The sequence below is a fragment of the Triturus cristatus genome, chromosome 2_1 (genome assembly GCF_964204655.1).
Source record: "Triturus cristatus chromosome 2_1, aTriCri1.1, whole genome shotgun sequence".
In the NCBI taxonomy this organism is placed as follows: domain Eukaryota; kingdom Metazoa; phylum Chordata; class Amphibia; order Caudata; family Salamandridae; genus Triturus; species Triturus cristatus.
In genome coordinates this window covers 633,719,129-634,007,486 of record NC_140581.1, presented here as the reverse complement: position 1 = coordinate 634,007,486, position 288,358 = coordinate 633,719,129, and the positions used below count along the sequence as shown (strand labels likewise).

Genomic DNA, 288,358 nt, shown 5'->3' with positions numbered 1-288,358 from the left:
TGAGACCCCGCAAACATATCCAATCTAAACGGGGAGGTGCTCGTAGTAGTCATAAAAAAATAGGTTCTGTGTCTTTAACTGGGGACACCATGAGGGAAGACCCATCTAACAATCTAAAGACAAAGATAGATTCTGATCAATTAGATTGTCGGGTAGGTATCTTGGAGACTAAAATTCTAAAGATAGTTGAACCCTTAGTAATCAAAATTGAAGAACTATCGGCGGAAATTGAAAGTCTACGAAACCTTTTAGGCCCTCGTAGTAATCCACCTGTGATAGCTAGTATTGCAGCCGGGGGTCCACGCGGACTTGTTGAGCCACATAAGTCCCTTAAGGAAGTCTCAAATCCTGTTGAACCCTCAGCTGCTGCATCTATGATAGCAGGGAATAAAACTACATCCCTAGGCAGTTGCCCAAAGAGCAAGAGGAAAACCAGGATCACATGTACAGCAGGTGCACGACCAGATCTACCCCCTGAATGTGCCCCTTTTGTGGCAGTGTTGACAAATGTTCCTCCCCTGATGGATGGTAATCAGATTAATACATTAGAATCCCATGAATCTCTTAAGAATAAATCTGTTTCATGGTTAAACAAACAGTGTGGGTTTCCTGTGCAATTATCACACCAGATATTAACCACTAGAAGAGTTTCATGGATAGGGCATTCTCGTAAGGATACTAAGGGGGACTGTGTTATAATAAACTTTAGCAATCCTTCTCTAGTTAGTAATGCCCTACTAAAAGCCACCCTGCTCCCTCAAAATGATCAGGGCATCCCTCTCCGTCCACTGGGATATTTTTATAGGCATCATACAAATCAACCCATTAGTGACCTGTTGAAGAGTAGAGCATTTAGCCATGAAGGACAGTTTTTTCACAGTGTTGTTACATCTAACCGTTTCCAACCTTTGAGTGATTTAGACTCAAATGATTGACTTCATCGTGATTGGGTTCTTCCTATCTCCATCAGGGAAGCTTCTACATCAACTGTGGAGGAGGATCAGGGGATAGCAGAAATTCAGTTAAACAAGGGGGTGGAGGGTATCCCTAATGTCATGCCAATAGAGAGGAATGTTAAAGATGGTAATGTGGATAGCTCAGCTAATGTCCTACCCCAGCCTGTAGGTACAAGGGTCCTTAGCTGGAATATAGCCGGCCTTAACAGTAAAGCGGATGATCCCTTGTGGAGGGATTGTCTATTAGGCTGTGAAATTATTGGGCTACAAGAGACCTGGGACACGGAAAGTACCTTTTTGCTGGATGGGTATTCTGCTTTTTGGTCACCCGCGGTGGTTTCCTGTAGGGGGAGGGCAAAAGGTGGACTTTTAACCCTCATCTCATTGACACTTGAGGGTTTTTATAGTAAAGTGGAGACAGGTTTGCCTTATTGCCTTGCAGTGGAAATTCAAACCAATACAAACGGGAAATGGCTTATTGTCAATTTTTATAATTCTTTTACTAAGAGTACGCCAAATGAACATTTAGTCAGTCTATATGATTTTTTGCAAATGTATGATGATAAAAATAAGAATCCCTATTCGGTTATACTGCTTGGTGATTTTAACGTTCATCGTTGTTCAAGCAACTGTTTTGTATTGGACAGTTTAGGTCCTTCAAACCAAGGAAATATTCACTTTGAACATACACCGCAGGGTATGTTCCTAGATGAGCTCCTCGCTGGAAATGCTTTGGTTCATCCTGCTATCCATTCGGATGATATTCCAACTTATAAAGGAAGTGGCCTGGGCTCCACCATTGATTATATTTTTGTAAGCACAACCCTAGTAGATAATGTAAGTCAGTATAAGGTCAACTGGTCTATTCATGGCGACCATAATTCTATCCAGATGACCTTGTCTAACGACCTAAGGAAAATAGACTCTGATAACTTTACTGTTGGAACTCTGGATATAAGGCCAACTGACCAAACACATCGACTAAAATGGTGCAGTGTAGTACCAAAGGACTTTAATGAAAATTTGTTGGGAAAGGTTGGGGATGAAATGTTTACGTGTTTGCAAGATGGAATCATTGGTGAAGTGGTCCTGACAGCTTATGGTAAAATCTGTTCACAGGTAAATAGTGACCTTAAAAAAGCATATAAGGCCAAATCCATGGATGGGGAGAAATGGTTTGATCATAGTTGCTCATTAGCCCAAAGGAAGTTAATGAGAGCATTGAAAGCTGTCCCACCTGACAAAGCAGAAATCGCTGTACTCAGGAAAGCCTATAAAAAGGCCCAGAGTAAGCGTAAAAATGAAATTAGGGAAGAAGCTTGGAATGAACTTTTATCTATAGATGTCATTAAAAATAGTGCCAAATTTTGGTCCGTGGTAAACAAGCCCTTTTTTAATGCTAAAAGTAATAATGAGCTTGATTGCGGTATACAAGAAGAAAAATGGTTTAGTCACTTTAAACAGGTGTATGATGGAGACGGTTCCTGGGTGGCACCTACAGTAAACCTGGAGAATTATACTCTGACTTTTACTGAATTAGAGGTCACACATGCTATCACGCAAATGACCAGTAATAAGGCTCCGGGACCTGATGGAGTCCCGGCAGACCTTTTTAAATCAGATATAAAAACTTGGTCTAAAATTTTATTCAACGTTTTTGTTAATGCATGTCAACTGGGTCTGCCTCCGACTTGGGCGAAATCTGTTATAATACCTATATATAAAAAAGGCGACAGAGGTGATCCGAGCTGTTATCGCCCAATATCTTTAATAGATTCCTCTGTGAAAGTACTGGGGAGGGTCGTCCTTGCCCAATTGACTGGTTGGTTAGAGGAGACAGGAACACTCTCTAAGGCCCAGTACGGATTCAGAAAAGGGATGGGCACCATAGATCAATGCCTAAATGTACAACTATTAATAGGAAAATATACGGTGGCCAAAAAAGGAGTCCTATTGGCAGCCTTTATGGACCTGTCATCGGCTTTTGACCGTGTAAATAGGTCAAAACTGTGGTACCTGCTCTTATCCCATGGAGTAGACAATAACATCGTCTACTTCTTAGCTGACCTACACAGGGATTTAACGGCTACGGTACGGTATGACCAATTGGGCAATTGTACAAAAGACATACCCATATCTAATGGAGTTAGACAGGGGTGCATTTTGGCACCCCTGCTTTTTACGCTTTATATAAATGAATTAGATAATGCTTTAATCACCTCTTGTAATGATATCCCCCGTGCAGGGAAATGTTTAATTCCCGCACTTTTATACGCCGATGATGCCGCCCTACTCGCAAGAACGGGAGTGGGCCTTCAGTTACTACTAGATTCATTTGCGGGTTTCATGAAGGCGTTGGATCTAACTGTTAATTTTGCAAAATCGCATGTTATGGCTTTTGGTCCGAAATCTACAAAGATTAAAACTTTTAAATGTGGTGGCCACCCATTATCCAGGGTATCATCATTCCCTTACTTGGGCGTTCTTTTTGATGACCAAGGTTCTTGGGTAACACAAATAACTGCAAAAAAGATTGTTTTATCTAGAGCGACTGTGGCTGTTCTAGGTTTCGCTAGAAAGTTAGGTGCCAGGCCAATGAAGGCCCTTATTCAAGTCTATAGAGCCAAGTGCTTCTCTTTGGCAATGTATGGAGCTGAGGTATGGGGTATTAAAAATGTAAAAAGTATACAGATTGTCGAGGATAGGTTTTTAAAAAACCTCCTCTCAGTCCCGATCTCGACTGCCAATTATAATGTCCATCAGGAGCTTGGAATTGGTTTTGTAGAAGACTCCATTGCCCTGGCCCCATTACTGAAACGGATCAGCATCTGGTTAAACCCGGACTTACAGCTCAATCGCATGATCATGAAAGATTGCATATCATTGGATTATGGGTCACGCATACCCTGGCTGAAATATATTCAGAACCTGGCAATAAAGCTAGGTAGACCTGAATTATATCAGTCACCAGAAGCCCTAGTAAAGGGAGATATAAAATGGTGTAAAGAAATCTTTATGCATATAGTCACCATGGATAGGGAAGGGAATGAGCTGGTAAAGGGTACCGTTAGGGCTCACCAACTATGTAAAACAACACCATCCATGGAATCATACCTAGGATATGTCACAAATGTAAATCACTGTTTCTTATTGACTAGATTTAGATTAAATCAATTACATCTACTGTATGGAGAAAAGAAAGGTTGGATAGGGTTGAGGATCTTGGCCCGTGTTCTTGTGATAATTTTTCATTACAGGACATGACACACTTTCTTTTCTTCTGTGAGCACTTTATTGATATCAGGAAACGCTTTTCATTCCCTATATTAAAAAACAAAGGCTTTGTGCAGGTGAGACCTGCTCTTCTTTACCTTCAAATGTTAAATGATATTTGGGAAACCTATAATATTGCGAATTTTTTATCTGTTGTAATTAGATTTTTGAGGCAATGAATTGTATCCTCTTTTAAATGTTTTCTAAATGGAATTATTACTCTTTTTAGCCTTAGTGACTATTTAAATTGAAATCTGTATCTTTTTAAGTGTTTTTATAGTAGTATGCTTTTATGGTTTGCAATTTAACCGAATAAAGACTTTTGACTGACTGACTAGGGCGGTCAGGCCACCTTGGGACTTCAGCAATCTTCACAACCGCCCGGTAACTGCCAATCTCTGGGGGTTATACTGCGATTCTCAGGCCGCAATATGCGTGGTGGGACCACCACGGTCCCGCCAAGCTAATTACAAGTTTCCTCTCAGCTACGTTTTTCATGGCAGTGAGCTCACCATCAAAACTCTGGTGGAGAGGAAACAAAAGGCTGTGCTTCATGCCATGTTTATGCACAAGGGGGCACAACATGCGCCACCCAGTGCCTGCACCCCAGTACCTGCATGGCATGGACTGCAGCAGTCCATGCCGTGCAGATACTGCCGTTAATATTCTCATTGCGGTACATATTTCATAGGCACCTCACTGGGAAAGCCAAAGAACCACCCATCAGACCAGGAGAAAACTCAAGATCTAGCGGGCGGTTCCTACACAGGTTTGGCAGGTCCCACACTGCCAAACTCATAGGCCTTAGTTCTTTTAGTAATATCAAATGTTACTCCAAAGGGGTCTTAAACTCTGTTACTCACCACCAAAGCTTTTACATCTGAAACTCCGCGACATGAAACCAAACACAAGGCCACTAATTCCATAGTCAGCCATTTCAAATCGAAATACCTATTAATAAAGCCAAGAGATTAACAAAGATAGAACCATAGTCACAACCCATAAAACCTCATATCTTTCCATAAGAGGTCTTTGTAATCTTATCATTTTCAGTACACTGCAAACCAACACATTTTTTCTCACACTTCTACCATCAACATGACTGTGTCCAGCAGACACTGCTGATCTTTAACAATTTATACTTCTATAACTAAGTCCTTTCTCAAACTGTTCCACTAGAAAATTAACCACTTCTACAACAGAAGCCTCCATGGGATCCAAACACATTTCCAAGCACCAACTTAGCCATACATTCAAAATTCCCTTATACCATCATCGAGTACCTGGTGCCCAAAATTCCTCAAGTAATTCCTCTACCTTTCTCAAATGTCCTGACACACCTGCAGATCACCTGATACCTTCCAGACAAGAAGGTTCAAAACACATACAAATATTGCTCACCCATTCCAAGCATCTAGATTTGCCAGTCACCAAGTTAACTCCACTCTCACCTCCTGATCCAGGATTATTTTGTCTCGATACCTTAAGCCTGCACGTAAGGTTCTTACCTTTACCATTTGCAATGCTCGATAATGAAGAGGACCTGGGAAGACTGCAGAGGTTAATGAAGATATAGACCTATTTGTCTTGCTAATTTTCTTGAGGTCAAAACATCCTGTCTCAATACATAATACATTTCCTTCTTTATCTTGCTCACCTTCAGCTTACAAAAATGTTTTGCAAAAACAGAAGCAAACAACCAATCAGCTCCTCTCATAATATCCTCCAAACTCCCACCCTCCCAAAGAGTAAAACTACATTGACCGTGTCAATTTGGAAACTCAGAGACTCCGAGGAACTAACACTGATTTTTCCTTGTTCACAATAAAGCCCAAACTCTCCAGCAAATTCCTCACCAACTCCTGTAGAGGTTGGTTCAAACATTGAGACATAATCAAGATGTGGTCTAGGTAAAAAATCAACCCAACCCCTCTCTCTCTCTCATGAATGCCACTACTGCCCTCATTACCTTAGTACAAGGTGCTGAAGACAGACCAAATGGAAGGCAACAGAACTGATATATTTGATCTTTTCTAATGAACCAAAAAAGGGTTGATAGTCCTTTGCCATTGGTATTGTAAAGTAAGCATACTTAAGATCCAACTTTACCAACCAATCGTTTATCAATAACATGTCCCTTAACAAATGAATACCCTCCATCTTGATATGTTTGTCCACCAGAACCTTGTTCAACTCTCTTAAGTTTATAGCAATGTTCCATCATTTGTTTGATTTTTTCTACCAGGAAAAGAGTACTAATAAAAACTTTGCTCTCCTTGCTCACTTCTACAATTGCATTTTTCTCCAACATACTCTATATTTCTTTCTCTATCACCTTTTGTTGGTCTGAGTTCTATACCAATTTCCTTGGATGGTCATATTGAAAAGTTATCTCTATAAAATCTGTCTTGAATCAATGGAGAGAGGTAGAGGATGTGGCCCAACGGCTCAGGTGGTCGACCTCAAATCTCAGGAACCGGTTTCTTGTCTCCGCAACGACCCTCAAAATCCTGTGATTCTATGCAAATCACTTAATCTCCTCGTGCTTAACAAAAAAAAATGAATGTGTTCTTATGTAATCCAACTGGTGCTCATGTAAAGCACTCTTATACCTGATACCTTTGGGTCAAGTTTGCGCTACTTAAAACACCCAAAAAATAATAAAATGAATTGTATCCAATAACTATGGACCGTGGGTTATTTTCTCTCATTGTTTTGTAAAATACTTTAGACCTACTTTTCCTTGGAAAGAAGAAACCACTGTACTCCCCTGGAAACCAGACGGTCCCTAACAGTGGGACTTATTTCATCTCCCACGTTGAAAGCGACCACTCTGTGGGAAGAATGAGTATCCTACACTGCGTGGTAACCTCTTCCAAATGCCTCTTTGTCCAAAACTGCCATAGGGGGACCTTTGGAAATCACAGCCTGCCAAAATGTCCCCTTTTGCCGGCCTGGCCAAAAGCACTCCCCCTAAGAACTCTGCATATTATTCTGTGCCATGTCTAAGACAGTGAAAGTTGCCTCATATTTCCCCAAACTCTTAACCATATCCTCACCAAACAATAATCTTTTGCATGTTCGCTATTTTGTTGCCAAGTCACCTAATTAGGGGTTGATCTTCATTAACACTGCCTTCCTCCTTTCTGAATTTAGGCCTGCATTTGCGTTGCCCAGCAAAACTAGAGCTATTTGGCTCCAGCCCCTCAATAAGTCTAAGTACAAAGAAAGTCCCTTAATACAAGCTTCCTCTGCCATATCAATTATCCGAGCTAACAGACCAATTACATCCAGGAGACGATCCTTGCACTGCCTTAAGGACCTTTCAAGTCCTTTCCTTTGATCCCTGCACATTATGAACAAAAAAGTGATCATTTCAGGATCAAAATTAGGAGTAACTAACTTTGTCATCAATCACTGGCCTTGAACATTGCACCTTCAACACAGTCCTCACCTCTTTATCAAGAGGATTTTGTAACAATTTGTTTTTATAAAATTACCCACATGTTCCAGAGGCCACCTTTCCACACTTCTTGGGTGCTTAATACTAGGGGTTCTTTATAACATCCCTTGATTTTGAGCGAGACACCTCCTCTCCAAAGAGCTCATCACCCTCACTGTCATCCTGTTAGAGATCTAACACATACTCATCAAACTCAACTTCCCCTTTTAAATAGTCAACGTCAGAAAACGTATTATCTTGAGTCTACATATTATGCAAGCCGCCAAGGACAACTCTCCCGTCTGTGCCACATTGGAACACCTTTCTTTTTTGATTTTGTGTCGCTAGGGACACCCTTCTCTTTAAAGGGGCTCTGACGAACAATTCCTTTTACAGGTTACATCCCTGTTCAATGTGTTCGGTTTTCCTTTTCTTCTTATCCCCTTTTAACCACTATCAGAATCACCTTCTGATAAAGTCCAATATTCATTGTCTGAACCTTTTTTCTTTTTCCTATTCTCCATTACCTTATTAACGGTCTCCTGAATACAGGATCTCAATTCAGGTTTTATCAATATTTTATTAATTTCCTCATTAACATTCCCCTCAGGGATTTCTGGTGCTTCCTTTCTTTTCTCCATCATATAAATGACTTAATCCTTACACAAGATTAAGCAAAACAGTGTAAAAATACCACCAAATGCCTACTCCTTTCTCCTTATTCACTTAAACCAGCTCCTCACCTGACATCCACCTCTCATTGTCTTTTCAGCTCGCAAATTGACACCAGAACTGTCACTAGGCAGATTACGAGCCAGAGAGACATTAAAATGGCAGTGCAGAATGTATCTGTTATATTTGGACAAGCCCAATTCAAAATGGCACCAAAATCTTGCAAGAGATAAGCTCATGCATCTGCCAACATCTATTCTTTAATAAGGATGCGTGAGCTGCAGCGTTCCTGAACAGTTATCCATTTCCCATCCGTCCCAATCTGCCTGACGCTCAGTCTGCAGTCATAGAATCATGCGAAAGCAGGTGCACACAGTCGGAGGCCTCCAGACTCAGCAGCTCTCAATGGCATGTGCATCCCTGCGCAAGGTGAGCTCTGCGAAATGCGGGTAGCGTGTGCAGGTTCTCTATTTAAAGAGCAAGTGTGGCCTGACAAGTGGTCTGAGAAACCGCTGAACCACGGGTCACAAATGAATCAACCTGTAAACTTGAAATACGGGCCCCAAATTCATTGAGTATAAACTCAAAAAGCACTGCACTGGACCCTAACTCTAATAACTCATTAAACCTCAGTCTGAACTCACTGTTCCATAAATTATAAACTTTTAAGACAACTAGAAACCAAATCAACCCAATATCATCAACATCACTTACAAATGATATACTGTATAATATTTTACTACATATAGGGGCTGATTCTAGCCGCAAATCAAACTGTGAGAATGCCCCGGACATTACCCTAGCCACACCCATCCCCCGCACCCGCAAGCAGACCTTACCCGGGGAGACCGGCCTTGAACATTCCTGCAGCCGGGTTACACCTTTACGGACACTGGGTCCGCCCCCTCACACTCAGGCCTGGCCGGGTTGTGGCACCGCCAGGAGGAACCCGGAAGGGGGAGGGACTAAACCCGGATGTCATTCTCCACCACAGGTGAAGAGAGCCGCCGAGATAGAGGAAGGGCGCACTTGTGCCGGAGAGGCGAAGGAGAAAGGCGGAGCGGAGAAAGACGAGCAGAAGAAAAAAAGCATCGAAGGGAAGGAGGAACAGCGGGACGAGGAACCGAAGAGGAGCAGAACGGAACCGAAGCAACGCGGAGCGAGCACGGAGCGGCGGAGCCCGGACGAAGAAGAGGAAGTCCAGGACGAGACATGGTGCGAGGACTGGTGGACCCCACAGGAGGAGGCTGGAGAGCGGCCGCAACCCGGGAGAGTTGCGGCGGGGCCGGTGAGTGGCTAAACCACGAGGAAAACAGGACCGGGAGGTGGGTGGTAGAAGAAGATGAAGGGGAGGCGGGTGGTTACGGGGACAGCGTTTCTTTTCCTTTCTCCAATCTTTGCATATTTAGCTTCTTTGTGGTGGTGGCCCCTTCCGTCCCTTCACAAACCCCTGAAAGGGCACACTCGGCACACAGAAGGGGAGAGTTCCGGGGGTTGGGGTCTATACTTGTGGAAATTTAGCTTGTAACTGAACATTATCTGCGCCATCTTGCCTCTCCCCAGCGCCACGCACAGCGAACGCACGGCCGCCATTTTAGGCACCCCACTCTCTCCCCGCTCATTCTCGATCGCCAGCGCTTTCCCCTGGCACTGCGAGCATCCCCCGCGCGCCGGCCACCCCCGCTCTCTCATACACGGGCCATAAACCCCCTCATTCTGCGCGACCCTGCCATGGAACCACATCCCACGCCTGACCGACATCCCATACATGGTCATGCCTCTCTTTGATAACCCCCTTCCTCTGCGCCCCATTGTCCGAACCGATCCCAGGCCATCACCTAGCCCTGCGGATGCAGTTTATTGCCCCACTGTAAGGGAAACACCCCACATCAAAGGGATTACAGTGGATCAAAGCCCCTACCCCCTGAGACCCGGCCGGTTGCACACACCCCCGGGAATTGGCGGAATGTCCAGCTGCGTGATAGCCATCTCCTACTGTAGATGGGGTGGGGACTTCCACTGTAGATATGTGTGGGAACGAGTTCGAAGTGGGGATTCCGAAGACGTTCTTTTATACATCAAAGTAATCTCAAGAATGTGCCATGTACAATAAACCTGCAATAAAGTCATAAACCTGTGTATAAGAGGCCAGGCCTCAGAGATGCAGTTAGAGCACCTCGTGACGATACCTTGCTGTCTGATCTGATGTGTTCTGCTCCGACGGAATAAAACTTTGTTTCCTGCCTTCCAGTCTCCGGCGCCTGCCTCTTTCATTGGTAAATTATCGAATGGTATGAGAGGCGATTACCGCCGGGCAATACTTGAAAGGTTATCGACTGAAACTGCCGCTACCATTTAACAATTGGCGTCCCAAACGTGGGGCCCATCAGAGACACGTGGATCCAGTGGGAGAGGTCCTGACGACAGAGTGAACGACTGCAACGATCGGGAGAGCTCCTGCCCAATAGACCCTCGTCTGGCAGCCGATCATCCGAACTTCACTGGTTCCGAGCAGACCTCTCTCGAGTGATCTACGGTCCTGACTGGGAACCATCAGGAGTGCCGCGGCAAATACGGAGAGTAGAGGAGGAAGACGAGAAACTGTCCATGCGGTCCGGGTAAGGTCGTGATACACGACAAATTGCGAAATAATTGATTGATTGTTTGAAGTTTTGAAAATACTAGTATTGCTCATTGATTGTTCTCTTTGAGATATTCGCTGTCTACAAACGGGGAGGAGTAGAAATACTCTCTCTCTCTCCCTTTGCAGATAGTGAAGGGTAGGTAACGCAGACTTTTGTCCCCGTTGTAACCCGTCGTGCCTATCTTTATCTCCCCACTGATTGATTGTCCGAACATTGATTGTTTTGAAGAATAGTGCTCTTTGAGATATTCTCTGTTTGCAAATAACGTAGAATAGAAATATTCTGTCTAGTCTTTGCAAATAGTGAAGGGTAGGTAACGCAGACTTTTGTCCCCGTTGTAACCCGTCGTGCCTATCTTTATCTCCCCATTGATTGATTGATTGATTGTCCGAACACTAGTTGTTCGATATTGGTTCTTTGGAGGTATTCTCTGCTTACAAATAACGAGGAATAGAGATATTCTGTCTAGTCTTTGCAAGCAGTGAAAAGATAGGTAGTGCTGACTTTTGTCCCCATTGAAACCCGTCATGCCTATCTTCTCCCCACTGATTGGTAGTTGGTTCTGCCCGGACCGCTTATTAGAGGTGGACCATCCGGCTCCACTGGAAGGCACCCCTAATAAGGACATGTTCACTAAATATGGACTAGTCGCCGTAGCTTATAGCAAGCTATGGCATAAATATACAAGGAAGGACCCCGAGAGTCAGTGGCCACTGATGGGATCCTTCGACGACCATAAGATAGAAGTGCTAGAAATGGCTCTGCGTAGCAATAAGACGACGCCTACTATGCTTGACAGTATCGGCATGTGGCGCAAAGAAGCAACGCAACGGAAAAAGAGGGAAGAAGTAAAGGCAGAAAAGGAATTACGAAAGGCAGCGCACCTTGCCGCTAGAAAGTTAGAAGAAGAAATAAAGGAGAGAAGGGAAACTAAACTAAGACAGGAGCCCGAAACCTCAGGCCAGTACGCTGTTAGGACCCCCCCTATGCTCTACCCTGAGTTGTCCTCTAAGCAACGAACGAATGACGAATTACTATTAGGTCCCCCAATCATTTACATGCCCCCTCCATACGCACCCTCCCAATCGGTAGTGCAACACCCACAACCCCCAAACACGAGCGAAAGCAGTACAGGGGCCTCGTTCCTCACGGCCTCCGCGCCGGCCGAGCCTCTTGTACTGAACACAACGTCGGCAATGACGTTGGATGACCCTCAGATAAGAAAGAAGGATTCCACCAGAATGAATCGACTAACAAAGGATGAACGAGCAGGAATCGACAAGATAGTAGGGACTCTGGTGGAGCGAAAGGAAAGTGAGGAGTATATAACAGATGTGTATAACTCGTATGCCGACAGCCGCAGATGACACTTTGTCATACGACTTTGTTACCACGCTCTGAATGCATATAAGGATAGGTACCGCGATAAAGGTCCCGAAGGCTTAGCGGCCCTATATAGGAAGGTAGACATTGGGGAAGAAGGAGAGGGCGATGTGACGAACCTCTTCACTCGTACACTCGAGGTCTATCGACATCTTAAAGAACACAGGCAGACAACCAAAACAGAAACCCCCATAGCGGCTAAGCCCCAGGAAGGAAGGACTGATACCATGATGCCCATCAAAGAGGCCGCTCCCTACTGGGTCCCCCCACGAGGTCAGGGAACACATGACGACATCAACCACCAAGATGCGAAGGGGAGGGTTGTATATAATTGGGTCTACCAGCCATGGGATCGACAAGATATTTTGACCTTTAGAAAAACTCTACCCGACTTAAGAAAGAACCCGACTGCCTTCTACACCGAACTAGGTACAGCCTTAGGCTCAACAATAATGACTTTAGCAGATATCGACTTGTTCTTCGGATTATGTCTGCCGGCTGATGTGTGAAAACAAATCCGGAAAGTTGACCACGCTGAGCCGTTTGGATATACCTGGGTACAACTCGATACCATAGATAAACAGCGAGAACCAGGACAGAAACCCCCGAAAGCCATATTGGAGCTCCCAGACAAGATTGTACATAAGTTGAAGACTCTAATCCCAGAAAGAAAGGTAGATTGGTCGATAGTGACGGCTTGTCGCCAGAAACCCCAGGAGGATGTGTCTGAATACTTCTCTCGGTTCGAGACTGTGTTTTCCGATTATAGTGGCCAGGACATGACCACTGCAACCGGACATCACCTCTTTGTCCAGAATTATGTGAAGGGTCTGTCACAAGAAGTTTCCCAGAAGCTGCAGACCAGCGAGAGTAGTTGGGCAGCCTCCAAACCCGCAGCTATCCTCCAGATGGCCCAATACTACGAAAACCAAAAGAATGAGAACGATAGGGCGTCAGAAAGGAAGAAAAAGGAACTGAAGGAGAGGGTAATGATAGCACAGTTGCAAGGGGTGACCATAGGAAGAGAACCCCCAAAAGGGAATTACCAACCAACCGCCCCTAGAAAGCTACCCCCTAGAGACCATACCCCTGCACCCTACAACGGACGGAGAGACTTAGATGGGAATCAATGTGCGTTCTGTAGAGGGTTCGGACACTGGAAATCCCAGTGCCCGGTCCTTCTGGAAATGAACAAAAATAGGGACCCCAGAGACACAGCATATGACCCCAGAAATAGAGGACAGGGACGAGGGTACACGAACGACGCCATCAACGACAGGCCAGGCAGACCAAACACCTTTGATCGCCCCCGACAAAACCAGTGTCAACAGTCCGACTATGAAAGCACCCATGACTTCGCATAGGACCGCCAGGGGCAAGGGAGGGATCCAGTCGAACTCCGTGTTGACCAGCAAGGTCCTTACGTCACTGCTAAGGTCTTGGGCACAAAATCTCCATTCCTGGTAGACACTTGGGCGACACGTAGTGTGTTATCTAAACGACTGATTCCTAGGGCACCCTTGTCTGGCTCACATGTAACCTCAATAGGCTTCGATGGAACGCCCTCCACTAACCCCTTATCAGCACCAATCTCCTTTGACTTAGAAGATAACACCACTGACACAACCTTTCTGCTCTCCTCCAACACCCCCGATGCTATTATGGGACTTGATTTGCTAAAACATTTTCGAGCTACCATCAGATGCTCCCCAGACGGAGTTCGAGTCATCCTACACGATAACCCAGATCTGTCCAGACCCTGTCACACACAGCGTATGCTCTCTATAACCGATGCTGACATGTCCCTACTCGACACATTACCTTCACATCTATGGGCTAAAACCGACTCAGATGTAGGGCGCATGGTGATCGACCCGGTACACATAACCGTCCGACCGGACGCAGTGCTCCCAAAGCTTCCACAGTATCGGATATCACCCGAAGGCGAGAAGGCATTGGTGGAAATCATCGAGTCCCTAGTCGAGGCAGGAGTGGTAGAAGAAGTAGTCAGAAATGTTTGCAACAGCCCTATCCTACCCATTGTAAAGAAGCAAGGCGAGGGAGATGAGAAAGCCTACCGTTTCATTGTTGATTTGCGAGAGGTTAACAAAGTAGTCATACCCCAGTAACCCGTGGTCTCAGACATCACCACCATCCTCACCCTGATTCCATCCACTGCCACCACCTTTACTGTTATTGATCTCAAGAACGCATTCTTTTCCATCCCCATCCACCCAGACAGCCGCTACCTGTTCGGCTTCACTTTAAAAGCCCGTTCGTACAGATTCTGCAGGGCACCCCAAGGCTACACTGAGAGTCCCAGTATTTATAGCCAAGCCCTCAAGAGGCAACTAGATGCAGTCCAACTACCCGATGGAGTGGTGTTGATACAGTACGTCGATGACATTCTTTTGGCGGCCGACACCACTCCACTTGCCGTCACAGCCACCATTCACCTCCTCCGCTTCCTCGCGGAGAACGGTCACAAGGTCTCCAGGAAGAAATTGCAATTCTGCCAACCACAAGTAACATATCTAGGCCACCTACTATCCAAAGACGGGAGAAAACTTACCCCTGACCGAATTCAGACCATCCTAGAAACCCCTGTTCCCAAGACTCAGAAGCAAGTACGGTCCCTAGTAGGCCTCACCTCCTTTTGTCGACAATGGTTGCCAAATCTCAGTCTTATCATAAAACCTCTGCTTTCCCTGCTGGCTAAAGATGTCCCCTTCCCCCTCCCCTGGACACCCGAATGTCAATCCTCCTTCAAAGAATTACGAGACGCCCTCTGCTCGGCCCCAGTCCTAGGAACCCCAGACTACACTAAACCTTTCTCCCTCTACACCCACGAAAGGGAGGGATGTGCATTGTCTGTCCTAACCCAGTCCATAGGCCCTAAGCAACGCCCTTGTGCCTACTTCTCTGCCACTCTTGACCCTGTAGCCAGAGCTTTGCCCGCCTGCCTTCGAGCAGTAGCCGCCGCTGCTATCTCTATCCGGCAAAGCGAGGGGATCGTGCTCTCGAACCCCCTCACAGTATTGGTACCCCATGCGGTTGACACCCTCCTGAACCAAACCAAGACTCAACACCTGACTAGCGCACGACTGACTGGTTACGAACTGACTCTGCTTGCACCCCACATCACATTGAAACGATGCACCACTCTGAATCCAGCTACTCTACTGCCTCTCCCTGACGCTGACCCCAATGCGTCCCCTATACATGATTGCGTGACCCTCACCGACAAACAAACCAAGAGTAGGGTTGACCTCCGGGATACTGCCTTCCCGGACCCTGACGGAGAACTGTGGGTGGATGGCTCATGCATCAAGCTCCCCGATGGCACCACCTCAGCTGCCTATGCAGTCACCACAGCCCGAACAGTTGTTGAGACAGCCCGCATCACACAGCGATCCGCACAGGCGGCGGAACTAATTGCTCTCACACGAGCCTGCATCCTGGCAGCAGGGACAACCGCAAACATTTACACAGACAGTCAGTACGCCTTCGGGGTAGTTCACCACTTTGGGCTCTTATGGAAAGAGAGGGGATTCTTGACTTCTCATGGCACACCCATCCTGCATGGAGATCTAGTCTCTGCCCTGACCGAAGCAGTCCTCCTCCCCACACGGTTAGCTGTGATCAAATGCCAGGCACACAAGAAGGTGACAGACATTATAGGACAGGGAAATGCACTGGCTGACATTACTGCCCGAACCACAGCCGAGAATAGGTCCACGACCCGTATGTACGTGACCAGGTCACAAACTGAGAAATGGAAGGATGCTAGGGAAACGATTAGGGATATCCAACTAGCCAGCACACCACACGAATTAACTGAATGGGCCCGGGTGGGATTGAAGGACGATGACAGTTGCTGGCGAACTAAAGACTTGAACAAATGGTTGCTACCAGACTCATACTTGATCCCCATGCTGACCATGGCACACTCCCCCGCACACATAGGGTCTGCCCCCATGATCGAACTCATCTCCAAAGTCTGACACAACGACAAAATCCCAGACTCAGCCAAACGTCTGGTCCAACAATGCCTAGTATGCCTCCAACACAACCCTGGGAAAGGAACTGCTGTACCCCGGGGAGGGTTTGGGGTCCCCAATCACCCCTTTGAAGTCCTACAAATGGACTATGTCCAGTTAGAAAGGTGCCAAGGTTTGAAGTACGTACTTGTCGTTGTGTGTGCCTTCAGCAAGTGGGTGGAAGCCTACCCAACCCATGACAACACCGCTATGACTACCGCAAAAGTACTACTGAAGGAATTCTTTCCCCGATACGGCCTTTGTCGAATTTTGTGGAGCGACAACGGCCCCCACTTCGTAGCCGAAGTTATCCAACTCATCTTAAAAGGGTTGGGTGTAAAACAGAAATTCCATGCGGTCTTCCATCCCCAATCTGCAGGCTTGGTTGAGCGACACAACGCCACATTGAAGCTTAAGATAGCAAAAATAGTCGCCACCACAGGACTGAGATGGCCAGACGCTCTCCCGCTAGCATTGCTATCAATGCGTTCCACCCCCACTAAACACCACTTAACCCCCTACGAGGTCGTTTTCGGGCGGCCCATGAACCTTTGGGCTGCTCCAAAGCCAACATCCATCCACGACGTCCCAGACGTCCTCATGTCTGACTATTTGTATAACCTAACTAAAACGTTGTCTGTTATCCATCAGCAGGTGCTGCACGCCATTCCCGATGTTTCCAGGGGCCCCGGACACGACATCCAACCCGGTGACTTCGTCTTAGTGCGTAACTTCCAGCGCACCAAGAGTCTGGAGCCCCGGTGGACGGGCCCCCTGCAAGTCCTGATCACCACCCGAACAGCTCTTCGAGTGGAGGGGAAACGCAATTGGCTGCATGCACACCACTGCAAGAAGGTATCACCGACCCTGGCAACCACGGACAACATCACCGCCCAAGAAGAACTTCTGGACAAAGACCGACCATCCCTGAGCCGCTGCCCAGATACAGAGACACTTGAGTTAGTAAGATATCCCGATCCCACCGTGCCATCCAAGGAAGGGTATAACTTGCGATGAAAGGAGAGAACTTCGGCTAAGCAGACCACAGGCTAAGTGGAAATCTCAGAGCGGTAGCCTAGTCACCTCAAAGGCCACCAGGAGAGAAACTAAACAAAGTCTGTGGTTCTGCCCGCTACCGAGTCTCTTGAAGGTGATGGAAGCGCCCGACATGAAGATGATGGAAGCAACCGGACGTCCGAAGATCCACTACAAAAACCCAAAGACTGACCGAATGCACAGCTCAAAGACTATTGCACTTTTCATTACCCTTCTCTTTTGCCTTCTCCTCGTGGTCACCTTCTGGATCATGGAGGAGAGCACACCCGCTCATAAGACATTACTGACCACCGTTCAACCTACCACCATGAAAGAACACCATCTGATCTCACTTTCACCCCAACTCCGAGAGAGGCGTAAGGAGTTCTGGAATAACTCTTTTGTGCAGTTGCTCCACCAACACAATCTTGCTGCCAACGCCACTAATTGCTGGATCTGTGGATTGCTACCACATGCCACTGGACACTCTATCCCTTTCATCCCTTCACCTTTTTCTGTCCATGGCTCCTGCCTCGCCTGGTTAATCCTCCTGCAGGAAAGCTACAAGGACAATGCCACTTCCAGCAGAACCATGTCACACTTTTACCATGGGTTCTGGCTGAAAAAAACTGGAAGAACTTCTGCCCCCTTCTGTCCTCTGAGATCAAACACTTCCTTTCACATGGACATCCCTGCCAAAGAACGAGTTGAAATGCAAGTGTTCAACAACCCAGCCAGACCCACCTTCTCTTACCTCCGGAAACGAACGGCCGCCACCCTGACAGTGGCCCTATCCGTCGTCAACATCACTGGATTTGTATGCCTCGAAGGCCTGGGGGCGCAGCTGGTGGGCCACAGCTCCTGCCTCATCACCCGAACATTGGACTCAGTTGATCCGCCTTCCTTTGTTGCCTCCCCGAATATGTACTTCGTCTGTGGTACTAAGGCCTACACCTGGCTTCCGAAAGGTTGGGGAGGCACCTGCTACATCGCCTTTGTCCTTACTCCGACATATGTGGCTCCAGCAAACCATCACCGGCAGAAACGGGCCAAAGACATTGTGCAAGCCGACTCCGCCGGAGCGCAGTTCATGGACGCAGTAAAAGGCCTTGTTCCACTCTGGGGTCCAATGGCAAACAGCCGTGCCATCCGCCACTTAACCCAGGCAGTTGAAACGGCGATGAACATTACAGCCGGCATCCTCGCCAACAACACCGCCGAGCTCCAGGCCGTCTGCCTAGTGGCTCTTCAGAACCGCCTCGTTCTAGATGTGGTTCTGGCTGATCGTGGAGGAGCATGCCGCATCATTGGGTCCTGCTGTTGTACCTACGTACCGGATAACTCACCCTCAGTCTACAAAGCAATTGAACACCTCCACAGACTATCCGCAGAGGTCCATCAAGAGCAAGAAGAATGGTCACTGGGGAGTTGGTTTTGGGACACTATTAAAAGTTGGGGATGGAGGCTGTTTTCATTTATCCTAATACCGATTGTGATACTATGTGGATGTTGCTTGGGGATTCAGTGTCTGCCACCTTTATGTTCGCTTTTTATGAACTGCATCTGCCCTAAGACTTTGGACTTTGAAACAGAGCGAATGAAAGCTCTGTATGAGGTGGAAATTTGTAGTATTATGGGGATAGATCCGAACTAGACAAGCTGGCGAGATATGTTAAAAGGGAGGACTGTGGAAATTTAGCTTGTAACTGAACATTATCTGCGCCATCTTGCCTCTCCCCAGCGCCACGCACAGCGAACGCACGGCCGCCATTTTAGGCACCCCACTCTCTCCCCGCTCATTCTCGATCGCCAGCGCTTTCCCCTGGCGCTGCGAGCATCCCCCGCGCGCCGGCCACCCCCGCTCTCTCATACACGGGCCATAAACCCCCTCATTCTGCGCGACCCTGCCATGGAACCACATCCCACGCCTGACCGACATCCCATACATGGTCATGCCTCTCTTTGATAACCCCCTTCCTCTGCGCCCCATTGTCCGAACCGATCCCAGGCCATCACCTAGCCCTGCGGATGCAGTTTATTGCCCCTACTGTAAGGGAAACACCCCGCATCAAAGGGATTACAGTGGATCAAAGCCCCTACCCCCTGAGACCCGGCCGGTTGCACACACCCCCGGGAATTGGCGGAATGTCCAGCTGCGTGATAGCCATCTCCTACTGTAGATGGGGTGGGGACTTCCACTGTAGATATGTGTGGGAACGAGTTCGAAGTGGGGATTCCGAAGACATTCTTTTATACATCAAAGTAATCTCAAGAATGTGCCATGTACAATAAACCTGCAATAAAGTCATAAACCTGTGTATAAGAGGCCAGGCCTCAGAGATGCAGTTAGAGCACCTCGTGACGATACCTTGCTGTCTGATCTGATGTGTTCTGCTCCGACGGAATAAAACTTTGTTTCCTGCCTTCCAGTCTCCGGCGCCTGCCTCTTTCATTGGTAAATTATCGAATGGTATGAGAGGCGATTACCGCCGGGCAATACTTGAAAGGTTATCGAATGAAACTGCCGCTACCATTTAACATACTTGGTCTGAAGACTCCTATACCCTCACTTACCTCAAAAGCCCTGCACTTCCCCTGAAACCACTACCGGGTGCGGTGACGGAACACTGTTTACCATTAGTAAAGACAGGACAAAGTCCCTGACGGCCTCTTCTTTGTTTTCTTGTCCCTCTCATGAGCCTCCCTGGGGAAACCACCGCGACCATCCCAGGACAACCCGACAAAGAAGAAGAGGACAGTCTAGACCCAACCGAACACGACGAGACCCGAAGACCAAGCCAGGATACCCTGAGATCCGCCCAGACAGCCACCCCTCCTGCTTTATCAATAAAGAAATACCCACTGGCTCATTACATTCAGCCTCCGCGTCTGTTTATCCGGCCCGCGCTCCCACAAGTGGTGTCAGAAGTGGGATCAGCCGGAGACATGGAGGCTGTAATCGCCTGAATGGCGGAGAACCAAGAAAGCCTGGGGAAAGCCATGGAAAAGTTCCTCACCATTGTAGAGGAAGATCAGGGAAAGCTGCAACAGGCCCTCTCGGACCAAGGACAGACCCATGATGCCGCGATGGGGAAAATCGCGGACGTTCTGGGACAACAAAGGGGTCCGAGTACTCTTCCATCAGTAATATTGCAGAAATATGTTGCCGGAGAAGATCCCGAATACTTCTTCAATAACTTTGAATGCATGGCCTTGGCCGCAGCATGGCCAGCAGATAAGTGGGGGCAATATTTGGGACCACTATTATCGGGAGAACTACAAGCATCCTATCAAGCAGCCAACATCCTGGGTATGACCCCCATGCTGACATAAAGCAGTGCATTATGGAACGCTTAGATGTAGATGACGTGACCTATAGGATGCGACTCCGTCAAATAAAGGAAGGACCCCAAGAAACACCTAGGGCCTTATACTTCCGCGTACGAGACACGGCTGATCGCTGGTTGAAGCCCGCTAACGCCACCAAGGAGGACATCATGGCCAAAGTATACTTGGAGCAGTATCTGGCTTCCCTCCACCCACCCATCCAGAGATGGGTAAAACAGCATGCGCACCTGACACTAGATACTGCCGTGGAAATCGCAAGTGCCTACAGTAGAGCACAAGAAGTCCAAAAGGGACGAGAGGAGACCCCCTGGAAGTCCGGCCCGAGCGGGACCCATCGCTCTCGCCAACCGTTACTCGTCCGAAAACCAGATCCCGTTACGGTGATCCCTGGACCCCCTGTCTTCCGAACACCGGCTCCCCCCCCTGATGAGATCCCCTACCCCCGGGCCACAATTTTACGGGTGTGGAGGCCTTGGACACATAGCCCGGTTTTGCCCACAGAAGGAGGAACCAATGGATATTGGCATGACGAGGAACTTTTATTGCCTTCCCCCGACACAGACACCCCCTCCTTATCGTTGTGAAGTGGCTGTCAACGGACAACGGATGACAGCCCTTGCGGATACTGGTTGTAGACAGAGCGTGGTACGGCCACAAGATTTGGGGACCCAGATCGGACCAATGGAAGGAACTGTAAATATCCAATGCGTTCATGGGGATACCAAAACCTATCCCACTACCCATGTACGCGTACAAACTTCCACAGATCCCGGGTCAGCGTTGAAAGTGGGTCTCCCGGAGCAGAACATCTTGGGGAACGACTATGCCCATTTACCGGCCTTGCTGCAAGAAGCCCCGAACCTTGACCGTGAATGGTTGAACACAGCCCCCTTTGCCCAGGAAGAGAACCCCGATTGGCCCCCTTTCAAACCCAGGAGATCTAGAAATCAAAAAAGAAAGGAGACAGGGAAACCCTTACACGCCTTCCCCGCTACCCCACTCGAAAACCCGTGGGAACATGATCACCATTTCCATACGACCCAACGGGAAGACCCGGTACTACAGGAAGCCTGGAGTAAAGCCCTGAACCAGGAAGACCCATCACACGTATGTCCTTATTTCTTTGTCAAAAACAGTCTGCTCTATCGGAAGGCAGACCCCAACAGCAACCCCCAGTTACTGATCCCTTCCCTTTTTCAGGATAAAGTCCTCTATCTCGCCCATAGTCATCTCCTGGGTTGGCATTTCGGGGAGGAAAAAACGGAACAGTTGATAACTAGACAGTTCTACTGGCCGGGCATTTATAAAAAAGTGAAGGTATATTGTCGTGAATGCCCGGTTTGCCAAAAAAACAGCAGATACAGACCTCCCCACGCTCCCTTACATCCCCTACCCATTCTCGAAGAACCCTTCTACAGGATAGGAATGGAATGGACATCATAGGTCCCCTCCTCCCCTCCCGAAGCGGGTGTCGGTATGTGCTGGTCCTCGTGGATTATGCTACGCAGTTCCCGGAGGCCATCGCTTTACGACACCCGAACGCCACTGCCATAGCAAAAGCCATGATTACAGTGTTTTCTCGGGTGGGTTTCCCAAAAGAGGTCCTGACGGATCAAGGGACCCCGTTTATGTCGAAAGTCATGAAGCAGGTGTGTACACAGCTAGGGATCAAACAAATAAGGACGGCGGCCTATCACCCTCAAACGGATGGTCTGGTTGAGCGTTACAACGCCACGCTGAAGACTACCCTAAAAAAACTCCTTGACCTCGAAACTAAACGGTGGGAGGATCTATTACCCCTGGCTTTATACGTCATCCGATGCCAAACCCAAAAAAGCACCGGGTTCTCCCCCTTTGAATTATTATATGGACATCAACCCCGCTCCTTGTTAGACATGGCTCGCGAGGCCTGGGAAACTGAACCTAACTGTAATACGCCCCTGATTGAATACGCTATGAATCTGAGAACCCACCTGGGGCAGATACGAACCATCGTTCGTAATAATCTGGAAAAAGCCCAGGAGGCACAAAAGTCCCAATACGACAAACGAACGAAGGATAGGTCCTTCGCGGTCGGGGATGCAGTACTCCTAATGATGCCGTCGTCTGATCACAAACGATTGGGCCAGTGGCAGGGACCCTATGTGATACTGGAGAAAGTCACCCCCGTCACCTATAAAGTCGAGCTGGATAAACAAAGAGGCACTTCACAGGTGTATCACGTTAATTTACTAAAGAAATGGGAGGGACCCCTTCCCGTTTTAAACATTACGGAAAGAAACCAAACCCCTTTATACTGCCAGTGTATCGACGGCGAATTACCCGTCAACAGCACTGCCGCACTGATTAAGTCACTACTACCTTTGCAGGACGTATTTTCCACCACTCCGGGAAAGACCTCCGTGGTGGAACATGCCATCAAAACATGTCCCGGTAGTGCGTTTGCGACCCTATCGCATTCCAGAGGCCCGCAGACAGGTTATACGAAACGAAGTCCATCAAATGTTACAAATGGGTGTCATAGAACCCTCAGTAAGCGAATGGAATTCGCCAATCGTCCTTGTGCCGAAACCTGACGGGTCGGTACGATTTTGCATTGACTTCCAGGAGGTCAATAAAGTATCCGAATTCGACACCTACCCCTTACCACGGGTGCACGAAATGATAGAGAGGATAGGGAGAGCCAAGTACATCAGCACCCTTGATTTATGCAAAGGGTACTGGCAAATCCCCTTAAGAGAACAAGACCGAGAGAAAACGGCGTTTTCGACTCCAGACGGCCTCTACCAGTTTGTGTTGTTACCTTTCGGTCCCCATGGAGCCCCCGCCACCTTTCAACGGGCCATGAACCTCATCCTACGACCTCATGAGGGCTATGCGGGGGCATATATCGATGACATCATTGTCTACAGTGAGACATGGGACCAGCATGTGTCCCATCTTTTTAACGTGGTCCACACCTTGGGTAGACATGGCTTAAAGATCAATCCGGCAAAAAGTCACTTGGCTGCCCAAACAGTAAAATACCTGGGCTACCTACTAGGAGAGGGCATGATACGACCTCAGAATAACAAATTGGCCGCCATATCCCAAATACCCTTTCCTCTGTCAGCCAAAGCCCTTAGAGCATTCCTGGGATTGCTCGGGTATTACAGGAGATTCATACCCCAGTTCTCCCAATTAGCAGCCCCTCTCACCGACCTATTGCGGAAGTCTGTGAAAACAGAGGCCAGATTAAGGGATCCCAGCCCCGACGTGGTGCAGTCCTTCAATGCTTTAAAGGCGTCCCTGACCTCAGACACAGTGTTAGCCAGTCCCTACTATGCCTTACCATTTATTCTCCAGACCGATGCTTCGGATCAAGGTCTGGGGGCAGTATTGTCACAAAAGAACAACCAGGGGGAGGAGAAGCCTATTTTATACATCAGTAGAAAACTATACCCCCGGGAACGAAACTACGCCACGATCGAGAAAGAGGCCCTAGCCATAAAATGGGCAATCGACTCCTTAAAATATTATCTCGAGGGTCAGGAATTCACACTCTATACCGACCACGCCCCATTAGAATGGTTAGCCCGCAATAAAGGGAACAATGAAAGAATATTGCGTTGGTTCGGGTCTTTGAAACCCTATAGATTCCACACCCAACATAGGAAGGGAATAGAACAAACCAACGTAGACTTCCTTTCCCGTTATCCCAGGGACACCCCCCCCTCTAGAAAGACAGCAAGGGAAAAGGGATGTGAGAATGCCCCGGACATTACCCTAGCCACACCCCTCCCCCGCACCCGCAAGCAGACCTTACCCGGGGAGACCCGCCTTGAACATTCCCGCAGCCGGGTTACACCTTTACGGACACTGGGTCCGCCCCCTCACACTCAGGCCTGGCCGGGTTGTGGCACCGCCAGGAGGAACCCAGAAGGGGGAGGGACTAAACCCGGATGTCATTCTCCACCACAGGTGAAGAGAGCCGCCGAGATAGAGGAAGGGCGCACTTGTGCCGGAGAGGCGAAGGAGAAAGGCGAAGCGGAGAAAGACGAGCAGAAGAAAGAAAGCATTGAAGGGAAGGAGGAACAGCGGGAGGAGGAACCGTAGAGGAGCAGAACGGAACCGGAGCAACGCGGAGCGAGCACAGAGCGGCGGAGCCCGGACGAAGAAGAGGAAGTCCAGGACGAGACGTGGTGCGAGGACTGGTGGACCCCACAGGAGGAGGAGGCTGGAGAGCGGCCGCAACCCGGGAGAGTTGCGGCGGGGGCGGGGCTGGTGAGTGGCTAAATCACGGGGAAAACGGGACCGGGAGGTGGGTGGTAGAAGAAGGTGAAGGGGAGGCGGGTGGTTACGGGGACAGCGTTTCTTTTCCTTTCTCCAATCTTTGCATATTTATCTTCTTTGTGGTGGTGGCCCCTTCCGTCCCTTCACAAACCCCTGAGAGGGCACACTCGGCGCACAGAAGGGGAGAGTTCCGGGGGTTGGGGTCTATACTCGGTCTGAAGACTCCTATACCCTCACTTACCTCAAAAGCCCCGCACTTCCCCTGAAACCACTACCGGGTGCGGTGACGGAACACTGTTTACCATTAGTAAAGACAGGACAAAGTCCCTGACGGCCTCTTCTTTGTTTTCTTGTCCCTCTCATGAGCCTCCCTGGGGAAACCACCGCGACCATCTCAGGACAACCCGACAAAGAAGAAGAGGACAGTCTAGACCCAACCGAACACGACGAGACCCGAAGACCAAGCCAGGATACCCTGAGATCCGCCCAGACAGCCACCCCTCCTGCTTTATCAATAAAGAAATACCCACTGGCTCATTACATTCAGCCTCCGCGTCTGTTTATCCAGCCCGCGCTCCCACACATACCGACCGACACGGACCCGGGCTGGACACCGACCGACACGGACCAGCGCCGTACGACCCGTGCAGTACGATGCAACGCATGTGAATTACAACCGACACGTACGGAATACAAGCCGTATGACCGAACCGTAGGGAAAATAGTGATCCGGCCGGAAAACCAACGTGAGTTTCACCGACCGACACGAACCCGGAATGAACCCGACCGACACGTACCCGCGATGTTCGACCCGCGCAGTACGATGCAATGCGTGTAAAACCAGACCGACTGGCACGGAGACCAAGCCGCACGACCGACACGCACAGAAAACCGGACCCACAAGTAATAGAGATCTCCGCGACCGATGCGTATGAAACACAGAAGATAGTCAGCGTGAACGAGGCGGAGAAGCCCGCATGAGCCAACATCAGCGTCCGTTTCTGTCAGAAGAACGTCTCCTTCATGCCTACAAAACCCAAAGGAAAAAAGACAAAAAAAGCACCAAACAAGCAATGACAAAGCCAATAAATATCAAATAAAAAAAAACTGGGACAAAGACACACCCACAACTCCAACTATATAAAGGACGTCAATCACTACCATGATCCTTTGCAAATAGGAGACACAGCCAGCAGCAAACACCATCACACAGCAACCACAGACACGCTCACAACTCACCCATCACACAACTCACACACCATCAGCACCTCACCAAAAGCACACACACATACAGCTAGCAAAACCAACACTAACTCACTTGCACCCTCACACACACATCACTCACCACCACCACCCATCACCATGCCCCCAAAGAAGAATCCAAAGTTAACAGATAGTGAGTTAGAAGTGCTGGTAGATGAGATCATCAGAGTAGAGCCACATTTGTTTGGTACATTGGTCCAAAGGACCCCCATGTAACAGAAAACCAAGATGTGGGCGAGGATTGTGGACAAGGTGAACGCACAGGCACCAGCAAGTCGCACAAAGGATGATATCTAGAACAGGTGGTATGACGTGCGCAGGAGGGTCAAGAAACTCATTGAAAAAGATCATGCCCTGAGTCAGTGCACCGGCGGTGAACCTCCTGCCAAACCACTCTACTTCAGGACCTGGGAGGAGAAGATGCGGGACATCCTACCACCAGAGAGCGTCCGTGGTCTAACAGTCATACCAGAGCCTGGTGAGTACACAAACAACATACCAAATATTGTGTGGCAAGGGGACAGTAAAACTATGCACGGCAAGGTAACCAATAGATAATCATCCCAAGATGTGTATGCTAGTCAGACAAACACAATACCTGCCATCTCATAGTGACTTGGAACTGTGTCATGACATGTACCAACCTACAAACAAATAGAGCAAGGCAGTGGCACAAAGCAAAATAAACACTGCCAGACAGTTTGCCACCACAAACACACTACCTCACAGTGCAGCTGACTGACAGGAAGGAATAGTGGGGATGCAGGTGAAGTGAGTGTATCCAAAAGCATGATGGGGTTGTAGTCACAGATAATTCTCCCCCTCCTGATTGGCCCATCAAGACCTCTCTGAACCATGACCACATCACAGGGAGTGGAAAATGACTGAGAAGATGGCTGACACTGGGTCCTGCTGTGGGGAGCACAAGGCCCTGGTAGGGGTTGTGTGCAAATCAGAAGCAGGACACCACTGACTGACATCCTGAAAGACAACTTGCACGCCCTCCAATGGAAGCACGTTTCATGGTGGGATGTCTGACCGGGTGGGAAGGAGGACTGACAGCTCTGACCATACTTACCAGCAAGCAGAGATACCCCCCCTCAACACAAACTCAACACAACTCATCGGGTAGAATGCATTGACCCACACCTCAGTGAAAAATCAGCAAAACATACCCCGTACTGGGTGCTGCTGTGTGAAGCACAGGGGCTCTCTTTGGACTTGTAGCCAAACAAACACCAGGATTTCACAGTCAGCCATTTTGCAATTGCTGTCACACTCCCTCACAGGGAAGCAGAGTCAAAAGGAAGGAAGTATGGGCAAGCTGGGAAGGGGGTGTAGCCAAGAGTATGATGGGAGTTACAGTCACAGACAATCCACACCCACCCACATGTCCCAGCAAGCTCACACTGAACCATGCTCGCCTCACAGGGAGTGGGAAGGGACTGACAAGATGTCTGACACTGGGCTCTGTTGTGGGGAGCACAAGGCCCTGCTGGGAACTTGGCAACAACAAACACCAGGACTTCACAGTCAGCCATCTTGCCATTGCTGTCACACCCCCTCACAGGGAAGCAGAGTCAAGAGGGAGGAAGTATGGGCATGCTGGGAAGGGGGGTGTAGCCAAGACCATGATTGGAGTTGCAGTCACAGACAATCCACACCCACCCACATGGCCCAGCAAGCGCACACTGAACCATGCTCGCCTCACAGGGAGTGGGAAGGGACTGACAAGATGTCTGACACTGGGCTCTGTTGTGGGGAGCACAAGGCCCTGCTGGAAACTGGGCAACAACAAACACCAGGACTTCACAGTCAGCCATCTTGCCATTGCTGTCACACCCCCTCACAGGGAAGCAGAGTCAAGTGGGAGGAAGTATGGGCATGCTGGGAAGGGGGGTGTAGCCAAAAGCATGGTGGGAGTTGCAGTCACAGACAATCCACACCCACCCACATGGTCCACCAAGCTCACACTGAACATGCTCACCTCACAGGGAGTGGAAATGGACTGTCAAGATGTCTGACACTGGGCCTGACAAATGATGTGGCTGACAATCACACATATGCACTGACCAAACAAAACCCGGTCGCACACACAGCCATTGCAACCATATGTTCTAAATTATTGTCTGGGGATGCTGTGTCCAGGGGTGCCCCTGGCAGTGCAGGGGAGGTGAGACTTGCGGATGACCAATGTAGACAGCAATATATATGGTACAAAACACACAGAAATTCACATATACCTCATTGACAGGGGACATCTGACAGTGAATGGAATGGACTCACCAATATAGCCGACACCATAGCATGGTCACATTCACACTCGGTGCTGTTGGGAGCTGCATTCCACCCCTACATCGTGCTGAAACTTAGGCATCCATCACACAACACACCACTCACTGACATAGACACTGTAGACACAAGGTTAAACATGGACAGCATTGGAGGACACATGCTACTCACAGCAGCCAAACTGCAACACACACACCACCGGCCCTCACTGTCATGAACATTGAAAAGCCAGAGTGCTACCTTGCCCAATCCATGTCAACATGTGGGACACTGACAAGTCAAATCACATATGCTCGTACAAAACTCAGCACCAGAATCATTAACGATGGTGACATTATCACTTGTATGAAATGAGATGGGAACTAGGAACACTGGAAGAAAACACCTCCTCCAAATAGATCACAGTCATACCGGACTGTGACCATGTCGTACCAATACACCAATGTGGCACACAAAGACTAGCAAACTCTGCTACTACACATGCCCCAATAGTACAATATATCCCCAGTGGAATAGCACGTATGTCCTTGTTAAAGCTCACATGTGTACAGGGATGACATACCTGTGTCAGAAACGTGATGGCCCTTGAGTAGCAATGGTCATGTACAGACAAATCTATCCATGAGCTGGGCATGCACACACTTCGACATGCACATTGAAATGTTTCTTCATGGCTGGGCAATGTGCAACAACAATATCAAACTCTGTCCGTGACAAGCCGGAAAAAAGCAGTGTACAGGCAGGCATCCGTTCGTACAGTAGAATATGTCATGTTTGTGAACCATTGATGCCTGTAGAAACATAACTTACATTGTGTGTCTCTTCCAAACACAGGTGGTGCTGGGGTACCAGCACCAAATGAAAAGGGTTGCCAGTCCCAGACTCTGGTGGACACTGAGCTCTCTGGTTTTACTCTGTCTCTGTCCTCTTCGGATGACGACGACCAACCTGGCCCCTCCAGTGTGAGTCATCATGCAGCACCAGCAGCATCAACATCTGCACCCCCTGTATGCACGCCTCCAGCATCTGGAAACCGGCAGGGCACGCCCGCCAACAAGGACAGACCAAGGCCACTGAACACCCACATCACAGGGACACAAGACCCCCCGGAAGCTACAGCAAACACCACCAGCAACACCACCCAAGAGGTCCCAGTGTCACCTGTGCGTCCCGCCGCTGGTCCTGCCCATGTGGATAGGGGTGCTGGGAGGGGTGGGAGGCAGAGGGCGCGCCTTGCAGAGGGGTCTGGACTGCATGATGACCCCCAACTGGCACACATCATAGATGCGTACCAGGATAGCACCAGAGGATTTGGCCAGGTAGTGGGGATCCTCAAGGACATACAACAGGAGCAGGCTGCCCACCATACCCACATGGAGGCAAAGTGGGATGCCCTTACTGCGGTGCATCGGGACATACTCCAATGCCTCCGCCAGATCAGCACAAACCTGTCCACACCTCCCTGTGTGGCCATAACATCTGTTGCAACATCATCTGCCAGTGCCACAGGGAGGAAGGAGGACTCTGGCGGAGAGTCCCCTGCACCGCAGAGGTCCGCACCTGAGGATCCCCCCCACTCAAGAAGAAGAGGGGTCACCCGAAGAAGGACATGTGGGAGGCAGATGTCCCAGCAAATCACCCAGGGCCTCTAAACCTGTTCTGGACAATGTTCTTTGTGCGCAACCCGTTCACCTTGTTCACTCGCACACAACTCGCCCACATGACATGGAGGGTTCATGTTGATTCAATGTAGCAGATGACTGTGGACTTTACTCTGGACATTTCATCTACCAGCACTTCCAACTCTTATGTGAACTTTGGATTCCAAACCCAATGTACAGCACCCACCATGCTGTGCACTTTCCACACACATGTTCGAAAATAAACTCACCAGTACACCATACTTGCCTCTGTTGTGATTCCAACTTGTCATGTGTCATGGAGATGTCGATCTGCTAAACAACACAGTGCATTCCAAATACTGCAACAATGTGACCAACGTTAGGTGAGTCATGGTGATGTGACACATGTGAGGGAGACACATCACTATGGCAACACAATACATACTCACCATGGCCATGTTACTCATCCCACAAAATGATGTTGACCTGAAACACATAGGTATGCACAGACACAACACCTATCCACAGTCAGTGGTAACAAGTCCACAGGTGAGGTAAGCAAATGTCACTCAGATGTGGGAAGACAGACAACACACCTAACAAAGCATAGCACAGGTTCATTACACATCAGCAACATGTTTATTCTAAAATAGTTGCAAGGCAATTGTACGTTAACGTGGACACACGGTCACAGAGTGTCTGAGAATTGTAGCCCAGGGGTGTGTGGCACATCACTTGATGGCAATTGACTTCTCCCCACTGGTGTCGGATTCTGGGTGTTGGGGGTCAGTGTTGACCAAACAACAGGCAAATTACCCTGGGAAGGACAGACACAAGACACAGTCAAAAGCACAGCAGAACAGGAGAGAAATGCAATACACATGCACAAAACATGTCACAAGAAACCTACACAGACACAAGTTAGCAGTACTACCCTATTGTGGAGAACACACCACCTGAATGGACACATCACTGCACGCATCTAGTCACATGGCACACAGACACACTCAGACAGCAACAGAGCAGCCACAACACATTCCAGGCTAACTCCATACATTGACATAACAACCCTGTAAACTCACATTCAGGGGAATAAGTTGTTGATGAGCTGTGAGCGGACGTCACCCTCGTCCTCATCATCACTTGCATCTTGGCCCAGGCCAGGATCCTCCACAGGTGGCGGAGGTTGGTCATCGTCATACTATATGAGAGGCACCTACTTCCGCACTGCCATGTTGTGTAGCATGCAGCATACAAGGATAATTTTGCACACCTTTGCAGGCTCATATGGGCCTCTACGGTCTTGTCCAGGCAGTGAAATCGGCTTTTCAGAAGGCCAAATGTCTGCTCATTCACCCTCCTGCTCCGACCATGTGCCTCATTGTAGCGCATCTCGGCTGGTGTCACAGGGTTCCTGAGGGGTGTCAGCAACCACGGCATGTTGGGGTATCCGGAGTCACCTACACACAAAAAAATGAACAAGTAGCTGAGTTTTGTAGGAGTGCGGAATACAACATTGCCAAACACACACAATGATAAACAGTCTGTACACACCGACAAGCCAGGCACGCTGATCTGGCATCTGTGACATCAGCATTGCAATGTGACTACTCCTCATTATGTAGGCATCATACGAAGAACCAGGGAACCGTGCACACACATGTGTGATACACATGTCTGCAAGACATACCACCAGAGCATTGATCGAGTGGAAATGTTTCCTGTTCCGGTATGCCTGCTCATGTGCCTGTGGTGGTATCAGGGCCATATGTGTACCATCAATAGATCCGATGGCGTTCGGCATCCTCCCCAGTGCATAAAAGGCATCCTTTATTTCAGAGAGTTCAGCTGGGCTAAGGAACTTGATGTACAGGTCAAGGACATGCAACATCCCCTCCAAGACATCGCGTAGCACACGGCTAAACATAGTTTGCGACATCCCACCTGCTGTAGCCACAGTGTACTGGAAGGTACCAGTAGCAAAGAAGTGCAGGGCTGCCATCACCTTCACCTCTGGGGTCAGTGCTGTAGGGTATGTCCGGCCAGGTAGCAGATGTGGCGCCAACTGCTCCGCCAACTCCTCAATCAGTGGCCTGGTGAAGCAGTACCGTCGGATGCAGTCGCGTTCCTGCACGGTTTGAAGGTCTGGGAACGGTCGATGGACAGCTGGTGCCCTGCAGAACAGAGATGAACAAAGGAAGATTGTCGGTTCATCCCCCCATGTGGCCATGACCAGGCTCAATATCACATGATACATCATGACATTACACAATGTACTGAGGTGTGTGCTGTTGGGCACGGACACATATGTCACCTACATGACCATCACCTCACATCTCAATTCCACATGTCCACATAAGTCCCATGTAGTGCAATGGCCAATCATTGGGCCATTTCACCCGACCTATGTACTGCTGTGACGTTACAAACACACACCACAGTTGTAGAAGTGGACCTCAGCTAGGCCTACTAGTGCAAGGGGTTCGCCCTTCTCTGCACAGAGTCCTCAGACCAATAGGAAGAAGATGGCACAGAAACTGGAATAGAAAATACAAAGTTTAATAAACCTCATGAGGTGGAACTACATTCACACAGCACCCTTCGGTATTGAGTGAAGTAGCACACTGAACAGAAAGAGCATGGTCCTTTTATACCCACACAGGGGCTGAAAAAAGGCGGTACAAGTACACATGAGAAGAGTTATGCACATAGATGGTCATACAGAAACTGCACAGTCGACAAGTAGGAGGAGTTAACAGTTTGCCAATGCTAGTAAACACATCCTGACAGTTACATACTACTAACAGCTGTAAACTCAACTGGGCATGTCCGAAGGTAGAAGATACTAAATATAGTTTGTTTCTAGGCAGATTACAAGAGCAGTTAACACTTAAGGAGGACAAAGCACATGGTGAGCACATGGCAAACAAAATGGCTGCCAGAAATACAAAATGGATTCCAGAAAATGGACAAGATAGCCTCTAAATACCAGATGGATTCCGCTAATGCTAATCCAATCGCAGCCAATTTACAACACAGTGACAAGTGAGGCCTGATGTCTCCCAGGCATCACAGATCTTTGCCATGCAGATACCCAGGGTCCCTGTATTGCCACATCGACACTGGCATGGACATGGCGTATCATGTACACACCACAAGGCAAGCGTGAGTCCCACAGGTAGTGGCCACTGTTGTCCCTGCAGGCCCTACATGTACGTCTCTTAGACACACACACACCATCAAGGTTGCTGCATATACCACATGGATGTGGAGACTGTCTCCCATTGGGCACATTTGATCATCCACATCTGAGACACAACATGCACACAGACTGTGGGTGCACATCTGAATTGTGGCTACAGGTCTCACTGTGACGTACATGCCATCACCCCTAGGACTCAGGGTGTATGTGTGTCACGTTGGCCGGAAAATTCTCTCCTCAGGATGACGCTGAAGATAATGGGGTCCACCTCCCATCCGTCCCCAGTCCGGAGAACGTGTAACACACACGGACTATGGAGACAGGTGGGCGAGGGAAGGAAGGGAAGGAACAGCTGGGAGAGGGATCTGGAACAAAACAAGCACACCGTCAGACACCCGTCAAATAGTGACCCACGTGTTGCCTCCCCCCTCCCGCTTTGCAGTGGTTTCTCACCTGTCACCTTCCCACCCGGGGTTTTGAGGGTTCTCTGGCCTGGCCTGCGTGTCGTTCAGTTGAGGTTCGCACTGACGAGTCACCGCAGAGCCAGGGCGGATTCGTGGGATCGAATCCGGAAGGGCAGAGGGACGCTGCCCACTGGGAGCAAAGGCCAGCACTTGAAGGTCAGTGCTTGATGCCCCCCAGAGCGCGTCCTGGATCAGGGTCACTCCTAAAAGAACGAGGAAATCGCCTCCCTGAAGGCTAAAGGAAAGAACAGGAACGGGCGCTGCTACTCTAAGCCCGGAACTCCATGGGCCGAGGAGCGCCCCAGTTCGCGCTTCCACTCTGAACCCGGTTCTCCGTGGGCAGAGGAGCGCAACAGTCCGCGCTACAACTCTGTACCCGGAACTCCGTGGGCAGAGGAGCGCGTGGAATGGATGAGGGAAGAAAACAGGAACGTGGAAGCGTCGGGGCTCCCCGACGAGGTTTTCACCTTCGCGCTACCACTCTGGACCCGGTATCCTTGGGCAGAGGAGCGCTGATGTAGTGTTTCCTGGAGACTGGATACAAGGACTAGGGCAAGGCCGAGGATGCAGGGCTGGAACGTTGTTTCTGGAACAAGAGTACGAACAGGACTGGCTGGAATCATCGGCCCCGCTTGGTGTTTGTTGGCGGTTTTAACCGCTGTCGCGCTCGGCGCCGAACACGTGGGGCGTGTTCTGCCGGGCGTTCTGGGAAACGTAGTTCCCCCACATGGCGGGGATGCGAGCGGTGTACTACTGGTTCTCGCCACCTGACAGTACACCCCCCTCCCCACCGAGTCAAGCGCCGCGAGGAGACCCAGGCTTCCCGGGGCAGCGGCGGTGGAAGGCAGCCACCAGGCGGGGGGCGTGGATCGCCGACGCCGGCTCCCAGGAATGTTCCTCCGGCCCATACCCCTTCCACGCCAGGAGGTACCACACCCTGCCCCGCACCAGCTTGGAGTCCAGCACCTTCTCCACCACGTACTCCCGCTCATGCTGCACCCACACTGGAGGAGGGACACGTTTCACAGGACACAAAGAGGGTTTGAGCAACGAGACGTGGAACACGGGGTGTATGCGCATGTGAGGTGGGAGACGGAGCTGTACGGCCACGGGGTTGACGTGGCGAACTACCGCATAGGGGCCTATAAACTTGGGATTGAACACACTGGGTTTCTTGAAGGAAATGTGTTTAGTGGACAACCATACTTTATCCCCCTTTCGGTACACGGGATTGGGCCGACGGTGCTTGTCGGCCTGCGCCTTGTACCTGTTCTTTGCTATGCGGAGGTTTTCGTGGGCCGTTGTGAGGGTCGAGCGTATCAGCGCGAGTCGGTGTTGGAGATCGGGCAGAGTGACGCCAGAACGTGGGAGCAAAAAAGGGGTGAAACGAGGGTGATACCCAGAGGAGAGGTAGAAGGGAGTGTGTTTTGTGGATGCATGAACGGTGCTATTATAAGCTATCTCCGCCACCCATAACCACTCCACCCAGGCTTCTGAGGCTTTGTCCACATAGCAACGGAGGTACTGCTTCAGGGTTTGGTTGAGGCGCTCGGTTTGACCATCGGATTGGGGATGGAAGCTGGTGGACAGGGATGATTGAATCCCCAGCTCGGTGCACCAGACCTTCCAGAAGCGGGCTGTGAATTGGGACCCCCTATCAGACACGATCTCCAACGGAAGGCCGTGGAGCCGTACGATGTCCTTCAACATGAGTTTCGCCAAGGTCCCCGCCGTGGGTACCTGCCTGCACGGGATGAAATGCCCCATCTTGGTGAGGTAATCGATGACGACCACAATAGCCGTGCAGTTCTGATCTTTCGGCAGTCCCACTATGAAATCGACGGAGATCTTTTCCCACGGAGTCATAGGGGTCGGTAGTGGACGCAGGAGGCCTTGTTGCTTGCAGTGGTCCGTTTTCATCTGGGCGCAGATGGTGCATTGCTTGACCCATCTTAGGACATCCGGTCGAACCGACGGCCACCAGAATTGTCGCAGTACTTTTTCCAGGGTCTTGGAGCCACCCATGTGACCGGCGCAGGGGGCGTCGTGGCACCAGCTGAACACGAGCTTTCGGAGGCGGAGTGTAGGAACCAGGACTCGGGAGCCACACAAGGGGATGCCTTGCAACAAACGCCACTCCTTGTGGCTGCGCAACCAGGACGACCAGGCGAACGATTTGATACCCCGTTTCACTCCGTCGAGGAACGATCCGGTTTCCACTCTCCCCACCACGTTGTCGGGGGTAATGATGGCTCGTTCGGCATCTGCTAAGGGGAGACAGGTCATACCCTGGCGGGATAAGGTATCCGCCTTTTGGTTCTGGGTTCCTGGTCGGAACGTGACGAGGAAGTGGTACTCCGCGAAGAAGAGCATCCACCGTTGTTGTCTGGGGGTGAGATGCCTAGCAGACCGCAAAAACTGGAGGTTGCGATGGTCGGTATAGACCGTGACCTGGTGTTGTGCCCCCTTCAGCCAGTGTCTCCATTCCAGGAAGGCTTCCCGAATCGCTAGCAGCTCCTTCTCGGCGATCGTGTAGTTCTTTTCGGCGGGGTTGAGTTTCCTGGACAAGTAGGCCACTGGATGGAGGTGGCCGGTGTCTGGATGCCGCTGTGACAGAACCGCCCCAACTGCGATGTCCGAAGCGTCCGCCTCCACTATGAACGGGAGTTCAGGTTTGGCATGGCGTAGGACCGGAGCGGTGGTGAAAGCGGTCTTGAGCTGCTCGAACGCCCTCTGTGTTTCGGGTTGCCAGGAAAACGGAACGCCTTTGCGAGTTAGTTTCGTAAGAGGTGCCACCAGTTGGGAGAAATGATGGATAAAGCGCCGGTAGAAATTGGAGAAGCCGAGGAAGCTTTGCACTTCCTTGACAGTCGTAGGAGGCGGCCACTTCACCACGGCTTGCACCTTCCGATCCGACATGACTTGTCCGGCGGGAGTCAGGAGAACACCCAGGAATTCCACTGTCGTCACGTGGAATTCGCACTTCGTGAGCTTGCAGTATAAACGGTGCGCGCGGAGGGCTTGTAAGACCTGTCTCACGTGGACGACGTGCTCCTTCGCGTTGGCCGAATAGATCAGGATGTCGTCGATGTAGACTATAACGGACTTATCCAGGTAATCCCTTAAGGCCTCGTTGAGGAAGAACTGGAAGGCGGCAGGGGCGTTGCAGAGCCCAAAGGGCATCACGAGGTACTCGAATAACCCATACCGCGTCTTGAACGCCGTCTTCCATTCGTCCCCTTCTCTCATTCGAACCAGGTGGTATGCCCCACGGAGGTCCAGCTTGGTGTACAGGGCTGCCTCCCGGACCTGCTCGAGCAGCACGGGGATCAATGGCAAGGGGTATTGGTTCTTTACTGTCACTGCGTTGAGCGCGCGATAGTCAATGCAGCAACGCAACTCGCCGTTGGCCTTTGGGATGAAGAAGAGCGGAGAGGCTGCGGGCGATCGAGAGGGGCGAATGAAGCCCAATGCGAGGTATGTGTCCAGATACTCTCGGAGGTGACTCGTTTCGGGTCCTGTGAGAGCATAGACACGGCAACAGGGGATGACAGCCCCAGGTTCCAGGTCGATGCGGCAGTCATATGTCCGATGGGGTGGCAGCTCTTCGGCCTTCCGTTTGTCGAAGACGTCCGCATAGGCGCTATACCAAGCCGGGAGCACTACGTCTTTCTCCGCCGCCGTGGCGATATGTTGCTGAGAGACCAACGGAGGGGGTGGAGGTGAGTCAGGCACCGTACAGTGTTGACGGCAAAAGGTGGAGCAAAAGGAAATGGTGTTCGCGGACCACTCTATGGTTGGTTCGTGTTTCCTTAACCAGGGTAGCCCCAGAATGAGTTTGCACCGGGGAGCTTTGATGATGTTTAAGGCCAACCATTCGCCGTGGGTCTTCCCGATGGTCATCCAGAGGGCTGGGGTGACATAACGGATGGGCCCCGAGTCCAACTCCTTCCCATCTACCGCATAGACGAGTTCAGGTGTATGTTTGGGGAGGAGAGTGACCCCCAGCTTCTGGGCTTCGGTCTCGTCCAGAAAGCATCCTGTGGCCCCAGAATCAATCATGGCCCGAATGGTCCGAGTGGTATGGTCTATCACGACTTGAAGCGTGAGGAAGAAGTGGTCCGGCTCTGCCTCAGCATCGGCTTCTACCGAAGGGATAGAGTGGTAGCTTGAAGGCTTCCCTTCGAGGTCCTTCAAGCCTGGGCGTTTCCCGCCTCCCCTTCTCCCGTCACTGCCGCGGCTTGGCCTGCGCGAGGCCTCCCGACCTTAGGACGGACGGGACATTCTCTGAGGTAATGGCCTTTCTTGCCGCAGTACAGACAGAGGCCCTGCTTCCGGCGGTAATCCTTCTCACTCGAGGTTAGGGACGCTCTCACTGCCCCTATCTCCATGGGTTCGGGCCGGGCCGGTCCGTGATCGGGTGCTCGTGCCAGATCCGAGGACGGAGGGGGTCTTTCCTTTTTTCTATGGTCTCCTTTCCTTTCTCGGAGGCGGTATTCCAACCGCGAGGCAAGTTCCATCATCGCGACACAGGAGCGTGGTTGGGGATCTATTTGTGCTATGACGTCTTTCAAATCTTCCGTCAGCCCCCGGTAAAATATGGCTGACTGCTTTGCTTCAGGCCAGTCAGTTTCCGCTACCAGCCTCCTGAAACTGTTGAGGTATCCGAGAAAATCGGAACTGCTCTGTTTGAGGTCGAGGAGATCGCGATCCGCGGAGAAGGTATCGGCTCTTCGGTCGAAGGTTTTCTCGAACTCTTCGCGGAACGTATCCCAATCATAGAGCAGGGCGTCGTCTCTCCTGACGATAGGCACCGCCCATTGGGCTGCGTCTCCTGACAGGTACGAGATGAGGAAAGCTACCCTAGCCTGGTTAGTAGCGAACAGCTTGGGTTTACAATGGAAGTTGAGGAGGACCTGAGTCATGAAGACCTGTACTTTCTGCATATCCCCATGGAATCGTTCAGGAGGGGCCAGGGGAACATGCGCGGGCATCTCTACCACTACCTGGGGCGTGGAGGCTGGGCCAATACTCCCGGCATCAAAGGGATTCCGTTGGATACGGTCCATCCGGGAGTGGAGGGCAGCGGTTTCTTGACGTGAGGCGGCTAGTTCCCCCTGGACAAGAGCCAGGGCTGCCACCACGTCCTCTAAGGAGGTCATTCCCTATGACAGCGTGATCGGGAGGAGCGATAATTCGTGGGCCGATGATTCTGTCACGTTGGCCGGAAAATTCTCTCCTCAGGATGACGCTGAAGATAATGGGGTCCACCTCCCATCCGTCCCCAGTCCGGAGAACGTGTAACACACACGGACTATGGAGACAGGTGGGCGAGGGAAGGAAGGGAAGGAACAGCTGGGAGAGGGATCTGGAACGAAACAAGCACACCGTCAGACACCCGTCAAATAGTGACCCACGTGTTGCCTCCCCCCTCCCGCTTTGCAGTGGTTTCTCACCTGTCACCTTGCCACCCGGGGTTTTGAGGGTTCTCTGGCCTGGCCTGCGTGTCATTCAGTTGAGGTTCGCACTGACGAGTCACCGCAGAGCCAGGGCGGATTCGTGGGATCGAATCCGGAAGGGCAGAGGGACGCTGCCCACTGGGAGCAAAGGCCAGCACTTGCAGGTCAGTGCTTGATGCCCCCCAGAGCGCGTCCTGGATCAGGGTCACTCCTAAAAGAACGAGGAAATCGCCTCCCTGAAGGCTAAAGGAAAGAACAGGAACGGGCGCTGCTACTCTAAGCCCGGAACTCCATGGGCCGAGGAGCGCCCCAGTTCGCGCTTCCACTCTGAACCCGGTTCTCCGTGGGCAGAGGAGCGCAACAGTCCGCGCTACAACTCTGTACCCGGAACTCCGTGGGCAGAGGAGCGCGTGGAATGGATGAGGGAAGAAAACAGGAACGTGGAAGCGTCGGGGCTCCCCGACGAGGTTTTCACCTTCGCGCTACCACTCTGGACCCGGTATCCTTGGGCAGAGGAGCGCTGATGTAGTGTTTCCTGGAGACTGGATACAAGGACTAGGGCAAGGCCGAGGATGCAGGGCTGGAACGTTGTTTCTGGAACAAGAGTACGAACAGGACTGGCTGGAATCATCGGCCCCGCTTGGTGTTTGTTGGCGGTTTTAACCGCTGTCGCGCTCGGCGCCGAACACGTGGGGCGTGTTCTGCCGGGCGTTCTGGGAAACGTAGTTCCCCCACATGGCGGGGGATGCGAGCGGTGTACTACTGGTTCTCGCCACCTGACAATGTGACATGCCCTAAACATATCCATCCTGCAACTGTGTCCGTGACTCATGCCCATTATTGTACATTTGGACATCACAGTGGCAATGTGCACAACACACAAAGGATTCTGCCCCCATGATCACGTGCACAGCCTGGGAGTGGCTGAACAAAAGTGACACAGAACAAACCAAATGTTGCCCCCCCACACACAGGAAATGCAACCTCACATGCCATGGGACACTGTGTGGGAGGTGTGCACATGTGTCCCTGGCAAGTAATTGTGTGTTGAATCCGTCAAATAGTCACACCAATGAGGTCAGACGCGGGTGTCGATGCATACACATTGCACGGTTCATTATGGAGCCGTGCGTACGCTTTGACATTGACTGCAATGAGGTCCGACGCGGGTGACAATGCGTACGCATTGCACGGTTCATGACCGAGCTATGCATACGCTTTGCCATTGACTGCAATGAGGTCCGACACGGGTGACAATGAGTATGCATTGCACGGTTCATGACCGAGCCGTGCGTATGCTTTGCCACTGACTGCAATGAGGTCCAACGCGGGTGTCAATGCGTACGCATTGCACGGTTCATGACCGAGCCGTGCGTACGCTTTGCCATTGACTGCAATGAGGTCCGACGCGGGTGACAATGCATACACATTGCACGGTTCATGACCGAGCCGTGCGTACGCTTTGCCATTGACTGCAATGAGGTCCGATGCGGGTGACTATCATGCATGCGTGTCGGGCAGGCATGGTCCAAGACAGGCGTACGCCTTGGCCATTGAATCGTATGGCGACGGGTGCATGTGTATTTTCAAAATACGCGTTGTACAGTCAGTTGACCGAGTCGGGGACGCACCCATTGGCTCTGGACTGTCATAGAGACTGATGCGGATTCAAAACTTGTACGAGTTGTGCGCTGGAAATTCAGTTGGATGCCTACAACAATGTTGCAATTCCTAGGGATTTATGAAGGTGAAGATTTGAACGATGAGTAAGACGTGTACAAGTCATACATTTCCATGGATTGGCCAAATTCATAGAATGCAACCGTGTTGGACCTATCACTGGGGACACATGGCACAGAGTCTGCCTCTGCAGCACAGATATAAGGCTGGCTGGCCCCAGGGAGCTCACTTGCCTGCACTACATGCTACTGGACCACATCCCTGCTACCACTGCTGCTGTCTCTGCATCCTCTGGCTCCTGCTATGGCACGTACTCTGGAGAGGGCCACAGCCTTCACTGAGGAGGAGAACCAGGCCCTGCTGGACGGGCTCCTTCCACAGTACAGCAAGCTGTATGGGAAACCAGGGGAGCAGGTGTGTGTGCAGTCCACTGCCTTCCTAATTATGCATGTTGTCTGACTAGCAGTACTAGCAGTGTGTACACCAGTGGCAAGCATTCTCACTGAGTACTTTCATCCCCCAAAGTGTGTAGGTACATGTAATGAACAGGTGTTGTGCTGCTAAAGTGCATTTGTGCAAGCTTAAACTTCCCAGGCATTGTTAACAAGTCAGACATGCAGGTTATTTGTCCTTTCCCATGGTTGCACTACCTGTGTAACTCATTTTCCTTTGTGATGATGACATGTATATCCAAATGTGTGCAGCACAAATATGGGGCATGTGTGTTAATGTACTTTTAACTTTGTCATTCTCACAGGTTGATGCCCACCAGAAGCAGGAGATATGGCTGACCATCACCCGGGCAGTTCGTTCGGTGGGGGTCTACAAGCATCGGATCCGTAACTTCCAGAAGAGGTGGCAGGACCTTCGGGGCTGGACCTGGAGGATCGCAAGAGTCCTGCTGAAGCTGTCACCTCCTCGCAGGAGGGGCAGACACCGGACCCTGACCCCCCCACATGCTCTGGATCCTGGCGGTGGTCTTCCCGGACCTGGATAGGCAGCTGAAGGCCAGACAGCAGCAAGGAGGGGGTAAGTCCATGCCTAATCTGTGTAATATGTCTGACATGCTAATTGCAGTCTTTTGGCCTGGTCACACTTCCACATTACATAGGTCTTGTAGTCCAATACTCAGGTCCCTCAATTGTGTGATGCACCCTCCTCATCTGTTCCGCAGGTGTGGCCCCTACAGTATGTTGCTTGTGTCACTAGGACACTGTGTCCCTGCAGTCAGCTATGCTCCAGCTTCCAGACAGCATCAGTTCCTGTGACTCTGTTGTGTGTTTCATGGATGATTCAATTGTTTACCCAATGCCTGGGATCTGACATGTGATCTGTGTGTGCCCTTGATATGTGTTACAATTGCTGGTCTGACTCGCCACATGTGGCTGGGATATTTCAAACAAAACCATGCAGCAGGGGACTCCAATTTGTGGGCCGCAGGAGTATGTATATAAAGTATGTCACACTTGCTTAGCCACATGACTACTGTCCAGGGCCAAACAGTGTTTCACGTAGACCTGGGCAGTCATGCCTCCTCAAGGGCATTTAGAAACACTCTGTAATCCCACTCCTTTGTATCAACTTATAGGTTGTGCTTAGTGACATGTGCCTTCAGGTGTCTGCCTCTGTGTCATTATAGTGTGGCTTCCTGTTACGTACAACTGGGGTGTCCGTGATTTTGAGGGCCAACAGGACATCTGAGATGTGACTGTGAGAGACAAGACCTGTGTGACATATAGGTTTGTGATCATCTGACAGCGCACTATGGTGTATGCAACTGTGTACTTCAGGCAGCTGGGTTACATGCACGGCAGACTGTGATGTGCTAATGTACAGGGAGTTGTGTTTGCAGAGACAAATATGTCTGATTTGCATGATGTGGGGTCTTCTGGGTCCTGGATATGTTGTTTGCAGGGGATGGGCAAGTGCACTTGCCATCTGCAGAGTTAGCTTTACCCCTGAGCTATGATTGTGACACAGTGCATGCTGTTGTTGTCTGGATGCCCTGCCCCTGTGACAGGAGACAGTGTTGACTGACTTTCCAGGCATGCCAGTGCCATGGCATTTAACTTGCTATGAGTAAACCTGCATTGTGTTCAAGTGTGCACCATGCACCCCATTTTGGCATTGACTATCAGGACATGAGAACATCATAGTGTGTGTTGCTGGCATGCATCACAAGCATGTGAAATGAGTCTCTGCCCATTCCTTCATCCGGACACCTGTACTGAGTCAGTGGCAAGAGATGTGCTGTGTGTATTGTGACATACTCCTACATGTTCACTTGCATGTCCAACTAATGTGTGGGTGGTGCATGCTGGGACATTGGGTTATTAGCATCCAACATGCAACAGACATATGGGTGCAAGTCAAGGAGGGATATGTGTGCCATGGTTGATGTTGAGAATGACAATTGGCTTATTCTAAACAGTGTTGACACTTTGAGCTGTGTTCAGCTGATGATGCCAGGGCTTGCCCTGTGATGTGATGTACTCACTGTGGTGTGTGCAGTCAGTGCAGGTGACTGATGTTGTTCTCTTTCTTCCTATTCCTATCCAGATACATCCACGGCCACAGGAGGAGACAGCTCCATGGACCAGTGTTTTACTCAGCTCCTGAACAGCTGATTTACGATCTCCTCCCTCCCAGCACACATTCTTTTGGCATGCTTTTGGCATCTGGTCAAAGGCGAAAGCCTTTGACCAGATGCCAAAAGAATGTGTGCAGGGAGGGAGGAGATCGTAAATCAGCTGTTCAGGAGCTGAGTAAAACAAAACATAGAGATGTCCCGATCCCTCCGCTGTCAGTAATAGAAGTTCTGAAAACGCCAGATCTTTACCGAGTGAGAATGCCCGATTGGCCAGCCAGCTCCCGGAAGTGATTTATAACGCGTGTGTACCTTCCAGTTAACTACTCCTTACTCGAGGATGGCGTTTTCATACGGAGTCACCGAGTCGTCAGACGAATGCGTTTGAAATCTATCTATATATCTAGATACCGAATCGTGCCCTGAGTTGAATATTCATATTCAGTCTCCATCGCTGACCCACCAAACTATTCGAGATTACCTTAAGCACGATCATGTCCGCCTTCTGGACCCTCTTGATTCTTCCCTTTTTTTCGGGATATAAATATAGCGGAACTCGATAGCTCCCCTGATTTTGCTCATTAGAATCATCTAAAGGCAAATTCTTCGTTCCTGAAGTCACCACCAGTCCTGAGTGGCATTTGCCATTTCTTGATCATCCTAAAAGAATCCTACTATCAGGTGTGCTTGTCCCACACTATTGATCCATCCTCGCCCTGATGAAGGTGTAGCCCCGGCTGGGGCTTGACACCGAAACGTGCGTTGGCGTTTTTTAAAGGCTACCGGGCAGCTGAAACTTCACTACCCATTCATTGTGGATGCCTACTGCCACTGTGTTATTCAATCAATATATGGCAGATTCATGTTGTTGATGTCTTTTTACCTCATGAATATAATTTGTATGTTTTTGATATATAGAATGATGTTGCTGAGGAATGTATGATAGGATGATTGTTGTCTTTGAATGAGATGTGTGGGACAGAAATATTACACTCAGTTGAATTATGGAATGATATTTTGCAATATACCGATGTATACATGATATAATGGGTTGGAAAATACAGAAAAATAAATGTACTGATCAGTTTGATTGAATCTCACCTGTATTGGACTCTTGTTTTTCTCAATCCTTGTTGTTGGTCTGCCACTCTGGGTGGCCATTATTATTAGGACTCTTATTAGGGCCTTTCCTCTATTACTTTGGCAGGTATCGTGTTTGTTGGTTAAGACAACCTTAAGACAGACTTAAGACAGATTTAAGTTAGGATTTTGTCTTAAGTTTGTCTTAAGTCTGTCTTAAGTCTGTCTTAAGTTTGCCGTAAGTCTGACCTAAAGTCTGTCTTAAGTCTGTCTTAACTCTGTCTTAAGTTTTTCTTAAGTTTTTCTTAAGTCAAACTTAAGACAAAATCCTGACTTTTTACTACTACTAAATGCCTTCTGTGAATACCAAAAGTAGTAAGTTTAGGATTTTGTCTTAAGTTAGTTCTGTGAATTGGCCCTACGATTCCTAGCAGCCTACCTGTCCCAAGCACACACACATCCTGCACATTCTCACAAAGCCACAGACACAGGCACCACACAAACACCCAAACCAAGGGCTAGACGTGCACACAAGCAAGTGCAGGGGACTAATAACACACTCACAGGAGATGGTTTGCAGACACACACACAGTCATCCACAACCACTCCGCAGTCCTCCGAAACCTCTCCCTCCCAGCCCCCTTCCCTTGCCTCACCTGCAACCCCATCTCCACAGAAGCTCTTCCTCTGTGACCTTGGCCTCTTCCCCACCGACCCAGCAGATCCAGATTACAAGGGGAAGAGGAAGTCCCCACACACGAGGGGAGTGCCCCTCACACCCCCGGGCACCCTCCCCCATGTGCAGTCAGACTGAGGCCCCCACCCGCCAGTCTCCCCGGAGCCGAAAGAGCAAGACCCCACCGCCGACACGCCGCTCCAAGGCAAAATCTCCGTCCTCCATCCCCCAGGCCGCCACTCCAGAGGTTCCCCCGTCACACCCTGCCCCAGGTTCCCCCACCCATAGATACACCATCCTCAAAATGCTGAGGCTCTCCCCCCTACTTCTTGCTCCTCCACACCCGGTCAGACGAGTTAGTGACACTGATGTGGGGACCGTGTCCCCCCCTCTGTCCTGCCGACCTCACCTGCACCCCGTTTCGATCACATGGATTTAGGCACTGCAGTGGAGTCCACGACCACCCTGTCTGACTTGGGCACTGCAGTGGAGACCCAATCCACTCCATCTGACCTGCCCAGTGAAGTTGTGCCGGCACCCACCCCATCTGACTTGTGCCCCACAGTTGTGACACCACCCACCACTTCAGTCAGCTCCACTGCAGTTTCAAGTGACTCTCCTGCATCCACCACCCCTTCACTGCCTCCTTCTGCTGCACCCTGATCCTGTCCCTGCGGTGCCTGGCCTGCCCCCATGTATGCCCCTCCGAGGGGATGTCCCCTGTCTTTACCAGTGCAGGCAAGCAACGTGTGACAGTTGTTACTCAAGTTCACTCCTTGTCATTTGATAATGGACTGGCCATTGGCCTTTTGATTGAACGGACGTTTAAATTTTCATATGCTGAATAAAGCTTTTTTCTTTATCATTGTGAACTTGATTTAGCTGTACATTAGGTTGATGATGTTTAGCATGCCCTTGCACCTGTAATGCTTGGTTTCCAATGTTGAATACTGAGGTGTTGATGTGAGGTACTCCATGTGGTCCATGAGATATGTATCCTATTCTGGTCGGTATCCATGTCATCCTTTGCAGCTAACTGGTTGTGTCATGATCAACATTTTGTGGACAGCTCTGTGAACATTTCATTTGCATGGTCACATCTGTGGCTTGCACCCATGCACATATGATGTGCTTCTCATTGTCCAATTTGTCTATTTTCCTGACTTTGTGCGCATCACCACTGGACCTACAGGTGTGGGCATCAGTGGTATAGGAGCAACTGGGTCCTCTGTGCAACTTGCTGTACATATGTGTTGAGTATGTGCAGATGACTTAGGGGAGACTTCCGTACCCAGGCTGTTGTGACCAGAGTGTGGTAACTTATGGCTGACTGACCAAGTGTTCTGCTGACATGAGTGAGACGTACTGTGAATATGTTTGGCACAGCTGGGCTTCCACAGGAGTTGGGTCCGCTCAAGTAAGTGTGTTGTTCCGTGACATAGCCTGGGCCCATGGTGTGTGTTGTGTGAGCATGTGTGTGTCCACATCCCTTTTCATACACAGGCAGTGTTCCATTGATATGTTCCTATTGTTTATGTTTGCTGGGTGGTACTGTGTTTCTCCCACAATTTTGCCATGGGCTACCAGATGTGTGGGTGCATGACACACTACTGTTAATTGGTGTTTCATCATTGGGATTTGTCAGTTCTGAGTTGTGATGATGTTGTCAGACGCAGATGGGACACAGTCAGGGGTCCCCAAGGCACTTGTTAGTTCGCAATATCATGTAGTTGTCCCTAGGTGATACCTTTCAGTGATTGAGACATGTGTATGTGTGTGTGACTGCTCCCACTTGGCCGGTTCAGGGCTGCAATGTTTGCAGGTGTCAGCATGTGTGCCTTGTGGTTCTCCTTGGCTTCTGCATTGTCCTGGGACTGTGGGAGGTATTCTGAAGGTTACATGAGCTTTGCCATCATGGCCAGGTACCACATACCGTGAAGTATGTCTGTCATTCACCAGGGTTGTAAACTGTCCTTGTGTGATGAGTCTGTGCACCTTAGTTCTTCCCAACATTCCTGTGTTTGTCATGGGTGTATGTGCAATGTCACCTGTCCATGTGGGCTTCACAGATGCACATTGTTGCAGTTAAGGGTGTGTGGTGTTGAGGGTGGACTGATGTAAATGTTTGCATAGATGGGCCCCTAGCTCCTGTTTGTCCATGGATGACGGGCCATGCTGAGTGATTTGTGTTTGTGTAGATGTGATGTACGTTTGTGGCACAGGACACATGTCTGGTTTTCACAGTTTGTAAGACATCTACCTTTGTCATCACAGTGGAGGTGTCATGCATGCTTGTGTCACCCCAATGTCTGGTCCCTGGGGGTAGTGTTGTTGTGTGTCATTCTCTTGCTGTGTTAGTTTGTGTTCATTCCAGCTTGTGTCACATGTCTTTTGTGCTCCCCCTCATCTCACAATGCCTGATTGCCCACTTAGGGGGTCCCAATGATGGGTTACTTTTGTATGGCACTGTGTCCACATCTGTGTCACTGTGGTTCAGCCCCCCTCATGTGTTGTGTAGTTGCCTGGGGATACTGAGACACACACACACACAATGTTGTGTCAGATGTGCACTGTGAGGTTGCCCGTTTGTGTTTGTGCATCTGCATCAGTGCATTGGTATTGCTGTTGTGGGCCATTGTCTGGATGCTGTTTCTGTGATTTTCCCTGCTGTCCCTATGAGTCATATCACATCATTCTGCACATTCATCCTGGTTATTAGGTGCCATTGAGGGTGGAATGGGAGTTTGTGACCTGACACCTACAGTCTACACAGGTTGTTTTGATTAGTGTGTCTATTTTCGAGATGTGTGTATGCTTTGTGATGGTCACTTCTGCTTTTGTGTCATTGTACACTGTATGCATTGTCAGCCCCCATGGGTGGTGCTTGTCTGCACATGGCGGGGAGTATGTTAGGTTATCACAGCACTGTTAGCCTCACCACATCTCTGTGGGTATGGGACACAACCACTACTTTGGCCCAAAAGTGTTTCATGTGTTGGGACCAGGAATCATACATGCTGTTTGGCATTTGCAGCTTTGTACATGATGACACTTACCTTTTGGTCACTGTGATGAGGGGGGTTTTAGACCCCATCACCACAATGCTCAACATCTGGTGCAGTTTGGAACCCTACACTTAACTTTTGTTCTACACAGTGAGGGGGTATTATTTTTACATTGCCACAGTGCTAGTGATGCTTGCCTTGTGTAGGCCACACTCATTTTTTGGTCACACATGTGATGGTAGTTACATTGTATGTTCGAAGTCATGAACACTGTTGTGGGCATTTGTCACAGACTACACACTGTAGTCATGATGTTAGGGGGGATGTATTTTGCTGACTTACATGATGTTGGTGTATGATGGATGTGTGGCACATCACACATCCTATGAGTGGGGGTGGCATTAGTGATGGGCAACATAGTCCCTATGGGTGGGGGTGGCAGGAGTAATGGGCAACATAAGCCCTATGGGTGGGGGTGGCAGGAGTGATGGGCAACATCAGCCCTATGGGTGGGGGTAGCAGTAGTGATGGGCAACAGGTCCCCTATGGGTGGGGGTGGCAGGAGTGCTGGGCAACATAGTCTCTATGGGTGCGGGTGGCAGGAGTGCTGTGCAACATAAGCCCTATGAGTGAGGGTGGCAGTAGTGCTGGGCAACAGGTCCCGTATGGGTGGGGGTGGCAGGAGTGTTGGGCAACATCAGCCCTATGGGTGGGGGTGGCAGTAGTGATGTGCAACAGGGTCCCTATGGGTGAGGGTGGCAGGAGTGCTGGGCAACATCAGCCCTATGGGTGGGAGTGGCAGTAGTGATCGGCAACAGGTCCCCTATGGGTGGGGGTGGCAGGAGTGCTGGGCAACATAGTCCCTATGGGTGGGGGTGGCAGGAGTGCTGGGCAACATAAGCCCTATGGGTGGGGGTGGCAGTAGTGCTGGGCAACATGAGCCCTATGGGGGGGTGGCAGTAGTGATGGGCAACAGGTCCCCTATGGGTGGGGGTGGCAGTAGTGCTGGGCAACAGGTCCCCTATGGGTGGGGGTGGCAGGAGTGCTGGGCAACAGGTCACCTATGGGTGGGGGTGGCAGGAGTGCTGGGCAACATAAGCCCTATGGGTGGGGGTAGCAGGAGTGCTAGGCAACATCAGCCCTATGGGTGGGGGTGGCAGTAATGATGGGCAACAGGTACCCTATGGGTGGGGGTGGCAGGAGTGCTGGGCAACATAGTCCCTATGGGTGGGGGTGGCAGGAGTGCTGGGCAACATAAGCCCTATGGGTGGGGGTGGCAGTAGTGCTGGGCAACATGAGCCCTATGGGTGGGGGTGGCAGGAGTGATGGGCAACAGGTCCCCTATGGGTGGGGGTGGCAGTAGTGCTGGGCAACAGGTCCCGTATGGGTGGGGGTGGCAGGAGTGCTGGGCAACAGGTCCCCTATGGGTGGGGGTGGCAGGGGTGCTGGGCAACATAAAAGCCCTATGGGTGGGGGTAGCAGGAGTGCTAGGCAACATCAGCCCTATGGGTGGGGGTGGCAGTAATGATGGGCAACAGGTCCCCTATGGGTGGGGGTGGCAGGAGTGCTGGACAACATAGTCCCTATGGGTGGGGGTGGCAGGAGTGCTGGGCAACATAAGCCCTATGGGTGGGGGTGGCAGTAGTGCTGGGCAACATGAGCCCTATGGGTGGGGGTGGCAGGAGTGATGGGCAACAGGTCCCCTATGGGTGGGGGTGGCAGTAGTGCTGGGCAACAGGTCCCGTATGGGTGGGGGTGGCAGGAGTGCTGGGCAACAGGTCCCCTATGGGTGGGGGTGGCAGGGGTGCTGGGCAACATAAAAGCCCTATGGGTGGGGTGGCAGGAGTGCTGGGCAACATAAGCCATATGGGTGGGTGTGGCAGTAGTGATGGGCAACAGGTCCCTTATGGGTGGGGGGGGCAGGAGTGGTGGGCAACATAGTCCCTATGGGTGGGGGTGGCAGGAGTGCTGGGCAACATAAGCCCTATGGGTGGGGGTGGCAGAAGTGCTGAGCAACAGGTCCCCTATGGGTGGGGGTGGCAGGAGAGCTGGGCAACAGGTCCCCTATGGGTGGGGGTGGCAGGAGTGCTGGGCAACATAGTCCCTATGGGTGGGGGTGGCAGGAGTGCTGGGCAACATAAGCCCTATGGGTGGGGGTGGCAGTAGTGCTGGGCAACATGAGCCCTATGGGTGGGGGTGGCAGGATTGATGGGCAACAGGTCCCCTATGGGTGGGGGTGGCAGTAGTGCTGGGCAACATAGTCCCTATGGGTGGGAGTGGCAGGAGTGCTGGGCAACATAAGCCCTATGGGTGGGGGTGGCAGTAGTGCTGGGCAACATGAGCCCTATGGGTGGGGGTGGCAGGAGTGATGGGCAACAGGTCCCCTATGGGTGGGGGTGGCAGTAGTGCTGGGCAACAGGTCCCGTATGGGTGGGGGTGGCAGGAGTGCTTGGCAACAGGTCCCCTATGGGTGGGGGTGGCAGGGGTGCTGGGCAACATAAAAGCCCTATGGGTGGGGTGGCAGGAGTGCTGGGCAACATCAGCCCTATGGGTGGGTGTGGCAGTAGTGATGGGCAACAGGTCCCTTATGGGAGGGGGTGGCAGGAGTGGTGGGCAACATAGTCCCTATGGGTGGGGGTGGCAGTAGTGCTGGGCAACAGGTCCCCTATGGGTGGGGGTGGCAGGAGTGCTGGGCAACAGGTCCCCTATGGGTAGGGGTGGCAGGAGTGCTGGACAACATAAGCCCTATGGGTGGGGGTGGCAGTGGTGATGGGCAACAGGTCCCCAATGGGTGAGGGTGGCAGGAGTGCTGGGCAACATCAGCCCTATGGGTGGGGTGGCAAGCGTGATGGGCAACAGGTCCCCTATGGGTGGGGTGGCAGGAGTGCTGGACAACAGGTCCCCTATGGGTGGGGGTGGCAGGAGTGCTGGGCAACAGGTCCCCTATGGGTGGGGGTGGCAGTAGTGATGGGCAACAGGTCCCCTAAGGGTGGGGGTGGCAGGAGTGCTGGGCAACATAGTCCCTATGGGTGGGGGTGGCAGGAGTGCTGGGCAACAGGTCCCCTATGGGTGGGGGTGGCAGTAGTGATGAGCAACATGAGCCGTATGGGTGGGGGTGGTAGTGGTGCTGGCCATACAACCCCTATGGTGGCCTGTTGTTGGTGGCCAGGATATGGATCCCCTGTGTGTGTGTGCCATTTTGCGGGTACATGTCGTTTGTTTGTGTGGTAGGTGTCTGACTTACCGTCTGCGCCGTCCACGTCTGTTCCTGATCCGGTCACAGATGTAGAGTACTGGTATGACCTGCGCGATGGGATTCATGATGTGTTCGTCTCGTACACGCTGCTTGTTGCTCCGTCTCGTACCCATTGCAAGCTGGTCCGTCTCGTAGCCGTGGATTGAGTTGTATGTTATTATATTATTATTTTAAGTAACAAGAGCAACCATTATGTCCTTGTGAACCGGGTAAGTACACAGTACAGAAAAGAATATTCACAAGGAACTCATTTATAAACATTGGTCTCTCATGTGCAACATCAGTCGTTGCTTTTGAATTAATCACAAAAAATATCAAAAAATGACCTAGTAAGCAATAACATATAATAATATTCACAATGAGCCCACACAAAACCTTTTTCCTTTCAGAATCTGCCAAACCTCAGCTGAGGTGGGTTTATTTAATATACAATGTCTATGTTGCGGACTTATTATCCATATACAAAAAGATACAAATATTCCTAACATTAACAGTGATTTGTGACCCTAAGTGAAAGAACCATAACCACTTATTATGTGACTAATTGAAAGACTTAAAAAGGTTATTGGAAAATTATCCCCTTCAGTGCCACGCCCTTTCCCCGCCCTGTGCCGGGCGTTACATTAGCGGACGGGGTTCATGACGAGATAGTCTCGTCATGGGCACAGCGCAACCGTGCTCCATGACGAGACTATCTCGTCATGGGCACTGAAGAGGTTATAAGGACAGACTTTATACAATTTTTACAATAATTCAATCAAAGCTGTCTCTATATATATTGTCGACGGCGTTTCGACCCGTTCTAGATACTGGGTCTCATCAGGACTGTGTTTCTGGGGACAGTTTAGCTCATACATGCGTCCATGTAGGATCCAGTATGGTATTGATATGATGGATGAATGAATCTGACCAGACTTTCGTTTATCTTTATCCAAAATTGTCAGTTTGGGATATAAATCTTCTTGTTATAAAGGAATCTGACGGAATATAGATTCCTAAGGTTTAAATCACTCCTGTGTCAAAATTTTGTCTGGCCTTTTGATAAGGAAGGCAGAATCTTCTATGATAGCGAGATTTAGTCAGCTACCAACACACGGAAACAATTGAATTGTAGACCAGGCGACTGTTACCAACGGGTCAGCGCCTCGTAGAGGGTTACTATTGAAGTAACAACTAAAGTTAGAAGATTCTGCCTTCCTTATCAAAAGGCCAGACAAAATTTTGACACAGGAGTGATTTAAACCTTAGGAATCTATATTCCGTCAGATTCCTTTATAACAAGAAGATTTATATCCCAAACTGACAATTTTGGATAAAGATAAACGAAAGTCTGGTCAGATTCATTCATCCATCATATCAATACCATACTGGATCCTACATGGACGCATGTATGAGCTAAACTGTCCCCAAAAACACAGTCCTGATGAGACCCAGTATCTAGAACGGGTCGAAACGCCGTCGACAATATATATAGAGACAGCTTTGATTGAATTATTGTAAAAATTGTATAAAGTCTGTCCTTATAATTTTCCAATAACCTTTTTAAGTCTTTCACGTTGTCACATAATAAGTGGTTATGGTTCTTTCACTTGGGGTCACAAATCACTGTTAATGTTAGGAATATTTGTATCTTTTTGTATATGGATAATAAGTCCGCGACATAGACATTGTATATTAAATAAACCCACCTCAGCTGAGGTTTGGCAGATTCTGAAAGGAAAAAGGTTTTGTGTGGGCTCATTGTGAATATTATTATATGTTATTGCTTACTAGGTCATTTGTGGATTGAGTTGTGGCGCGAATTGTAGCTGATATGCTTCTTTTCCGGATGCTGTGACATGCCGTACGTGGCGACCCGTCCGGCACGTAGGAAGTACGCATCGTACTTGTCAGGGCGGAAACTGCTATGGATACTGCTTCCGGGCGACTCGGTTCGGCGTTAGGAGTTACGGCTCGGACGGAGAATGAAGCTTGAATCACAGCCTATGTGTCGGTCGGGTTTTTGGCAGTTATGCGCATCGTGCTTCATCAACAGGACGGACCGGCTACGGGTACGTGTCGGTCGCAAGGTAAGGCTACAAACAGCTCTCCGAGAGCTGTCCGACCCGGATCGGAATCGACCCCTTATTATAACTTTTGTCTGCTTCTGTCTGTTAATCCTTGCAGCATGTATTTTCTATACAATAATCACCACAGTTCAATAAATATTGAAAACGTCCCTTAGTGTATTCTTTGTATATTTCTCTGAGCGAAAGAGAGCATGAGTGAATGAGCGAAAAGTTACTGGTCTGTCACCATAATTCCTGAGGGGACAGGGTAGTCATGTTTAGTAGTTGCCAGAACTGTTCGCTCCCTGTCTAAGCTTAGGAGGGGGCTAAAGGTGGAACTGTGAGCAAGCTGGTCCAAGGGACAACATATCTTGCTGGGTGCATTGGAACAGTCTGGCACCATCCTAAGTTTATGTTGTCCGCAAACGCACAATTCCAACTGATTAGTGGAAACTACATGACAACCAAATGCCAAAAAGATTAGAAAACTTTCAACAGTTGTTGACAAATTGGCAACCAGTACTGCTGGAGCTTTAGTCATTGTAAATGCAGAATTAGTGGATATTGGATCCATGGTTTTACAAAAACGCCTAACATTAGGCATTTTACTCCTAGAAAAAGGCGGTGTCTGCAAGATGCTGAAAGAAGAGCATTGCTGTGTATACATACCAGGTGAAAGTAAGAACATTTTAGAATTTGCAAAGAACATTTCTGACCTGAAACCTGAATTACAACCATTAGAGACACTAAGGAGCTCATTACGATGGCGGGCGGATTGTAGTGGTGTTTGGGACCGCCCGCCAGACAAGCGGCGGTCCCACCACTGTGATTAGGATGAGCCCACCATACTGGTGGGCGCATCCAGGGCTTTTAATATTGCGCGTGGTGCTGCTGGCTGTAGCACTGTACGCAATGTTAAAAGTGCTTGCACTGCATTTCCCTGCACTAAGTGGCAGGCACCACATGGTGCCTGCCACTTGGTGCATGGAAAAGCAGGGGGGTACCCCCCAAAGCAGCAACACCCCCCCAATCAACACTGCCATGGAAAGGCGTTTCCTATACCCACATCCTAATTTGGTGGAAGGTGCCTGCTAGGCACTGCCACAATTTTAAGGGCCCTGCACCATCCACCGCCATCCTAATTTGGCAGTGGGTAATACGCTTGGTGATGGCGGAAGGACCGTCACCGCCAGCCCGGCGGTCCTTCCGCCATCATAATGACCCCCTAAGGGCCTGAGTCGGAAAAGACCTATGCACTCATGCTGAGGCCTCACAGTAGTAGAGGAGTCTCTGCACTCGGGCAGAATCTCCGCAATGGGAATTTTCTTTACAGCGATTCCGCCCTAGTTCGGGGACTTCCCCGCGACTGCTGGGCCTTCACCACAAGTGTGGAGACCATTTGTGAATCAGGCCCCTAGTGTTTTAGAAAATTTAGGCAAATGAGTTTCAGTTATTGGTCATTTGTTTGCAACAGCTGGAAAAGGGATTATTAGAGCAATAGTTGCCCCAGCATTAACTGGAGAAATTGGCATACTGGCTTTGTTTGCAATTTATAAGCTTTGTAAATTGTGCATTCAAAGAAGTAAAATAAGAGAGAGAGAGACAGAATAATGAAAAGGGATTTAGCATTAAATGATTGCATTTGTGATGAATACAGAAAGGCAAAACAATATGAGAATTTGAAGAGAAAGAGAAAAGACTCAACTGAAAGTGAGAATGAACTCTAAGGAAAATATGATGGTTAATATAAACATTAGATGGGGGATTGTAGAGACAGTTTTAAAATTAACAAGAAATAACGCTGGTTTTTAATTACAAGTGCAGAGCTAACGTGCAATTGTGACAAAAAACAATTTATTTGAATGCACAAAATTGTAGGCTGTTTTCATGTATTCTTACTAGGCCTCAAAACGTATTACTGCTTGAGAACTACTTGAAAGCTAGCTTGAATAGAAAATGTTAAACACACATAAAATGTTTGTATCTTGATCTCTCCATGATCATGTTTTTGTAATAATAAATAGGATTGCTTATTTAGTTTCAAGTATTTACGGAATATGTTTCTATTTACACAAAGATTACTGTTAACACATGATTCATTTTGTCATTTAATAGGGTAATGAAGAGTTCATACATTGAAACACAGAGCTTAAAATGTGGATTTGACTTTCTAACCTACTTGTTTTTCCCCTTCAATGATGAAATTGCAAACTGTTTTCTTTTGCATTAATATAGATGTTTTGACTTCTGCCTGGACTATTGTCTAAAGAGTTGATATTAGAAGGTTAAAGATGTAGAGTATATGTGGGAAAGTAAGCCTAAGCAAAGCAACCACACGTAAATCCATAGTTATTATAAAATAGTTGCAAATGTAGAGTTGTCGTCTGAAGACTATTGTATTCATGTGAGAAGATGAGGAGTGATCCTGTTCCCAGGAGAACTTCGGGCGCTGATTAGCTGACGGGAGAAGAGAAAAGCAACATGTTGCAAAAGGCTTTGCAAAATGTATAGTCTAAAATAGTGTATTTTCCTAGAGTAGGCTCAGACACTTTTCCAGACCACCACTCCTTTTGCCCACTTTCTGATCTAGACTTATGACAATTTGCTTTGAGATATTACTGAGTTTTCTTGGACCTCTCTTTATGGGAAGTTCTTTGCTTCGATATTTTTGATCTACTGAGCTGATTTAGAACCTGAAGCTTTATGCTTTTTCTCACTCTCTTGGACTAGAGCTATTTATAGGTTCTGACTAACGCAGTTTTCTTCGATTCTTAGAACAGGGATTCTTTCCTTTATGGAACGACCTTTTTGATAAATTCATTATATGAATTGATTAACCAATATTAATTTTACATTTCTGTCTTTGATTGACTATTGCGATTAATCCAAATTAACTTGTGATTTGCAATAATGATGATCTACTAAAAGATTTGATTAATAAAACCCTTTAAACCTTTACCAATCCTGGTTGACTACAAATTAGATTAATGATTGTGATAATAATTTATACAATGCATTGCTTTTGTGTTCTCTAAAACAATTGCAAAGATCCACGGGTTAGAAACGTTGGAGGCAGGAGTTAGCCCTGATGCTTGTAAACCGTGTCTTCTTAAGTCCTCTGTTTTCTGCTTTAACATACTTAAAAAGGACTTTTTATTGTAATTTAATTAATTTGTAATATGACTTTTCTGTCTTTTTCCTTTAATTATACGTCAGGAATAACTAAGGCAGCTCTAGAACACGTTTTTATATACTTTCTTCTTATACTTACTGTGAAGAATGTATTGGCATAGCTGGCAAGTTTCCCAGGCCCATGCGTGATGTGCTACTCCGGTCCTGATTTTTCCTTTGAATTATGGGACTTGTAGTCCTGCTTTATAATAGATTAAACAAGACTACAAGTCACAGAATGCAAAGAAAAAAACCTGGACTGAAAAGGCAAATCGTGTATGGACCTGGGAAACCTAGCAACTATGTGCTGGTAAGTCGGTAAAATACCGGCGTTAGGTGATTTACCCAATTTTTGTACTAGTCTTGTATTGTGTATGTCAGAGATAGGAGGACCCCTCTGGTCCGTGATGGAATCAGTAGAAAAGTGATGTAAGGGATTGAGTTTGGTTATGAAAATTCATGATGTAATACGGGCAGTTAATGGTTACATGAAGAATAAAGATGTGTAATACCGAGCTCCATGTGTGGCATGATGATTTATATGTATCCAGGCTAAGGAGGACGCTACAACTGGTGATGAGGGCGGGATTACTTAAACCCAGCAACCCGAAGAATCAAGAGTGCTTTCCCAGAGAGTTTGCCATGGTCCAGAAAACTGCTTGTGCGTGCCACATGTGCCTCAGTAGTGGAAAACTGATGGTTGGTGTATGTGGAGTCAAAGCGTCACCCATGCCTGTGCAAGGCCAGTAAAGAAGTTGAAAGCCTTACAGAAAGTTTTTTTGTCATCAACTAGAAATTTGCTGGTAAAGTTGAAACGAGATACTGCACCACAGCCTAACACAGAGCCATCAAGTATACAGTACGACAATGCTAAAGGCAGCGACAACCAGGTACAGAGAAGCACCAAAAGCATGATTGCTAGGTGCAAGGAGGTGCTAAAAGCAAAACCCTTCTGATACAAAGAAATGCAAAAGTCAGTGATAACCAGGTACAGAAAGTGAAATGAGCGCCGACAGCCTGGTGCAAGAGACCGCTGTGACCAGAAGCAGATAAACACATAGAAACATCAGAGGCAGCGATAACCAGAGGTATAGAAAATATACTTACCAGAAACAGAGTAAAAAGAACCATCCGACCTCAGCACCAGGCACCACAACCCAAGCAGAAGCACAGGGGTTGTGCTGACGATGCTGGTGAATCACGTCTGGCTGACTGAAAGGCCGTGGGCATCGGTTGGAATTGTGAAGTTTTTCAAAGGTTGATGAAAAAAGTGCAAAATATGGTGCAGCCACCTTCTTAAAACCACCACCTCCCTTCGATACCGCCAAAAAGCAGAATATTGGTGACCAATGGCTTACCTGGATCGAATCCTTCGATGATTTCATTGATGCACTGGAAAAAGCAAATGCCAAAAAGATCCTAAAATATCTAAAGAATTTGGTGGTTGAGGGAGTATAAGAAGTGAGAAAGAAAATACAACACAGGGATAAAGTGACGTACCTTCAAATCAAAGAGTCATTGAGCACCAAGTTCAATCCAATGTTGAATGTCGACTGGGAAAGGTACATTTTCAGTCAAGAAAGGCAGAAAGCTGGTGAAATGATGGATGAGTTTGTAGAACGACTTGATTTACTCATCAAGCATTGCAAGTTCAATGAGTTCAACGATGAAGAGCCCAGGCATTTCAGAGTAATAGATGGTTGTTTCTACGATTTATTCAGATGACGAATGCTGAAAGAGACACTCAACTTGGAGCCAGTTCTCATGGCTGGTAGAGTGGAAGAGAGAGCTGACAGACAGGCCGCTAACATGGAGACCGGAATGACCCACAGTGAATCAGCAGTGAGTTTGAAAAGTAAGCTGAAACACAAGGTAGACAAAGTAATGTCTCCTATGAAAAAGAAGTTGTGTTTTCGATGTGGATTTTCTTTTCCACATGAAGGTAAATGTCCCGCCAGTGGACAGATATGCAAAGGCTGCGGGAAAGAGAACCAGTTTGTAACGGTTTCCAAAGTGAAGGAAAGATTAAGTGTGTCACGTTGAGAAACAAAATTGATGGCAGAAAGTTCCAGAGACGTTCCAACCACACCCACCAGGCCAAGCAGCAACATCAGATGAGGCAAGTAGAAACTGAACGACCTTGATTGTCGTCAATTTCCTTGTCTAAAAGTTTGTCATTGTCAAGCAACATTGAAGAAGATGGGTGTGGAATGTCAATGTCGACCACTGGCCAAAGTGTGCATGTAGGATTAGCTTCGTGCAAGGAAGAATGCCAGTTGCAGCAAGATTGACAAGTCAAAGTGCGAAATTCATTTGGACACTATCCCAAATTCACACTGAAAGTTCAATGGGTGCTCCATACCTTTTATCATAGATAGTGGTATGTCGATAAACATCATGCCAACTGAAAAGTACAATGAACTGCCTCCAGTGCCCCGTTTAACCCAGTTGAAAACCAAAGTGTATACGTGGGCTGCTTCGCCGCCACTTCAAAGCCAAGGTTCATTTATAGCAACTGTGAGGCATAAAAAGACGAAAGTCCGTGCAACTATTTACGTCCTGCCAGGCACTTCATCAAGTACATGTTTACTCAGTTTAAGCACTGCTGCTGACATAGGGCTCGTTTTTGTAAACTACAACGACAATGCCTATCATGAGATAGCAAATCAGTTTCCATTTTTGTTTCCTGGACTAGGAAGCCGTAAGACAATGAAAGTGCAACTTCACATAAATGAGGATATCCATCCTGTTGCTCAATAACATCGTCAAATTGCTTTTCATTTACAAGAGGCTGTTGAGAAAGAACTTGAGATGCTATTAAACATGACATTATTGAGAGATCCACTGATCTGATGCCATGAGTGTCACCGATAGTGGTAGTGCTTAAGAAGAATAGTGGAGGAGCCATGCACATCTGTGTTGATATGTGCCAAGCTAACAAGGCAATTGAAAGAGAACGAAATCCAGGTACACATATTGTTGACATGAATATGCAGATGAATGGAGCCAAAGTCTTTTACGGCCTGCGTTTGAAGAAAGAGTATCACCAACTCGAACTGGAAGAAAATTGCAGGTACATTACTACTTTTTTGACTCATGTTGGTTTATTTAGATATAAAAGACTATGTTTCGGAGTGTCATCAGGTTTAGAACTCGTTCAGGGTGTCATTCATCACATAATACAAGTGTGTAGTATACTTGTGGATGCGGGTCTCACTTTAAATGCAGCAAAGTGTGAGCTTCATGAAATAAAGCTCCAGTTCTTTGGTCATTTTTTTTTCAGATGGGGGAATGACTCCAGATCCTAATAAAGTATAAGCTTTGTCATCCACTTCTTACCCACAAGATGTAACTATGCTGCGATCCTTCCTTGGTATGGCCAGTTACTGTAAGTACACCATTAAGAGACCTAACGAAATGAAATCTTCCATTTCAATGGTCACATGAATGTGAATGTAACATAGGTTCAGGAAAATCACACATGCGATTGAGAAAGTCACTGAAATGGCATACTTTGATCCAAAACTGTAAACGTAGATTGTTGTTGATGCCTGCCCAGGGGGGTTAGGTTCCATACTTGTCCAGCACAATGAACATCGTAATGCACCAAGATAACTTGTGGCATATACTAGCAAGAGTTTGCCACCAATGGAACATGCTTATTCACAACCTTAAAAAGAAAGCTTCGCTGTGGTGTGGGCTTGAGAACATTTTCATGTGCTCCTGTATGGGAAGAACTTCACGATTGTCACTAATCATCAAGCATTGCTCACCATTTTTGGCAATCCTATAGCCAAGATGCCTCCTCGCATTGAGAGGTGGGAGTTGCGACTTCAGGAGTATCATTATACGACTGTGCATTGTCCAAGAAAAGATCAAAACCCTGCTGACTACTTCTCTCATGTACTAATACAGTGTTGTGGCACCACTTCTAAAGCGGCTGATCCTTATGTTCACTCCATCGTAAAATCCAGTACCCCTGCTGCTATATCAGTGGAACAAATCATTGCTGCCACAAGCACTGATAAAGATTTGCTAATACTCAAATACTTTATTACACATCAATCTTGAAGAAAACATACTCGACTGCTTCATGATGACCTTGAATACCAGAAATTCAAAAATGTGCAGGAAGAAATCTTGGTTACCCCAGAAGGAATCATATTACGAGGATCGAGAATTGTTATACCTGAGAGTCTGATACAACAAGTCATTGAACTGGTACATCATGGAATTGTTGCCATAAACGAGCTCTAAGGGACCGAGTGTGGTTCCCTCGTCTTGATGAAAGAGTTAAAAAGGAATTAAGGGCATGTCATTTGTGAAACTGCTTGTCATCCAAACAACTCTGAAACCGTTAAACATGTCTGATCTTTCAAAGCATGCATGGGAGACAATTGCAATATATTTATTTGGACCCCTTGACAATGGTCATCATACTCTAGTAGTTGTAAATGAATATTCCTGTTTTCCCCTTGTGGAAGATCTGTTGTCAACCACTCACAAAAGAATGATTGAGAGACTATAACGTATTTTTGCAACCTGGGGTTTCCCTTGGATTTTGAAAAAGGACAATGGCCCGCCTTTCGATAGTCGAGAATTTAAAGATAGTCTCACTCACCTAAATGTCAAGCATCAGTAAAGCACCCCTCTGAGGCCTGAGGCAAATAGTGTCGTTGAGCGATTTATGACCACCCTCAAGAAAACCATTCAGCATGGTGCATTGGAAAGACTTGAACTCAAATCAGTTCTTCATTCTACTCTTCGTGTGTATAGGTCAACTGCCCATTCTGACAAAGGTGAGAGCCCTGCCACCTTCATGTTTGGAAGAGTCAATGGAACCAAATTACCACAATGGACCACTAAAAGACCTAATAACATTGCTAAACTTCGCACTACTGGATCGTCTCACAGACTCGAAATGAAGACCTATGCAATAGACGCTGCTGTGCTCAGAGTACTGCGTTCAAAAGAGGAGACCAAGTCATTGCGAGGCAGAAATGGAAACGCAAGTCTGATGCTCCTTTTGATGCAGACACACTGAGAGTTGTGACTAGTAAAGGACACATGGTGACTGCTCATCGTCATGGAAAGTCCACCACAAGAGATTCTCCTTATTTCAAACCCCAACGTCAAGGTTCATTGACTCCAGACGTTCAGAGTGAGACCCTTCAATCTGTGAGTCAGGAGAGCCCAAAGACTGACCCTGGGCCTGTTTCACCTGTGCCTGCCGCAGATGCTTCTCCTATGTCTGGTGTTTACATCCCCTCCCACAGGATGACCTGCTGATTAGCACTCCAAGGCAGGGGAGCTTCAAAGAAGGGACCGTCTTTGAAATGTGAGTCTGGCTCCCCTCATAGCAGAGGAAGCCGACCCCCTTTGTCCAGAGCCCTTTGGCACCTGGACAGGCAGGAAAATTACCTAGTCAGGTAGGCGTGCCACCCCCAGGCTAGTACCACCAATAAGGTGGCCTAATCTGAGGTGGACACAGCTTTTCAGAAGTATCCATCTTTGTGATGGCAAGCTTAGGAATTCTGGGGCAGGGTTATGCCCACTTCCCACGGAAAGTGGTCATATAGGGGGCGTAGCGACTCCAAGGGTCAGTAGCCCACTGGCTTCTACCCTACACTCCCCTAACACCCCTAACTTCAGTATTTAGAGGAGATTCTGGCACAAGAATATCAGATCCTGCCAACCTGAAAGAAGGAGACAGACAGAAAGAGTCGCAGCTGCAAGTAAAGAATACACAGCAACTAACTTGGAGCCAACCCTGCTGGCCTGCCTGCTGACTTTGACAATTGTGCCAAAAGATGACTTGTCCCGCAGCTGCTGAGGCCCCCAAAGCCCGGGAAACTTACCAGCACTTCACCCAGGAGCCAAGACCTCCTGAGAAGTAGCGACCTGCTTCCCTGCATCCTGCAGGCATCCAAGACTACTGAGAGAACTTCTTGACCACAGAAACCCAACACCTCAGGACACCACTGCACCCGTTGTCCCAAGCCCGAGTTGAAGTGAGCCAATGGTGCCACTGTAATCCCCCAGCCCTCTGGAGACCGAGTCCACTGTGGTTTCGCCCCCAGTGAACTCTCCGACGTAGCCTGAAGCCTCTGCACGCAGGCCCCCTCTTTAACGACTGCTCCAGGTAAGAAAAATCTGACGACTAAGAACAGCTCTGCAGCCAGCGACCCTGGGCCCTGGAGAAGAGGACCAAAGGTGTCCCCTCGTACCTGAGCATCATGAGGCCTGAGCACCCCTGTTGGTTCAGCCCGATTGGCCTCCCAGCCAAAGCCAAAGCCTCTTTTCCCAAAGACCGATCTCCATTAAGAAATACTGGACACCCAGCGCTGTTTTGCACCTCTGCACCCAGCCGCCATATTGCCGCTGGTGGCGTTCTGTTGGTGCTCCCATGGACCTTGCCCACCACTCACCTTAACTCCTGGAGATTGGTCCCATAAGTTGCTGTACTGTACCAGAATTGCGCACTTGCTTTTCCTCCCATAGGATAACACAGCAGCTTCTAAAAGAATTGCACTGTCAACTTTTTGAACTGCAAAGTATTTGTATTGAAAAATGTACTTACCTGAACTAATTGATTATGGTTCTTAAACATATATATGACACCTGTTATTTTAATAAATTGGTGTGGATCTCCTTATTGAGTCATGTGTATCATTTATTGATTATTGTGTGTATTTCTAGAAGCCTTGCACTCCTCTCTGATAAGCCTAAGGCTGCTCGACCTCACTACCCACTAAAAGAGCACCTTGGGATTGCTAGAGCACACCCCTGTCCACTTATAAGGGAACTGTAGGAAAGGACCACTTTGTGCATGATTACCCCCCACTTTTTTCCTGGCACCTGATGCAACCTGACTTGATGTGCCCTGGTTCCAAGACAATCAGGTTCCCAGGGCCTGTGTTCTTTCCCAAAACTATACCTTTGCACACACAATTGGCACATCTCTGGCCACAAGTAAGTCCCTTGTAAAAGGTACCATGGGTACCAAGGGTACTGTGACCAGGGAAGACCTCTAAGGACTGCAGCACCTATTGCGCCACCCCTAGAGGCCCTGTACCCCACACACTGCCATTGCAGGCTGCGTGTTCTGGTGTAGAGAAAAGTGAAGAGTCGACATGGCACACATCCCTGTGTGCCATGCCTACAACTACTGCCTGAGACCTCAGTAAGCCACCCCTCAGGCAGGGTGAACTAGCCCCCAGGTCAGGGTACAGAGGCATGAGCCCTGTACCCCTACAGTGACTAAGTCCATTCTTCAATCAATCAATCAATCAATCAGGGAATTTGTATAGCGCACTACTTACCCGTGAAGGTCTCAAGGCGCTGAAGGGAGGGGGGAACCGCTACTGCTCGAACAGCTAGGTCTTGAGATGTCTTCTGAAGGTGAGCAGGTCCTGGGTCTGCCGTAGGTGGGTGGGGAGGGTGTTCCATTTGGCGGCGAGGTAGGAGAATGATCTGCTGCCGGTGGTCTTTCGTTGGATGCGGGGGATAGCAGCGAGGGCGAGGTTTGCTGAGTGGAGCTGGCGGGTGGGGGTGTAGAAGTTGAGTCTGTCGTTCAGGTAGGCTGGTCCGGTGTTGTGGAGTGCTTTGTGTGCGTGGGTGAGGAGTTTGAAGGTGATCCTCTTGTCGACGGGGAGCCAGTGCAGGTCTTTCAGGTGGGGGGGATGTGGCTGCGTCGGGGTACGTCGAGGATCAGACATGCAGAGGCGTTTTGGATGCGTTGTAGTCGATGCAGGTGTTTGGCTGAGATTCCTGCGTAGCGTGCATTGCCGTAGTCCAGCCTGCTGCTGACAAGGGCCTGTTTAACAGTTCTCCTTGTTTCGGACGGGATCCACTTGTAGATCCTGCGGAGCATGCGGAGGGTGTTGTAGCAGGAGGAGGAGACGGCGTTGATCTGCTTCGACATGGAGAGGGAGGAGTCGAGGACGAATCCGAGGATGCGTGCGTGGTCGGTAGGTGTGGGTGCCGTTCCCAGCGTTGTAGGCCACCACGAGTCGTCCCAGGCCGAGGGGGTGAAACCGAGGATGAGGACCTCCGTCTTGTCCGAGTTCAGTTTCAGACAGCTGCTCTGCATCCATTCGGCGATGGCCTTCATTCCCTCTTGGAGGTTAGTTTTGGCGGTGTGCGGGTCCTTGGTGAGGGAGAGGATGAGCTGGGTGTCGTCGGCGTAGGAGATGATGTTGAGGTTGTGCTGGCGGGTTACTTGTGCGAGGGGGGGCATGTAGATGTTGAACAGCGTTGGGCTGAGTGACGATCCCTGGGGTACGCCGCAGATGATGTTGGTGGCTTCGGATAGGAAGGGTGGGAGTCGGACTCTCTGGGTTCTGTCGGAGAGGAAGGATGTGGTCCAGCTGAGGGCTTTCTCATGGATCCCGGCTTCTTGAAGGCGTGTTTTTAGGGTGCGATGGCAGACCGCGTCGAAGCCGGCCAAAAGGTCAAGGAGGATGAGGGCTGAAGTTTTGCCGTTGTCACCTAATGTCATCTGTGGCGGCGATGAGGGCTGTTTCCGTGCTGTGGTTTCGTCTGAACCCGGACTGGGACGGGTCCAGGATGTTGTTGTCTTCGAGGTGGCGGGTTAGTTGCGCGTTGACGATTTTCTCAATGACCTTCGTCGGGAACGGGAGGAGGGAGATGGGTCGGAAGTTCCTGAGGTCCTTGGGGTCTGTCTTGGGCTTCTTGAGGAGGGCGTTGATTTCGGTGTGCTTCCAGCTGTCCGGGAATGTGGCTGTCTCGAAGGAGGCGTTGATGACCTTCCGTAGTTGGGGTGTGATGGTTGCGTCGGCTTTGTTGAACATGTGGTGAGGGCAAGGGTCTGACGGTGATCCAGAGTGGATGGAGTTCATGACCTTGCGTGTTTCTTTGTCGTTGACGTTGGTCCAGGAGGTCAGGTGGTTGGTCCAGGTGGTGTTCGCGGGGGAGGAGTCTGGCGTGGTCAGGTTGTTCGGGATGTTGAAGCTGTGGTGGATGTCTGCTATCTTCTGGTGGAAGAAGGTTGCCAGAGCGTTGCACAGTTCTTGTGAAGGCGGGACGTCGTTGGCGTTGGAGAGTTCCTTCACGATGCTGAAGAGCTCTTTGCTGTCGTGTGCGTTGTTGTCCAGTCTGTTTTTGAAGGAGGATCTTTTGGCCATTCTGATGAGGTGGTGGTGTCTACGAGTGGCATCCTTGTGGGCTGCGTGACTGTCAGGTGTGCGATTGGGGAGCCATTTCTTCTCCAGTTTCCAGCAGGCGCGTTTGGAGGTCTGTAGCTCGTCGGTGAACCAGGTGGCTTTCTTGCTGGCATGGTTGATGGGGGGTTTCCTGAGTGGTGCGAGGGTGTTGGCGCAGTCTTCAATCTACTGTCTGAGATTGCGGGCTGCTGTGTCTGGGTCGGTGGAGGCCTCCGGTGGGTTCTGGGCGAGGGTGGAGGTCAGTTGGTCTTCGGTGACTTTGCTCCAGCAGCGGCGTGGGAGTTGTTGGGTGCGGTGGTGCGTGGTTGGCTTCTTGAAGGTGAAGTGGATGCAGCGGTGGTCGGTCCAGTGGAGTTCGGTGGTGTGGTTGAAGGCGACGTGGTTGCCTGTGGAGAAGATGGGGTCCAGCGTGTGGCCGGCGGCGTGGGTGGGTGCGGTGACGAGCTGTCTGAGGCCGAGGTTTGCCAGGTTGTCGATCAGGGTGGCAGAGTTGGCATTGTTGTTGTTCTCGAGGTGGAAGTTCAGGTCCCCGAGGAGGATGTAGTTTGTGGAGGCGAGTGCATGGGGGCTGGCGTGGTCGGCGATGGAGCCGCTAAACGGCGCCCTGGGTCCCGGGGGTCTGTAGATGAGCGTTCCTCTGAGGGTGGTGTTGGGGTCGGTGTGGATTTGGAAGTGCAGGTGTTCGGCGGTCTTGAGGGTGTCCTCTGCATGGGTGGAAACCTTGAGGGTGGACTTGTGGACGATGGCTATTCCTACTCCGATTCCGTTGGTGCGGTCTCTGCGGGTGATCTTGTAGCCGTCCGGGATGGCTATGGCGATGTTGGGCGCCGAGGAGTCGTTCCACCAGGTCTCGGTCAGGAAGGCCACGTCGGGGGCGGCGGTGTCGAGCAGGTCCCAGAGCTCGACGGCGTGTTTGCGTGCGGAGCGGGTGATGAGGAAAATGCAGCGGAGGTGGTCGGGTCTGGTCTTTGAAGGTTTGGTAGCTCTGTCGCAGGTGAAGCTGCAGCTGCGGCAGGAGAAAGGCCCGTGGGTGCATTTCGGGGCGGGCTGGAAGCAGCTGTGGTTTCGGCCGGTGTTGAGTGCGTGGAGGGTGCTGGCGTCGTAGCGGAGTCTGGCGTAGTGGCGCATTATGAGGGGGGACGAGGGAGGGAGGAGCAGCTGGGAGGGGGGAGCGGGACGAATCAGGGCACAGGGGGGGCCGGGCCGCAGGGGAGGCGGCGGCGGGAAACACGGGCGGCGGGAGGGGGGAATCGCAGTAAACAAGCGGACGGGGCACAGGGGGCAGAGAGAGCAGGCTAACAGAGCAAGAGGGGGCACAGGGGCAACAAAGGGGGTACAGTGAGCAGAATAACATTGTAACATTGTAAGTGTAGTAAAGCCATAAAGAGTATATGGTCTGGGAGTTGGTCATTGTAAACTCCACAGCTCCATAATGGCTTTACTGAAACCTGGGAAGTTTGGTAGCAAACTTCTCAGCACATTAAACCCACACTGATGCCAGAGTGGGATTTAATGTAAAAAGCACTACTGAGATGCCCCCTGAAAAACGAACAGCCCTGGTGTGTTTCCTAAATGACTGGGTAGAGAGCTTCTGCTCTCTGGGTCCAGAAACAAAAGCCTATCCTGGGCAGAGGTGTCATGCCTCCTCCCCAGGATGGGCTGGGTCCATGAAGGGCAAGCGTCAAAGGCCTGCCGCCTTTGGAAGCTGTACCTGCCTTTTGCTGCCCCCAGCAACTGGCTCCCACCGGTTCTGCCCCCCACTTTGGGTGGGAGAATCGGGGGGAAACCAAGCTAGGAAGAGAGATGTGCCCACCTTCGCCAACCCCAGCCCTCAGGTGGGGGAAGCGAGGTGAAGCACACATCTCAGTCCTCTCCATCTTGAAGATGAAGGGGCTCAGCCAATTAGGGAGAGGCTCATGCCACCTTACAATAGAGGGTGGTATAATAGGGGCTGTAGCCACCCCGAGGAAGGGACCCATTGATCCCGACCTGCACACCCCTTTTAACGCCCCTAAATCTAGCGGAGACCCTCTACCCAGGGTAATCAGTCCTTGAGTGAGTGAATACAATAAATGCCTAACACACCCTCTGGATAAGCCTAACTGCTCACCCACACTAAACCAAAGAGAACTGTTAGTACTTACCTAATTTAATCTCTACTATACCTCTGGGGACTCCCTGGACTCTGTGCACACTATACCTTACTTTGGTATAGTATATACTGAGCCAGCTTCCTACAGGAACCCCTGGCTTCTTTACATGATATACCTCATTTTGATATTTCACATAAAGACCAGCTTCCTACAATTACGTAGCACGGGCAGTGAGAGGTTACACTCTGAAGAATAATGACGTGTAACACCGAGCTCCATGTGTGGTGTGATCATTTATATGTACCTAGGTTGGGGAGGCCTCTACAACAAGGACATAAAAATATTGTCAATGCCAGTAGAAAACCGGCCAGGTGGCAACCCTAAATTAAAACATTGGTCATTCAGGGATCCGGCCCGGGAGGGTATGGATTGTACACCAGAATTTTATTTTGAATTTGCAACATCTTTGTACAAAGCATGGTGCCACCTCATGTAAGGAATGGGTACAACCAGGGCTTTAAGTGAGCCAGCTGCTGCCGGTGCTCAGCACTGGAAGTTCTAAAAACCAGGTGCTGAGACAGGTTCATATCGAGCCCTCTGTTTTTGTCCTCACCCTCAGTATGAACAAAATCTAGCCTTGGTAGCCGTACCACTTATTTCCGACCTTAGAAGTAAATTCAAAGAGACTGCCTTGTTATGTCTGCTCCCACGAGCAGCAGCAAATTGGAATATATGATCACCTGATAGTGATCTGAAAGTGCCACGTAATCCGCAGGGGGACAAGACGGGTGGTTGTGGTAAGTAGAACTCAGACTCTAAAGGGGACATGTATACAATGATTAGCAGTTGAAGGCTGATAATAAAGCATTGCTATAAAACACTTGCTTCTCTGCAGTTATTGGGATAGAGAGTACACTGAACCTGATGCAAAATTCTGTTGAGTGTTTTTTTTTTCTTCTAGTTAATGGCACTCTCACTCTGATAAGCCTTTTGCTTTATCATCATGCTTTAGTGAAACATAGCTGCCAAGGTTTCAGATTGCTTATATGTGACATTTTCATAATTTCAGTGTAATTTGAGTGACATTCAACGACTATGGGTGACACATTCCTGAGCGCAAAATCAAGCATGTAGACGAGGGAAACATATAAATATCCGAAATTAAACCCATTTGAGAATCGAGAAACTCTATATTAGCATTAGCAACTTAACTAGCTTAGGAGATACCTGACACTCAGGCACTTGCTTCTTGCGAGCCGGCGGCAACAGGTGGGCCGTGGCCGCAACGACTTGTGGACTCCCGTGGCAACGCTGCATGATTCTGGCTCAGCTGCATGTGCACTGGGCTGCTGAGGAACACTCCAGCAGCCATCACGGTCCACTGGTTCACTCTGCTGCCAGCACCGGTGTGGTCGGGTCCGGTCGCGGGATCATTTCCCACGGTGCGAGCAGCTGCACTGCCATTGTCAGAACTAGGTTCAAGTCAGCAGCTGCCGCCGGTTGGGTCGGGTCCGGTCACAGGACGGATCTCACCATTAACCAGGGATTTAAGTGGGCCGGGTCTGTCCGGGTCTGAGCACCGGCAGTTTTTTGGGGGGGCCCTCGAAACGGGTCTCTATCGGGCTCTATTTTCGTGGCTACTAAAGGTAGTCCGTTCTTTATTTATTTTTTTCGGACCCGTTTTGAGGGCCCAAAAAAAAAATGCCGGTGCTCAGACTCTGTAAGCGCATAAGACCTTACATCGTGTGCCGCCAGAGACCAAAGTTAATATGCAACCCGTAACAGGCGCGCAACACCCATTGGACTCACAGGGCTTCAGCCCCCCCCCCCCCCCCCCCGTCGTGTGTGGCAGCCCGGGATGAGACACCTTCCCGGGCAAAAAAGCAGCCGCACCCGAGCACTTCACAGGTCTTTAAAAGACCATTTGCATGTTAATGAGGCCTTGCTGTTGTTTCACCCCTTCTAAGAGCCCCTGCAGCTCCACTCTGCCTATTGCTTAAAGTTCAGCCCCCCCCCCCCGAAACTTTTGCTCAGCCCCCCCCCGAAATTTGGCTCTAGTTGCGCCTCTGACCCGTAATCGCCCTAGTTGCATCACACATTGTTTGTTTCCAGACGATCCGACGACACTGGGCGCCTCTGCCCTTAGAGTGGCAGCACCGAATACTAGCATTCTGTATTGCTGGGGCTTGCGGTAGACAAGAAAAGGCATATCCCTCTGCAAACACGACCTTACCTTCCAAAAGATGCACGTAGGAGCTCTGTGCGGCCCACTCATGCATCAGACTGACAGACCAGTCACTCCAAGCCTGAAGTCTGCACAGTTGGCTAAGAAAAAACGCCCAGGAGAACCTAACTCCGATCAATACAATGCAACATCTCTATCACTGTCTGTGCACCCTCAGACGGACATTGCCTTCCATTCCTCCATAACGAGTGGAAGTACTTGGACTCAGGCCTTTAAGTTGGACGGGTCCTCTCGGTCTCATACCCATTAGTAATAAAAAACTGACTTGAAGCCGTTCCCTACCGGACCCCATATTCGTGTCCTTACATTTACAGGCAACCACACGCCTTGCTTATTCACCAATAACTGTAAAAACCCAAAGGTAATCCATATCAATATTGCAGTCTCTGATTACATTTCACATATATTAGTTCATCTCTCTTTTCGTAAGTGTTTGTTTTTGCTGATGCTGTGTTTCTGTAGTTTTTGTCATGCAGCTCTTGTATAGAGCACAGTGAACTGAGTTGCCTCCATATGTCTGGGTGTGAATTCATGTTGTAGTTGGGTCTTTATGGCAGGCCACTATTGAGAGCTATGTAGTAGGAGTTGAGTGCAATGCGAGCTGCTCACGGTGACCATCAGTGACTCATGTAAAAGTGTTCAGAAAACATGCACATCTGATCCTTTACCTATTTGCAGAGCACAAAGAGTGACAGTCACTTATGCACCAGTTGCCCCGGTACTCAATGGGAGAACACGGAGAAGTGCCAGTACTCATGATTTTCTTAAGCACACAGTGCTAGTTATTTTGATTTAGACCACGCCCCTACTCGGATAGGCCACGCCCCTTCAAGACATTAACCACGCCCCTTTTAGAGCACCCCCAGTTTTTTTTTCCCACTTAAAGCACTGCCATTAACCACTGTGGTGTGAGCAGAGACAAGCTGCACTGCCATTGCTAGCAGCAGCCAAAACTTTATTCAATGATCTCATGAACTGCTATCCGCTCACGCTACGGGTGGAAGGACGAACCTGCCTATTAAAGTGTGTCTCACATGTCCTCTCCTCAACTTGCACTGTCTCGGTAGTTGCGTGATTTTGCATTTCATTGCGGTGATGCGGCCCACCACACTGAAATGCGTTAGTCTAATGCCTGATGCATGGCATTTGGCAAGGCTGGTGGAATCCAGAGCAACTGGACTTTTTCAGCAAACCTGCATGAACAGTCCCATTCCTAGCCTCACACATTCTGCTCTCTTTCTCTGGCTGCTGAGCAGGCTGGTCGTTGTCATTTGCTCGTCCCTCGTGGAGTTTTTTAGCAGTTCATACAGTATCACTGTAAGGTGTCAGTTATATATAGGGAGCATTAAAAAATCATTTTCTGGCCTACTACTTCTATTGGCACAGAAACATGTTTATGTATAAATTTAGATGTATTGTTGCTTGCGGTTTTCAGTTTATGGTTTTGTGAAAGAAGTGTTTTTTATTTTTTTATTTATACAGTTCAGGATTGTAGTTCCCTCTATTAGGCCACACCCTTCGCTACATAGGCCACGCCCCTTTTGAGCCTACCCCCTTCCCTCTGTGTATCCTAGTTAAAGCACTGGGGACAATTCTCTTGTCTTCTTGAACACGGCGCTACCATGACACCTACCTGCTGTGCAAATTTATCTGGTAGATTCTTTGTGAAAATAAACCCGTTGAGAGTCCTCTCTCTGTTTCCTTCGATTTAGATTCAATTAACTTCCGGGTTACTCTTGCTCTTAGAACCTCCTCTAAAGCCTCACGTGATATGAGGGAGCATTAAGTCCAATTGACAAGAGTTTAGGCTCTGTAAACATTGCCTGTCATTACTGCTGCAGCTAGAGATCCATAACCGGCACCTTTTGTACTGGCTACAAAGCTGCTTAGAATTTGTATGCACTGTAATCTGGACTTTACTTGTTGCTTGCACATTACGAAGTGTACAATTCAAGGTAATGTCTCTTAAACGTTGATTTTAAAAAGTATACGCAGTGACTCGCCCGTGATTTGTTAAATGTGTTATATAATAGTCACAAGTAACACGAGTTCAGTTTCTGTGCTTACTTCAAAGTGACACGTTTTCTGCCCTCGTGTTTATAAATGCAATGCAACATATTTATTCTGTGGATTTGCGGCTACACCTGCCGCACGGCATTCTAGCAGCCTCTTTCAGTTTAAAGGTCATCGGGACGATATTGAGATGTTTTCAGTGTATGCCATATTTTTCTTTCTCTATCTTGTCTAGTCCAATTTAACGAGGCGACTAATTACGCCTTTACTGTTTCTGCTGTATTGTAACACCACGTTTTCTTTTCTTTTCTTTTGGTTGGACAGTTGTTTTTATCCACGATGAAAAAAAACCTCCAGCAGTTCAGTAGATTTTTCTGAAAAGATCTCACTTTAGGTCACATTTCTATCGTTACAGGTTTAAAATAATTCGTTACCCCTTTCTCCGACTGACTTCGCTGGCCCTGACTCATTGCTTCAATACCGTTTTTTCACAGCAGTTTTTAGTTTGCATGTGCCCCCCCTTCCCCCCCCCCCCCCCCATCTCCCTATCTGCCTGCTGAAGCTGTGTTCTGTGTGACGATTTGAACCATTTGTATTCTCGGACTTGTAGTTTCTGTTTCCTCACTAGCAGTAGGGTTTACAACTGTTGGCAATTTAAACAAGCATTAGCATAGCCAGTAGGTCTCGCTTTTGGGACCTTATAAGTATTTAGTTATGCAGCATAATATCCTTGGTGCAACAACATTAACTGTTGCATAGTTAAACACTTATAAGGTCCCAAAGGCGAGACCTATTGGCTATGCCAGTGCTTGGTCCCTGGCATGTATTGTGTTACAGATTAAGCACTGACCAAGATTATGCTCTATTAATATTCAAATAAGTATCCATTCAATCGAACTCCTTAAGGCAGCTCTAACAATTCTAAAATGTTGAATCACCCACATGTTAATAAAATTCCATCTAGTTTACCCTATTGTCGGGCCACTGTAATTGAATTTTTGTGGCTGTAGTGTTTTCTGCATGATTTTGGATTTGCCGCATTTGCCACATAATCCTGAATCTGCAGCATAATCTGTAGATTTCAGCAAAAAAACATTGGGGGAGGTGTCAAACAGATCACAAGTTAAGTGTGTTGCCACAAAGTAGTCGGCCCTTCGCAAAGGTTGATTGGTCAACTTTCTGTTGCTTACAACTGCACGTGGGTGTTAAAGTAGTACTAATGAGGTGCCCAAAAAGTGTTAATGAGTAAAAATGCCAAAATACTTGGTAATACTAACACAAAAAGTGCTGCTTTACGCAGCATAAATTGCCTCTTCTTGGCCGCATAATTATGTCCTCCCCTGCAGTTCTAAGGCCCTGCCTATAGTTATCATTAACCGGTTTTAAATTAAATCTTTCCCTGTGAAGGGTTCATCAGTAAGTCCTTTTGGGGTACTTATGATGCTCCGGTGATAAGGCTTACCATGTTGTTGCTACCCAGAAAGCTTGTGGCCAAAGGCTAAATAGGCGTACGTGTGGTCAATTCAATTATCAGAACTCCACATTTCTAGTTATACTCAGTGCTTAATTTCTAAAAGAAGTGCCAGGGCCCTGTCAGGAGGCCACTGCAGCTTGCACCAGCCATTGCCCCTGCCATCCCTGCAAATGACACTACCAACACAACTACTGACCATCACACTCCTATAAGTGTGACGATTCGTACTATTCAGGGCCCCCAAAGCTATGAAGATGGCCTTGGCAGCCGGTATTTGTCCTCTTAAATGTTTGTTTAATTAATAAACAACTGTTATGTGCTCATCTTTACTTTAGACAAACAGTGCCATCATGTGGCGGATTGTCATAAGTACCGTGATGACAATTAAGTGCCGGTGAAGACCGGAAATCACCGGCTCAAATTAAGCACTCGTTACACTTTATCTGAGACTGATGAAGGGGGAGGTGTGTTGCCGCAAATAATTTTTGAAGTACACCAGAAACCTGGCGCAGCTGAGAGATTTTTTAAAGGGTGTTTGACAGCATTCACCCATTTTGTGAAAATGCATGTTAAAACACGGTGCTGCACTTCAACTCGTATATTCCATGTGTTTCCTAATGTTCACAATAGCAGTGTCCAAACAGGTTCGTTTTTAACTTTAATCATGTAAGCGGCTGTTTATTGTTCGCATTATCTCCCAATTGCGGGCACAATCAAAAGGTAATGGTTTATAAAATTGCAGTGTTTTCATAGTATTTATTGCTGTAAAATAAGGTAAGTAGGTGATCAGTGGGAATGAGCTCTGTGTATCAGGTTGACAGGTCATTTTAAGGTGTACCTACCTGTGAGAGAGAAAGGGGGAAATCTAAGCGGAAACTGGAGTCGAGAGAATAGAGCACACACATGCTTCATTCAATGAGTTAAACAAACAGACCCTGACAGGAGAGATTTGCAAATAGTATATGGTTTGAGGCAAAAGGTCAGACGTAAAAGTGAAGATATAAAAGAGGCAAAAGCGAGGCCTTGCCACAGGTATATAATTCCGCTTAACCAGGCAAATAACATAACATAACGTGTACGTTCACTTCGGCCGTGAAAGCAAAAGTGATGGCAGGGATGCGCTCTGTGGTGAGGGAGGGGCAGAGCAAGGCGCTTGGGAGAGCAGGGCTTAATGAGCCATTAAAGCCACATGGCTGCACGCGTGCACGCGCTCGTGAACGCAAGCTTGAGGCCAGGAAAAGATTGTGGTAGCACTTTGAAAAGCCACTAACTAAATGTCTTGCAGAGCAGCGCATGCGTAGGCTCAGCGAGACTTAAAAAACAAAGCTGGTTAATAATTACACAACTAGCATTGCTTGTAGGGCGACCTCGTCACTCCGTGGCTTTATTGACTTTTGTTCCCAGCCTAAAGTTTCACTTACAGGGCAGAATGCGAGGGTACACGCGGGTAGACGGCATCTACCCACTCCTCACAAAGTGGATGTCGTCTACCCTGCCAAAGGCTGGGTCCCACAAAAGATATGGTAAACTTGTACCTGTGTATTTTTCAGACACCGGGACACATTCAGCAGCAATGTGCAGGCGTGAAGGTGCTTATCAGATTCCAGCTGGGCACATAACAAAAGCCGAAGTTGAGGGGCCGCCAGTCCTCCTTTTGGTGGAGCATCTTGACTGGGACATATGGGGAACCACACACCTAGAAGAAATGGGTGGAAACAAATGCACACACAGCTTATCACTTCACCGTTACTTAAGAGAAGCATGCTTCTTGTATATAAGCGATATGCATGCATGCATTGTAAGGTTAATTTAAATACCACTATATTTTTTTCTTTTATAGTGCTATTCATCCCATTGAAGGGTATCAGAGCACTTTACATCACACATGTACATTGACAATACATCATATGTGTTAATCAATGTACAGGATGTGCTACACAATACAGTGAGGGTTACAAGGTGTAGGTGCCACATTTATTACTTATCTCACTGTGCTATATTAAAAGGATTACAATTTGTGAACTGCAAGTAACAAAAGGATCTGTGTGTAAAAGCAGTAACCCACTTACCCATTTACATAAAATAAACATTTGTTATCTGTGTGTTGCATAATGTGCTAGCAGGAGACATATTAACCCTCTATTCTACTTTGATTCAAAATTGTGACTAGACAAAACACAGATCTCTCCAGTAAATACGTTACCTCCAGAGTTATTTTACCATTATCATTATTGCCTGAGATTTATTTCACACTCGAAGATCTCTGCAGCCTCTGCCTTAACCCCATAAGACATTTTATAATGGAGACTTTGCAACAAATTAAGCAGAACAGATTTACTGCCATGTTTCTTCTTGTTGCCAATTTCTTTGTGGCAGGGTTTTAAAAAATACATGTATAATTTGAGGGTCATATTTAGTGTCTGGGTTGCATAACTTTTTTGGCACAACCCCAACACAAAATTTCACTTGTTAAATATTGTAAGGCACTCAAATGTACTCATGATAGACCTGCTAACCATATGTGTGAGGTTTTAAAATCTGGTGTCACTTCCTGTGAGGTTAAGGGATGTGATGCCACTTCCTATGATGCCACGTGTGATATCTCGCACTGTGATGTCACGTGCCATGATGTCATTTGCATATTGCCTAACTTAGTTAGTTGCCCCCCACTTCTTGTTTTAGAACTTGTGCCCTGCTTACAAATCATTGTTTTCATCTAGTTAGTTCAATGGTAGCAAAACAAGATACTACCCAGAATATATTAGGCTGTCAAATGAAACTCGAAAACTGGAAAATAAATGTATAAGGACCTGGATAGAAGTGGCCACCCTAAATGCACAAGGACACTTTGTATAGATGAGGCTGCTTAGCAGCTGTGACAAATACGTGTGCACATTACTTTACTTTTCACCCTTCAAAAAATATGCAGTTTAAGGAAATGCATTCCACTATACATTGACAATTCTGTGTGTATGTTACAGCACACAAACTCAAAGGGGTAAAGCTTGTGTATTCTGTCCAGAAACCAATGACAACTTGGGAACTGTGGTTCAAGGAGTACATTTCTAGGAAGTCTATGGTGAGAGGCCATAGACTGAATTCTGAAAGGGAACATACACTGAAACAATTCTTCATGAGATTGGTTGACTTTCAAATAACAATTTCTTTAAAATGAACAGGTTGCATTGCAGCCAAATGACCATATGCCGTTTATGACTTCATCAGCCAGTCCTAATGAAACACAAAGTTCCCTTTTAAAATGGAAGAAGAGAAGTCCTGTAGTATATAGAAGCATGGCTGAGAGTTGTGCTGTTGCCACTAAACCATGAATATTGAACTCAGTATAAATAACTAGAAATAACTGTATCGTATTGTTCCTTGTGTAGATATATCACAATTCTCCCAGATAGTTACAGTGTTGGTGTATCAGACCATGAACAACGGTATATAAAGAAGTAATATAGACTAAGATGAAATAAATGCTTTTAGTTTGCATGCTCTAGCTCTAGGTATTGATTAGGGAATAGGTTAATTGAGCCCTTTAACGCTCCACTTGATCAGGAACTGGCTTGTTGGACTGTGTTCCACAGTCCTTTTCATGTAAGTTAACTGGTTTTCCTAAAAGTTCTTGATTCACGTTTAGTGTTTTAGTTGAAGCTGTTAGGCAATCCACGGAAAAATGTGTGCATTGTTATGTATGAGAGCCCAAGGATAGGATCATTGGATAAAATGTCACAGGAAATAGGAATTGGATTAAAGTAGTGGAGATAACTAGATAATTGGCAATGAAAGCGCACAAAGGTCCCTTAACCAAAAGGATTTGACTGCATCAGTGAGATTCCATCACTTATTGACAGCAGGTTTTGATAAGAATGCTTCAGACCTACATGGAGTGCTTGAAAGAGTGAGTATAGACCCTTACTTTTGGCGATGTATGTAACTCCTCTATAGTCAACCAATGGCAAGGGTAAAAGTAAATGGTACTCTTATCGGACCCCTACTGGCTGGAGAGGGGCACAAGGCAGTGCTGTCTGTTATCCTCAAAGTTATTTACGTTGTCGCTGGAGCCCCTGGCCTGCTGGATATGGGAAGGCGCATTGACTTGGGGACAGGGTGAAGAAGAAGACTGGGAGGATAGAATATCGCTATATGCATGATATCCACTTGTATGTGTATTGCCTTATGAAACCATCCCTAGGCTCCTACAAATTTTCGGCTTGCTCTCGGGATACACTATTTACTGGAAAAGAATTGTTATTTTACCCACTGACGGGTTGGCCCTGGGAGTTGCGGTACAGAGAGAACATACCGATAGCTCTAGATGGCTTTAAATATTTAGGGATATACGTGACAGACAACAAGGACGTCTTTCTATCGACAAATATACATCCTATATTGAACAGTTTTAGGACCGAGGTTCGGCATTTGTGTACTGTGCCCCTGACTATGCCATGTCTCAACGTTCAAAAATTATCACTCTGTCCAAACTCCTATATGCGTTCCAAAACACCCTTTATAGGATCCCGCCTGAATTCTTTAGAACACTGGAGGCCGAAATGAGATTGCTCCTGTGAGATATGTGTGGGGGTGTGTAGTGGGGGGTGCAGATAGCATTTCTCAAACACACGAGGGGAACCCACAATTGTGGGATCGCACTACCAGACAGCTGAAAATACTACTGGGCATCACAATTGGTGGTCATTAATGCATGGACCTTTGCACCACAAGATGAGCCATCCCTGAGAGCAGATGGATTGGCTATGGGAGAGCGGGTCTACCCAGCTGCTCTGTATGGACTAGGGGCAAGGGCAGACCTACCTACACACACAGAGCTACTAGATTCCTGGGATGGAAGAAACATTAACAAATCAAACCCCTCTCTGGAACAGCGCAGTATTGGCCGAAGTGGAAAAGAAGCAGAGATCAAGGAGATGGGTCTGGATCGGCATTAGTAATTTGGGTGACTGATCCAGGGGGAGTAGCAGGTGGCAGGGACTGAGGTCTTTACCTACCTCCAGATTCGCCATGCTCCATCGATTCATGTAGTGGTGGGAGAGGGATAGCAGAAGTGTCCCTGCTAGAAGACTACCTGTTATCGGAATCCCTGACTAAGGCCATCTCGATGACCTATAGGAAACTACTCAGCAACTCTCTGAATGTCCTGAAAAAGTTAGAGTGACTGGGAACGGGATCTAAGGAACATTGATGAGGGGAAGTGGGAGGAGGCACGCTGCAGCCACCGAGATATAGCGATATTTGTTGCCTTTTCGCTCAGTCTAGCTGTGCATTCTGCATAGATCTTACTATACAAAATCTAGGTTGTTCAAGATGGGTAAAACAGGCTCGGCTCTCTGTGCCAAATGATGCATCCGACCAGGACCTTTAATCCAACCTGGTGGGACTGCCTGGTGTTATTTGGCTACTGGGGGGGGGGGGGAAGGGAGGGTAGCATGGGTGTACCAGAGACGCGTAACACACTCCTGCACATAAAACCTCCCCTCACAGTGGGGCTGATAGTTGAAAACGGAACGTGGTCTAGTAATGGGCATCTGAATCTGATACTGCTCTTGACTTGATCTCATGGAAAAATGACATAGTATGGTGTATGTTTGCAGAAAAGTAGGTATACAAGGGGAAGGGTCTGCCCTAAAAAGTGAAATCTACACGAGTCTGTAATAGTCTGGCCTGTGTCCAGGATGGGAAGAGGCAGACCACTAAGAGGGAAAAACAAATTAAGGCTGGTACAAACCTAGGGGGTGGGGCATTTTATCATTGATGTCCGGAAGTGCAACCTGGGCAAACACAGAAAAGAGATGGGAGGAATGCTTGCAAACAATCTAAACCACTAGCAGTTGTTCTGGGTAGCATTCTAATCCACTGTTTGTGCCTTCTGTGTCACTCTAGACAGAGGCCCACCTAATGCAATTCAGTACAGATGACCCTGAATCTTATGAGAACAATCCAACTCAAACTGCCTGTCGGGGCCCCCTCCAGAAGGTAACAGTGTGCAAAAAATGGTGTGGTAAGTCACACCACAATATCAGCTTGCTCCCACATCTCTCTTGTGTAGGTGGAAATGAAATCAGTTCCTGTGTCAGAAGTTAGTCTTGGGAAATTTGATTTCTGAAAAGCTGTTTAGGAGGGCTCTCTCAACTACCTGAGCAGTTGTACTCCTCATAAGTATCTCTTCTGAGAACCTAGTGGCATGCCCATCACACCCAAGATGTCTGATGCTGAGGCAGAGGTCAAATGGACAAACTACAGGTAATAGCAACAATGGCATTGTGGTCTTGAAACCAGTTTTACAACTCAGCTAGCAGGTTGAACAGGTCCTCTCTATGCTCTAGCGCATCTCTGGCTAGTAAAATAAAAGTCCATCCTGTCCTGCTCTTTTGTATTTCCAGCTCTCCTGCTTACGAAATGTTGTGAGCCAGTGACAGCAGGAAATTCCTGTACACTAGATAAACCTCCAGCCTCTTGACTCACTATAGAGCAGTCTATCTTACCAGCCAACATAATATTTCAATCTAACTCGCAAACCTGTCCCTTGGCTTTAATCTGAACTAGGTACACTACTTTTGTTCGGAGAACTCCTCCTGATTCAGTCCTCAGCACCTAACAAACTCTGCACTCTTGTTGCGACCTAGACTCCAACATGTGGCTCGATTGGGGTGCCTCTTCCTCCTCTCCATCCCTCGAAGGGACAATAGTCACCACTGCTACTGTGGGGTGATGAGCCTCGTTCTAAGACTGACTTGCAGTTTGTGCTCTGGTCGTCACAGTTGACGCTGCCCAAGCCATTTGTTGGACCTGGCCCTTTTTGCAGGGTTCTACCCAAACGTTTGGCCTTCTTCTTCCTATTTTCTGACCTTCTTTTTGTTGGCTTTTGGACTCTGGGCACTTTACCACTGCTAACCAGTGCTAAAATGCATATGCTCTCTCTATACAACACGGTATGATTGTTTTCTCCACGATTGGTCTATTTGATTTACTAGTAAGTCTCTAGCACAGTGCACTGTGTGTGCCCAGGGCCTGTAAATCAAATGCTACTAGTGGACCTGCAGCACTGATTGTGCCTCCCACATGAGTAACTTTGCAAACATATCTCGGACTTGCCACTGCAGTGTCTGTGTGTGCAGTTTTAAACTGCCATTTCGAACTGGCAAGTGCACCCACTTGCCACGCCCACACCCTCCTTTTTTTTACATATAAGTAACCCCTAAGCTAAGCCGTAGGCAGCCCCATGGGCAGGGTGCTGTGCATTTAGACAATGGGGCATGTACTGTTGTGTTTTATGTGTCCTAGTAGTGAAATAGTGCTAATTTTGTTTTTCACTACAGCAAGGCCTATCTCTCCCATAGGTTAGTATGGGAGCTGCCTTGTAAAATCTTACAAGTGTATCATCTAATTGGGAGCTGATTGAAAATTAGAGTTTGGGGTCTCTGGACTCACAATTTAAAAATACATCTTTTTGTGAAGTTGGTTTTTAAATTGGCGGTCTGAAAATGGCCCTTTTAGAAAGTTGCAAAAGTTACAATTGATGGACAGAATGTAGAACAATGTCATACTTTTAGAAAATTGACATTTTCTTACTTTTCCATTCTGTACCTTTGTCTGTCTCTGAATACATGTCTGGGCTAGGATGACAGTTGGGCTGTTTGTGCATTCACTCTAGATAGGCACACAAAGGGAGCTGTGTCCTGCATATCTGATGGACCATCACCAGGCTGAATGGTCTTCCTGAGTAGAGTGGTGGGAGGAGTTGACACTGACACCTGAATAGAGCTGTGCCTGTCCCCCCCACAAAGCTGTCTCCACCCCCTCTAGTGTGACTGGATCCAGGGCAGGGAAAACCAGGGTCTTGTGTACTACAAAGACTGTCCTTTGAAGTTTGCATACTTCAAAGGCTAAAATTGGTATACGCTCTGGACCTGTGACCCATATACTCAGAACACGTCTGGGTTGAAGACATTCTACCAGGAAGAAGAGCTGGATAAGCTGCCAGGAGAGACTGCAACTTTGCTTTGCTGGCCTGCTGCTTCTGTCCTGGGAGTAAAAGAACTGGAGTTTGCTTTCTACATCCTGCTTCCAAGGTTCTCCAAGGTCTTAACTTGAGCTTGCTTCCTGTTAAGAAGTCTCAGGGCCATGAAAGACTTTACCTACCAGACCTGAACTCTTCTGCTGAAAGTCCTGACTTGCTAAGTGGTGCTAAATCCAGTTCCTGCTCCCTTGGAAGTGAATTCTTGTGATTTCAAGTAGAAAATCCACGCATCGACTCCCAGCATCATTCTGAAATGATGCATCACTGTAAAAACGTGACGCATCGCTGCTGCCTGCACCGGAGCATGGTTCCCACTTGATGCATCGATCGTGGCTTACAAAGCAGGCCCCAGCTTTCCGTCGCAGCACGTCAGAAGAACCGCCACTGCATGAGTTTTAAGCACTGCATCACTTAAGTCCGTGAAGCACCGCTCTGATTCCTACGCAGCGCCTGCTTCGTCGCTGTGGAATCAACACAGCGCGACTGGTTTTTTGACGCATTGTCCCTTGGTGCTAGTTTCTTCATTGACACCACACAGCAGTAAGGAACCGAAGCATCGTTTCTGCAAATAGCGCATCCCCTCCCCTGTAACAGTAAGGAACAGATGCATCACCTTCCCTGCTTAACAGTAAGGAACCACAGCCTCACTTCCCCTGTAGTAGTACAGAACTGACACGTCATCTGCTTTTTCAATGATTTACCTGCACCTTGCATCGTCTTTGATTTTTGATGCATCTAAGATACTTTGTCCTAAACAAGCGCATCCATTGATTTCTGTGAACGAACTCTGCTTACCCTTTTAAAAGTGATATTTTGACTTGAGCATGTTGGAATTTTTCATTTTGGTCTTGTTTTATTCAGATAAATATTGGCTATTTTTCGTAAGTGTGTGTGTGTGTACACTTGTATGTGTGTGTGTGTACGTACATTTTACGCATTGCCTCCAGGATAAGCCTGACTGCTCTGTGACAACCTACCAAGGGAGTGAGCAGGGATTATTTTAGCTGTGTGACTCCTTTACCTTGACTAGAATGAAGGGTTCCTACTTGGACAGGGTGCAAACCACTGCCAACTAGAGACCCAATTTCTAACACCATGTAGACGTCTGGCCATGATACTAACCTGGGCGCAATGGGATTATTGCCCGAAAGACAGCCAACTGATATTTTCTCTCTTATACCAATACTTACCATAGCTGTCTTGTCTCTGCTTACCCTTTTAAAAGTGATATTTTTACTTGAGCATGTTGGAATTTTTCATTTTGGTCTTACCAATGCTTACCATAGCTGTCTTGCTGTTGACCTTGACTACAGCTCTGGCAATGGGTTACTTTGTATTGTCTCTACAGGCAGCTAGGCCTGTGCCATGGCATCAGGGAGGATTTTCTCAGGCTTGAGATACGTCCTCTGAACCATTCTTCTGTACGTGCCAATTTCTCTCAGAGCAGGAGTTCTCCTCCCATTGATATCCACCTCTAATACTAACTCCATGTTGTTTGGGCAGATGTTTTTTTGGGCAGATGTTTTTTAGGGCATCTGGGTGCCTCTCCCAGATGTCCATCATTACTAAGTTAAGTGCCACAGAGCCCTCTTGGGTCCCCTTTCCTACAGATACCACTCTGTCAGAGGAGTTGCTGGTACTTGATCTTTAAAATGACAGACTCTTTTGTAATACTCTTCTCTGTGGCACTTACACCGAGTCACCACCTTGCGCATAGCAGAATACATTATCCCCACTTTTTCCTTGTGCTGTACACTAGGCACCCAGCTCCTTTCTGTCTGTGTCCAGCCCTGGGCGCTTAGTAACTTCTCTGATCCTTCCTTTGGGTTGCAACTAGTCTGCTGTGAGATCCTGTCCCAGTTTTTTCTTAGAACCAGCTGTTCCTGCCTCTTTTCAACCCTGTCAGCTAAACACTTGCCTGCTTACACTGCAGGCTTCTCTGAGAACTTTTCAAGTAAATCAAACAAGTATTGCCTGAGTAGGGTAGAACTCTCCTCACTGGGTTGCTCGATCAACATCACGTGGTTACATGCCTGAGTCAGTCCTATGCTTCCATCATTCTCATCCACTTAATGTGCTCAAGCAACCGCTCATAAATCCAGACCTCAAACAGAACGTCACCTACAATCTTGCTCATGTTAAATCTCTCAAGGTTTTGTGCTAGCTTCAACCCAAACTGTCTAATCAGATTTTCCTTCTTTCAAACTTCAGGTTATCAGCTACCTTCCTTGTCCCAGTGATAGCCATTTCTTCAACTGAGAAAAACTTTGTTAATGGTAAGTTATGGTTTCTTCTGCTCATAAGGTTTGTTTAAATGTTTGTTTTAAGACACATCTTAAAATGACATTAAAAGCACAATTAAAGTGAAGTTCTTCTTACTAAACACAACCCTAAAAACTCCTGAAATTGGGCATTGATGGTTAGCTGAGCGAACCACAAATGCATATAAAAAATATGTTTATTTAATATGTATTCATCCCACTTTCATCCCCCCATCACAATGTTCTATGTGATACCTCAATATCTAGAAAATATATAATTTTCAATATAGACTGGTTTCTAAAGACCCAGAGACCACTTCAGTATGTTAAAAAGTACTCCTGTCATTTTTTAGTAGGCACTCTAATATGCATTTGTAAATCTGCCTCAAAACATCTGAAATAGAAATAAAATAAAAAAGATTTGGGTCCTACTCCTATGCAATTAGTAAATAAAGAAAGTGTAGTGCCCACTTCACAAGTGCTTGTGAAAATACTTAAAGTAATCTACTACTACTAATTCCTATACTTATACATTTCCAAAAACGACTGGCCACACACAGTAGAATAACTGCTAATATTGTTTCTCTACCATGTTCAGTCCATTATTGTCTAATTAATCTTTGTAGATGTCGAAATAGAAGACAGGCTCTTTCTCTTGTTCGGTTGCAGGAGCAGCAAAGAGAGGCTGAGATAAAGTAGGGCCTTGGAATAAATCCAGCCACACAGTTTGCAAGAAAGCAGGAACACAAATGTCTTCTGGCCGACCGTTGATAAACTGGCAGACAGGCGTGACGGCAATAACAAATATAATTATGCCCGCCTCACCCCTCAAAACAATGGTATTTGTTCACAAACAGCCTGGTTTTTTTTCAAGATGGCAATTCCACCCTTTTTACATGTCGCTGCAAGTTGAGATGTGCAGTGCAGGCGTAGCCCTTTTTTGGAAGGCTGTGTGTTACCCAGGGTCGTTTCTACCATTAGGCAGGACTAAGCAGCCGCCTAGGGCGGCAAAAGGGGGAGGGCGGCAAAATACAAGTTCTTTTATATCTAAAGAGGGGCTGCTATAATGCACCAGTTACAGCTGCAGTGGCAGTGCGGTCCTCCTGACAGGCTTGGGGCTCTGGCTCAGCTGCTAGAGCTCGGCCTGCAAAGTGGTACTAAGTAATTAATAGACGTCACAGTCAGAGTTGTTGGGTGGGTTGCCGTGGCAGGTCTTCAAGAAGTGCAGCTCAGGGGCAGATCTCAGGCCTCACAAACAGAGACTGCCAGCCAGAGCTCAGTTTGAGCAGTGACGCGTTAGCGCACTTTAATGTAGTGTAACTGAGTCGGAGTAGGGTGTCTGTGCGGGTTGACTAGGGCTGCTTGCAATTCGCCTAGTTATAGTGCCGTGGGCGGCGCCACACGCTAGACAAAACAACGATATCTCCTGCACCGGCCGTCCTGCCCAGCTTAACAGTATGATCAAGTTACAGCAATGCCCTTAAATTTCTGGTACTTTGCAAAAGTTTTAAGATCCTCTTAGAGTTTCTCGTTGCTCTTATGGGTTTAATTTCTGATATTTATGTTTCTCTCGTCTTTATTGCTTTATTTTGCTCGCGAGAATGTGTCACACATAGTCGTTAAAATGTCACTCATAATTAGCCTGAAATTATGAAAATGTCACACATGGCAATCTGAAACCTTGCCAGCTTTGCCCGGCGCTTGACAGCTGAGGCACTATAAGACGTGACTTTGCATTTCAGTGCGGTGATGCGGACCACCACACTGAAATGTGTTAGTCTAACGCCTGATGCGTGATTCTTGACATTGCTGAATGCATTAATTCTTCTAGCCTGAATGACATGGGGAGAGAGTGATCAGGCCTGAGAGTGATGGTAGTAAAAGGAAGGGGGCGGCATTTTTCAATTCTCGCCTAGGGCGGCAAAACACCTAGAAACGGCCCTGGTGTTACCTCTTTTCGAGCAGCAAAATAAAACGTTGAATGAGCCGTGGCTGGCGAGTTCTAAACTGACTCCCCATGCAAGACTAAGAGCTCCCAATATGCTCTTGCGCTTAAAAAAAAGAAACTAGCATTGGCAATAATTCAGAGTTTAATTCGCTAACACTTGCAAGCTAAGCACCTACGTCGGAAAGGTGGACAGGATTTTCTTATTTTTTACAAAGTTTTATACAGCGCGAACTTGACACGAAGGTATCGGGTATCAGAGCGCTTTACACGAGCACCAGTTGCGTTACATGAGGACGCATTCATGTTTGTTAGGCCCAGGAAGATTAAGTGATTTGCCCAGAATCGCAGGATGTTGCGCGTCCTTGCCGAGACTGGAACCCGGTTCCCCAGATTTGAGATTGACAGCCCTAGCCGTTAGGCCAACTCCTCTCCCAATTGAATTCTCCCTTGTCTTCAGTACAGTCCTGGTTTTGTTTCTACTTCAAATAAAAAATGTTATAGTTGAAAAGCAGTTCCTCATGAATTTCAGTGCAAGCACTCGAGTGAAAGCAGAAAGATAAACCTGATCAGCCAATACACTTTTTTTTTTTTTTTTTTTTTTTTAGGAGGGATGACTGCACCTCTGGGCTAAAACAGAACGTGACTGGCAAAACATTAAGCCAATTGCTTGAAAGAGGCTTTGCAAAAAAGGCCAGTGGCTGGAAGGTATAGGCTCAGAGCCCACTATAGTTGTATTGTTAGCAGTATTTTTGTTTCATAGCTGTGCTATCTTAACCCAGACCTAAAAAAGTCTTGCAATTGCGAGTTGCCAAGGGCAGTATGCAAGTCTTCTTCTAATACATTACAGGTTCCCCTGCAGATGCTTTAGCACTGTGACCCAAGTATGAGCAGGGAAATAATCTTAAATCTAGTGTGATCAAGAAAAAAACTCTTTATAAGGACCTCATAAAGAAGACTTGTGTAGAGAATAAATCTTATTTAAGTAGAGCAGTGGTAAATGAACTAATTACTTTCCGGTGATCTTCATTACCCTTAGGAAAGTCCTCCTTGTCATAGTTCAAAAATGTGAGGCCGTTGTGCCACCAGTCAGATCCGCTTCGTCAAGTTTTATTTATTCATTTTTTTTACTTCATGCCTCCCCTCCCGCTCCACTTCCTGCAGTTTCCATGCACATAGGATTGTATCTCAGAAGGGAGGGAGGGTGGGAACCTCATATGACTAGGATTACTTTCTTAAGGGTAATGAAGATCAGCGGTAAGTAATTAGTTCATTACCCCCACGGAAGTCCTCCTCGTCATAGTTCTAACATATGAGGATGTACCCAAGTGAAAAAAAACACTAATGACACAATGCACATGAATCAGAAATATATTTGCAACAAATAATTCATTGCTGTTTGTAACGTCAATTTACCAAAATTGTCTGCATCTTGTCAGAACAGATCCAGCTTGTAATTTGACAAAGTATAGGAACTGGCCCATTGAGCTGCCCTGCAGATCTCTTGTAGGAAAATCCCACCTGCCTCAACCCAATAGCAGTTACTGCTCTGGTAGACCTGGCCACAATACTCCCTATTAAATCCACCACCATAGAAATATAGGCCTGAGCAATTGCTTCCCTAACCCATCTACTGATAGTCGTATAAGAAGCTTCATTACCTCCTAAATGCAGTACCATGAGAGACAAAAAGGGACCTAAGAGAATCTAAAGGGCTTTTTACGATCTAAGTACACCACCAAAAGAGCTGGGTGTACATTTAAGGAGGATGAAATGTAGTCAGCAGACTGAAAAACTGGTAGGATTATTTCCTGAGAGCAATGAAAAGATGATTAGACCTTTGGATGGAACCTAGGCTCTCATGACAACTCTGTCCGGGAAAAACTTCAAGTAAGGTAATAATCAAGGAGGATAACTCTCCTATTCTTCTTGCTGAACTAATGGCCATTAGGAATGCCACTTTAGAAGAAAGCCAGGCTAAGCTCACCTGCTCTAAAGGTTCGAATGGCGCTTTCTGCAGTCCCTCCAGAACTACCAACGAGTCACAGGAGAGAATCGGACAAGAAGGAACAGGCTTCCTCAACCAAAAACCCCTCAGTCATTGTTTTCGCCAAAGGAAGGCCCACCAAAAGATCAACCTGGGCTCCCTGCATGATCTAATGGCCACCCACTGAGAAGCTAAAGTAGAAGGCGCCAACCCTTTGAGAAGCAATCCCACAAAATCTCCAAAATGAGAAATCGATCCCTAGAGACTGGATCACATGATTTCTTAGAGCACCAAATACAAACGTTTTGGCAGTGTTTAGAATATGCTTTGAATGTGGAATCCTTCTTCAGTGACTGGATGTCACAAGCAACCTCCTGTGAACATCCTAACTGCTGCAACCCAGGCCTCTCAATTTCCAGGCTGTCAATCTCAACAGAGTGATGTGTTTGACAAAGAGATCCGGGAACCGGAGACGGCTGTGAGAGAAGTGAAACTGAAGAAGATCGTTATTAAATCCAAAGGATCCAGGAATTCTTTAAATATGAAGCTTTATTCCAGCACGGCTACATGCATCCATATTAGTTGAAGGACAGATACAACTGCCTCAACCAAGTGGAATGATACATCAAGAAAGTTCTGAAAGAACTTAGAACCCCAAGCAAAGATATACATGTCGCATGCATTTAAAGACACAAAACCTAAATGTCAAAACAGCATTTAAACTATAACACGGAATGTAACACATCCCCCATATTAAAGAAAGCAATAAACAGAATTATACAAAATCATCACGCCAAGCAGGAGCATTTCTGATACGTGTATCAGACTTAACCCTTGATGCCACAGATTCATAAGTGCGTCCATTTATTTGATCATCATACCTATGGACACCATCCTTATGTGTGACTTCACCAGAAGATAATTGGACAGGACATTTAGCAACTCTCCTAGTATTCCAAACTTTCCCATCTTGCGTCAATACGCTATTTTTGAAGATTTTCTTTATTTTTATTGGCCTGCCATATTTGTTTACACCTTTACCTAAAATGCCCGGCCTCAATATTCTTACCCAATCTCCAGGTCTGAAAGAATGTTCCCTGGTTTTCCATTTGTTATCATACCACAACTTTGTTTTGTTTTGCTTACATTCTACTCTCTTTGCAGTAACATGCACACCTTCATCACTTTCAAACAAATTTTTACACTTTCCTCTGAACCACCAAGGACAAACACTCGAAGCAGGATTTCTTCCCTTCAGTAGTTTGAACGGACTGATTTCCGTCGTAGAGTGTGGCGTGATGCGGTAAACCCACAACTGTTCTCTAACCACACTTAACCAATCACCTTTTTGTTTTACAGCCTCCATGACAAAACCCTTTAGAACACGGTTAAAACGTTCAACTTGGCCATTTTCATGTGGTTCATACAATGAGGTCAGCTTGTGAGTTATATTACAAGCCTTAAGAAAACTCTCCATTTCATTCGAAATAAGTTGCACCCCATTGTCCGAAATCAAAGTAGAAGGACACCCTTCTCTTGAAAAAATCTCCTTGAAGAAATTTATAACCGCATTGGTATTCGCTTGTGGGACAAATTTTACTTCAGGCCACTTAGAATGGTAATCAATAATAACCAACGCAAAACGGGAATTTTCAGGTAACATATTAAAAGGACCTGAAATATCAAAGGCCACCTTTTGCCACGGTTCAGTAGGCCAATCTACCATTTTTAGAGGTGGTACCTGTGTTCTTAGCATTTTATCACTGGAACAACAGTCCTGACGTTCCCTAACAATCCGATCAATAAATCTGTCCATTCCAGGCCACCAAAAGTATGTTCTAATTAACCTTTTCATAGATGAAATGCCGGGATGTGTCTTATGTGCCAATTTGAGAATCAGTTCCTGCATCCCTTTTGGCGGAATACACTTACCCGCTTTGAATACAAACTCTCCCTCACAGAACTTACTGTAGTATTCACACATACCTGAAAATGATAATAATTGATCTCTGTTTGTGGGAGCAGGGGCATTTAAAATGGCTTCCACATTTGATTTTTTAGGTATTAAACCCTCACCTGATAAGGTATGCCCCAAATACTCAACCGACGATTTGAATAGATTGCACTTATGCGCCTTAAGAGTAAAACCATTACTCTCAAGTCTTTTGCACACCTCATTGAGATGTACATCATGCTCTACTACATTTTTAGAGAAAATCAATATGTCATCCTGAAAACATTTGACATATGTATCAATGTCTCTGAAAATCTGGAACATTACCCTTTGAAAAACAGAGGCCGCTGACGCTAAACCAAAAGGCATTCTCCTATATTGGTACAGCCCTACTGGAGTAATGAAAGCAGTCAGCTTTTTAGACTCCTCTGCAAGCTCAATTTGGTGGTAAGCCGACCTCAAATCCAACGTAGAAAATACTTGTGCACCATCAAATAGTGAAACTAACTCATTAATGTTAGGTAGAGGGTGGCAATCTATGACAATATTAGAGTTTAATGCTCTTAAATCAACGCACACACGCAACTTTTGGTCAGGTTTCCGCACCAAAACTATGGGAGAAACCCACTCAGACGATTCAATCGGTTCAATAATGTTTTCATCCAACAAATCTTTAAGCATTTCTTTGAGTTCGTCTCTAATATTGATAGGAACACCCCTTAATTTTTGCTTAACGGGCAGGGCGTTGTCTTTCAACACTATTTTATGTGTGAAGTTCCTCAGTTTACCTAACCTATCACAGAATACTTTGTCATATTTTTTTACCAATCTTTTTTCCCTATCTAAATTTTCCATGTCAACGTTAAGTGTGGCTACTTTACCCATTAGAGAATCGTCACACAGTGAAACTGGATTTTCAGCACGTGGGTTAAGGGTTACACCCAACTTCCACTGGTCACGCCATCCAAGGACATTAACCCCTTTTATAGCAATATACAATTTGATAACTGAACTTCTTCCCCCAAAGTGCAGTGGAACCCTGATAAAACCTTCCATCTCAATTTTTGATCCATCAAAACTTTCAGCATATACATCAGATTGTTGTAATTCATTGTAATCACATACATTTTGCAACCTTTCATTGAAATATTGTGCAGTTATGATAGTCCATGGCGAACCTGAGTCCACCATGAGATCTACATCCACTCCACAAATTTGAAACAGACATTTAGGAGAACTCATGTTTTCCTTCCCTGTACCATACTGTAATATAGACACCACATGCCCTCTGTTGGAATCTTGAATATCATTTACACTAGTAACTTTGTAATTGTCTGAGCTGCTGGAAGTCGAGGTGCGTGTGTAATTATTATAACGTCTGTCTCTGCACACATTGCTGAAATGTCCTTTCCTACCACAAATTTTACATTCCCTAAATATCGCAGGACATCCTTGGAAAGAAGCAATATGAGCTCTGCTTCCACATCTATAACATGCAATGACATTAGTCGATGGTTCATATTTTTTACTGACACCAAATTTAGATTGAGATTTCCCTTGCTGCGTATCAAGTTTAGGTTCATTCTTTGGTTTGACCACACAAATGTCCTCTTCTGTAGACTGTTTGTTGGGATTAGAACTAACCACCACCATCCATTTTTCTGAAAGCTCAGTGGATTTCGCTACAGCGATCGCTTCATCCAAACTGGGATTACCCATGACCCATAACTTCTCCTGAGTTTTTTTGTTCTTGACATGGACAATAATCTGATCGCGAATCATTTCATCCGTCATATTTCCAAAGTTACAATGTAAACTCAAAGACCTCAAGGAAGTTAAAAAATCATCAAAAGATTCGACATCCTTTTGAGACCTTGTATAAAATTTAAATCAGTTTACCGCGATATTTGAAGTAGGTTTAAATCTTTTCTCAAGTCTAGTTAGAGCTTCCACATATGTATTCATATTGTCACCTTCACCCAATTGTGGTACTATCTGGGGTAGCGCCCTAAAAATTTCTTGTCCTTCAGATCCCAAACAGTGCAGCAAAATGCTCTTTTTCCTCTCTGCACCCATACGCTCCCCATCAATAGCCTTCATGTATGTAAAGAACTCCTCTTTCCATCTCGGCCAGGGAATAGGAGGGTCACCTTTTTTTTGTAAAAATTTATCTGGTGCTTCAAATTGCATGTTGTCTTAAGTAAAATGGTAATGTGATGTTGACACAATTAATCAACCCAACTGGCTTAGAAGAGAACAGGTTTCAAGTACAAATTTAGTTACCGAAGCATATGATCACTCACATTTTACGTTTTTGAAAGCATTTTGCATTATAAAAATTGTCAAATACCAATTGTAACTTGTGCCTGATGACCTCCGATGTAATTGCTCCGTTGCGCGTAAGAAATTCTAGACGCGTTCTTGTTGTACAAGTGTTTCCGTAAGCAAACTGATGGTTGCTATGCCAACCACCCAAAATGGCCGCTGTGCGTTACACGTAATCACGTTAGCGCGATGATGTCAAGCGCTAAAGTCGACAATGCTCATTCCCGTCGTAGGAAGGATTCCAAGCAGTCGAAGGTTGAATTACGAGAGTTCTTTAAACAGGTGAGAGTGTGTTAGCGGAGAATTTCAAAAAATGCCAATACTATGTAGAGTCTAAACTCACCGCTACCACCTTGGTTGACTTCCGAAAAGTGCAAAATTTTGGACACGTCACACACCGCACAAATGCGACCAGATCACGTTCATCAAAATAGACGAGGCTCCGCTTTTAATCCTTAAGATGAAAATAGCATCTCCGGTACAAAATACTTCTCGTGGGTTACACTCCGCTCCCGTGCTGCTTGAAGGCAGGAGTAATAGTCGTCGCCAATATTAAATCCAAAGGATCCAGGAATTCTTTAAATATGAAGCTTTATTCCAGCACGGCTACATGCATCCATATTAGTTGAAGGACAGATACAACTGCCTCAACCAAGTGGAATGATACATCAAGAAAGTTCTGAAAGAACTTAGAACCCCAAGCAAAGATATACATGTCGCATGCATTTAAAGACACAAAACCTAAATGTCAAAACAGCATTTAAACTATAACACGGAATGTAACAATCGTCTGTCGCCAGGAGATTCAACAATGGAAACCATGATCCCCTAGGCCAGAAAGGTGCCACCAGAGTCACTGTCACTCCTTCCCTCTGAATCCTCTGAAGCACACTAAGGAGAAGAGAAATCAGAGGAACGGCATACAAGAGGTCCAGAGGCCATGGAACTGCCACGGCATCTATCCCCCATGCTCTTGGACATACCTTTTCTGTGCAGAACTGAGGCAACAGAACATTTGTTGGGGATTTGAAAAGATTCACAGTACTGGCTGTATGAATTGACCCCTTTTCAGGAGATGCGAAGGAGACGGCCACCACTGGAGACTGAACTATTGTGCAAGACACCGGAATGGGTAAATTGTAATTCCAGAAAGCTGGAGACCAATGGGTCAGAACTTGCTAGACCAGCAGCTGTAAATGGAGACGGGCCCAAGGCACTACTGCTGAACAACCCGACCTGAAGCCTGAACCTTCAACTATTGATGAGCTGGAGTTGACTGAGAATGCAAAAAAAGGGTCTGGATATGTTGCTATAGAGTTATCATCCAATCCTCTGGTAGAAAGACTTTTGCCTCCTCCGTATCGAAGAGGGCTCCAATGAACTTTTTCTGGTGGGTGAGATGCAGCTGTGATTTGGCTTCATTCAAGATAAACCCCAGGGACTGGAACGTCGCTTACTCTGGACACATCTTTCACTGCCTTGGAGAGAGAGAGGAAGCCACAATTAGCCAGTCATCTAAGAAGGGAAAGACTTGTACCCCAAGTAAGTGTAAATGTGCCAATACCAGTGCCTTTGTGAAGATCTGAGGTGCGGAGGAAAGGCCGAAAGTTAACACCCCGACTGGAAATAGTCTGCCCCCACAGCAAACTAAAGGAATCTCTGTGAATGAACGTGAACTGGCATATGGAAGTATGCGTCTTGCAAGTCTAGAGTCATGAGAAAATCCCCCTGAGAAACCACTGGAATTATCCTCTGGAGAGTCACCATCTTGAACGTACACCTTTTCACAAATCTGTTGAGGGCCTTTAGTTCCCCGTTCTGATTTGGGAACTAACCGTATTACTTTCTTCTGTAGAAGCAACTGAATACATGTCAGCCCTCTCACTTAATACTTGGCCATCGAAGTTTGCACAAAGAAGGGGCATGGTGGCAGCGCCTGGAACTCTGTCTGATACCCATGATCCACCACTGTCAAAAACCATCTGTCGCAAACTATTTCTCGCCATCGATCAGAAAAGAAGCTTACTCTTCCTCCCACCAAATGAGAGTATTTGTCATTGTTTTGTCTGAGACTAATGCAGACCCTGGTGTTGCTGTGGTCTGGATTTTCCAGCTGCCGTGGCTCCCGCACCTTGAGCCCGGCCTTGAAAGGGCTACTTATTGTCAAGAGCCGGATTAAAATGCGTATTCAAAAACTAGCCCTTATTCATACTGGGTTGAATGGTTGTAGCAACTTCTTTTCATATGCAGTTTTTTTCACCAGCTCATCTAATTGAGCAGTCAAGACTTTATCACCTGTAAAGGGAAGCCGCAAAAAGAAGATTTTTGGGCCTGCTCCAACTTCCACATCTTTTAATTATAACAGACGCTGAGCTGCAAAATTCCTGCCGATGTAGAAGATGACCAAAGAAAATAAAATGAAACATCTGAAAGAAACTGAGCCAGAAGCTGCATATTGGCCAAGATCTGAGTGGGGTTCTTCTGTTCTTGCAAGCAATAAGAATAAGCCATTACCAAATGCTGCTGAACCAAACTACCTCCTAACTAAACACAACGTTACTTTACTTACTGATTCGTTATAACTTTTTCCTAGACATTTGAAATACTGAAATCAACATAGGGTTGATCTTGTTAAAGTGATTGTTTATTCTTTTTTTAAGGAACTTGGCAATAATGGGGAAAATGATAAAGGAAAGAATGATGCTTTGTCACTATGCAATTTATGGCATCCCACCCAATCTGCTATCAGCCAGAATCTTGTCAGAAATGATAACTGCTGTTATGAACAAAACATAATTTTTCTATCCACATTTTATCTTCTCAATATAGAAGTATGGTGTTTCTGTTTTTTATATTTGCTTTCAATGCCCTGATAGTGGTCAAACTACTCTCAGCTCAACACCAAACTACTTGAGGGGCAACAGGTACAAACTGATATCTCGCAGTTTTAACTTTCTACGAGAGGGGATAATCAAAAGATTTTTGAGTCTACTCACCCTTAACCTATCAAGGCATGCTTCATCATTTGACGAGCTCTCACACAGGGGTAGGAACAGTGCCACTTCAGCGGACTCAAACGAGGGCAGATAATCTTGACCCTGGGAGTTTTTAGACATCTGTTGTCAGGACAATGTCTTGGGTCCTGTTATTTAGACAAGAAGGGAACTCCTAATTAAAAATACCCATTGGGTACCTCTGGTGTGGTTAAAATACTCAGATATCGGTCATAATGTGTTATCAATGAAACACTTGACCTTTAGGAACCGTAATTACCAGCGTGTTTTGATCCTTAAAGTAGCCTAAAACGGTCTTTGGTCTTCTTCGGGGTAATCTAAAACTCAAATGTGGTTTATTAACACACCATGTGAAAAACAGAAAAGAAAATGAAGGGTAACTACTGAAACCCTACCAGTCCCATGTATTCATTGTACCACATAAAATACAAGCAAAAAATAGAAGTGAAATAAAGTGGGGCAATGTTAGATGTTGAAAATTAACTGCAGTGGTAGGGTAAACTTGTACCTAACCTCCCACCAGTACAATAACTATAAAGTGCTTAATTGAAATAAGTATTATTAACTCTCAGCACCGTACTCTTTTCTGATACTGTTATTATTGGCATAGTCTAATGGTATGGCTGGAGGAAAACTGTTGGCACATTTAAATTCTCCAGCATATGGATAATCACTGGTAGCATTTAAAAAAAAAAAAAAAAAAAAAAAAAAAAAAATTATCTAAAGGTATACACCTTCATTCATATCACTGTGAGGAGGATCCAGGCCGTAAACCCCACCTTCTTAGCGATCATTCATCTGTCTTTCCATACAACAATGCATGCAAGAAATATTTGTTTCATTCTTCACTTAAAGTTAAAGTATATTATGAGCATATTTAGTCAGATGTGGGGGGGGTCACCTTCGTTGTCACACACTGATAGAATAAGTTTCACATACAGTGCCAAATGGCCATCATCTCCCAATAACGATGTAGCATTCTTTTATAGTTACCACGTAAATATCAAGACACTCTTCTATTTCAATGTGGGTAAAACAGACGAGCAAACGACCTTTTTTTAGGTCTCGCCTAGGCAACGCATGCGCTGTCTCTATGAGACATGCAGAATCTACTCCGTGAGGTTAGAGCAAGCACACCATTTCTTATTGGTCCTTTTTTTTTTTGCCCTTCAGAAATCCTTGCTTTTCTGTGGTCAGTGGCTTACATTTGTCCCGCCTCTTGGTGTGCTGTTACAGCCCATGGCTACTGACTTTATCACTTGTAGGTTTTCACTTCTGCTAATTTATGCTGGCTTCGGCCCACTACTTTATTCTTTTGCCTCGCTTGTGTCATAGGAATGTCAGCGTCTTCGCATGTTTCCTCCTCCCTCCTGGCTTCAGCTACAAGGCTATCAGCTGCTTTCCGTCAGTGTCGCCAGCGTCTTTGATGTTTGCCGTACTCCACAAATTTATTTGTTGTAACCTCGCCTGTATTTTAGAATTGTTGGCATCTTTAATAATGTTTCTCGTCCTCGCATGTTCCCTCCTCGGCCTTCCTGGCTTCAGCTACAGGGCTATCAGCTGCTTTACTCCAGTGTCTTTGTTGTTTTCCGTACTCACAAGTTTATTTGTTGTAAAATGTTTCACTCACACGCCAGAAATCCTGCAATGGTGAGAAACAAAGATTAACTTTGGTAAACTCTGTTATTCCTTCGTTTATTTTAATCTTTGCCCTTTAGTTATTATTTGTGATGTATAATCAACTTCATCAGTTAGTGTGCAGGGTGCACTCTCTGGCTAACGAGACAAGCTCACCCAGCCTCGTAGTATGCATCTAGTTTACTTCAGGCATGGGGAAGAGATGACGCAGAGACTCGAACCCGGGTCCCCCGTTCCAAAATTGCCAGCTCTGGATGTTATACCACACCCACAACAAAGTTATATCAAAGAAACTGCTTTGTGAAATACTGTTTCACGCACTGCTTATTCCAACATTTTTAAGGGGCAGCACTTTGCTTAATATAAAAAATAAACTTACCCCTGTACCTATTAGTTCCTTAGTAGCAGGTATCAAAGTCCTTCCCTGCAACGTTAATAAACTGGCTCCTATTTTGGCTGAAACAATACATTTTTCATTCCGCTCCACGTAGTGTTTAAAACCAACGGGTGAGTGCACTTTAGTTTAGTTTCGTTTTGGTTCGGCATGGTCTCTCTGTTTTTTTTAATGCAAATTGCAGTGTGTGCCATGGAGGCCCGCTGCCCCGCTTAGCAGCACATAGCAGAGACATTGGCGCCAGGTGGTCACTCTGTTTATCTGACTGCGACTTATCAAGCTAATCGCTGCCTGGGCCGGCTTCCAACCCCCAGGGCTAAAATAAACAGCTTGCCTGCAAACAGTGCCCCTCTTATCACAGCCTCCTGTCGTGCTCTCTCAAACCTCTGCCTCGGCCCTTCTTTCTTTTTGGGTCTCACCTACGCAGTGCGCATGCACTGCATAGAAGGTCCTTTAGCCGTCGCTCTGCTCATTTTCAAGCACACACTCGTGCTTGTGGCAGCATCCACCTTGCGGGAGCGAGCAGTGGCGCGCATGCTAATTGGCTGTTGGTCGCTCCCGCAAGGCGGATGGCGCTGCAAGCACGAGTGTGTGCTTGAAAACAGCTGCTGCTTGTTTTTTCATGCACTTGGGCTGCTGTGTCCTCTTCGGTGGCCAATGCTTGTTTTTAAAGGAAAAACATCCTTGAGGCCACTATCGCTTTTCCTCCCCAAAAACACAGGGGGGGTTGCTCCACACGGCCCAGTTCATTTGCCAACTGGGAACACAACAACTTTATCCCCGAGTAGAAGACAGGCTGTGTTTAGATGTATTTTTGGGTGTTTCATTTCTCGTTTGTGTTTTCTAGTTCTCGGCTCTGGGAGGTCAGCTCCTGGAGTCAGGCGGGGGGGAGGGGTCTCTCTTTATTCCAGTTTGGGAGGTGGGAAGGGGGCGGGGGTCAGTGAAAGAAAGAGACTTCACAAGTGCGCCCGCCTCCCCCTCAGCACTCTGCCGCAGTGTTGATTGATTAATATCAGACTGCTTTCGTGAATGAATGAATTGATGGGTGGATTTAAAGAAAGCTGCTGCTCAAACAGTATCTCCTCAAGGCGCCCTTTGGCTTGGAGAAAGAGTTGCAAAGAGAAGTATAAACTGGATTTTGACTGTTTTTTCTGATGGCGATGGGGAACAGGTCTCAGATGGGCTTGCATAAGTAAAACCTCATATAGCGCTGTGATGTCACTTAGCGCTTTACAATAAATAAATACAGAGAAGATGTTATTTTTCTCCTTTGATTTTCTATCAATTTCTTTCTTCTAGCTTTCTTACGTTATATACTGCTCATTCTCTCTCCTTTTTTCTCCTATGTCATCTTATTACTTTTGTATTCAGTTTATTTTGTGTACAGCCTCTGCTGTTTTCCAGCGACCTCCATGTTTTAAACCTCATGCATACAAACACACATTCCTTACTGACTATATCTTTTGTTTTATTCGTGTGTAGTGAGAAGAATCACCTTCTCGCAGACAAGGGCACTCAGTAAACCATGAAACTGATAAAGTTTCTTCAACAATTTATTTACTTCATAGATTGAGTTTCGACAATTAAGTCTCTCGTTGAAATATCATTTCCAAATGTAATCATACATAACAAAGAATTGTTCTTCTTGAGCACATTAGACATCCACCCAATGCATTTCGGGTCAATAATCTGACCCTTCTTCAGGGGTCTACAAATGAAATGAAACAGGACCATTAAGTTCACTATCCCAAACAAATGAAATAACTCTGGACAGTTAAATCAATGCATAAAAAAATCACGTGTATAGACTAAAATACATAAACTGTGATGAAGACAAACCAAATGAAAGAAAATTAACGAAACGAGCGGTAAATACATATTTAAACTAGAGAGCAGAAAATGAACGGAAGTGAATAATACATGCGGGAAATAAATGTGTAATTGAAAAAATAATAACGAACGTGTACTAAGAAGAGATGCAGATAACCCAGGGCCAAAATTCAGTAAAAAAGAAACGCGCCAGCATAAAACGAGTGAAAGAAAGTACCAAAAGGTCCCTTTAAATCCCAGAAAGAGCGTATTTAACATGAACTTACTGGAAACCAAACGGTTTTCACATGTCTAAGGCTCTGCGGACGGCGTGAAAGTTCAACGTCGAACTTGATGACAAATCTAAATCACCCTGTGATAGGTTAATATATATAAGCTAAAGTGACGTGATGTGGGAATGGACAGTATAAGCCAATCGGTTACATGTTAACGTAATCACAACGAATGGGCATCAAGCTGACAGAAATGTAGACGCAAACGGCCTATGAAGCGGCCAGACAAGTAGAAACCCCAAAGAAAAGACCAACATTTCAATAAAGTTAATGAAGAAAAAAAAAAAAAAGGTTTGAGAAAGGAAAATGTACATAGAAGTGGAAAATAATAAGTGAAAAATATAGACAAAATCTGAATATATTAATAAACATCATCATCCCGTAACATAATTCATGAATTATAAACAGTGAATTACGGGACCGGATAACACGATTTACCAATGTAACTGTATTCAGCAGACTAGAGAAAACAAGCATATTCTATGCGGTCATTCAACCCAATGGGATGGGAACAATTTAGCTTTTTAATCCAAAAATATTCAGTCCTTAGTCTTTGTTTTACAGGATCCATGTCTCGACGTTGTGTGATCTTTTCAAGTATTGTAAAACGCAGTTGAGAGATTTGGTGACCAGCTTCAATCCAATGTGATGCCACAGATGATTTTAAATTATTTGTTCTGATGTTACTCTTGTGTTCTGAGATACGAATTTTTACTTTCCTCTCAGTTTGACCTACGTATATTTTTCCGCAGGGGCATTTAATGGCATATATACAATTAGTTGTATCGCAAGTGCTTGTGTGATGTAAAGCTATGGAGTAACCTTTTGTCGGGTGATTGAATTTGTTGCCGATCATTACATTACCACAGTGGGTGCAGTTTTGACATTGAAGCATACCTCGCCATGGTTTAGTCCATTTCTTGGGTGTATTCAAGATTTCTTTGATGTTTTTAGAACGTTGAAAAGCGAATGTGATTTTATTGTCAAAAAGATCGACAAGATCTGGTTCCATGGAGATAATTCGCCAATGTCTGTTTATAATTTTCTTGATTTGTGATGATTCAGTGGAATATTTCAACACACATACAGTTTTATTTTTGTCTTTTTTATCTGTGGTTTTTTCTTGAAGAAGGTTAACTCTAGGTACCAATGATACCTTATCTGCAGATGTTTTCAACACACTTTCTGGGTAGACCCTTTGTCGATACTTAATCAATTGTTGTTCAATAGACTTAGTTAAATCTTCATTGTTGGATAAAGAAAAAACCACAGATAAAAAAGACAAAAATAAAACTGTATGTGTGTTGAAATATTCCACTGAATCATCACAAATCAAGAAAATTATAAACAGACATTGGCGAATTATCTCCATGGAACCAGATCTTGTCGATCTTTTTGACAATAAAATCACATTCGCTTTTCAACGTTCTAAAAACATCAAAGAAATCTTGAATACACCCAAGAAATTGACTAAACCATGGCGAGGTATGCTTCAATGTCAAAACTGCACCCACTGTGGTAATGTAATGATCGGCAACAAATTCAATCACCCGACAAAAGGTTACTCCATAGCTTTACATCACACAAGCACTTGCGATACAACTAATTGTATATATGCCATTAAATGCCCCTGCGGAAAAATATACGTAGGTCAAACTGAGAGGAAAGTAAAAATTCGTATCTCAGAACACAAGAGTAACATCAGAACAAATAATTTAAAATCATCTGTGGCATCACATTGGATTGAAGCTGGTCACCAAATCTCTCAACTGCGTTTTACAATACTTGAAAAGGTCACACAACGTCGAGACATGGATCCTGTAAAACAAAGACTAAGGACTGAATATTTTTGGATTAAAAAGCTAAATTGTTCCCATCCCATTGGGTTGAATGACCGCATAGAATATGCTTGTTTTCTCTAGTCTGCTGAATACAGTTACATTGGTAAATCGTGTTATCCGGTCCCGTAATTCACTGTTTATAATTCATGAATTATGTTACGGGATGATGATGTTTATTAATATATTCAGATTTTGTCTATATTTTTCACTTATTATTTTCCACTTCTATGTACATTTTCCTTTCTCAAACCTTTTTTTTTTTTTTTTTTTTTTCTTCATTAACTTTTTTTCTTCATTAACTTTATTGAAATGTTGGTCTTTTCTTTGGGGTTTCTACTTGTCTGGCCGCTTCATAGGCCGTTTGCGTCTACATTTCTGTCAGCTTGATGCCCATTCGTTGTGATTACGTTAACACGTAACCGATTGGCTTATACTGTCCATTCCCACATCTCGTCACTTTAGCTTATATATATTAACCTATCACAGGGTGATTTAGATTTGTCATCAAGTTCGACGTTGAACTTTCACGCCGTCCGCAGAGCCTTAGACATGTGAAAACCGTTTGGTTTCCAGTAAGTTCATGTTAAATACGCTCTTTCTGGGATTTAAAGGGACCTTTTGGTACTTTCTTTCACTCGTTTTATGCTGGCGCGTTTCTTTTTTACTGAATTTTGGCCCTGGGTTATCTGCATCTCTTCTTAGTACACGCTTCGTTATTATTTTTTCAATTACACATTTATTTCCCGCATGTATTATTCACTTCCGTTCATTTTCTGCTCTCTAGTTTAAATATTTATTTACCGCTCGTTTCGTTAATTTTCTTTCATTTGGTTTGTCTTCATCACAGTTTATGTATTTTAGTCTATACACGTGATTTTTTTATGCATTAATTTAACTGTCCAGAGTTATTTCATTTGTTTGGGATAGTGAACTTAATGGTCCTGTTTCATTTCATTTGTAGACCCCTGAAGAAGGGTCAGATTATTGACCCGAAATGCATTGGGTGGATGTCTAATGTGCTCAAGAAGAACAATTCTTTGTTATGTATGATTACATTTGGAAATGATATTTCAACGAGAGACTTAATTGTCGAAACTCAATCTATGAAGTAAATAAATTGTTGAAGAAACTTTATCAGTTTCATGGTTTACTGAGTGCCCTTGTCTGCGAGAAGGTGATTCTTCTCACTACACACGAATAATTCTTTTAAAGACACGGGAGGACTCCGCGTGACACAAGGAGCACCAACATAAATTCTTTGAACTTTGTACTTTGTCTAATCGTCTAGAGTGCACAGGGATAACACAGTGGTTTTTATATCTTTTGTTTGCCTTGTTTTTCTATCTTTGCTTTATCTTTATCATGCCTGCCTCTTTTCTTTACCCTTCACTCTTTTCATTGTTAATTTCTATTTCTCTATGAGTTGCCTTTCAATAATTTGTTCTAACATCGTGTCAACAAATCTAGGAGCAGTCAACCTAAAAACACAAACTGACACACTCCTACATATGTCTTATACTATATACCCTGGGCCAATGGCATTATGTGGCAGGGGAGCACCAAATTATGCAGCAGGGTTGACTAAATTATCCAGCAGGAAATGATACATTAGGCGGCACACTTTTTGAGAGGAATAATTCATTATTTTGACATTTTTACACACGTAATAATATCTGGGCAGAAACTTCACCTTATTAGTACCAGTTTAGCGATCAAATACAGAAATAGGTATCTGAAAGATGACCATTACATCTTTGTGACGGGCCTTCCACTGTGCACAAATACATTTCTCCATGTTTTTTAGTAACTTTTGATGTCTTTGTGCTAGAATTTATTTTTGTTAACATCTTCAGATTATGCTGATGATGATGAATTTTGTGGAAAATGCGCCAAAACCATAACCATGCAAAAAGTGCTGCAGAATCACATAATTCCAGTGGCCCTGCATATACATTAGAAAGGGAACGCACAAACACATCTGCAGAGAATTCCTAAAGGGCTTCTTTCACCGAATAATAACCCCCACCCCCTGGTTGGTGCTGCTGCAGGTCTCACTATTTGTCGGCCATTTTTGTATAATATTTCTATGCTTGTGGGGAGATGTCTTAAAATGACACTTATGCTGTCAGAGTCAGTCCGATAACAGCACTTACTGGGCAGTGGTTCTGTGGGAAAAGGCCACAGAAATGCTTAGAGACTTCTCTCCTTCTCATTTTATTTCCCATATTTTTATCTTGACATATGGTTTACTTATTGTTTGCGTATCTTTCTATGCAGCATAGGTTAAAAAGGTTATTTACATTTATTAAACTATATATATATATATATATATAAGTTCAGAGTGTGCAAGGGAGGAGGTTTGCGCTTTACTGAGTTGATAAAGTAACCTTTAGCTGAGGTGTTCACTCTGCAGGCCCTGACACTCTCTGGCTCAATGGTTATAACTTCTGTTCCTAGCTCTCTATGCAGGGCCACTGGTAATGTATGATTGTGCAGCAGTGGTGTATTTCACATAATTATAGATTTGCCACATTTGCCTCATAATTCATCATCTGCTGCATAATTTGCTGATTTTAACACAAAGAGAATGGTACTAAAAATGCAGAGACACGATGCTGCACATTTGCATTTTGTTGCACCTTGATGGCACTTGTTGCACTTTAATTAGCAGAATTTGCACTCACAATTTGTGTATTTGCACAACCAACCATTGCACCTTAAACCTTTGCATACCGCCATGCATTTACAAGGTCGGGATATTTCCATCAACTAAGAAAGGTATTCAAAAGCTGGAATTTCTAATGATACAACTTGATAATATCTCAGACCCATGCTGTTATAAGTACTAATGGATATGTATTTGTTATATGTTTTTCATCACTAAAAAATTATCTTTAGACCAATGTATTTTTTCCATGTCTATGGACACAAGCATCACGAGATTACAGAGTGCTTTTGAACTATAAAAACAAAATGAATCAGCAGTTACTTCATGTGATCAAGGCCATCTGGTGGCCGAAACGCGTAATGGCGTGCTGTGTGGGTGCTGATTGACATTAAATACCTGTGAAGCACGAGTTGGTGTCCGTGTGCTTCTTCCTCGCCGGTCGGAGGTGGGAGACAGCTTGTTGGATTTTCATATATATATATATATATATATATATATATAAGTTCAGAGTGTGCAAGGGAGGAGGTTTGCGCTTTACTGAGTTGATAAAGGAACCTTTAGCTGAGGTGTTCACTCTGCAGGCCCTGACACTCTCTGGCTCAAGGGTTATAACTGCTGTTCCTAGCTCTCTATGCAGGGCCACTGGTAATGTATGATTGTGCAGCAGTGGTGTATTTCACATAATTATAGATTTGCCACATTTGCCTCATAATTCATCATCTGCTGCATAATTTGCTGATTTTAACACAAAGAGAATGGTACTAAAAATGCAGAGACACGATGCTGCTCATTAAAAGGTGCTTTGCAAAGGTTCACTGGTCACCTTTCTTTTGCTTTTTGCTATATTTGTGTGTTAAACTAGTACTATATGTAGTGAAGTGCAACCAATGCCCAGGTAGTGTTAACAAGTGTAACAAGCATTTGCAATGCAATAGGTCTTGCATTTACGCGAGTTTTAGCTATTGAAATTGCAAATGACATTGCCTTTTATATTTGTTTTCGTTTTTAAAACGTAAATAAAAGGCATTGTCATTTACAATGCCAATAGCTTAAACTCGCGTAAATGCGATACCTATTGCATGGCAAATGCTTGTTTTCCTCTCTTTCTAGAGTCCCCTCCTCCTCCTGAATAGAGATACCCCATGAACATTTTAAAACAACTGGTGAGTGCACTTTATTTTCATTTTTTTCGGCATAAGATCTATTTTCATTCACGTTTGCCTTAATACGAAGTCTCTGCTGGAAAAATAAATGTAACTTTCCAAACTTTTTTTACTATTGCTTTTAATTTATAAGGATCTTGTTTATTTTTTGCTGTATTTTTTCCGTGAGTAATAAACATTTTAGGTTATGAATATTGCAGAAAACGTGTATAGCGCACTCTCGTCTTGTTTGCAATGAAAACATCAGCTCATGCTTTCAAACCACACACAAGAGGGTGACTAGGATGAGGCTATGCAATGACCCCAGGCCTTTTCTTTGCGTTTGGGTTCATTTCATATTTCTGAGCAATACATGCTCCTTTATAAAGACGGATCTTGTAGGATGTGGCCGCCTTTATTTAAACTAGAGTTTTTAGTGTTTTTTTCAGCATGAGGACTATGTAGCTTTCACTGCTCACATTACATTTGACAGCCGGCTGCCGCACAAAAACGAGACTTTAAAAAGAGAAGTACACTTTATATAATAAAAGCTCACTCTGGAAAAATGTGACCTGCCCCTCTACATAGCAGGACGTTATGAGCAGCTAGTTAGCTTTATAGCACTTATTGCCACCTTGGATCTCTGCAAAACAGGTTGCTGTTGTGCCATCCTCACACAATTTTTCTTTTTGTTTCATAAAACGTGTTGTTGCGGTCTTATTAGTTAATAATTACTTTTGTGTTTATTTTCCCATTCTTATATATACAGTTTTTAAACCTAGATCCAGCTCTATGGTTCTTTTTGTCAGCTTGCAGGTACTGCAGTGTCCACAGGGCACATGTCCTGTTAGGGCTGGTGCGTCCCATAATGTTGGTATATTGCTTTGTATCCTACCCGGTTTTGGGCGGGTATCAACAAGTTTATCCTTGATATATTTACCCCATTTGAAAGAGAACATAGGTTTCTCGTACTTCAGAGAGCCAGATGTTAAGATGTTCCAATGTTTGTTTACTATTTTTTTTTAACTCTTGTTCGGTGTACGCTGAATGTTGTCATGCCGATCGGCCGTTCTGGTGCTGTTTACGGAGAGGTAGCCAATAGGGCTTTCCTTGGAGAATTTGATGCTCTTTTGCATGTTTTTATTATAATCTATTTCTGATACTTTTTCCCTCTCAACTTTTCCTTGAGGAGATCTGCATGTTTCTAGAAATACTATTTATCTGTGCAATTTCTTCTCAACCTGAGGAATTGTCCCACTGGCAGGTTGTCCTGTAAGGTTTTAGGATGGCTGCTGTTGTATTGAAGTAGATAGTTCTTATCAGTGGGCTTGTAATATACTTCACTGCGTAAGATGTTACCATGTGGGGTATTGTTTAAGTCCAGGAATCCTATCTCGTTTATGCTCAGTCATTATTAATCTCAGGAACTAGTTAGTGCTGTTAATCCAGGTTGAAAAATCATTTGGTGAGTCCATTGTCCCTGACCAAATTGTCTTCTATGTAACTCTTCCGATATATATATATTACCTACTGGCGGTCGCCAGTAGGTAGATATAGTTAGAACCTATTTTCCATAGGAAATCCGCAACATTCTAGTTGGAATAACTTTGGCGCTGATTGACGAATCTTCACGAAATTTTCAAAAATTTTGGCCAGCTCCGGTGCGCTCCTATCCTGAAAGTTTCACGGTGATTCGTCAAGCGGGGGCCGAGAAAAAAGGAGGGTCCCAAAACGTGTTTTCCCCATGCATTTTCCCATAGGACCTTTAGCCGCAGCTACAGCCCGAACTGCTGAACGGAATTACACCAAATTTGGCAAAGAGGTAGTCCTTAGTTCAGACTTGTGCCTTTTGCTTAAATGGTGTAAATTCGTTCAGTAGTTCCTGAGAAAATGACATTTAAAAGTACATATATATCTATGGCCTCGGAGTATCCGCGTACCCTAAGCGCAGCCTAAGCGCACCCTGCCGTGCACAAGCTGTATTCTAATTGCCTGTCAACACTCCAAATCAGGAAGTGTTGGCAGCCATCTTGTGCCTTGGTAGAAACGAGGCACAAGAAATCAGCAAAAGAAACGCGACAAACGCAAAAAGGGGGCAGGGTAGAAACACCCTGACCCCCCCAGGGCCTAAAAAAGCATTTTTTTTTTTTTAAACGGCGAGATTCGGTCACCCAGCACGAATTTCGGCCGAAAAAATGAAGCGCGGACTCCCGGTAATTGGCCAAATCCCGGGGGCATTTTCAAAAAATAGTGTGGGGGGGGGTCCCAATCCACCCCCACACTGCCCCGGGGACCACCACCCCCGGGGCTTATTAATATTGGGTGGGGGGACTCCCAGGCCCCCCCAGCACCGGGGACTGCCCCACCCCCCGGGGCTTATTAAAATTGGGTGGGGGGCTCTCAGGCCCCCCCAGCCCCGGGGACCGCCACCCCCAGGGCTTCTTCAAAATGTGGGGGGGGGCCGCGCAGCCCCCTTGATGGAGCCTTGTCTAGGCCCTGGGGACCGCCACACCCCAGGGCCGGCTCCTGCAGTGTCCCGGGGTGCCCACCCCTGGGACACTGTAGTTTGCAATGACAGGGCGGGAGCCTCGCGGCTCCCACCCTGTCATTGCAAACTGCTTTCCTATTGTCAGCAGGCACCCCGGATGCTTACTAACCTTATAAGCTGGATACAGCAGGAGCGATTCACGACGCTAGAGTCCTCTCTCCCCAAGAACGGTATTACCTACGAGGACTCTTAGAAACCCTCTATAAGCAACACCACCCCAGGGGAAAAGGAGGGAAGAAGGATACCAGGGGAAGGGCTGCGGCGACTACACGGAACCTGCACTCAGGACACCCACTCCTGTTGAGAGAGAAGGGACAGGTTGAGTCACCGGAACCCACACCTCAGGGAGTAACACAAGTACAGAGGGGGTGATATCCCCAGCACACTCACTCAGACGGTTGTCTGTATCGCCCAAGCAGTCTCACACAGTACAGAGGTACTCACGACTCAGCTGTTACCGGAGAGGAGGTGGAAGGAGTCCTTCCCAGTCGTAGTCAACAAGTAAATGGAGGCGGGGCCGCTCTCCGAGCCTTTCAAGCGGCTCCAAGCGCAGGAACAGCACACAGGATGGGCTCACGGCTGCAGCGTTGTCCGGGCGCTCTCCGAGCCATTCAGTCGGCTCCAAGCGGGGGGAGAAGGGTCTTGAGGGAGATATGCAGCTCCCGAGGTGGGGAGAGACTCAGGCCAGGTCTCTAGTCACTGCGGGGCCACGGGAAGGACGCGCTTCAGTGATTCCCGGAATGAAGCGCCGCTAAGTGTCACACTGTGTCACGGGTCCAGGCAGAGCGCTCTGGAGCGCTAAGGCCGTCCGTGCCGGAATCAGCGGGGTAGAGCCAGGTCCTGGCTCATGAAGCAAGGAAACACGGGAGATAGGGTACGCGTGGTCCGTTACCTCGCCGAACGCCAGGTGGGACTTGATTGACAAGCCACTGGCCTTCCGTGTACGAGGCTTTTGTACTGCCTCCAGAAGTGCGCTCGCGCGTTCGCTAGGGGTGATGGGTATTGTAGTTTCATACCCATCACCTCCCTAGCGACGCTTGGAGCGTCGCAGTCTCGACAATCGTCAGCTCAACGTCGAAGTCTGACACCTATTTGGAGAGAGAGCAGGAAACCTGCTCTCTCTTCCAAATAGGAAAGCAGATTGCTTTTCCACAGGGGGGGCAGCATGTTAGCTGCTCCCCATGTGGAAAAGCATTGCCGGCTCCCGCAGGACGCAGGGAGCCGGCTGGGACCGTGGGGGGATTGGGGACCCCCCCACGGCCCGCAACGAATAGGGCCAGCCCCCGGGGGATTGGGTCCCTGGGGCTAGTAGTGGCCCGGGAGGCCCCCCTTCTCAAAGAAAAAAGAAAAAGAAACGGCCCGGGGGGTGGGGTCCCCGGGGCGATAAGTGGCCACAGGCACCCCCACTCCCAAAAAAAAAAAAGGGGTAATTTCCCCGATTTTATTTATTTATTTTTTAGATTTAAAAAAAAAAAATTGGGGGCAGGCCCTGGGGGATGGGGTCCCCAGGGCCAATAATTTAGAAAAAGAAGGGGGGCTACACAGCCCCCCTTCTTAAAAAAAAAAAAAAAAAAACTGGATGGGGCTAAAGGCCACGCCCCCTCCTTGGTGCGTTTTAAGTTGGGAAATTCATTCCTCTGCAATCCAGAGCTCCCCTTAGGGCCAACTAGCCCATCAGGTACCTCCACTAAGCGCCACGGAGCTGTGTTGCAGAGTGTTGTAAACGGGTAATGGCCTCTGAACACCTCTCTGCAACGCAGCTCCCTGGCGCATACTGGAGGTACCTGGTGGGCTAGTTGGCCCCATAGGGACCGCAGGATTGAAGAGTAATTAATTCCCCAACTTAAAACGCGCCACAGGGCGTGTTTGCACATGTCACCTCAGGCCCTGCCCCCTTCCTTCACCATTGTACAAATATTCCTCTAAAATCAGCTGGACTACGAATTCCGATTTACTCACCTGTTATCAGGAGAGAGCCCAGTGCTGCATCTTTTAGCCCAGCACTGACCCTGAAAAGTAATTCTAAGCGTACTTACCAGTAACTTGTATTTCCTTCCATAGGAATCCATTGTGTGGTTTTCGGCAGAAAAGTGTGTGTCAATTTTTGAAACGTACAAATATTCCTCTATAATCAGCCGAACTACGAATTCCGGTTTACTCACCTGTTATCAGGAGAGAACCCAGTGCTGCATCTTTTAGCCCAGCACTGACCCTGAAAAGTAATTCTAAGCGTACTTACCAGTAAGTTGTATTTCCTTCCATTGGAATCCATTGTGTGGTTTTCAGCTGAAAAGTTTCTAAGTGTCTATTTTCACAAACTAAAAATATTCTTAAAAAATCGTCTGTATGACTTAAATACATTCTTTCAACTGTTTACAGGAGATGCACCAGTGCTGGATCCAGGATCCACCACTGAGTAAGAAAAACTAACGATAAAACTACTTACCTGCTAAGTGAATTTTCTGCTATAGGATAACATTGGTGATTCTATGTGAAAAAATTTCGAAGTGTCAACTTTTAAAATACAATAATATTCCTTAAAAGTCACTACAGTAACCAAAACGCTTTTACTCAACTATTTACAGGAGATGTCCAAGGACTGAATCTAGGATCCAGTCCTATGGTTAGAAAAGTAATCCATAAAGTAACTAATTGCATTTGACTAGAAATTCACATTGAGCTCAATGTTGCATTGTGGTTGAAATTGTGTTGCCCATTGCAACAACTGTAACTACTGTACTTAAAACTCTATTGCCTATTTGCAAAGTATTTAAACTAAAGTAATTCATTCTGAGAAAGTATATTTTGTATTGTAATGTATAATGTAATTATAATGTAATTAAAAAAATATCAGTATAACAATTAATACATTAAAAATTGTCATTTGCAAAACCTTTGAAATTCACTGAAAAAACCATAGGTTTCAGGCCTGATATAGTTAGGAATTAGCATTTAAAAAACCTTTGAAATTCACTGAAAAAACCGTAGGTTTCAGGCTTGATATAGTTAGGAATTAGCATTTATAAAGCCTTTGAAATTCACTGAAAAAACCATAGGTTTCAGGCCTGATATAGTTAGGAATTAGCATTTTAAAAACCTTAGAAATTCACTGAAAAAATCGTAGGTTTTAGGGGTGTTATAGTTTGCTGGACATTTCACTCGTACAAAACCATTGAAATTCCTCCGATATAGTTAGTTGTACTAACTACATCTCGCGCGGCCGCAATCCACTGCTGATGATGTCACATATTACATCATTCATGACATGGTCAGTGACATCATTGATAACATCTCAAATGACATCACTGATGACATCATCCAGTGAATGTGGTTTGGCTCATTATTTAAATATGTCTTTTGGGGCCCCGAAAGCAAGATGGCGGCTAGGTAATAGCCGTAGCATAGGAGCGGTGATGGCTCGGTTGTGCGAGGTCGACTTCAAATAGAGTGTGTGGATCTGTTTCCCTGGATCAAAGAAGCCCGACTACAATTCATATTTTGGGATGCCTAATATTGACTTGCCTGACCTTCCGCAGCTCCGTGAGGCAGATTACCCGGGCGTTGGCGTTCGCAGCTCTCGCATCTGACCATCGCGCCGGGTGCACAGGAGGGCGGAGCTCGGGTTCAAGCCGGCGAACCAGGTGGAGTGGAGCGGATTCTCACTCTGGGCCAGCAGTGGAGGGCATTCGCCGTAGTGTCCCGGCTCCCGCGAATCGGTTTTCCAGGAGACAGGGGAGAAGAAGATTAATGGCTCCTAAAGTGGCGGCCGCGGTGAAAACGGCTACCCAAAGGAAAAAAACCTTACGGGAAGGCGCCGATAACGCTTCAACAGGCAACGACCGAGTGCAAAAGTCTGTTCTACTGGCTCAGCAAAAAAAGGACAGCAGAATTACGGGAGAACTCGACAGACTACCTCTTCGACAGCCTCAATAGCCGATATCTTCTCAAAAACGGGTAAGGAGAATGAGGGTGTGAAGGCGAAAGAGGTAGGGAAAACGAGGAGGGGCAGTGTATCCTCAGAGGCTATAGACACCACTCAAAAAAATCAAACTGAGACTGGTAATACTAAGGGTGGGCTCTCTCTTAGTGAGCAGACATCGTCTACAGCATCAAGTTCGATTAAAAAGAAAAACCCAGATGGTGTGTTTACTGGGGATGAGCTGATTAAGGTGATTCACCCGGCTGAAGATCTGCTACCCCTGGAAACGGTGTTGGACAAAGGAGGCTTTTTTCTGCAGGGCTTTGATAAGGCTGACAATGGGTTATGTTTACAGGAATTTGTACAGCCAGACCACCTGAATACTGGAGCTGACACGGGCCTGGGCTTGGACTCTGGTTCTGGGGGCCATCTCAATGAAAAGGAAAAGGATTCCAGTGAATGCTTTTTTTCTGTTTCTGAAGGGGCAGAATGGTCTGAGGAGGATGATGAGTGTAGTTCCTTTTTAGATTTAGAGAATGACTCAGAATTACATCTCCCAACAATTACATCTAGACCTCCAGTGGGCCCAACTGGGAGGAAACCGGCTCAGGCTCAGGCCCAGGTTAACTCTCAATGTGAACTCAGCTGGGATCATTCTCCTGCTCTGGCTTTGCAGGGCTCCCCTAATATGGATACTACCCATATATCAATGCTAGAAACCATTCATAAAGAGATAATTTTACACCGAGAGGAGACCCGCCAGGACAATCGCAAAGCCCAGGCCGCCATGAGGAAGATTCAGGGTGTGGTCAGGAAACTATCTAAAGTCTGTACAAACATAGGGGATCGAGTATCAAATTTGGAGGAGAGAATTGTGTCAACGGAGACTGAGGTAGCGGCAGCGACTAGTCAGGTGAACTCTCATTGTGCACAGGTGGTAGATATGCAGTGGAAAATGGAGGAGATGGAGAACAGGCTGCGTCGGAATAATCTGAGGGTGCTGGGAATCCCTGAAGGAGCCGAGGGCTCTGATATTAAAGCATATATGATTAAACTTTTCGAGCAAGCATTTCCAGAGCTCTCTAATTGGAACTGGTCTACCGAGATACAACGGCTTCACCGTACCACCTTTCACCGTACCACCTATAATATTCGCAAAAACCCCAAGGAAGGAGATAAACCCAGGGCTGTGCTGATCTTTTTTAGCAATTACATCTTGAGACAATCTATCGCAGAAAAAGCGAGACCGGATTCTAAAAGAAGCAGCGAAGGGGTCTCTTTCTTTGTTCGCCCTGACTTTTGCCATGCGACAGTGGAGCGTAGGTGGCGATTGAGGGGGATGATCAAACCATTCCAGGATAAGAAGATTCAAGCCTTTTTGATAAACCCCGCCCAGCTGAAAATAATTAATGAAGGCAGGACTGTATTTTTTGCCTCAGAAATTAAGGCAAAAGAGTACTTGGACTCCCTTGGCAAATAGATTTATTTGTCAAGTAGCTGGTGAGGGGTATTTACCCCAGTTTGTTTCTAGGGGTGGCTTAGTTCGTTAGAATTATTTGATGGGAAGTAGGCCACAAATTTTATATTGGATAGAATCTTGGTTCGGCCTCGACACTTGTATTGGATTATTTTGTTTCCGGCTTTAATAGGTAGCCATCACTGTAATCTCTGCACTCCATCATACGCACAGACTAGGTCTGAGCGCTACTCAGGAAGGGTGGTGGCGAGGGGGTTTGGCGGGTCGGGTCGGGGGCTTGAGACCTAGGGATCCAAAGGGTGGTGGGATGGTGGGGATATCAAAAAATAAGAAAAAAAGATGCAGTTTGGTGTATGTAGAAGAAATTGGATATTTTTGTAGGCAGATTATGAAGATCAAAGTATTAGTTAACTTGTTAAAGGCTCAGGTGGCTTCCGATGTACATGCACATTTCAGGGATGGCAGGCATTAAAATTTGTTCAGTTAATATAGGTGGGTTGAATGATTGGAGGAAGCGTAATAAATTGGCACAGTATGTGAAGCATAATAATTTCGATATTTTATGCCTACAAGAAACCCATCTTCCTTGGGCCCGAAGGAGTCTTATGCACCTAAATGGCTTTGAGTTGTTAGCATGTACAACACAATCATCGACAATTAGAGGGGTCGCTGTTCTAGCTAGAATTTCTATGGGCGGAGGTAGGCGGATCAAAATAGATAGTAGCGGGAGATGGCTTTTGGTGGAGCTGGGAAAGGGTTTCACGCTGTGTGTGGTTCACGGTTCAAATTGCGATGAGCCTGAGATCTTTGATTTTCTGGAAATGGAGTTAGCAAATTGGTTAACCCCTATAATATTTTGTGGGGATTTGAACATTTCGACTGACTGGGGTAGTAACGTAGCTTATTCTGGACGGAAACCGAGAGTTTTTAGGGCTATAAAAGCCCTCATTAGCTCACATGGGTTGGTAGATGTGTGGGGGGTCAAGGAACCTTTAAAATCTGGTTTTACATATTTTTCAAACCCTTTCCAAAAATATTCAAAATTGGATTATTTTTTTATATCATCCTCAGAAATAAATAGGGTGGGAATTATTAAACTTCCGAAGATTTTGTCTGATCATAATCCGCTGGTATTAGCAGTTCAAATGGCAGGGTTAGAAAAGACACGGACAAGATGGACCTTCGAAAGGAGGTTACTGTCGGATAATCGATTCGTTGGACATATTAGGAAATGGGTGGTGGACTTCTTTGATGCCAACAGATATAGCACATCGCGAAACGGGGTCTGGGAGGCATTCAAGGCAGCTTTTAGAGGCGAAACGATAAGCTGTGCAGCAAGGCTTAGAAGTGAAGATAGGAGTAATGTTGAAAATAGTGTAAGGAAATTGTCTGCTGCAGAGGAACAACATACGTCTGATATTGCACAAGATCGGGATAGCAACGAAAGTTACAGGATATTGTTGGTAGCCAGAGCTGAACTACAGAAGCTGGTGACACTGAGGGCGATGTCCGAATATCAATCATCTAGGGCAGGGGTCTTCAAACTGTGGGGCCCGACCCCCAGAGGGGTCGTGGAGTGATATAAAGGGGGTCGCACATTCAAGGTCACACTTCTGTCCATTATTATTATTTCCAAAAAGGTGTCCTGGGGCTGATAACCATCTGCTGGCTGAAATGGCAAATGAGAAACACACGGAGGGGGAAGGGGAACCAGCAAAATAGGGTAACCTACAGGGCATAGGGCCAGGTTTTTCTAGCTTCCTAAAGGATAATAGATTAATGGTGGAGCGAAGAAAAGGTGGGTGCAAGTTCCATAACTGTGCGGCCCGTACCAAAACAGTGAGGCCGACTTCTCATGTTTTTTTAATTAGAGAACAATAAGAAGATTGGCACAGGCCGAGAGGAGCATACGGGTATGCCCAGTGAGGAGAGATGAGAGGGTGAGAGTAGATGGGATGAAAGAGAAGAGCAAGGGAGCGAAAGAATTAGATTTAAGAGGTCCTTGATGAGGAAAAATGTGAAGTGCTGAAGATGTGCAGAAACGCAAGAGGAAAAGTGAGTGTGAGCAAAAGGCGAGGGCACAGAGGAGGGATACTGTTAAACTGTGAGAAGATAGCTGAGAGATGATCTGTGACATAAAAAGAGAATTTGGTACGACATGGGTGAGGGACAGCAGCGATGGGGGAAGAGAGGCAGTATTGAGGTGGGTGCGGAGGTAACAGGAGAGGGACGTTGGTTCAAGAAGGTGCAGAAGAACAAAGGGGAGATGTGAAAGATGAATGGTGGACTGGAGAGGTGTAAGATACAAATAGACAGAAATTTGAAGGAAGAGACTTCAGGGGAATGAGAAGTGCTGCGGGGAGAGAGAGGCCATGGGTCCAGAGAGGCCATAAGATAAATGCGAGAGATGAGGGCAGTGAAAAGACAGAATGGCAAGAGGTGATTAAAGGTGAAGTGAAAGGTTGACTGGGGAGAGTTCAGAAGTTTAAAAAAAGGGTGAAATAAAATGCCTTGCAAAGTGAGAGAGGGATCCAGGGTTGGAAGAGGAGAGAGGGATGAAAGGGAGGCAGTGAGATGAAAGAGGCGTGGGTAAATTGCTTAACTCCGCATAAGATTGCCAGGGTTTTAGGGGAAATCTGCTGCACCGGGCAAGGGCCAGGTGACCTTCTAATGTGACAACACAGATTCCTGCGGAGTGGAAGGCCCTTCACAAAGGATGAATAGACATCTTTCGGTTGTTTATTGCTGTATTTTCATTATAAACTGGTACTGATGAGGTGAAATCTTTCCTCAGTGTTACTGTGTGTAAATATGTCAAAATAATGAAGCAATACTATCCCAGAATATGCGGCATCACATAGTATTATTTATTTTTCTTACCATACAATTTAGTCAAGCCTGCCGCATAATTTGGTCCTCACCTGCCTCATAATTCCTGTAGCTCTGCCTATTGGTTTAGAATGTTTTGTCAGGAGGGGGTCCTTAAGCCTGAAAATTTTGACTGGGGGGTCTCGGCATCCAAAAGTTTGAAGACCTCTGATCTAGGGCTAAACGCTATGAAACGAGTGAACAGGCAGGCAGAATTCTTGCTTTACAAATTCGGCAGGGGAAGGCAAAAAATATTATCTCCAAGATAGAAGAAAATGGTATAGAATATTCAGATTCCAAGGAGATTCTTCAGGTTTTCAAGAATTTTTACCAAAATCTTTACATAGAGGAAAAGCTAGATGACTCCCAGAGTGAAGAGGTTGTTGATGATGGCCCCCGTTTAGGGGATTCAGTCAGGGAAGAGATAGAGATGGATATTAGTGGGAGTGAAATCGCGGCTGCCTTGCATGAGTCAGCCTTGGGCAAGGCAGCAGGCCCTGACGGGATCCCCTTGGAGGTCTATAAATGCTTGGAAGCAGAGATCACCCTGCTTCTCATCGATCTTTTTAATGGGATAATTGGCACAGGAGTGGTCCCGGAATCATGGAGGGAAACTAATATAGTTGTATTTCATAAAAAGGGGAAACCTAGTGAGAAGCCGGGATCTTATCGTCCAATTTCGTTAATCAATACAGACACAAAATTATATTCTAAAATTTGGGCCAAGAGGCTGGGCAGGATCATAGGCGATCTCGTCTCCCCATGGCAGCATGGATTTGTACCTGGACGTGGTACTACGGACCATATTAGGAGGGCAATAGCTCTATTTGATGCTCAGTCTGCGGTGGGGGGAGAGATGGCCATGATCCTGCTTGACGCCGAGAAAGCCTTTGATCGTGTTGCTTGGAATTTTCTTTGGCAGATTTTAACTGGAAGGGGTATTGGTGAGAAATGCATCAAAGCACTGAGAGCAATGTATGTCAATCCAGTGGCGCGAATTGTGGTTATGGGTGAGTGCTCTGAAAAAATCTATATAAATAGGGGTACGCGTCAAGGGTGCCCCTGTTCCCCTATCCTCTTCGCCCTTTATATCGATCCACTTATTCGGAAGATCTTAGTGAGCCCTATGATAAGTCCTGTGGTATGTAATGGCTATGAAAATAAGATTATGGCGTATGCAGATGATTTGGCAGTGATCACTACTAATCCTCAACAGGCACTCGGGGTTTTGGCCCACTTGGCCAAAATATTTGGTCATAAATCTGGATACTTGTTAAATGAATCTAAAACTCAAATCATATGCACGAAAAATATTGTTAAATCCGACCCCAGATTCATGGACTCTGCAATTTATTTGGGGGTTAGAATTAATGCGTCAGTTGATAAGATTGTGGAGGAGAATTTTATCCCATTGGGAAAATCGATAGAAAACGATTTGAAAAGAATTGATGTTCTACATCTATCATTGATCGGGAGGGTCAATGTCCTTAAAATGACAATGTTCCCAAAAATCTTATATTTGTTTCGCGCTATACCTCTTTTAGTGGAGGAAAAAGTTTTTAAAAGGCTGGAATCAATCTTTATAAGGTTTATATGGCAGTATGGGAAAATTAGATGTTCCACAAATTTATTGTCACTCCCGAGGGATAGGGGTGGGCTGACCTTACCTAATCTAAGGCTTTATCATTGGTCATGTCTGCTAGCTGAAATGTCCATTCTCTTTCAGTCAACACAATGTCATAATTCAGCGGATAGAGATCTACAGATGCCACCATCTATCTATGAGTTATTAGTTGGAAGAAAAGCATTAGGTCTCTTGATGTGTGAAGTTGATCGTAGATACTATAAAAGAGCTCGTTTTAAGATCTTGGAAGGAGTTAGGGGGGTTTTGGAGGGCTATTTCCAGGCTTTTTAAAATCCCTAAGATACACGCGTATCTCCACCTTTGTAATTCTAGTTTATTTTGGGGGATGGGTTTAGATAGAAATCTTCGGGTCTGGAAGGAGCACGGAATCAAGACACTAGGAGATCTAGTGGGTGAAGATGGGATAAAGGGCTTCGATGTTCTCCAGTGTAGAGCCGGTATCCCCTCAAGTCATTGGCTCTCTTATGTTCAATTGGTGAGTATATTCAAGGCTTTAAGACTCAGGTTGCCAATTATGTCAGAAGTCCCCTTGATTGATATGCTGGCAAAAGAGGGCTTGAGAATTAAAATAATTTATACGTCCTTATTGGGTGAAATTAAAAGCGATATTGAGAAAATGGAGAATACTCTCGCACTAAAACTAGGGAATCCCGATGTTGATTTGGACATGGCTCTTTATCTGAACAAAAAAATATTTCGCTCCACGAATTTGAGGGCTCAGCATTATAAGACTTTGTTCGATCTGTATTATACCCCGCAAAGCTTTTTGCATGGGGGGTTAGGGATGATGACAGATGTCCTAGATGTAATATGGCACAAGCAGATCTGCTGCATATGTTTTTTAACTGTGGTTCGTTATCAGCTATCCAGGGAGAGATAGTAAAATTTTGGGGGGAATTATTAGGTCAGAGGATTGAATTATCCCCTTCTTTGATGCTACTGGGCATAGACAATAGGTTAAATCTTGGAAAAGCTGAGGAAGCACTGGTCTTCATATCTGTAGCAGTGCTTCGGATTTTAATCACCTCAGGTTGGAAGGATACAAACGCTCCCTCTTTTCAGATATGGTTATCCAGATTATTGGGCATATATAATATAGAGATCTCTCTCTATGCTCAGAAAGGGGAAAAAACTCGGGATTTTGGTAAAATGATGTGGTCTCCCATCTCTGATTGGATTGCGGCAAGACCGGGAGAGTGACATATATAGTATTGTGGAATGTATACCTATTTTGCTTCTTTGATTTGATTTATTCTTTCTTTGATGGTTTAGTTCTGTAAAGATGAAGCATAAGTGTAAATGCTGTTAATATCTGCTTTTGTCTGTTGTATCTTATTATATCCAACTGCATTAATAAAAAATCTTTTAAAAAAAAACAATTAAAAAAAATTCACTGAAAAAACCATAGTTTTCAGGCCTGATATAGTTAGGAATTAGCATTTAAAAAACCTTAGAAATTCACTGAAAAAATCATAGGTTTTAGGGGTGTTCTAGTTTGCTGGACATTTCACTCGTACAAAACCATTGAAATTCCTCCGATATAGTTAGTTGTACTAACTACATCTCGCGCGCGCGCAATCCACTGCTGATGTCACATATTACATCATTCATGACATGGTCAGTGACATCATTGATAACATCTCAAATGACATCACTGATGACATCACTGATGACATCATCCAGTGAATGTGATTTGGTTCATTATTTAAATATGTATTATATATATAGCAATTTCAGTGAATATATGAATATATATATATATATATATATATATATATATATATATATATATTACCTACTGGCGGTCGCTAGTAGGTAGTTATAGTTAGGACCACGTTTCCATAGGAAATCCGCAACATTCTATTTTGAATAACTTTGGCGCCGGTCGACGAATCCTCGCGAATTTTTCAAAATAGGTGGGGCGCTACGCTCCGCTCCTACCCTGAAAGTCTCGGGGGGATTCGTCAAGCGGGGGCTGAGATAAAAGGGGGGTCCCAAAACGCGTTTTTCCCATGCATTTTTCCATAGGACCTTTAGACACAGCTACAGCCCGAACGGCTGAACAGAATTACTAGAAATTTGGCAGAGAGGTAGTCCTCAGGTCAAGGAAGTGCCTTTTGTAGGTTTGGTGTAAATCTGTTCAGTAGATTCTGAGAAAATAGCCTTTAAATCAATATATATATCTGAGCCAGCTTACGGTGCGCTTACGGTACGCTTACCGTACGCGTACGGTGGCGTGCGCGAGCCCGATTCTGATTGGCTCTTAGATCTTAGTAAACATTCGAATCGGCCGAAACCAGGAAGCGGCGGCCGCCATTTTCTCTCTCGCACTGAGAGTGTGGATTAAAATACAAAGCACAAAAACATGTAAAGGGGCTGTTTGGACAGCTCCAAAACACCTAGCCATGTTGACGGAGTCCCCAAAGATCCCCCAAGGCCAAAAACGGAATTTTTATTTTTTCGCTAATTTCGCCGATTACGCTTACCGTACGCGTACGGTAAAAAAATATTAAAAAAAAAAATTATCCACACTCTCCCCACCCCGTGTGCAAATGGTGCCCGAAGTGCACCATTAGTGCATGGCTTATAACAGGTGTGAAAAATTTAAATATTCCATTTCAAAACGAAGTGCATCATATGTCCTCCATGTGCGCACGGTGCGCGATGCGCATCGTGCGTACATGGCCCATCTAGCGTAACGTGGGCACGCGGTGCGCGTAACGCACCGCGTGCCCACCGTGCGTGCACGGCACTAACTGCGTAAAGTGGGCGCGCGGTGCGCGAAGCGCACCGTGCGCGCACGGAACGAACTGCGTTAAGTGGGCGCGCACGCCACGAATGGCGTAAAGTAACTTAGCATTTAAAAAAACGTACAAATTCACTGGAAAAACCATAGGTTTTACACACGTTATAGTTAGGAATTAGCATTTAAAAAACCTTGCAAATTCACTGAAAAAACCATAGGTTTCACACATGTTATAGTTAGCAGGACATTTCACTCGTGAAAAACCAATGAAATTCCCCCGTTATAGTTAGTGCAGGCAACTATAACTCACGCGACCGCAATCTTCTGCTGATGACATATGTGTCTTTATGAAAAAAAAATATTTGTAATATATGTATAGCTAAAAATTTATGGAAGAAGACATGGGCAAATAAGTGTCTAAATACAGTATTAGCATCAGCAGAGGATTGCGGTTGCGTGAGTTATAGTTGCCTGCACTAACTATAACGGGGGAATTTCATTGGTTTTTCACGAGTGAAATGTCCTGCTAACTATAACATGTGTGAAACCTATGGTTTTTTCAGTGAATATATATATATATATTATCTACTGGCGGTAGATAGTTATAGTTAGGACCGTGTTTCCATAGGAAATCCGCAACATTCTATTTGGAATAACTTTGGCGCCGGTTGCCGAATCCTCGCGAAATTCTCAAAATAGGTGGGGCGCTCCGCTCCGCTCCTACCCTGATAGTCTCGGGGGATTCGTCAAGCGGGGGCTGAGAAAAAGGGGGGGTCCCAAAACGCGTTTTCCCCATGCATTTTTCCATAGGACCTTTAGTCCAAGCTACAGCCCGAAAGGCTGAACAGAATTACTTGAAATTTGGCAGAGAGGTAGCCCTCAGGTCAGGGATGTGCCTTTTGAAGGTCTCGTGTAAATCTGTTCAGTATTTCCTGAGAAAATAGCATTTAAATCAATATATATATCTATGGGCGCGCTCCGAGCGCGTACCGTAAGCTTACCATACGCGCACGCTGCCGTGCGCGAGCGCGATTCTGATTGGTTGTTAGATCTCAGTAAACATTCCAATCGGTCGAAACCAGGAAGTGTCGGCCGCCATTTTGTCTCTCGCAGTCTGAGGGGGTGAAAAACAAAGGTGGATAATGTGAAAAGGGGGCAGGCTGGACAGTTCCTGACCCCCTAGCCTTTGTCAGGGGGTCCCAGAAGGACCCCCAAGGGCAAAAAATTAATTTTAATTTTTTTTCAAAAAATCGCCGAATGCGCGCAGCGTACGCGCACGGCGTAAACGGAGAAATTCCGCGAGGAAAAATTCCGCGAACTTCGCGTAACTATTCCGCAATTACGCGTACCGTGCGCGCACGGCAAAAAAAAATTTTCAAAAAGGAAAGCTTAAAAAAAATTGTGAGGTAAGGTTGGCTCTTAAAAGAGCCGTTGGGTTAATACAGGGATGGAGGAAAGCAAGAATGGGAATATTATGAGCGTCTACAAACGTGCTGGTCTATCTTATTGTTAATAAGGGAAACACTGGTCTCCCCAAAAACAATAAGACCACAACACCTTGTACACCTCATTGCAACCCTCCCAAATCAAGGGTTAACGTCCAGAGGAGCAGAAGAAGGTGATGCTCCCACCTCAGAGGAAGGGCTCAGCTGAGCTGCCGATGATGTACTCGGTTGAGCTTCTGAGGTTGGGCTCTGGTGACTTACTGAAGAGTTTTCTCCAGTATGTCGAGCAAAGGTCCTGGGATGTCTATTCCTAAGGTGTCTCATCATAGAGTGATTTCCAAAGGAATACTTCTTCCTTGGATTTCCTCTAGATAAAACACGGTCACAAAGTGTGCAAGTGATCAATGGAGCATTGACCTTTTTCTCCCCCTCTGGAAAAGTAAAATACTCCCATACAAAAGAATTCTTTTGTTTCCTCCTTCTCTAGATGATGGTGGTGCTGCTAGCCTCACTCTCAGAAGAGGTCTGCTGTTCTGCCATTGTATCTCAATGTCAATTCAGCTCCTTCTCCTAGAGGATCTCAAGCAGTAATGAGGGGAATGGGTGTGGTGTGGGAAGTTTCTGGAACTGAAAGTAGTTTCAACTAATGAAAAGTGTTCTTTGTGGATCACATGACCTACCGAGCGCGCTCCGTAAGCTTACGGTACGCGCTCGGAAACAAGTACGCATGCGCGAACGTGACGCTTACGGAGCGCTTACGGAGCGCGTACGTAAGACGCACTCGCGCATGCGCATTACACGCCCCTGCGTAACCGCGACGTTGCTTCCGCGTGTACTTATGACGTGCGGAGCGCGTAGCGTCAGCTTACCGTACGCGCATCGTATCACGTAAGCGCACCGTACTTATGATGTACGGAGCGCGTAGCGTCAGCTTACCGTACGCGCACGGAAAAAAATGCATAAAAATAAAAATTAACCATTCCATAATGCAGGATATAGTACATATATTATTTTATACATAGGTTTACCATAAATCTCAAAAAAAAATTGCATTTAAAAAACCGTACAAATTCACTGGAAAAAACCATAGGTTTCACACACGTTATAGTTAGGAATTAGCATTTAAAAAAACCTTGCAAATTCACTGAAAAAACCATAGGTTTCACACATGTTATAGTTAGCTGGACATTTCACTCGTAAAAAACCAATGAAATTCCCCCGTTATAGTTAGTGCAGGCAACTATAACTCACGCGACCGCAATCCTCTGCTGATGATGTCAGATATTACATCACTGATGACATATGTCTCTTTATGAAAAATAAATATTTGTAATATATGTATAGCTAAAGATTAATGGAAGAAGACATGGGTAAATAAGTGTCTAAATACAGTGATGTAATATCTGACATCATCAGCAGAGGATTGCGGTCGCGTGAGTTATAGTTGCCTGCACTAACTATAACGGGGGAATTTCATTGGTTTTTTACGAGTGAAATGTCCAGCTAACTATAACATGTGTGAAACCTATGGTTTTTTCAGTGAATTTGCAAGGTTTTTTAAATGCTAATTCCTAACTATAACGTGTGTGAAACCTATGGTTTTTTTCAGTGAATATATATATATATATATATAACAGCAAACCTCTCACACGGAGAAGGGAGTGAGCCGCACACATTAGGTGATGTGAAATCCATTTATTTCTTTGAAAGCGCTGGCGCTGGCATGTTTGTTCCTGATGCATTTCGGTCAGCATTGACCTTTTTCAAAGGAAGCCAGAAGCATCTAAAGGTCAAAAGGTAAACTGTCACTTATTTTAAGTGTTTGCCCCCTGGTGAACTCCAGGTTAGGCTTAAGTGGGGCATGCTGGTATATGGAGTTTCACTTTTGTCCCGCAGTTGTTTCCCTTAATGGGTGATGCTTAAAAGTTTTTTCCGCTGATTAGCGCTGTCACCTAATCCCCATGCATACTACCTTTCAAGTTGCTGGGGACTAAAGCCAGGATCCAGTTCCTGGCGGCTGCCACTGCCCTTGTTGCTTCCGCAAAACTTAATGGAGGGTCCGATTTCGGGCAGTAATGGCGCTCTTTTCCTTGGTGGTGCGTCGCTCTCGGCAGGACCACGCCGAAAAACACAACAGCAAACCTCTCACACGGAGAAGGGAGTGAGCCGCACACATTAGGTGATGTGAAATCCATTTATTTCTTTAAAAGCGCTGGCGCTGGCATGTTTGTTCCTGATGCATTTCGGTCAGCATTGACCTTTTTCAAAGGAAGCCAGAAGCATCTAAAGGTCAAAAGGTAAACTGTCACTTGTTTTAAGTGTTTGCCCCCTGGTGGACTCCACGTTAGGCTTAAGTGGGGCATGCTGGTATATGGAGTTTCACTTTTGTCCCGCAGTTGTTTCCCTTAATGGGTGATGCTTAAAAGTTTTTTCCGCTGATTAGCGCTGTCACCTAATCCCCATGCATACTACCTTTCAAGTTGCTGGGGACCAAAGCCAGGATCTAGTTCCTGGCGGTTGCCACTGCCCTTGTTGCTTCCGCAAAACTTCATGGAGGGTCCGATTTCGGGCAATAATGGCGCTCTTTTCCTTGGTGGTGCGTCGCTCTCGGCAGGACCACGCCGAAAAACACAACAGCAAACCTCTCACACGGAGAAGGGAGTGAGCCGCACACATTAGGTGATGTGAAATCCATTTATTTCTTTAAAAGCGCTGGCGCTGGCATGTTTGTTCCTGATGCATTTCGGTCAGCATTGACCTTTTTCAAAGGAAGCCAGAAGCATCTAAAGGTCAAAAGGTAAACTGTCACTTGTTTTAAGTGTTTGCCCCCTGGTGGACTCCACGTTAGGCTTAAGTGGGGCATGCTGGTATATGGAGTTTCACTTTTGTCCCGCAGTTGTTTCCCTTAATGGGTGATGCTTAAAAGTTTTTTCCGCTGATTAGCGCCGTCACCTAATCCCCATGCATACTACCTTTCAAGTTGCTGGGGACCAAAGCCAGGATCCAGTTCCTGACGGCTGCCACTGCCCTTGTTGCTTCCGCAAAACTTCATGGAGGGTCCGATTTCGGGCAGTAATGGCACTCTTTTCCTTGGTGGTGCGTCGCTCTCGGCAGGACCACGCCGAAAAACACAACAGCAAACCTCTCACACGGAGAAGGGAGTGAGCCGCACACATTAGGTGATGTGAAATCCATTTATTTCTTTAAAAGCGCTGGCATGTTTGTTCCTGATACATTTCGGTCAGCATTGACCTTTTTCAAAGGAAGCCAGAAGCATCTAAAGGTCAAAAGGTAAACTGTCACTTATTTTAAGTGTTTGCCCCCTGGTGGACTCCACGTTAGGCTTAAGTGGGGCATGCTGGTATATGGAGTTTCACTTTTGTCCCGCAGTTGTTTCCCTTAATGGGTGATGCTTAAAAGTTTTTTCCGCTGATTAGCGCTGTCACCTAATCCCCATGCATACTACCTTTCAAGTTGCTGGGGACCAAAGCCAGGATCCAGTTCCTGTCGGCTGCCACTGCCCTTGTTGCTTCCGCAAAACTTCATGGAGGGTCCGATTTCGGGCAGTAATGGCGCTCTTTTCCTTGGTGGTGCGTCGCTCTCGGCAGGACCACGCCGAAAAACACAACAGCAAACCTCTCACACGGAGAAGGGAGTGAGCCGCACACATTAGGTGATGTGAAATCCATTTATTTCTTTAAAAGCGCTGGCGCTGGCATGTTTGTTCCTGATGCATTTCGGTCAGCATTGACCTTTTTCAAAGGAAGCCAGAAGCATCTAAAGGTCAAAAGGTAAACTGTCACTTGTTTTAAGTGTTTGCCCCCTGGTGGACTCCACGTTAGGCTTAAGTGGGGCATGCTGGTATATGGAGTACGCGCATCGTATCACGTAAGCGCACCGTACTTATGATGTACGGAGCACGTAGCGTCAGCTTACCGTACGCGCACGGAAAAAAATGCATAAAAAAAAAAATTAACCATTCCATAATGCAGGATATAGTACATATATTATTTTATACATAGGTTTACCAAAAATCTCAAAAGAAAATTTGCATTTGAAAAACCGTACAAATTCACTGAAAAAACCATAGGTTTCACACATGTTATAGTTAGCTGGACATTTCACTCGTAAAAAACCAATGAAATTCCCCCGTTATAGTTAGTGCAGGCAACTATAACTCATGCGACCGCAATCCTCTGCTGATGATGTCAGATATTACATCACTGATGACATATGTCTCTTTATGAAAAATAAATATTTGTAATATATGTATAGCTAAAGATTAACCCCTTCAGCGCTGCGCGGATTCCCCCGCGGTGCTGAAGGGTTCGAGCGCGGGCGGGGCCATGACGGAACGGTTCCGTCATGAGCACAGCTCAACCGATGCTCATGACGGAACCGTTCCGTCATGGGCATGGAAGGGGTTAATGGAAGAAGACATGGGTAAATAAGTGTCTAAATACAGTGATGTAATATCTGACATCATCAGCAGAGGATTGCGGTCGCGTGAGTTATAGTTGCCTGCACTAACTATAACGGGGGAATTTCATTGGTTTTTTACGAGTGAAATGTCCAGCTAACTATAACATGTGTGAAACCTATGGTTTTTTCAGTGAATTTGCAAGGTTTTTTAAATGCTAATTCCTAACTATAACGTGTGTGAAACCTATGGTTTTTTCAGTGAATATATATATATATATATATATATATATATATATATATATATATATATATACATACATACATACATACACATATATATATATATATATATATACATATATATATATATATATACATATCTCCTCGAATTAATGCACATTTAAGCAAGCTATGCTGGGGGCCAAAGTCCTGCCCATTGAAGCCCCATGGGTCTGTAAATAGAAAAGTTCTTCAAATTTGAAATAGTTCTTAACCAGAGCTGTATGTGCGCAATCAATCACAAATTCTGTGGGATTATGGCATTCCACTCAACATGTTGTAGTAGATGGTTTAGTACTTTTAATGATTCCTCTTGGGGAATGCTTGTGTACAAAGCTTCAACATCTACCTTAATGAGTATCTCACAATCTGGGTTGACTTCAATGTGGCTGAGCGTGTTGAATATCTTTGGTGTCCTGCACAAATATTGGCATTTTTTTTAATCAAAAGTCTCAGGAAGTGATCAACAAACTTTGATAATGGCTCTAGGGCTGGCCCAGTGCCTTTAACAATTGGGCGTCCTGGTGGTGGAGTTTTTCCCTCATGTATTTTGGGCAGGACATACAAATACAGTATATTGGGTTTCTTTTCCATTAGGAAGTCTGCTTACTGTTTTGTGATCCATTCTTGTTCCTCAGCTTGTTTTACCATGTATGTGATATCCAACACAATGTAGTTCATTGGATCTTTTGCCAGTCTCTTATAGTTCCTCCGTTCACTTAAACATCTTACCCGTTCTTGTCTCTACATCTCCTTTGGGAGAATAACCACTGCCCCTCCTTTATCTGCAGTTTTGATTATCACTTCCCTATTGTTTGTTAAGTCCGCCAAAGCTAATCTTTTTGCTTTCGAAGTGATGTGGAATTGTTGATTCTGGCTGTTCTTCAGGGAATTGATCTCTCTTGTGACAGCTTTTTCAAAAGTTTGTACTTCGATAGGTAAGCAGTTTACTGGAGGATTGACGGTAGATTTTCTACATAGGCCAATGTTGGTCTACTTGTCTTCTGTTAGTTTGTCTAGAAAAATAGGTTTTTAGACAAATAATTTTGGAAACATTCTACCATCTCCTTTCTCAGAGTAAACCGGTTCTGTCCAAGTGTGGGTACTAACCCTAATCCTTTGTTCAATGTATTTTGTTGTAGTTCATTGAGGACCACCTTGCTGAGGTTGACCACTACATTCGGTCTCTGCTTGTCCCTGGTTGCTGGGATGAGTATCTTTGGTCCTTTCTTTCTTATTTTCCACATGGTGTGTTAATACTCCACATTTGAATTTTAGATTACCCTGAAGAAGACACAAGATCTTTTTCGGCAACTTTAAGGGTTAAAACATGTTTGTAATTACCATTCCTAAAGGTCAAGTGTTTCATTGATTACACATTATGATTGATATCTGAGTATTTTAATTATACCAGAGGTACTCTTGTAATAAACTAATTTTGGAGTATACCCCTAGGCTTTTTTAATTATGATTTCCGGTTGTGTCTAAATAAGAGGACCTAAGACATTGTCTTGACAACAGATTTCTAAGAACTCCCTGGGTCAAGATTATCTACCCTTGGTTGAGTCCACTGGAGTTACACTGTTCCTTCTCCAGTGTGAGAGGTCGTCAAATGATGAAGCATGCCTCGATAAATTAAGGGTGAGACGACCTCTCAAAAATCTTTTGATGATTCCCTCTCATAGAAAGTTAGAACTGTGAGTTATCAGTTTGGATCTTTCGACCCTTAAGTAGTTTTGTGTTGTGCAGTTAGTGTCAGGGGGATATACTTGAGTGTTTTACCTCCTCCACTCTTTACTTGTGAAACATAGCGTGTGGCTCAGCTTAGGTCCGAGAGGTATTCGTGACATTGATAGTCAATTGATTGACATTGTATCCCAGTTTATAAAAATATAATCTAGGGCGTTCAACAGGAAAACAGTGGATTGCCGATATCTGTTCGGATCCCAGCTTGAACCATACGGAGATATCAAGCTCCAGGAAACACGAATCCGCCCTGATTTTATGACGCCTACATCCAATGTGACTATCAGAATATAGAGCCTCCTACTAACAAGCTACATCTCTCGTTTTTTAACGTCTGTAAGTACCGATACGGATCTTGGACTTCGTGATCCATGCCCCACAATGTATACTGAGTAGCTGATAGGAGCACAAACCCACGTTTTTTTATTGAACTCTTTCAAGTACAGAACTGACCTACATCTTGTATGAGTTGCAGCTACCTTGACAGACCTAAACAGATCCCAAAAGGCAGGACTGCGAGTTATCACCGTTACTAATTTTTTTTGACGCATATTTTGGAATTCCACAATTGTTTTTGATTCGCTGTTCAAGTTTTCACTGACAAAACTTAATTGCAATATACGGTCCCCTGATGAAGGCAGTAGTGCCGAAACGCGCGTAGTTCACATCTACCGCATTGCCTCTATCAAGTTTTCATCTACTGCTTACCCCATCTAATCTGTTCTGACTGTGGATATGCTTTCCTATTTTGTTAATATGATGAATTATTCTATCTTACTTTCATTCTTGTACATAATTTTCGTATTTATTGTTATTTGTTAATATCTTTTGTCATTGGATATCTCTTTTAAACAAAATCAATCTAAATAAATTAAAAAAAATGAGATTTGAAAATAAATAAAACTATATATTTCTTTAATAGTGTATATTGTGAATGTTTTGTATGGTATGTAGAGTGGTTACGTTTTCATTCTCACCTAGAATAGCTCTTTGTTATTATGTTGAAGCTTGTTATAGTTTCTTTACCCGCTTAAAAATATAATCATGGCAGAAGGCTTGGCCTTCGATGATGAAGTTATTTCCTCTATTTTATCAGCACTGCCACTCCTATGTGACACCACCATAAGCCAGACAATCATTGGTACAAATGACTGTTAGGCACTAACAGAACGTATCCAAATCAAGACATTACTACACAGTGTAATAAATGACCAAAGTCACAAAAAAGGATTATTGGAATCTTACTGAGTACTCCTTGGAGGTTCAGGCTTCCGATGGTGGAAGGAGATGTTATTGGGACGCTAGGTACTCTTAAGGGGGCTGAGAGACGTGATGGCATAGTTATTCTCCACCCATATGCTACATATGCTACTGATCTGATCCTGGAAATCAGTTTGGGATTAGAGATGCATAAAGCTGTCGATGAGAGTTAGCAACAAGGTGTCGCTTTCCTCCTCTGGGTTTGAAGAGCTTCACTCTTGTTGTCTATTTGATGCCTATTAAAACAAATGGCTCCCGCATTTTCTCATTGTGCCCCTTTTGGTTTTCCATTGTATTTTTAACTTGTATTGATTTTTGTTTTGTGTCCTAGACTTTATGCTGGAATAACACTTGGGCATTCTGATTTGAACAGTATCTGCGGGCAGACAGAAAGCACAAGCCACCTGCAGCATTACATACGAACTTCAACAATTTTATATTACATATTACCTTATAGATGTTAATTTCTTATCAATTTCCTTGTTGAAAATATCACGTGATTACAATAAAATGGCCGAGACATCAAGAAGTCCCAGGGAGGATATTATTTCTCAGCTTCATGATCTGGCTGCACTTGGAGATGCAGCCAGACTTTCTGTGTTGCTTGGCCACGCCTCATCAATAATCAATGAAACTACCAAAAGTGGGTGGACAGCCCTCATGTATGCAGCAAGAAATGGGCACTTCGATGTTGTACAGATGCTTCTTAAGCACGGGTAAGCATCGGTGGTTTTTCTGGCCGTTGTCTCTGTTCCTTTGCCGAGACTGTGATTCCTGTGTGAAGATATATTATTTTTCTATATCTCTTGACCATCCTTTTTGTTACATGTGCATCTGTAAATTCACTGTGTTAAACGATATGTATAATTTTATGTAGTTAAGCTGATTGTCTGTGAATGATTTTAAAATAACAGATTTAATGTTTCTGTTTAAAACCAAATCTTCCCAATCCTGTTCACTTGTCCTTTTGTTACAGCAGAGGAGCTCAGCTGCTTTGGAGTTTCACCATGTGATGCTTGATGTCCTTGTACAGGCAAGCACTGCATCCAGACTAACTATGCAGCAGCCTGACAGTATTCTCACATATACACGAGTTTTAGCTGGCTCAAAAGTAGACATCTATTTCTGATCTGCTCTATTACTTGGTCTATAAATCTCAAATATGCACACCCAGACATTCAGTGCAGCATGACGTCACCCAAAATTCAGACTCATATTTGCCAACCCATATTTGCTAAGCCATCGCAGAGTTTGCCCTCACACTCTTAAATAGTTTCCAATCATTTATATTGAGTGAGACTGCATGGTCTGTTGACCTTAAATTACAAACTTTTTTAAAATTCTTTTACACATTGACCAACAGACATATAAAATAATTTTCTTCAACTTCAAAAATGCTCTTATTTCCTTTGCCTCATATTTAGCTGTTTATCCTCAAATATACCCACCATAATTGGGACCCTACAACGCACACCCCAGCACATTGAGTAGAAATTGAAGCAAGGGGCAATCACTTTTTCATCGGCATTAGACACCAGCGCTTCTAAGCAGCATCTTATAGCATCTGCCCACTGATAGTAAAGTAACAAGAACTTGCCTGATGGCCAGCCTGATATAGGTTTGATGCTGGGACTTCCATTCCAGCACCAAAGCCTGTCCTTAAATAACAAACGTATGGCGTGTCACAGAGTGGACAACTTTCCTTGTCCCTGTGGTGACATGTGCGGTCAAACAGCATCCGAACCAGTGCATGGCATTCCCTCCCAAAGGTGGTGTGTGTAGCTTTCGCTGTTGCAGTTTCTGAACATGTCATTGTTTGACAAACTGGTAGGCATTTCCACAGGGCTCTGTTAGTAATTTGCTGGTTTATCAACAAACTGGTCATACTTAACGTTTCTGATCAAGCCCTGGCTTTTCAGAGACCACTCTGGCCAAAATGCATCATTAACATCCCACCCTACCCTCAATTGCCAGGAGATTTTACAGCACTAAGAAGAGGATGAATGAAAAACCCTGTGCCTTGGTGCAAATTACCAGCGGTTTGTTTTTATTTACAAAAACGATACTTTACTTGCAGAAAATAAATTGCGAGAACACTAGTAATGCTGCTTACCAGTGCGGTTCTGAGTCGGCAACTTGCAAACGTTATATGGTAGAGAGATGCATCGCTTGTTGGACCTTGAAGAAGATGGAGGGAGTTTAAGAATGGCTAGGGGCGAGGTTAAAACGAGTGTAGCGCCTCCTCCGACTGCCAAAACCCAGCTTGCTTTTCAGTCTGCCAAAGTAGGAGAGCCTTACACATTTAGGGGGGGGAGGATATCCACTGCCACTTGCCTGACTCTAGAGGATATCCACTGCCACTTGCCTTAAACAAGAGGATATCCACTGCCACTTGCCATTCACAAGAGGATATCCACTGCCGCTTGCCATTCACAAGAGGACATTCACTGCCTCTTGCCTGATACAAGAGGCTATCCACTGCCACTTGCCTGGCAGGAGAAGATATACACTGCCGCTTGCCTGACACATGAGAGTATCCACTGCCGCTTGCTTAACACAAGTGAATATCCACTGCTGCTTGCTTGACACCAGTGGATATCCACTGCCATTATTCAGTTCGTCAATATTGTCTTGAGAGAGCACTAGGAAGCAGGAAGAGACAAAAAATAACAGATCAATTAAAAAATTTAAAATGTTGGCAATAAATACAATTGATGCTGTAACCGGCCTTCTATCGATGATGAACCAAACAAGTTACTGCAGTTGTTTCTGTCAGTTGTACGCAGGTTTGAATTGTATGCATTTTTTTGTTATCCTAAGTACCAGAGTGCTGGCAGTGTATTTAATCCTTATTTCCCTGAAAAGAAAAAAAAGAAAGTAACAGCACCTAGCCATGTTGTGTTTTTTTTTATTTTTTATCGTGGTCTGTGTTGAGCATTGAGTGCACAAAAGCAGCTATGTTGATACCCAAAGTGTTGTCAACATTTGATTGCAGTTAACTAAGTTTGGTTTACCTTAACCTCAGACTAGATCGTGGATTACCTAGGTTATGGGATAATTACAGACATTACCATGTGTTCTTCACTTCATATTACATTATTAGTGATGCGAATGGCTAAATACAGTTCCTACAGTAATTGTAAGTTTAATGTTCATGTACTATCGGTACACCCCATGCCTAGCATGTCTATTACACGCACACACGCACACGTTCCTTTTGCGGTTGTATGCAAGCAGGACAAGTTTGGCTTTGGAAAGTGTGTGTTTTATTTATTGCCAATCAGAAAAATGTTAATTTAGCAAAATATGGCAAATGATTTAGATTTGCATGGACACAATAAAAGTACTGTAACTTTCTAGGGGTGAGGAGGGGTTTCACTGTATTTGGCAGTGGAAATGTTTTCATACAGGAGAGCTCAGCTTCCACCATCCACAAAACTGCTGGATGCTCCAACCGCACGCAAAAAGTTCCCCATGTGTAAACCAGTACCAGTGGCACAACATTGACCCCTGTATTATTGGGATTTCAGTAAGAGGCTAGCACCACTAGGGAAACTCCCAGACATTGAAGACAGACCACTCTCTCCTGTGTCAGGAGACAGTCCGGTGTCAGGAAGGCAACATTACATTAAGTAGAAAACCCTTTCCTTCTGTTTCAATCAGCTCCATGAGTGGGTCAGGCAGGATGTTTTTGAAAGGTAAAACCACGCATTAATTGGTGAGGACCAAACTGGGACCAAAATTCACAGACTTCCACGCCAATATTTTGAACCACTGTGAACCAGGTCTACGGATATGCATGCCGTGCGTTCTATCCTATAGTCCTTTTTTAAGGCTCGCCTAACCCAGCGCATGCGCTGGTCTGTCGAGACAATTTGTGAGGGCTCCAAAAAGTGCTACCAGGCCAGCCTAGAGCTACAGTGCATGTACGCGGGGACGCGCGCCGCGCTTGACCGAGTTTACTTTCACTTTCGCGGCCGCTTGGCATAGCCAATAGGTCTCGCTTTTGGGACCTTATAAGTATTTAGTTATGAAACTGTTGCATGGCTAAACACTTATAAGGTCCCAAAGGCAAGACCTATTTGCTATGCCAATGCTTGTTCACTCTAGAACCCCAAAACAGTGAATTGTCTAACTGGCCTGTTATCTTATGTTTCTGAGAGCATAGTATACCTAGTGTCATATATGCAACAAGTTGACTGTGAACAACTATGGTTCTAATGCTATGATGTATTATAGAGGTAAATAAAGTTGAAAAAAATATATATATGCAGCAAATTTCACACCAAACAAAGGTTCCTAGATATATGGGTATAAAAATATTAGTATTTCTTTTAGTAAAGAATTAAGTCCGCGGTAGGAAAGCAGCCACTACTCCAAGCATTCATGAAAAAGATCACCTTTATGAGAATTGACGGGTCTGACAATTTCAGAGAGTTTTTTAATAAAGTTCTGATAAAATGGAAATACTCTACACGTCATTTTTACAAGATCAAGGTTGCTCTACCTGTATGGGAGGAGACCCCAACCAGGAAGGTTTAAAGATGTTGCATGATAAAACTTTTAAAGCCAGCCCCAGTGGTAATGAGGCAGACTACTTCACTGAAGTCCAAACTGTCCCTCAGAAAAGACATTTGCGGGCCTTTTTGTCTGATGTATCTGTCGTGGAATCGTAATTAGGCTTGGAATCCTTATCCTCCTCCACTGTGCCATACAGATTTAGAGGATGACAAAGGTTAAGGGGAGAAAACCAAACCGATTTCCCTGCATCGACGACTTCGCACTCTTTCATCCCTCTTTTTCAAAAGACTTGGATACATATCTATTGTGAAGACTTGAACCTGGGGCATAGAAACTACTGCTAACCATGCTTGATGTCCCTTTCAGCAGCAGCAAGAAAAGGTTTGCCTGTTTCTCTAGCATTCCTCCATCCCCATGCATGATAAGACTGAATACAAAGGGCCATATGTACTAAAGCATTTTCTCATAGACACAGAATGTGTAAACCCCTTTGATGCATCTGGCTGAAAGTGCCTTAAATAAAACCAGTGGCTTCCTGACATTCTGTGCCTGGTCCAATTTCATCTCACTGGTCTCTGTTTTTAAAATCTCAAGGAAGATTGGCCCGCACACATATGAAACCTCCACCACCATCTATGGGAATTGGGAGACTAGAATCCCATCTAATATGGCCACCACACTTGCACACTTCATCCCAGACAGCCATTCTAACATCTGAAAACTGAGGACAGGGTAAGATCAAGGAACCTACTCTCATCCAGATTCAGCAAACAACACTGATGCAGCGAAGCAGCAGTATCACAAGATGCCCAGCCAAGCTACTGTCCAACAGACAGAGCGGCAACACTTCACCAGTTTCCCCAAAATGCTCGCTTGCCTTTATGTGGGACTGAGCTGGTGAAGACTTGAGCAAGGAGGTGCATGCAAGCCACTACCCCCGTAAGAAAGTGAATTAATAAATGGAGTAAATGGCAGTCTACCCAGTCCACCGCAAGTAATCATGTTAGCAATTTCTGAGGTACAACACCAGATTTCAATAATTTAAAACTGCAATCAACCTTGGACAGCAATGGCACAGAGCAAAAAAGTTTAACTTGGGGGTGGGGGGGGGGGATTGTGTAAAGCGTTTAGAAATCCTGAAACAGTTAAAGAGCTAAAAACACAACACATTAAAAATACTAGTTCAATTTCTAAATTTTGAGAAAACATTCTAAACAAAATGACACAAAAACCTTCGAAAAATACAATAAGAGGAACCGGAGAGATGAATTTTTAAAGATTGGAGAGAAAAACCACCATGAAAAATTAAAGCACCATTAGAAAGTAATGTTCACATATGACAGGGATCTTGCCATGATTTCCGGCTGACCGCAGTGCGGCGCAGGCATGATTTGCCAAGCAGGTTATTCCTGGTCAGACTTTTTACTTTCCGACTTATTGTCTGAAATGGATGTTGGAATCCTCCAGTCGAGCAAGGCCGAAGTCCCTATGAAGCCAGATGGGTATTGAGTGGGGCCCTTCTGAAGCCGTTGGTTTTGGAGCAAAAATTCAAATCTGAAAAACATAATTTCACTCCTATGGAAGTCCTCCCCCAGAAATCCTCCAAGCTACTGTTCCTGGGCAGACAGGTGTTGCATACCTCACCCACAGCCTATCCGGTCACAAGGCCCAAACATTTGGCTGTGCTCTGGGAACAGGTTTCATACCTCATTAAGGCCAAGCACTGACAGGGCAGCTGCTGCCAGTATAATGCAGATTAGCTTCTACGAACTTGAGGCAAGGAAAATATAACTTTCTAAAAGTTATTTTTCCTACATATATATAAAAAATGTAACTTCTCCATTCAGTTGGATTTGTAATGAATATTAAAAGTAGTAGTACAAATAATTTTAATGTATAGACTGAGGCATTCCAGATGAAGAAATTAATTTGCAATGTAAACATTGTTTATTTATTATAGTTTTACTTTCTTTGCTTGTAGAATACCGCTAAACGAAAATAAATTGTATTGGCTAGCTTTTATTGACCATACTGTTAAAATGTTGAATTGGAAATTTAAAATGAGAAATTACTCTTTTGATCATATTATTCTAATATTTCGCAGGTGCGACAAGTCTTTGGTCAACAAATCAAAGCAAACTGCATTGGATATTGCCAAGCTCTGGGGCCATAAACATGTGGCTAATTTGTTGGCCTCTATTAAAGGTGGACATAAGCCATGGTTTTTGCCGGATGCAGTGGAAGAGCACGAGAATTACTTCAGCAGCTCCCTGTTGGACAGGAAGAGTGAGAAAAGGACAGACCTTGATTGGCTCCTAACCAAACAGAGCCAGGATGCCACGGTATACATTCTCTTTTCAAGTTTAAGCCCGTTGCTTGTTGTAGGGAAAGGAGATGATAATACAGAGGAAGCGGATGCCTGGCTCTGTAGGCTACACCATGAAGAGGTCAAAGAATACCTGACCCAGCCTGAACACGTATCCCTTATATTTCTTGGAGTGGAAATAAAGCAAAATGTGCTTCATTTTGTAAAAGAAGTGCATGCTGGTAAAGAGGAGGATGACGGCCTAGTAGCCTGGTTTGCACTTAACGTAGAGAATATTACAACTGAACAGTTCGAGAAAAAACATGAGGGGTGCTTTTTCCCCCAACCTCTGATGCCGTCACTCTTTCAGCTATCTCAGCAAGAGTCTGGTAAGTTACGACTAGTTACGTGGATTGTCAGAAATATTGCAGAGTTCTTGGAGTTCAGAAAAATTAAAGGGCTTCTTTGAGCCACTGACGAGCATTTAGAACCTGTTTGTTTTACAGTAACCCATTTTTTCCTGAAATTCAGGTGAAAGAGAAAATGAGTTGTTCATTACTGTAGTTTAATCGCTGCAAATGTTTTGATTAATACAAACATACAATAATGAGTTATACTATTTATAATTATAGTTGTAGATACTGAGCATTAATTGATATGACGGCATGAAATTCTCTTATAAAGCTTTATGGTTTTTATATTGAATTATTTCAGTTGGGCACAAAGCAAACCCATTTTGTGATAATTCGCTGTCAAACAGTTTTGCTTGTCTGCAGGAATCGGCCATATCGCATCAGTAAAGCCTAAATTTTTTGAGTCTTAAAACAGTGTCACTTGCTTCCTCAGGTTATTGTAAACTAAAACACATCTATATGAATGAATGCTATGAGAAAGACAAGCTGCTATTAAAGTTCTGGGAGTGTTATCCTCTCTTGAGGAGAACTCTAGAACTCTACTTAACTGCATGTTCTGCTGCTAGCCTGTCCTGGTTCAGAACGCCTAGTTCAAGGTGCCTCACCCTGTTTTCCGCCATGACCCCTGCTGCCGATTTAGCTTTTATCCTCAAACTCTGTAAAGTCGGTCTCATTATTTGTGAATCGAAAAGAAGTAAACCTTTTATTCCATGCTGGCCTATTTTGCCGGGGTTAATGGGGTTCTACAAAGTCTCCTGTTGCTCAAAGTGTCCTACTCACACTATGTGGTTTAGGTTCAGACTTCCTATTAATCTTCCATCTCTCTGGAATTCTCTATATGGCAAAGTGCACTGTCTGGCTTTCAGTGCACAGGAAGGACATTTTGTGCTTGCACTGGAAATATGACCCAGTGCTTTCAGACCAGGGTGTTATATGTGAGAATACATTAACACAAATATTTTTTCTTGAGGGCCTGGAATAGGAAGCGCAATACAATATGAGAGGTGCACACCTCATTGAAAAGACTATGTTGTCACCTCAAACATGCTTCCTTTTTTCGTGCTGGTACAGGAATCCTCAGCAGTGTGCAACAAGCATGTTGACCATTTGCTGCTGTTAGGTACTTCAGGGCTACTAAGCTAAACTGACGGTGAACAACCCAGCCCAGAGTTTCAGTAAAACTTTACACTAGAAAAGCTCTCTCGACCTGAACTACCATTATGAGGCCAACATGTGACCCCACCAAACGCACTCTGTGAAGTTGCCCGTCACCACTGTGAGTTCATTGGTTCTAAAGACATGTGACCTGTCTAGAGACTCCTTCTGAGGTAGTTGGTCACTGTTGACACCTTAAACTCACCCATGAGTTTCTGAACACGCAAAAATTACTTCGAAAAGTTAGATGATTACTCAGAGGTGTTGTAGCAAACAGCTGACTTTGCCCTTAGGAAGTTTTATCAGGCTCTGAATGTGCAAATGAATTGTAGTGGGTTCCAGTGCCGTGCCCTCCATATATATAAAGAGAGACATGAGGCTCCTTCTAGCTGTAGAGCCCCTAGCCACTGCCATCAGATCCTCCCCATAGATACACGGTGTCCTCACCCCACCAGGACAGGTCCTATAAAGTCCTCCCTGTATGTGGACAATTTTCTCTTGACTATAACGAAACTCAGTACCTCCCTACCAATGCTGATATCTTTGCTAGAATAAATCTCCAATTTCTCTGGAAACAAGATTAACTGGGAGAAATGTGAGGTGTTGCCCATGCCCTGTGTAACCACCCTTACCTGCATTGACTGCTACAATTTGAAATGGGTCCCAAAGGGACTGCCTAGGAATTGGAATCAATAGAGGATTGACCAGTATGTTGGAGGCACACGCTATTTCCATTAATAGCTCGGTCCCGTGCCTGGTTTGCTAGGTGATCCCAACTCCAGCTGTCATATTGAGGAGCACAGGTAGTCAAAAGGGTAATTGTGTCAAGATACAACTATGTATTTAGAATGCTACCTGTACTAATGCACAAATCTATTCTTTTCCAAAGGGACTCTGATATGAAATCATTAATATGTGGGGATAGGAGGCCAAAGCTAAACCCCAGTAAACTCTATGCTCATACTGAAAATGGTGGACTGTAGATGCCCCTTAAGTGATTGTACTACTTTGCATGCCAACTCTCACAGTTTGGCTGTCGGTCACCTCGGGCATTACACCTTAGCCATTGAGAAGAGATATTTATAGCCTGTGATTCTAACTTAGGTGTTTTAGACAGATTCAAGCCACTCTCACCAAAAGAGGATACCTGCTGGTTTAAGACTTGCTAGCTGCCTGCCTGGAAATCCACACTTGGCCTTTTAATAATTAGCCTTTGGCTTCATGCTTTAGCCCCTCCTTGGCATAGTGACAGATTAACAGTGGGCGGCACTACTGTCCCCTGGGCTAGATGGAAAACAGCAGGCATTATACACCTAGATCAGCTTGTATTTACTGATAGGCTGAAAATGTTTTGTGACCTTCAAACCAAAGTCTCACTGGATCTGACACCACAATGGAAATACACACAGTTATCCCATTGCATTTGATTGGGTAAAACACCCCTAAATATCCAAACTTCCCCAAAACAAAAATACCTTGAGATTTGGGAGTAACTTAAAGGGGCTGTATCTGGTATGTATGGTTTACTGATAGAGCACATTTACTCTACTTAAGTAAAAGAGGTGATGAGGGGTTCCTGGCAAACATCACTACAGCTTAATTACACACCTTGAGGGGTGTGGAATTCAATAAAATATCTACTTGTCCATGGGGCAGGTTGCTTCATACATCTATTTGTCTAGTAACAAAATCCACTTGCCCCTTTGGTGCCATGTAGTGCAGCGACAAATTATGGCAGCAATCTCATTATATAAGAGCTCTGATATATCCTCTCTGATTATGCCAGGTCTCATACCATAGTAGTGTTTGAATAACTGTAAACCCCTTGTTGCCACGTTTTCGCAGATCTACATACTGGGGCTTAAGATAGTGGTACGCAATAGTTCCAGTGTTAGAATGCCCTTTTGAGTCTGTGCAAACCTATTAACTTGCATGTTTTAAGTTTTTCAACAACTCTAATCTTTTTCCATACTGAGAAATGTTGGAAATTTACTCGTGACTATGGCAGATGTAAACCTTCTTCCAGAGTTGGGGAGAAAAGTGGTTGGAGGGAAAGTGAACTTGCAAACACTCAGATTTTCGCATGAGCAAATCGACACATGCACATTTGCTCCTGCTAAAATGCAGTTCACAAATATTTTCTAGCAGTACTTTTTCTTGTCCTACTTCTGTAAATACTTGGGAATTCACGAAAGCTGTATAGCTGCACTTAATGCAAGGACATATACCATGGGTGTACTTTTGAGACTTTCTTTAATAATTGGGCCCCTAATTTGGTCTGGCATTGACAGTGACCTTTTGTGTTTATTAAAATTCTGTCTCTCTCTCTGTAGTTTTTTTCAGTGCCAGTAACTACTGTGGCAGTGTGTGCTTTTTTAAACCAAAAAATAGTTTTTGCTGTTGCCAATGTTTGTTACAATGGTGAGGGCCCAGCAGCTCCCACACCAATAAGGTTTTTCAAAAACCAAGTCAAAACAAGTCACACATTGACAAAACTAAAAAGCTGACCACCAATTTCAGACCTACCGGCTTTGCCAATGCTTGTTTTTTGTTTCCCATAATCGTATTGAAACTGGTTACACTGATTTTCCATTATGAATATTTTTGGGGAATTAGTAGCATGCATCAACACGTTACTAAATGATGCTGCAAGAAATGGTACCTGAAATTTTACAGTAGTTGAGCAAAATGTTTTTTTTTTCCTGTTTTCATTTTTTTATGAACATTTTATTTTGAAAGCAAAGAATCATCAATCTTTCTTTCAAGCTTCTGCAATATTTGCATCAAACCAGAGAGCATTCTGGGAGCATTATACATAGCCTCATATTGCTAACCTTTGAAAACGTGTGTACACATTTTTGTACTGGAACTAGTCCGTAGTGCAGTCGGAGCTTACAACGTTTACTTGGAGCACTCACCCAAATAATGTAGGCTTTCAATTAATGAACCATAAATACAAGTTTAAACCGCATTAACATATGGGCAACAATATTACCTTGACTGCAGACAGTGCCCTTCCCTGATCCATAATGTGGTACTGCAAACTGGCAGCCAAAGGGTTTGTGCTGCAGGGGGTTGGGCCTACTTGTCCCAAGAACAAAATTCACATGATAACTTGTTGCCCTAATCCATGGATTATGGAGTTGCACCAAATCAGAACAGAACTGGCTGCAATTTGATCTACGCTCTCAGATTCTGACAAAATGTCTTTCCATTCCCTTGCTAAATCTGGTGCTTCTCAATTTGTCAGGGTGGGATGTATGACGACTTAACGAAACCCTTTACAACACAGGCTTTTCATTCGCCTGCATTACAACGGCAATGCCCTAACAATGCCAGATTTCACAACGAAACAATTTTTCACGCCACCAATAGGTAATCATGGAATATGCCATTACCACAAACGGCATTATCACCCATACTTATTCCAAGCTTACAGTAAAATGGCTAATGGTATTAAATGATAATGCCTATGTTTTTGGAAACGCGTAGTGAAGGTTCCACTTACTGATGTAGTCCTACCTTTTTGTTGATTATGTCATTTCGGGAAAAGTGTACCACATTGCCAAAAGCGTCACTGCCTGCATCTCTCTATCGGTAACGGACAGCAGCATTGCATGTAAACATTTCAGAACAGTAAGCTGTTAATTGTATTTGAATCAAGACGACTATGTGGTCTCTCTGTTATGCTTTTACAGAGTAAGAGAGTTACCCCAGTTAGGTCAGAAGGGGCTGGGTGGGAAAGTTATACACAACAAAATTGCCCTCTGTGCTTCAATTCTAAAACAGACACAATCTAATAGTATCCACTGAACCAAAACCTTCTAAAAAGAAGTCACTATATCACAAAATTAAATATGTTCTGTATCAATTTATTGCATACATTTTCATTAAAAAATTTACATACAAACCATAGTTGTTTATAAAAACTCCTAGGAATAAAATCACCTTGACAATACTCGAATATTGAATGATACACAATCTCATCAAATGTTGACACATCTGTGTCTCGTGTTACATTCAACAAATATTTATACAATTATACCAGATAAAAACTAAAATTCTAATTGCATGTACCAAGTGTTGAAGCAGCGTTTTGGCGATTGTATCTTCGCCTTCTTCAGGACTTGTGAATCACATTCTTTGTTGCATAAAAATTCATTTTAAATCTAAAATCGTTTTTAAAACAGAAAGGAGAGAAGGAAATTGGTTACTCTTTGATCCTAGAATGGGTTGGTTCAGTGTGCACTACCATAATAAATTATTACATCATTTTACTTAATCCATGTTGGTCATATCTATTTCACAAATAGATAATGCCTCAGGTGCTGTTCTTAATCCTGGGCAAACACAAACAAAAAGTGCCTTGGGTATTAAACTTAATCCTGGGCGGACAGGGTCCATGTACACTATATGAAACCTGCCTATTATTGTTGTTAATATTTCATAAACAGCTAAGGTTTCTATCGTAACCTTAAATGAACTAAATCACGCCCATTAGTACCTGTGTCGGTCAGATTGGCTTCCTTAGTGCGTTCCTTCCAATTATGGTGCACGTTTTTTTGTTATGTTGTCTTTGTCCTGTTTCTGGTCCATTGCTGCTTGACTAGAGGAAAGTTAATTGCTCCTAACGAGAGCATTTTGCAGGTGGAAAGTTTTAAGCAACAGGCTGCAGTGTTCAGTTTCCTGCTATGAGGCAATATTGAATACTTTACAGGACGCACACCCTTATCCCTAAAACCACCCCTTGCACAGCATTGAGCCCTAAGACCCACACGAGGCTCAACCCCCCATGCCTTTAAGCAACATTGAGTCAACTTGGCTTTCAGCACCTCTGCATTTCTTTGCTGCCATTCCTTTTTAATTGAAATGATGGGAAGCAAACCCTTAGCCCTAAAACCGCCACTTCCCCAGCTCTGAGCCCTAATGTGCACTGTCAAAAACATTCAACAAGGTCTACATTAACAGTGCATTATTTTAATTTACACTTGCCCATTACTTTTTTGATGAAATGATAGGACCTTATGTCCAGTGCATTGTTGTAATTCATACTCTAAATGCAGTGGTAACACAAACACAATAAATCTGTGATATACTGCCTGTCTTAGCGGCCAATTCTTTTTTCGTTTTAATTATTTTCATTGTAATGCTTTATTTGCTGTAAAATCCAGTGTTGTAATGCCTCCGTCGGGATTCAGACTTTGTTGTAAAGGCTTGTTGTTCTTAAGCCTTCGTTGAAAAGGACGTTTCCTGTCAGAGTGTGTAGCCTCAGCTTATCATAGGCCAGTTTGGCTGTCCACTACATTAGAAATAGCTAAAATGTGTGTTCTCAGGCACTGGAAGAACCACCCGTGCCTACCCATATTGAATGGCTGACTGAATTGGCAAAAATAGCAGATTGGGAGTGTAATATGTATATAAAAAGAAATGTCAGTTAGATTACTTCAGCACTGGTTAGCAGAAGTGCTTGTGCTCTTGCCTTCAAAGATGGTAGAAATGATTTACACCCAATTGGCATACTTAATTTATTTGTAAGTCCCTATAAAGTGGTACTACATGTACCCAAGGCCTGTAAATTAAATGCTACTAGTGGGCCTTCAGCAGTAATTGATCCACCCACTTAAGTATCCTTTTAAAACACGTTTCAGGCCTTCCTTTGTGGCCTATGTGTGCAGTTTTAAACTGCCATTTCAACCTGGCAAAATAAACCTTTTGCCATGTCCAATTCTTCCTTTTTAATTCTTATAAGAAACCATTAGGGCAAGTCCTGAACAGCCTAGAGGGCAGGATGCAGCGTATTTAAAATGTTGGACATGTACTTTTAAGTTTTACATATCCTGGTAGTGAAAAACTCTTAAATACGTTTTCACTACTGCAAGGCCTACATTTCCCATTATAATCACATTGGATTTATCTTATTATATTTATTAAGCTGTAACTTCCAGTTAGGAGCAGGTAGATGGCTCGAGTGTGTTGTCTAAAGAATTGTAATTAAGCCCTCTTTAATGGTAAAGTAAGATTTTTAATCACCATTCTGAAAATCCCACTTTTAGAAAGATGGTATTTTCTTTGTCCTAACCATTTGGTGCTTTCAGCCAGGTCCTGGGTCACATGACTTGGTGTGGCTGGCAGTGGTTATTTGTATATTGCTCCCAGACATTGAGACAGAGGGAAGATAGGTTTTGGCTGGATGGTTAACAAGGGGGAGGAGCTGTCACCTACCACACTTGTAAATCACAAAGGCTCTGCCTGAGCGCTCGTTCAAACGGACTGTCACTTTCTGGGGTCTTTTGTGACCCCAGAAAGTGGGCAGCAGGTATAAATATTGCACCTCAGACCCCAAATCTTCAGTACAATTGTGGACTCTGCAAGGAAGGAGGACTGCTGTGCTGCTGAAATGATTGCCACCCTGCTGGATTGCTGCTCTGAAGGACTGCTGCCCTGTTGTGATGACCTGCTGCATGCCAACCTCTTGCCTAGGTGAGAAGGACTGGATCTGCATCTAGTGAACCCAGGACCCCAGAGTGATTCTAAGGGCTAGTTGGTTGGCCTACTAACTAGAGCCTCCAGGACGGAAAGCTCCAACAACCTTGAACCCAGCACCAAGACTCTGCCATCTGTGAGTCCAACCCTGCCAAGTTATGCCACCCCACTCCTGGACCCTTGGAAGTGGGCCTGAAGGTGCCTATCTGTGGATCGAGCACAACTGATGCATCACCTCTACTACGTGGACTTTCCTAATACAGGCTCTCTCATCGCAAGCTTCTTCTCGACAAGATCCTCGCAGCTCCTTGGAACCGAGGCATCGCCTCAGCTGCACAGCGCATCTTTAACACTGGACTTCACATCACAAGCCCTTGCCAACGGGGATCTTCAACTGCGACACAGGATCTCGCACTGCAGCCTCGAAGCTCCTTGACAGCACCGCATCACCTCGACTGCACAACGTGGGATTCCGCAGCTCTTCACAACCAGGATTTAAGGTACTCCTGTGCAGCAGGCCTACCCGGGTCCCTGTTGCTGGCTTGCGCTCCATTGTTGTTGGCCTGAACTTGTGACTTTGTCCCGGTCTGGTGCAGTCTATTTTCACAGAAATCTTTAAACGTGCATATCTCCAGTTCTACTTATTGGGTTTTTGTGTTGTGGGCCTTTATTTATTTATTAAAATGTACTCTTTGTCTAAATTGGTCTGTGATTTTTCTTGTGTTTTCACTTTATTACTCTTTGAAGTGCTGCACAAATACTTTACACATTGCCTCTGTTTTAAGCCTGAATGTTGTGTGCAAAGCTACCAGAGAGTTAAGGACAGGTTAATTTGGGGTTTTCTTGTGCCACACCCTCAGGGTTGTGGTTCCTGTTTGAGAAGGATTTCACCCATCTCAACCAGTAACCCAATTTCTTACATGCATGGAGGAAAATGTGTGCAAGATATGTAAGACTTTGCAAGAAGAGTTGTGTATTTTGTAATTTATTCTTATACCTGGATACTATTAAATTTGGGAAACTAGGGAAGTGTGAACAGTTCCTTTCATAGAAATCTTGTAAGATGTGTGTTTTATTACAAATGAATTTGTGATATTGTATGGATGATAGAACTTGTGATGGTTTATGATTAAATTTATTTTCTATGAAATATCCACTTGTGAATTTGTAATCGGCCAACAGATTTTTTTAGACATTCAACATATTAACCAATGGTTAAATATTGTGAAAAAAGAGGTGAGCCTTTTGGTTCTTCTTCCGGTTACTGTTAGGAGTGGCTGTTGATAGTAAGGTGTAGAATGCTTAAACCTCTTGGTGCCTTTGTTGTGGGTTCTCCAACTTGGAGATTATCCTGCTGTAAGGGCATCACTCCCGACAAAGATTAAGTCTGGAAGACAACCTGAGCAGGACGCATAAAAGATGAACCAACCAAACTGGTGAAGACTGAGAATAAACATCACCCATCTGCTGTACCTGTACAAGAGTGGGATCTTTTTGACTTCTATGTTGCTTCAGTTCAAATTTCTTTCTGACCATTGGGGGGGTCCTCCTCAGAGTACCAAGGATTACTGCACTACCAGAGCTGGTGCCTGACTCACAGCCAGCTTCTCAGAGGTGAGGGCACATCACTTGGAGTTTAATCTGGAGGAAGAGCTGTTTTCCTGCCCTAGAATGCCTGGAGAATCCTGCCAGGAAGGAGAGGGAAGGAGCGAGGTAAGCCTACAGGAGGATTTGGATAGTGGTGTGGTAAACAGCACTTGACCCCAAGGCTTTGGGATCATCTGGCAAATAATTCTGAAAATCGTGTCTGGCTCGGAGCAGGTCTCTATCACCGAAGGAGAGGCTTTGTGGCTCTTCCGAAGTGTGCCCATGCAGATCGCCCTGTGAGCTCCACTGTTGCAGCCTGACATTTGCCCACTGTGTGTGCGAGCAGTTGTGCCTCTGAAGAAGAAACCATTGCCAAGCCATGTTACTTGCCCTATCTGCCTGAACAGACTATGTGCTGCAACCTGTGGCACTTGCCCCAAGTGTGCCTAAGAGGTCTGCTGGCTGAAGAAGAGACTTGTGTTAAGCTCATGGGCTAAGAGTGCCCATAATGACGTTTGCACTGGTTAGCCCTATAGCACTTACCCAGCATGTGACAGAAGAAACTAGGCCTCTGTAGGTGACACTGCTCTTTTGAGGCATTTGTCACTGTGTGCTCTAGTGACTGTGCGGCCGACTGAGGCACTGTTTGCCTGATTGGACTAAGAGGCTGCTAAGTTGAAGCACCTTACAATGACTTAACTGTTGTCTCTTGACCTGTGAACAGAGCAGACTGCATCTCCATACTGACACTCCAGGATGCCAGATCATCTGAATCACCGACCGCGAGGCAGTCAAGAAGGAAGGATGCCCTACAGCAACTTCCAGGGCCCAACCTCCAGCCAATGCTGTGCTGGAGAGAGGGTTCTTAACCAAAAGAAACAAATACAAAGAAAAAAATAGTTCCATAACTGCAAGCATTGTTCGTATCCCAAGCTGTAGGAGGCTGGCCTAGTATATGGTGCATCCTTATTTAAATGATGCACCTTGCACTAATTCAGGTAACCCTTATGGTGATTTTAGTGGTCTTTGATAACCATAGAAAGCTCTCAAGGTGGTAACTGTGGAGAGCAGCCTTCAGCCTTATCTCGAAAGGGTGCTAAGCACCTTTTTTTATCAGTTTAATCATGTAGTGTAGGTTAAATGAAAAAGAACCACACATTGTTTATATAAAATACTTCTATTTATTACACAACACTCACTAACACATAGGTATATCTCCTTCCCAGAGATATCAACACAATACACAAAACTACCTCAATTGCAATAATGTAAGTAGCACAAAATACAGTGGTCTCCAGGGGGAGCCAAACCATATATTAAGAAAGTGGAATGAAAACTGCAGGAGAGGACGGGACTTGGACCAGAAGACCCAGAGGAGCCGGGGACACAAGGAACCACCCAACATAAGTACCCAGGAACCCCACGGAGGCTGTGTGCAAAGTGAGAACACAGCCGCATGACCAATAAAAGAGAATGAAGGAGTGGCGGTTGCAGTTTTGCAGAAGAAGGACCCTTCCCAGAGGACCCCGAAGAATTCCCTTGGAGGACGGAAGGTTGGAGAGCCACCCTGCCTGTGGATGCCCTGGAGACCAAGTTACCTACACCAGGGAAGCCAGGTGCATCTGGGAGGAGATGTCGGAAACCTCAGTAGACGACAATGGAAGACTTTGAGAAAAGTGCTCTGGAGAAGAAGGTAAAGAAGTCTGGTGGATTCCAAGGGTGGATTCTTGAAGCAAGGAACCTGCAAGCAGAGGGGACAGAGTCTGTCACTCTGGATTAACCAGGAGGCATGGAACCTATGCCAGACTGTTCAAAAGTGTTGATTGTGACCTTGTCGCTGCAGCTGTGTGGACCAGGCGGCACTGAGGAAGGCCAGGAGCTGTGCACGAGCTGTCCCACGTCCTATGTTGGATATCGATGACTAGGTGGTCGGTGTCCATCGGGAGCACCAACAAGCCTCGTTAGCCGCTACTGATGTGGAGAGCGAAGAAGCAGCAATGTTGGGACCAGCAAGGTCCAAGGGAGATTCGCAGCAGGCCCTGATCAAGCAGGGTAGCCCACTGAAGCAGGAGAAGACCCTCGGGAGGACCCACAGGCCAAATGCACAGGAGTTTCAAGAGGACCTTGAGCAGGTCACCAAGAAGGAAGGCCTAGGGTGCACAGGATGCGGGGAGGACGCTGTACTTGGTAGGAAGAGATGAGAGAGCTGCATCTTTTTGTAGCCTGAAGATCTCTGGAGTGCAGAGCCAACAAGCCTTGGCAACGGCAAGTCATCGCGGGGCACAGGGGTTCAGTCCCAGGGGTTCCGACAAGGGATACTGGCCTCAAAATTGCAGAGACGACAGGCCAGGCCTCGAGTGAGTTGCAGAACCACCACCTGTTTTAATGAGCCTTACGAAGCCCGTGGGACGTCAGATACACTGGAGCGACTCCTTCACTCCAAGGGAGATTACTTTGCGTCTCCTTGATGCCCACAGGTCTGGGAAAGAACCTGGAAGGAGCACAGACACAGATGACAAAGAAGACTTGCAGAACTGCAAGACCAGGAGCAGCAGAAGTCTTCCTTGATGCAGTCTCTGTTGCAGACAAAGTCCAGCGAAGTCCAAGTGTCCAGATGGTCGAAGACTGACATGGTTTCAGTCTGAGCCTTTTCCCACAATGAATCTGAGGACCCACCCACAGGTAAGTGTGTAAGTACCCTAAAGGAAGGGTTGGGCAAACTACAAGGTCCCTCCCAGAGCAGGGGCTGGACAGAGGGGAGGATACTCCCTTGTCCTTTGTCCAGTTTTGCACAAGAGCGGGAGCCAAAGGCTCCCTGAACTGGCTCAAACTGGAGTATGCAAGGAGGGCACCAAATGTGCCTTTCAAAGCAATCTGGTGGCACTGGCAAGCGTCGCCACCCTGCTCAATAAACAAGTCCTGTCTGGGAAGTGGTCCCACACCTGCAGCAGGAAACCTATTGTTCTATCTTCCCCTGCTTGAGCTTAGTTTGGCAGCAGGAGGGCAGAATCGTATCCTTGATTGGCAGCAGCACCAGCTTCCTATCTGACCCTGAAAGGCTGTAACCGGGAGTACAGGGGGGTACCCGAGGGGAGCACCCTGTACATGGGATCATACTTCCAACACTGGAATCGGTATTTGGGTATGATTCCAACATGTTTGATACCAAACATGACTGGGTTCGATGCAGCCACTATATAGTTAGACATCTTGTAATGACTGATACCCACTATATGTATTAAAATGTCTGACCGCACTTACAAAGCCAAGAGAATCGACATTGGGGTTTTTAGTGGTGTTCTGTTCATGCAGGATCTCCTCACACTTATAGCCAAGCACCCTGCCCTCAGGACTGAAGAGCCTGCCATAGGAGTAACTTATGGGTTTTAAGTGTAGTGACGTCCGATATTAGGAAACTTAAATCTGTCGTGAGAGATGCTAGTACCAACTCACACAGGCTGTAATGGCAGGCCTGTAGTCACACTTTAAGTGGACTCCCATGGGTGGCACAATACATGCTACAGCCCAGGGGAGACCCCTGGTGTACCTATACCCTGGGTACCTTAGTATCATCTACTAGGGACTTACAATGGTACACCAGTAGCCAATTGTGAATGTTCAAAAGTACTTACCATAGTCCGGTTAAGGAGAAAGCACAGTGACTGGGGTCCTAATTAGCAGGTTCCCAGTCAGACTAGGTCAAAAACACTGATATCTTTTAAAAAGTGGGAGTAACCATGAAAACAGATCCTACTTTCCTACCCATGCCTTTTAATTTCAAAACTTAAAATGCAAACTTAAACTTGTAACTCTCATTTTTTAATGGTACAGCTTAAATCTACTTATGCAGTCTGTTCGTAAATGCAGACCTACTCCCTGCTTCCACAAACATTCATGCAGCCATTAACAAACACTAACCCCTACAAAACGCCAGACCTATTGGTTTTGCTAATGTATGTTTGACTGATCAAATGTCTTTATTGTATTATTTTTCATTAACTTTTGATAAAGAGTTCCTACCAGTGGAAATTTTAAGTATCATTTTAAGCATTTTTCGCACCACTCACATTCTATGCCTTTATGCTGCGTGTAGAAAGAATCCACATTCGGGAGTCACTAGTTTGTGGAGAATTGATCCTGGTCTCCGATGAGAGACAATTATTGTACCGAATTGACAATAAAAACACGTTTTGTTCATTGGCTTTCCAATAATAGCTGTTGCTTGTTGTTTGTCCTTTGAAGGAGTGGTCGCACAGGCGAGATCTGTTCTGGCCTGGCATAGTCGCTACAGGTTTTGTCCGACATGTGGAAGCCCAACCAAGATCGAAGAAGGTGGATACAAAAGAGCATGCTTGAAGGAAAAATGTGCCAGTCTCCAAGGTGTCCATAATACTGCATACCCACGAGTTGGTAAGGATGCTTTACAACAAAGCTACCTGTTTAAGATGATTTAACCTAAGATTTGTACTGTAAAAGCAAATTTGGTAATGTCATTTTGGTCTGTGGAGATATATTAAGCTGGATTTAAAAGCCATATAATTTTACATATGTCCTGTTGTGGGAAAGAACCGAAACACAAAGGTGAAGGGTGTAAGGCTTGCTGAAGTCTCGTGCATCTGGCATGCGCTCGATCTTCAATGCAGGCGTCTGTCTTGCTCTCCCTTCTGCTGTTCTCCAGACGGAGACCAGCCTGCTGCAGATGATTCTTGGTCTTACTTGGTCTTAGGAAAGGTGTTTCACATGGTGCCATGGGACTCACACTGCACCTTACTGAGGCCCACAATACCAAACCTGGACTGGGGTTGCTTGTGCTGTCATCTTGAAGTGACCTGGCCTGGCTGTCCGGACTGGGCTGTTCCCGTTGAAGCAGGACCAATGCTGATTGGAATGCTGTTCTGAGTAATTGCCAATGTTTGGGAGTTTGCAAGCATTCCAACCATCATATTTGTGTTTCATTGTAGAAAAATAAGCATTTGTATGACAATAGTAATCGTTCTAATGACCAAATGCCAGCCAAAAGTGTGTTGCCTCTGTAAAATAATTTTCTAAACTCTCCTATAGCTGAAGCTGTAAATACACCTGTTCACTAAAATATGGTTAAGAAGCAAGACATGACTACACTTTTTCTCCCTCTTATTCCCAAGTGACATACAGGATCTGGGTTAATGCACCTTTTTGAAGGCAGAAAGTAAAAAAACAACCATTGTGAAAACTACCTTCAGTGTCTCTGCCTGTTGGACCCGGCCTCGCAGAACGGCCCTCCGTGCACCCGCACCCCCGAAACCTGGTACCTGCAGCCCCAACCACCCGGCCCAGCCGGTCCTTCCTACCAGAACACCCGCACCCGGCCCGGACATCCTCGTCCATGGCCTCTCTCCTTTCGGCCACCCCGGGGCCGCATGCCCACTTCTTGCGTCAAGATGGCCGCCCGGCCCCAGCGCGACCCTGGCCTAGAGGCGCCACTCCGGCTGGAGGACATCACACTTCCAGGGGGATGAGAGAGGGAGGAGCAGTTTCTATCGCACCTCTGGACTCCCCTGGGACGATGGGTTTCGATCGGCCCTCCGGCCTCCCTGAGAGCTGGCTCCACGCCTGCTGGGTGTCTGGGACTCCTCCCGCCCCGGCTCTGAACGAGATCAAAAGACAATAGCAGGAAACCCCGACAAGCGACCCCCAGGTGACAAGACCCCTGCCTCCACCGACCCCGGACATCAAAGAGGGGTCGACCTATAACAAGGGGTGCTCTGGGTCGGTCCGGCAGATTCGACGCTGGAACAACGTAAGCCTGCTGAGTGACTCGCGGCTCCTGGAAGATCGTAACCCCTCTGAACTTGTGCCTAAGCCTGCTGAGTGACTCGCGGCTCCTGGAAGATCGTAACACCTCCGACTTTGCGCCTAAGCCTGCTGAGTGACTCGCGGCTCCTGGAAGATCGTAACATCTCCGAACTTGTGCCTAAGCCTGCTGAGTGACTCGCGGCTCCTGGAAGATCGTAACATCTCCGAACTTGTGCCTAAGCCTGCTGAGTGACTCGCGGCTCCTGGAAGATCGTAACATCTCCGAACTTGTGCCTAAGCCTGCTGAGAGACTCGCGGCTCCTTGAAGATCGTACACCTCTGAACCTGTACCTGAGCCCGCTGAGTGACTCGCGGCTCCCCCAGACTCTTACGGTCCCGCCGGACCCCGACTACGACCCCGTATCCCCCGGCTCGAGGATTGTGAGCTGTGCGCCGGATACGTCCCTGCTTGAACTTTTGCCAAAGACTGTCCCGCTACCCCCCTACCTTTCCGAGACTCTTGAGCCTGTGCACACCTTGTACATATTTGCCGTGATAACCTACTTGATAAAGATTGGTTCTGAGAATAACCGGTGTGGTTACTCTGTGTCGTGTGGTGCCAGAAGTACGATCCTAGCTGCGAGATTCCTCCCCCTGGGGAGTCTCCCGCCAGTGCCCGGCTACGATACTTCGAGGGTGGGTCTCAGGGTAGTCAGGACCCCCTTCCGGGCTCCTCTGAGGTCACCGTCTAACATTGGTGGCAAGCGACGGGATTCGGGCCCATCACCTAGAGATCGTACCGTGAACAACGGACGCACTACCGACAAGGATGGCAGAAGGAAGCGCCATGAGCCCCGCAGAAACCAACGCCAACAGGGTGTTCCAGGTGGAGCATCTAGAAGAATATACACACAAGGAGCTGAAGCAATTTTGCAAAGAACTTAAAATCGCTACCACTGGCCTCAAGACGAAGGAAGATTTGCAGAAAGCACTGAAAACTTGGGTGGAGACCGGGGCCTCCCGCCCGGAAGGCACGGGGGAGCGCCCCGACGAAACCGAACATCCCCAAAGTGAAAGCGGCAGCAATCAGGTGCGAGGAGGCATACCAGACGGGGGCTTCTCCCCAGAAGAACTCGCGGACAGAGAGAGAAGCCGCAATCATGAACTAGAGCTGGCCAAACTCAAAATTGAGGGCGAATTGAAGTTAGCGGAAAAAAAGCTAGCGGTAGAACAAATGCGTGTACAAGGCGAACTGGAGGAGAAAAAGCTCCAACGGGAGCACGAAGGAAGGAAGCTCCAGCTGGAGCACGAACGCAGCTTAAAGGAACTCGAGCTCAAGGCCCGAAACGAGGAAGGGAGGCCCCCAAGTAACCGAGAGACGGCCTCCCCAGCGGAACAGAAGGTCCACATCCCGAAGGATGTGGTCAAGGAATATTATAAAAACGATGACATTCAGCAATGGTTTCGGGCCTACGAGGTCGCCATGACCTCCCATCGGATCCCGCAGAAGGACTGGGGGGCGGGGCTGTGGGGGCGGTTTCTGAGCGAAGGAAGGGACACCCTGCTCGACCTACCCCTCTCCCTGCAGACCTCCTACAGCCACATGAAAGAGGCTCTACTCACAAGATACGGCCTCACCCCAGAAATGTACCGTCAACGGTTCCGGGACTGCAGGAAGATCCCGGGCACCACCTGGGTGGAATATGTAAACTTTTTCAGTCGGGCCTTCGATGGGTGGACCAAGGGCAGCAAGGTCACCACCCTGGCCGAACTCACTGATCTCATGTTGTGGGAACATCTAGCTGCGAACTGCTTCGTAGAACTACGTCAGCATCTGCTGGACAGTAAGCTCACCGATCCCCGGAAGCTGGCTGTGGAGGCCGACCGCTGGACCAACACCCGGGTCTCCCGGGGCATGGTAGGAGAATACCCCCGAACCAGTCAGGGACCACCCCGCCAGAGAGGAGGAGGGAACCAGGGAGGGCCGAGAGAGTCCCAGCCTAGCCCCCCGAAGACACCACCTCCACCTTTCCCGGCGCCCCCTCCACCAGTAACCGGGCCCCCTGGGAGACGGGGACACCGGGTGACCGTCACATGTTTTCGCTGCCAGAAACCCGGGCACTACGCCAATGACCCAGAGTGCCCCATGGCCACCCAAGTCCCCCCGACGAGACAGATAGCCAACGTAGCCCTGGGGGAGGGGGTGGAGGAAGCCGAAGAGTGGGAACCCGCAGCAATGGCCCTAGTATCCCTGGGAGATAGGGAGATGATCCCTGGTAGCCTCCTCCCCTCCAACACCCAGAAGTATGGGCAGCTTGTCAAAATCAATGGCCACCAGGTAGAGGCCCTGCGAGACACCGGGGCCAGTATCACCGGTGTCCTCAGGCACCTAGTCCCCGAAGAGCAGATCCTCCCCAACGTCTTTTGCCCTGTAATATCCGCAGACAATAGAGAGAGCATGTGCCAGGTAGCCCTGGTGCCATTTGAGTGGGGAGGGGTGATAGGCAAACTCAAGGTGGCCGTAAGAACCTCCCAGCCGGTCGACTGCCTTTTAGGGAACGACCTAGAGAGTTCCCCATGGAAGCACGTAGAGCGTAAGGCCCACCTGGGAATGATGGGACTCCCCGAGTGGGTGTGCGCCACCACCCGATCTATGTCCGCCCGACTCACTCCCCAGAGGGAAGTCGAGAGCACCCCGATCGAAGAGATCAGAACAGTCCCCGCCGAGGGTCCTTCCGTCCCCCCATCAGAAGGGTCCGTCGCTAGCGATGAACCCACACCATCCGACCCTGACCCGGTCCCTGAGTTAGGCGATCTACCCGAGTTGGCCCAATGGCGCCACGAGGGCGGACCCACTCGGGAGGAGTTTTGCAGGGAGCAAGCCACTTGTCCTTCCCTGGTCGGGCTGCGGCGCCAAGCCGAGGGCCAAGCCGCAGGTGACCAGACCGGGACGCACCGAATCTATTAGGAGAATAGCATCCTGTACAGTGAGCAGAAGTCGGTGGAGCTGGGATCTGGACGGGTACTGGTGGTACCCCTCCGCTTCCGAGATTTCCTCCTGGGTTTAGCCCACGACGTCCCCCTCGCCGGTCACCTGGGACAGGACAAGACTTACAACCGTCTTGTGACCCATTTTTACTGGCCTAAGATGAGAGCAGCGGTAGAGGCCCATTGCAAGTCCTGCCCCACGTGCCAGGCTAGTGGAAAGAGTGGAGGGAAACTCAAGGCTCCCCTCCAACCCTTCCCGGTCGTCAGTACCCCCTTCGAACGAGTCGGGATCGACATCGTGGGACCACTGGACCCCCCCACCTCCCAAGGCCACCGTTTTATCTTGGTCCTAGTGGACCACGCCACCCGCTATCCGGAGGCTATCCCCCTGCGCACCATTACGGCCCCTGTGGTGGGCCGGGCCCTGATGGGGGTCTTTTCCAGGGTGGGGTTTCCCCGCGAGGTCGTGAGCGATCGCGGCACTAATTTTATCTCAAGGTATATGACGTCCCTGTGGCAACAATGTGGGGTGTCCTATAAGTTCACCACCCCGTACCATCCCCAAGGAAACGGCCTAGTAGAAAGGTTTAATAGGACTTTGAAAGGGATGATCGCTGGCCTAGAAGAACCCCTCCGGCGGAAGTGGGACGTCCTGCTCCCTTGCCTATTGTTCGCGTATAGAGAGGTCCCCCAGAAGTCCCTAGGATTCAGCCTGTTTGAGTTACTCTATGGGCACCCCGTCCGAGGTCCCCTCAGTTTGGTAAAGGAAGAGTGGGAGGTGGCACCCCAGGCCACCCCCCGAGATGTGTTCCAATACGTCCTGGCCCTCCGGAACCAGACCAGGAAGTTCCGAGAACTGGCCGAGGCCAACCTGGAGGCGAGTCAAGAAGAGATGAAACGCTGGTACGACCAGAATGCCACTCTGGTTGAGTTCCAGCCGGGCCAGCAGGTGTGGGTCATGGCCCCCGTGAAGCCTGGCGCCCTCCAGGACCGATGGACTGGGCCTTGCAAGGTGGTTGAGCGGAAGAGTCCCGTTACGTACTTGGTGGACGTCCAGTCGCCCCGGGACCCCCTCCGGGTCCTGCATGTGAACCGACTCAAGCCTCACTTCGTGCGGACAGAACTGAGCCTCCTGCTGGCCACCGATGACGGGGCCGAAGATGAGTCGGATCCCCTCCCGGACCTCCTGTGTGTCAAGGAGCAGGATGGCTCCGTGGAGGGAGTGAACCTTTCCCCAGCCCTCACTGCCCAGCAACAAGCGGACTGCCACCAGCTCCTGAGACAATTTGCCGACCTCTTCTCTCTGACCCCCCGGGTCACCAACTGGTGTGTTCATGACGTGGACACCGGGGACAGCCCGCCGGTGAGACACCGAGCCTACCGGGTTCCTGACCGGGTCCGGTCCTGCATTCAAGATGAAGTCTCGAAGATGCTGGCCCTGGGGGTGATTGAGCCCTCTGACAGTCCCTGGGCCAGCCCCGTGGTCCTGGTCCCGAAGGCAGCGGCCCCCGGTGTCGCCCCCGAGCTCCGATTCTGCGTGGATTACCGGGGGCTCAATGACGTTACCCGAGCCGATGCCCACCCCATTCCACGAGCCGACGAACTCATTGACCGACTCGGGGCAGCCCGGTTCCTCAGCACATTCGACCTCACCTGCGGATACTGGCAGATTGCGCTCACCGAAGGGGCCAAGGAGCGGTCCGCTTTCTCCACCCCCGACGGGCACTACCGCTTCCGCGTGATGCCCTTCGGGATGAAAAATGCCCCGGCCACTTTCCAGCGACTGGTGAATAAGGTCCTGGCCGGGATGGAACAGTTCAGCGCGGCATATCTAGACGATATCGCCGTCTTCAGTTCAGAGTGGAGTGAGCACCTCCAGCACCTCCGGAGGGTGCTAGCCGCCCTGCGCCAGGCCGGCCTCACAGTAAAAGCTAGCAAGTGCCAGATCGGGCAAGGCTCCGTAGTCTACCTAGGGCACCGGGTCGGGAGCGGCCAGGTAGCCCCCCTACAGCCAAAGATCGACGCCATCCTGGCCTGGGAACCACCCATCACCCAGACGGAGGTCCGAGCCTTCCTGGGACTCACAGGCTACTACCGACGCTTCATTCGGGGATATGGCAGCCTGGTCGGCCCTCTCACCGAACTCACATCTAAAAAACAGCCAAAGAAGGTGCAGTGGACGGCTGCCTGCCAGGAGGCTTTCGATGCTCAAAAAAAGGCCATGTGCACTGCTCCCGTCCTCCAGGCTCCCGACTATGCCAAGGAGTTCCTAGTCCAGACCGATGCCTCCGAACATGGCATTGGGGCCGTCATGTCCCAAGCGAATGACCAAGGCCTAGACCAGCCCGTCGCCTTCCTCAGTCGGCGGCTGCTGCCCCGAGAGCAGAGGTGGAGCACCATAGAGCGCGAAGCCTTTGCCGTGGTCTGGGCACTCAAAAAGCTACGACCCTACCTGTTCGGCACGCATTTCAGAGTCCAAACTGACCATCGGCCCTTGCGGTGGCTCATGCAGATGCGAGGGGAAAACCCCAAGCTACTGCGGTGGTCAATCTCCCTCCAGGGGATGGATTTCACCGTAGAACACCGCCCTGGTACGGACCACGCCAACGCTGACGGCCTCTCCCGGTTCTTCCGCCTCAGCGAAGAGAACCCCCCAAGATGATGGGCAGTTCTCTCCGGCTTTCAGCTGGGGGGGACGCGTGTTGGACCCGGCCTCGCAGAACGGCCCTCCGTGCACCCGCACCCCCGAAACCTGGTACCTGCAGCCCCAACCACCCGGCCCAGCCGGTCCTTCCTACCAGAACACCCGCACCCGGCCCGGACATCCTCGTCTATGGCCTCTCTCCTTTCGGCCACCCCGGGGCCGCATGCCCACTTCTTGCGTCAAGATGGCCGCCCGGCCCCAGCGCGACCCTGGCCTAGAGGCGCCACTCCGGCTGGAGGACATCACACTTCCAGGGGGATGAGAGAGGGAGGAGCAGTTTCTATCGCACCTCTGGACTCCCCTGGGACGATGGGTTTCGATCGGCCCTCCGGCCTCCCTGAGAGCTGGCTCCACGCCTGCTGGGTGTCTGGGACTCCTCCCGCCCCGGCTCTGAACGAGATCAAAAGACAATAGCAGGAAACCCCGACAAGCGACCCCCAGGTGACAAGACCCCTGCCTCCACCGACCCCGGACATCAAAGAGGGGTCGACCTATAACAAGGGGTGCTCTGGGTCGGTCCGGCAGATTCGACGCTGGAACAACGTAAGCCTGCTGAGTGACTCGCGGCTCCTGGAAGATCGTAACCCCTCTGAACTTGTGCCTAAGCCTGCTGAGTGACTCGCGGCTCCTGGAAGATCGTAACACCTCCGACTTTGCGCCTAAGCCTGCTGAGTGACTCGCGGCTCCTGGAAGATCGTAACATCTCCGAACTTGTGCCTAAGCCTGCTGAGTGACTCGCGGCTCCTGGAAGATCGTAACATCTCCGAACTTGTGCCTAAGCCTGCTGAGTGACTCGCGGCTCCTGGAAGATCGTAACATCTCCGAACTTGTGCCTAAGCCTGCTGAGAGACTCGCGGCTCCTTGAAGATCGTACACCTCTGAACCTGTACCTGAGCCCGCTGAGTGACTCGCGGCTCCCCCAGACTCTTACGGTCCCGCCGGACCCCGACTACGACCCCGTATCCCCCGGCTCGAGGATTGTGAGCTGTGCGCCGGATACGTCCCTGCTTGAACTTTTGCCAAAGACTGTCCCGCTACCCCCCTACCTTTCCGAGACTCTTGAGCCTGTGCACACCTTGTACATATTTGCCGTGATAACCTACTTGATAAAGATTGGTTCTGAGAATAACCGGTGTGGTTACTCTGTGTCGTGTGGTGCCAGAAGTACGATCCTAGCTGCGAGATTCCTCCCCCTGGGGAGTCTCCCGCCAGTGCCCGGCTACGATACTTCGAGGGTGGGTCTCAGGGTAGTCAGGACCCCCTTCCGGGCTCCTCTGAGGTCACCGTCTAACACTGCCTGAGCAATTTCATAACATTCTGGCATATCCCCTATGTTCATCGTCTGAAATCCGCGAGATTAGTGAATGAAAGTGGGTTTCATACAGTTTTTCAATATAACCTACAGTTCAATTCTACTTAGGATCTTTTAAACGAACCACTGAAAGGTGCTGTTTCATATTGTGTTGTATACTAAACCATCCTATGTTGTGGATTCCTGTACTTGTCTGAAATGCAGTGCCAGTTCTGTACCATAGTAAGAAAGTGTTAGAGTCAGCCTTTGGTCTGCTAACTAGATTGACAGAAGACAGGGCCTGTGTGATACCCAGATAGGAATTCCAATGACAATTAAGGTAAACCAAAACGAACAAAGCAAACACAAGGAGATGATGGACGGAGCGCTTAAACCTTTCAGACATTCGCCCCCAGTCACAGATCTGGGTTGAATCCATCATCGTTCTTTAGCTCTCTTTGCCACCCCAACCAAAATGAACACTCAAACCTGCAAGCAAGACTCCTACATTTCAGATGTGACCCATTAGCCTCCCAGCTTTTTTTTTTTTTGTTGTTTTTTTTTGCGGCAGTGATGCCATCCAATCTGTGGTGAACCATTGTCAGATCAAGTCCATCTTCTGTTTCTTGCTGTTGCTCTCTGCGTGGAGAGTATGCGACACCTGAGCTATAGAAGCTTTAGTGTCTTTCTCCAAGCGTATGCATGTTGGAGAGTTGTGAGGCTACTTTACTCACGCTCTATAGCTTTTACTTTCTTATTTTGATCCAAATTTTTTGCCATGTGGGAGCAGAAAAAGAATCCTCTAAATCTGATTCCCAATCTCTTTCCACTTTGGATTTATCCCGAGTATTAGAAGTATCTCTTAACATTTTGTAGACTTGGGAAGCGGAAGAAGAGGCAAGTAAAGAAGGGAGAGGAAGAGGAGAAGAATTGGTGTGAGTGATGGAGGAAGAGAGGGAATCATAGCTAGTTTGTGCAGCCGCACGTAATAAACTATAGTTAGATTCAAAGGATACTGGTAAAGAAAAACGAGATTGAAGAGTATCGAAAGAGACACAAGTCCCTGCATGAAAAAGTTGATGAGTCCAATGAAGACCAAAATCCCTCCAGTCCCTCCAAAAAAGCATCTTATTTCTTATTTTAATAAGAGGATTATACCACAAGGAGGACTGCAAGAAACGTGAACGATCATCGGAACCATCCAGCAAAAGAGGAGAAAATATTTTCCGAGAGTTTTTAAGAATGGGAAGAGAGAATCTCTTGGGAATATGGGACAGAGACACAAATTCTTCAAAATTAAAAGGATGAAAGAAAGATGATTCAACGTCTACCCATAGAGGCTGAGAAGTGCTATCAGAAATATGATCAGATAATAAGGGAACAGAATGCTGAAGAAAAAATGAAATATGATAAGTAGCAAAATCCGGAAAGTTAACTCCACCCAATTGTTTAGGGCATTTAAGTTTGGCAAAGGACATCCTAGCTTTTTTATGATGCCATAAGAATTTTGATAAGATGGAGCAAATATTTTTCTAACAGGATTTAGGGATGTTAATTGGAAGATTGGAAAGATAGAACAAAATTATTGGAACTAACATCATTTTAATAGAATCTAATCTACCCCACCAAGATAAAAACAAGGGATGCCATCGAGTTGTAGAGTCTTTTAAAGTTGTTAGTAGGTTGTTAAGATTTAGCGCTACAGTGTCTTTAATAGAAGGTTTAAACCACAAACCTAAGTATTTGATCTTAGTCGGGCTCCAATGAAAAGAAGAGGCCAAAAAATCTATATGGAAGCAAAACTTATTTAGAGGAAGGATTTCACATTTATCTACATTAAGTTTATAACCCGATACCTTCGCAAACTCAGAGACTTCAGATAAAAATGATGGAATAGAGGATTGGGGGTTGGAAATAAATAAAAGTATATCATCCGCATATGCCGAAAGTTTCAAATATTTATCTCCATAAGGGAAACCGGCGATATCTTTATTTTCTCGAATTTTTATCAAAAAGGGTTCCAATGCTAAAATAAAAAGAAGAGGAGAGAGGGGACATCCTTGTCTGACACCCCTAAAGAGAGGAAAAGAAGATGAGACAAGGCCATTAGCTAATATAAAGGATCTAGGGAAGGAGTATAGTAAAGAGATGTACGCAAGAAATTTCGGGCCAAAACCAAACCAAACAAGAACTGCGAACATAAATTGCCAGTTAACCCTATCAAATGCTTTTTCAGCATCTAATGCAATAGCAGCTAAAGAGTGTTGGTAAGAGTGAGACTTACTTAATACATTAAAAAAGAGTCGAGTATTGTCAGAGAGGTGACGGCCCTTAATGAAACCACACTGTTCCTTACCAATTAATTTAGGTAAAAATTTTTCGAGACGAAGCGCTAGAATTTTTGCAAATATTTTGTAATCCAGGTTGATTAGAGAAATGGGTCTATAATTTTTACATAGGGTATGGTCCTTATTCTCTTTAGGAAGGAGACAAATTAAGGCTTCTTGAAAAGAGCCCTCAGATTTTTTGGACGATCTAAAGAATGAAAATAGTTGATGAAGTTTAGGAACAAGTAATTTGGAAAAATGTAGATAGAATTCGATCGTGAATCCATCTGGGCCAGGAGCTTTGCCTTTTTTAAGCACGTGAATAGAATCCAGAATGTCTTTAGGACCTATATCCGCTTCTAAGGGGGCAAAATCAATTTCTGGAAAGGAAGGGGAGGGAATAGAGGATAAATATTGATCAATGTCAGTTAACAGGGGAGGAGACTCCGGAGTATAAAGTTTTTGATAAAAATTAGTGAATTCCATCAGAATATCCTCATCCTTGTGGAGTGTGACATTTGATGAGGAGACAATGGATTCGATTCTTGTACGTTCTCTTTTAACTTTAACGTATTTGGCAAGAAGATTACCTGCCTTATTCTGAGCAGTATAATACTTGGCACTAGATTTAAGTAAAAATAAGTTTGCAGATTCGGTGGAGAGTTTATTGAAAGAGAATTTAGCTTTAAGAAGCTTATCCAAGTCAGAATGGGATTTAGTTAAGTAGTAAGAATGCTCTAATTGTTTAATTTGCAGGTTAATCGATTGTAAGGATTGAGAGGCAGCACGCCTCTTACGAGAGACAAATGAAATAATGAAATCTCTAGAAGCGGCTTTAAAAGTGTCCCATAACACCTGAGGGGATATCAGAGGAGATTAATTTTCCGTAAAAAATAGGGATGAAAACTCAAGAAAAGCTGGGGTAAATTTGGGATCTAATAGGAGAGAATTATTAAACCTCCATCTCCGTGTACCTTTTATGGGAGGGAGTAAATCTAGTTGCAAGGAAACCGGAGCATGATCAGAAATTAAAATAGAACCTATTTCAGAATGAGTAATATGTTGAGTCAAGGCTTTAGAAATAAAAATGTAGTCAATCCAGGATTGGGAAGAATGGGCTTGTGAATAATACGTGTATTCCCTAAGTGTAGGATGGCAAAGCCTCCAGGAGTCAACAAGAGAACGTTGGGAAATAGTGGAATAAAATTGAGTGTGCATGAGAGAGGGCAAGAAATGGGAGTTGGACCGTCTATCTATAAGAGGATCCACCACTGTGTTACAATCTCCCCCCAAAACAAGGTAATCATCAGAGAACTGCATCAATGAGTTGAGCATTTGGGGCCAAAATAATTTATCCTGTGTGGTGGGAGCATACACATTAACAATGGTTATAGGAATGTTATCAATCAACAAAGATACAGTCGCCCACCTACCCTCAGAGTCATTGGCTTGGTTTATAACTTTGATATTTAACCGCTTATGACAGAGAATAGCAACACCATTACGCCTCCCTGAACCAGAAGATGCAAAAACATGACCTTCCCAATTACGACGTAATTTGGTAATTTCAACCTCTTTTATATGAATTTCTTGTAATAATACATTATCCCCTTTCAAACTCGCTAAATGGGATAACACACGTTGCCGTTTAATGGGAGAACCCAATCCTTTAACATTCCAAGTAAGTATAGTTATCGACAACTAAGAATATAACTTATACTAGAAAAACTATGTGAAAGTCAAAAATATACAAAGGTAATAAAATATAAAGCAACTTATAAAGAACTTGAGAAAAAATGACATTGCACCTAAAGAAGTATTGAAAGACTAATATAGGGAAATATGAAATAGGAGAAAGTCTTGGAGAAGAAAGATTGTAAGCAGAAAGGCATGAAACAAAAAGATTGAGGATCAGAAATAAGTAAGAAAAGAAATAACAAGGATAGAAAAAGGGCCAGAAAGAGAAGGAAAGAGAATAAAAGGTAAAAGAGAGAGGTGAGAAGAAACGTGTATTACAAAAAAGAAAAGTACAAAACGACAGACACAAGTGACGAAAAAGTACGATAACAAATAAACATACCACCAGAGAGAATGAAGAACGGGGTTGGTGAAGCCACATGAGGAAGATGGGACACTGAGACGGGAGACTCCAGGACGACGGTAAGGAAGGGACATCTGCTAGGCAAGCTGAGGATAACAAGGAACAATGAAGGACCACAAAGTCGCTACCTGATAGGGGGAAGAAGAAGGAACAAATTAACCCAACATCACGGTATACAATACATTAAGGAAGAAATTAAACAGCACTAAGGATGAAACAAACAGATACTACTAAAATAAACAAATCCATCATGACTGAGGCACTTCCATGGACTCCGTTCTGTAACTGTTCAGAAATTGTTGGAGCAGCACTGGATCTTCATAATTGGTAGTTTTGTTATTATAAGTCACCTTAAAAAGACATGGATGAAATAAACCGTAGCGATCGCGGCACTAATTTTATCTCAAGGTATATGACGTCCCTGTGGCAACAATGTGGGGTGTCCTATAAGTTCACCACCCCGTACCATCCCCAAGGAAACGGCCTAGTAGAAAGGTTTAATAGGACTTTGAAAGGGATGATCGCTGGCCTAGAAGAACCCCTCCGGCGGAAGTGGGACGTCCTGCTCCCTTGCCTATTGTTCGCGTATAGAGAGGTCCCCCAGAAGTCCCTAGGATTCAGCCTGTTTGAGTTACTCTATGGGCACCCCGTCCGAGGTCCCCTCAGTTTGGTAAAGGAAGAGTGGGAGGTGGCACCCCAGGCCACCCCCCGAGATGTGTTCCAATACGTCCTGGCCCTCCGGAACCAGACCAGGAAGTTCCGAGAACTGGCCGAGGCCAACCTGGAGGCGAGTCAAGAAGAGATGAAACGCTGGTACGACCAGAATGCCACTCTGGTTGAGTTCCAGCCGGGCCAGCAGGTGTGGGTCATGGCCCCCGTGAAGCCTGGCGCCCTCCAGGACCGATGGACTGGGCCTTGCAAGGTGGTTGAGCGGAAGAGTCCCGTTACGTACTTGGTGGACGTCCAGTCGCCCCGGGACCCCCTCCGGGTCCTGCATGTGAACCGACTCAAGCCTCACTTCGTGCGGACAGAACTGAGCCTCCTGCTGGCCACCGATGACGGGGCCGAAGATGAGTCGGATCCCCTCCCGGACCTCCTGTGTGTCAAGGAGCAGGATGGCTCCGTGGAGGGAGTGAACCTTTCCCCAGCCCTCACTGCCCAGCAACAAGCGGACTGCCACCAGCTCCTGAGACAATTTGCCGACCTCTTCTCTCTGACCCCCCGGGTCACCAACTGGTGTGTTCATGACGTGGACACCGGGGACAGCCCGCCGGTGAGACACCGAGCCTACCGGGTTCCTGACCGGGTCCGGTCCTGCATTCAAGATGAAGTCTCGAAGATGCTGGCCCTGGGGGTGATTGAGCCCTCTGACAGTCCCTGGGCCAGCCCCGTGGTCCTGGTCCCGAAGGCAGCGGCCCCCGGTGTCGCCCCCGAGCTCCGATTCTGCGTGGATTACCGGGGGCTCAATGACGTTACCCGAGCCGATGCCCACCCCATTCCACGAGCCGACGAACTCATTGACCGACTCGGGGCAGCCCGGTTCCTCAGCACATTCGACCTCACCTGCGGATACTGGCAGATTGCGCTCACCGAAGGGGCCAAGGAGCGGTCCGCTTTCTCCACCCCCGACGGGCACTACCGCTTCCGCGTGATGCCCTTCGGGATGAAAAATGCCCCGGCCACTTTTCAGCGACTGGTGAATAAGGTCCTGGCCGGGATGGAACAGTTCAGCGCGGCATATCTAGACGATATCGCCGTCTTCAGTTCAGAGTGGAGTGAGCACCTCCAGCACCTCCGGAGGGTGCTAGCCGCCCTGCGCCAGGCCGGCCTCACAGTAAAAGCTAGCAAGTGCCAGATCGGGCAAGGCTCCGTAGTCTACCTAGGGCACCGGGTCGGGAGCGGCCAGGTAGCCCCCCTACAGCCAAAGATCGACGCCATCCTGGCCTGGGAACCACCCATCACCCAGACGGAGGTCCGAGCCTTCCTGGGACTCACAGGCTACTACCGACGCTTCATTCGGGGATATGGCAGCCTGGTCGGCCCTCTCACCGAACTCACATCTAAAAAACAGCCAAAGAAGGTGCAGTGGACGGCTGCCTGCCAGGAGGCTTTCGATGCTCAAAAAAAGGCCATGTGCACTGCTCCCGTCCTCCAGGCTCCCGACTATGCCAAGGAGTTCCTAGTCCAGACCGATGCCTCCGAACATGGCATTGGGGCCGTCATGTCCCAAGCGAATGACCAAGGCCTAGACCAGCCCGTCGCCTTCCTCAGTCGGCGGCTGCTGCCCCGAGAGCAGAGGTGGAGCACCATAGAGCGCGAAGCCTTTGCCGTGGTCTGGGCACTCAAAAAGCTACGACCCTACCTGTTCGGCACGCATTTCAGAGTCCAAACTGACCATCGGCCCTTGCGGTGGCTCATGCAGATGCGAGGGGAAAACCCCAAGCTACTGCGGTGGTCAATCTCCCTCCAGGGGATGGATTTCACCGTAGAACACCGCCCTGGTACGGACCACGCCAACGCTGACGGCCTCTCCCGGTTCTTCCGCCTCAGCGAAGAGAACCCCCCAAGATGATGGGCAGTTCTCTCCGGCTTTCAGCTGGGGGGGACGCGTGTTGGACCCGGCCTCGCAGAACGGCCCTCCGTGCACCCGCACCCCCGAAACCTGGTACCTGCAGCCCCAACCACCCGGCCCAGCCGGTCCTTCCTACCAGAACACCCGCACCCGGCCCGGACATCCTCGTCTATGGCCTCTCTCCTTTCGGCCACCCCGGGGCCGCATGCCCACTTCTTGCGTCAAGATGGCCGCCCGGCCCCAGCGCGACCCTGGCCTAGAGGCGCCACTCCGGCTGGAGGACATCACACTTCCAGGGGGATGAGAGAGGGAGGAGCAGTTTCTATCGCACCTCTGGACTCCCCTGGGACGATGGGTTTCGATCGGCCCTCCGGCCTCCCTGAGAGCTGGCTCCACGCCTGCTGGGTGTCTGGGACTCCTCCCGCCCCGGCTCTGAACGAGATCAAAAGACAATAGCAGGAAACCCCGACAAGCGACCCCCAGGTGACAAGACCCCTGCCTCCACCGACCCCGGACATCAAAGAGGGGTCGACCTATAACAAGGGGTGCTCTGGGTCGGTCCGGCAGATTCGACGCTGGAACAACGTAAGCCTGCTGAGTGACTCGCGGCTCCTGGAAGATCGTAACCCCTCTGAACTTGTGCCTAAGCCTGCTGAGTGACTCGCGGCTCCTGGAAGATCGTAACACCTCCGACTTTGCGCCTAAGCCTGCTGAGTGACTCGCGGCTCCTGGAAGATCGTAACATCTCCGAACTTGTGCCTAAGCCTGCTGAGTGACTCGCGGCTCCTGGAAGATCGTAACATCTCCGAACTTGTGCCTAAGCCTGCTGAGTGACTCGCGGCTCCTGGAAGATCGTAACATCTCCGAACTTGTGCCTAAGCCTGCTGAGAGACTCGCGGCTCCTTGAAGATCGTACACCTCTGAACCTGTACCTGAGCCCGCTGAGTGACTCGCGGCTCCCCCAGACTCTTACGGTCCCGCCGGACCCCGACTACGACCCCGTATCCCCCGGCTCGAGGATTGTGAGCTGTGCGCCGGATACGTCCCTGCTTGAACTTTTGCCAAAGACTGTCCCGCTACCCCCCTACCTTTCCGAGACTCTTGAGCCTGTGCACACCTTGTACATATTTGCCGTGATAACCTACTTGATAAAGATTGGTTCTGAGAATAACCGGTGTGGTTACTCTGTGTCGTGTGGTGCCAGAAGTACGATCCTAGCTGCGAGATTCCTCCCCCTGGGGAGTCTCCCGCCAGTGCCCGGCTACGATACTTCGAGGGTGGGTCTCAGGGTAGTCAGGACCCCCTTCCGGGCTCCTCTGAGGTCACCGTCTAACACTGCCTGAGCAATTTCATAACATTCTGGCATATCCCCTATGTTCATCGTCTGAAATCCGCGAGATTAGTGAATGAAAGTGGGTTTCATACAGTTTTTCAATATAACCTACAGTTCAATTCTACTTAGGATCTTTTAAACGAACCACTGAAAGGTGCTGTTTCATATTGTGTTGTATACTAAACCATCCTATGTTGTGGATTCCTGTACTTGTCTGAAATGCAGTGCCAGTTCTGTACCATAGTAAGAAAGTGTTAGAGTCAGCCTTTGGTCTGCTAACTAGATTGACAGAAGACAGGGCCTGTGTGATACCCAGATAGGAATTCCAATGACAATTAAGGTAAACCAAAACGAACAAAGCAAACACAAGGAGATGATGGACGGAGCGCTTAAACCTTTCAGACATTCGCCCCCAGTCACAGATCTGGGTTGAATCCATCATCGTTCTTTAGCTCTCTTTGCCACCCCAACCAAAATGAACACTCAAACCTGCAAGCAAGACTCCTACATTTCAGATGTGACCCATTAGCCTCCCAGCTTTTTTTTTTTTTGTTGTTTTTTTTTGCGGCAGTGATGCCATCCAATCTGTGGTGAACCATTGTCAGATCAAGTCCATCTTCTGTTTCTTGCTGTTGCTCTCTGCGTGGAGAGTATGCGACACCTGAGCTATAGAAGCTTTAGTGTCTTTCTCCAAGCGTATGCATGTTGGAGAGTTGTGAGGCTACTTTACTCACGCTCTATAGCTTTTACTTTCTTATTTTGATCCAAATTTTTTGCCATGTGGGAGCAGAAAAAGAATCCTCTAAATCTGATTCCCAATCTCTTTCCACTTTGGATTTATCCCGAGTATTAGAAGTATCTCTTAACATTTTGTAGACTTGGGAAGCGGAAGAAGAGGCAAGTAAAGAAGGGAGAGGAAGAGGAGAAGAATTGGTGTGAGTGATGGAGGAAGAGAGGGAATCATAGCTAGTTTGTGCAGCCGCACGTAATAAACTATAGTTAGATTCAAAGGATACTGGTAAAGAAAAACGAGATTGAAGAGTATCGAAAGAGACACAAGTCCCTGCATGAAAAAGTTGATGAGTCCAATGAAGACCAAAATCCCTCCAGTCCCTCCAAAAAAGCATCTTATTTCTTATTTTAATAAGAGGATTATACCACAAGGAGGACTGCAAGAAACGTGAACGATCATCGGAACCATCCAGCAAAAGAGGAGAAAATATTTTCCGAGAGTTTTTAAGAATGGGAAGAGAGAATCTCTTGGGAATATGGGACAGAGACACAAATTCTTCAAAATTAAAAGGATGAAAGAAAGATGATTCAACGTCTACCCATAGAGGCTGAGAAGTGCTATCAGAAATATGATCAGATAATAAGGGAACAGAATGCTGAAGAAAAAATGAAATATGATAAGTAGCAAAATCCGGAAAGTTAACTCCACCCAATTGTTTAGGGCATTTAAGTTTGGCAAAGGACATCCTAGCTTTTTTATGATGCCATAAGAATTTTGATAAGATGGAGCAAATATTTTTCTAACAGGATTTAGGGATGTTAATTGGAAGATTGGAAAGATAGAACAAAATTATTGGAACTAACATCATTTTAATAGAATCTAATCTACCCCACCAAGATAAAAACAAGGGATGCCATCGAGTTGTAGAGTCTTTTAAAGTTGTTAGTAGGTTGTTAAGATTTAGCGCTACAGTGTCTTTAATAGAAGGTTTAAACCACAAACCTAAGTATTTGATCTTAGTCGGGCTCCAATGAAAAGAAGAGGCCAAAAAATCTATATGGAAGCAAAACTTATTTAGAGGAAGGATTTCACATTTATCTACATTAAGTTTATAACCCGATACCTTCGCAAACTCAGAGACTTCAGATAAAAATGATGGAATAGAGGATTGGGGGTTGGAAATAAATAAAAGTATATCATCCGCATATGCCGAAAGTTTCAAATATTTATCTCCATAAGGGAAACCGGCGATATCTTTATTTTCTCGAATTTTTATCAAAAAGGGTTCCAATGCTAAAATAAAAAGAAGAGGAGAGAGGGGACATCCTTGTCTGACACCCCTAAAGAGAGGAAAAGAAGATGAGACAAGGCCATTAGCTAATATAAAGGATCTAGGGAAGGAGTATAGTAAAGAGATGTACGCAAGAAATTTCGGGCCAAAACCAAACCAAACAAGAACTGCGAACATAAATTGCCAGTTAACCCTATCAAATGCTTTTTCAGCATCTAATGCAATAGCAGCTAAAGAGTGTTGGTAAGAGTGAGACTTACTTAATACATTAAAAAAGAGTCGAGTATTGTCAGAGAGGTGACGGCCCTTAATGAAACCACACTGTTCCTTACCAATTAATTTAGGTAAAAATTTTTCGAGACGAAGCGCTAGAATTTTTGCAAATATTTTGTAATCCAGGTTGATTAGAGAAATGGGTCTATAATTTTTACATAGGGTATGGTCCTTATTCTCTTTAGGAAGGAGACAAATTAAGGCTTCTTGAAAAGAGCCCTCAGATTTTTTGGACGATCTAAAGAATGAAAATAGTTGATGAAGTTTAGGAACAAGTAATTTGGAAAAATGTAGATAGAATTCGATCGTGAATCCATCTGGGCCAGGAGCTTTGCCTTTTTTAAGCACGTGAATAGAATCCAGAATGTCTTTAGGACCTATATCCGCTTCTAAGGGGGCAAAATCAATTTCTGGAAAGGAAGGGGAGGGAATAGAGGATAAATATTGATCAATGTCAGTTAACAGGGGAGGAGACTCCGGAGTATAAAGTTTTTGATAAAAATTAGTGAATTCCATCAGAATATCCTCATCCTTGTGGAGTGTGACATTTGATGAGGAGACAATGGATTCGATTCTTGTACGTTCTCTTTTAACTTTAACGTATTTGGCAAGAAGATTACCTGCCTTATTCTGAGCAGTATAATACTTGGCACTAGATTTAAGTAAAAATAAGTTTGCAGATTCGGTGGAGAGTTTATTGAAAGAGAATTTAGCTTTAAGAAGCTTATCCAAGTCAGAATGGGATTTAGTTAAGTAGTAAGAATGCTCTAATTGTTTAATTTGCAGGTTAATCGATTGTAAGGATTGAGAGGCAGCACGCCTCTTACGAGAGACAAATGAAATAATGAAATCTCTAGAAGCGGCTTTAAAAGTGTCCCATAACACCTGAGGGGATATCAGAGGAGATTAATTTTCCGTAAAAAATAGGGATGAAAACTCAAGAAAAGCTGGGGTAAATTTGGGATCTAATAGGAGAGAATTATTAAACCTCCATCTCCGTGTACCTTTTATGGGAGGGAGTAAATCTAGTTGCAAGGAAACCGGAGCATGATCAGAAATTAAAATAGAACCTATTTCAGAATGAGTAATATGTTGAGTCAAGGCTTTAGAAATAAAAATGTAGTCAATCCAGGATTGGGAAGAATGGGCTTGTGAATAATACGTGTATTCCCTAAGTGTAGGATGGCAAAGCCTCCAGGAGTCAACAAGAGAACGTTGGGAAATAGTGGAATAAAATTGAGTGTGCATGAGAGAGGGCAAGAAATGGGAGTTGGACCGTCTATCTATAAGAGGATCCACCACTGTGTTACAATCTCCCCCCAAAACAAGGTAATCATCAGAGAACTGCATCAATGAGTTGAGCATTTGGGGCCAAAATAATTTATCCTGTGTGGTGGGAGCATACACATTAACAATGGTTATAGGAATGTTATCAATCAACAAAGATACAGTCGCCCACCTACCCTCAGAGTCATTGGCTTGGTTTATAACTTTGATATTTAACCGCTTATGACAGAGAATAGCAACACCATTACGCCTCCCTGAACCAGAAGATGCAAAAACATGACCTTCCCAATTACGACGTAATTTGGTAATTTCAACCTCTTTTATATGAATTTCTTGTAATAATACATTATCCCCTTTCAAACTCGCTAAATGGGATAACACACGTTGCCGTTTAATGGGAGAACCCAATCCTTTAACATTCCAAGTAAGTATAGTTATCGACAACTAAGAATATAACTTATACTAGAAAAACTATGTGAAAGTCAAAAATATACAAAGGTAATAAAATATAAAGCAACTTATAAAGAACTTGAGAAAAAATGACATTGCACCTAAAGAAGTATTGAAAGACTAATATAGGGAAATATGAAATAGGAGAAAGTCTTGGAGAAGAAAGATTGTAAGCAGAAAGGCATGAAACAAAAAGATTGAGGATCAGAAATAAGTAAGAAAAGAAATAACAAGGATAGAAAAAGGGCCAGAAAGAGAAGGAAAGAGAATAAAAGGTAAAAGAGAGAGGTGAGAAGAAACGTGTATTACAAAAAAGAAAAGTACAAAACGACAGACACAAGTGACGAAAAAGTACGATAACAAATAAACATACCACCAGAGAGAATGAAGAACGGGGTTGGTGAAGCCACATGAGGAAGATGGGACACTGAGACGGGAGACTCCAGGACGACGGTAAGGAAGGGACATCTGCTAGGCAAGCTGAGGATAACAAGGAACAATGAAGGACCACAAAGTCGCTACCTGATAGGGGGAAGAAGAAGGAACAAATTAACCCAACATCACGGTATACAATACATTAAGGAAGAAATTAAACAGCACTAAGGATGAAACAAACAGATACTACTAAAATAAACAAATCCATCATGACTGAGGCACTTCCATGGACTCCGTTCTGTAACTGTTCAGAAATTGTTGGAGCAGCACTGGATCTTCATAATTGGTAGTTTTGTTATTATAAGTCACCTTAAAAAGACATGGATGAAATAAACCGTAGCGTGCGTTTATGCTGCGTAACGCAGGTCTCATGTCCAAGAATTTTTTCCGACGGTCAGCAGTCATTTTAGCGTAATCCTGGGCAAAGAAAAGATTAGAACCCTGCCAAGCAATTTTCCCTCGTTGTTTGGCAGCTTGAAGGACTCTGAGTAGATCCGTATACTCCAAAAAGTAGAAAATGACTCCTCTCGGTTTAGTAGTTGATGATGGAGAAGAACGGGATAATGTACCTAAACGATGCGCTCTTTGAATATTTAACGAAGGAGTTTCAGGAAGACCCAAATGAGTTGGCAAAAAAGATTTGAAAAAAGATATCGGATTAGCACCTTCAAGTCCTTCAATTAATCCGTAAATGCGCAGATTATTGCGCCTATTACGATTTTCCAAATTTTCAATCTGTTGCTTAAGTTGAACAACCTCTTTAGAAATACGAGGAACTTGAGCCGTGAGACTTTGGACAGAGTCAACACGTAATTCCAGATCACCAACTCTTTTTTCGGTGATAGACCAGTTGGCTTCTAGATTCTGAAGTCCGGCGTTAGTTTCCTCCATATGTTTTATGGCACGAATTTCATCGAGAAGGAGCTCCATAGATATTGAGGATGATGAATTGGTGGGAGAAGGTGGGTTAGCTTTAATCCGTTTACCAGAAGTAGATGGTGACGCAGAAGGTATCTTGGAGCTTTGTTTAGCATTTAAACGAGGGGTGAGCGGTATAGTAGATTTGGCGCCAACAGAGTCCTTGATAGCCTCCTCAGTATGATCTTGTAAAATATCAAAGGGATTATAGGTCTCTAAATTCGCCTCGGTGGAGGAACGAGCAGCATTACAATTGCCGCGAGGCATGATGGTATGTGAGAAGATACTCAGAGTCCGTCAAAAGTGAGCAAAAATTGGAAAAAATGCAAAGAAAGTGGAAAACAGCAGTCCAAGCTAATATCAGGAGATAATGTTGAAAAGTAACTGCAAGCACCGAGGACAAATAATATAAGTGCTGCTCAAAAAAATGAAGGAAGAACGTGATAATAACAAAAAAAGCAGTTAACTGTTAACCAGCATCGTCACACAGCCTCAGGTGAGAAGCCTAAGATCGTTGAAAAAACAAAATGGCGGCCGCGACGATGAGGCAACAGAAAAACGTTAAATTAAGCGTGCCAGTCTCACCCTGTGGAAAAATAGAGGTAGCATTCTGATGAGCGGCAGTTCCGAATGCCGAAACAAACAATTCCGGTGTTTTTAGTGTAGAAGCGTTGCCTGCAGAGGTCGCGCTCCCTCACGTCTCGGCAGAGCTCCCGGGAACAGCGGCCATCTTCGAAGGCTCCGAAGCCACGCCCCTTCAGCTTTTACTTTCTTGAAGCTTACTTTTGGAAGATGTAACTTGTTGTCCGGAAGATTTACTGCTTTTATTATCTCTCTGCAATTAATTTATCCACACTCTGAATATGGGAGAGTCGTGTTATAGCAAAAATACACCACTATGGTAGCTCCTTCATATTAGTCTGCTGGACCTCTTCCTTTCCCCGGGCCCTCAGCGATCATCCAGAGCCAATCACTAACTGACTTCCTTTTCGACCAACTGGTGAACTGGGTGAGCAAGTGGTCCCCATAAGGGAATGGGTCATGATGGCACTGTGGCTTGCGGTTGTGGCACCAGGGGTGCAGGCTTCAATTTGTAAAGCTATAGCAAGCTTCCTGCACTGCCGCTAGGTGGTGGTGGTGGTGATAATAGGAGAGAGTATACAGATTAGAAGTAACAGCAACGACCATTATTAAAAAGTTTCATTAGGAGTAATTAATTTAGTGCGCTGTTTCAGTACCAATATACATTCATATTGAGCTGTCATTGCTGCCTGTTGCTGGATACTGTATAAATACCCCAAACATTTTTGTCTTTCTTTCCTTCAGATCCTGCGGTAATAATGCTGGTCGTTCATCCGGATGGAAACCACTGCCTTTTGGGCCGACAGAAAAGATTTCCGACTGGCATGTTTTCCTGTCTAGCTGGATTTGTTGAACCCGGTGAGGCTTTCCTCCTGACTCCCTCTAGGTCTGATTCACGGTACATTATATTCCTGAGGCACTAGTGATTCTGTGAAGCATAGCAAACTAAAATTGCCCTGCTCACTGATGTGAAGAAATGTGACTTGAGAAAAATATATCAAATGACTCTTTACTCACAAGTTAGTATGGATATTCTTCATAAATACTTTTAATGTCAGTTCCCTATTGTTTCTAAATGTGGCTTCTGTTCTATTAACCTTTTTGACTTTTCCCTTTGGCCTGAATATTTTAACAATGAGATAAGGCCAAACAAACCCACTGTAAGATATGCTGTATAAACCTCCACAGCAAACTGACAAAATATTTAGATTCACTCTAACCAGGCAACAGTGGCAGCTCCACCGCTCCGCTAAGGCCAAGGAGAGTCGCCCCACTGACTGACTGAGGAAAAAATAAAATGATAACTCATTTTTATTATCATTTTATTTTTCCCCTTGCTCAACTGGGTAGGGGTGGGGCTGCGCTGCTCGCAGAGCAGGGCTCGGAAGGAGTGGTTTGCCCAGTCCAAGTGCGCATTACTCTTTCACCGGCCGTCTCGGGCCAGTCAAACAGTCTTGCACACTTAGTATGTTCTCCATGCAGGCTGCATTACAGCCTGCATGGAGAACATGCCCAGCCTCCCATTCTATGACTCAACGGCGCTCAGACCAATCACAACGCTGCATTGGGAGCTGTGTGCTTCCTGCCCTGGAAGGGGACAACGGTAAGTGTTTCTTATTTTTTTCCATTCCCTCAAACCCTCCAGCCCCCATCCCCCGCGACTGCCTCCGCAATTGCTTTGAATACCAGCCGCCATTGCTATACATAGCTTCATTTGAGGAGGATCTCATACATTGTTATTCAAGTTTACACATTTACATATTTCAGTCATCGGTTTTGTGCTTGTGACACTCAATACTCAGAAGTGTTTGTAATGTAAATAATGTGATTTCTGAAGTGCACAAATGCTCGGAGACGTCTTGGCGCTATGCTTTGTGATACAATAGCATTATACTAAAGGGAGTGCTGGAGCTGGCACGCTTATTTATTTATTTGGATTTTGCATTTGTAAAGTGCACTGTTACCCAGAAGTGGCTTGACACAGAACACAGATGCTGCCAAACCATTGTGTAACCTTAGGTTTTGATGTGATGCTGGAAGGGGAGGCGATGGGTTATACCGTGGCTATGAAGAGAAAATTAATTCCAAAGTTTAGGCATGACTTACGAGAAGGCTTTAATTTCCAGCCGGCTGCACAGGAAGTCAGTGAATGCAGAAGAAGAGTCGCTAGAACAAAGTGATCTGTCAGATATTTGAAAACCTGAAATGGTACTGAAGATAAAGTAAGATCGTTCTGTAATAAGGTGATATACGCTTAGCACTTACAACAGTCTCCGTTTGGATTCTGAGAGCTGGTGGAAATCATTAAGATAAGAAGAAATTGAGGAGTGAGAAGGGTTCCCAAGGATGAGATGAGCTACTGAATTTAAACACGTTGTTAACATTGCAGCAGATGGGCTGGGCACCCCAGTTAGGCGTTACAGTAATTTAAGAGGTATGAGAGCCGGTCTAACCAGTTGTCTGTAGTTAGCTGAGACAAAGTAAATTACATTGTGGAACAGTCGTAGTAAGAAGAAACATGCTAATAACTTCGGAGATTTGTTCCTTTTAAAACAAAGCAAAATCAAAAACAAAGTCCAACTTGTTGTGAACAGAGACCCTGAGTTGGGGGTGAGGCCAGGTTCAGATGGCCACCAGTTAGAGTGCCAGATGTGGGAACTGTTACCAAAGTTGAAAACTTAAATTTAATTGATGTGAAGCTTCAAGGAGTTACTGCACAACAAGCTACAACTGTGCACATACATTCTTGAAACTTCACTCATTGAGGGTGACTGAAATCTGACTTTCTTTGGCCTATCCCTTAAATGAGAAGCTGAAAGTGGGCGATAGGGACATGGCCTGCAGCCGAATGAGCATGACTTTCGGCTGGTGAACTCTAATGCTGGGCTGCCTCATGAAGGCCACTCAGAGAACACGCAAGGCACGGCGGTGAGACAGGCTCCAACACCAGACTTGAAGCAGACTGCATGGAGCCACCTTCAGAGGCCATGCAGCGGCGGCAAGGACTGAAATGTAAGAAGGCATCTTCTTGGGAACAAGCAGTGGCCATTTTTGGCCTACTCCACACCATTGATAATTAGGTCAAACTCATGTGGATCTGGAGGCTGAAATAAGAGATACCGGCACTCATCTCTTCGTGCTGCTCCAGTGGCACCGTGGAGCAACAGATGGCATGGGAGCACCTCAAGGCTGGATAGAGATGCTTTCACCAATGCAGCACTCCAGGTGGAGAGCTTCTTACTGATCATATCTCCTGCCATGCTCCGTAAGCGACACCTGCATACAACAGAATGCAAACCAGGCTCAACAGTAAATAGTTACTTGCACACATCTCTGTAACCTCATGGATTGTTTTGTTCTAAAGGCTAGCTGCTCGTTATATCGAGCTAATGATTGATTACTGTTGGAGGTGCCAGAGGTTCACGCTTACATCCTCTTAACCTTGGGTGTAGAACCTAAATGCTGCTCTCGTGGTGGCCTTCCCAGTGGATTGCTTACTGTAATATTCATGAATAAAACGTCAAAAACATGAAAGAAAATCTGTAATTTCAGGGGATTAGCACTCTCCACAATGACAATGCTGCTTGATAACTTGTCCCAGACAAATATGCAGGCAACAGTGTCCTCTAAAAAAAAAAAGGACGACTATGGGAGACTTATTTGAAAGGAAGATCTACAAGCCTGGCTAGGTGGCTTTAATGACAACATTTTGATCATGGTGACCATGCAAATACAAGCCTTAAAAATAGATTTAGCATTGAGCATCTCCGATGTCACCAAAGAAATTCAAGCCCTGGGTGACTGCATGGCCAGCTGTGTGGATGACTTAACCACTATGAGTCTAGAACTTGGAAAAAATCATTAATCTAATGCTCAACTGGAGGAGGGGGGAGGCCAAAGTTTTGTGGGAGAAATGTACCGTTATTAGAAGGTAGGTCAAGGTGTGATAACATTGTCAATATTTGGAAGAGAAAGGAAGGTGAGGATGTGGTCTAATTTTGAAGATCATTGTTTTGCTTCATGCTTCAAGTGAATCAAATTTAGGAGATTCCCACCATCTTGTTGCACAGAGTAGGAGCGTTGAGGTCGACACCTGCGGCGTGCCCGAGAGATGTTATAGCCAGTTAGGCTGCTCAAAACTAAAGGACACAGTAAAGAGGGAAGCCAGGAAAAACAGATCAACTCACGTATCAATAACAGCATATCTACTAATTCAGGACCTCTCTCAGGCCACTTTGAATAAAAGGCAAACGCTGACCTCCGTAACGAGCGACCTTCGCAGGTGCCAAATTTGCTACAGATAGGCATTCCCTTTCTTCTTGTGGATCCAGATTGAGTTGTGGTGGTACACTGTACGCACCCTGGAAGAAGCACAGAAATTCTTGGGAACTTCAAGAGAGCATCCAAAGACACAGCCGAAGGAAGAAAATGGTCTTTACTGGCAATCAAAGAAAAAATAAAAGAAACCTAAATTGGCGTGCTGTACGGTATGTAAATGATACAGAGTCTTCACTTGGGCTGGAGCTGATGACCCGAAGTTACAAAATCATAAACATTTGTGTATAGGTTTTATTCATTGGCCCTTAGAGTGTATGGGACCCATAATGGTGATGATGATGTGTAAAGCCCGTAAGGATCCTTTACAATACAGTTCATGGGTTATGACTTTGCATGCTGAGTGATGTAAACATTCTCTTGGAAGTTAGCTAGAATAAAGAGCCTCAAGAACCTACTCAGAGCGTTGGGGGGGCAAGTTTGAGGGTAGTGGATTACAACGGGACTCCTGATCGAGTTAGTGATGGATCTATTCCCTTATCCACAATGGTTGGAGATGATTGAGAGAATGTGGACTGGCGTCAATTGGGGGGAGGAGAGGGGACAAAATGTGGGTGGGGGAGTTAAAGGTGAACTATGGTTGGTTATCAGACCATTTCTGTTGTTGTTGTGTAAAGTTCTTGCGTCATTTCCTTGTTGAGTGTACATCCTATCATGGAGCAAGCGCCATAGGATATGGAGGGAGGCTCTTCCGGAAGTCCTATGTCTGAAGGAGATACACCGGGAAAGCATCAGATATGCACCTAATGAAGCACAGGCTTTACCCTAACTAATGCTTCGCAGCTACTAGCTCTAAACAAGTATTTGCAATGCAATAGGTCTCGCATTTTCGAGAGTTTGAGCTTTTGGCCTTGTAAATGATAATGCTTTTTTTATATGTTTTGAAAACGCACTTTGTACTTATAGTCCTTGCTTTCTAGAAGCAAGGCTAACAGTCAAAAAGGCCAACTTTGATTCTCATAAGCAACGACTACAAGTACAAAGTGTGTGTTTACGCACCACTTGCAGGTTTTGAAAACACTAATAAAAGGCATTGTCATTTACAATGGCAATAGTTCACATTCTCGCAAATGCAAGACCTATTGCATTGAAAATGCTTGTTAAATACTATGCAACCTGCCTTATGTGACTATAGGGCATGCATTAGGGTGACTAACATGCATTAAAAAGGATAGGTTTAGGGCTTGCAAAAGGTTTAGTTTGTCAGGTTGAAATGGCAGTTTAAAACTGCAATAAAGGCTGCAGCAGCAGGCCTGTGTGATAGCTACTTTTGTGGGTGGTACAGTGAGTACTGCAGGGCATGGGTAAAGGTAGTACCAGTTTTCTAAAGACTTACAAGTAATTACATTTGCTAATTCGGTGTAAGGCATTGTTACCATGTTTGAAGGAAAGAGCCTAAGCCTTTAGTAGTGGTTAGCATTGGTAAAGTGTGCACAGTCCTAAAGCTAATAAACAAATTCACCAAAACTGACAGTATGAAGGCAAAACATTTTGGGAAATACCATACTACGGATGTCAGATCTAATTACCTGCCCTCTTAATGTTTCACTGTGCACCATGTGATCCATGATAGGAATGCGGACAGTTTCAGCATACTGCTTTTAAAGCTTTCCAGACAGGTGTACTATTTAAAATTTGAACAACTATTTGTGTTTCTTGATTTCTGCGTATAATAGGTATCCACATTTGCCTAGTTTCCTGCCACTTGTCTATTCCAAGATTGAAGACAGGTAATTTTAATGGCTGCACTAAAAGGGACTTTGCAAGTTTCTTCCTTGAATGTTTGAACTAACACCTAGTAACTCATTAGGAGCTGAAGACGAATGCAAGCACTTTTTAAATAATTGCACAGCTTTATTATGGCTCATCACTAACAACACTGAAAGAGTCTTGAGTTATGCAGCCATGAATATGGGAAAACAGAAAAATGTAAGATGGAGGTCAGGGGTTATATGGTTTGTTCTGCTTTACCTATCTTTAGTGTGACCTTTCCCATCAGTGCAATTTGCATTCCTGGAGTTAAATTATGAGATCTAAGTAACTAATAACGAAAAGCAAATAATATTTCAGGCTTACTTTTGAATTAAAGCTTGGAAATATCATGACTGTTTTATTAGAAGGAGCACAAAAAATCTCTTACGCGCAGACAAGGGCCCACAGACCGGAAGTTTAAATCAACTGGAAAGACATTTTACACACACAAGAGGTAGTGGGAGATTAAGCTGAGGTATGCAGCTGATGTTTTGAAGAAATTGTGCACCTTTCAAAATATTTCACGCTGTAGTGGGCATGGTTTATCTCGAGCCAGCACACGCGGAGGAAAACACAATCCTTTAAATGCCAATACCAGTCACTGGCGATGCTGAGAAGAACCTACAAATTTACCCTATTTGTAAATAAAGAATTCCTTGAGCACGTAGTGGAAGCTGTTATTCAAAATAGAGCAGGATACCAAAGCGACACAACATGTTTGGGGGCCTCTCTGCAAATAGGGAAATGCTGCGTTTATGTGGAAGGGCGCATCAAAGGGCTAAAATAAATCAAATGAAAACCCACTGCTGCAGGGGCTGTGTGCGCTCGGGTGGAGGGCTTAAAATGAAGCAGAAGGGGAATCAAAACGGCCAGTGATGGGCCAAAATCATAAACATACTGGCATCACGGTGCGAGGCATTCACACGGGAGAAACAAAGGCAAGCTCTCCGACCGTGTTTCTCAATCCAGAATTCCCTGAGAATGTAGCGGAAGTTATTATTCAAAATAGAGCAGGATACCAAAGCGATGCAGAATGCAGCGACCTCTCGGCAAACAGGGAAATGCTGTGTTTGTATGGAAGGGCGCATCGATGGGCTAAAATAAACAAGTAAATTAAGTATTAAAGCACTAACCTCTATCATTGCTCAGTGGAGTACTGTGCAGAAGGCATATCCAGGGCAAACCAGCTTAAGTTCTGGATGAATTAAAATAATACACGGAAATAATTCACGGAAAGAGCGAAGGGGGCGGGAAAGAGAGATTAAAACAAGTTGAATTGTGTCTTTATATGTTTAACAAGAAGTATGCGCTGCTAAAGAAAAATGGACAACTCACTTTGAAGTTAACATCGGTATAATTGTGGGTAACAGTTTCTATCTGGCTACCCTTACATTAAAACATATTTAAAATGCACACGCACCTAGATGCTTAAAAAAAGGTGTATGCGTCACCAAGTCTGTGGTAGTTGGAGCACTCTGTATAAATTTAAATGTGCATTTTAATGGTGATGAAAGTAACACTTTCCATCAGGCTACCATTATATTGGAAGCTCTTTGAAATGAGCACGCATGTAGTTGCTAAGGAGAGGGTATGCACGCCAAAGAGGAAACAATCTCTCGGCATGCTGTGGCGGGGGCAGGGAAGCGCATTCCAGGCGGGGGAGCGGACCCTTTGAAGTATGATGCCGAGGCTGTGGCTACACGTGAACGCGCCAGTGGGCTGCAGCGCTTCGCCAAACGGATTGCATGGCGGCACGATGCACGTGATTGTGCGCGTGCTCGCCATGCAATCCACTTTTGGGAGCACTTTGAAATGCCCCTCTTACTAGAGTCTCGCATTGCGATTGTGTAAACGCAATAGATAGGCGAGACCTAAAAAGGGAGGAAGGGTGGGGGGTCATGATTTGTTCTCCAAAAAGATTTCCATTTTGAGGAGAAAAAAATGATTAAAACAAACTAGAGGGGTGCTACGTATATCTACAAGAACACTAGTGAATTTATTTAAATATTGTCAATGTTTATGCCCCCAATCAATTCCAGAACCAGTACATACTTCAACTACTAATAAACATTGGGCAATAAGACCCGTGAGTTTGATGTGGGCTGGTGACTTTAATCTAGCGCCAGACACTATGCCAGACAGCCACCTGAAGGCTAGATACCTAGAAGGTATATTATCACAGACCCTGATACAGGAGATGAGCGCTATTGGCCTTAAGGATCTATGGAGAAGCAAATATCCAGATAGATCCCATTTAAGGATTGCTTTAGGGCGCACAGGATATGTTGAAGTCACTGGCTCCATAACACCTGGCACAATAGCGTTGTTGGGCCACACCATAGAGGGGGAGCGGCAAGTGAACTCAAATAAGAGCCCTACCTGGAAATTTGATAGATGCCTACTCAAAGGGCTTGGTACTAGACAAGAGCTGAAGGAGAATTATTACTTAGTGGAAATTGACATGGAAGAGGCTACTCAAAACATTATGGGATGCCTTTAAAACAGTCTTTAGAGGGCAGTGCATTGTGGAAAGAGCAAGATAACGCCCAACCAGCATGGATTATCGTACCTCTGTAGAGGAAGAATTTAAATTGGTGATAGAGAGATATAGAACAACTGGATTTTTGAAGGCCCTATACAAGACCACCTCTCTGAAGAGTAGAATTGATCTTTCTAGCTACAGAAAAATCTGAAACAGCACTGTTGTGATAAAGATTTTATGAACAGGCAAATAAGACCGGTTCACTTCTAGTGAGCCAAATGAGGGCGTAAGATGCTTCTAGGCATATTCCCTCCTTGCTTAGAGGTAGGGGTTGGTCTGTTTAACTCCTTCTTGCACTCTAAAACTACATCACCCTCAATGGCTGCAGCTAATATTACATTAATACATAAACCGGGTAAACCAACCAATAAATGTGAGACATATTGGCCTATAGCACTTTTAAACTCTTACTCAAAAATGTTTACGAAGGTTCTGGCCAACAGGCTTATGGCTCACTTACCATACCTTGTCGATCCAGACCAATCTGGATTCATCCCCCTGAGACAGACAGTAGAAAATATCAGGCAAGTTCTCTATCTAATAGAAAGTGGCAATTATGGAAGGATCTCCGTGGTGATCCTGTGATTAGACACTGAGAAGGCAGTCAACATGGTCGGCTGGGTCTTCCCCTCCCTAGTTCTTGAGGCTATAGGCCTGGGCAGCTGGATACTGTCATGGATAGCTAGTTTTAATCGGTCAGCAGCAAGAATAATTGTTAATGGAGAAACGTCAAAAGAAATCACCTTAACTAGAGGGATGACACAGGGATTTCCACTTTACTCCCTTCTATTTGTTCTAGCTGTGGAACCGTTGGTGGCTACCATTCAACACCGTTCAAACATAAACTATAGACTCTTTTTCTAGGTCTGGAAAAGAGCACTTTTTTTAGGAAAACCTCAAAAACATCTAGGCAGTCTAGTGGGTTGTATCAGGCTTCCCCACTTAAAATATTCTTTGAATGATCATTATTTGATAACGAACACCACTGGATCCATTTGGATTCAGCAGTTAAGGGACACCTTGGGCCATACTAGGCACGTGAGATCCCCAGTCTGTTGCTATTCTAATATCAACCCTAGAACTATGGGATTTTTTTTATTAGACCTTAAAAGCTAACCACATTTGATGAATCTCACCCCCCCCCCCACACACACACACACACACACACACACACACACTCCATTGTAGAGTAATTTAGATTTTACTCTGGGTATTGTGAAGGGCAATTGTACAGATTTTTTTAAAGGCGGTGCAGAACTTTATGACACCTATTCCAGGGTGATAATAATAAGGCTAATAGTCAATGTAAAGAAGACTATACAGTGAGAGAAACTGATAGCATGCGCTATTTCAAGTTACAACATTGTGCTCTCTTTTCCCTAAAAATAAAATGGCGGTGATATGCCCCCTAACAAACTGGAAGAAGCTTTTCAAAACCTATACTGGCCCCAAAGGCCTTATTTCAGATTTCGATCGCATCATGGCAGAAGTAGGTACCGACATAGCGTGGTCCTAAATTAAACAATGGCAATACATTTTGGGTGGCTCCGTTTCCGTATCACAGTGGCAAAAACTCTGGTCTGACATTCCTACCTCACGCTAAAGTGTACAAAACAGGGAATTGATGTACGAGTTACTATAGCCAAACTGAAAAAAATCTATGGAACCACAGATGGTCTTTGCTGGAGGGGATGTGGCCAGAAAGTAGATGTGTTACATAGTCGAAGGGCATGCTCTTGGTTAACAATTTTTGGGAGTGAGATTCTCAGACTCCACAAAAGCATAGTGGGATATTTGCTGTGGCCAAACCCCGCTACCATCATCCTTGGCCTTAGACCAATGGTAATCATAATTATGCCAAAAACAGGCTAAAGATTATTTACCAAAATGTTCTGGCTGCAAAACCTCTCCTAGCACTATGCTGAAAGTCCCTGGTAATCTCATCAATGCAAAAATGGGTGGGCAAGCTTTGAAACTGCTGGCCATGTAAACATTGATGTGGATTCTTCATGAAACTGAACACAGATTTGATAGTGGCAGCCACAAGTGGACTATTTAATGGACATGGGCTTTTATTTATGATTGTTGGCTAACTAGCTGAGGGAGAGATCCTCTGAGTGTACTGGACATATTGTTCTATGAAGCGAAAGATGTTATTTATAGAAATGAGGGGAAAATACACATGGAAAGATGATCTGCATGGGTTACTACTAGGAATTGGAGGAAGGGGGCCAATTGGGGTTGTGGAGGTAGGGTGTTTTTGCTTCTACTTTTCCCCTTATTCATTTAATCTGTCACTGATCTTTCCATTGCTTAACGTAGGAGAAATGTTGGCTTCATGTTCTTGGTGATCTGTACTCCGAAAAATTCAATTCAAATTTGTTGGGAAAATAATTGAGAAGCAGAAGAAGTGAATCAGTATGGCTAGTATGAGCATATAGAGGCTCACAAGAGTGGGGTCAAAAGAATGAAAATGAGGAAGATGACTAGACTGGGAGTGATTGGATTGAAACAGTTTCACCCAGAAATGAGTGTTGCTTTGCATATTACTTGGAAAAGACAGTCACAAAGAATGTAATGAAAAACTGTATTGCAAGCCACACTGCAGTTGAGAAGAATAAGAGCTGCCATGCTCCAAGAATCCAGGCAGAGTTGTATGGTATCGGATACAGTAATAAGAGCAAATTAATTTTCATGAAAAGAGTGTAGTCCGGATTGAGCAGGATCCAATACTTATAAAGTAATAGTAGTGTAACCGAACGTACTGGAAAACTATGATCAAGATAGACAAAGAAAACTACCAGAAGGAATGGCATATTGGAGCAATGTCTGCATGTTCAACTTCCAGGAAGAAGACACCTGTGAACCACTTTAAAAAGAGAACCCTAACAGAGGGCAACTGATGACACGTTAATCAGAGCATTTCTATCACAAGCACTGTTCAAAGCAGCACACACATGGCATCGGAGGACATCCATTAGAGGACATCTCCATTAGAGGATTTCCCTAAGAGTGGTCAATGGGTTATGCAGTGTCAAATGACTGTCAGTTATTCAAGTAATCAAATTTGATGAAGAGAGGCAAACAATTCACAGGAGAAAAAGATTTCTCTATTGCCCACATAAATGTGGTTGGGAAAGGTTTGAGAAATGATGGTGTCACCAAGAGGGATGCTGTTTAAAGAAAAGGACTGATCATTGAGAGGCACCCACTGATAATGCTATTGATGCTGGAGTGAAAAGTGTGCCAGGAAGGCGAATGAGAAGTCAAAAGGTAGAATGCAAGCCATTCTACTATGTGCCAGGTATGTCTAATGATCTTTGAGTTTTAGCATATTGGGGTGTTCAACCTGTGTCATCTGCCTCAAAGATGCAGAGGCTCAACGAGAATAAGGATGGAAGATAGGTGATGGTGGTGTGATTAGATGAAACATTTCTTTGCATTAGATGGAACGTTTCATGTCCACAACTTATGCTGCTTTCGTGTATATGGTAACACGTAGCTGCTTTCTTCACTAGCCACCATGGAACACCATACAGACACAAGTGTTTACAGAACCCATATATCTGTTTGTGCCACATTACAGACTCACCAGTAGCACTGCTCCCACTGTGGAGGCATCAGTATTGCAAACAAAAAGAATAGCTTAGATCTATAGCACACACAGGTAGGACATTAGGCAGACCATCACACATATCCGCAGGCACCATAGCCAGAAAACCACACACAGACTAACAAAAACTGCTGGGATACTGGTACTCTACTGCCCTAAGATATGTACAAGCAATTGACAAAGTCATTCACCCACACTTGTACAACACCTAATTCATATGCCCACTGCTCAGCAAATAAGATGGGGCTACCCATCCTAGAGAGATTGCTTTACAGACTCCCCGACATTAGATGCCACACTGTTGACGTACCATTTGCTATACCAATGCCAATAACCTATTACGAATGAGTAACATCTTGCTTTGTCAGTACAGTAAAGTGAAAGCCAGATTGGAGAGCATTTAGTAGGCTTTGAGTTGAAAGATTGTCAGTTGAACATCAGTCTTTGAAACCCCTTGGAAGGGAGCAACTGTTTGGGAGGAGATGATAAGTAGGACAAAAAGGACTTAAAGTTGATAATGTATAATGCAGGGTCTTTGTGGAGACATATCGTCAAGCAGGGCCCTGCAATTAAGTTGTAGACATAAGAATGTGGCTGAGATGTGTGCTGAGCAGAATCAGACTCTGATGGAGACTAAGGTGTGTGTGATAATTTTAGTGACTCGAATCTGTAGCAAGTATCGACATCAGCTCTAACAATGTACTGGAATTGGAGAGAGGATAAGTTGAGCCGAGTAAGAGAATGGGGTTGCTTTGTGGTGGGAAGGGTAGTCCATAGTGGACAGTCTGTTACTCCTGGCAGCAACTTTAGATGAAAATTAAGAAGCAGAGTCAGTAGCCAAGAGGTTAGATTGGATTATCGTGGTGTCAGGAGAGGCCATGTTTTTGGATAGGCATTGATTTGTGGATAAAGGGATACAGGAGTCGTGGAAATAAGATGATCTGGGATTATGTAGGACTGTCGAGAGCCTCAAGGTTATATTTTTAATCCATGGTGTGTAATCATGCTGAGGAGCTTCTTCATCTGTTAAGACAAGTGTGCATTTTCATTGAGGCAGTGGGTGATGAAAGCGATCCAAGGAAAGGGATGGAGGCAAACAGGGTGAAGTGAAGGTATACAAAGCACTCAGTATCATTCTATCAGATAAATGAAATGTATGGTTCAAATGCATGATACTTTGCAGCATTTGTAAAGAGTGAAAACTAGCTATGCCAATTAGTTGAAAAATTTAAATGATCATATCGCCTTATCAAACTACATATATTCTAAAAGAAGGATGCACTTAAATGTTTTTCCATAAATTTCTAGTGGGCTTTAAGGGATGGGCAGATTAGGGCGTTTACCCCAAATCGACCAGAAAAAGCATGGAGTGGGGGTTTTGCACATCCTGATATTGAGCTTCACCCCCACCCTTGGGCACCAGACAGCCCAATTCTAATGACAAAACAGGCAGACCTCACCTCCCATTACTTTTTAAATTTCTTTCTGCCTGCTTTCATTGATGTCATCCTTAAGATATATTCACAAGAATAGGGGGCCTTGTTGTTGTATCACGTTCCTAACTGTTATTGAAGCATCAGGTTGCAACTTTTTTTGTTGTCACAGTTTGTTATTGAAACCGAATCATACAGCGTATGCACAGTTTGGGACAAAAGTGTATAAGCAATAAGCAGGGGGGTCGGAGATGAGGGTACAGAGAAAAGGCATGTTCCACATAGAACTAATATAACCAACTTTCCCAGTGATGTGTATCTCCATAGGTAACAAGTGTCAAAGAGCCATCGGGCCAGAGGCCCACGTAGAGGAGTGGGAGGAGTGGTGATCCGGGCAACCAGGCTGTGGGGGTGAGATAGGACACATCGCTATTAACCAGGCGGTGTTGGGCACCAGGATCGGAGGGGGGTGACGGCTCTGGCAAAGGGGAGGAGCCCCATGTTATTGGACCAGTGAGGGGCATAGCCCACCGTTGACAGAGAGAGGAAGAGTGGCAGCAGTTCCTCACATTAAAGGTGTCCGCATGTCTGGGGGGAGAGGCAGAGGCGTCAGGAAAACAGTGGTACGGGAGAAAGAGGACATTTTGTGGGGAATCCGGGTAATGGGGAAGGCCGGGAAGAAGGCAGGAAGGGCGTAGCAGGGTGTTGGGGGTGGTGGGTGGGAGGTGGGGGAAAGGCCATGGAGGGCAAAAAAGGCAGTGGGGTTTGGTGGGGCGATAGGATGTGGGTGGTGAGGCTTGGGGGCACAGTGCCTCCCAGGGGCATTTCAGGAGTCGCCCACGCGGCTCACAAGAATATTACTGGCCTCAGTGCTCTGGATGGAATGCAATGGAGGGGTGGAAGTGCTTTCTCCTATTTCAGTGATCATCTCTTAGGAAAGGATCCCATGTCTCCTTGAACACCTCTGCTTGGTCCTGTAGGTTGTAAATAACACAATCATGCGGAACTGTTTGTATCATTGCCACTGTCCAATCCTCTTGGATGGTTGCACGGGTGACCTCCATTGGCGGATGATACAGATCTTGGCTGTGGCTAGGGCCACGTGAAGGAGACTACACTGTGGACAGGAGAGGTCTAGAGTGAGATCTCAGTGGACGTCCGCGCACCTCCAGCAGTTCGCATGGGAAAGGAGTCCTGTCCTGTTCAGTTTTGTTGGTGTCCAGTGCCAATCGTGGCTTGTTTTAAAGAGACAGAACTTTGAGCGAGCTTCCCGGGTGCCCCTGTTCATGGCTTCATAATATCAGCCCAGTCCTCTTCCTCAAAGGTCTTCTGCAGGCGGGCCTGCCATTTGGCATGGAGGCTGTGTAGAAGAGTTTGAGAGAAGAGGTGGCTTGTGAGTGTGCAGTAGAGCCCCGACATCACTCTCCTGTGGCGGCCCCACGTAGTTAGGTAAACCACCACTGACGGGGACTGTATGGACCATGGATGTGGGTCTAAGCGACGCCTTAGGCAGTGCTGTAGTTGCAAGTAGCGTCAAGCTTTCCATGGGTGGAAACCAAACTCCTCCCTCCAGATGGTTAAAAGGCTTAAGATCCCCGTTGAGCAAGATTTTGTCCATTGTGTTTGCCCACCTTCAACCAGTGGGTCCAGCGTAAAGCCTGATCATCAATGCGCAGACCGTCATTGCCCCACAGTGGCGCTTTATCATACAAGCGAGAGTCCATCCCTGGTAGTTGGTGTGCACGTAACCAGGCTTTTGTGTGGCCTGAAGCATGGGGTGCGAGAGCTTGGCTGTAGGGTATGGTCCCCATAAAGAAGAACAAGTCCCTTGCCTCCAGAGAGGAGCGATCGTTTTTTGTTGGCCCACTGTGGTGGGTCCGTGATACCAGGGAGAAAATATGCCATTTGCGATAGGGGGAGGGGTAGGGTGTAATGCTCCACTGACAGGAGGTCCAAGCCCAACATGAGCGGCGTGCAATAAGTTTGGATGCAGCCAACTGGGGCCATGAGGAGCCCCACACAAAGGACCTGGATCTGGGAGTCGATGAGCAAAAAGTGGTTAAAGGCACCAGTACAGGAAGCATTCCCAGTGTCTAAGTGAAATGTGGTAGTGTAACCATTCTCACTGCCTGCATGAGGCCAAGGTTTTAGACCCCACCCAATTTGGGTTTAGGGAAGGGCACAGTACTGAAACAGCCCTTCTTAAATCCACGGAAGAGATCAGGAGAGCGTTGGATCAGGGAGGAAAGGCTGCACTGATCCTGCTTGACCTCTCCGCAGCCTTTGATACGGTCCACCATGGAGTACTGATGGACCGTTTGTTGGCCTGCGGAGTGAAGGATAAAGACTGGACTCTCCTTAAATCCTTCCTCTTGGACAGACTTCAGATAGTTACGTTGGGTGAGTTTGTCTCAAAGCCTTTCTCTCTTCCATGTGGGGTCCCTCAGGGGTCTTCCCTGAGCCCTACGCTTTTTAACATTTATGTATCCTCCTTGGCTCCCTTGATCGAGTCATTCGGCTTCTGTCTTATATCATACGCCGACGATACTCAAATTGTGGTATCCCTCTGACCAGGGCAGGAGAAGGCAACTGGAGAGAGGCTTCATGATTGTATGGGAGCAGTGGGAGGCTGGATGACGCAAAACTGTTTAAAGCTGAATGCTAGCAAACAGAGGTAATCCTGTTAGGGAACAATGTTAATTTCTGGACTCAAAGCTGCTGGGCCAAATTTTATGGGGACTCTACCAATACCCTCCAGGAAAGTTAAAAACCTGGGGGTGGTATTAGATGAACATCTTGACATGCGCGATCAAGTCAATGCCGTGGTCTCTGCCACTTATTATATTCTCAGGACCAGGAGGAAAATTCTGCCTCTTCTGCCAGTAGACTGTAAGCGCACAGTGGTAACTGTCTTGATTATGTCAAGATTAGACTATTGTAACAGTCTATATTTAAACATGCAGGACCGCAGTACACAAAAACTTCAGATGCTCCAGAACTCAGCAGCCAGACTGCTTACTGGAACCTCTAAATTTGCATCAATTTCGAGTGCAATTAAAAAATTTCATTGGCTGCCTGTAAACAAACGAGTCCTCTTTAAAACACTCAGTTTAGTCTTCCGAGCCCTTCAGGGCACAGGTCCAGTCTCTGAAGCAGCAATTTCAGTGGTATGTGCCCAGAGATCTTTACGGTCGTCAGGAGCAAAATTAGCAGTAGTACCGCCTATAAAAAGAGTTAGATGGGGAGGCAGAAACTTTTCCGCTGGGGCAGCCAAGGCTTGGAACGAACTCCCTTTCTGTTTGAGAAATTCTTTTTTTTTTTTTTTTTTCTTTTTTTTTTTTGAAACCGTTTATTACAAAGTTCAAAGAATATACAAAGATGGGCCTACAACCTTCAGGCCGGCCGCTAGCAAACAAGAGGAGCATAAGATACACACAGTAGACCGCAGGCTGCGGCAAAGGGAAACGTACAGGAGTGAGCCGCGTTGATGGCCACACCATCCGGACCCCACATGACGGTTTCTTTTTAACCTAAATAACAACAAACAAAATCAAACCACAAGGCAACCCACGATCGAAAACAGCAGCATGTGCTCCCCTAGAGGGGGGACCCTACCAATCCATCGGAGTATCAAGGGGGGGGAGAAGGTCAGAACAGGGACTGGGTGGACTCAGTGCCCGGTACCGGAGAGCTAAACCGGCTAAGGGGACGGGGCAGGCGATGGATCGGGCAATAACGGCGGGGCACAGAGTCCCCCGCGGTAGGCGTTCCAGGGGCCCCATACTTTCACCCATGTCCCAGGCTTACCTCGCGCTACATACACCACCTTTTCCCGAAACATGCACCAGTCCATATTTTCCTTCCAGGCCGAAACAGTCGGGGACCTCTGGGAACCCCACAGTTGAGCAATATCGCGCTTAGCCACCATATATCCCAGAGTCACCCACCACGTCTGTGGCGCCGAATAGTCAGTTGGTTCCCACACGTTCAACAGGCATCTCCTCGCTTCGGGCAGCAGCGGCACACGCGTAACCACCCGCAGGACCTCATGCACACCACGCCAGAATCGCTCCACCTCTGGGCATTCCCACAAAATATGAAGAAAGGTCCCCAAAGAACCACACCCACGCTTACACAACCCGTCCACAGCATAGCCCATACGCAATAGCCTTGGCCCCGTTATATAGACCCTATGGAGTATCTTGAGCTGGACGAAGCGAAGGCGGGCCGGTATGGCCACCTCTTTCGGGGAGGCCACCGCAGAGACCCAGTCCTCGTCGTCCAGCTCCAATCCATCGGCAACCCAAGCCTCGCGAAGATCAAGCAGCAATCCCGCGCGGTCATTGATCAGTTTTTTATAGATTAACGAGATCGTGCTTTCCGGTACATGTCCATCCAGCACTCTATCCTCCAGAGGGGAGTACTCCGGGATGGAGGCGACGTCCGGGAAGGCGGAGCATAGTGCATGACGGATCTGCATATACCGAAAGTACTCCCTGTCTTGCAACTGGAATTCCGTCTGCAGCATCCCGAACATTTTGAATCCCCCCCCTCGTCCGGAGATCCCCCACCCTGCTGATGCCTATCATGTCCCACTTCTCGAAGCCCTTCGAGGTCCACAGGGAGCCCAACTGCTCAGATGCGTACAGTGGTGACGCCCGGGTCAAACGATCCTTCCACCCCATCGCTACATTAGCCGCGTGCCACACTCGTACCATGACACGCGTGGGGCCCGTCAGACGTGAGTCGAGCGAGCTGGAGTAGAGCGCTCGATTATAGTCACCACCCGGCAGTAGCATCTTATCCATTTCAAAAGCCGGGTTTAGGGCGGGCCCGTATAGGCCGTGATTAATCGCAGCCAGCTGGGAGGCCCAATAATACCGTTTAATATCCAGGAGGGCAATCCCCCCGTCATACCACGGGAGCGTCAGCTTCGCCAGGGCGATACGCGGTCTCCTGTCCCAGAACAGGCGGCGTTGCAAACTCTCCACCTCGCGGAAGTAGCGCGCCGGGACGAGGTCCATTGTATTCTGCAGAGCGTACAGGAAACGCGGCAGCGACATCATCTTAAACAATGCCGCCCGGCCGAGCGGCGAGAGCGGCAAACGCCGCCAACGCGCGACATCCTCCTTCAGGCGCTGGAGGGGGGGGAGCAGGTTTCGATCATACCGGGCCTCCGCGTCCAGGGTGATGAAGATACCCAGGTACCTAAATCCATGCGGGGCGATCTGGATAGGACAGCCCCGCGGAAGAATAGGAACCTCCCCAGAGAGAACATACACGCACGATTTAGCCCAGTTGATGACAAGGCCGGAGTTACGACCAAATGATTGCAATACATCAACCAGTACTATCAGTGATTTACGTGGGGAAGCCAGGTACAGGAGAATATCGTCAGCATATAGAGACACGCGGTCCTCATACTCGGGGGTCCAGCGGAGACCACGAATAGAAGGTTCCCACCGCAGCCACTTCGCCAGGGGCTCCAAGGCAAGTGCAAAAAGGAGCGGCGATAACGGGCAGCCCTGCCGCGTGCCCCTGCCCAACTCAAACGGAGCCGACACTCTACCGTTCACAACCACCTGCGCCAGTGGGCCAGAGTACAACAATTTGACCCAGCTGATAAACCCTGGGCCAAACCCGAATTTCGCGAGCGTCGCCCAAATATATGGCCATTCAAGTGTGTCAAACGCCATAGTGGCGTCCAAGGATGCCAAGATGGCCGGCTCCCGTATGAACGGGACACGTGCGAGCACCCCATGCAAACGCCGCAGGTTGAGGGCTGTGTTACGATGGGGAATAAAGCCGGACTGGTCCTGGTGGACCAAGTCACACACCACGCCGACCAGCCGATTGGCCAAAACCTTGGCGAGAATTTTGGGCTCCGCATTCAATAACGAAATGGGTCGATAGGATGTGACCCGGTCCCGTGGCCTCCCCTCCTTGTGGATAACCACGATGGTAGCCAGACGCTGGTCTAGCGGGAGGGAACCCACCGAGTGGGCCGCAAGGAACATAGCACGGAGATGCGGCGCCAGCGTATCCGGTCGCAGCTTATACAACTCGATGGGAAGACCATTAGGACCCATGGCCTTGCCGGAAGCGACCGAGCGTATGGCGAGGGCAATTTCTTCGGAGGTTGGAGCGGCGTCCAACAACACTCTGTCCTCCTCCGAAAGGGAAGGCAGCGCGTTATCTCTGAGCAGGGCATGGGAATCCTCTTCAGAGCGGGAAGACACGGGGGAATACACCCCACGGAAATAGTCCGCGAAGCAGGAGACAATTTCCTCCGGTTCAGTGACACATACACCATTCGTTTTCTCAATCAACGGGACAACTCGACTCGCTCTCTTTTTTATCCAGCCACGCAATCAATTTACCAGCCTTATCACCCACATCATACAGTCTCCCCTGCTGCTCTCTACTGAGGCCCCTGGCCGCCTCCGTAACGAGGGCCTTATAGGCCGCTTGCTTGAGTTGGAGAACATGTAATTTGTCATCCGTCACCCCACATTCTAGATCACCCTCCAACTCGGTTATCTCAGCTTCAACACGGGTCACCTCCTCCCGCTCGCGCCTCCGGGAGTGGGAAATAAGGGACAGGGCCTCTCCTCGGAGTACTGTCTTGAACGCCTCCCACAGTGAGACCGCCGATGACACAGACCCCACATTCTCGTCAAAATAGCGCTTAAGGGATTTAATCAGCTCTGCGCGAATGGTGGGGTCACGCAGGTACCAGGGATTGATCGGGGCCACTCTACCCTCTCCCCTCGGCAAAATATCAAAGTGCAACAAGAGCGGGGAGTGGTCCGAAATACCCCGTGCCAAATGGCGCACCTCTCCCACCCTCCCCACATAAGCCGCTGGGACCAGGACATAATCTAGCCGTGAGAGACTACCATGAGCCCCTGAATGGAAGTGTAACGCCCTGAACGTCTCAGGATCGTTTAACAGACACGACAATGAGGACGCAACCACTTGTGAAGGGTTAGTTCTTTTAATGAAGGCAAATAAAATACAAAGAACAAATAAAAGTTATAGTCACTGGAATCCTCCAGGCTAAGTACGTTACCAGCCCACAGCACGGATGGTCCTAACCGTCCTCTGCATATACGCCGATCCCGGCGTATGCCAACAGAGGGCAGAAATGAAATGGCCGACAATGCCAATCGGTAGGCTGTGAGGGGCACGAAGAGTGTTGGGGAGAATCGAGGAGTCAGGGAAACACCCAGCCGGGGTCTCTACCTGAAGGGAGCAGCCGCTCAACCTCTTCCTCAGACTGCACCGGGACGCTGAGTCACCTCCTGGTGATGCGTCACCGATACCCCAATCACAAGCAAGAAGACTGAACCGAGAGCAGCCGCTCGATCGAACCTGTGGACTTCCGAGTCTGTAACGCGGCAAACACCTCCTGGTGTGCGTTACAGCTGGCAGTCCCTGTGTCTCTGGTCGGGCTGGGAGTTACGACTCCAACCAGCAAAAGCGCCACTGCGCTTGGACTCAGCCGAGTCAAAAAGCAAAGCTCAATGGTTGACCGGTAGAGCTTCCGGGTCCTTCACAGGTGACGATGGGGCAAGACACGGCCCAGGGAGTAACGACTCGACCTACCTCCGTTCTTGCCTTACTGGAGCACCACTCCGGAACACTGCTCTTCACGAAGCAGGTACGTCGGTGTAAACACAATATCCGACAGCCTTGTACCTCCCGGTTCCTCCCTTTATAGGGCGTGTTTTCCTTGAGTTATGTAACAGCTCTCCTGTTTACATAAGGGCGTGTTTCCCTTGAGTTATGTAACAGCTCTCCTGTTTACATAAGGGCGTGTTTCCCTTGAGTTATGTAACAGCTCTCCTGTTTACATAAGGGCGTGTTTCCCTTGTATGACAGGAATTCTTGACAGTACATCCTCCCTCTCAGCGGCTCCCCACGGGTCCAGCGCTGGCAGGAAAACGCCGATGGAACAAGGAGACCAAGCGCGGAGCATGAACCCCTTCAGCCGGTTCCCATGAATGCTCCTCCGGGCCATAGCCTTTCCACGCAACCAGGTACCACAGCTTCCCCCTGCGCCATTTGGACGCCCGTATGCCCGACACTTCATACTCCACCTCCGACTCCACGCATACCGGCCTAGGTGTCCCAGACGGCTTGGAGGGTGCTGGTTTGAGCAATGATACATGAAAGACAGGGTGTATCCGCAATGACTGGGGCAAGCACACCTTCACGTTCACGGGACCCATACACTTGGTAATTCGATAGGGGCCCATGTACTTGGGATGGAACACACTGTTCTTTCGAAACCTCATGTTTCTTGTGGATATCCAGACGTAGTCTCCAGTGCGGTACAGTGGCCCGGGCCTTCTCTTTCTATCTGCCGCAGCCTTGTATCTTCTCTTGGCCTCTATTAGGACAGCCCTTGAGCGCATCAACGTGTCTTTTATGTGTGCCACCCTGTCCGCTGTGGCGGGAATCCTGTCCTCTCTGAACGGATGTAGAAATGGCAAGAACCTGGGATGTTGGCCATAGTTGCTATAGAACGGAGATGACTGTGTGGAGCTGTGAGTGGCGTTGTTATAGGCTATCTCTGCAACCCATAGCAAGTCGACCCATTCTTCCCTGCCCTGGTCCACAAAACATCGCAGATACTGTTTGAGCGTTTGGTTCAGGCGCTCGGTTTGGCCGTCCGTTTGAGGGTGGTAGCTGGTGGACAGGGCGGTCTTAACATGCAGCGCAGTGCACCAAGTCTTCCAGAATTGCGCAGTAAACTGCGACCCCCGGTCCGACACGATCACCCCAGGTAATCCATGCAGTCGTACCACATTCTTTAGGAGTAGTGACGCCAATTCCCCGGCCGTAGGGACTCTCTTGCAGGGGATGAAGTGCCCCATTTTCGTCAAGTAATCCACCACCACCAGTATTGCCGTCATCCCCTGGTCTACCGGTAGGCCCACCACGAAGTCCAGTGATATGCTATCCCATGGTCTATCCGGGGTCGGAAGTGGATGTAAGAGCCCTTGGGTTCGGCCATGGTCGGCCTTCATGGTAGCACACGTAGGACACTCCTGTCCCCACCTCCTGACATCCACTCTCATGGTTGGCCACCAGAAATGCCGTCCCATGCTAGCCACCGTTTTTTCAAAGCCCAAATGACCTGCGCATGGAGAGTCATGGCACCAGATGAATGCTTGTTTCCTTAGCCTAGGCGTGGGTATCAATAGGCACCTGCCCTTCAGGGGTATCCCGTCCTTCAGCTGCCATTCTCTGTGACTGAGGAGCCACCTCCGCCATGCGAATGACCTGATCCCTCTCTTTATTCCCCTCAGGAAAGTATCCGGTTGGATAACCCCCAATACCATCCTCGGGGAAATGATGGAACGCTCGGTTGCAGGCAATGGTTCCTTAACTGCAGATTGACGGGACAGGGCGTCCGCCTTCCGGTTTTCCGTCCCCGGCCGATATGTGATGCGGAAGTTGAACCCCGCAAAGAAGATCATCCACCGCAGCTGCCTGGGAGAAAGGTGTCTAGTGGCCGTCATGAACTGTAGGTTCCGATGGTCCGTGTACACCGATACCACATGTCTTGCCCCCATCAACCAATGCCTCCATTCGGTGAAGGCGTCCTTGATTGCGAGAAGCTCCTTCTCCGCAATATGGTAGTTGCGTTCGGCGTCGTTGAGTTTGCGGGACATGTACGCAACGGGATGAAGCACCCCTGTGTCGTGGTTGCGTTGGGACAAGATAGCCCCCAGCGCCACATCCGACGCGTCCGCTTCCACCACGTAGGGGAGATCCGGATCGGGGTGAGCCAACACCGGCGCCTTACCAAAGGCGCTTTTCAGGGCCTCAAAGGCTTTGTTCGCTTCAGGGGACCAGACAAACTCCTTGGACTTCCTCAGTAGCTGTGTGATTGGGGCCACCACTCCTGAAAATCCATCTATAAACCGCCTGTAAAAGTTGGCGAAGCCAATGAAACTTTGGACGTCCTTCACGCTTTGGGGCACCGGCCATTCTTTCACCGCCTTGATCTTTCGTTCTGCCATCTCCTGTCCCTCTGGACTCAGCATCACTCCGAGGAATTCCACGGATGTGACGTGGAAGTCACACTTGCTGAGTTTACAAAACAGCATGTTTTCCCTCAGCTTTTGGAGCACAGCTTTGACGTGGTGTACATGCTCCTCCACACTGGACGAATAGATGAGGATGTCGTCGATATATACGACCACGTAGATATCCAACTCCTCTCTGAATACCTCATTCAAAAAGTACTGAAAGGCTGCCGGGGCGTTGCACAGACCGAACGGCATGACGAGGTACTCAAAAAGGCCGAACCTGGTCTTAAAGGCGGTCTTCCACTCGTCTCCGTCCCTCATGCGCACCAGATGGTATGCCCCTTTCAAATCCAACTTGGTGTAGATACGAGCTTTCTTGACCTGTTCCAGAAGTACACTGATGAGAGGCAAGGGGTACTGATTTTTTATGGTTATCGCATTCAATGCCCTAAAGTCCACACAGGCTCTCAGCTCCCCATTAGCCTTCGGGATGAAGAAGAGTGGCGAGGCGGCCGGAGACTTGGACGGGCGGATGAATCCTAGCTTGAGGAGTTTATCCAGGTACCCCCGGAGATGCACGTTTTCAGGCTCCGTCAGGGCATACAGCCTGCCGCTGGGAACGCTGGCCCCTGGCACCAGGTCGATCTGGCAGTCAAACTGTCTATGTGGTGGTAGCACTTCCGCCTTCACCTCATCAAATACATCCTCAAAACTGTGATAAGCCTGGGGGAGAGCCACATCTTTTTCTGCCGCTGTAGCCACCGTCTGACTCCCGCTCTCATCTGCGTCAAGGGATTCCGTTCTTATTCCACAATGCAGGATGCAATACGGTGACGTCATTTCGATGCGATGTGTTGGCCAATCCACAAAGGGGTTGTGTTTCTGTAGCCACGGCAATCCCAATATGACGCCATATTGGGGCGCTCGGATGATGTTAAAATCGATTTGTTCCAAATGGTTCCTCCCATATCTCATCGGAAGGACCCCCGTGTGCTGTCCGATGGGCCCCGTCACCAATCGCCTTCCGTCTACCGCATAGACGTCTTCGGGTACTGCTTTGGGAAGAAGCACTAGCCCTAGCCTGCATGCCTCGTTGTGGTCCATAAACATGCCAGTGGCCCCTGAATCCACCATGGCCACAACGGGTATCCACTGGTCATGCACTCCCACGTGCACCGTGATAAACAGGTGTCGTTGTCCCTTAGTGACCGAGTTGGAAAGTGAAGGGATGGATGAGTGACTCCGAGATGCCCCTTCTCTGGTCTTGGAGTCCTCTAGTTTTCCGCCGGTATGTCCACCACGGCTGTTACCGACCGGTTGGCCCGATAACGTGACGTCTTCGGTTTGGCAGGGCATTCACGTACGTAGTGGCCTTGTTTGCCACAATATAGGCACAATCCTTGTTTACGGCGTGACTCTTTCTCCGTGGCTGTGAGGCTCGCTCGTATTGCGCTGATGTCCATGGGTTCTCCCTTGGATGCGGTGGAAGTTTCAGGACTTCCCACCGTCACATAGGATGGAAGGGATTTTCCTTTTCTCCCATGATCCCCCTTTCTTTCACTTAGCCTATGTTCCAGCCGTAATACCAGGTTGATAAGGCCCTCACATGTCTTGGGTTGAGGGTCAATATGAGCCACGGCGTCCTTGAGCTCATCGCACAGCCCTTGATGGAAGAGCGCCGTCTGTTTAGCAACAGGCCACTTGGTTTCCGCAACCAGCCTTCGGAACGCGTTGAGATACTGCACCAGGTCGTTGGATCCCTGTCTCAACTCAAGCATTTCACGGTCCGCCGTGTACGAGTCAGCCCTTCTGTCGAATACCTTCAGGAATTCCTCGCGAAAAGCACCCCAATCACATAAGAGGGGGTCGTCCCTGCTCACCAGAGGTACGGCCCATTGTGCCGCGTTTCCAGCCAAATAGGATATAAGGAAAGCCACACGAGCCTGACTCGTGGGGAACGCCTTTGGTTTGCACGATAAATGTAGCGCCACTTGTGTGAGGAATACCTGCACTGTGTTAGGATCCCCACTGTACCTCTCTGGTGTTGCCAAGGGGATGGCTACCGGCATTTCCACTACTACTGCAGGGGTCTGGTTCGTGAGGGAGGTGCTGGGCGTGAGTGGGTCCAATTGGATAGCATCCAGTCTGGCTTTTACATCGGCTGTTTCTTGCCTAGAGGCAGCCACTTCAACTTGCATGGCCGCTAAAGCAGCCAGCACATCATCAAGTGTTGCCATGTCTGTTATCGACCGGGAGACAGTTAGTGTTATTAAGGTCGGATATTTTGTAACGCCCTGAACGTCTCAGGATCGTTTAACAGACACGACAATGAGGACGCAACCACTTGTGAAGGGTTAGTTCTTTTAATGAAGGCAAATAAAATACAAAGAACAAATAAAAGTTATAGTCACTGGAATCCTCCAGGCTAAGTACGTTACCAGCCCACAGCACGGATGGTCCTAACCGTCCTCTGCATATACGCCGATCCCGGCGTATGCCAACAGAGGGCAGAAATGAAATGGCCGACAATGCCAATCGGTAGGCTGTGAGGGGCACGAAGAGTGTTGGGGAGAATCGAGGAGTCAGGGAAACACCCAGCCGGGGTCTCTACCTGAAGGGAGCAGCCGCTCAACCTCTTCCTCAGACTGCACCGGGACGCGGAGTCACCTCCTGGTGATGCGTCACCGATACCCCAATCACAAGCAAGAAGACTGAACCGAGAGCAGCCGCTCGATCGATCCTGTGGACTTCCGAGTCTGTAACGCGGCAAACACCTCCTGGTGTGCGTTACAGCTGGCAGTCCCTGTGTCTCTGGTCGGGCTGGGAGTTACGACTCCAACCAGCAAAAGCGCCACTGCGCTTGGACTCAGCCGAGTCAAAAAGCAAAGCTCAATGGTTGACCGGTAGAGCTTCCGGGTCCTTCACAGGTGACGATGGGGCAAGACACGGCCCAGGGAGTAACGACTCGACCTACCTCCGTTCTTGCCTTACTGGAGCACCACTCCGGAACACTGCTCTTCACGAAGCAGGTACGTCGGTGTAAACACAATATCCGACAGCCTTGTACCTCCCGGTTCCTCCCTTTATAGGGCGTGTTTTCCTTGAGTTATGTAACAGCTCTCCTGTTTACATAAGGGCGTGTTTCCCTTGAGTTATGTATCAGCTCTCCTGTTTACATAAGGGCGTGTTTCCCTTGAGTTATGTAACAGCTCTCCTGTTTACATAAGGGCGTGTTTCCCTTGAGTTATGTAACAGCTCTCCTGTTTACATAAGGGCGTGTTTCCCTTGTATGACAGGAATTCTTGACAGGAAGGTGTACTGTAGCTGCGTGGGATGCTTTAAACGCCAACAATCCACCAGCCCCAGGGTATCCAAGAGGCCAGATAACCACGCTTGGGCCCGGGGGAGATCCCTAGGGGGGTGACGATCCACAGTTCCGGAAACTACAGCATTAAAATCCCCCCCCACCACCAGAATCCCCTCCGGAAGGCCAAGGAGGAGGCGCCCCAGGTCCGCAAAGGTGGTCGTCTGCAGCCTGTTTGAGAAATTCTAAGGATTTATTAGCATTCAGGAAGGCATTGAAAACATGGCTGTTTTAAACATCTTTTGGCCGTAACCTTAAGTCTGGAGGACTGCAGCAAGCGCAAGGACACCTAAGGGTAACCGTGTGCTGTATAAGTTTTCTTAACATAACATAACACCCTAACCTACATGAAGAACCCCATTAGAGACCATTTCTCGAAGTCAAGTTTCATCTGGGCTATTAGGGGTCTAAGTTGTCCGAGACCACCCCGTCCATTACTCTATTGACCAGTATCCCCAAGTATTTGAGACGCGAGGGCTTCTACCCGAAAGGGTAGGCGTGGATCACTGCTTTCGTGGTGCCCATTGAGAGTGGCAGGGCCTCGCTCTTGTCCCAATTTACTTTGTAAACGGATAGGGCCGTGAAACCGACAATGACTTCCAAGAGAGTCAGCAAGGAATGGTGGAGATCTGTGAGGGTTAGCAGGACATAGTCTGCGTAGGGGGAGAGTTTGGATAGTCCGCCCACAAGGGGAACGCCTGCAACGTGTGGCGAATGATTGATGCCAGGGGTTCCATGGCCAAGAGGAACAGGCGGTGGAGAGCAGGCAGCCTTGGCGGGTGCCCCTCTGGATTTGGAAGGGCTCTGAAAGGAATCTCCCACAGTTGACATGGGCTGTAGGACAATCATACTACATCCGCACCTTGGCAATGAATTGGTCTCCCAGGCCAAATCGTTACATGGTGCCAAAAAGGTAGCCCCGTTCGATGCAATCGAGGGAGAGGGCCATCGCGTCGACCGGGAGGTCCTTGGCTGTCCAAAGGGTGTGGGCCAGGGTGCGGAGGGGGTTCCTGGAGGAGCGGCATAAAGCTGACTTTTTTGTGTGGTGGATCAGGGAGGGAATTACTTTCCCGAGGCGCGCCGTCAAGATGCTGCAGAGAATTTTGATATCACCATTCAGCAGCGAGATGGCGCATAGAAAATGGATCCCTCCTAGGTTTGGGTAGGACTGCGATTACCCGCCTTGTTGTAGAGTGGCCCCCCAGGAGGCTATCCACTCATCCTCCTGGAAGGCAGCATGCAGGGAGTCGACTATCTCCTCACCTGACTACCTGTAAGACTCGACAGCGAAACCATCCTTACCCGAGGCTTATGATAGGGCAATTTGGAGATGGCCAATGCTATCGCTTCTTTGCTGCTCTCTCCAGCTAGTAGTTCCCTACCCTTGTCTGACACGCAGTGGAGGTCTACACTCTCCAAGAAGGTGGGAAACTGTTCCGCGCTAGCAGGCGCCTCTAGGGTGTATAATGTCTTGTAGAATGAAGCAAACACGTCGATGATGTCCTGTGGGTGGGTGAGAGAGCCTCCCCGCTCGCCATGTGTATGGCAGAAATAGCCATGGATTCCTCCCATTGTCTCAGTTGAGCCGCCAGTAGGCAACCCGCCTTCTGCCCCTGTTCATAGTGCCATCCCTTCAGGCGTTGTAGTGCGTATTCAACTTTGGAGGTAAAGAGGCCGTTGAGGACCATGTGGGCCTGTTCCAGGCATCAGTGGTTGCGCAGTGTAGGGAGCGAGGAGTAGAGGTGGGTGAGGGAAGCTATCTGCCCCTCCAGTTCGGTCCGGCAGAGAGTCGCTTATTTGTTGGGCACGGCGGTATTTCTCATAAGTTGGCCCATATTGCTGCCTTCATGGCAGCCCACAAAACTCTGTGTGAGTCCACTGAGTTTCTGTTGTCCAACTTGTACACAGAAACATGAGCTTTCAACTGGCACTTGCTGTGAGGGGTGTGATATTGTTGTACATTAAGACGGCATGGTTTGCGACCCAGGGAGGCCAGGTGCATGTCGAGGGATAAAAGAACCGGCGAATGGTCGGACAGTGCAGCTTCCAGTATTCAAGACTCTCCAAGTGCCACTGTTTTCTGGGAGATGAGGAAGTAGTACAACCTAGATTGTGTGACGTGAACCGGTGAAAGGAAGGTGTACTCCTTATCCGATCGATGGCTGAGATGCCAGTGGTCCACCAGGCTGTGGTCAGAGGCCAGGTCTCCCAGCAGGGCCCCTTCCGCATCATTACCTTTGTCTAGAGGGCCTGTCCTGTCCAGAAGCTGTGTCCTGGGCAAGGTTCCACTCCCCTCCAATGACATACTGTGATGCCCCAGTCTCTACCAGCAGACAGTTCAGTTGAAGAAAGCAGGCGTATACCCATCCTACACAAAGGGACATGACCCCCCAGCCGCAATTTGGCACGTGTATTTGCCGTCCTGGTCAGACCATATTTTCACAATGGGATTCCTGGATAAGGATTGCTACTCGGAACTTGTGGGATGTTCCTCCCTCAGAGGATGGCGCCGTCACAACGCTACAATGGATTACCCAGCAGCGACGTTTTATATCATGTGGGTTTTGATATTGGTTATTTGTTTGACAGTCCATAATTCTGGTAAAGCAGGTAGTGATGCTTTTTGGTTGATTAACAGTACAAGTACAGAAACCCGCAATTAACATTCATGTAATAATGGTTATATTGCCGATCCCATAGCTAGATTGCATGAAATGTTTTGTCTGGCTGTATTAGACTGACATAGAATACTGCTGTGTTGTGAAGGGGTAATGTTTACTGCTGTGTCTTTGTTTTTTTGCTAATTTCTTGCTGCTCCTGCAAGGTTTAGCCTTGCGCATTTTATGAATCATGATTAGTTTGGTGATCTCATGTTTTTATGCTATCTCCATTGCCTTTGGGTTGTTTCATTTTCAAGACATTGCATATTTGCTTACCTGTTATTTCAAAACTCCAGTTTCTTTGCATATATTTACCATTTGGGGTGTGAGGAGATAGTAATAGCCCAGAATAACTCGATTTGCATTTGTATGTATGTAGCTGGTATTTCTGTAGCACAAACCTAGACAGAAGGAAGCAGGCGCTGTTTAGGGTTAAAAACTAGTGTAAAGTCAACAAATGATAGCGGTATTTGGGTTGTGGAACTGTTGATTCACTCTGTTGCAGTGTTCTTTAAAGAGGCAAGTCTTCAGCTATTTCCAAAATTGGATCAGTGTTGAGGCAATCCTGATCGATCTGGAGAGGTTGTTCCAGAACCTAGGTGCACAGTCGAAAATGGCCTTCTGCCTTGTTTTTAATTTTTTTTTATACTTATTAGTTTGCAGTCTGATCGTGTCTTAACTGTGGGTATGTCTAAAAGTACCAGAGGTAATGAACATGTCTGCAAGACAAGTGAGGGTGTTGGTCATTATGGCTTTGTAAATGATGCAGCTCATTTTGAAGATGATGTGAGCCTATAAGGGTAGCCAGTGGACTTCGACCAGGATATGTGTGATTTGATAATATTTCTTCAGACTATGGATGAGACATGCGGTTGGATGTAGGATGCCATTAAGGGGTGCCTTGGAGCAGTGCATGCCCACTATCCAAATGTGAGAGTAAGAGCACAGAACAGCAGTTCTGTAGTTCCTTTTTGGAAGACACAGTTCAACTTTCTGTAGAATAGAGGGCTGGTAACAGTCTATCTTTGTGTTTTTTGACACTGTGTACCTTGAGGGTGAGATTGTTGTCCAGGGTGAATCCTAGTGACTTTGTGTGAAAATTGGGTGTCTGGTTGGCTGAGGTATGCACCATGTCCAAGCAGGAACCACATTCCTAGTCAGGGTAAGTCAAATACACACTTTAAGTTAACTTGTGCTCACGCTCTGGTAACTTGACACATAGTAGGCAGGCTTAACTAAAGAAGCAATGTGTAAAGTATTTGTGCACCTCTTCAACAGTAACAGAGTGAAAACACCACAAAAAGACTCCACACCAGTTTAGGAACATAGATTATGATTTTATAAATAAAACAAGACCAAAACAACAAAAGCTCAATGGGTTTAAGTCGAGATATGAAGGTCCAAAGCTTAAATACAAAGAGTGCTTAATAGCAAATAGTGCTTAAAAAGTTAATTGGTTGCGCTGGCCTGGGGCAAAGTCAAGAGTTTAGGCTGCCTGCTATGTAATGCCAGGCGGCTACAGGACTAACGCAGGGCCCCTCAGCAAAAGTACCTTAATTTTTGTTGCAGCGCCAGATGCATTGGTGATCCCCACGCAGTTGGGGGAGTTGCGCTCGATTTCCCCACACACTTACGGAGATCCATCTGCCCGTTGAACGAGCCACTGGTTCAGAGTGGGGCGGTTCAGAAGGTGATGCATCGTTCCTTGGCAGCGATACGTTTATTCCGATGTGGTGGTTCTGGATGTGATGTGGCGGCTCCAGATGCGATGTGGTGGCTCCGTCGATGTGATGTTCAGAGTGCGATGCAACGTTTCTGTTCATGCAACAGCGGCAATGTATCAGTTCTTCATGCAGAAAAGAGATGTGTCGGTTCGACTGGAGCAAGCACCTGAGTCCACTTCCATGGACTAGGCAGAGGAGCAGGTGGTTAGACTTTGATATCCCAGAGTCTTAAAAACAGGAGGCAAGCCAACAAACCCTTGGAGATCACTGTGGGTTCATGCAAGAGCCCAGCTCTTCCTCAGCAGGAACAGGGGGCAGCAGGGCAGCACAGAAGACAAGCAGTTCTTCCAGAGTGGCAGTCCAACAGTGTGGCAGCCCTTGTAGCAGCACACCAGTCTTTCTTTCTGACAAGAGTTTCTTTACGGGTTCAGACTTGTCTATATTGGTTTAATCAGAGACCCAGCACTGATACCCAGTTGTGCATTTGAATTGGGGATGACTTCAGAGAAGGGTCTTTGAAGTGCTTCACTCCAGACTGATTACAGAGGAGGTAATCAGCCCTTTGTGTGGTTACAGGACATTGCCCACTGAGGTGTAAGTGTCAGCTCCTCCTTCCCATCTTGCCCCGTATAAGCCATCAGGATAAAGATGGGCACTCGGACACACCTACCCTTCTTTTGTGTGTGGCTGTCTTGAGGGAATGCAGAGTCGAGCGGTCACCCACCCCAGACTTGTATTGGAGACAAGCTATAGGCTTTTAAAGCAGAGAAATTCAAATTTTCTAAAAGTAAAAAGAACAATTGATGGAAAGAATGCCGAAGAATTTCAAAAATTCACCCCAGTACAGAGATCTAGAACTAAATCCATAGTTTTTTGCTCCCCATGCCATTCCAGTTTTTATGTTTACATTGTTTAGCATTCCGTCCATCATCTGTTCTTTTTCTAATAGTGTCATTTCTAAAATAGTTATGTTAAATCCAACTTTGCAAGCAGAGATCATTTATCATTACCATTCCAGTGATATGAAACATGATAGAGCTAATCCTTCTCAATCAGGAATTACAGCTTACACGTGTATTAAGGAATTCCCAATGTTAACATATGAGAGGAGTAAACCTCACAGTAGTGCAAAACGAATTTAGGTGTGTCTCACTACAAGGAGATGCTAAACTTAACAGTACATGTGCTACCTTTCACTTACACAGCACCCTGCCCTAGGGGCTACATAGGGCCTACCTTAGGGGTGACTTATGTGTAATGAAAGGGGAGTTTAGGGATTGGCAAGGGCTTTTAAATGTAAAGTCAACATGGCAGTAAAACTGCACATGGATGCTCTGCAGGGACATGCCTGAGTCCTGGTTGAAGGGCTACTTGTGTGAGTGGCACAACCACTGCTGCAGGCCCACTAGTAGCATTTAATTTATAGGCCCTGTGCACAGGTTACACATTCTACTATGGACTTACTGATCAATTAAATATCCCAATTGTGACTAAACCACTATCACCATGTTTAGGGGTGAAACACATGCACTTTAGCTCTGATCATCAGTGTGCTCAGATCAGCAAAAAGAAACAGCAAAAAGAGAAGGTAAGCAGGAAAAAACCTGGGGGGGGGGGGGATGGAGACCACACTAAGGCTGACATGTCCAGCACTTGGCATTCAGTCAAAGTTGGGATTCAAAGCTGTCAAGGTTCAGGTCCCTGAGCCAGTTTTGTGCTGTTTTCTGTTTGTTGTTCTTGGTAAATAACAGGAATTCTGCCTTTTTTGATTGAGCATTAGTTAGGCGCTGGCTATGATATGCAAGCAGTATTTAAGGTGTTGGATGTTTAAAGCAGGTGAGATTTTCAAGTAGACTTGTGTATCATCAGCATATTGGTGAATCTTAATGTAATCTGTGAGTAGAGCAACAAGTGGTTCCCTGTAGTGGTTGAAGCTTGACAGAGAACGTATGAAACCGTGGGGGACCTTGCAAGTTATTGAGATTTTTTGGGATCTGGAGGAGCCCATGTGAGCAAGCTAGTGTTAGCTGAGGGGTAGGAGGAGAACCAGTGAAGGACGTTACCGGTAACTCCCATTTGAGACTCCCGGGTGTGTATGTGTGTGGGATGACTATCTGTCTTAAAGGCCACTGAGAAGTTCTTCATCTGTGGTCCGGACACCATCGTCTATGATGTGTAAGGTAACAGTAGTCATTTTGCAGCATGGTCTGAAGCCAGACTGGTAAGCGTGCATGAGATGGTTATCCTTAATGTGATCTTGGATTTGAACTTCAACTGCTTTTTTAATGATCGTGCTGATGAATGGTAGATGAGTGATGGCTCTATAGTTGGTGATTTTAGGGTATTATGTAGGTTTCTTTAGTAGTGGGAGGATCTGCCCTGTCTTGAAAGCTTCTGGGAAGATGTCTTGAGTAAGGAGGCATTGGGAGTGGCGAGTAGGGGCTGCATGAGCAGCCTCAGAGAGAACTTTGAGAGAAGATGGTAAGAAATCACGTTGTTAAGAAGTGGCTTTGAGGAGGTTGAGCGTGTCGGTGAGATCTGCAATGCGATAGGGTTTTGGAGACTGACCCGGATACTGCAGGAAGGGGTACGCGTACGAGATGAAGCAGCCTTGGTGATGTTGATGTGTGGTTAGATCTTATGTATTTTTTCACTGAAATAGAGGTTAATGGCACTGTACTTTTCTAGGGAGTGAGGAATAGTTTTTGCAGTGCTTGATTTGTTATGCTTCTGGTGATAACTTCATTGTTGCAGCTGGCGTTGCACGGAGGAACTCCAGTATCATGAGGTCATCAGGAGTTATGTTTTTCTTCCATTTTCTTTCTTGTCTGTGGATGAATTGTCTGCACCGTCTATAGTACCAGGGTGCTGAAGGCTTTGACATGCACTTGCGTGCTTTAATTGGGGCACACATAGTTTTCCCAAAAAACGTTGAAGTTAATTTGAAGGGAGTTGGCATCGGGCGTGGAGTTGATCGAGTGAAAGACGAGTTTGACTATTAGGTTGTCTCTGGAGAAGCCTTTAAAGGATCAGAGGGTTTGGCCTTCGCGCTGACCTTGGTTTGTTGGTAGGACAATGAGGAGGGAGATTGGAATATCAATTAGGTGGGTCTAGACCAGGGGTATGGGTGGGTTTGATTGGATTGTTCATGATGTTGAGAAGACCAGGTCAAGGACATGCTGCACCACATTGAGTGGCAATGAGGTTGCATAGAGTGTTTTTTTTGTTTGTTGTTTTGTTGTTGAGCTTGTGTTGTCTGAGAGGTTGAAGTTCAAGAGGGTGGTGTGGTAGTGTTGGATGGACGAGTTGGTGATGAGATCTGAGAATTCCTCAGTGAAGTCCTTATTCTACCTGGGAGGCATCTAGATGAGAAGGAAGGTGGTGGTCTGAGTTGCTGAGTGTGAGAAATGACATGTCATCAGCTCAATGGAGTTGAGTGTTACTTTATTGCCTAGGGTGCAGGCTTAGGGGGATTTATGGATAACAGTTAGGCCACCTCCTTCCTTTCATGTGTGGTCCACATGATGAATGATGTAGCCTGTGGGAAGAAGGATGTCTGAAATGTGTGAGGATGTGGAGGTGAACCATGAAGAGAATGTCAAGCTTGCGAAAGGAGATGTGGTCTACGAAATCTGGTACATGGAGTACTTGAGACCCACCATTAATGAGCATGAGTTGAAATGTTTGTTCTGTACATTGAGAGTTTGTGGTACTTAGTGGCATGTGTAGGAGATTGGGTCTGTGTTTTGGGAATGTTCTATGAATGTTTGGGTTTTCCTGGTCTGGGTGTGATTTTGGGGATTGGCAATATAAGATGCTGAGAGAGGCACATGATTATTTCTTGCTTTCTAAGTTATGGTGCAACAGGGGTCAGACCTACACAGGTGATAACACTGACTGTGTATGCCCTTTGATGGGGACACCTCTGCAATGGTATAGCCTGAAGAGTTAAGTCAAGTAGGGAGAAGTCAGGAAGTGGTGTCACGTCCTGTCCAGATGGATGTTGGGAAATCCAGTGATGCCATTTTGCTGTTCAGATAGATGATGGCAAATTAAGTCCTCTTACATGGCTTCATCTTTTAAAAATAGATCTGGTAGGAAATCAGTGATGTAACTTCCTATGCAGATGGATGATGGGAAATTAGTAATGTCATTTCCTGTGCTGATGGAAAATGCAGTACTATCGTTTCCTGAGCAAATGGCTGATGGGGAATTCAGTGATGTCACTTCCTTTGCTGATGGGTAATAGAAAAATATGTTTTCTTCCTAGGCTATTTCTTTTAAAGATTGTTTAGGTTGGAGCCCTTTGATATCACTTCCTTTGCAGATGGTAAATCCAGTGATATCTCTTCCTTTGCAGATGGATGATGGGAAAAGGTTTTTGTCAAGTACCAAAGACACACTGGAATACCTGTTACGAGAAGGAAGGCCTTGCAACAAATCTGCCATAAATGGACACATGTTCATTGTAAGATGTCATTGAGACATTATGAGGCTTGTTATGCATCTGAAAAGTCATGTTGTGAAGGAAGGGTTTGCATGCGTACTTCTGATGTCTTAGTGTCAATATAGTGTTAAATACTTTGTGTATTTGGGCTTTTCTACTCTTGCAGACTGGCTCCTAACCTCTAAAAGCATTGTTCTAAGTTGTAATACAAGGTATATGATTTGGCGTGAAGAAATTTTAATCTTTGTAAAACTGAAATGTATTTTACCACAGGTACAGATTGCACGGGTATAGATTGCAAAGGACTTTTTTAACATGCACAGTTTAACCGTGTTGCACTTCGAAATTGGAAGTTGCTGTGTGCCAAACATTCATCAGCTCTAGAACAAAAAAGATTATTGCCTTCCGTACAAAACATTATGCGATTGTGAAGCCAGAGAATCGCAAAAGCACAGGCCATTGCAATCGGAAAACATTGAAAATTTCCCAAGACTTCAAATGGGTAACAGCTTACTCTATGTGAATTTTGTGTGACCACTTCATGCTAAGGACCCCCTTCTCCCCCAGAGTGCTCCCAAATTAGAAGCATTTTTTCTTTAATGCGACACCTGTCCCTTTAATGGACATGGGTTGCTTAAGAAATTTTCCTATTTGGGGAAAACAGATGCGGAAATGGTGGTATTCTGTCCTTTGCAGGCCACTATCTTTGCATATGCATGTATTCACAGGGGTGACAAAATGCAATTTGTCTAATTACTGTTCATCAGGCAGGTCATTTTGTTGCCCTCCGAATGGAGATTTTCCGATGCGGGCTGTTAGTGCATCGGTATTATCGCAAAATGACGGGCAGGTCGCAAAACATTGGTGCAGAAATTGCACCAACTATTGCTGATGAGAATCAACCTTTACAACGCAGTCATCACATCGCACTACCTTTACAACACAGTCATTACAACACAACATCATGTACATGGCATGCCATTACAACGCATGTCATTACAACGCATGTCATTACAACGCATGTCACTACAACGCATGTCACTACAACGCATGCCATTACAACACAATATAAGGTAAGTAATGAGGAATAGTAATTTTTACCCCTCCCCTATCCAACACTTATCCATGTGGATTATTAGTAGGTGTGGTCAGCTGGTAATAATACCACAATCACTAATAAGGTCCAGTTTAGTCTCAATAAATTAATCCTTGCTCAAATCTGGTAGATCGGCAATGAACTGTCCGGGTTAACTTCGGAGACTGGTATGTGTAAAACATTTAATATCAACGAAACAGTTAATAAGTTAGAGACACAACACAATAACATACCAACACCAATTTGTAAAAATAGAGAGTATTTGTCTCTTTTAAATGACACCAAAATGACACATATCCAATGTACGGAACAGTAGATATGAATTTTGGAATATTAAATTTACAAAATGGGCTGTCTAGCACCAAAAATCTTACAGCACCACTTGCGGATATCTGGTCGTGCTGGACCAGGACGTTGTTGAAGTTTTAGGCCGACCACAATGGAGCGCAGAGTCAGATAGGCAAATGATATAACGTGTGCTATATAACTGTGGTAATTATTATTAAATATTATTTTATAATCCCTCAATAATTCGACATTGGTAAACACGCAAACCTGTGTCTTGTCTGCTTTTAATTTCTACTAACATTATTAGAAACCAAGTACTTTCATGTTTTTATTCACTTTGTTTCTAAGTAATTTAAAAAACTAACTTGCTCGGTTTAATATTGCAGCCTTTTACATCACTTTTTTAAAGTTATCCTCAATAGTTCAAGAACATGATGTGCTATATGGTAGCTTTTATATCTAAATAGAAATATTAAACCAAATGGACTCCTGTTCTCTTAATAACCTCATAGCTTAGCACTGGGGCATGATTTCGCAAGATAATGCCAGAGTCCGCAAAGGTTTTTTTTGTGATTTCCAATCTGCAAGCATCCTAAATAAAAATAACGATCAAGGATTATTGCCTACTATCAATTATATTTTGAGGTGTGACAAAGGAGTTTAGGGCTCTATATGTGAAGCCTTTTTGCAGTCGTAAACAGCTCGATACAGAGAATCGTGCCATATGCAAATAAAAAAAGGCTTTTTTCTAATGTATAAAACACAATTTGTGATTCGGTAACACATTACCAAATTGCAATTGGGGTTTGCGACCTAATAACGATTTGGTATTTCAAAGGGGTGTCCCTTCCAATACCAAATTTGGCGGCCAAAAAGTTGTTACACAAAACTAGTTCTTTACCACCAGCTAAAAGTTGGTTTTAACTCATTCTCAAATGGGAAGAGATCACTATGGACCCCTTCTCCATTGCGAATGTTTAGAAAACATTTTTAAGTGCAGGCAGTGGTCCCACGAACCACTGCCTACTCCCAAAAACATAAAATTGAAGCATTTCATTAAAAAAAAAAAAAATTAAATGCACCCCATTTTCCTTTAAGGAAAATGTGCTGCATTTAAATAAATTATTTGAAAAAAGATTACTTTATTTAAAAGCAATAACAGACATGGTGGTCTGCTGACCCCAGCAGGCCACCATCCTTGTGATGTCAGCGAATCTTAGTGGGTCACAAATTGAGACCCACTTCATTAATATTCCTGAGGTAGCTGAAATTGTGACCCATTACGAATCAGTAATTTGCAAAATGACCTATTAGTACATAGGACGTTTCGCAAATTACTACACTGGTCACAAAAATACTGGTCGCAAATTGCGACCAGTATTGTGCAACCAGTTGTAAGTTCATCTATCCCCAAGTTCTTTTCACGTTTGCTAAATAATTTTCATTATTAAATCCGACTTCTAGTATGCATATTGCCAAATGTTTTCTAATCTGTTTGCTGGCAAATTCACACTTGTATGAAAAAAGTGCTCTTCTTTAGCTGGTCTTCTTTTTATACAGCAATAGACTTCTGTTTTTGTGTTCTTGGAGTACTTATTGTGACTTTTGTGAAGCCGACCCTAGTAGATAACTTTTGTGAAGGTTTTAAATTCTTAGCCCCATGTGAAATATGTCAATCATAAAGTGCTAATGGATCGATTGTTCTTCTGCCCTTTTGAATTAGGAGAGACCATAGAAGATGCTGTTCGGAGGGAAGTGGAGGAGGAAAGTGGTGTCAAAGTTGGCCATGTTCAGTACATCTCTTGTCAGCCATGGCCAATGCCCTCCTCTTTAATGATTGGCTGCTTAGCTGTTGCACTTTCTACAGACATTAAGGTTGACAAGAATGAAATAGAAGAGGCACGCTGGTTCACGAAGGATCAGGTAAAGTTCAATTCAATTTCACTCTTATATTGATTGGTCTCTGTCTGCTTTGGCATGAAACAAGTACACGCTGCTCTGTATTACTACCCTTATAATACTTGATACCCAGGCACACAGCGTCTAATAATTGTACATTCTAGCAGCGCGCTCATCAAGCATGGCTACTTATTGTTTTTGTTGAGAGACGACGTATAAGAAATCTCTCCGTCCAACCTCTCAAAAATAGAATTTTTGTTTAATTTCTCTGAAAAATATCTACCCTACCTGTCCAATTGTACATTGACTCGAGTAATCTTCTGTAGTTTAAACTGGGATATTGTGGATAACACCAAATCCCTGGGGTTTATCCTTGATAGCATGATGAACCTTTAACATTTTGTGCACATCAGCCTGCTCAGGGTGTAGGGCATTTTATTCCTGAACAAGACTGAAGGACCTTAAAAACTTTAAGTTCAGCTCTTGTGCGTAGCAGACAAGAGTATAAGAATGTCTTCTTACTGGCTTCCAAAGGTTCATCTAGCACCTCCCTGCCCCCCCCCCCACCCTTTGTAGAGCTACGCCTAACTGGGCTGCATGCTTCATTTCTGGATTCAAGAATTTGTACCCGATTACTCCTGTCCTTTGAACACTACAGTGGCCTCCTATTAAAGCATGCAAAAGCAGTTTGTTTAAGACCATTTGTATCACTCACAAATCTTACACACCTACTCTTTTTTTTGTTTGTCTGAGAAACTGAAAATCTCTGGTGATCAAAGGTGGTTGGGATATACAGAATCTGTCCTCCTTGAGCCTCTTACATTCAAACTAAAGCACTGTATAAAGCAAGACTTCTTAGGCTGTGGAGGAAGTACCTGAAATTCACTTCCACCAGCTATACATGCCAACATTATAAAAAAAAAGTCTAAAATCCTCTTGTTCCAAAGACGTTTTGATTGAGACTGAGAACTCTATGTACTCTTCTGTTATCTAAACTTCATTGTCCAATTCAACAGATAGGACACATCTAAAATTTCTCTACCCTGCTGTCCCAACCTTCTCACTACTCTCAGAAGGTTCCTGCCCTTCTCTGTAATCTGCCAGAGTAACTTTCTTACTTTCACTTACTTTTTGCTCTCCTAGTTATTCTTGTTGTCTTGATTTGTCTACTTGTTACTCTTCTTTCTAGTTGGTAACCTTGTATTCTTCCTTACACTGATTTGGTTAGTTCCAGCCCTGTATTGGTAATGGATTTTTGTTTATTATTCCTGAACTAGTTTTGATCTTTTGTAAAGCGCCATAATCCCTTTGGACCATGCTAACACTCTGTAGCATCTAATAAATAACTAAATCATTTTAATTTCAGGCAAGCCTGAATTAAATAGTGAACTTCTTTCCTTTATTATGCTCTCAAAAGTGTGCATTTTTCTTATTTGTTTCATCATACTATTAAAGTGCTGCAAGTCTTACTTAAGGGTAGGCATAGCTTAAAACCACAACTTCAGAACCCAGGCAGTTTGTAAATCGTGGTCTTAATTCCTGATCTTGAGATAGAGTTACACCGTGTCCTTGTGGTACAAGTATTGTTGTACAGCACAAGAGAAGTACTGTGAATCAACCCTAGCAGGTTGTTTCATTAATTCCATTCAGCAGATTTCAACCATTCTTTTCCTTCCTGGATAGCTCCAGTCGCTTTTACAGGGGACATCATAAAGCTTCCCTGGGAATGCATTCCATCAGCATTCTGCCTATTGCTTACCATTGGCTTGAGTTTGTCCCTTCTGTGGCTCATAACTTATTTATTGTATCATTCATAGGCTCTTATTCTGTAAACAGGCCTATAAATCCTGTTCTCACCTTGTCACATATTCTGTGAGTTCAAAGACAGAGGTCAATGTCAGTCTCTGTCATCCGTTATGGCTTGGTGTTTACTTTTCTTTCTTTAACTTCATGATGGGGGTAATTCTGAAGCGTGTTGGAAACGATAATGTGTATTACACCTAGCGTATTGATTTTTCATACGAATATTTTTACACGATCAAAACAAATCCATACACTAGGTGATGACATTTCCGCACATTATCGCTTGTCTCCCGTATATGTTGATCAGTAAAATGTATGTCTGTGCAAATGCAGTGGTTATTTTAATTGAAGATGTGTTGCATGTAATGGCAGTGCGCTACCACACCATGTAAACCCCACTTTACCCCACTACACTTTACTCTGCACCACTCTAGGCCACAGCACTATACTATCCACCACTCCACACCATGCCACTCCAGTCTACGCCACTCCACAATGCGTCACTGCACTCTACTTTGCACCAATCCACTCTACGCCTCTCTACTCTACTTCACTCTATCCTATGCCTATCCACTATATCCCACTCTATCGCACTCTACTCTTATATGAACTGCTGCACTCTTGGCCACTGCACTCTACACCACTCCAGTCTACCCCACTCGACTCAGAAACAATCCACTCTATGCCACTGCACTCTACACTACTCTGCACTATGCTACTCTACTTTACACCACTCTACTCTACGCAACTGCTCGCTGTGCCACTCTGCTCTAAATCACTGCACTGCACAGCAATGTACTCTACCACTCTTGGTCAAAACCAATGCACTCTACATCAACTAGTCTCTAAGACACTATACACTAATTTGCAACATTCTATGCTGCTGCACTCTACGCCGCTGCACGCTACACCACTCTACACCATTGTGATCTATGTTGCCGCACTCTGTGCTATTCTATTCTACTCTGCACCACTGTACTGTATGCCACTGCTCGCTACAGCTCCCTGAAACACTACTCTACTGCACTGTAAACCAATGCACTCTATGCCAATGCGCTCTACAACACTCTACTCTGCAAGACTGCACTTTCCACCACTGAACTCTACATTACTCTACTCTTCACCACGGCACCATTCAACTATTTGCCACTCCACTGCAGTCTGTACCAATGCACTCTACAACACTCTAATCGACTCTGCATTACTCCACTCTATGTCACTGCACTCCATGCCAATCTATTCTTCTCTGCACCACTGCACTGCTCTCCACGCCACTTCCGTCAATGCCACTCTACTCAACACCTCTGCACACTATACTGCATTACTCCACATTACCCTGCACCACTTCACTTTACTCTGAAACAATCTACTCTACTCCACCTCACCCTGTCACTGCACTCTACTCCACTCCACACCACCCTGGGCCATTCTACGCCACTACCTATCTATGCTACGCAACTCCACTCTGCTCTGCACCACTCTACTCTATGCCACTCTGCATCACTGCACTGTACGGCAATGCACTCCACCACTTTACTAAAAACCAATGCACTCTACGCCAATCTACTCAGCACCACTGTACTTTACGCCTCTTCCCTTTATCCACTCAGTGCCACTCCACTCTATGGTACTCTACTTCACTCTATGCTATTCCACTCTACAACACTCTTTCCCACTCTACAACACTACTCCTCTATGACGTTCCATGCAACTCCTTCTATGCCACTCCATGCCACTTTACTCCACTCTATTTTACGACCCATTGCTCCACTCGATGCCACTCCACTCTGCAACACTCAACGCCGCTCCACTCTATGCCATTCCAATCTAATACACTACCTCACTCTATGCCACTCCACGACCGTCTATTCCACTCTGCTTTACTCTACAACACTCCATGACACTCAATGCAACTCCATTCTGCGACACTTTACACCACTCTGATACCCTACTCCACGACTCCCTACTCCACTTTACGCTCTTCCACTCTTCAATACTTTACTCCTCCTCCACACTCTACGCCACTCCTCGGTATTCCTCTCCATTGCTCTCCACTTTACTGCATTCTACTCCACTCTGTACCATTCTATGCCACTCGTCAATTCTACACCCCTCTGAAACTCCCTATTCCACTCCATAACCTTCCACTCTACTTCAGAACACTTTTCTCCACTTCACTCTCCTTTACACCACTAACATTTAGCCAAGCTGAACAACAGCCACGTTCGTGTTCAACATGGCTAAAACATTGACAAAGCCAATATCTCTTGCAGAGGCAAGACCTATTGGCATTGCCGATGTTGATTGTTTTTTTCTGCCATTTTTAATGCTGGACAACGCAATACATTTGAGAGTCACAGGAACCTTAAAAAATGTCTTCATGTAGTCCAGACAAAAATGTATTGGTATTAATAGGAGGTTGTGTTGAGAATGAGAGTAGTAGATTAAGTTTGGAAAAACACTTGTGTTAGGGAACGTGAATTCTAAGGTTGAGATGAGAGTGCTACTTTTGGGTGACAAATTTATGTTTGTATTGTGACTTGGAATGAGAGATGTATTTTGTAACTGTTACTGGAGAAATGCACTTGGGATGTGAATTTTGCTTTGGAATACAATTTCTTGTATTATGTCATAGCAGATTGAATATTATTCTAGGCACAGAATAAATTACTATCTCTGATAAATTAAAAACAATAAGAATGAAATGGGGTAGTTTATGCTGAGCTGCGCAACCATAACTAATTGTTTGACGTACATGAAATCACAAAATTCATAAACATCATTGATTACTTCGGTTTTGATGTGACCAGTCACGTGATAGTTACTGATGTCCCATTACAAATGACATGACATGTAGATATAAGATATCAGTCTCTCTGATCATTAAAAGTGACTGTATCAATGTTAGAGTTAATAATAACATCAAAGATAATGCATGAGGAAAGGCTGAAATGTTAGAGGATTATTAATATATGTATAATCATTTGAAGTTATATGACTGTTTAGTCAAACGATTCTCTTCTTTAAAATTTGTTGCCATGTCCTAGGTGCATATTGCCATTTTTAGGTCTCGCCTGACCCAGCGCATGCGCTGGTCTGGCGAGACTTATTGAGAGGGCTCCAAAAAGTGCTACCAGGCCAGCATAGAGCTACAGTGCATGTGCGCGGGCGTGCGCGCCGCGCTTTACCGCGATTACTTTCACTTTCGCGGCCGCTTGGCATAGTCAATAGGTCTTGCTTTTGGGCCCTTATAAGTATTTAGTTATGCAACTGTTGCATGGCTAAACACTTATAAGGTCCCAAAGGCGAGACCTATTTGCTATGCCAATGCTTGTTAAATATGTTGTCAGGCCCGATCGGGGAGCCACGTGTCAAACAGTGGCTTCTGGGCCTCAGTTGTAGGGACTAGAGTTGGCCTCTGATGTTCCTGTGTCCTTGCCTCTACGGCTCTGAAAACTAGTCCAAGTACTGCCCCCTTCAGCAGTTGAGACTCAGTGGCAGTGAAGAGGAACAGTTAAAAGGCTTCTCAGGTTTGTGTAAACCCCAGAACTCAACAATCACTCAGTGCGCAGAAAAGGAAAGTTCCTTAATCTACACACTTAAAATGAACAACACAGGAAATGATAGCAGATACAATAAAAACACACTTGTGCTTGGGTTACTGGAAGGGCGTTCTTCACAACCGTCCCCTCCCGGGTGACCCCCACACCCTCTTGTGAATGCAGGCAGTTCCACCTAAGGTAATAGTGTATATTAGGCATGTATTAAAGCTCAGGTGGAAGTTACCACTGCTCTGTATGTGTTAGCACTCAGTTTAACATAGTTCCCTTTTGTTCAGTCTTACCAAAGTGCAGGTCTCAGTGTCTCTTGCAGCAGTGGATTAGGGACCTGCAGCACGCGTCTGTCTTCTATCCCACTTCTGGTGAAGACATGTGGCTTTAGGCTCAGTCTAGAATATGGGTAGGCCATAGGAAAATAGAGCAGAATATCGAGGTAAATCATTGCCCTACGTCCTCAAAGATGGAGGCTTACTGCAGTAATGACATCTCTTTCCGGAACTCGCTGTGAGGTGCAGCACAGGGTCGGAGATAGCAGCAGCACAGTGACAGCATCCAATGCAGGCACTGCTCTTGGTCGTGACAGCGCAAGATGCCTCGATACAGTTTTTGTGGCTGCACAGTCTGCTTCAACACAATTGTGGCAGCAGCTGTGAAGGCAACTCTGGTCAAATGTTTGCGTATCACTTTTCACCTTAAGTGGTATGGGTATGCCCAGACGTGGGTCCCTTGCTCACTGTGCCACTGGATTCAAGCTAGCCTGGCTGATGAAGGGTAATACCCAGAAACCGGTCCCAGGATGCTTGTTTGCGGTCCAGGGAGGACCTGGTTTGGCAGTTCGGGTTGGACTGTTCCCATGAGGCACAGGGTCAAGGCTGATTTGCATATGGCTGGGTCTAAACGGGGGTGGCATGGTGAGCAAAAGAACAATGGATTTAAACCCAGATCTCTTGACTTGGGGTGAATGTATGATTTATTCAGCATTCCGTCCATCATTTGTTTGCGTAGCACAGCAGTGACCTCTCCACCTCAGGTGCAGTTCTTAGTCATGGAACCAACAGCCGCTTTCTGCGATTCCAACTCAGAACCATGATCTCAAAGAGACTGCGCACACCTCCTCAACTTGCAGAACAGTCTCTACAGTCTTCCTTCTCCTGGCAGATCTTCATGTCACTGGGGTCATGCTGCTTTTGGCAGTTGACCTTCTGCACAGTTGGCATGCTCCTTCCCACTCTCAGCAGACAGGCTCCCTTTTGGTGCTCCAGTCAGAGGAGCAGCTTCTTCACAAGGACAAGACTTCAAGTAATGACCCCTCTCCTCAGGGGAGCTGGCTGTCAGACAGACTGGTGGTTCAGCAGTCATCTTAGTACACTGAAAGGCACTCTTTTCCTTTTCCAAAGAACCAAATGACAGTGCTACACGAATACTAATCCACAGCTCCTCTCAGAAAAGATCTAATTGAATTTCTACTGTAGGCTTGTCTCCTCTGTCCTCACTTCAGTGTCTAGGTCTCCTCCCTTCAGCTTCAGAAATGTGAATAATACACTTCCTTATCTGGGAAAAAATCCTCACCTCTATCTCGTGAACAGGAGTAGGCCCGGGGCTTCCAAAATAGAACCCATCGGCATCTAGTGCACTGGCTCACTCCTACAGACAATGCAGGTACCACACGAACCATATACACAAACGTGCACACTGTGCACTTGAGATGTTAGAGCTAGAATCTGGGTTAGCACATGCAAGCATAACTTTACACTAGCTGGTCTCCATCCATCTGGTAGATTCACAAAAGATGGTACGCTGCCACCACCACTCTAGAATTTAAATCCAGTAGTCTATAAGTAAAATGAGGCCATGCTTGGTGCGTCCCTCTAAATGATAAGGCAGGTCCAGGACCTTACTCATGTCGGAGGGCAGATATCTGTGCACACACAAGATTAATGTGAGGCTAGTGCCAAAATCATAACACCAATACTCGCAATCGAACTCTCAGGGCATGGGAAAACAGCTGCACATCATGCAGGGATATTCCTGTCCCAACATATGTAATGAAAGTATTGTATTACTTTAAAAGAATAGGATGCATATTCTGGGCAAATCCCACAATTTGGGAACAAAGATACATATGCAGAACAGTTTAGTTTTAATTCTAGTCCCAATGCCACTTAGAAAATGAATTATACTTTTTGTGTATTAATGACTGGAAGGGGTTCTAGCAGTAGTCATTGGTACTCCGGCACGCCTTTGCTTTTCTATATCAAAGCAACTGAAGGAATATCTAGTAATGAACATTAGTACTCCTCTTTTCATTTATATACGAAGACCTCTGGTAAGTGTCATGTCATTTAACGTGTGCAGGGACATCTGTTAACTCTCAGTAGAATCTAGGTGGTCTTGGTAAAGAAATATGTATTGGACTACAATGTTTGAAGTGTATGTAATTACTGACAGTAATCACACAGCTGGTTAAAGTCTTGTCACCAGTTATGAATTGATGAAATCATGTGTCACGTCCTGTATGAAGTCAGGAGCAGTTCATTGGGCTAGGAGAAATTATGGTTCATAACCATAATGATATTAAGTTAATGATCATCTAAGCATCTAACTTCAACATTCTTTAATATACATGTTTCCCAGTTAATATTTTGGGCTGTCTTTGACATCCAGTGTCTTTGGCATTTGTCAGTGCAAAATATCCAGCTTTTTGTATCCACAGGCTCCCAAAAATGTACATAAGAAATTAAATACAAAATGCAACTTGAGGCCCTTTTCACCCCCACCCCCGCACCCTCCACCTACCCTTCAAATTCTTCTCTCAGGAATCTACACCCACCATTTCAAGATCAGACCTTTGTTGTTCAGATGGTTTGTGCATATTGGTCATGAGTGGCTAATCCAAAAGAATTCTGGTTGCATGTATTATTAGTGTGTACCAGACCCAACTGGTGATAGTAGCAGGGCATGGTCCTTGGTCATGCTCTGTACAGAGTACCTACTGTTATCATGCAAAGCTGTGAAAAGAGTTATTGATATAGGAAAGAGGGATGATAATGCAATCTCACTCCAAGTCTGGCAGACTAGGAAAACATACATCATTGTTCCTCATCCTAATGTTGAATTTAACATCTTTGTGGTCAGGTGGCCCAATTTTACTGTGGTGGAATATGACGTTTTACACAGGGTTTTTATACTATGTCCTCACAAACATTGCAAAGTTAAGTCTGCAAATGGCTTCTTAACTGAAATGGTCAGGTCTTCTTGCCAGTCTGATTCCAAACCCAGAGTCAACTGTAAGTTTGTGACCTGTTTCACAAACCAACCTCACAAAAGGTGATGAGAGAATTGCTTGAAAACTGTATAAACCACTGGCAGTCGCTTTGGGTAGTATTAAAGACTCCCTGCTAACAACTGTTGCGGAATGTTTTCAATTTAACCAGGGAACTCTTGCAGATCCCCTTCTAGTGTGAGCCGCCTTTAAGGTGGTGGTGAGGAGCTAGTGTATGGGTCATTCTGTTGGGGTGAAAAGAGAGTTACACAGGGAACTCACTGTATTGGAGTGCAACCTGCACGGCATAGATAACAGATTAGACACTGATGACAATGCCCAAGCGGTACTCGTGGAGATGAAGGGCAGATATAGTGCTGCCTTGGAGCGCCTCCGCTGTTTAAATTTGAAGGATTATCAAGCATGGGTTCATGAGTAGGGGGGCCGCTCAGGCACACTCTTGGCTCGACTGATATGCCAGGAGGCCAGGGGCACTCCCATAGCACAGGTTCTTACTGAGGAAGGGGAATTGGTATATGCTCCTAAGGCCATTAACTCAGCTTTTTATGATTACTATAAAACTCTGTATGCCTGTCCGAAGTCCGTTTTGCCAGGAGTGATGGAGGACTTTCTTTTATCCTTACCTCAGCGTTCTTTAGGTCCAACATTTTGTGAGGGCCTTGGGGGAGGGGCCTATAACACTACAAGAAATCTGCCAGGCCATCAAAGACACGGCAGCTGGTAAGTCGCCTGGCCCAGATGACCTGCCAGTGGAGTTCTATTCCTCATCCGCACTGAGGTCGACCTGGGCCACACCACCCATCTGGTTCTGCTAGACCTGACAGCTGCCTTTGATACCCTATCTCCCTCGGTTCTAACATCTCGTCTTAGTGAGATAGGGGTGTAAGGTTCGGCACTGAGCCTTCTGGCCTCCTTCCTCGATCAGAGGGTCAAATTGGGAGAGTATCTATCTCCATCCACACTGGTGCAATGTGGGGTTCCACAGGTGTCGGCTTTAAGTCCGACCCTCTTCAATATCTATGTGGCCCCACTTGCCGGGTTAATAAGATCTTACGGGATGGAGGTGGTATCCTATGCTGATGACACCCAGATTATGGTGTCCCTCTCCCACTCGGTCAGTACCTCCGCTCTCAGCTTCAGGAACTGCATGGAGGCAGTTTCTCAGTGGATGATTCACAATTCACTGAAGCTGAACGGGGAGAAAACCGAGGTCCTTGTTTTTGGTGGAAATATGGACATTTGGTCTTCTGAATGGTGGCCTCTTTCTTTGGGAGCGTGTCCCACACCTACGGAATCGGCTCGTAACCTGGGAGTTATGATCGACCCCGCTCTTTCCATGGCTCAGCAGGTAAATAGGACGGTTGCTATTTGCTGGGGAATCATTAAGATCCTCAGGAAAATTAAACATTACCTATCTCTGCAGGCTCGTAAACAGATTGTTGTTGCACTGGTCGCCTCACGGCTTGATTATTGCAACGCTCACTATGCCGGCATAAATAAGGGCCTCGTGCAACGCCTGCAAACTGCCCAGAATGCGGCGGCTAAATTTGTGCTCGATTCCCCTAGGCTTGCTTCAGCTGCTAGGAAGAGTCAACACTGGCTCCCGATCCAAGCCAGGATTGCTTTTAAGACCCTTTGCCTGACTTATGGGGCGCTATCCGGCGATGGGGCTGGGGGGGTGAAGGATCTGCTGGTACCTTAGGCCCCTTGCAGAAACCTCTGCTCTTCGAGAAAGAGCCTGTTGTCAGTGCCCCGTTTTTGAAGAGTTAAATGGGGAGGAAGGGCTTTTTCGTCTTTAGCCCCTAAACTGTGGAACACTCTTCCCCCTGAAATCAAAACTCAACATTCTGTACTGACGTTCAGGAAGGCATTAAAGACATGGCTCTTTGCCAAGGCATACCCATAATTTGGTCCCTGGTCCGTAATATTTTTCTTGGTTAGGCGCCTTGATGCCTTTGGGCTTAGTAGCGCATTATAAGATTTCTTTCATTTCATTTCATTTGCATCCTGTCTTGCCCCAAAACTCGAAACTATTGTACGCAGAGTTGCTACGGTTGGGTTTTCTACCAGTATTTTCTAAGGAGGCATTCGTGATTCCCCTCCCCAAATCGAAGTTATCTGCCACTGCCCCGTCAGGGTACCGCGCCCTCTCTATGTTAAATGTAGATTTGTAAATTCTCTGCAAAATCCTAGCAACAAGGCTGCTTCCATATATGGTGAACCTTATACATGAAAACCATAATGGGTGTATTCCAACTAGGTCCACTTCTGGGAATCTCCGATGGTTATTTCATGTTCTTTACCATCGAGATACCGCTCATTGCCCAGAGTCTTTGATTGGGAGAAGGCCTTTGACTCGCTAAGGTGGGATTTTCTATACGCAACTATGAGGAGAATGGGCCTGGGGAGGGTTGGATTCACTGGGTGCGCTGTTTGTACACTGACCCCACTGCAAGGATTAAGATGGGCGGGACGGTCTCTGCTGCACACTGAGTCTACCGGGGCACTAGGAAGAGGTGCCTATTGTCCCCTCTATTGTTTTCCCTAGCTATTGAGACCCTGGCAGTGCTCTTCCGGCAAAAAGGGTTGGGTAATGGACTGTTCATAGGGGGTAGGGTGCATGTTATATCTCTGTATGCGGACGACCTCTCTTAAGAATGGGCAGGCCAGTGTAGTCAATGCCATATAGTTGCTAGATGCATTTTCAGCATTATCGGGTCTACGAGTTAATCGGACCAAGACCCACTTGTTCCCTATAAGGGTGGACATGTCACAACCACCTGTAGGGCAGATGGGACTGACGTAGTCACCCCATCTTTTTGATATTTGAGTATCCTTGGAGGACCTCAAAGAGGGCAACCTAGGCCTAGTAGTCCAATCCTTCAAAACCTGAATTCAGTGTTGGTGCTCCTTAAAACTGCTGCTGATGATCGGTATCGCTTTGTCTAAAATGATTTTGCTTCCCAGACTATTATACTGTTTGTTTAATCTTCCACCGTGCTTTTGGTTTAATGAGTTTGACTCCCTACTTCAGGATCTGGTCTGGGACCGTGGGCACAATAGAGTCTCCCTGATGGTCTTGCGGAGGGCCCTGGAGGCAGGTGGGTTAGGGGCTCCTGATTTCGAGCTGTATTACTTTGCCGCCCAGCTTCAGTGGTTATCTCGGTGGCTGGATGGCAGACACATTGACTTGTTGGGCCCTATTGGACTGACTGGCAACCAGTGGCTTTTACTGGCAAAGCGCCTCAACCCAACGATAGGCACCGTGTCCCAGCATCCGTCTGAGGGTGGCAATACAGTGCTGGTGGAGGTGTGTGAAGCGCACATTGGGGGCGCCCCTGTATGCCTCTGACTTGCCCTTGGTGGGCCTGCCACATGTGGATCCTCCATCGACGTTTTCGAGTGTACAGCTGGCTTCTTGGACGGCGGCGGCCCTCGTGACTATGAGCGACTGTTTCCTGTTGGGGAAACTGCTCCCACTGAATGATCTCATAGACCAGTATGGCCTGCATCCCTGGCCAGTTCCTGACCTACCACACCATGGCCAGGGCGTTCGGGGACCAGTGGCCTGGGAGTAGCGGGTAACCGGTTACTCGCAGCATATTACAGGCGCTGGTGACCCTGGATTCTTCAGGTCACTTTGTGAGATGGCTTTATAGGGCACAGTTGGACATGCACTTGGGACCATTGACTGGAGTCCAGGAGAGGTAGGCTTACTACTGGGCAGAGACCTGACTGACCTGGAGTGGAGCTGGACCTTGGGTGTCCCTAGGCGAGTCTCCAGAAACACCAGCTTTAAATACGTCCAATTTAACTAATTACACTATGTACCTTGAGATGGAAATTATTGCTTCCTGTTTGTATAATTATTTTGTATTGATTTAAATGCAAATAAAAACAAGTTTAAAAAAAAAAGAGTCCGTAAAACCGACAAATGGAGACTTAAATGTTCACCCAGTGAATCAACGTGCCCATCCTATTGCTAGGTAAAGAAACCTCTGATTAGATGATGTAGCAGCAGTCATGTTTCATCCACTCCCTTTTAACATCATTAACAAACAAATCAACTATCATTTGTAAGAAATTGAGTTGTTAGTTAAGGGGAATGAACTCCTACTTTAAGAAACAAACACAGTCCTTGCCAGGGGGAACCACTAAGGTCACTAAATTAACCCGAGTTCAACTCCCTGATAGTTACTACACAGTGTACCAACCATTTTAGAACCACAGCCCAATTTTCATAACGAAAAACTTTTGTAACTAAAGCATTGGGTGCTAGCTCGCTGTTACTTACAGACAGCACATTTTCCATTGAAAAGGCTTCTACATTTGCGCTTACGCACAGTTTTACTGATAAAACTATATTGGAACACAAACGATAATAAATGGAAAGCGCGTTTCAGTGAATATGTATCATTCGTGCATCAGCAAGTAAAGTGTCTTGACTTGTTTTAATGCTATTAAAATCTTTGAATCCATCACACTTTAGAATTACATAAAAATGTGCTTCATTTTTGATTTCCTAACTGCTATATGTGTACAGTTCATTTACAGGTATTTACGTTTTGTTGTGTGTTACAAAAAATGATAATTTTCAGCCTTTCCGTGCACAATTGATGTACACCAGCAAGATTGTCACATAATTCACTTTTACTTTCTCTGAATCAAGGTGAGGGGAGTTTCTAATCACCAATCCCCGTGTTAAAATAATAAGGCACAATTTTTCAGAAGACATAACCGGACATTTGACTTATGTCTTTGAAGTGCAGCAAATTGCGACAAGATGAATACCAAACTTAAAGGCATCTTTCTTTATTTCTTGGACTTTCGCGACTCACCAAAAATCGGCTCACGACCAATTGGTGGGTCACGACCCACAGTTTAGTAAATAAAATAAAAAATCTTTTTAAAAGAATAACATTTTCTAAATAAAATGACACCATGATGACTAGAACCTAATAAAGGGATATGAATTTTTAAAGTTCTAAATAAAAATAGCTCCAAAAAGCATTAAGCGCCAACCGTAGTAAACTGTTCATGGTATACCGTGGCCGAGGCCTGATTTGAGACTGACCATAATGGAGGATGGATCATATATAAGAACTAGGTCCGACCCGGCCGGAAGATTTACCTTTGGATTTAGGGACTGATTTAGAGTTCAATGGATTGTTTACTCCGTCACAAACGTGACGGATAGCCCTCCGCCGTATTACAAGCCTGTTATGTCCTATGGCACTTGTAATATGATGGACGGCAGATCTGTCACGTTTGTGATGGAGTAACTCATCCACTGAATTCTAAATTAGACCCTAGGTCTCAAAAATGGAAGTACATGGTCTTCAGAAGAACATGGCAGCAGCGTGTATTTGAGGAGGGCTCTTTATGGATTGGATAGCCATCACATGAGGTGTCGGTTGGGGTTTTGGTGGCAAAGCTCAGAGTGGGGGATATTCTAAATTCATGTCCAAGGAAGGTCCATTGCCGTCCAATTTGGCGCCTTCGCCCTAACTAGATTTCTTTGTTCGCACTTAGTCACTTTTTTGTAGTACGAATTCCTCCAGCAGGGCAAGGCTGCAGGTTTAGCCGAAGAGGGCTCCACTATGCCAAATATCTTCTCCACGAGGGCCCGCTGAGTCAGATTTGCTGCTGTGGAGGAACTCTGAACAGGAGATACCTACGTACCCTGGTCGGATCAGCTTGAGAGATTTGTCCTTGTCCACCAGAGGTATTAAGAGCCAAAAGGTGTTCGAGGTTTTCAGGGGTGGCAGGAGAAGTCCATCGAGGTACAACTAAGGGTTCTAAGACCTCAAGAGCAGCACTTTGGATCAGTGCTCACTCTAGCAAAGGTAGCAGCAGGTTCCAGGGCAGGTCCGCTTGGCACTGGTCAGTTGAGCAGTTGCAGGAAAGACCCAATTTGTCTTATTGTGTCCCTGTTGCTTAAACAGGAGGTCAGCCTTATATCCCTTAGAGTCCAAGAGAGAATGGGTCCCGTCCTTAAGGTCTCTTCTCTGGTCTCAGGTAGCAGGCTTAGTCTTCATGTCCAGCATTGTTCTGAAGACATTTCACATTTTAGCCTGGAACCAGCTTGTGACTTGGGGTGACTCCTCCCTAATCAATGGGAGTAAAAGTTCCCAGAAGTAAGAGAGCTTGGAATAAGAAAATGTTTTTCATAGGAAAATTGCCTTGAGGTTGGGAGAACAAAGACTGTAGGGATCAATTGTCAAAGTTAGAAAAAATCTGAAATGATGTGAAATATTCTCTAGCACCCCAGACGGAAGGCTGAAAAATGTACAGTTCAGATCCTTGAGAAGATGCAGTCGATTTCCCCTCCTGGGTTATTTCGATAAACCACACCATTTACATGCATTTCTTATTGACCTTGCTTAATGGATATCACTGAATGACTGAACTAGTCTGTGTAGCCGGCTCTACTGTAGAGGCTATTGCATCGTCAACTTGGCCTGCTTCACCACTGGTATCCTAGGGTTTATTGCTGTCATAAAATGTCCATCATTCTTGTGTATGCGAGGCAATTGCACAAATAATCAGTCTGGTTTATTTTATATAAGCGAGAATATTGTAACAAAATTGTATTGTGATATAGCGCTTAACTACTGCCATTCACCAATTCTTAAGCGCTTTGACTTGCACTTGTAATTTTTGTTTGATTTGTTATTAGTCAATTTGTCCATCGATCAGTGATGGAAAGTTGAGTCGACCTTGCCGGGGTTCCATCTCATACCGTTCACATTTGCTGCACGATCAGATCATCATATGTTTATATATTGATCAACTCACTAAGGCAGCTTCTGCTCCGGGGTATATTTTGTAAATTTAGGTAATTGTAAGGTGGGCTCAGTGAAGAATATTGAATTGACCGTACATAAAACTTAAGCAGTTGGATTCTTTGTGGGCATATTCCAATATTTTAGCCCAATCTGCATTGTTTTACCATGTCAGTCTCCCAGTTAGTACGGAGAGAGCCCTGAAGTGGTCTATATGTTGCAGGTAAGCTCTGTACAGCCATCTTATCAGCTTACCGCCAGTCTATATGGTGTGTAGAGCATCTGGTACACCTCGTTTGGGGTTAATGCTAAGTGGCGAACATGAAATAGGGTACTTTAGGTCTATTTAAGGTGTTCGTAAGTAAGGAATTGACCTGGATGAAGATTGCAGTCAGCCAAATGGTCGGTAAATATATTAGCTAGCTGTCAACAAACAAATCACCCTAATATTGAAAGGCCTGCAGCATGCCACTGACAAAGTTGCCCTGAGCTAAGCCGTCCTGAGTGGGGTGGCCTTGTAAAGGTTTTCTGTGTATTAGTGAATTTACCGTTCTAGTAATGTAAGAAAACCATGCGGAATAACCCTGGGTGGCATTGCAAAGAATGGTTAGTAGGAAAAAATAAGTAATGCAGTAAGTCCTCCTTAAAATATTTAACGATAAACCCCATCACATGCAAGGTGCTGCCAGAGAGCCAGCAAGCCACCCATGCTGTGCAGGTAAATAATAGCGTTCAAAGTCCGAAAAGGCTAATCTACTCACAGTAGCTTTAGAGTGAAAAGAGCTATCCGGTGACGCTTCAGCCCCCAAATCAGAGATATAAGGGACGTGTCGAGGTGTCTAAGAAGGAACTAGAGATGAGCAGTGAAGGTTTGCAAAACAATACAATGGCCGGGGTAATACCACCATCTTCACTAGTGCCATGGGGCCCGTAACTGAAATGTTAACAAATATAATCAAAATGTTGCTGGCGTTATCTCTCTAAGAAAGATTGGTTAAACTTGGGTTGGTGTGATGCCCTTGACACCGTCCTCAGGGCATTAATTTACTATTGAACAAGGACAAAACATGTCACCCAAAAGTAGCATACCTAGAGGCAATCTCGTACCAGAGCATAGTGAATAAATAGTGCTAAGTCGAAAGTAGTAACTAAATGCACTGATAAAGTAGTTGAGTATGGCCTTTCCTTGTATCTGGCTGTAAAATTTATCTTTTTCTCATGAATTTTTGCTTTTTGCCCTTTTTTTTTTTCAGGCCTTTCCAGAATTTGCCCCCATGCCACTTGGTCACCCTGCACTGAGCCAATCTGCCCCTGCACTCTGACACTAGAGTTTAGTGCAAGGATAAATCGTCTGTTTATCTCAAATGGTACAGGAGACAGACAGAGAAACACACTCTTGTTGTCGAGTTTATTGCGTGTATCAATCTGTCTGTTTCACCTCGTCGCACTAACAAACACATTCCTGGGGTGTAGCTGTTAATGGTGATGCAGGTGCATTAGCAGCGTACACCACTCAACCTTATTTATTGCTGTATTTCGCCCTAGCATTTGTATTTCGCTCTAGCAGACGTCATCGAGCGTCATGGCTTTAATATCCTGTCCTACTCTGATGACACTTAGCTTATTATTACTCTATCTCAGGATGAAGGAGCAACTGCAGCTCTGCTCAGATCCTGCCTGCTTGACCTGGCGGAATGGATGAACTATAGCTGTCTCAAGTTTAATTCCAGAAAAACTGAGGTACTGTTCCTAGTAAAGTAACCATCTACCTTGTCCACTGCCTGGTGGCCAGACGTTCTCGGACCAGTGCCGACTCTAAGCCAAAAGTAAAAAAAACCTTGGCATTGGTTTGACCCTAAACCTCTCATCTGACTGCCCGGTCTCCAGATTAGCAGGAAAATGTTTTGAAATTTTAAAAATATTAAACAAAATCTTGGGGCCTTCTCCCTGAAGCAGCTAAGAAATCAGTATTCCTGAAACTAGTCATATCTAGACTGTACTATTGTAATATGTTATATCTTGGGACTTCACAAAGTAGACTGAGAAAGCTTCAGCTAGTGCAGAATGCAGCAGAGCGTCTGCTGCTAAAGCTCCCCAGACGTTTATCTATGGGATCTGCCCTTGCCAAACTTCATTGGCTCCCTGTGCGCAAGTCAGCCAATCGATAAATCAGCATTTGTAAAGCTCAACTTTGTCACCCCAAGCAATATCTGGGAGCTGTGTCTCCATCGAAGAGCCAGGTATTGAGTCTCTTTCTGAAGTCTGACAGCAAGGGGGCTGTACGGAGCTGGAGGGAGAAGTCGTTCCAGGTCTTAGCTGTAATGTAGGGAAGGAGTTGCTGCAGGTCCGGCAGGTGCGGGGGAATGCAAGGGCAAGTGAAGAGGAGTGTAGGTATCCGGTGGGTTGGTGGAAGTTCAGTTGATGGTTGAGGTAGGCAGGTCCTAGGTCATGGAGGGCTTTGCAGGCGTGTGTGAGGATCTTGAACTGGCATCTCTTCTGGATGGGGAGCCAGTGGAGGTCTCTCAGGTGGGAGGTGATGTGGGTTAGTTTGGGGGAGGTCCCAGAGTGGCTTTCAAAGGTATGTGTTTTTGTCATAAAATTTTTTCATAGGAAAGGACCCCAATATTTGACTGCACTTGTGAACACCTTAGCAACCCAGAAGAAGTCCTGGATCTGCAGGGGTCTCCCTTATTGAGATGAATCTTGTAAAGAAAGTATGGATAGGAGGGTGTTCCTTCAGCTTTCTGGCTTCTAAAATGTGGAATACTTTGCCTCTAGCTTTACGACAGGAATGCTCAAAACCAGCTTTCCGTAAAAAACTCAAAACCTGTGTTTTTTTTTTTTTTTTTTTACAAATCTAGTGCCTGTTGATAATGCATGTTTAGGCCTCTGTAGCTAGAGAGACGCCCCAGCGCGGGCACGCTCCGGATGGAGTAACCATGCGCGCTACAAATCACCTATTTTATTTCACTGCACAGGCAGGGGTTCATTGTCCTTGCATGCAGGGTGGCCTATCGCATTCTTTCTATGCGACTAGCTAGCTCATCTCATCAGCTTCAAAGAGCTATGCTGGTTTGTGAATTATTTATATTGGCTCCAGGAGGAATTTCGGCGAGGATTAACCCGCACCTTGACTTTTATTTGTTGTCAAATAGATCGCAGCAGTTGCACCTTGGACTGTCACCTGATCGGTGAGCGCTTTGTTTTTGTGGGTTTGTGTTTGTGGACAAATCCCTCTTCTAACATAAAGAATTCAATTTTAGCGAATGTGACTGCGTGAAGCAAAGTTAATTTCAACTATTGATCACCTTTGAACTTCAAACTACAGGTTGTGTTATATAACCCTATAATTGAGGAAGTTTGAAAAAAAAATACCCTTTTATATTTGGCTATAGTTTAGTAATAGTTATGCACGTGCCGTTATATCAAGGGCCTCTGTTCCGTACTTCATTTGGCACTAGCCTTAGGGAGCTAGGTTGGGAGTTTAACGAGCACGTTGGGGCCACTTGTGCAGATGTTGGTTTTCAGAGGCCAGTCACTGCCTAGAAGTAATCATCCAGGGACTGCTGTGAACACAAACGGGACCCCCTTGCTGCTTTATTTTATTCACCAGCAGAAGGCAAGGGCGTCAAATGTCTTCTCGACCAGGGTGCTATTCGAGTAAGGCTGGGTGGGCTCTGGCAGGATTAAAGAGGCCCGCGGTGGATTTCAGACTGCACAGCCTTGGTATTCGACGCGCTGACATTTATTAGCGCCGGACGAGCTTCTGAGCAGCGGTGGTTGGGCTCTGGTACATACTCGTTACTTTTCAAAGTAAGCACTGCCTCTGCTATTCTTAAAAGCATTACCCTCAATAATTGTGTGCCATATAACAGACCCGGATAAAAACCTCGATGTTCGATGGTATGGTAAATTATGTTTACTTTTTAAGTTACTGTTTTGTCTAGTCTAACAATATATGTGGAGAAATTAAATTATAATTTTAAAATAAAGTGTGTTTTTACTGAGACGTGTGCATTGGCTTTTTCAGTGGTTGTTAGTTGCATAAAGATTTTTTAGGTCTCGCCTAGCTATTGCGTAGCAATCGCTATGCGAGACTCTAGTAAGGGGCTCCCAAAAGTGCTCCCAAAAGAGTATTGCATGGCGAGCACGCGCACAATCACGTGCATCGTGCCGCCATGCAATCCACTTTTGGGGAAGCACTTCAGCCCACTGGCGCGTGCACTGGCGACGGGCGTGCGGTTACGCGCACAATGACGAGCAGAGGCGCCATATGGCTTTCCTCTCTCGTCGTGGTGCGCGCACATCGCACACCACTCGCCAGCCAGCCTGCTTTCACTTTTGCGGGTTTGTGTTTCTAAGTATTTTCGTGTGATTTCCGCACCACTCGCGGGCTTACCTCCTGCTCCCCCTCTCTCTTCACGTGGCCACTCCCCTTCCTGTATGAGAGGCTCGCCGGGGCCGCGCTTGTTATTAAACCCGCCTCTACTGCTGGGTGCTTTTTCAACACACCCATGTTTAAATACAACCACGAATTCCATACAGTGACTGCACCACATATCTGGATCCAAAAAGTGTTTCACAATCGCATCGTTTGCTAGCCGGAAAAGGACGTTCAACAAACGCTGGCGCCGTGCACGTAGTTTGCAGTTTATAGGGTTTCATATTATCCCTGCTTGCCTGACTCCGTCAAATACTCACTGCCTGACATATCCTTCCGCCTCTAGGCAAGCTCTTCCCAACACGCCTCGTCAATCAAGCAAGCAGCCCCGTAATAAAAGTGCACGAGGGACAAAACCAGAACTGCTTTCCGTTCCCAGACGCTGTTCTCGGGACAACCATAACTTTTCCTGGCTGCTAACAAAACTGAGTGAAGAACGACGTGACTTCAACAACAAAGGCGGGGCCTAATTACGACCCCGCCCCACTGGATGCCGAACAGGACCCGCCTTTTCAGCCCCTCTCCTAGCGCTGCAACTTTCGCTCCTTGCAGCCGCCTTTCAACTTTGTTATATCGCGTGAGACAACTTAACAGCAAGCTTTAGTGGCATGACGGCAGGGCTTTAAGTGGGATGAAAAAATGAGGGGGGTCTCACTCAAAGGGGCGTGGTTTAAAAACACAAACTAAAAGTCTGTGCTTATAATAGTGTGCCGCCCGACTTGTATTTTGCTGTTTCGGTCATTGCATCTAGATATATAACTCAACAAGTAACATCGCACCTACAACAAGTCAGGACTATTGGCTTTGTCAATGGTTGTTAGTTGCATAAGATAAATAAACAGCAACTATGCTCGTATATAATATTGAAAAAGCTTCCACCGAAACCCGGTGACACCAGGACAATGTTCCTGCTCCCGAGTTTCAAAAAGACAAGGGAAAACCAGAGAGAAAATGACTCTTTAAAGGCATGAAGTAATGCCGTAACTTCTCCACTAGTGAGTAGTGTGTGAGCAGGTGCGCATTCGATGTGCCTTCTGTCACTGCAGTCCGGGAAACACGGAACGCCTGTGCCAGGGCACAAAACAGAGCCCGATAGGGACCCGTTTGGAGGCCCCCTTTAAAACAAGCATTGACATAGCCAATATTTCTCGCCTTTGGGACCTTATAAGTGTTTAGCCATGCAACAGTTGCATAACTAAATACTTATAAGGTCCCAAAAGCGAGACCTATTGGCTATGCCAATGCTTGTTTTTAAAAGCCGCAACTGTGGCTCCGTTGTATATAATATAGAAATGCTTCAGTTCTGAAATGATGAGATTGAAAGAACTATACGAGTCACTTTGAGGTTACATCAAAGGCAGTGAAGGGTGATATTGCTGCATAGTTAAGATGTTTTTCCACCGAGGGCGAGGGCTAAAATGGAGATCCCGATAGGGACCCGTCTCACCACCTGCTTTTTAGAACTGCTGGTGCTGAGCAATACCTCTTAGAGTTGAAGTGCTAAGACATAACTTTGTAGTTGTACATGGGGACTATTATGTAGTGATCTGCTGATCACTGGTCTAGTTGTTATAAAGCACCAGCCACTCTCCAAGGGCAGGCTCACACCCCACCCCACACCCATTCAGCACAGGCAGCCCTGCACATGTGACCCTGCCAATAAAAGGGGCCAGGCGCACGTGCCCATGGCCAGTTCTACCCTGTAACTATCTGTGTCCAGTCATTTAGCGTGCATGAAGGCCTAGGGCACTGCACCATTACATATTGGAGCTATCACAATACTGCCTGTTAGGCTCTAGTGGCAACTCCGAATTCCTGTGAAATACAATACTGGAAAAATATTTAGGGTTTCTCAGGTTCTCAACCATGAACATCCTATTCCAAAATAACTAAATCTCACAATCTGCATTAAAATTCGATTGTGCGCCCGGGAGAGACTGGATGACAAGTTTATTTACAGAATTAAGAGGTCCGTTCACGCCAGGAAAATAATGCAGCATAGTTTAACTACTCCGAGTCAGAGCAGGTCAAAGTCAAATAACAGAATAGAAACGATTGGGCCACTGAAGATCGGACTTCTATCGCCAACAGACTTCTAAGCAGGGTTGATTTAATTTGAGACGGTGGTTTTCGGTGTTTGGAGCCTAATAATCAACACCGACACTTAATAGAGTCGGCCACGTAGTGGTGCTGTTTCACTAATTTTGTGATTAGCACTACAGTCCTTTAATCATTCAGTTACTGTTATTAACAACTCGGGCAGGAACAATGGATCGTGCAAACTGCAGTGGGCTCCTGACAAGAGTCATGGCATTTTTTATGTTTTTTGTTTTAACAAATTAAGCACTGCTTTTTTTTTTTTTTAAACTTTATTTTTCATTACGTTTCAAAAAACAAAAGCAAATGAGCAATCCAATACAGTTATCTTTGGCAGGTACATCATAGATATCCTGTCATTCTGCATAGTTCACAATAGAATGGAAATAGTAATCTCTAAGTTTCAGCCATGGCTCCAATATACAGTGCAATACATAATAAATGTTTGGTAATCAATGTGCCCCGTGCCTGAATGTCCCTCCAGTGCATGTCAATACATCCAGAGTCTGGTCTGGCACCTGCAAGCATCCTAATCCACACTCAACAGAACCTGCTGCTTGGATACAAATACGGTGGAACGAAAATCAACAATGACGTATAAAACCTCCTTTTGCTTGTCCAGGTGCATTCCATATAAACTATCCTATACCAGCTGGTACAATCCCCGAACTAGTTTGGGAGGAAGAGGAGTTGCGCAAATTATCCAGATATGTCTTGTATGGGCCCCAGATATCCTTGGGGCGGGCAGGACTGGGCATTAGGCAAAAGTAGATCTCACTGTGTGTATTGCAATGTGCTAAGCCATTCAACTAGCCTTGCAGCGTGGGAGAAACTTTGCTGCCCCAATGTAACACTATCTCACGCTTTGCTAAGAGAAGGCCAAGAGAAGCAAGTTTTCTGACTGGTTTGGGAAAATTAATCATGTAACCCATCAACGCCACCTCCGGTATAAGGACAAGTGGGAGTCCAAGAATGTCCCCTAATGTTTTGTGCACCAGTACCCAATAGGAATGTATGTGCGGGCATGTCCAGGTAAGGTGAGCAAAATCTGCGTGCTGGGCGCCACATTTCCAGCATGTGTGTGGCCTATCGGGGTCAATTTTATGCAATTTGGCAGGCGTCATGTATATTCTTTGGAGAAATTTAAAGTGTAATAATTTATGGCGGCTATTTAAGGAAATGTCCTTTGTGACTTTGCTGCAGGCAGTCCACTGGTCGTCCAAAATCGGGTGCCCTAAATGTGCCTCCCACTCTGCTCTAAGTTTATCAACGACAGGGACCTGTGCTATGCATAGCTTATAAAGTTTGGAAATTATGTGTGTACCACTTTTATTCTCTATCAGGAGAGACAGTGGTTTGAAGGAGACAGGCTCCAGCGGGAAGCCATCGATCGTGGCTCTTAACGCCGAGTGTAGTCTCTTGAGAACGAATTTATCCATGAACATGGCCTCTTGGAAGCAGGCGTCCTCAGTAGCCGAGAAGACATGTCCGCCCGGGTTCAGATCACCTACCGAGCTAATGTCAAATTTAGTGAGTGTGCGTTGCACCAGCCTCTCTCCTGTTATGGGAAGCCAACGAGCATTCGGCAGCGGAAGGGCGGAGGAATATAGAACTGCAGTGTCGGTGTAGCGGACCAGCCTGCTCCAGGCCCAGCTAGTGGTAGACACAGTTTGTATGTCTACTGGACTCCTGGGTTTGCCCCTGGGTAAAACCGCAGCTAATCTCTCAGGGAGGACGAAGTCGGCCTCTGGGTGCAAAAATGGGATCCTCACATCTGGGTGGTACCAGGCATAGGCATAACTGCACTGTGCCACTAGGTAGTATAAATAAAAGTCTGGCACCCCAAATCCTCCTCTATCATACGGTAATGTAAGTATCTTCAATCTTACGCGGGAATTCCTGCCTCCCCACACCAGTCGTAGAAGATGACAATGCAGTGTGCTGAAAAAACTGTGCGTAAGGGGTATGGGAATATTATTAAAAAGATATAAAAATGTAGGTAAGACCATCATTTTAATTATGGCAATTCTGCCTGCCATGGACAAAGGGAGTCGTAACCATTTCTCCACCTGGGTCTCCAGTCTCGCAACCGCAGCACCGTAATTGAGGTGCATAATCTGGTCTTGATCTAAATGGACATGAATGCCCAGATATTTGACCGAATCCGAACACCATTCCAGTGGGAACTCACATTCCCAAGGGATCGTGCTGCTAGTCAATGGAAAAATAATCGATTTGTGCCAATTAATACCCAACCCAGAGTGTTGTCCAAATCGAAGGATTTCACGGATGAGGGGGGCTAGATTCTGTTGTGGTTCTCTGACATAAAGAATAGTATTGTCAGAGTATAATGAAACCAGAAGAGGACCTGTTCGAAACTGCAGTCCTCTATGGAGATGACGTTCCTGAAAATGTCGTATCAGGGGGTTCATGGCCAGAATGAATAGAAGGGGCGACAGCGGACATCCCTGATGCGTACCTCGGGTTAATTTGAAAGGGCCAGAAATAGTGCCGTTTATGTGAAGCCTCGCTGTAGGCCGACTATAAAGTAGAAACAACAGTTGATGGACAGAATGCAGAATAATGTCATACATTCACCCCAGTACAGAGATCTGGGCCTAAATCCATCGCTTTTTTGCTCACCATGTTGTTCCAGTTTGAACCCAGCCATATCCAAATCAGTCTTGACCCTGTGCCTCATGGGAACAGTCTAGCCCGAACTGCCGAGCCAGGTCCTCCCTGGACTGGAAACAAACATCCTAGGACCGGTTTCGGGGTTCGACTATAAAGTAGGCCAACCGTAGATATGAAACCGGCCGGCATACCCATACAACGCATTATGGACAAAAAGAAGGGCCATTCGAGTGTGTCAAAGGCTTTTTCGGTGTCTAGCAGGATAGCCGCGGCAGGAGTTTCTCGGTTAATCCTATGCAATACTGCGAACAAGGTCCGTAAATTTAATGAGGTCAAGAGATGTGGGACGAAGCCTGATTGCGCTGGGGAGATAATGAACTCCATTAACTGTGACAGCCGGTTGGCCACAATTTTGGCTAATATTTTATAGTCTATATTCAAGAGTGAGAGGGGCCTATATGATCCGCACAGGAAGGAATCTTTACCGGGCTTCGGCAAAAGAATAATAACTGCTTCGCTTAACGTTGGGGGTAAAATTTGCTTTTCCAGGGCCTCCGCATATACCTCGATCAATTTTGGTGCTAGAAGGTCAGAAAAGGCTTTCTAGAACTCACCAGTAAATCCATCTAGCCCTGGGGCGGAAGAGCCGCGCAGTACTTTAATCACCCCTCGCACCTCCATCACTGTGATTGGCTCCGCCATGAATTCCTGCTTGTTTTTTTCTAGGTAGACTAAGGCAATTTCCGAAAGATAATTCTCTTGTGCGGACACGTCAGCACTGTGTTTGGATGTGTACAACGTAGAGTAATAATATAAGAATTAATCTCTGATATCTGTGGAAGTCATGAGTAGTGTCCCGTCGTTGGCACGGATCTCCGAGATGTAAGCTTTGCTGTAGGGAGGCCTGAGGGCAGTGCTTAATTTGTAAAATATGAAGTGCAGGTGCTCAAATCATTCAGCTCAAAACGTATGATTCTGACAATCACATTGCACAAATGGGTGCAATGTCTCATACTTGTATGATTCTCTCATCTTCATTGCTTGATTTTGCTCGCCAGAAAGTGTCATTCATTGTTGTTGAAATGCCACTCATAATTACACTAAATTGACTAAAATTATGAAAATAGCACTCATAGGAATCTGAAACCTTGTCTGCTTTGCGGCGGGTGTCATTGTTACTGTTACTAGGCGAAGGGTGCACAATGCAATGAGAGCAGAAGGACTTCACTACCTGGCAAATAAAACACAGGCCTATAAGAGGGGGTGTGGCCCTTTAATAAGTGGTATTGGCATACACAGAAGGTTAATAAAGCTGTTAGAGCAGGATTTCTGCCCAATGACATTACTATGTTCTAAAACAAACAAGGGGAGCAAGGAACAATAGGCAAACACCGGAATAGTGGAAACATAGGAATGTTGTAGATCTATACCAGTCCTTACTGGTCATCAGCATTCAATTGTCCTAAAAGGAGCTCCCGACATTCCAGTACGTGGAATTTCATTGTATTAAAAGCAAGCTGGGTCAGGATTGGAAGAAAAACATTGTATCACCTATACAGAAAATTTTAAATTCCACAGTGTTAAAAAGGGCTCTATGGAAATTTGAGGCAGCAGAACCGCTGGGCTTGTGGGAATTAGATATAGGCTTTACTAGCTTTCAGCTTCAAAGTACCCAAGCCAGACACAAACCAACACACACAGGCAACATGCACAGACAACACGCACAAAGCTACCTGAACACACCGCTGTGTGTGTGGGAGGGAAACCTACCCATATTTGTACACGTGCTCCGCCTCCACCTCTTTGCATCCCCGCACCGGCGCACCCCTGGGCCCTCTCCCTCATAGAGACTGAGTCAATCATTTTGGCTTCAGCAGCATATAACACAGGTATAGCTTTGACAACAAGAGCGCAAGCTTCCCTAACGCAAAGAACAGTTACACAACAAGACTAAAAAAAAGCAGTGACAGCAGTGGAAGATTCCCAAGTGTGAATCACAAGCTGTGGTCTGCCCCCCACTGCCATGTGCTGCCATCACCTAGTTATGTGCTTTACTTGCGCTTGCAAACTTTTAAAAGTTATAAATCAATAATGAACATTTCATACAAGTTTGTACATAAATACTGCTGCTTGTTGCACAGCACTAAACAGCACCGCAGTCTTCTCTTGACAGACTACAAACGCGCACATGCATGGCTGAAGCCACCAGGGTTTAAATTTCATCAACATATCAACTGGGCTGGAGGGCATTTGCATTCGAAGAGAGTATGAGGATCACCACATTGTATACATAATTGGGGTGGTTTGTCACCCACAGATTCTTCAAGGAAAAATGGGCAATTAATCTGGCCCTCACCTCTCAAGGCCCTCCCCAGTATTCTTTCTCTCTCTTACTTGCTTCTTTTTTTCTCTCTAAATCTCTCACCCCACCCCAGGGCTTTAAGTGGGCCGGGTCTCACCGGTGCTGAGCACCTGTTGTTTTTTAAAGGTGGCCTTGAAACAGGTCTCTAGCGGGCTCTCTTTTGTGCCCTGGCACAGTCGGTCGTTTTTTTCTGGACTGCAGTGACAGCAGGCACATCGATGTGTGCGTGCTCACAATGCTCACTTCTCACTAGTGGAGAAGTTACGGCATGACATCATGTCAGGTGAGCGTTCTAGGGGAAAGGAAATCCTTTAAAGAGAGTCATTTTCTCTCTGGATTTCCCTTCTCTTTTTGAAACTCAGGAGCAGCAACATTGTTGTGGTGTCACCAGGGCTGTAAGTGGAAGCATTTTCAATATTATATACAAGTCATAGTCGCTGCTAACACCCATATACAAAGTCAGTAGTCCTGGCTTGTTGTAGGTATGATGTTACTTGTTGTATCGTATATCTGGATGCACTGACAGAAACAGCAAAGTACAAGTCGGGTGGCACACTATGCTAAGTACAGATTTTTAGCATACCTGTTTTTAAGCCATGCCCTTAATTACATTGGCCACACCCCTTAGAGAGACCCCCAGTTTTTTCATCCCACTTAAAGCCCTGCCCCACCCCCTGTCTACCTTTAACTCTGATTGTCTTTCTCTACCTATCCCTCCCTCAACACCCTGTCTTTCTATTTATCTTCCCCATCTCGCTCTCTGTATCTGACCTCACCCTTCTTTACCTCTGTCTCTCTCTGCTTCCTACCCTTCCTCCCTACCCTCTTCTAACTTAAGTTATTCACTTCACCTCACCTCACCTCCGGCATCCCTCTTGCTACCATGCTTCTGCGGCTGGTACTCTTTCTTCACTTTATATTATTTCTACCAGGCTGGTACAAATAATAAAGTGAAGAAAGTAGAGGCATAAATAAACGTAATTAAGCCCGAGATTTTTCTGTAGTAGACAATTCAGCTCTGCCAGCCTCCGCCAAAAATAAAGAAACAAAGAAAGCCAGTGGCACGAAGAGTCCACTATCCACGGGGCCTCCTGTTTAATCAAATGCTATTATGCTCAGGTGGCGAACGGTATTCATTAGCCCCCCCAGTATGCACCTCCCCCCCCCCCCCCCACCAGGACAAGGTCTGGAAGCCACCAGGTCATGCAATATAACTAATTAAACTAATGCAGGACATTGCAGGCTGACGGACCTACTCCAGTCAGTTGTTTTTGCACATTTTCTTCTTTAATACATATTAAGGTACGATTACAATACTTTACAAGCACAAATGGCACGATTAAAGAGCTTTACCTACGTCTACTCTATGGGCTCATTTATTATGTGTGCCAGCCGGGGCTGTGCGCTACTTACTGGTAGAAAAGAAGGCAATCAACCAGTTTATTGAACATCTTTTCATGGCACATTTGATTTACTGGCCACTCTTAAGACGAACTGTTAGGGAAGGAATGGAGCCGGAGGAGGATACTTTAAGCCTAGGGCAGGGCAGAACCTTTAACTTCTTAACTCCACAGAATCCTGGCTGCAACACTGCCAGTCATGGTTAATTGCCCATTGTGAATAATTTTACAAAATTACGGATTGAGCAAAGCGGTAAATTAGGTCAGTGTGAAGCTGCCATTTTACGGTATACTTGCATCTACTTTTCGGCGCTAAATATTTTTGCAAGCAAAAGTTGGTAGGCACCGCAGCAATTGTATCTGCAGTTCTGCACTGACCGAAAAGAGAAATGTAAATCTGACCCTAAAGAATATTCCAGAGCTTTGATAATTATAGTGTGACCATCCATGGGAGCACACTCATCACAGTCTTGTCTCCCAACAATGCAGTAGACCCTTGTCCTTACGTGACTCCTCCAGTCCCAGTCTCAAGTGCCATCTAGGCCAGGGAGGGCAGGCGTCATCGAATCTTGTGGAGCCGGCGCCAGAGCTACCACAGTGCCTGACAGTCACACCACCACGCTCAAACAAAAAAAAGCAGCGTTCCTTTGGCAATGGGCATGGAATGACCTGCTTAGTTAGTATAATATTACTTCTTGTTGTGGGCCGGCGGCCGGGTCACTGCCTTATTTATTACACTGACTGACCAGATTATACAGTTAGGTAGGCCTGCCTGGTGTGCTACTGCTGCCTGCCCTGCACTCAACCTCAACGTCGTGGGGCCGATGATGGCTCGTGGGGTGCGGCAGGGTGTGCCAGCCGGGAGTGGCATTCAGAAAAAAATCTGTGCCCGCTGCGCTGCGCTGCCTGCCCTACACAACATTTTGTTATTCGTGGCATTATTCAGTGAAAGTGGAGCCACTGTTAATTTAAGCACTGAGGGAGGATATCAATCGTACGGTCAAACAAGACAGGGGCCGGGCAGGGCCTTTAACTTTAAACCAGCAACCCGGCTGGCTGCCGGCGGGCCCTGTATACGTCAAGGTCCTGGCCCGTTCTGATAAAAGTATACTATTAAACAGTACTGCTATTAAGTGTACCGTTACCGTGGGCCGGGGCAACAGCAGGCCAGCCAGGCCCAGTGCGCCATTGAATCTTGATGATGGCGATGGAGACGGAGCCAACACGGCGGTAAAAAAAATAAATGGATGCTTGGCATGATGACTGCTGCTTATGGCGTGCGTACTACATATTAGTACTTACGGTTACGCTCGTGGTCCGCCGGGGCTGTGAGGCACTGCCACTGCCTTTATTAACTACTGGGCCCACCTCCTGTTATTACTGCTGCACACTGCAACCTGCCCTCAACGTGGTCGTGCCGGGCACAGCAATTGGGAAAAAATCTGTGCGCAGCGTGCACAACCAAATCCAGTCTAGGCCGAGCCCAATCAGTGTCTGACTCTTGGTCTGACTCCCGCCCACCACCAGCAGCAACACTGAACTAATGGCCGTCGTGACGCCATCACACATATATGATTGATGATGATGCACTGACTGTCTGAAATTATGCAGTACTCTTTGCTCAATACAGTCTCCGGCTCACAAGTCACAACAAAGCACTCATCGGGACTCAGGAGAGACCGAAAAGTTACAACAGCACTCTGTGCCGAGTCAGTAAGCTAACACCATGTAAAACGTGTTGTCCACTCATGCAGACTCGTGTAGACCCGGCCCTGAAAACTAAGTGCCCGTGCTAAGCACCAGCAAGCACCGGCACAAATTAAGCACTGCCTGAGGGTCTGTGCTAGTGTGCTGCCTGGGCGTTCGCCCTCCCCGTATCTATGAGCTGTTTGATATTTACCTAAATACAGGATGTCGCGATCCGCTGTATCCCCATATTCTGTAAGAAGAGTTAATCTCCTACCTTGCAAAGTATCCGAAGCCTCGAGTCGTGCCTTGTCATCCAGCAGTGCCAGGTCACTCTCTAGTCGTGCATGGTTGAGCGTAGTGCCTTGAGTACACCAGCATGCTTAGAGATTCAGACCCCGCGGATGTATGCTTTGAACCCCTCCCACAGCACCGCCCAGAAGTCCACTGACTCAGTGTTAATGGTGAAATAATCCTCTATCGCTTCCCTGATCTCATGACAAAACAAGTCATCTAGAAGAGCGCGACTGGGAAAGCGCCGCTGCCTCTTGAACCCCTCTGGTCGTGGGACCCCGAGACATAGTTGGACCGGGGAGTGATCTGAATATGTACAGGGGAGCGTATGCATCGCATGATACCAGGAGGAAACACCAGGGGAAATTAGCCAGAAATCGATCCTGGTCCACGTGTTGTATTGCCCCGAATAGTGCGTGTAAGTGTTTGCGGTAGGATTGCACCTTCGCCAAATATCCGTTAACGAAAACTGGTCACAGAGGTCTCTAACTGCGCGCTGTGCTTTAGGTTTTGTGTTGGAAGCGGTGGATGTACTATCTAAGTTTGCGTGCAATGTGAGATTGAAATCCCCCCCCCAATCATAATCAGAGTCGGGTCTAGTTTAGTAAGTCGGGTGTGAACTGCATGAAAAATTTCCGGGCAGTCAGTGTTGGGGGCGTAGACACGCATCAAAGTGACCCTGTGACCCATCAGAGACCCCATTACACAGGTATAATGACCTTCCCTATCAGAGATGACCTGCTGGCAACTAAAAGGGACTCTCTTGTGTATTAGAACAGCCGTGCCTCTAGCATAATTACTAAAGTTAGAGAAATATCGATGCGCCCCCCAACTAGAGGCGAAGCGAGCCTTGTCCGAAACTGGTAAGTGTGTTTCTTGTTAGAATGCGACGTCTATGTTATGTCTATCGAGATAATGCACTATTTGACGCAGTTTACACTGATTATTAAGACCTCTGACATTCCACGAGCACAGGGACAAATTAGAGGGACCTGTATTTAGACCTGGCTGTGCCATTTGTGAATTTAAAAAAATCTGATGTGGACGAACCGCAGCTGGAAAACAGTCAACCAATACCAAAGACACTCCTTACGATAATCAAAAAGAAAGACATTTAACCCCGCCCAGACCCCCCACCCAGCCTTGCAGAAAAAAAGGTATGGCCAACCCCAACCTGTAAACAAAAAACAGCGTACCATTCAGTATTACAGTGAAATAGCCCAACATTGTATAGGTACGTCAAAATCAACCAACACAAACCCATGGTATCCACCTAGGGGCGTGAAAACGCCACGTCAGCCAGCCAACTGTGCAATATGTTAGAAAGCAAAGCTTAATGTGTCCCCATATAAGTCCTGAGTCCAAAAGGAGGAAAATACATAACAATGTCACCCAGTACCGGAGCCAGAAAACAGTTCCAAACTTGCAACGGAGCCGCTGTGTGGGGGAGACTGGTCGTCCCTATCCTCCTGTGACTGGTTATTGTTGAGTTTATATGTGCGACAGAATTCTTGGACTTCAGTCGGATTGTCAAAGAGCCGCACACCGCCCCCGGCCTTCACTCTAAGTCTTGCAGGATATAGCATGCCTTATTTGAGGCCAATGTTCCGTAGGGTAGCCTTCACCCCGGTGAACTTGCGTCTGGCCTCCTGCACCATCACTGTGAAGTCTGGGTATAGAGCAATCTTCGAGCCCTGCCATATAGTGTCCCCACATTCCCTGGCTAGGCGCAAAGCTTTGTCCCTATCGCGGAAGTTCATAATACGGGCAATCAGCGGGCGAGGCGGGAGGCCCGGTTTAGGTCGAGGTTCCAGGGTGCGGTGGGCCCTCTCCACCACAAAGCCCGGTGTGAAAGCCTCCCTCCCAAACATATCGGTCAGCAAAGTCTCAACAAAGAGGTCTAGTGGGCCCGTCGCTGTAGACTCTGGGAACCCAAGAATACACACATTATTGCGGCGACTGCGAGCTTCAAGGTCCACATTCTTTATTGCCACTTCCTTTCAAATGCGCTCCAGCCGGTGTAATCGTTTAGTAGCCTGTGCCGATCCATCGTCGATGTCAGAAATCCGTGCTTCCGCCACGTCAACACGTCTATCGTGGGCCTGGATCTTTGCACCCATCGTTTCGAGGGTTTTGTCTAGGGAGTCGAAACAATTGTCCAGGGATCTGAAACCGGCTCTCATCTCTTGTAGGCAGTCAGCAGGAGGGGCCGGGGGGGGGGACTGCGTCAGGCGCAGAATTCTCCGCTTGTTCAGCCATGTTTGGGCCCTCCTCCGTTGTCCTCTCTGCTGCCCTCTCAAACTGTAGTGTCCTTTGCTTAGGGTCCTTGTGACCCATGCCCCTGATATATATTGAGGGACCTCACAGCCACCGCTGTCTTCTTGGGGATGGCACAGATCAAGCACTTGGTGGTGAGTCAGGGAGTCGTCCGATGGGCAATACAGCACATGTATAGGACCCAAAGCCCCGCCCCGCTCGAAGCGGCGACGGATTGTGTCCAGAGCCACCCTACTGCACTAATCAGGACTCTGATGGTGGTCAGTGAGACGAACCCACCGGGCCAGTGGATATGGGAGCGCCACAGCAGTGCTCTCCGCTCAGGCCGTGCCACGTGGGAGAGGCGGGCTGCCCTGCGCAGGTATTAGCATGTCCAAAAGCACCAGCAATCAACCAATCCAGGGGGTGCCAGCCAGCTGGGTGAATCCTAGCGGCCAGGTAAAACACAGGCTTCCAAGCGTGCTGAGTTCGCTACAATACAACAACGGCAGAGGCCGGGGTTCACTCTCCACAAGCGCCGCAGCGCCCACTTCTAGACAGGCCCAAGGAGCTGGGACACTCCGGGCACCGGGGGCAACCGGCAGCCCCAAGCTCACCCCATCCCGGCAACTCACGCGCCGTCTTTCTATCGCCGCAATAACGACTAACACACTGGGAGGGGCTTCAGGAGGCGGGAGACCACGCGGCTGCACTCGGCGTCTGAGTCAGGCTGGCCTCGCCTCAGCCCAAGCGCCCGTAAGTAATAAGTACGAAGGGAAGGGGGGAAGCCGAGGAATACCACACCGGCACCTGAGCACTCACCGGCATTAAGGGTCCCTGCTCAGGGTGAAAAGCCGCACCCGCGATGTCAGCAGTTGGGCTCCGTCGCAATCCACCTTTGGGCCGCCATTTTCTTTTTCCCTTCCAGATCATCAGTCACCGCCGTCTAGGGGCTGATGCATGTGCCCCGCGTCGCCGGGAAGCCTCGCACCGTCCTCCGTACAGGTTCATGGGTGCATCGGTGCCTTCTCCTCCCCTATAACCATGCTGGAAACGGGGGACAACACCGTCAACGGCGGTTGGCTAGTGGAGCTTCAATGCCGCGCAGCCATTTTTGTCCGTGGCTTGGCCACGCCCCCAAATTAAGCACTGCTTCAAAGGCAGTCTAGTGTGGTGGCCCAGGCCAGCAGCGAGATGAAAGGAACTTGAGAGCTCATTGTCTGTCCAACTAGTTTTATCTCCATGAAGCAGAAACGTTTTGGGGTCGACATTGTTCTTGTGAGGGATGGGGCACGCAACATCCGTTCAACGCTATGGTCTGCTATAAATGCCTTCACTGTATTTGCTAGAAAACATACAGCCCCTGTAATCCTATGCTCAGACTCTTCAGCCTCTCAGCGCGGTGTACAATGTTATGAGGAAATGCATTGTTTTCTTTCAATGAAGAAAAGATCCAGCTATTGAAGGCGCTTGCGGGGAATAGACGAGCAGCACAGAAGGCGGGGTGGACCAAAGAACTGCCAAGAAATTCTTTCCACCCCAGGAAGAGACAGTTTAATTTCCTAAGGGGTCACTAATAACATAAAGACAGTACAAGAAAAATTTAATGTAGATGTCATCGACAAGTTTACCATTATGCTGCACTTTTGGAGGTTTCCTAAAATGCTAAACCCATGTTAAAGTGAACGCCCGGGCTCTGTTTTATGCACGTGTTAAGTGAACGCCAGGGCTCTGTTTTATGCACGTTTAAGTGAACGCCAGGGTTCTGTTTTATGCTATAGGAGGACCTGATTACGACCTGTGAGGAATTGTATATGAAGATTATGGGTGACCAGAATGTCAGATATTGGCCAGAATCTCCATGTGCAAGTCCTGGAATTAAGAGTCAAGCCTGTTGGAAATGGGGAATAACTTTGCAAAACTTGAATTACAGGCCATAATTCTGGTGGGGGGTTTGGAGGGACTGTTGTAAGCCAGTGGGTGGAAGGAGTGTGGTTGGGAAGGAATGGGGAGAATGTTGGCTGGTCAGGGGAGCATGGCATGTTCCGCCTATGCTTTGCCTGTGGGTCCAGGGGGAGCTATGGAATGGCTCCAGGGTGAATTGATCCCTTTTGTAAGGGGATTTTGTACCAGCTGGATATTGTGGATGGTAAACTGGGCCTGTTGTTCCTGCACCCAGCACCCTGCAGGTCTTCTGTGTGGAGCTAGCCAGGGAGGCCGTTCTTACCTCCATGCTTAAATAACACCAGACCATATAAATAACTTACACTCTAGTCGTGTGAGTATTAATCGAATAGGCTTTCAGCTATTAATACAGGACCAGTTTCTTCAGTCCAGGGCATCTGCATATCCCTGGTATTTGAGGAAGGGTACCCAAGGAAATCTCAGAAAGGATACTTGCTGAGAGAAATGTGTCACTGCAGTAGCCCTGGTTGAACACTGACAGAACGAGGATTTTGTGTTGTTTCTGCACCTTCCCTCAGTTTCAACTGACTTTTCAGAACCAAAGCTTCACTCAGACTCACAGTAGCTCTTACTAGCTATAAAGGCAAACAAAACAATGGAGCGGCAGCACACGCCATTCATACACTTGAAAAATTCAGGATGACTTTTCGTTGTCAAAACCGGCAGAACCAAGTCTGGTCATTGTAAGGTAAACTCGTGATACAGATCAGGGTATCAGAAATATGCCCACTACCACAGATAAAGTAATCTCACAGTTACACGCACATACATTCTTCATACGCTAGGGCCCATTTCACTAACATACGCTCAATACTCTACCGGCATAAGACCTGTGGGAAGGAAAACCCTGCATCTATATCTAGGACGATAGGATCTAATTATAGTGGTTATCCTTAATCATACTCTATAAAACTATACAACAACAATAATCAAAATGTACTCAATAATTGACAAGAAAGAATATTCAACACCATGTTTAAAAGTTATATTGCTTTATCTAAAATTAGTCAAAGTAAATCAATCAGAATAAATCATTTCTCATAGTTACCTATTCTAACTAAGTGTCAGAACGGGTCAGGACCAGTCTCTCGGTAAAGTCTCTCAAGATAGTCCTCAGCATCAGGCCTCAGCAACGCAAGTTCACGCGGCAAAGGCGACGAAAGAGAGTGGGGAGAGCCCTCCCTAAGCTAATAGTTTTATAATGTAAAATACAATGGAAACTCACATAAAATTTGGCAAGAAAAACTGTATCACTGAGCAGAACGAGAAGGAAGAGATGTAACTTTGCAACATCTTGAAATCTCCGCTCAGGAAAAGTCACAATACGTAAACTACGGAACAGGAACCAAGAAACAGAAACTATTAAAGTATCCATCTCGTTCATTTCCCTCGGCAACCCGGCTTCAGCACATTGTTTATTTCAGAAGCTCCTTTGTGCACCAAGGACAAATCTTTTCTTTTGGAGATCCTCCAAACTGCTGATGTCCTCATGGAAAGTTTTATAGAAGGACTACGATCAGTTGTCTTCAACCGATTTCCAGCAGGGGTCTCTCTTGCCACATCACAGAAATATTCACTCGAGGCCAGGCTTTCAAGTCAGCCGACAAGAATTAGGCCTCCATAGGCCACAATAGACCATCTCAATTTAAAAGAAATAAAAACAACGTTAATACAACATAATGATTAAACAGTGTTAACCCCACTAATACCCTTATGTGTATGCATTTATCTAGCTTTGCGACATAAAAAGCATTAATTCTGACAGCGTTTTGTGCTCAAAATAAATAGCACACAGCAACATTTAAACATGAAAACTTGCACGTTATTGTAAATACATGAACAGCACAAATAAGCTAACCCTCATGTAACTTTCTCTTATGTTAGAACAAACGAGTTGATTATTGAAACATACCTTCACAAGACAAATAATTAATTGTTAATTATTAATGAAATTAATAAAACGCATAGACATGCCAGAGCTTCAAAAGCCCAGAATTTTCTAAAAGAAAACTCTGCTCCAGCAATCCCCCCTTTGGTGATTTTATCACCAAATAAACCCAAAAAAAAAATTTAGTGAAAATTTTAGTCCCATTTTAGGAAATCAGAAATGTCTCTTCCCTTTAGACAACATTTTAAACACCAGTCACTCTTTCATCATCTCTCTTTGTCTCTAAATAAACACTCTCCCTCAATTCTTCTAGTTCAATCTCTTCTGGTTCTCTCTTTGAAATTTTCGAATTCTTGTTTTTCTTTTCATTTTTCAATTTCTCTTTCCCTCTCCTGTTTTTACAACACACACACACCAATCTTAGTATCAGTAACGCAACAATTATACAAGACAAAGGAAACAATATTCTACCTATAATAGTACTACCTATTTTTGCAATAAAATCCTTAACAGCTATCATTTTATTAGCTAGTTTAGTCCATAAACTCCCAGTCTCAAGTGGTACTAAATCTTCATGCAAATCAGTAATATTTTTGATATAGACCTTCAGGTCTTTACTTTCATCAGGAATGTAAGTGCAACAATGTTGAACTTTCAAAATTCCACAAACTCCACCCTCCTTAGCCAAAAGAATATCAAGGGCAAGTCGATTTTGCATAGACATGGCACGTACGGCACTTAATTCCGTATTCACCAAAAGAAACCCTCCTGCGGTATTTGTCGATAAGCGATCAACCACTGTGGACAGTTTCCGGATTCCATAAGCATTTAAAGAAATTCCCACTGCTGGAATTAAAACCCCAAAAATGTCACCCACAATTTCAGACCAAGTTTCTCTCTTAAAGCGTGTTAAAAGGTTAATGTCTTCTACATCTTTTACTTTATCCGTATGAAAAATCTTAGGAAAAACCAGGCCCACATAACATGTGCCATACCAATGGTCAGGCAACTTGTAATAAGCCTTGTTCCCACACACATAGTACACTCCTGGAAAAATCGTATCTTCTCCACCTCTGAAACCCCAACCTGTCGCAATGAAGTATGTATCATGGCACTCACTAGTTCCCACAAAATATGTATCATATTGGGATTTCCTTCTGGTAATGCATAGTTTACCCTTCTGCGGTGCATCTAGAGCCAAAGTTGGACTAGCCCCATTCCTCAACTCCTTTCCCATCTCAATGTCCCAAATTGTCTCACTCACTTCATATTTTCCCCCTTTCTTATGCATGTTCATTCTCCTTTCCTCAACCATATCCAGGAAAGCTTTCTCCTCTCCTTTCAAATTGCAAGTTAAATTATTCTTAAAAATGTAATCTAATGTTAGTCCTTTTTCTTCAATAAAAATCTCACCAAAAGTGTTAGCTTCTTTAGCTGGATTCAGCTCTTTGTTCATTGGCAAGTGCCCAAAAATACTATCTCTGTTAGACATCTTATAATCTATTTTCCCTAACAAATAAAAAACACTACTTAAAATACTACAAGAAATACCATATGTAGCTGGTAAATGGTGATAAGTAACACCTTCTGAAACGGATGCAGGTAATTGCATGCAGACATAGCAATCCCTCACTTCCATTGTCTTCACATATTCATATAACAGTTTAGAAAAAACATTACTAGAAAAATTATTAATTGACCTATCTTTGTGTATGTAACTACTACTTCTAATTGGAACTGCTTTTTGTGAATTCTTTTCTATATTAGTCATGTTTGCTATATCCATTCCAAATTCTACCCTAAAAGTAACTAATAAAATTAAAACACCCCATAGAAGCATTAATAATCCAGTACAACAGCAGCACATTTTGCACCACCTCTTTAAAAAGGCACATCTGTTTCTATTCTCCTCTATGTTAGCCATTTTAGTTTAGCCTCTACTACTCCACTACTGTTTGAACTTCTTCAATTCTTCTGCAACTCTTCAGCTTTCAGTTTATCCAAATGACTTCCTTATTCACTCGATTCAAGTGAATCCTTCTTTCACTCAGTTTGGATACTTGTCATTTTTCACTTCAATTTCTTCAACATCAATCTGTATCAGATCTCCAACGTCGGAATCCTCAGTACTCGACTCTTCTCCAATGTCAGTCAAGAGTACTTTCAGAATTTCACCAGTATCTTCCTCAACCACTTTTCTCAAGACCACTTCCGGATTATCTCGAGTCACTGTTTCTTCTTTTCCTTCTTCAGACAGTGTCACATAAGACCATTCCGGTGATCTGTATTTTTGGTTGGGTCTTTTAACTCTTCTTATTTCTACTGGTTCTTTTGATTTCTTTGATTCTTTTTCCTCAGCTCTTGAGGTTTGGCTTGATACTTCATTCACTTGTTCAGCTTCTGATGAATTTGCTCTTATTATTCTGTATCTCACCCTCTTTACTCGGTTGTTAGGCCAACGATCTCCTTTCACAACCTTTTTCGGCTTCAATTGTTTAACACTCCTTTCTCCAATCGAAGTTATCTTTCTCAGAACTCGACCTTCTGTTTGTTCATCTTCATCATCTGTTTCAAGTGCCTCTTGTTTCCGTTTCCCAGTAGCTTTTCTTTTCTCCACAGATTTTTCCACCACTGTTTGAGACTTCCCTGCTTCTGTCCCTCCTCGGGTCTCCGACACGCAATCTTCTTGCTGTCTATTTGTCCCTTCACCTAGCTCCTCATCAATGTTCCCTACACCTCCTCGGGAGTCTTCCGCAATCTGTCCCTCTCTATCTTCTTCTGACCCTGTTTCTTCAAGGATAATCTCAAGTGGTTCTTCAATTTCCTCCTCTTCTGATTCAGGAGTGGGCTCAATGTGTTTCTTCTTTTCTTTTCTTTTACTCCCACTGCTACTTGAAACTTCAGGCTCTACAACAGAATTAGATTCTCCCTCTGATACTCGCAGTGAATCTCTTGAAGCTCTCTCCGCTTCTTTTCTCACTGATTCTGTATCTTCAGGATCTTCACCATCACTGGAATCTGACTCTTCATAATACTCTTCACCAGTTCCCTCTCTCGGGCTTGGAACCCTCAGAGTATGACTTGCATGTACCCAGTGCTTCACTCCAGCACACTTTACTGCAGTCGTTGTAGTCAGAATGACTTGCCTCGGCCTTCCCCACCTTGGAATCAAGCAATTTCTTCTTCTGTGCACCTTAATCCTTACCCAGTCACCTGGACTCAGATCATGGGCTTGCTTCTTCTCAAGTGTGGTAGCTTCTTCTCCAATCTGGTGAAACACAGAATGAACTGCGTCAGCCAGGCCTTTACAGTAATCCAAAATCATGTCATCAGTTATTGACACCAATTTATTCACAGGCACGAATGCATGGCGCATAGCACGTCCCATGATTATCTCATGCGGGCTCAAACCAGTAGTTCTATCTGGAGTAGATCTCATTGTCATCAGGACAAGAGGTAACACATCCGGCCATTTCATACCAGTGGCTAGACACATTTTTCCAATCCTATTCTTGATTGTGCCATTGATCTGCTCAACCACACCAGAAGCCTCTGGTCGGTATGCACAATGTAACTTCTGCTGTATTTTCAATGCTTCACAAATCAAACCAATGAGTTCATTTTGAAAGTGTCTACCTCTGTCAGATTCAACTGTAACTGGAAACCCGTACCTAGGAATCAACTCCCTTAACAGTAACTTTGCCACTGTCAATCCATCATTTCTTCTAGTCGGGTAAGCTTCCACCCACCTTGAAAACAAACAGACTATCACTAGAACATATCTCAGTCTGTTTACTTGGGGCATCTCAATGAAATCAATCTGCATTCTTGTAAAAGGACCTCCTTCTCTGCCTATTGTCCCCAAACTCACCACTGTCTTTTTCCCAGTGTTAAATTGCTGACAAATCAAACATCTTTGACAAATGCTCTCCGCAATAGTTCTAAACTTTGCATTGTACCAGGTCTGCTTAAAGGACCTTACCATTGCATCCCTCCCCAGATGTCCCTGACCATGATACATCCTTGCCATTGACGACAAAATTGAGTTTGGCATCACTGGTCTGCCATCTCTGTAGACCCAAACATGGTCTGTTTCTCTTGGAGCACATCCTGCTTTAACCCAATCTTGTTTTTCTTCCTCTCCTGCCTCATCTTGTAACTGCTTTACTTCATCCCACGTTTCTAGGACATTAGTAAACATCACAGAAAGGAGAGACATTTCCTCCATCCTACTCCGGTTAATAGATTGGTTGGTCTTAGCGCAATACTGCGCCACATCGTTGGCAAACCTGTTACCAACAGTGATAAAATCATCCCCTGAAACATGTGCGGCACATTTTACAACTGCTAACTCCTTAGGCAGCTGTATCGCCTCAAGCAATTTTCCAATCAACTCAGCATTCTTTATCGGGGTTCCACCCGATGTCAAGAAACCTCTTTGTAGCCACAGTTGGCCAAAGTCATGCACCACTCCAAATCCATACTGACTATCAGTCAACACGGTTGTTCTCATATCTTTCCCAATCTCACAAGCTCTTGTCAATGCCACTAATTCAGCAACTTGCGCAGATTTCACTCCTTTCAATGGTGATGCTTCCATGATTTCTGAAACTTTGCACACTGCATACGCTGCACATAGCACACCATTATCATTTCTCAGGCATGATCCATCCACAAACAACACATGGTCATTCTCATATAAGGGAATATCTTTTATGTCTGGTCTCGGTTTTGTACAGTACTCAAGCACATCCAAACAATCATGATCATCTTCCATCTTTATACCCACATTTTCAATATCCGGCAAGAGTGTCGATGGATTCACATTCACACATCTTTCAAGAGTCACATTTGATGCTCCCAGAATCACTTTTTCATATTTAGTCAACCGACTATGTGACATATGCTGAGTTCTGCTTCTTGTCAAAAGAATTGCCACATTGTGAGGTACGAATACCCTTACAGGATACCCCATTATGATCCCCTCACTCTGTTCCAGGCTTCTGCATGTCGCAGCTACAGCCTTCAGACAACCTGGTAACCCCACGGCTACAGTGTCAAGTGTCGATGAAAAGTATGCAATAGGCCTTCTTAATTGCCCATGTTTCTGGATTAACACTGAAAGTGCACATCCATTCCTCTCACTGCAGTACAGTTCGAACTCTTTTTCGTAGTCAGGCATACCCAAAGCTGGGGCCTCACACATTTTAGTTTTGAGCTCTTCAAATGCTGCCAGTTGTTCTGCATCCAGATCTAACGGATCTGTCATTTCACTTTTCGTCAGCTTAATCAGTGGCTTTGCTATCAGGGAAAAATTAATTATCCACTGACGACAATATCCCACCATACCCAGGAACATTCTCACTTCTCTCTGGGTTTTCGGGGCTTTCATTTCTTTGATTATTTTGATCCTGTCAGTAGTCACTTTTCTCAGACCTTTTTCAATATTATGTCCAAGATAATGCACCTCTTTCTTGCAAAATTGCAATTTGGCTGGAGATACCTTTAACCCTCCATCTGCCAGATGATTCAGTAAAGCTATGGTATCCACTTCACAAGCTTCGCGTGTCTTTGATGCCACAAGTAGGTCATCAATATATTGCACTAACACTGAGCTCTCAGGAATGATCAAACTTTCCAACGATTTCTTCAATAACTGATTAAATATCGAAGGACTCTCCGTATACCCCTGTGGGATACGACACCATGCTAAAATACGCTGACCAAACCTAAATGCAAAAATCGGCTGGCTGTCATGATGCAATGGAATTGAAAAGAACGCATGACACAAATCAATTACTGTATACCACTCAGCATCATGTGGAATTTGATACAGAATCACTGATGGATTTGGCACAATGGGACAACATGCCACCACAATCTGATTAACTTTTCTCAGGTCTTGCACAATCCTAAACTTGCCATTAGGCTTTTTCAGTCCCATTATCGGTGAATTACACGGACTACTCAGTAGTTCTCTCAGAACTCCCTGCTGAATCATTTTCTCAATTATAGGAGTTATCCCTTCAATTATTTCTGGTGTCATTTTGTACTGAGGAATGTTAGGATATGTAATTCCCTCTTTCACTGCAATTTTCACTGGATCTACATTATTCATCAATCCCACATCCTCTCCTGTAAAATCCCAAACTGCTCTTTTTACTGTGTCTCTTAGCACTTGAGGCAAATCCTCCGGATTGAACACTGGAAATGCACCAATTAACTCATTTTCTCTATTCTCTAGAGTCATTCGGTAGAAAACATCATCATCCGGTGTCTCAAAAGCTATTCCATCTGGTGTACAAAAAATTGTACAATTCATTTTACACAATAGGTCCCTACCTAACAGGTTCACTGGACTCGTGTCACAGACAATAAATCTGTGCATGTCTGAAAATTTCCCTATCTGTACTCTTACTGGTTCAGTAAGACGTGTTCTGATCTGTGTATTGGCTACACCAACTACTTGGATTGCTTCATCCGAGAGAGGAAGATTTTTAACATCTGTTGACCTGACAGTTGATCTTGTCGCACCTGTGTCTACCAAAAAAGTAACACCTTCTTCATTTATTTTCCCATCCACAAATGGTCCTGCCTGGTCTATTTCTAGAGTTGCACCAAGTATGCACTCTTCTTCCTCTCCTCGGCACCGTCAATAATCACCCTCAGACTCACTCCCTTCACTCTTTAACAGGTACTGCTGTACTTTGTTAGTACGTTCCAGTTTGTTTACCTGCTCATCATTGAAGAATCCTGAGTCCTGATTGTACTTTTGTACCCCTCTATTCTGCGGTAAGGGCGGTTTTGGCTCTTGACTTTGCTGCTGTCTCACCACTTTCTGCTGTTGTTGCTGCTGGTTATTCCCATCATTCTGCACCTGTTGATTTAAGGATTTACCCTCATTATTCACTAATGGTGGATTAGGACATTCAGATCTCCAATGTCCCAGTTGGCCACAGTTGTGACATGGGAATTTCTTTTTCGCCTCTTCAAGACTTCCCCTTCCTTTTCCTGCAAATCTCGGTCTATTTCCTCCATTATTTCCTGGATTATTTGCCTGTTCCACTAACTGTGCTTCCTGTCTTTCTGCAACTTTCACTTGTGCCCACATTGCTTTTTCTTTCAGCTTTCTCTGTTTTGCTTCAATTTCATCACTGAAATATTTCGCATGTCTCAAAATCTCATCTACTTTTTTACTCTGCCAATCCACTGTATGTTCACGAATTCTCTCACCAATTTCAGGTCTAAGACCATATACAAATCGGTATACAAAATGACTCAAATCTTTGTCACCCAGGTGTTCATCTCCACTGAACTGTTTAAATGCCAGTATCAGCCTTTCGTAAAAAGCATGAACTGATTCTTTTGCTTCCTGTTGTGTTCGATCTATCTTAACCCAGTCTGTCTCTTTTGGAGGAACTTTACTCTTCAGGTATACCATCACCTGATCATACTTCCTCATCACTTCTGGATCTGGTGCCCCTGTTCTTGAATCTCTTGGATATTCCTCAGTAGGCCAACTCACAACTATTTTACACTCAGTCCACAAGTCTGCTGGAACAATTATATCAAACAGACTATTCAGGTCAACCCACAGTACTTTTGACAATTTCACAAACCTATCTACCTGCCTATACCACTCGACGGGCTTTTCTCTCAATCGAGGGAAATCATTCGTAAATGATAAAATATCCTGTCTGGTCCATGGAACATGTACATACCCTCCTCCAGGTATTTCTCTCATGGGATAATTCTCCACTGGTTTCTCTTTTTCTCTCACTGGAAATGCTGAAACAGTTGTTCTATCCTCAGATTCCTCTCTTTTCTTATACCACCTATCCTTCCACTTTTCTACATCACCCCATCTACGCAGTAATGCCACCATTTCTTTAATCTGTCCTGTTCTACCAGAAGTATTCAAATTTTCAATGTCTTTCTCAGTGAAATCCATCCTGTACGTTTTCTGCAAAGCCTTTACTCTATCAATGTCAACCCCTTGCTCATTTGCTATCGCTCTTAGTCTATCATGAGTATTTCTTGCTCTCCATGTTATGCTCTTGCACATAAACATTAATTCACCATCATGATGACTCTTCAGGATTTCTGTTGGAACTGTTCCTGTCACAAGCTCTTCTAATTCTATTCTTAACTTAACCACATCAATAACTTGTGAATCTTTATCCTTTTTCTGAAGAACTTTCATCCAATCGTTTAAATCGTCCACTGTTATTTCTGCAGTTTTTCTTACTGGAACCACTTTTTTCTGCGGTTCTAAAATCGGCATCCCTGAACAACTAGGTTCACTGACATCCAATAATTCACTTTGTCTCAGGTCACTTCTCCCTGTCCTTTTTTCTGAATCTCCTGAAGGACCAACTGAATTTGTCGATTCATTTGCAATATATGGAATTACCAGTCCATTCTCACCTGTTCTCTGTTTGTCAAACACAGGCATTATTGGACCTATAGTTACAGGTACCGTAACAGCTTCTAGATTCTTCGTTAACTCTCTAATTTTCTCAGCTAGTTCTGTTGTTGTTTTTGCTAATTTTCTAGCATTTTCCTCACTACCTCGACTCTCTCTCTCCCTGAAGGAACTACTACCCCTTGATTCAGGTGTCATTTTTTCTTTCTCAACTGTATCTCTTATCGGAGAAACAACTGGTGTACTCTCATCTGGTTCTGTTCTATATGGAGGTGGTCTTTTGTAAATCATGTCATTTAAGACTTCATCCTCATATTCTCCATACCTTCTCATGTCTGACTCAGAAGCTCTTTCTGTCGAAGGAGCAGAAGCTTCAACTGTTCTCATTGGATATAATCCCTCTGACATACAAGCATCTCGCCATCTTTTCATTCGATCTTGATGTGTTTCCCGATCATGCCTCCTCCCAAACATGTACCTGTAATACCCTCCAGACCTTTGTTTTTCTCGGTCATGAACTTCCTCTTCCCATTCTACTAAAGCCTCGAACTGTGTAGGTCTCGGCTACGGGTCTAAGCATAACATCTTTTCCCGTAAGTTTCTCAACACGGCCAGATTAAATGAACCATGTTCCGGAAATGCTAGAACACCATCTTCTTTAGTATACTTAACCCAATTCTGCAACCATATACAGGTATGCAGTCCATATTTCACAGCCATGAAGGATGCAGGCGTTTTCGCTGGAGGTAACAACTCACCCTCTCTTGTTTTAACCTCTTTATCCTTGCTAAACCACTTTTTAACTTTTCCAAAAAAGGTCTTTTTCTTTTTCTCTTCTTGGTAATACATTTTAGCAAGCGCTTATCAAATTCTCTACTTTCTCCGTATTATAAATATACAATACGAGTTTCTCAACCAATAGCAGCGCGACTCACACTAACGCACCAATCCCAGCGCGAACCCTATTCTGATTCACTGTCCAATCAGTGCGCGGACCTTCTGACGTCAACAGTCGCTGCAGTCTCTGTCTCCTGTCTCTGTCACTCGTCTACCCCTCCTTTACAAAACTCTCAGTAGACTTCGTGTATCAAAATTTCTACAAAATCTATTAGTTACAACATAAAAACATCTCCATTGTCTGCTTCGCTAACCACAGAATAGTAAAAGAGAGTCTATTTTCAAGAATCAACAACTTTCATACATCGCATAACCGTTTTCTTTAGGACTTATCCAAAGAGTCTTACAGTCAATAAATGTATATGCATTCACGCACATTCATACGAGAAAAATATAGTACATGCACACAGAATCCTGCTTCTCGAGAACAGCACAACCTGTCTCTATACAGAATTATAACGCAACAACTAAGCAGCTTACCTCTGCCCAGTTCCTCAAACAAGCTCAGAGAATACCTACTACTCCTCCCGCAATAAGCTTTAACGGAAATCCTTACGGATCCCTGGGACTTAAGACCAGAGTTTCACAGATAACCTTCACTATGATTCACACTCCTTATATACTAGAAATGTCTAATAGTAACATACAACAATGTCACTGATTCCGAACCCAGACAATGTGAACGCGCAACTTCAATTGTCACACGTAATTCCTTACAATCCCGTCTTTCCCGAGAGCAGCATATACACCTTACTCTGCCCTACTACGGAACTGCTTCCACAGCTTCCAAATTCCAGAAGCACTACATATAACTCAACATGACGACTCCAACATATAGTATTAGTACATATACCAATAACATCAAAATAAATCAATAATCAATAAGCTAGTTTACAAGCAATCTTATCTTATCTTATCAGATCAAGACAACCATCTACAACCATCCTCTGCTACCAGAGAAATTGATACAGATCAGGGTATCAGAAATATGCCCACTACCACAGATAGAGTAATCTCACAGTTACACGCACATACATTCTTCATACGCTAGGGCCCATTTCACTAACATACGCTCAATACTCTACCGGCATAAGACCTGTGGGAAGGAAAACCCTGCATCTATATCTAGGACGATAGGATCTAATTATAGTGGTTATCCTTAATCATACTCTATAAAACTATACAACAACAATAATCAAAATGTACTCAATAATTGACAAGAAAGAATATTCAACACCATGTTTAAAAGTTATATTGCTTTATCTAAAATTAGTCAAAGTAAATCAATCAGAATAAATCATTTCTCATAGTTACCTATTCTAACTAAGTGTCAGAACGGGTCAGCACCAGTCTCTCGGTAAAGTCTCTCAAGATAGTCCTCAGCATCAGGCCTCAGCAACGCAAGTTCACGCGGCAAAGGCGACGAAAGAGAGTGGGGAGAGCCCTCCCTAAGCTAATAGTTTTATAATGTAAAATACAATGGAAACTCACATAAAATTTGGCAAGAAAAACTGTATCACTGAGCAGAACGAGAAGGAAGAGATGTAACTTTGCAACATCTTGAAATCTCCGCTCAGGAAAAGTCACAATACGTAAACTACGGAACAGGAACCAAGAAACAGAAACTATTAAAGTATCCATCTCGTTCATTTCCCTCGGCAACCCGGCTTCAGCACATTGTTTATTTCAGAAGCTCCTTTGTGCACCAAGGACAAATCTTTTCTTTTGGAGATCCTCCAAACTGCTGATGTCCTCATGGAAAGTTTTATAGAAGGACTACGATCAGTTGTCTTCAACCGATTTCCAGCAGGGGTCTCTCTTGCCACATCACAGAAATATTCACTCGAGGCCAGGCTTTCAAGTCAGCCGACAAGAATTAGGCCTCCATAGGCCACAATAGACCATCTCAATTTAAAAGAAATAAAAACAACGTTAATACAACATAATGATTAAACAGTGTTAACCCCACTAATACCCTTATGTGTATGCATTTATCTAGCTTTGCGACATAAAAAGCATTAATTCTGACAGCGTTTTGTGCTCAAAATAAATAGCACACAGCAACATTTAAACATGAAAACTTGCACGTTATTGTAAATACATGAACAGCACAAATAAGCTAACCCTCATGTAACTTTCTCTTATGTTAGAACAAACGAGTTGATTATTGAAACATACCTTCACAAGACAAATAATTAATTGTTAATTATTAATGAAATTAATAAAACGCATAGACATGCCAGAGCTTCAAAAGCCCAGAATTTTCTAAAAGAAAACTCTGCTCCAGCACTCGCATTGAACCAAAATATTCTCCCGGTGTCGCCATTATACTCGTGAAACATATTAGTGGTCTATGAAAATGCCCATACCCACTGCACACTAAAAGGAGAATGCACTGAAAGGAGAAAGCACTGAATGGAGAATGCACTGAAAGGCGAGTGCACTGCCTCCAGTTTGCACTTTTTGCGTTTGCGGAATACTGCTTTGCAGAGTTGTGCCGACTGTAACCTAACCCTGGGCGTAGTTCGCGAAGTAGCACTTCGCGAAGCTACGCAAAGTGCAGTTCGCACTACGCGAGCTACGCATAGCACTTCGCGAACTGCGTAGTACCTTGTTCGCACTGTGCCAGATGTCGTTTTCAATGATTGCACAGTGCGGACAAGCAACCGGCACTGTACAATCATTGAAAATGGCATCTTGCACAGTGCGAGCTGTAGTTTTCTGCTGCTCGAGTAGATTTTTACTCGAGCGGCATCTTTCTCAACGCGAACTGGTAGTTTCTCATCACGAGCGGTCGCGAGCATACGCGACCACTCGCAATGAGAAACCTGACCTCCTCGCGTTGGGAATCTCGCCGGGAGGTTTATTTTCCATGCTCGTGATCGCCAACTTGATGTTGCTGATCGCGAACAAGGAAAAAGTCTCTCCGGGATGTCATTTTGCTTGCTCGCGGTCGCAAACTTGACGTTGAGGACCGCGAGCAAGCAAAAAATGACCGCAGCACTACGCAACACTACGCTACGCGTGTTCGCACTGTGCTACGTGCAGTTCGCGTAGTGCTAAGTAGCGCGAACTTCGCAAACTACGCGAGCGTAGCGTAGTACTTTGCCCAGGCTTACTGTAACCCCATGGGTTGGGTCGAATATTACCAATCCGCACAGAATCTTTCTGCTCGTCTAAACAACAAGCTAATCTTGCTAAATACTGTTACAAATGGATACGAAATCCAGCTGCATTATCGGATGGCCTGCAAGTCAGACATGACTAATTCTTCGTGTATTTTACTGAGCACCAGCTGCATGCATCATGGCAGAGGTGCAGGCCCTGCCCTCGAAGGGCTCACACACACAGAACATTGAGAGGGAATAAGGGTTGACCCTAGTAAGGTTAGAGGGGTTTATGTACGGGGTACTTTGCATAACTTGTGAATTTGTTAACTTGTGAATTTGTAGAAGTAACCTGGAAGCAGCGCAAGTGTTTCTTCTTATTTTCTAGACCAGGGCACGAATCGGGAGTACACGCCGTCCACCCTGCCAAGAATTTGGGTCCCACTCAATAATGTGCTGAACTCGTCCAGGTGTAATTTCCAAACACCGGGACACTTTCAGCAGCGTCTGCTTTCCTTCTGCAAAAAGCAACAACGTGCAGGATCGGGCTTTATTATTTAAGCCAGCTGCTAGGCCCATAACAAAGGCCGAATTTGAGGGGTCATCAGGCCTCCTTTTGTTCCTGTCTCTTGGCTGGGAGCAGTCAGGAGCCTCACACCTGATGCGGAGGGAAAACAAAGGCTCACACCTTGTTGGCACTTCACACATACTTCAGAGAGGCAGCTTTTCACTTTGTTCAGTCTCTGTTTAGGAGATATGCATGCACTGTAAGAATGTCAGATGTGTTGGTCTTTCCCAATATTTACACAAAGAAAATTGCGTTTATATAGAGCGTACTTCCCCTGAGGAGGCGTTGAAATAATTTAAGTACCACTATTTTTCCTTGTATAGCCCTACTCATTCCAATGCAGGATGTCAGAGCGCTTTACATCAACACGTGCATATTAAATGTACAATAAATTATATAAGTTTATAAATTAATGTACAGGATGTGTTGCATAAAACTGGGGGATTGCAAGGTGTAGAAGTCGCATATCTTCCATAGCTCACGGTGCTATTATCTTCTCATTGTGCTCAAACGTACACATGATAGACGTGCTAAACTATATGCGAGGGCTTTAGATTTGATGTCACTTTTTGTGATGCCACTTCCTGTAAAGACGTGGCTTGTGATGCCACTTTCTATGATGTGAATTCCTGTGATACCATGTGTGATGTTGAGCGCCGTTTATGTTGTGTGCCGTGATGTCATGCGCCGCGATGTAGCACGCCGTGATGTCACTTGCATACTGCAAAACTAGGTCAGTCCCCCAACTTCTTTTTTTACGACTTGTGCCCTGGTCTAGATGGATATAAAAGGTCACATTTGGCAGAAAACGACCTGGAATGACAATGTCAAAAATTGTCTTTTAATTTATCAATGTTGCCTACCTAAGCAAATATGCTTTCAATCCGTTTTTTCTCAACATTTCAATAGTATTTTTACATTGCATGAATTCCATATCCAGCCTCTCCCCCTCTTGGGTTAGATCCTATAAAACTGGCCCCTTGCTGTTGCCTCGAAAATCCTACGGTGAAACAGTGTTGCACCCTGTACCCATGACACACCCTAAACAGTAATACAAGCCTTGTGTGACTCACCAAAGTAGCTATCAAGGCACTCCAGGGTTGAGGAATGACGTTTGCACCCAAGTCCAGACCCCTTTACGCTTGGTGAGCCACATAGCGCAGCTTCCGAACCCTGTGAAGTGCTCCACCCTCAATTTTTGATATGCAAGTCAACACTAAACTTCAGCTTGGAGCGAAATGAGGCTCATGTACCTAGTAGTTCTCCAGCTTCATTCACTAGCTGTCTCTTCAGCTGTGGTCCAACAAGGAAACCTGTCTACTAGGGAGAGGCAGCATGAACTGTTTGTCTGTAGATATTGTAGAGGGATAACATTGCTGCCCCCCCCCCCCCCCAGGCTCTATTTGACCTGTTCAGTATACCATGGCTTCTGTGTGTCAGTCCTTGATCCCTCGTCTGACCACACTCCTGCATTTCTGCCTCTTTCCCTCTCATGTGGCATTCTTGCCTCTCCTGTTCCCTCCCACTGTAACTGCCAACCATAAGCGTAAAGGCGGCTAGTCACTATCACTTCAACCAATGACCTAAAATCTTGTGGGGAAGATGATTCTATTCACAAGAAAGGCATCTTTCTCTCTTCCACTATTTTCTTTCCTTTCCTGCTTTTTCTTGAATTTCTCTTTTCTCACCCACAGCAATTTAAGGTGACTGAGATTGGCATAATGTATTATTGTAGCAATCAGCATAGCATAATGTGGCAGAGAGGCAATGTATAGGTAGGGGTGTGTAATTTTAGAGGGATGTGGGGCAGTGGTATAAAGCAGATAATAAAATAATGTGGGCAAAATTAGGATGTATAAATGCCAATGCAGTGTGATTCGGAATTAGAAGTTACCAGTGATTATAATTATGGGGGTGATACTTTATTTGGCAATTTCCACACCTTCCAGGCTGTCAGCCCATGAGGGCTCCTACATGCAGGAACCCACTTGTCTCCGATTCCTTCATCTTAAATCTACAAATATCAAAACCTCGCTCCAGGGTCTCCTCCACTCTTCTGTTGGGATGGAGCAGGGCGTTGAACCTTTATCAATGCCCCTTTGGCTTAACACAAATAACAACAATGAAGCAGTAGCCCTTGAGGAGGGTGCTAGAATAGGTCCAAAAGAGCAAGAGGAGGGTGGGGCAGCTGGCCCATGCGAGGAGCGTTCAACTTTTATCTCCAATGGCCAAACACAAACCCATTTTTGGGGGCAAGTCAACAGCCTCCACAAAAGTCTAATCACCACAGCTTCCTGGCACAATATGTTGAGAACATGTTCCTAATTGTGTCTGTGTAATTTGTATTGCATATCATTTTATAGAAATTCTGGCATTATTTCATTTCTGTGTTTTCATACTGTGGAACTGCTGGACTTGTGGTGCTAACGCTAAGCATTGACTCTTTATAGTGGCCATTCAAATGTTCCTGTTTTTGGAACATAAATCTACTTTCTGTTTATGGCCAAGACTGTAGGAAGCTTTGAAGCACAGGATGAGTTAATCAGCCGACTTTCAGAACAGTCTGCCAGATTTTTAACAAATACGTATTTTTTTATCTTAAGCATTTGATCCTCTTTAAAATATGTGTTGTAAAATATTTCTAAAATGCTTGATATGTTACCTTAGAAGCTATGCCTGTTCTAAAAGCTGTTTTTCACCTTCACTTTTGCTTTTTATCTAACATGATAACTTTGCTTTATATTTTGTAGGTTGTTGACGTTCTTATCAAGGGCAAAAGTGATTCGTTCTTTGTACCACCAAGACAAGCAATCGCACATCAGTTGATTAAGCACTGGATTAAAATGAACGCTAACCTGTAATTTTGTTCTTTGTTCCAAGTAAGAGGTGGCTCAGAAGCTACTTCTTTCACCATGGACATACAAGTTAGGCCGGATTCAAAAGGCTCTCTCCAATTGGTATCTGGTCCGTGCCTGGAAAAATTTCTCTTACGAATAAAAAAGGAGCAGTTGCAGCCAGTATATAACCGCCTGGGTAGGACAGTCATGCGCACACTATACATATGCAGTTTACACCAGTGCTCGTTCATTGCTGCATGTCAGACAAGTGGTCAGGAAAATCTTATACAAATGTAATGAAAACACAAGTCTGAAATTCATGGTTTTGTCCCTCTAATTATCAATGGAATGAACAAGAATAGATGGAAAGGAAAACGGAAGAGTGCACCCAAAGCCCAATCATTGCAGGGTGTTTATAGGGAAAACTGCTTTCATTAGGCGAATACATAAATCCAGCAATAATTGTAATATTTGAAATGTGAAAACATAACAATGCGTACTATACATGTTGCGTAAGGAGCATATTTTTTTAACATCCATGCACTTGCATGCATAGTTTGACATGTTTACATTGCATAAATCTAATTTAGAAAGTGTTCTGAATTAGACAAAAGATGTAAAATAAGTTCATATGTAATCATGGCTTACACTTGGCATTATTTACACCTATTTCTGAATTATGGGCATTGGTTCTATTTAAGTTTGCGAAAGGTACCTTTAATATAAATACCATGTAGACTAAGGACTCCGGCTCTGATTCAGAGTTTGGCAGAGAGGATACTCTGCTGCAATGGCAACGGAGTATTCTCTCTGCCAAACTCATAGTACGCCTGCCCGATTACAAAGTGGGCGGACTTACAGTATGTCGACGACAAAGCCTGCACAGGCTACATCGCTGACATACTCCTCTGCAGCCCAAGATAGGACAGGACGTCTGAGATTAGCCATATGACCATACTCCCAGTTTCCACACTCTCTCTCTCCCTCTCTTTCTTTCTCCCCCTCATGGAGTGGGGGTTATTAGTTGTAGTTTTTTTTCGAAAGCATACTCCTGCTCTGAGTGTTAGTTTTTGATAAAAATACAAGCATGTAAAAGTTTGACAGATAGCCGACCTGTTTGATGGAGCTGTACGTCAGACCTTTTGCATCATTGATTGGAACTGCAGTGACGGTGGGTCCTGCCAATTTTAAGACATGTCTGCAGGTAATATCTCTAGATTTGGGAGAGGAGATGTCCGTCAGGGCGGCAAAGTGATTTACTCTGTCTCTCTGATGCACATTACTTCCACGCCCAAACTCCAAACCAGGCCCACAGTCCAACAATGTTTTAGTGATCTACATTAGCAAGAATTGGCGAAGCCCAGAGAATTTGCATATGTGAAATCTATTGGCTTTGACAATGTTTTTTTGCCACACAGCTTAAAGTAAAGAAAAGAAAAAAGCAATATGACGCGGCCAGCGTTGACCACATCATAGCACCTTTTTTTTTCCGTTTAAGGCATTTTCAAAGCAGCCTATCCTGCTGTGCAACCTGTAAAAAAGTAGAGGGTGTTTGGGTGGGGTGGGGTGGAGGGGGAGGTGGCAGCACATAAGAGAAAAGGAAGAGGGTGGGTGAAAAACATTGGAAGGTGGTGGGGAATGCTGGCCTGATGAAGGAGAGTTACTTTTGGACATGCACTCAATAAGAGTGGATGTCCAAAAGTAGCAAAAGAGTCCCTACAGGAGCCTGCGGCCAATGGAAGGACATCGGCCCCTGGAAGCTGTACTTCATCCATGCTCAATGGCATGGACATGCTGAGGATCCCCAAGAGGAAGCTGAGGTGAGAAGGAGATGTTGACCAATGGGAAAGAGAAGAAATGCGTGTGATGTGGGAGCCAACCATTGGGGAGAGGAGGAAGTGGAGCTCTAATCCTCTTTATTCTTTTATTTTTTAAGAACAATAATTTTTGCAGCCAGCGCATGTGTGCTGCAGGCAAAACCTAACAATTATCTCAAGGCATCTGGGATTATGTTGTGTGTAACTTCTCTCTCCGGTCGCTCGAGCACACACGCTCCTGACAAACTGGCTAGGAAAGACATGGCTAATGAAGCCTCTCTCTGGGGAAAGGTTTTTAATTTATCAAGATTGAAATTAAATACGGCGCGGAACTTGCGTCGGGTCCACGGGGTCCTCGGCAGGCTACACACCCTGGAGGATGACGCGATGTTGTTATCCTTAGATGCCTCTATTGAATTTGATACGATCGAGTGGGACTTTCTTTTTGCTGTTCTGTTGCGCCTGGGGTTCGGACCGAATCTGATACGCTAGATCTGACTACTCTATACTCGTCCTACCGCCCATGTCGTTGTGAATTGCCATCGCTATGCCACTTTTGAGCTTCATCGGAGCACGAGGCAGGGATGCCCCCTGTCTCCGCTACTTTTTGCCCTTGTTTTGGAGCCACTTGCGGTGTAGGTCTGGAGGGATCCTGAGATTCGGGGGCTTAAGTGGACGGCGAGCCACTAGGACCGTATCTCGCTATACGCTGATGACATCCTCCTTTATTTAGCTTGCCCTGCGTGATCGCTGCGACGGGTACTCCATATTTTCAGTGCCCACTCTGGATATCAGATAAATTGGTCTAAGTCCCAGATGTATGCGCTATGGGGTCGCCCCCACAGCGTGTCCCCAGGGCTATGAGATACCGGTGGCTCCCCTGGGTTTTCGGTACCTCGGCATCTTCGTTACTCCGGACGCCGATCTTTTTTTTGACAGGAACCTACTCGGCCCTCTTCAGCGTTTCAAGTCCGACGCCGTGCATTGGCACTCTCTCCCCCTGACTCTCCTGGGACGTGCGTTCCTGTTCAAAATGCTTGCTCTCCCACATTTTCTTTATGCCTTGCAGAATACCCCATCCCGATTTTGGATTCTTATTTCTCCCAAATAGACGGTGTACTGCGGGACTTGCTGTGGCAGGGACGTACGCCGCGAACAGCAATTAATAAACTCACCATGGGCTGGTACGACGGGGGCATCGGCCTCCAGGTCTCCGATTATATTATCAGGTGTCCCAGCTAGTCACCGTCAATAGATGGGTATTCGAACCCCACGACAAGCCTAGTTTCCGTACAGACCACTGGCTCATGGGGCGAGGCAGATACAACATAGCACTTTATACCAACTCACGCAAATTCAACCTAACGGGGCCCACGTCGAGGTCTGGCACAGGGTCACTGTTCGAATCCGGGTGTTAGAATCTGGGGTCTCTGGTTGGCGCAGGTATGCACTTGCGACCAGCAGGGACCCTTTCCTCTAAGTCAGGGCCTAGGATTACCTCTTTAAAAATAACCCCTGCTCACCCTCTAGGTAACGTGGCGCGAGCAGTCAGGCTAGATTCCCAGAGGGCATTAGGTTAAGCGTTCAAGTTGTCCCACACAATAATCACCACCCCACCACACAAAGACACAAGGCTGTATTTATATCAAAATAGAGTTCTTTATATAAAATATTTCTTCAGGCAGGACATCAAAAATACAGTCTATCACTTCAAATAAGGTTCCAGTTACTCTTAATGCTTGTAGGCAGTCCACAGTTCTTAAAATGGCAAGATTCTACTCAAAATAGGTTCTTTAGAGGTTCTGTGCGCTTCGTAGCGCCTTTGTTACGCTTTGTACCAGTTTGTAGAGGTGTCTTGCCGTTTCTCACGCTTCTCGCGTGAGCACGAGTACGCTTGCCGTTTCCCACACTTCCCGCGTGAGCACGCGTACTACGAACGTGAACCGTACGGACAGTACCTTCGTTGGTACGCGTCGTACACGTTCAGTACGCCCCTTGCCAAACCTCACGCTTCCCGCGTGAGCGCCGGCAATGGATTCTACACTGTACGGACCGTACAGAGGCAGGGACGCAGCGCACAAGGACGGCAGAGCCGGTACGGCTCGTACTAAAGCAGGTACGGGTCGTACCACGGCGCACAATGCACAAATACCTTCAGTTCTTGGGGGCAATGTTCACGGGGGCTCGCAGACGTCTTCTACGAGTGTCCCACGTCGCGTCTTGGTCCCGGCTCCTCCGTGGACGATGATGCTTCGTGGGGGCACTTCTCAGACTCCTCAGACCACCAGCGAAGGGGGAAGCAGGAGGGGCAGCCTGGGGGCGATGTCGCAGCGCAGCGCGCTGTTAGCTTCGTCCGGATGCGGCGAACCAGGGCACTTCAGGTCTTCACAGGAGTCTCTACAACCCGGCGGGGGTCACAGGGGCTCAGCGCTCGGACACGGTGATCTCCTCCTTACGTTGCGAGCTACGGCTCGAGGGGGCAGGTGCTTACGTTGCTCAGGCTGACAGGCATTTACGTTGTTCACAGCTGCTCCAGCAGCAGAAGTCACGTTGCTCAGCGAGATGCGGGGGTGGTGCTCAGGTTCTCCGGGGTCAGCTTGTAGAATCACCCACGGCAGCCTCTTCTCCTTCCAGGGGGGGGTAGCGCCCACTGTTCCTGGGGCGCAGATCAGGGGGCAAGTTCACTAGCAAGCCCTTAGAGATTGTTTCAAGCACAAGTTGAACAATGTCTTTTCCTTTTAGTCTTTTTCTCTCCTTCCAGCAGACAGGCACCCACTGCAGGCCAGTCTCTCAGGCAGAGAGACAGTATTCCTCCTTCAGCTTCTCCAGGTCCTTCTCCTTCAGGCAGAGGTTCTTCTTGGCGCAAACAGGATCTGATTTCCTCAGGAGCAGGGCTCCTTCTTTTAAAGCACAATTCTTTTATTCTTTTTCGCCAGGGGGCCTGGGCCTGGCTCAGTCCAGTTTTGGAGCACTTTGTTGTGGTGACTCTGCTCTTTCAGCAGCAGGGCAGATACATCAGCTGCTCCACAGGGGGCGGAGCCGGCATTGTGGAGGCAGAGCACAGGTCTATTCAGAGTCAAAGGTGTACTCCTCCCACCCATCCTGGTGTAATCTCTCTACCCACCACCTGGCAGCCAGCCTGTCTCCTGGAATTCCCCAGCCCTGCTCCTTCCCTGTTACTAGGCAGAACACACACACAGCGCAGAGGCGGACTGAAATGGCCAGGTCAGTAAATACTAACTTTCTAAAAGTAGTATTTACAAACACAGGATATTAAAATAAACTTTACTAAAAGAAGTATTTTATTATTCTGAGTTCAGGCGTACTAAACATGACTTTCTACCATGCTCTATGAGTCCACTGGGATTACAGCGTGTAGTAATTCCAGCAGCCCATTCTGGCCTATGGAGAGCAGGTAGCCTTCAATAGTGAAAAACGAAAATGGCAGTAATTCACTATTAAGACATGCCACACACATCAGGGCATGTCCTGCCTTATGCCTACAATGCACCCTGCCCTTGGGCCTACCAGAGGGGTGACTAATATGTAGTTAAGTGAAGGTTTGGGGACTGGCAAGTGGGTGCACTTGCGCAGTCAGCGCGACAGTACCAGACTGCACGCAGGTTCTGCAGTGGCAGACCCTAGACACATTTTACTAGGCCGCTTCTGTGGGTGGCACAACCAGTGCTGCAAGCCCACCAGCAGCATATGTATTTACAAGCCCTGGCACTCCTGGTGCACTTTACTAGGTGCTGATAGTAAACCAAATAAGCCAATAATGGACACAAATCAATGTATACATTTTACCATAGGGAGAGCATATGCACCTTAGCACTGATCAGCAGTGGTAAGGTGCCCAGAGTCATAAAACAGCCAACAACAGGTCAGAAAAAATATAGGAGGAAGGCAAAAGGTTTAGGGATGACCCTGCAAAAAGGGCCAGGTCCAACAGTCACCAAGCGGCTGGGTTGGCACAAGCGACTTACGAAAGCTACCCCCCTATGGAAACCTGACGTTCTGGGCCATCTTAGCTCTTGTCCGGGGTTCGACAAATGGGACCTAAAAGGAATATCCACAGTTAGGGACCTCTGGGTTAATGGGGAAACTTGCCTCCTTTACAGAACTCCAAGCTAAATACCAATTTGCTCCGTCCGAGATGTTCTGCTCCTTGCAGATCACCCATGCGCTATCCTCAGCCCTGCCTAAGGAAGGCTCACTCCCTGACTCGTCCCCATTGGAAGACCTACTATTGCTTAACCCTATGGATCGAAAGGCCATCTGGCTCACATACAAAAAGATGGTCAGTAACCGCGCTGACCCGATGTTGAAGTTGGGGTGGGAGAGGGATTTGGGCGTGCTAGAGGACAACATGTGGCGTGATGCCTTGGCGTCGCCTCCAGAGGTCGACATCCCCATGCGCCTGCTTCTTCTCCAATTTAAGATCCTTCATCGAGCCTACTTCGATGCCAAGTTATTGTTTAGACTAGGCAGACGCCCGACCCACTTTGCCTCAGACACTGCATTCAAGAGGGAACCTTCATTCATAATCTGTGGGATTGTCCACATATCCAGAACTATTTGGGGAAAATTGCCCGTCAACTCGAGAGGGCGGGAGGCAGGTACCTTGGGTTATCTCCCCAGCTGTGCTTACTTAATGTTTGGGAGGCGACGGATCTCACCCAAGCTGAACAAGCGTGGGCCTCCATAGCCTTTGTTATCGCGAAACGTAATATTGTGCATAAATGAAGGGTGGAGGCGGTCCCACTCCTGGTTGACTGGGCTAGGGACATGGACGTCGCCATGGTTGCTGAAAAGTCAGTGTTCAAGGGACGGGGTTGCCCCAAGAAATGGGATCAGAAGTGGGGTATATGGAACCGATACAGATGGGACATTTGCATCTCCTCGACGGATGAGCTGCGGAGAGAAAGGCGAACTTTGATGGCCCAGCTGACGGCTGAGGTGCTTGCTCTCCCCCCCCCCCCCTTAGGAGAGGTGTTCATGCTCTCTGTGGCCCTAGTTATCTGGGGCAGCATGTTTGCATTCCCTGCTCGGAGCTGTCTCCACTTGTCATTTGCATTATACTATGTCTGCACTGTTTGACCCGAATCCCTATCCCATCGTGGGGTAATTGCCATTGTGATGATGTATGTATTGGAGGGGGGATTTATTTGGGTGTATCTGTTCTGTCTGTACCGGTACTCATTTGTTGTTCATATAAAATAAAAAAAGAGAAAAAAAAAAGATTGAAATGAAAGCATAATGTCAAGGAAATTGAATCCTTTCGATGTGATCCAAAGTGAAGGTTCTAATCCAGGTTTTTCACTTCACCAACTTATGTGATCTTATCAAATCACTCTTAAGACAACATCTTAAAGCTCTTTTAATTGAATAGAATTTGAACATGAACTACTAAAACAAGAGTAAACACAAAGATGATTTGCTTAGCTCCAATTATCTACCTAAAAAACAATGTGTGCAAAATCCACATGTGATTCTAAGGATGGGTAGCATTTTCCTTTTGAGTCCTCTTATGATTACAGAAAATCTGTAAGCGTTGGATAGGGGGTGAAGCACCCCCTTATTTTCCAGGTACATAAACAGATTTTTGCACAAAGAAAAACATTCTTTCTGGTGGAAAGACGTAGGTGCTAATGCATATTTTCCCATAATTTATTTACTAGTGCAGTATTTTCTGGCTGGTGGAAATACTGCATGCATACATTTTTCACTATTTACTTCTGGAACTCTATAGGAGTAAAGTGTCTGTGTTAGGACCATGTTCCCTTTTACCTTGTTTCCTCATGTGCTAAAGTTGAAAGCTCTTCAGAATACTACAAATTTCAGTACTTGTTTTTATTAAATAACAGGATATATTGATGCATGTATTTTGACAGTGTCCCATAATTATGACCAAATTGTGAAGTGTAATCGTAAAAACGTATATACCCCATGATTTTTAACATTGTATGTTTTTTCCTACAGTCTAATGTATTATCACTTTTTGAAACGATAGGGGGACATAAAGTGCATCTTCACAATTGACAGTTAAGCTATCTTCGTACAAAGATAACTGCACATATGGGTTGGTTTTGACTCCTTCACAAAGTAATGCATAGCACTGAAAACTAATGCTGGATCTAGCCAATGAGATGAAGTGTATTTCTAATGTGTCACAATGTGCAGCAGTAATGCTGCCCTATCCTGCACTTTAGTTCATGGCATATATCTCAGGAGATTATACTATTATATTGTTGCCTGTCTCGGTGCAATGCTACACAGATACAGTTTCTACTCTTTTTATTTGCCAGAGTAAAGTGACTGTTGCGTTGACCTATATTTATAGTATCTACCTTTTCTGGTGGATCTTTAGAGAAATTGGCTATATTGTTTAAGAGGTCTACTTGGAACTAGTGCTTAAGAAATGAATAGCAAATATGACTACCAATTCTACAAATGTAACATTGTGCATATAAATGTTAAAATAAACTGTGTTACTGTCGGCTCCTAGACATTTTTATTTAAAGGTGAATGGGAATGTGGCACCCCCATTTTAAAACCCTAACCAAATTACCAGCATTGGATGAGAATAATTTCTGAGACCATACTAGCAGTAAATTGGAGAACAGACCACTGAGTATAACACAAATGTCACCTGAGCTTAGATTGAAATAACGTTTTCAGTTACTGCTTGATTGCCATGGCCTGTTTCTGTCAAACTAAAGTGAGCCTGACTTATTGGTCAGTACTCGGAAATATTTTGATAAGCGTGACTCTGAGCAATAGCTCACTTTAATCACCCCGACTGCCCCCAGCGCCTTGAGACCCTTAGGGATGATTAATTTGCGCTTTACAAATACCGGATTTATTTATTTTATGGATGAATCAGAGCCCTGTATGGTGTTTTGGCATGAGGGTGTTATGTGCTCTGCCTGTGATGCTCTAAAATGGTGAGTGCCTGAAAAAGTATGATAATGCATGGAATATTGGTGTGTGCAAGCTGAGAGATGTCTGGCAGTTAGGTCAATTTGGAGGGAGGATGAACCCTTCATTAGAGCTGTGGAGATGGTGATGTATCTAGGTGCCTAGCAAAGAGAACGTTTCAGGAAATATTTAAAATGTATGTTCAAGCATGTGTGGTTGCAGATACTCCTGCCATCTGGTGTTGGGTCTAACATTAGTAACTTGTTTTTCTTCGAAGAAGTTTCGAGTTATTACAACTAGTGTGACTCCCCCTTTAGTCCACAATGCATCAGGACAAAGAATCTGTCTCAGATTGGTTTCTTTGTCCATGGGTTTCAGATATTTGAGTACCAGCTCTGGAACAGATGCATTCTTTGCCGGATTCTTCCTGACTATCCTTCAATTCTTTGAACTTCGTGACTTAAAAAGCATTTATCATGTGCCCAGCCAGAGGACTTTTCTCCAATGCCCAAATGCCTTTTCGACATACCATGTCTGATGGCTTCTCAAAGCATCAAAACTAGACACCTCCCTCCAACAGCCTACATTAAAGTGACACCAAGTACCACTCGTTGGACTAACGCAGCATGTATAACCTATGTCTGTAGCCGAAACACAACAAGACTGCCTTGGTGGAAGCGAAGAAACCCTTTCGAAGACCGAATGATCTGTAACGCGTCTCTCCGTGCACAAGGGCAAAATGAAAACTACTACCAAGAATTTCCATTAACCAGTCAAGGCTAGAGTAAAAACAGCGAAAGTTTAAACCAGTTCCAGGTGACCCTCTGTGCATCTGAGGTCAAGTTTCACAGGACTCACTGGTGGCACACACAGCACACAAACATGCTTTGGTGCAGACAATGGGTTATGTACCTCCACCAAACCAAAAAGTAAACACATTGATTCTGCTGTCAAACATGTTGTGGTGGTGGATCCCACATATTGGTGCATGCCGCACTCTCTAGGCTTGTTCTCAAACTATGACTGCACCACGTTTGACTCTAAATATCTGTTTTCTTGATTAAGGTGCAATAGTACCTCCAAAATGTGCCTTTCTCCTTTTAGGATCAGCACCTTGAAGTGGTCATGGGTTTGGGTGTCTCGTTTATCTGGAGAGCTATGTCAGCAGGAGTTTAGACTCCTGGCAGGGTCAGCAAGCAGGACTGGTCTTTTAGGCCAGACACAGCCGGATATACTGGTCTTCCAGGTTGGGATCATGGCTAACAACCTTGTGCCATACAAAGCATTTGTTACGGAAGCAGCAGCAAGAAACACAAAATCTTCTCTGCCAAGGGACTTTCAGAGTCTCTCCATGAGGCATTCATGAATGATAGTCAGAACTGCAAGGAAACGGATGACAAATGTTCTGAGTGCCAAGTGTAAGAACAGAATCAGATTCTAGAATGTGCAGACTATATGTGACACAGGAAAGCAGGCTCAAGTAACCTCTGAGAAGAGGCGATCCAACCCACTTATCCTGGGGGGTAAGCAAAAGTGGGTGTAACGGAAATGTCAAAATGAAAACCACCACAGGAGAGACAGCACTGTACTCTGAAAGGGATTATGGCCAACATCACAAAGGAGTATCTCGTCCTGAGCAAGGAGACTGAGAAATGCCTTCATGTGTGGAAGCCAATCAGCAGATTCATGACAGCCAGGTTGAAAGGCAGACACATCAACACCACCATTATCCAGTGCTATTCTTCAACAAATGACACATAGGTTACAGTCCAGGACATATTCTATTAACAGATGAAAGCTGAGCTTGAAGCCGTGCTGAACCATGACCTGAAGATTGTGATGGGGGACTTGAATGCTTACCTGGAAATGGCAACACTAACCAGAGCTATGTGAAAGGAATGTTGTGGAACAGTGAACGACAATGGAGAAAGACTGTTGGAAATTTGAATCACAAATTAACTGGTCAGAGGAGGGATTCTCTTCACCACCATGCAATTCCCAAACTAACTTGGTACGCACCCAATGGCAGAGAGAGAAGCCAGATTGATCACCTGGAAGGCGGCACCTGGAGCTGCTTACTGCAAGATGTCATAATGAGGAGGAGAGTGGACGACGGTAGTGATCACATTGTAGTGACCACTCTTGTGAAGCTGAAACTCTGAAAAAAAGAATGCAAATCATCAGCGTGACAGCACTTCAATGTAGCAAAATTTGAGGACCCCAAGACCAAGAAGGCATTTGTCTTACAAATCAAAAGCAGGTTCCAACTCCTGGCAGACACTGTAGCTCTGTGTGTTCTAGCTGCAGATGCGGCCAACATGTAATGAGAACAGGTCTCTTCATTATATGTGAAGAGCAGTGAAACATCCCTGGGGACAAACCCCAAGAAGTGGAAAGAATTGATAAGACAAGACACATGGCAAACTAATGAAAACAAGATGGCAGCAATAAAGAAAGTCATGGAGGCAAATGTGAGAGGCTGTAGAAGAAGAAGCTACACTACAAAAAAGAAGTACAAGCTACACTACATAGAAGCAAACTGAGCAGTCAAAGGAATGACAAGAGCAGGCATTCATGGACAACCTTGCCAGCCAAGCAGAAGGGGCACCCATTAGAGGAGAATGGTGGAAGGTCTTCATGATCACAAGGATAGTCAGTGGTTAATCTTGTGCAACATTCAACCCCCTAACTAACAATTAACAAGCGAAGCAGGCATACAAGAACCAGAGACAGATTCTGTTAGAAATGGGGGTCTCTAGTTGGCAATGGCTGGCCACTGTCCAAGTGAGGACCCTTCTTCCTAAGTCAGAGTAAGCGGGCTACACCCTTTGATAACCCCTGCTCAACCCTGTGGTAACGTAGCACGAGCAGCTAGGCTTATCTCAGAGGCAGTGTGTGAAGCATTTATGACCATACACAGTAACACAGTGAAGAACACTACAAAGGGACACCACACAAGTAATTATAGAAAAATAAGTATCTTATATATATATATATATATATATATATATATATATATATATATATATAGACTTAACACAAGACCAATAACGGTAAAAAGCCACAATACTGTAAAATAGGATTATTCTTGAAGTGCTGCAAAAAATAGTTCAAAGTGTGCAAAGAGGAGTACAGTTCAAAGCAGTGGTCTCTGCGACCCTTTTACTTACAAAGTACCTGGATTCTGTAGCAGAACAACCAAAATGTCGCAAATGAGCTGTAGCAATGATTTTCCTCACGCGAGACCGGCGATGTGTTGAATCCTTGCCGCAAGGGAGGATGATGCGCCGATCTGCAGATGCGTGCGGGACAAAGCGACAAACTTCTTCATGCTAAGCCGGCGATGCGTTGAAATCCTTGCCGCAAGGGAGGATGATGCTCCGAGCCTGTGGCGTATGCGACCTTGTTGCGATGAGAAGAAATGGTGCGGCGCGAGGGAACGATGATCCTGGTGCGATGCGATGAAAATGGCAGACGCACGGCGTCCGCGCTGCGATGTCGTGATGCGATGATCTTTGGTTAGCGAGCACTCGACAGCCCGCAAACGTGCGAGGCGATGATCTTTGGGTGTTAGCGAGTACTTTGTGGCCCGCAAGCATGCAATGTGTGATGATCCTTGGTTTGCGAGCGCTCGGCGGCAGCAGCGCGATGATTTTTCATACGCTCTTCAGCTGAGGCGGCTCGCAAACGGGCGTTAGCGATGATTTTCAGCACTCTCTTCTCCGTAGTAGAACTAGAGGCCCTGGAACTCACAGGAGCCTCACCTGCAGATAGAAATCCTTGCTGGGTGGAATCAGGAGGCTGGTGGTGGAGTCTGATGTGTCTGAGACTCCAGCAGGAGGCTAGCTCTCTTCTAGCCCTTGGGTGATTGCTTTAGCAAGTTGAAATTAAAGTTCCCTCAAATTCGTTTTCCCTCTTCTTCCAAGTCCAGTGACAACTACTGCAGGCCAATCCCAGAAACAGCACACAAGCACAAGGACAGTCCTCTCCTGCAGATTCCTTCAGTTACACGGACAGAAGTTCTTCTTGACATCCAGGAGCAATACAAATTGTAGGGGTTTCAGCACAGATATTTATACTCCAAAAGTCTTTGTTCTCAAAAGCTACAAGTCACTGAACCCAGCCAGAACCAGTTCTTCCCAGTCCTGGAGCACTTTACCAGGCTGCATCCTTCTTTTCAGAAAGAGGGGGTCTGCCATCAGACGCACAGTAGGAGGTGGAGCCAGCATTCACCTTGCCAGGCACAGCCCTATTCAGGTCAAGGAGCTACCCCTCCACATACTCCAATGCAGATCTCTCTATTCAACCCAGGTCTGACTCAGCCTGCCCTAGCCCTCCAAAACCAGACAGCCAATACACATAACAGCAGAGCACACTGGAAGGCTTAGGCAAGAAAATACCTACTTTCTAAAAGTGGTATTTTCAAACACAGAATATAAAAATAAACTTTACTAAAAGAAGAATTTTAAAATCCTGAGCTCAGGCATACTAAATTCTATTCTCTACCATGTTCCTTGGGTCAGTTAGGATTATAGAATGTAATAGTCAAACCCATTCTGGCCTATGGAGAACAGGTAGCCTTGCAGTAGTGAAAAACGAAATGGGGTGTAATTCACTACCAGGACATGCTACACATAATAATAATAATACTGTATTTTATAAAGCGCGAACAGCTACCTCGCTAGGAGGTGTCCCGGCGCTAGGAGAACATAAATGACATATCAAGACATGTCCTACCTTACACACACACACACAATGCACCCTACCTTAGAGGTGACTGATATGATGCCAAGGGAAGGTTCAGGGTCTGGGAAGTGTGGGCACTTCACAGCCAAGATGGCAGTTCTGGACTGCACACAGACACTGCAGTGGCAGGTCTGAGGTACACTTTACAAGCTGCGGGAAGGTGGTGGGAGCACGCTGAATTCACGTCTCGGCGTCATTACCTCTAAGCATCTTGGTCAGTGTAGTTCAATATTCTTGACACAGGACAAAGTTCGAGATTTCACTTGGCTCAATTCCATGATTTTCTTAGCGTATCCCTAGACACGTGTTTCTGGATTTCTCCGTCATCAGTAGGGAAAAAGTTCGTAGGTTGCTGGACGTGCTGCCGCTTAATTTTCTCAGGCACAATTCCACTCAGGGCAAGCAGGCACTCCCGAGCTCGTCAGCTCAAGGCGGCTCACGGGAGCCTTTTAAATTGTGGGAAGGTGGTGGGAGCACGCTGACTTCACGTCTCGGCGTCATTACCTCTAAGCATCTTGGTCAGTGTAGTTCAATATTCTTGACACAGGACAAAGTTCGAGATTTCACTTGGCTCAATCCCATGATTTTCTTAGCGTATCCCTAGACACGTGTTTCTGGATTTCTCCGTCATCAGTAGGGAAAAAGTTCGTAGGTTGCTGGACGTGCTGCTGCTTAATTTTCTCAGGCACAATTCCACTCAGGGCAAGCAGGCACTCCCGAGCTCGTCAGCTCAAGGCGGCTCACCGGAGCCTTTTAAATTGTGGGAAGGTGGTGGGAGCACGCTGACTTCACGTCTCGGCGTCATTACCTCTAAGCATCTTGGTCAGTGTAGTTCAATATTCTTGACACAGGACAAAGTTCGAGATTTCACTTGGCTCAATTCCATGATTTTCTTAGCGTATCCCTAGACACGTGTTTCTGGATTTCTCCGTCATCAGTAGGGAAAAAGTTCGTAGGTTGCTGGACGTGCTGCCGCTTAATTTTCTCAGGCACAATTCCACTCGGGGCAAGCAGGCACTCCCGAGCTCATCAGCTCAAGGCGGCTCACGGGAGCCTTTTAAATTGTGGGAAGGTGGTGGGAGCACGCTGACTTCACGTCTCGGCGTCATTACCTCTAAGCATCTTGGTCAGTGTAGTTCAATATTCTTGACACAGGACAAAGTTCGAGATTTCACTTGGCTCAATTCCATGATTTTCTTAGCGTATCCCTAGACACGTGTTTCTGGATTTCTCCGTCATCAGTAGAGAAAAAGTTTGTAGGTTGCTGGACGTGCTGCCGCTTAATTTTCTCAGGCACAATTCCACTCAGGGCAAGCAGGCACTCCCGAGCTCGTCAGCTCAAGGCGGCTCACGGGAGCCTTTTAAATTGTGGGAAGGTGGTGGGAGCACGCTGACTTCACGTCTCGGCGTCATTACCTCTAAGCATCTTGGACAGTGTAGTTCAATATTCTTGACACAGGACAAAGTTCGAGATTTCACTTGGCTCAATTCCATGATTTTCTTAGCGTATCCCTAGACACGTGTTTCTGGATTTCTCCGTCATCAGTAGGGAAAAAGTTCGTAGGTTGCTGGACGTGCTGCCGCTTAATTTTCTCAGGCACAATTCCACTCAGGGCAAGCAGGCACTCCCGAGCTCGTCAGCTCAAGGCGGCTCACGGGAGCCTTTTAAATTGTGGGAAGGTGGTGGGAGCACGCTGACTTCACGTCTCGGCGTCATTACCTCTAAGCATCTTGGTCAGTGTAGTTCAATATTCTTGACACAGGACAAAGTTCGAGATTTCACTTGGCTCAATTCCATGATTTTCTTAGCGTATCCCTAGACACGTGTTTCTGGATTTCTCCGTCATCAGTAGGGAAAAAGTTCGTAGGTTGCTGGACGTGCTGCCGCTTAATTTTCTCAGGCACAATTCCACTCAGGGCAAGCAGGCACTCCCGAGCTCGTCAGCTCAAGGCGGCTCACGGGAGCCTTTTATATTGTGGGAAGGTGGTGGGAGCACGCTGACTTCACGTCTCGGCGTCATTACCTCTAAGCATCTTGGTCAGTGTAGTTCAATATTCTTGACACAGGACAAAGTTCGCGATTTCACTTGGCTCAATTCCATGATTTTCCTAGCGTATCCCTAGACACGTGTTTCTGGATTTCTCCGTCATCAGTAGGGAAAAAGTTCGTAGGTTGCTGGACGTGCTGCCGCTTAATTTTCTCAGGCACAATTCCACTCAGGGCAAGCAGGCACTCCCGAGCTCGTCAGCTCAAGGTGGCTCACGGGAGCCTTTTAAATTGTGGGAAGGTGGTGGGAGCACGCTGACTTCACGTCTCGGCGTCATTACCTCTAAGCATCTTGGTCAGTGTAGTTCAATATTCTTGACACAGGACAAAGTTCGAGATTTCACTTGGCTCAATTCCATGATTTTCTTAGCGTATCCCTAGACACGTGTTTCTGGATTTCTCCGTCATCAGTAGGGAAAAAGTTCGTAGGTTGCTGGACGTGCTGCCGCTTAATTTTCTCAGGCACAATTCCACTCAGGGCAAGCAGGCACTCCCGAGATCGTCAGCTCAAGGCGGCTCACGGGAGCCTTTTAAATTGTGGGAAGGTGGTGGGAGCACGCTGACTTCACGTCTCGGCGTCATTACCTCTAAGCATCTTGGTCAGTGTAGTTCAATATTCTTGACACAGGACAAAGTTCGAGATTTCACTTGGCTCAATTCCATGATTTTCTTAGCGTATCCCTAGACACGTGTTTCTGGATTTCTCCGTCATCAGTAGGGAAAAAGTTCGTAGGTTGCTGGACGTGCTGCCGCTTAATTTTCTCAGGCACAATTCCACTCAGGGCAAGCAGGCACTCCCGAGCTCGTCAGCTCAAGGCGGCTCACGGGAGCCTTTTAAATTGTGGGAAGGTGGTGGGAGCATGCTGACTTCACGTCTCGGCGTCATTACCTCTAAGCATCTTGGTCAGTGTAGTTCAATATTCTTGACACAGGACAAAGTTCGAGATTTCACTTGGCTCAATTCCATGATTTTCTTAGCGTATCCCTAGACACGTGTTTCTGGATTTCTCCGTCATCAGTAGGGAAAAAGTTCGTAGGTTGCTGGACGTGCTGCCGCTTAATTTTCTCAGGCACAATTCCACTCAGGGCAAGCAGGCACTCCCGAGCTCGTCAGCTCAAGGCGGCTCACGGGAGCCTTTTAAATTGTGGGAAGGTGGTGGGAGCACGCTGACTTCACGTCTCGGCGTCATTACCTCTAAGCATCTTGGTCAGTGTAGTTCAATATTCTTGACACAGGACAAAGTTCGAGATTTCACTTGGCTCAATTCCATGATTTTCTTAGCGTACCCCTAGACACGTGTTTCTGGATTTCTCCGTCATCAGTAGGGAAAAAGTTCGTAGGTTGCTGGACGTGCTGCCGCTTAATATTCTCAGGCACAATTCCACTCAGGGCAAGCAGGCACTCCCGAGCTCGTCAGCTCAAGGCGGCTCACGGGAGCTTTTTAAATTGTGGGAAGGTGGTGGGAGCACGCTGACTTCACGTCTCGGCGTCATTACCTCTAAGCATCTTGGTCAGTGTAGTTCAATATTCTTGACACAGGACAAAGTTCGAGATTTCACTTGGCTCAATTCCATGATTTTCTTAGCGTATCCCTAGACACGTGTTTCTGGATTTCTCCGTCATCAGTAGGGAAAAAGTTCGTAGGTTGCTGGACGTGCTGCCGCTTAATTTTCTCAGGCACAATTCCACTCAGGGCAAGCAGGCACTCCCGAGCTCGTCAGCTCAAGGCGGCTCACGGGAGCCTTTTAAATTGTGGGAAGGTGGTGGGAGCACGCTGACTTCACGTCTCGGCGTCATTACCTCTAAGCATCTTGGTCAGTGTAGTTCAATATTCTTGACACAGGACAAAGTTCGAGATTTCACTTGGCTCAATCCCATGATTTTCTTAGCGTATCCCTAGACACGTGTTTCTGGATTTCTCCGTCATCAGTAGGGAAAAAGTTCGTAGGTTGCTGGACGTGCTGCCGCTTAATTTTTTCAGGCACAATTCCACTCAGGGCAAGCAGGCACTCCCGAGCTCGTCAGCTCAAGGCGGCTCACGGGAGCCTTTTAAATTGTGGGAAGGTGGTAGGAGCACGCTGACTTCACGTCTCGGCGTCATTACCTCTAAGCATCTTGGTCAGTGTAGTTCAATATTCTTGACACAGGACAAAGTTCGAGATTTCACTTGGCTCAATTCCATGATTTTCTTAGCGTATCCCTAGACACGTGTTTCTGGATTTCTCCGTCATCAGTAGGGAAAAAGTTCGTAGGTTGCTGGACGTGCTGCCGCTTAATTTTCTCAGGCACAATTCCACTCAGGGCAAGCAGACACTCCCGAGCTCGTCAGCTCAAGGCGGCTCACGGGAGCCTTTTAAATTGTGGGAAGGTGGTAGGAGCACGCTGACTTCACGTCTCGGCGTCATTACCTCTAAGCATCTTGGTCAGTGTAGTTCAATATTCTTGACACAGGACAAAGTTCGAGATTTCACTTGGCTCAATTGCATGATTTTCTTAGCGTATCCCTAGACACGTGTTTCTGGATTTCTCCGTCATCAGTAGGGAAAAAGTTCGTAGGTTGCTGGACGTGCTGCCGCTTAATTTTCTCAGGCACAATTCCACTCAGGGCAAGCAGGCACTCCCGAGCTCGTCAGCTCAAGGCGGCTCACGGGAGCCTTTTAAATTGTGGGAAGGTGGTGGGAGCACGCTGACTTCACGTCTCGGCGTCATTACCTCTAAGCATCTTGGACAGTGTAGTTCAATATTCTTGACACAGGACAAAGTTCGAGATTTCACTTGGCTCAATTCCATGATTTTCTTAGCGTATCCCTAGACACGTGTTTCTGGATTTCTCCGTCATCAGTAGGGAAAAAGTTCGTAGGTTGCTGGACGTGCTGCCGCTTAATTTTCTCAGGCACAATTCCACTCAGGGCAAGCAGGCACTCCCGAGCTCGTCAGCTCAAGGCGGCTCACGGGAGCCTTTTAAATTGTGGGAAGGTGGTGGGAGCACGCTGACTTCACGTCTCGGCGTCATTACCTCTAAGCATCTTGGTCAGTGTAGTTCAATATTCTTGACAAAGGACAAAGTTCGAGATTTCACTTGGCTCAATTCCATGATTTTCTTAGCGTATCCCTAGACACGTGTTTCTGGATTTCTCCGTCATCAGTAGGGAAAAAGTTCGTAGGTTGCTGGACGTGCTGCCGCTTAATTTTCTCAGGCACAATTCCACTCAGGGCAAGCAGGCACTCCCGAGCTCGTCAGCTCAAGGCGGCTCACGGGAGCCTTTTAAATTGTGGGAAGGTGGTGGGAGCACGCTGACTTCACGTCTCGGCGTCATTACCTCTAAGCATCTTGGTCAGTGTAGTTCAATATTCTTGACACAGGACAAAGTTCGCGATTTCACTTGGCTCAATTCCATGATTTTCCTAGCGTATCCCTAGACACGTGTTTCTGGATTTCTCCGTCATCAGTAGGGAAAAAGTTCGTAGGTTGCTGGACGTGCTGCCGCTTAATTTTCTCAGGCACAATTCCACTCAGGGCAAGCAGGCACTCCCGAGCTCGTCAGCTCAAGGTGGCTCACGGGAGCCTTTTAAATTGTGGGAAGGTGGTGGGAGCACGCTGACTTCACGTCTCGGCGTCATTACCTCTAAGCATCTTGGTCAGTGTAGTTCAATATTCTTGACACAGGACAAAGTTCGAGATTTCACTTGGCTCAATTCCATGATTTTCTTAGCGTATCCCTAGACACGTGTTTCTGGATTTCTCCGTCATCAGTAGGGAAAAAGTTCGTAGGTTGCTGGACGTGCTGCCGCTTAATTTTCTCAGGCACAATTCCACTCAGGGCAAGCAGGCACTCCCGAGCTCGTCAGCTCAAGGCGGCTCACGGGAGCCTTTTAAATTGTGGGAAGGTGGTGGGAGCACGCTGACTTCACGTCTCGGCGTCATTACCTCTAAGCATCTTGGTCAGTGTAGTTCAATATTCTTGACACAGGACAAAGTTCGAGATTTCACTTGGCTCAATTCCATGATTTTCTTAGCGTATCCCTAGACACGTGTTTCTGGATTTCTCCGTCATCAGTAGGGAAAAAGTTCGTAGGTTGCTGGACGTGCTGCCGCTTAATTTTCTCAGGCACAATTCCACTCAGGGCAAGCAGGCACTCCCGAGCTCGTCAGCTCAAGGCGGCTCACGGGAGCCTTTTAAATTGTGGGAAGGTGGTGGGAGCACGCTGACTTCACGTCTCGGCGTCATTACCTCTAAGCATGTTGGTCAGTGTAGTTCAATATTCTTGACACAGGACAAAGTTCGAGATTTCACTTGGCTCAATCCCATGATTTTCTTAGCGTATCCCTAGACACGTGTTTCTGGATTTCTCCGTCATCAGTAGGGAAAAAGTTCGTAGGTTGCTGGACGTGCTGCCGCTTAATTTTCTCAGGCACAATTCCACTCAGGGCAAGCAGGCACTCCCGAGCTCGTCAGCTCAAGGCGGCTCACGGGAGCCTTTTAAATTGTGGGAAGGTGGTGGGAGCACGCTGACTTCACGTCTCGGCGTCATTACCTCTAAGCATCTTGGTCAGTGTAGTTCAATATTCTTGACACAGGACAAAGTTTGAGATTTCACTTGGCTCAATTCCATGATTTTCTTAGCGTATACCTAGACACGTGTTTCTGGATTTCTCCGTCATCAGTAGGGAAAAAGTTCGTAGGTTTGTCGTACTTTACTCTTTGGAACCGCGTAGGGGACCAGGCCCTACCCCTGTCTATGTGGTATTAGCGAACCGCAAATGGTAAATGCGGCATGTACGAGTGCTTTACTCGTCGTTCTGGCCCTGAATGCACTGCGTACACGTTATCTTGCTGCACTACGCGGGTTCCATTTTGGAAGCAGTGGCCATCTTGTCATTGCCCTCACACAGGCTATAATGGAGCAAATACGGGCCTCTCAGTACATGTGCTTTTCCGTGACTCCTCGGTGACCTGGGCAGCTGGCTCCGCTGCCCCGGGTCAAACCGGTCTCACGAGCTCCCCTTCCTCCGTCCACCTGTGATTAGCATCAGGGCTCGACCCATCATAAAACCCTTCTCATCCTACACAAACCCCCGGCTAATCTCTTCCACACCTGCTTGTTCCTGCTTTATGACTTGTTTCCCAAAACAGGAGATGCTCATGTTTATTGGGGGGTCTACTGACATCTAACGTGGGATCGCAACCTTATTGTGTAAATCATTGTGAGTTGGCCGAACTGGAATGTGGGATGGTCATCATGACTCTGCCTTTTCTTTGTAATGTACACTGTTATATTGCCGTTTCATAAAACTCAGGAATGTATGCTTAAGGCCGAAAAAGGCCTATTTAAGATGTAGTCCGTTCCTATGATTTGCAGCAGTCTCCTGAGAACATACACGCTGTTGTACTTCTAGGATACCTGTCATTGGTCTGCAGCCAATAAACGATTCTTTGACTTCACCCAGAAGACTCTGTGTTTCTGTAGGTCCGGAACAGGGTGAAACCCCGAAGTCATAGGGTGTGTGCCCCTGCACCGCTGGGTCTAAAATACCCGGTACTTCAGTTTGGCGCCCAACTCGGGCCGATTTCAGCGGTACCAGTCCAAGCCAGAGGTTTGTGAGGAGCTTCGTGTGGAAATTCCGGAGGAAGGCCGCCACTTCATCGACCCCTGCATGTCGACGTGGTCCGAAAGTCTTTTCTGCGAGGTTCTCCGCGTCCCGACGGCTACGAAGGACTGCTGCCCTGATTAATCGACCTGTTTTGGACCCTCGACGAGTTTGAGAGAGCGAAACAATCGAGAGAGTCTTCTGGTGACGTCATCGATCAGCAATATTCAGTTAAGTATAAGTGGAGCGTCTCCCATTTGTTTTGGTATCCCTCGGGATCGTTTGGTTTGATTTGGTAATTGGTGATTTGGTGTTTGCAAACCCCAAAGCCAGAGGATTCGTGTATTCACGAGACTATCGTAATCGATAATCCTTTGACGTTTGGATCTAGACTAGTGAGCGAAGATGCCTGGTTCTAGAATATTTGGTAGATTATTCTGTTTAGGTTGTGGAAAAGATTTCCAGCTGGAAGAATCATGTCCGGTTCCTCCGGTTGGAACTCCAACTTATGAGCTCTATGTAAAACATGGCGTAGGCCCTATTGCATATAACGAAGTGTGGATCCACTACACCAGGAAGGACGGTGTTTTAAAATGGCCCCAAAATGGTAGTTTCGATACCGATATTCTAGATAATTTGGAAATTAAATTGTTTAAGAAGAAAGCCCGGCCGGCGATGTTTGACTCTTTCCGCTTATGGCGGAAGGAAGCCAAACAGAAGGAAATTAAGCTAGCGAAAAAGAATAAAAGAGAGAAAGGTATGTCAGTAATGCAAGCAGCTGTACAATTTAGAGATAATGAGGAGGAACAGATGAATGAGCAATTGCACAGACAGCGTAAGTTAGGGATTGACAAATGTTACCCAGCTTTACCACATTCTAAGCAGAATGAGTTAGAAGAAAAGGAGAAAGATCCCCTGATGTCGCATTTGTTGAGTTCGCCACCCCCATATGTGCAAAGTGCCACGGCGCCTCCTCAGCTTGTGAATATGCCACCTCCAGTTAATGTATTGCAGGCTTTGCCGCAACCACCAGCTGCCGCACAACCGGCTTTTATTAATGTAACGCAGCCCCCTCAAGGGCCGCCAGTTGTGCTTTCAACTGCCCCCGTGCTTCCTGTAACCTTGCCTAATTCACCAGCAGCCTCTCCCAACACTTTTCCTTGCACCACTTCGGTACCTGTTTCTACGTCCTCTTTTCTTCCCTCTGTTTTCCCCCCTGTTTCTGCCTCAGCTTCTCCTTCAGCGCGACAGCGTTTAGCTAATGTGGTTACTTCATTAATGTCGCCTCTCTTTGAGTTGTCTGGTGCGACTCCTGGTTTGCAGCGTAAGCAATTGCGTAGTCAGTTGCCTACCTCTGACGAGAAGAACGTAATAGACAGCATGGCACGCAGATGGATTGTTTTCCCTTCATTGTATGATATGGAATCAATTGCTAATGTCTTCCATCAGTGGGATGCCCCGAAGCAGAGATATGTGTTTGAGAAGATGTGCGAAATTCTCTGTGAGGAATTGGAGGATAGTGGTAGAAATCCGAGGCCACGAGAATTGTGTAGAGTAAGGTCCGATTTTGGAGCTGGTATGATTGTAGACCGCGATATAGATAAAGCAGTTGCGGTTGTACTATCCTTCAGGAATGATGAATGTCAACAGTCATTGTTCGAACAGGATGTCCCTGTGGGGAGAAAGGAAAAGGTGCGACAATATCCCATGAGAGAAGTGCCCCCGGTATGGAAGGAAGCGGTTGCAGCTGTCGGTGCTAACCCCGCTGTGGCAGCACATTTCCAGCGTGTTTGGGTGCATGTTCCATGGAAGCGCTCTGAGGTGTTAGCGCTTAAACAGTCCTTGCCTGATCCCCGTAAAAATCCGGCAGGTTATTATAAAGAATTGTCACAAACGGCAGGATCATGTATTATGAATTTGGCCGACATAGACATGTTGTTTGGTAATGTTGTTCCACAGCCTCTATGGGGATCAATTCGTAATGTAGATCACAATGCAGAACTAGGGGATACATGGGCTAACATTATTGCTGCCGATGCAAGACAAACTGGTGGCGCGAAACCTGAGCCTTTAGTGGCTGAACTGCCTGGTAGAATCATCACGTATATGAAGACAATAATGCCTGCGATGCGCGTAAATTGGGATAAGTTATCTGCATGCAAGCAGAAGAAAGATGAGACAGTGTCAGACTTCTTTACTAGGTTTGAAGAAACATTTATTGACCACAGTGGGCAGGATATGAGTACTGAGGGTGGCCAACGGTTATTTGTGGATAAGTTTGTGCAGAATTTACTTCCTGACCTGTGTAAAAAGTTGAAAGACTCAGAGAGTTCTTGGGCTGTTTCTTCTTCAGCGCAAATACTGGCTACCGCACAGTATTATGAAAATAGAGATAAAGACGAGAAAGATAGAACAGAGAAGAAAACGAAGGAATTAAAGACAAAGGTCCTTTTACAGCAGGCCTATCCGCCACGTGGAGGTCAGAATAATTATAGACAACCCCAAGGTGTCTATCACCAACCCCAACAATTTCAGAACAATCAGCAAATGAACGGGTATTATCAACCACGTGTCCCGGTAGGTCCCAACCAATGTTCATACTGCAAAGAGGAAGGTCATTTTAAATATAGTTGCCCTAAATTAATACAGCGGAATGGTAATATGTATGGCGCAAGAGGTA

At 46.0% G+C, this 288,358-nt stretch overlaps 1 protein-coding gene across 2 annotated transcripts; it reads left to right on the top strand.

Annotated features, from left to right (window-relative positions):
• The first annotated feature begins 72,169 nt into the window (after positions 1–72,169).
• NUDT12 (nudix hydrolase 12) lies at positions 72,170–265,997 on the top strand. Of its 2 annotated transcripts, XM_085632571.1 has the most exons (8): positions 72,183–72,349; positions 84,134–84,198; positions 129,880–130,264; positions 136,174–136,763; positions 150,255–150,422; positions 173,817–173,930; positions 212,093–212,292; positions 264,470–265,997. In XM_085632571.1, exons 3-8 carry the CDS (start codon positions 130,059–130,061, stop codon positions 264,578–264,580), a joined length of 1,389 nt encoding a protein of 462 aa, XP_085488697.1. In that variant the 5' UTR covers positions 72,183–72,349; positions 84,134–84,198; positions 129,880–130,058; the 3' UTR covers positions 264,581–265,997. The 2 variants fall into 2 exon arrangements, with proteins under 2 accessions (XP_085488698.1, XP_085488697.1); XM_085632572.1 differs by lacking the exon at positions 84,134–84,198 and having other exon boundaries at positions 72,170–72,349; positions 264,470–265,977.
• The last annotated feature ends 22,361 nt before the right edge of the window (positions 265,998–288,358 follow it).

Bases quoted from the DNA above. Each gene is read 5' to 3' on its own strand.
- NUDT12 (XM_085632571.1), top strand. From the start codon at position 130,059: ATGGCCGAGACATCAAGAAGTCCCAGGGAGGATATTATTTCTCAGCTT. The intron at 136,764-150,254 runs GTAAGTTACGAC...TGTCCTTTGAAG, and splicing joins GCTATCTCAGCAAGAGTCTG to GAGTGGTCGCACAGGCGAGA. The intron at 212,293-264,469 runs GTAAAGTTCAAT...TATATTTTGTAG, and splicing joins GCTGGTTCACGAAGGATCAG to GTTGTTGACGTTCTTATCAA.